The sequence below is a fragment of the Paramisgurnus dabryanus genome, chromosome 3 (assembly GCF_030506205.2).
Source record: "Paramisgurnus dabryanus chromosome 3, PD_genome_1.1, whole genome shotgun sequence".
Taxonomy (NCBI): domain Eukaryota; kingdom Metazoa; phylum Chordata; class Actinopteri; order Cypriniformes; family Cobitidae; genus Paramisgurnus; species Paramisgurnus dabryanus.
In genome coordinates, this window is record NC_133339.1 from 30,892,154 (window position 1) to 31,133,769 (window position 241,616).

The 241,616-nt window shown below is 38.0% G+C and overlaps 8 protein-coding genes and 3 long non-coding RNA genes across 26 annotated transcripts in view; 7 read left to right on the forward strand and 4 right to left on the reverse strand.

Moving 5' to 3' along the window:
• Positions 1 to 14,586, forward strand: part of prkcbb (protein kinase C, beta b) — a 173,285-nt gene extending 158,699 nt beyond the window's left edge. For 2 of the 4 annotated variants that reach the window (XM_065275373.2, XM_065275386.2), the window contains one exon: positions 12,481 to 14,586. In XM_065275373.2, the coding sequence (XP_065131445.1) occupies positions 12,481 to 12,639 (159 nt within the window). In that variant the 3' untranslated portion in view covers positions 12,640 to 14,586. Of the gene's footprint in view, positions 1 to 3,951; positions 6,314 to 12,480 lie in introns of those variants that run through there. The other 2 variants (XM_065275367.2, XM_065275379.2) reach the window with 1 other exon arrangement.
• Positions 14,587 to 26,373: 11,787 nt separating this feature from the next.
• LOC135768437 (uncharacterized) lies at positions 26,374 to 29,353 on the forward strand. Its single transcript, XR_010542176.2, has 3 exons — positions 26,374 to 26,864; positions 27,009 to 27,119; positions 27,251 to 29,353. It is a non-coding gene; the product is annotated as an uncharacterized lncRNA (long non-coding RNA).
• An 8,102-nt stretch (positions 29,354 to 37,455) lies between these two features.
• On the forward strand, positions 37,456 to 84,054 carry cacng3b (calcium channel, voltage-dependent, gamma subunit 3b). Its single transcript, XM_065255369.2, has 4 exons — positions 37,456 to 38,489; positions 70,836 to 70,919; positions 80,445 to 80,585; positions 81,319 to 84,054. Exons 1-4 carry the CDS (start codon positions 38,279 to 38,281, stop codon positions 81,810 to 81,812), a joined length of 930 nt encoding a protein of 309 aa, XP_065111441.1. The 5' UTR covers positions 37,456 to 38,278; the 3' UTR covers positions 81,813 to 84,054.
• A 15,076-nt stretch (positions 84,055 to 99,130) lies between these two features.
• Positions 99,131 to 116,261, forward strand: rbbp6 (retinoblastoma binding protein 6). Of its 2 annotated transcripts, none has more exons than XM_065275336.2 (17): positions 99,131 to 100,150; positions 100,627 to 100,726; positions 101,545 to 101,581; positions 108,143 to 108,184; positions 109,430 to 109,518; positions 109,599 to 109,695; positions 109,810 to 109,952; positions 110,037 to 110,209; positions 110,278 to 110,381; positions 110,464 to 110,825; positions 110,932 to 111,007; positions 111,130 to 111,193; positions 111,287 to 111,344; positions 111,419 to 111,814; positions 112,087 to 112,209; positions 112,299 to 114,161; positions 114,242 to 116,261. In XM_065275336.2, the coding sequence occupies exons 1-17, from the start codon at positions 99,985 to 99,987 to the stop codon at positions 115,692 to 115,694; spliced, it is 5,346 nt and encodes a 1,781-aa protein (XP_065131408.1). In that variant the 5' UTR covers positions 99,131 to 99,984; the 3' UTR covers positions 115,695 to 116,261. The 2 variants fall into 2 exon arrangements, with proteins under 2 accessions (XP_065131408.1, XP_065131412.1); XM_065275340.2 differs by having other exon boundaries at positions 109,813 to 109,952.
• A 7,290-nt stretch (positions 116,262 to 123,551) lies between these two features.
• Positions 123,552 to 129,858, reverse strand: LOC141281935 (uncharacterized). Its single transcript, XR_012336368.1, has 3 exons — positions 129,606 to 129,858; positions 127,459 to 127,508; positions 123,552 to 124,272 (listed from the first exon to the last, which is right to left on the reverse strand). It is a non-coding gene; the product is annotated as an uncharacterized lncRNA (long non-coding RNA).
• On the forward strand, positions 124,966 to 133,112 carry LOC135763107 (uncharacterized). Of its 3 annotated transcripts, XR_010539516.2 has the most exons (6): positions 124,966 to 125,515; positions 125,672 to 125,731; positions 127,487 to 127,525; positions 129,876 to 130,072; positions 131,043 to 131,159; positions 132,022 to 133,112. It is a non-coding gene; the product is annotated as an uncharacterized lncRNA (long non-coding RNA). The 3 variants fall into 3 exon arrangements; XR_010539510.2 differs by lacking the exon at positions 131,043 to 131,159; XR_012336367.1 differs by lacking the exon at positions 132,022 to 133,112 and having other exon boundaries at positions 131,043 to 131,485.
• Positions 133,113 to 147,651: 14,539 nt separating this feature from the next.
• On the forward strand, positions 147,652 to 210,198 carry LOC135761955 (trinucleotide repeat-containing gene 6A protein-like). Of its 9 annotated transcripts, none has more exons than XM_065275262.2 (24): positions 147,652 to 147,819; positions 181,414 to 181,462; positions 184,377 to 184,466; positions 189,466 to 189,783; positions 190,255 to 190,302; positions 191,681 to 194,269; positions 195,113 to 195,322; positions 196,155 to 196,309; positions 196,431 to 196,508; positions 196,624 to 196,675; positions 196,757 to 196,884; positions 197,611 to 197,769; positions 197,872 to 198,000; positions 200,096 to 200,224; positions 200,321 to 200,395; positions 200,489 to 200,927; positions 203,056 to 203,193; positions 203,298 to 203,459; positions 203,559 to 203,699; positions 203,794 to 203,901; positions 204,124 to 204,333; positions 204,435 to 204,502; positions 204,608 to 204,747; positions 205,656 to 210,198. In XM_065275262.2, exons 5-24 carry the CDS (start codon positions 190,257 to 190,259, stop codon positions 206,029 to 206,031), a joined length of 5,532 nt encoding a protein of 1,843 aa, XP_065131334.1. In that variant the 5' UTR covers positions 147,652 to 147,819; positions 181,414 to 181,462; positions 184,377 to 184,466; positions 189,466 to 189,783; positions 190,255 to 190,256; the 3' UTR covers positions 206,032 to 210,198. The 9 variants fall into 9 exon arrangements, with proteins under 9 accessions (XP_065131334.1, XP_065131344.1, XP_065131326.1 ...); XM_065275254.2 differs by lacking the exon at positions 147,652 to 147,819 and adding an exon at positions 179,448 to 179,557; XM_065275247.2 differs by lacking the exon at positions 147,652 to 147,819 and adding an exon at positions 179,576 to 179,765.
• A 1,605-nt stretch (positions 210,199 to 211,803) lies between these two features.
• Positions 211,804 to 213,383, reverse strand: ndufab1b (NADH:ubiquinone oxidoreductase subunit AB1b). The gene is made up of 5 exons (XM_065275319.2): positions 213,191 to 213,383; positions 212,601 to 212,723; positions 212,318 to 212,405; positions 212,081 to 212,186; positions 211,804 to 211,994 (listed from the first exon to the last, which is right to left on the reverse strand). The coding sequence occupies exons 1-4, from the start codon at positions 213,359 to 213,361 to the stop codon at positions 212,095 to 212,097; spliced, it is 474 nt and encodes a 157-aa protein (XP_065131391.1). The 5' UTR covers positions 213,362 to 213,383; the 3' UTR covers positions 211,804 to 211,994; positions 212,081 to 212,094.
• Positions 213,384 to 213,738: 355 nt separating this feature from the next.
• rpusd1 (RNA pseudouridine synthase domain containing 1) lies at positions 213,739 to 216,297 on the forward strand. The gene is made up of 6 exons (XM_065275216.2): positions 213,739 to 214,030; positions 214,136 to 214,329; positions 214,418 to 214,541; positions 214,636 to 214,738; positions 214,850 to 214,951; positions 215,041 to 216,297. The coding sequence occupies exons 2-6, from the start codon at positions 214,148 to 214,150 to the stop codon at positions 215,418 to 215,420; spliced, it is 891 nt and encodes a 296-aa protein (XP_065131288.1). The 5' UTR covers positions 213,739 to 214,030; positions 214,136 to 214,147; the 3' UTR covers positions 215,421 to 216,297.
• A 641-nt stretch (positions 216,298 to 216,938) lies between these two features.
• Positions 216,939 to 218,579, reverse strand: dctn5 (dynactin 5). The gene is made up of 6 exons (XM_065275227.2): positions 218,452 to 218,579; positions 218,237 to 218,305; positions 218,016 to 218,134; positions 217,780 to 217,891; positions 217,582 to 217,684; positions 216,939 to 217,312 (listed from the first exon to the last, which is right to left on the reverse strand). The coding sequence occupies exons 1-6, from the start codon at positions 218,497 to 218,499 to the stop codon at positions 217,215 to 217,217; spliced, it is 549 nt and encodes a 182-aa protein (XP_065131299.1). The 5' UTR covers positions 218,500 to 218,579; the 3' UTR covers positions 216,939 to 217,214.
• Positions 218,580 to 233,315: 14,736 nt separating this feature from the next.
• On the reverse strand, positions 233,316 to 240,615 carry gng13b (guanine nucleotide binding protein (G protein), gamma 13b). Of its 2 annotated transcripts, XM_065255605.2 has the most exons (4): positions 240,340 to 240,615; positions 237,518 to 237,610; positions 237,042 to 237,168; positions 233,316 to 234,858 (listed from the first exon to the last, which is right to left on the reverse strand). In XM_065255605.2, exons 3-4 carry the CDS (start codon positions 237,137 to 237,139, stop codon positions 234,753 to 234,755), a joined length of 204 nt encoding a protein of 67 aa, XP_065111677.1. In that variant the 5' UTR covers positions 237,140 to 237,168; positions 237,518 to 237,610; positions 240,340 to 240,615; the 3' UTR covers positions 233,316 to 234,752. The 2 variants fall into 2 exon arrangements, with proteins under 2 accessions (XP_065111677.1, XP_065111676.1); XM_065255604.2 differs by lacking the exon at positions 237,518 to 237,610 and having other exon boundaries at positions 240,340 to 240,613.
• Between the last annotated feature and the right edge of the window lie 1,001 nt (positions 240,616 to 241,616).

Below are 241,616 nucleotides of genomic sequence, written 5' to 3' on the forward strand. Positions count from 1 at the left end.
TCGATTTTCAGGAGCAGATGACATGCAGGTCATCTGAATCTTGACGGGTGCAGTTGCTTAGGCGGCACGTACAGTGAGCGGGCAGACCCATGAGTTACAGCCTGCTATGATCACATTCAGAAATACTGATGCATCCGCAGCAGGGCGACAGGGGTCACAATGCTACCGCATTGGATCATTAATTGGGTTTAAATTAGAGAGGCTTCTGTACGCAGCCGTACACAGATGCTGTGCTAGGTGATTTAATAGGTCTCTCGCACAGATGCTATGCCTCGGTTGCTCACTGTCTGTCACTCCGCATGTGTGTGCGCGTTGACTGTGTATGTCACTAGTGAAATTTAGAGGTGGTGAGTGGACTGGCCTAGAAACTCCGAGCTTTGATTGCGTTTTATGTAAGATGTATTGGTTGTAAATCATTCAAATTGCAGTCAAAGGCCTTGTGCTGAAAACACAGACCCACATCTAGAGCTATTGTGTTAGCTGGCAGGTGCAAGCTGCAGATTCTGATGAGGTCTTTGGGCTTCTCTATAAAATAAGGGCTATTAAAGGCTCAGGCTTTTGAGGGCGGTCCAGTGGAAAAGGGAGGTTTTATGTGAAGAGTTTAAGGAGTTTAAGTTTCATACACCAGTGCTTCAGTTTACCTAGAATTTAGGTAGGCTATGTATATGGTCATTTAAACATCCATCGTGCCAATTATCCAATGCCTGCACACATTTAAATAAAGTTTTAAAGGATGTTTTGTAAGATTATTGGACAATTCAGTGGCGATATACATAAATGTGTTTTAAAAAAAATAAAGATTGTTGATATGCAGTATTGTGCAAATGTCCACCACCATCTTTGTTGTTTAAAGGGCCACTAAAAATGGCATTTTCAGCCATATAAAAATAGTATCTGGTATCTCCAGAATGTGTCTGTAAAGTTTGAGCTCAAATACACAACAGATCTTAAATTATACCATGTTGACATGGCCATTTGTGGCTGCAATGAAAAAAAAATGCTGTTTTGTGTGTGTTTCTTTAAATGCAAAGAAAGCTTCTGTATCCCTCCCTGTATGCAAATTAGGCTGTAGAGCACTTACACATGTACTTCAAAACATACATCAAAACATTGTCTTATGGCCCATAAGGCAGAGTCTGTGAGTGGTCATGGGTGCGGCATAATCAACGTGACATCACATTGATAGGGGATCCCCAACAACCTGTTTTGTGTGACTGTTGTGGTTTAAAGGAGAGTACACAAAGAAGAAGAGATGGATTTGAATAATAACAGGATGTTTCTGCACACACATTTTCTGCTAGAAACACATTTAACTCTTTCACCGCCAGCGTTTTTAAAAAAAGTTGCCAGCCAGCGCCAGCGTTTTTCATGATTTTCACCAAAGTTTAATGCCTTCCAGAAAATGTTCTTCTTTAAATATATAAACATACAATATACCAAATGAAAGAACAGACCCTCTGCTTTCAAACAAAAAAACCGTTTCATCCTACCTTCAGTGGTTCTTTGGTAATCAGCTTTTGAATATGGGTAGGTTTCTGCAAAAACACCACATTTTGAGCAAAAAGCAAAGATAATTCCATTTTTGTGACAAACTTTTCATAGAGATCCCATTCAGAGCGATCTTTAAAACAGACACGGACATGCAGCCACTTGCCATAGGGCAATACTTCCGGGTTTAAAAAGTTATGGCCACCTGTTGGATAATAGCGGTATTGCGGAAAGACGGAAAATCTCGTCATTGGCAAGGAAGCGTTTTCTCTTGATTGACGAGATATCTTGTCAATGGCGGCGAAAGAGTTAAACGTGCATTTTCTAGGTAAGGGGGCTTTGAGTGAAGTTTTATTGACCATTCGTATACATTTTAGCCCTCTTGATTAGACACAAACAATATAAAAGAAATATGCACACAAAAGTGTAAGAACAAAATAGCTTCTTTTGGTCAAAGTCAGTATTTGGTGTGACTTCTTTGGGCATTAAGCCCATCTTGATCTCTTTTGAGGAGACTGAAGTCCTGAAGTCATTAGATTAGAGTTGATAATTAGGGTTTAATTTAGAGATGCACCGATATAAAATATTCCCACGATAAGTGATTATTTAGACTAATATCTGCCGATCCCGATACAGATATTTTATGTTTATATTAACTCAATTCTGAAGATTAAATTTTCTAATTTTGCTATTCATTCATATAATGACTATTATTATTGAACATTTAACTAGTGATGTTTTTTACTTCTCTCTACACAGAGCTTAAATTGATTTTGCATTTTCCTGTTTTGATTGACAGGATATATTAACCATGACTATCGACTGTTTTTAAACTATTGGTCGATAGCCGATAGTGTAAGAATGTGTTTTTATGGACCAATATATCGGTACATCTTTTCATTTAGGTTTAACAGAGTCCTGCTATTACTCAATGGACTGAGAGTCTAAATACTTGAAACTTAAGCTCTGTTTTAAAACTGTATACACATTTTACTGGTTGTATTCTAAAAAAGAGACTGAGAAATAATTATATAGTGTATGATCACTATGCCATTGCAAAAACAACAAAAAATGGTGGCACGGTGGCCTTAGACTTTGCACAGTACTGTATCCATTTATATATCCCTCTTTCTGATAAAGAAAACTTTTGAGAAGAGAATAATAAAAAAATATTAAAAGCTCCACATGTGATTTAATGAAAACGGTTTTAACTGAAAGTATAAATCAATTTGTTTCACTCAATGCAATATATGCTAAGAAAATGCTGTTGAAAAGTGCTAGTAAATTGCTTTTGTTTTCAAGAAACTGAAAATGTTGATTGCCCATCAATTGTGCTAAATTACAGGCAGAGCTTCAGATACCCTGATCTCTCATAATCAAAACTTAAAACCCAATTTAGTCCCTGAGATGACACATTTGATCCGTACACATATTTAGGTGGCGTTAATGAATGTATAGTAGTAACACATGAATATGCGTCATACCTTGAGTTGCCCGCTGAACCACCTGCCAGATTTTTCATCCTTTTGTTTTAAACGTGGCTGCTCCTGCATTATTGTGTGCCAAAGGAGAAGCTGCAGAGAGATAAACCTACTTCATCATGGGCCAGAAGTAAAGAGCTGGCCAGGTTTGGAAAATTCTGATGGTTTGACTTTGCTCCAATCACTGAGTCCTGTTCATGAATAATACATGGCTTTTAAAGGTGAGTTTTGATACTGCCATGGACTGTGACTCATCGCTGCTTTTCATGAAAGGGTCTATTTGCGCGTGGACCGGAGGAGTTTCATTCTCATTTACAGATTTGCTTGCATGGACATTGTTTTCTAACCCTTATGCTAGGTATCAAAATGTCACTGGAAGTGCAAAAGTACACTGGAATTTCAAAACTGACATTTGAACTGTTGTGCTTTCATTGATGTGGTTTTGACTGTTGTTGTTGTTGTTGTTTTAAAAAGCTTCATGAATTACATGCCATTTCCATCTGAAACATATTAATGTATCATTATGAATGTCTTGGGTCTTACACATGCCTTCATCATACATTAATAATTTCCCCAAATGGCTCTGTTTTAAAACCTAATGAGCTGCCTAATTAAGAAATTGACAGAACTTGATTTTTTATGCTTATTACAGTTAAAATGTTTGTTGCATGCTAATGGCAAACAATTGAAATCAATTGTGAGAAGAGTCTCCCTTGCATATCACAATAGGGATGATATTTGTTTAAGCTAATTTAAACACCAAACTAACTACAACCAAAACAACGAGGCAGGTTTTATGGCAGAGTCTATACTATGTATATATCCACAATCACGTCCATCGCATTCATATCCATTGGAATAGCTTTATTTGTTCTCCATGCATCTGATTGGTCACTTCTCTTTTACATTCTTGTTTTTATGATCACGTTCATCTACCCCTCATCCATCACATGCCTCTCTTGTTCTTCTCTCTCTCCTGCAGTGTGGCCGGGATGCAGAGAACTTTGACCGCTTTTTCACTCGCCATCCTCCGGTTCTCACCCCTCCAGACCAGGAGGTCATCATGAACCTCGACCAAGACGAATTCGAGGGCTTTTCCTTCATAAACCTCGAATACCCCATCATGGAAGCCCAAAGTTAAGGGCGACCCCCCCCCCCCCAAAACTAACCCATCCCTCCATTAATCCCCCTCCTCCTCAAACTTTATGTTTATGTACCATATACACCACGAAACTGGTATGTATATGTATATAAACAGCCACACATCAAAACTAAACCATTTTTATGCATGCATGCAATAATGAGATATTTGCATTTCATAGATCTTTCATAACATTCCATTGACTTCATACCGGTTTGAATCTTAAAAGGCCTTTCTGCCCTTTGGCCGTCTTTATGTTATAGTTTTACTCTATGGCTTTCCTGAATGCGGTGTGTTGTATTGCATAGATCTCTACTAAGTTACCCTCGGATTGCGTCTGTTCCAGCACCATAGGTGATTAGATACAGCCATTTGCACTGAGGTGCATGACTCGAAGATGCATAATGGCTAGCCGTCGCTCTTCTAACCAGCCTTTGTGAATGTGATATTGTGCTGATTTTATAGCTGTTTTTGCCTCTGGCCATTATTGCCTGTTTGCAGGTTTTACGAGAACTCGAAGGTTTTTGCATGATAGTTTTTTGTCTTGTCTGTAATCCCGTTTTGGTCACGCTATTTTAAACCAAGTGACATTGTACAGACCGATTAATAACAGAAAATGACCAAAGTTTTCATCTTTTTTTTTTTAAAGCATGAGTAAACTTTTATAATATGCCTGTATCCGGCCGTTTGCGTGTGGATGTAGATGAACGGAGCTTGTGCCTGAATGTACTACTGATCTGCATCTCTTGCCTGATCATCTCACATCATTAGCAAAAACTCCCACCTCGGATCCTATATACAGGAAGCATGTTTCCTGCAATGGATTCCCGTCGGCTCCTTGTTTGACTTCTCATTTAGGCACTTATTTTTCAAGAGGTATTGGCAGGCATGTTAATTTTCACCTACCTCTTTCTAGAGACTATTACAGACATAAGAGTATGAAAGAACAAGTGCTAATATCAGACGTGACCTTCTGCTAACCTGAAGCCAATAGCATTTACAACCAGCCATATATTACAGAGATACTGACCCGTATGTTGAATATGAATGTTTTAATGCTTATCACGAGAATTCCCACGCCATGGTCTGGCCAGTATTAGGTTATCGGTCTGACACTGATATAAAAATGAATTGTAGACCCATCTATCAGCACCAGTGAGGTTTAAGATGAGCGGTCACCCGTAGGTAATATCTTCAAATTATTCCTGTGTTCCTTGAGATAACTGAAGAAATTGTGTATGAGCAAATTAGTCCAATAGGGATCTATTTATACTGTAATCCTTTCACTTGAATGATTTAATATTAATATGTGAAAACAATGAAGGATACCACAGCTTTTGTGGAAAATGCAGTGTTACATATAATATCATTTGCAGCATTGATTTTTATAGAGCACACAAGGCATAGCTTTGTATTGGGAATAAAATAGTTCATAAGGAACCATAGGCGTTATGAAGTTGTTGTGTTAATGGTTACAACAGAGCTGGTCAGTTCCCATGATGTATTGTGCATGGTTCTGCCAGCGAGTAACCTGATGGGAAAATTCCCAATGTGGATATTGTATCAATAAATGGAAAGGGGAACAGAAGCCACAAATCCATCGAAATAAGTCAGATTCTCTCAAACATCAGAGTTTAGCGGTTATCTGTGCTGTCTGGTGGTCAGTGGTTTTATTGGAAAATCATATCTTTATCATAATCTCTATAAAATGAGGTATCTCGCATGAAGAGGTTTCGTAAATTGTCTTCTTTTTGGTTAAAACAAAACAAATTTTTTTTGCTATCAGTACGTTGTGTTTAAAGCTCTTCTTATTTCTGCCAAAATATTGCACGTAGTTCATTGTAGGGCTTTTCAAGTGTCCTACTATAAATAGGTGTACTGTATAAACCGTGTCAAATGTTTCAACATTTTTATAATTGTATGTTGTGGTCAGTATTGAAGAATTAAAATCAGACGGTAAGGTAAAGAGGAAGTTTAAAGTGTTTGTTTTCTATACCGCTTATGCATTCAGAAATGTGCAAGATTAATAAAAAGCTTTGTGCATGAATGACTGTGAACTGTGATTTCATAGTTCAGCATAATAATAATAATAAGTGTTTGTGTGTGCTTTATTGTAATACTTCTTAATTTAAGTGCTTTTCTTGTGCCAAAGTATTTTCCAAAGAGAAAGAGTATACACTGCAATAAAACGAAAACATCAATAGCCTTTGTTTTGGTTTTGCTTCGTTTTCCACATTGCAATTTAATTTAACATAACCTAGAAATTACAGTGCACCTGTTAAAAAATGTTTTTTTATTCTAAGACCCCTTTGTCATTTTATTTGATCACATTAAGCATTATTTGTGTGTTTTTAAAGTGCTTTGCGGAGAAGGCCTTGTGAATTTTGCTGTATGAAATCTACTTGGATGGTGTGCAGCACGTGCCCACGCTTAGCTCTGCATATTTCATGCCTGCCACTTAACATGAGAACATTTCATCTTGTTCCACTATCATTCAGCAGATGAGAAGAACATGCATGGGAATACAGGGTGGGTGAAAACTAGAGGGAAGCGTTGCTTTATTTCCCTTTATTCGAATCAAACATACATTGAACACCATTTTGGAGGCACATTTACTCCAGTTTTGATTTGACAGATTATTCATTCAACTTTCCATGTTTAAGGCTGTCGATGATATAAAGTGTAAACCGCCGTCATTGTATGCGATTGCAAAATTTGTTCCATTCTGTCCAAGCGATCCTTCGAACTTAAATTTGTGTTTTATGCGGTTTACAGTTGAGTCTGTTGCTCCACACAAGAGTGTTAATTAATTCTGAATGTCACAGCCTCAAATTAAACGAGTGGGTTAACACCAAATGTGTGCGGCTTATCAGCTGAAAACAGGTCAGCGTTTGATACCGCTGTTCTCTTCTTGCGCTGACATCAGCTCGCAGCTAATCCGCTCCTTTATAGAAAGCTCTGTGCCTTAGTATCACACCAAATTACAGAATCACGATTGGAATTAAAGCTTGGCAAAACGAGCACCTTGGATTAACAGAGGGTGTCTCATCTTTTTATTATTCTTCCCCTAGGGGTTTTTGGTATAGCATGCATCTCCCACCCTATCTCTTATATATCTGAAAGAAACCACAGGCGATATATTCAAAATACATCTGTAAATGTCTTATCTTTTTATTTTTAAACCATAATGTGTTGATTTCTGTTGTCAAGCTGTCATGTGTCTGCTACCCACCAACATCTACTTATGCATCTGTGTTTATCGCATAGACCTGTATATATAATCAACACAGAATGGCACTGGCCAAGCATCAGCATGGCAGGCTAGCATGGATATTCCTTTCAACTGAGATCATTTTGGACCACCATTCATCTTTAATTAGTGTCATTTTTTTTGTGACGTTCGGGTTGAAAAATATTTTGTTGGATGTTTTTTAATGCTCTTTGGTATTCTTTCTGATTAACTATTTTTTTTTCAATAATTTCAGTTACTTATACCTGGTAAGCATCACTGCATCCATGCCAACATATTAAAGCACCCTAAAAAATTAGGTTTTATAAACCTTAATTTTCTCACTTTAAGAAGTTTTTTCTCACTTTTAGAGTGGCAATATCCAATTGAAGTAATTTTTAAGATTAAAATTGTAATTTTTACAGTGTAGATGTAAGTCAGTGGTGTCCAAAAGTCTAAAACTAACAATGAAAATGCTTTTTTATTCCTTTGTTTATTACAAAAATACCTTACTTTAATTAAAAAATATGGTTATTTTTAGATTTTGAATTTCTTGAATTATTAATGTGGACTCAGATATTTGGACCCAGCTGTGTTTCTTATATTAAGTTTAATTGGTCAAATACATAACCATACACGGTACTGCTCTCCCACTGTTCACAATATGCAATAAGATTTGGAATAAAAACTACACTAAATAAAAACTAGAAAGAAATCCAAACATTTAAGATGAAAAAATTGACTTCTATTTTATTTTCTGGAGAATCATGGAGATCATAACTTGTGATATATGGATCAGTACAATATTGAACAGATTGATTGTAATGAAACTCCATATGGCCTTGTTTACTATCTCATAATATTTGCTATAGTATTCTCTGTCAAATAATTAAATTTGAACATTTTGTTGATTGAATTTAAACTATCCTGAATCAAACCCACATTTAGCCCCAATCCTGAGAATTCCATGCCAATGGTCAGTGCCATTTTCCTCAGAGCTGTCTGAGCCCATGCAGGTGATTTATTGGCCATCATCAGTCTGGAGTTGTGTACTGTGGTGTGTTTGAACCAGCAGGTGGACACAAGGTAGGAAATGTCCTTCTGTTGTCGTCTTTCCATCCTCTCTGTGGAAGCTGTTTTTCCATGTGTGCCAGGAGATCTCAAACGCTCCCCTGGACTTTCTTTTTTTTTTATGTGTGTGTGTTTTTCAGTTCTCTGCATATCAATATTTGGAGTCATACAGTATGTCTTATCTGCATCTGTGCTTCCGGTTTTTGTTAATCTTTCTCGCTGTGCTTTGACTGTACTCATTTTTCTTCACCTGAAAGCGTCTTGTTTTTGTTCTTGTCATTTTAAGGCAATGTGTTCATTCCCTTGTACATGTTAGCATTCCGAACAGATCTTTCTGGAAAATATAAGATCAGGCTGCTTTCCGATTGTTTGTTTATTGCCTTCAAGCCGCACTGAATGTATGTTTTAATGCAGGACACTACTGCACATTCCCACAATTCCCTCAGGCCCACCATTGACCAGAAAACTAAATTATTTAGGTGGAAATAAGCATTTTTTCCAAGCGTCGAGCAGACGTCCAGTATTGTGGGAGGAAGCATATGAAATATTGTGCCTTTGTGAGCGTTCTGTATGCTTTTGTTGATTTCTTAAGCATTGACCATCTTGAATACAACAACGATAGGCCGTTCACACAAGAATAACAATTCTAAAATTATGTCCCGCTATCAAACCTGTTTCAGAGACAACACAGCTTATAGCGCTTACATATATGTTTGTGTGTTCATAAGGATCACATTATTTGCAAAGCTTCACTGTTGCTTAGCATATTGAGTGAAGCCCCTCCCCTCAGTTTCCTTTGCCTCCATTTTATATTGTCAAGCAGTGCATTAACAGTGTCCACCCCCAAAGAAGCCCCGATCCTTAAGCATAGCATCCTTTACACCCCCCCCCCCCCAACATTTGTGTCACTGTCTCCTCTCTTACACCTTCTGTCACAATCTCTGCATTCCTTGCTCTGCCTCTGACCCACGTAGCCTCCCCCCTCCCTGTTTTTCTTGTCTTTTTTATATCTCTCTCTCTGTGTCCTCCCACTCAGTGTGTTTGAATGTGCGTGTGTCCTTTGAGCCAGACTGGCTCTTCCCTCGGGCACACTGGCACACAAGGCCACAGCAGTAGCGCAGCAGAGAGGAATTCTCCCAGTAAGAACAGACCCGTGGGCCTAACAAACCGTCTGCCCCTTTCATTTAGTCTCCTCTCACAGACAGAGGACTATATAGCAAAGGAGAAAGGCCAGCAGTGCCTACGCTTAAGCATTTCTTAAATATAACAGCATCTCCAACAGCAGCCATGGATCAGGAGCATCTTATCAGTGGCCTGGATGTCTTTTGAAGTGCTTGTGTTACAATATCTCCTGCTGCACAGTGCACACTAATGCCTCTTCAGTCTTATATATACAGTTGCTGCATTTTTATCAGCTTTTTATTTCATGTGGATGATTGTGAAATATAGGCTGTGTATGCCTCTTAAAGGGATAGTTCACCTAAAAATGAAATTTCTGTCATTGTTTTTAAACCTTTGTGTTAATCTTAACCTGCATGCGCTTTCTTTTTTCGCTTTCAATATTTGTTACAGAGCATAATCATTTTTGTTATTACACGGCGCTCTAGAATGCTTGATTCTGATTGGCCGGTGGTGACATTTTGAGGATTGTAATTCCCAGATATACACAAAAATATAGCTTCATTCAGGAACTGCGAGTCATCTTGACAAGTGCAATTAAATACTTTCAAATAAACTCAATATAAATATGCAGAATTAATAACATATATATATATACTGTATATATATATATATATATATAATTTTTTTTTTTTATGATTTAACCAAATGCATGTACATCTTGTTTCAACTTTGAACTTGTTTGAGTGCATCTTGGCTTAAACCCCCAGGATATGTTTTTCCTGGCGGATGGTTAGTATTTCTCAAAGCCGAAGTATGGTCCATTTTTTACTTGTACAGGATAGGCCACATACAGTGTGCGTACCAAAGTTTTTGTCATCTCAAGTGTACGTGCGCAAACAGTGGATTTTAAAAACCCTGTGTACGTTGTACACATAGGTCACGCATGTGCCTACAGGAGTTTATAGTGTTGAATGTCTGTGTACACGTACAAGTCAAATAAACTACATGCAAGGCTTTGTGTTCGACCGTGCGCATACATACAAAAAACTGACTATACTCCAGGCTCTACAAATTAGCTAAAAACATATATTAGATTAATATTTTGTGTACATATATTAACTTGTGGTAAGTAGCTTTGGAAATGGGATAATGTGCAGCCAGCTTATTGTTATCTCAGAATAAATCCCGACAGGTTGATCAGGACCCCGGTGAAGGGAATGCTGGTTAGTAGGGATGGGTGGATAAATCAGCTGATGATGCTTGCTATGCTTCTCAATGAATTATGATGAAATGCCGCTACACCCAAAAGCCAGAGTTGGCGCTCTCGTGCAGAAACTCAATATGGGCCATTTACGCAGGCATCTGCATAATATCGGCTGTGCGATTTAGAAACATTATTAGCATATATCGGCATGTATCGTATCCAGCCGTATTAGTTAGATGTTAGTTATTTAATGTTAGTTATACAGTTATACAGGGTTTGATTTTTTTTGCAAGCAGTCACTGGGGCAGTACCCTTTAAAAAGCTTTTAATATTACACCATTACCTACCAAGCAAAAACAATGTAGAGACAATGTAATGATATCTAACTGTAGACCCAATATGTCCGGCTATGCGTAACCTACTTCTACCCTAAATCAGTGGTTCTCAAACTGGCGGCCGGGAGATGGTGCCGGGGGGGCAGTTTTATGACATTTTATAAAATAAATTAATTTATCATGAAGTCTGTGCAATTAAACCTAAAAAAAAAAATAAGGCTACTACCAACAGCACTACTTTGTATCATTCAATATGTTTTGTTTAATTAAAAGTTGAGTTTTAGAACAGTTTTTTGTCATAATTTTTCTCTGGGGGGGGGCGCAAAGGAATGTGCCGTACACAAGGGGGGCTGCACGCTGAAAAAGTTTGAGAACCACTGCCCTAAATAACCTTGAATTTGGTTACATACCGTTTTTACCAAAATAACTTTAAGAAGTAGGCCTATATTCCATCATGTAAGCAAAGTCAACAGGTGTTCAAGGTGTTTGCTTTCATTTCTTTTACTTGTTCTGAACATATATGCATCGTCTATTCTTGGGCTAAGATTAGAAGACTATTACTATTACTGACCGCCCAAATGTTGCCATGTTTTAGCCAAAAATTATGTACCTCTGGCACTTACTATTTAGGTGCAAAGGTATAAAGGGTGCCACCCCAGTGACAGCTAGAGATTGTTTTTTACAATTTCCCTGACAGTGTATTTCAACGCTATCTTACGAGAATTCATACATATTTAATGAGTTGGCTAATTCGTATTAATTCATACGACCACATTCGTAAGTGTACGATTTGCCTTGACCCCTGTAACGTTGGGGTTAGGTGCGGGGAATGAATTCATACGAATTAGCCAACTCGTAAAATCTTGTGAGATGTATTTAAGTTTATTTTTTCCTAACAAAAACAAAACTTTACACTCGTTTACAAAATTATATTTTGTCAGTGAGTAGGCTTGGTTAAGATCACTTTGCCCTAACTAATGTTAACATAACCAACTTTTGATTGTATAATGTTTATATTAGTAAAAAAAGTATATGCTATCTACAGTATCATAGCTAACTAATGCTAACGATGGAAACTTTATTGTAAAGTGTTAACAGTAGATCATTTATTTATCTTCTAATATGGTATAAGAACTGTGACCATGTCTGTTAAACAGCATAGCTAACACTCCTCAGCTTTAATACACATTTATTTTTTCTTTGAGAAAACAAACTTTCCTTTGTGTGTAGCTTGGATGTATATAGTTTTACAGCATGTGGGTTTTGAACAATAATGACAGATTTTACATTTTTGGGTGGAGTGTCTCTTTGAAGATCTCAAAACGTAAGATTTATAGCAATCTTCTTTCATTACTAGTGGAATATTGTCTAATAATGCCACTAACACTATTTCCTTTCTGTTTCTCCAGCGAAACAGTCGAGATACCTGCAACTTTGACCGGGAGTTCACTAAAATGGCCGTGGAGCTCACTCCCACCGACAAGCTGTTTATCATGAATCTGGACCAGGATGAGTTCCTGGGCTTTTCCTACACCAACCCGGAATATGTCACACCCTCGCAGGGATAAACAAGCGAACGTTTCGGAGACTGCTGGTCATGGATCTCTCTGTCTGCCTGTTTGTATGTGACATGTATGCTCAGGGTTGTAAAAGCTCACTCATATTACTGTAACAGGATTTACCAAAGGGCTCAGGTGGACCACCTCAGTATACAGTACACATTTCCAAAGGGTCAGAATTTGACAAAGTCGTCGAAATCACGCTTTCACATAAGTCAATCGTTTCCCTTTTCCATTCCTGAATCCATCCCTACCAAAATTGCATTTTGTGTGGTGTTTATACACCGGTCACCTCATCCTTTGCAACAAATGAGGAACAAACACGACTAACCCCAAATGAGCAATTTGAAAAACAACAATGCTGCCATCAATTATTTATTCGCAGTTCATTATTTTTCCCCCGTTTGGTCTCTATTTGAGCGAGCTTTATGCTGAGCTAATGTTTAATTCACTGGCTTAAACCCATTATAGCAAAATATTATTATCTACCACACTTGACTTCAGCAGGAGCTCCCATGCAGCCTGTGTTAATTGCTAAATTCCAGGCAAAAGTAATTCTCACTGTCGTGCTATTCAGGAAAAGGGACCAAATGTGAAAAATGTCAAAGTGATTTCAAAATAAAGCATCGTTATCGTTCTGTGTTTCCGGAAGGATGTGTATCACTGGGTTTTGGGAGAGTGATGATTTGTTAAGCTACTGGTTCATATTCCAGCATCCTCGAGGACAGGGATTAGAAACAGCTGAATAGATCAAATGCAGCCAACAGTGTTTTGCAATACAGAATTCAAATAGTACATAACTGCGTATCTATGCACCTTGTTGGAAACACAATGTGCTGTTTTCAGAGGGACTTCAGCATCCACGTTTGTGATTTAAAATGCTTAATTTGCATGATCCCAATAGTTTGTTTATCCTCTAGGTACAGTATAATAATTTTAGATGTATCTATCATTCAGGTGAAAAGACTTTGGTGTTCAATCACGGGATAATCATACTGGTATTTCTGAATGCTTGTTTAGATCGCTCATATATACATTTATATAGCAATGTGATTTGAATCCACCACCTATGTGCACTGATGACTCATAGGCTTTGTGTATATAATGTAACTAAGCATTTTCTGAAATATACAATATTCATTTAAAAGATATCCATCAATAAGGTTTTTCTAACACAATGCATGTTTAGAATTAATTCATTCCCAAAACATGAATGGCTTTATCTCCTGATATGTTGTAATTTGTCCCATTTCTTAATTGTTTTTATTTATTTATTTATTGCTTTTTTTTTTTTAAGTAAGTTACATTCTTGTGCAACTTACAATACAATACCTGTATACTGGCTGATGAAAGCTCTAATGAAAATGACTTTAAGATTAGATACACATGAATCAATAGCCTTTTCTCTCCTGAATAAGCGGAGCTGGATTGATTTGTTCTGCCTGCTCTTGTACAGATTCTAACCTCTAGTGCTGTATGTGTGTGTGTGTAGCTGTGTTGTCTATGGTAAAGAGTTGCAGTGTTTTGATTGGGCTAATTGTCAGTAGCCTTCATTTTATACTTACTGTGTGGCTCAGTAGTGCTATCCCATAATGCTGTCTGAGACCCATCGCTCTGTAGGAAGTTAAGTCACGTATCGATCGGACAATTATCAAAATGTGAAGAAAAGGGCATATATCAGATGAAGCATTGGAGTCCGGACGGAGCGCGAGGTGATTTAGATGGGAAATTTCACAGGCTTAAAGGCACAAAATGTCTGCTTAATTGCCAGCCGAATGGTTTATGACTCTAGGTCAGCTCCAGGGATAAAAAATAACCGAGATGTGGGGTTTCAGACGTCGTAAACACATAGATACAGAATGAGACATTAGATAAACCATAAAGTTGTAACTTATTGATGTACTTATGAGAAAATATGTAATATGTTCTATTTATAATACAGATATTCAATGCAAACCTGCGTTTTTGTCTGGTTTCTTTGTGGGTGCTACAGTATCTGTGCTTGTGTTCCACAGTGGAGGGGACTAAACATTTTATAGGTGTTTACAATATTTAATTACAGCGTATATAATCAGATATCCAGGTACGTCTGTACGTGGAGGAGTTTTATTAAAGGGTACTGGCCCAGTGACAGCTGGGGTTCATAATTTTTTCTGACAGTACCTAGTCTCTTTTGATGTTAAAATTTATGGAAAGATTCAAGATGATTCGGTCTTTGCCAGGGTGTTTTGGTAATTTGCACTATCCAACCACGGCAAACCCAAAAACTGCAAATTTTTGCTGACACCTACAAAGTGCCGATTTTAACATTTTAATAGTGAATTATCTACATGGTATTTTGAGCCAAAACTTCACATATGTACTCTGGGGACGCCAAAGATTTATTTGACATCTTAAAAAAGTCTTGTGAAATGTCACCTTTAATAAAATTCCTCCAGCAGGTTCATAAATAATAGATGATTTGCACTTTAGCTAAAATTTGTTTCTTTGTTGTTATTAGTTTATTTTTTTTCACTTTTTGTTTTTGTTAATGATTTGTTTATATTGTCACTTAAAGGACAAGTTCGGTATTTTAGACTTAAAGCCCTGTTTTCAGATTGTTTATGGTCAAATAGAATGGTTTTGACTGAAATTTCGACATTTTCGGCTGCCCTGAGAATTTTCGCGTGTTTGTGTTTCAGCTCAGACCTCTACAATGGGTTTATAGGTGCACTGGAACAATCCTTCCTAAAATGCATTAAACTTTCGTTTACAAAGACGTGAAACTCACCGAGTGGTCAGGGGTGTTCACTGATATGCTCACACAAAAATCGCTGCAAAAGATGCTTTCCAACAGCTGTTTTAGCATTCGTTGTTAACTTGTGGACCTATTTCCCCAAACGCCTCACACCCGTACATTCTTCCGTTTAGAGCTTGAATAATAAACACTCCGGCCCAGGTGGTGGCGCTAATCCGCCTTTGCCAATTGCAAGAATAGAAACAAAGTTCCCGGCGCGGAGTAATACTGTACCTCACAGCACATCTAATACATGTCAATGGAGTTGGTAAAAACTACGATAAAACCTGTTGGAATGCGTCTTTTGGAGCGATTTTTGTGTGAGCATACCAGTGAACACCCCTGACCACTCGGTGAGTTTCACGTCTTTGTAAAAGAAAGTTTAATGCATTTTAGGAAGGATTGTTCCAGTGCACCTATAAACCCATTGTAGAGGTCTGAGCTGAAACACAAACACGCGAAAATTCTCAGGGCAGCCGAAAATGTCGAAATTTCAGTCAAAACCATTCTATTTGACCATAAACAATCTGAAAACAGGGCTTTAAGTCTAAAATACCGAACTTGTCCTTTAACTGACATTTAGTTTAAATATTAAAAAGATTTAAAGCACATTGATCTACACATTGTATTTATATGTTATCTGTACTTGTGGATGTGGATGACTCCTACAAACATATTTGCAGATTTCTGGAAGCCTGCAATTCCGGTGAGCATTTTCCTAAGCACACGAGGTTATCTGCCAAAGAACTGTACCATTATATCAGGCGAAGCAAGTCATGTTTGCGAAATGAGATGATTCGACTGGAGTCACCGGGCAATCTACGGACGCAAATTGTTCCCCTGATCAGAGCTGACTTCCACATGATGTGATCTTTCATGATTTCCTTCATACAGGTCCAGTTCTCCAGATCCAAAGATTCTCCACCAAGGAGATTACCCAGAAATCCTCCTCTTCCTGTCACAATCGCATGGTGATGCTGTATCTCCGATTATCGGCATCTGCATGTGTGTGCGCGTGAGAATATGAAGGGTTTCACAATGCTAAAGTCTCAAAATGCCATCTTGGTACGTTCTCCGAGGCATGGTGCTGAGTGAGCATTTTCGGTGTAGCTTTCATTGTGACAACTAATGAAATTATTTGCCTTTGACAACAGCTCATTATGTGCCTCAAAGGCATTGTCTAAGACTGCTGTGTTCTGATCTCTCTCATTCTCTTTTTTGTCCTACGGAGGTTTAAAAAATCCAATTAAAATCATCCCCTGTGACAAAGAAGCTGCCATCCGAAGAGTGAAGCTGGCCTTAAAAATAAAAGGAAACATATGGGCGAGGACAGTCAGCAAAGTAAAGCTTGCTATGCAATAATAAGATTCTTAATGAGTACATCCCGCAAGTCATTTATCAGCATACAATTTGAGAGATTCCCATACATCCTCCCCCACTTACTAATGCCATCAGCTTAGTACATCCGAAACAGATGCTAATATCACCCTCCCGATACATTCATGCCAGGTTGGCCACGTTCTTACCTTGCCACATCAATCCCTGTTGCTAATGTAATTACCTTCATCCAGCCCGGCCTCTCTTGTTGAACATAATGTAGTCGCAAAACCACTATCCACCCAACGTATCATTTTAGCTTCAGAGAGCACTGTGTGCGGGCTTTGCATTAAAGCGCTGTGCAATGGCCCCCTATCCATCCTCTAATGACACCCTTGCAGGCTCCTGCAGTGAGATTTACAGACCAACAGACGCGCCCCTTTTACCCTCTTTCTCTATGGGATGTAATTAATGCCATGTAGGGTGCATGGCGTGGGTTTAACATACATTATATTCCAGCAATGGCTCGACTCCCTTTTTCCCACATTGTTTACAACTGTGTTTTTTAACCAGGGGGATGGGAACCACGTGGGCCCTCAACACATTTTCAAGGCGACTTAAATTTATTTACAAATTGGTTAGTTCTGGTCCTTAATTCTTATTAGTCAGTAGCTGTGTTTAATTTTCAATAAACACAGCTATTAGCGCTGCACTCAACAATTCTGTGTATAACTGTGCAGCAACCAACATTAGCAACATAAACATAATGTCAAACATTCTTTTGCTTTTTGAAGTCTGTCAGGGACAATTTTTTTCAGCGGAAGGAAGGCTAGTGATTTTACATTATGAAAGTTGCATTGAAACCAAGGGGCAACCTTTCGATCTTTCTAATGTAGCCAATACGAAAATGACTTAAACTGCAATTTATTGATGGGTCGCTAGAGGCTGGCTCCAAAAGGGAGTCAATTCCCGTAGACCCCCATGTTAAAACAATTGACCCTTCGCTAAACCACGCCCAAAAACCGCAACAGGCCAATCGTGGGTTAGCAATCGTAACTAGGTGCGGGAGTCTGACAAGCTTTCGAGTGAGGAAAACATACTGAAGTGTTGTAAATATAAAAATGTGTAAATCCGGCTACCTGGTGAGTTTGGACGGGGTGATGAATTTTTTCCCTAACCGAAACTTAAAACCCAAGTGGAGAAATGTCGGATGTGGACCAACAGTGTGGAATTCACAACTAAATATCGACAGGATTAATAAAAACACATACGTTTGCTCCAATGTAAGAGCACGCTAATGTTAGCTCAGCACATCATTGCTTGCAAATAATGACGCTTCTTTGTTCATAATGCATATATTTAAACGTAAAAGAAGACAAGAATACTTTAAAAAATATTTTTGCTTTTTGTTAGTAGACGGCCTACCCCTAAGTACTCCAATCCAATTGCGACTCTCCCGGGGTTAAGTTAGTTCTAAGTGGGAGAATGTTATTATTGGAAAGTGGTCAGGTTAATGTCTTGTCTTTTTTCACTGTTTGATTTATAATTATTCGATTATTTTCACAAATTTCACTTACCCTGCTGTGCATGAACAAAGCTCAATTTGTGTGTTTCCATTTATATGGTCAGCATATGAAGCAGCTGCTGCTTGCGCTGAGACCTAACGTTATAGGCTTTAGCTTCAATATAATTATTCTCTAATCAGTTGCATATTATGTTGTCGAAATATCCCTCGAATGCACACTGCAGTTCCTTTTGTCTTGCTTTCTCAGAAATTTCACCTGTTCGACAAAAATGACTAATTATCTCCTTGTGAATGTCTGACACCGGTACTGTAATAGACCTGCCAGGCTCAAAAGCTTGACAGGCGTAGCAACAGTAACTAAGGGGGGGCGGGGCTTAGCGAAGGGTCAATTGTATTGTGTGGTAAACTTAACTTCCACATAGAACCTTAAATTACCTTTGTTCATATATCCTACCCAGTCTCACAAGGTTTCGTGATATAGTCACATATTTGTTTTATTCTTTTTTTGTGATATTATCACAAATTTCCAAGTTTTTTCCTGATCGTATAACGAATTCCTGTTTTTGTGTGATTATCACGTATTAGTTACTCAACTGCTTTTTCCTATTTTTAAACCATTGTCGCTTCGGTTTATGGTTAGATTTGGTGCTTGCATTAGAATGTCACTTTATACATTGGTTTATACAATTTTGTATAAATGTCGCCTGGCGTTAGGGTTAGAGTTGGGTTTGGGTAGGGATGTCATTTTATTTAAACCTAACCCTAAACTGAAGCGACAATGGTAAGAAAATAGGACAAAACAGTTGAGTAACCAATACGTGATAATCACACGAAAACAGGAATTCGTTATACGATCACAAAAAAACGTGGAAATTCGTGATAATATCACGAAAAAATTATCAAAAAATACGTGACTATAACGAAATTAATGCTCTTCATCTTAACATAGAAACAGACAGCATAAGAGTAAAGGCACAGATCCAATGTAGCCTACTGCTTACATTAACTTATAAAAAAAAAATGTGTGTTTACAAGAAAAATCTGGACTTATTAAGATAGTTTGAGTAAATATGTCCATTCAAGTGAAAGAAAACATGAACTCCGTTAACATACTGAAGCATTGAGATGCTGCAATCCAAGCACATGCATCAGATGGGCACACAAACTCAATTTCTAATCAGCGTTTGAGTAAATCAGTTTTTTGTCTTTTGTGCTTAAATATTTTAATTAGCCGTATCTGAAAGCATGTGAAATGATCGTTGGCAACACTTTAGTAGGGACCAATTCTCACTTTTAACTAGTTTCTTATTAGCTTACATATTGGCTGTTTGTTAGTGCTTATTATGGACATATTAATGCCTTGTTCTGCATGACCATATTGTACATCCCTTAACCCGATCAAATACCTAAACCTAACTGCTACAAAAACTACCTTATTAGCTATTAATAAGCAGTAAATTGGGAGTTTATAAGTGTTCCCCATACTAAAGTGTTACCTGATCGTTTGTGCTCACACAGCACTGCGTTTGAGACGACACAGTGATGTGGTGTTCCCGTTCCTGTCGTTTGAACTTTGAAGCTTAATCACACACACATATGTTTTTCCTCATAACTCTCACTTGTGATTGGTTAATGTTACTTCACTCAAATCCAAGTAAAAACATGGACAGGAATGGTGGCGAGTTGAAAAGTGCGGTGGACAGAATCATATTTTGTTCAAAGTGGGGGGGGGGCATGTCTCCCGGGTCCCACGCATATTCTACGCCCATGCTTATTCTACAGCAGAGCCTCTTATTGCTTTTAAAAATAAAACAAAACAAGCATTTAAATAAGCTCTTTTAGCTCTTTCTACGAATGTCAAGCTGTAGTCAAATGTTTTATTGGGTGGAAACTGTGAGTAGGGGGCCTTTAAACATTGTTGGGGTGGCCAACAATCCACTGCCTTTGATCCACTGTTCGAAATGCCCCTCTTTACTTCCCGCACATCAAGGAAACAAACGAAGAAAAGTCGCTATTGATTCAAAATTCCTCAATTAGTGTTCTCCCTCATGCTGTTTGTTCTCGCTTTTAAAGACGATCCCTAATTAACTGACAAACAATTTGCTCTCTCTGGCACCAAAGGCGCAGAAAAGAGCGGGAAAAGACTTTCTCTTCCACAGAGAGCGCTCTCATTCCCAAGAAGAAGAAATATGACAAAAAAACACAGCGTCTGATATTTATTACATTCACCGGATCTTAGAAAACGTTTAGGTAAAAGCGTGACGGAAGGATTTATTGGATTTGGTTGCGCTCGCTGTGAGAGTCGCGCTTTTTTTCTTTAATTGTGATAAGTGGTCTGGCTGTCCTGTCTTATAGAGGTAAAACAATTTAAAAAGCAATCTCCTGTTTTAATGAAAACAAGCATGCGAGGCTGCATGGAGCTAATGAAGCCAGGAGAGTTATTACATGGGGCTCCGGGGATCTTCCGTGCCGCCTGTGTACAGTGACAGACATATAGCGTGGGAGGGGCGGAGGGCAGTGTGCTGCCCTGTGGAGAAAGAGAAAAAAAATAAAACTCTACATTTAGATTTGCACACAACGTGTAAGCTTCGTTACATAGGTATATCTTTTATAACCCAGATGGATGAAAGTATTCTCCATAGTGCTAGTTTTTTGGCTCATGGACGCTCTGTTCCATTTCAGTGGCTCTTGCCCCTTCAATGGTCTCTCCTCCCTCGATCTCAATAATATAGCGTCATCATCACAGACCTGCTGTGCTGAGATGATTTAACCTGGTCTGACTTCATCCGGCTGAACAGTCCTTTGACAACCTGAATCCAACGCACTGAGCTATTTTCCGCCTTCGCTTTATGCTCTAGGGAACCGCGTGAGGTAAAGATGGAGAGAAAGGATGCTTTACGCTATTGTGATCAGGCAATGAAACATCTGGGATGCTAATTATGGGGAGCCCTGGAACTGATAATTACTGATGTTTTTATAGGGGTCTAGTTCAGCAATCCCAAAATGATACCGCAGGAGAATAGCAATTACTTGACTTCGCACACCCGTGTTTGTCAATCAATGGTAATCTTCAGAGGACTGCGCTTCTGAATTATAAAACACTCATCAAATATAGAAAACTTTGCATGAAACTTTTTTGTTCCAGAAATATTTCCCACAGTACAGAATGAATAGATAAGTTATTCAGAAGGAATATCCTATGCAAGCGAAGCCTGCTTTGTCTCTCCTCCCTTCTCTGAGGAGCCATAAACTTTCCGGCACATTTAATTGGTATTCCTCGTGTTTATCGACGAATCTGCTCATGCTGTAGAGGCTGTGAGGTAAAAGCTGATATCATGATCTGCTTATGTAGAGTCCTTTTATCCCTGTATGTGAACTTTCCTTCCTCTGTCTAAACCTGTCACTCACCATCACCAATCTAATCTGCAGCCATCTCAATCTACACCAGCGTTTGGGACCACCAGTGGCCTCACCTAACGTATTATTTGAAAAAGGACAAAACAATCATTTAAATAGTGTGATTGGGGCTTTGAATATTGTTATGGAAAGTGGTGGGGCCTTGAAGTCAAAGAGGTTGTGAGATCCAATACATTTAAATTGTGTGGGGGCTTTGACATCCTGGCTACTTTGGTATCTGTGGGTTGTTTTCCCAGGGGATGTTTGGAAGCATTTTACCTGTATTATTTCAGATCTCGTTCTTTTATCATCATGATTCCTTTCATCATAACCTTGTGCGCAGCAAAAAACGCTTCATTATCGCAATAACATTATAACCATTAGTCATTCAGAGTTAGCTGGGTTGTGAAGTGATGCTTTTACTGCACTGTTTGTAATTAATGTTGTTAATAACATCGACACATTGTAAATGTATAGAAATTTCTATGCTTTGAAAAAAGCAGAAGTTGGAAAAGCATTAAATATGTTTATTTACCTGCATATAGTAAACATTGTGTATAAAAGCAAAATACTCCAACCTCTGAAAGGATAATATTTATGTTTTTTATCATGCCAGAGTCACACAACATGCTGCCTACTTACATTGTTAACAGCTTTAAACCAAATTTAGCACACTATCTTATTTGTATTTTTTACAACGCAGTGTTTTTTCTCAATTCTCATCCCACAGAGAATAAGGGACTTTTTATATAAGGCAATGGATTTGTAAATGCTGTTAAACTGAAAGCATTTAACGTTGAGGGGTCAGTGGTTCTTAAAGGAAAACACCACTGTTTTTCAATATTTTACTGTTCTTACCTCAACTAAGACAAATTAATACATATATGATTTTTTAATGCGTGCACTTAATCTTTGTACTAGAGGTCTTCACGGAAGACCTGAAGACCCGGGACCCGGGTCTATATTTTAAGTGATCAGCCGGGTCCGGGTCGGGTCTCAATCTATTACTTCGGGTCCCGGGTCTGTTTCACGTTGTGGGTAATACCCGAGTCGAGAGTGAGTAATACCCTTAGATGAACTGTCGCATACATTTTTTCTATGACACTCAAACTGCGTTAAAAAGTTTATATTTGGTTGCTCCAACCAGGCAGCTAACGCACATGTGCTCTTGTAATGTTTCTCTGGCTACCACTCAGGAGCTTCTGCAGTGAGACGCAATGACTTCACGTTTGACATTTGGCTCTTTTATTTAGAAGGCGGGACTTATTCCGCCATACCGCGCGTTTTGCACTGACTTCTCTCATTTTTATAATAATATTATAAATTGACCGTCTTGCTGTTATATCTAAAGTTTTATCGCAGACTCTGCTCAAAGAGCACAGAGATGATAGCAAAGTAAAGCTAACAAAGCAGCCATGACACTGAACGAGCAATCGTTATTATAATCCAAATGGGCAAACAGTATAAATTATTATGCAAGTTGACCCGATAAACAACACATGTAAAACTGTGTTATTCATCACCGACTTTAAAGTGGACTTTTAAAGCTGGAATAAGCATTAAGCATTTCAATCGTCAATAGAGGAATAACATGGATGGAACTTTCTTGGCAATGAGGATTGTGCATCATAGTCAGGTACAAGGATACGAGGGAGAATGATAACTTCTATGGGTAAGACAAAAAGTTTAATTTTCGCTACTTGTTTATTGACTTAATAACATTAAACTAAAGAATATTTGCCGGTCAGGTCTGTGTCTTCCCGGACAGGTTCGGGTCCAGCTTGTAAATAATAGACGGGTCGGGGTCGTTTCCAGTTCCAGCTTTCAAAATAACAGACAGGTCTGGGTCGGTTCAGTCTTTGTACATTTACGGGTCTCTTCGGTTCGGGTAGGATTTTTGGACCCGTGAAGACCTCTGTGTCGTGAATGTGTTAGCATTTAGCTTAGCCCCATTCATTCCTTAGGATCCAAACAGGAATGAATTTAGATGCCACCAAACGCTTCCATTTTTTTTTTTCTATTTAAAGACTGTTACATGAGTGGCACAAAATAAATTGTGGGGATTTTTAATAGATAAAAAATGAGAATTATATTGTATGGCGGAAGAGCACTTATTAGTTAGCATCACTCTGACCTCGGCGCGCAGAAACATCATCACTCCTGACTACTCCCCCTCTCGCTCAAACTTCCATCAATATTACTGCACCCGAGGTCAAACTGCTGTAAACTAAGTGCTCTTCCACCATACAATATAGTTCTCATTTTTATCTGCTTAAAAAATCACCATGTTTTATTTTGTGCCACCATACCTACTCGTGTAGTCATGTAACAGTCTTTAAATAGGGAAAACATGGAAGTGTTTGGTGGCTTCTAAATTCATTCCTGTTTGGATGCTAATGAATAAATGGGGCTAGGCTAAATGCTAACACATTTACGACGCGCTGTACAAAGATTAAGTGCACACATTGATAAAAGATAGGTATGTATTAATAAGTCTAAGTTGAGGTAAGAACATAGTAAAATATTGAAAAAAAAAAACTGTGGTGTTTTTCTTTAATGTCTTCCACACAATAGATCCCATTCAGTAAATCAGGTCATCTATTCAAAATTATTTTCAAAGTAGCCTAATGAAACATCTGAGAGTTTGCCGAGATGAAAATACATTGATTTTATTTGCATGTGCATTACGGTTTTTATTACCAGTGCTTCCTGCAAGCTCTTTTAAGAGGTAAACAACATCATCAGTATCAATTATTGGGACTTTGAGGGTTAAGGAATGAGTTCTGAAGGCCAGTTTTGGGCTGGAGGCTCTGTTATTGTGAATTTAATTGTTATTGTAAGGTTCAGATTTTTCCTGTTGATGCCTTTAAATCCTCACTGGTGTTTATTGTAGAGGTATGTAAATCTGTCATGTCTCTCCAAACGCATCATTTATCGTCTTCTCACACTTTTGTAGTTCTAATAAACACTGGTGCAATCCTCCTGCGGCCTGTGATGCTCCACCGCACCAGAGGCTGTTCAGAAACATCATCCATTGCAGTTGACAAGGATGAATTTGAGCAATACAGCAGCATGTGTGTTTAGTTAAGGGTCAGTGCACATCACAAATGATGACAGACTCCATGGCTGATACTCATAACTGAGGTGAGCTCAGTGCTGAGGCAGGGTCCACCCTTTTGGGGATAAACGGATGCTACAATGCTTGTCTCAAGACTGATGCTGCATGCATATGCAATACTTAAAGAGGAGATTTCACAAGACTTTTTAAGATCTAAAATAAATCTTTGGATTATATATGTGAAGTTTTAGTTCAAAATACCATATAGATAATTGATTATAGCATGTTAAAATTGCCACTTTGTAGGGGTGAGCAAAAATGTGCCGTTTTTGGGTGTGTCCTTTAAAATGCAAATAAGCTAATGGCAGTGTCATGGTAGGATAGTATTATCCCCTTCTGACATCACTACAGGAGCCAAATTTCAATGACCTATTTTTTCACATGCTTGCAGAGAATAATTTACCAAAACTAAGTTACTGGGTTGATCTTTTTCACATTTTCTAGGTTGATAGAAGCACTGGGGACCCAATTTTAGCACATGGAAAAAGTCAGATTTTCATCATATGTCTCATTTAAAGGGATAGTTCACCAAAACACAAAACTTTGTATTTATTTACTCACCCTCGTGTCTTTTAAAGCCCTAATGTCTTTCTTTGTTCTTCAGAACCCAAACAGTTTTTTTTTTTCAAAAGTGTTGTGCTGTTTTTATTGTTTAAGGCAGTCACCATCCACCCCCATAGTAACTAGAAAACCCTTTAGGCTTCAAATGGACCCAAAGGTGTTAAAGAGCCCCTATTTTCTGTTTCATTGTTTTACGGTTTTCCAAAATGTATGTTAACGATAGAGCTGCGGGATTAATCGTTAAAAGATCGTGATCTCGATTCTCGAAAACACGATCTTAATCCAACATTTCTACGATTCAGATAATTATATTTTCTAGGATAAAAGATGCAGTCTCGTATCAAAAAGAGGATCTTATTCCGGATCTTCCCTTGTGAAAAATTAGCGTACTTAAGTGTATTGAAAGCATACTTTTTGTGTGCTTAAAATAATAAAAGTATACTTTTTGAGAAGTGCACTTGCTGATAATATAATATAATATAAATTAAAGACCACTTAAGCGTAATTAAATGGAATACACTTTAATGACACTATTTATTAACACACTTAAGTGCACTTTTTACAACTGCACTTTGTAAGAATATGTATTTAATTTCAACTTATATTAAGTACACTTTCATCATAATATTTATAAACACACTTAAGTGCACTTTTAAAAATGTACTTTTTAATAATGTCTAATTAAGCTTAATTTAAAGAAAGTACACTTTCATCATAATATTTATAAACACACTTAAGTGCACTTTTAAAAATGCACTTTGTAATAATATCTAATTAATTTTAACTTATAGTAAGTACACTTTCATTATAATATTTATAAACACACTTCAGTGCACTTTTAAAAATGCACTTTGTAATAATACCTAATTAATTTCAACTTTTAGTAAGTACACTTTCATAATAATATTTCACTAACACACTTAAGGACACTTTTTAAAAATGCACTTTGTAATAATATCTAATTAATTTTAAATTACAGTAAGTACACTTTCAACATAATATTTATAAACACACTTAAGTGGACTTTTAAAAATGCACTTTTTAATACTGTCTAATTAAGCTTAACTTATAGTAAGTACACTTTCATCACAATATTTCTTAACATACCTAATTACACTTTTTAAAAATGCACTTTGTCTAATTTAGTTTTACTTAAATGTAACCCTGGTTAAATAATTAAATATTATTATTTTAAAAGTGTGCTTAAATATAATAGAGACTATTCATACATCTACATTTATTTTATAAATGAGGAAATACATGTGAATAATTCAATCTGAATTATAAATCTGAAATGAGTAAACCAATCAGAGTGTTTAATTGTAAGCTCCGCCCCTTTTTTGCTTTTGGATCGCGTCTCAGTTCAGAGGAGAGATGCAGAGCGACAGAGACACTCGATCTGACGCGAGAGTGTTTAATTTGATTAAATATGACTCCTAAGTTCATATAAACTGAAGAAATCAGAATTTAACTTGCATATATTCAATGATACAGCGTGATTGTGTGGATTGAGCACTTTTTGAGCTTTCATTTTGTACCTGGTGAGTTTGTTATAATTACCAATGATATTAGCCATAAAAACGAATGTCAACACTTTAAATGTCATATCATTTTATTTGTTTAATCCATACGAGACAAAATAGTGTTATATTGTGATGTTATATGGGTTGGATTGTTCATTGCAGTGGATTATGTAAAACCACATGGTGCGTTGTGTTCACTGCTGTTCGCTGACGCCATTTTGGTTGCACGTGCCTGTGAAAGACAAAAAGAGAAGGAAACACGTGAATGGACAGGTATTTGTCTAAATTGTCATTTATTATGATGATGGCACTTATGTATGTATTTTATTTGTTTCCTTTATTATGTAGAATTGTTAATCATTATTGATACACAATATTGAATGCATATTCTGGTCTGTGATTAGGCCAGGTTTTTTTCCTTTCGTATGAACATTCCTTGAGCTGGATTTTCCTAATTGATGGCGAGCTTCCCATTTCGACTTGATTGGATCACGAATCTAGAGGAAAGGACAATTTTCTATTTTAAATATTTTTCTTCAGACAAGTAAGAGGATACATTTCAGAAACTGTTTCCTTATTTTGTTTGTTTACTTTATTGAACTGAAACATTTCAGAAGCACAATTCTGATAATTTAAGACTGATCAATACTCCAATTGATAAGAACTTTGAACTTGAATACTGATTTCAGTGTGTTACATATATAATTTGTACCATCTTTGTACATTGATTGTGACTGTGATTTCTGTAAATGAGAAGTAATTTAGAGGGTGCACCCATAGTATATATAGTTAATTGTATTTTCATTGTTGTTACTATTTTTGTGATTAAGGAAAGAAAAAGAAAGGTTTCTCAATACTCAAAGTAAAATAATTTATTAATCAACTTACCTTCTGTCTCTGCTTGTTGCTCACTATCACTGCTACCACCTCCTTCGTACCGTGCACCCTTCTGATCTTATTATTATGCCTGGTCCATAAGTAAGTGAGTTAATACCCGCTACATAAAGAAAGTACACTTTCATGGCAATATTTCTAAACACATTTAATAAATGATCATTAGACTGATGTGACCTACCAAAGACTTGTTAATTTAAAGTTCATGCAGTTCTTTTTTAGTTGTCTGTTAAAATGTAAAAAAATTATAACTTTGAGTTTATTTTTTTCTAAGGGATGTAATTATTCAATATTGATAGTTGTTTGTTTGATTCCAATTTAACAATATTAAAATGAGTTTTTTTTTTGTTTGGACATATACAACTCATAATTAATTTATTAAATGTACTTTTGCAAAACAAAAAATCTGATTCATAATTTGACTACCAAACTGTTTTATTGTCAGTGTAAGCATTGTGGTTTTTGTTTGTTTGCAATGCATTAAACTGAAATGAATACATATTTAATTAACTAGATTTGTTTTTCAGTATTTTGAGAAGTACATAAATATATTTCACATACAATAGAAGTAGTTAAAGTACATACTGTAGAAAGATGCATTGAAATCACTTCACTGCACTGAAATCACAGTTCAACTGATTTAATTTTATATATTTGAATTTATTTGGCAAACTTGTATTTGAAACATAACATTTAATGAGTAATTAAATGTACTGTTAATATACATTAACTTATTTTTAATTTCACATTAATTGCTTGACAGTAGATTGAACAGTGCACTTTAAGTATATTCTAAAAACACTAGAAGCAATTATGAAAGTAGATATAAAGTTGTAATAAAGTACCAATTAAGTTGTTCCAAAAAAATCACTCTTAATGGCAACTTATTACATTTTATTTCAACTTAATATATGATATATGTGAAATTAATTACACTTAATGTGCATTTAGTGCGCCGAAAAGATTGCATTTAATTCACACTTAAGAGTATTGTTAACAGACATTAAATTGCATTTTAAATCACATTAATTTCATGTCTTTATATTGTGTAGTGCACTTTAAGTATATTTTAAAAACACTAGAAGCAATTATGAAAGTAGGTATAAAGTTGTAATAAAGTACCAATTAAGTTGTTCCAAAAAATCACTCTTAATGGCAACTTATTACATTTTATTTCAACTTAATATATGATATATGTGAAATTAATTACACTTAATGTGCATTTAGTGCGCCGAAAAGATTGCATTTAATTCACACTTAAGAGTATTGTTAACAGACATTAAATTGCATTTTAAATCACATTAATTTCATGTCTTTATATTGTGTAGTGCACTTTAAGTATATTTTAAAAACACTAGAAGCAATTATGAAAGTAGGTATAAAGTTGTAATAAAGTACCAATTAAGTTGTTCCAAAAAATCACTCTTAATGGCAACTTATTACATTTTATTTCAACTTAATATATGATATATGTGAAATTAATTACACTTAATGTGCATTCAGTGCGCCGAAAAGATTGCATTTAATTCACACTTAAGTGTATATACTTAAAGTGTATTATTTATGTAATAAGTACACTTTATAAAAGTACACTTAAGCACACTTTTTTTTCACAAGGGTTATCATGATCCGGAATCTACTTATCTACTTACATGGCGTTTTCCTGTATTTGGCCGAGTGTTCTAGTGGGCGTGAAGATTAAGCGGGCATGTAGATTATTCACCCGATGGACGTTTACGCTTCCGGCGAGAAAAATGCTCTGGCTGCCCTGCCAACAATGGCTATAGACAAAGTGTAGTGGATGCTCTGACACTCAAATGCATTATCTGGAATCCTCTCAAGGGGAGGTTTCCGCCTTCCGATTGCCACCGAACATTTCTGCCTTCCAATTGGTTGCTGCCGAACCGCATCATAGCTCATTACCATAAAGTTAAAATGAATAGAGTAATTATCTATACCATAAAATGAATAGATAATTACTCTACAATTAACATTTACTGAGTTTAAAAAGTATCTACACTTATCTGAAACTTTCAGAAGCAGAATTCTTTGCACCTGTAAAAAATAATGTTAACCTTATGCTCAGGGGTTGTAAGTCTTTTAAATAAAAAAAGTTATTGAGAATCATGAGAGAATCGTGATCTTTATTTTACGCAAAAGAATCACAATTCTCATTTTACACAGAATCGTGCAGCTTTAGTTTACATTATGCAAAGTTACTAATCCCAAAATCTATGATGAGTTATCGTCTCCAACTGATATTTTTTCTTGGCCTAAAATGAATGCAAAGATTGTAGGTTTACTTCAGTTTACTTCCACAGCCTGTTGACAAATTTCCTACTGACTATTCAAACCATAACTTATATGTGATCATTGGGCAGTGTAACATTTGTTGTTTGTGGTTTCTACGATCTCAAATGCAGACATGGTTACATGTTTTAGTATCCTTGCCTTACCTTATCTGTTACGTTCTGCTCAAGCCACGCCGGCAAAGTTAATCGACCGCTTGGTCATCTGCCTTTTCTGGATCAGGTTCGGGCTCATACTGATAAGGTTGTAAAGACGATATCTCCTGTTGGGAGCTGATCTTCCAAATATGGTAAGGACGCCACATTTCCGTAACTGGCTTGAGGTATTTGGCCAATCACAATGCACTGGATAGCTGGCCAATCAGAGAACACCGTGCTTTTCAGAATGGTGAGCTTTGTACAAATCAGCGCACTTCAGAAAGGTCGGAGATAGAGGGGCAACAATAATGTACAGTACTATGTGTAAAAGATGTTATTTGAACCATAAACCATGCGAACATGTTTTACACCAAATATATATACTGTATTAACGTTTTTTGACTCTTTAAATAAATAACCCAACTCTGCTTGTGTCATATATTTGAAGTATACTGATATTTACACCTCTACTTTCATGTTGTGGATATCTCTGTTGTTCCAGTTGTTACACAGAATTTAACCCCTTCAGACCAGTATAATCACCGTGCCTTATTTTGATTGGTTGATCATCTTTTTAATTAAGTTTGAACCGCAAAACATGATGTCCATTCAGGTGGACGCAGGGTCTGAAGGGGTTAAAAGTAAATATCCTAAAACCGCCTATAGCTCAAGCAAGACAATGTGCACTGAAAGCATGACACATGTTAAGATTTTCATCAAACAATGAATTATAATTCAAGTTGTTAATCACCAAACCCTTGTATACCTTCAAGACACTTTTTTAAACATTTTTTGGGTCCTTTTGAAGCTTGAAGAGGCAGTCATCATCCAGTCCTATAGTAAACCAGAAAACCCAAAACAACACCTAAAAAAATCTGCATTTGGGAAGAAGACATTAAACAATGTGTGGGTGAATAAATATTGATAAAATTTTATTATTTATACAGTATAAATATTAAATATAGATTTATTAATATGAATACATCTATATTTACATAATTATATGTGTTTTTGGTTTGTGGTATATAGCAGTCCTATAAAATACATTTCTCCCCATTCTCTGTGTTGTAGCATGTTGGGTTGCAGACTGAGATGACTCTGAAGGTCTTTGCGAGTGAGCAGCTGAAGTGCAGATTCATCCGCGGGGCTTTACCTCACTGCTACCTGTGGCTTTATTTATCATGTTCACTCTGCAGTGACTAAAACTACTTTACAAGCCACAGCTCTGAATTAATGAAGGATTCTGACACAGGCACCTTCCCCAAGGGTTTAAAAAATAATTGCCAAGATAAATACAAAGTAGTTTTTGTCTTTCCTTATTAATTATCGCGTTACAGTAAATATTAAGGCTAACTGTGCTTTTATAAACTGCTTTGTTTATGTTCATTACAGAACCCATTTTGGGGCTCTAATTGGAATGGGTAGTGCTGTTCTCTGTGGAGATCTTTAAAGTGGCTCTGATGAGGGTGAACCAAGCATCATTTCACCTTAAACCACAACCTTTGCACTGCTGCCATATGATGAACTGGTGAGGGAAAGTTTTGTGCGCACGTGTCTCCATAAATATTAGGAAGGCTTTCAACACACAGTCGAGTTACTGGCTACATCCAGGTAGCTACAAAACATGGCTCCCTGACTTTGGGTCCCTCAGCTTTTAAAAATTCAATTTAGGAATTGCTGTGGTTCCCCGTAGACCTGTGGTTTTCTAGAATTATTCCCACTTTTCAGTCCATTAGCTATGTTCATGCTGAGTGCAGTTGTTTATGCATCTCTAAGAAAGAAAGTAGGCACCGCTTGGTTATCCAAATGACTTTGCATTACGTTTTCCTGTTCCCTTCCTCTACATCTCATTTGCCCTCAGCCAGTCTTCATTTTTGTCCTTTTACTCAACTTTTTCACTTCCTACAGTTTTGCCTTCATACTAATGGAAGGAGAAAGTTGAGAGTTACCTATGCTTGGTCCTGCTTCTTTGCTTCTGCCTGAAGTAATTTCTATGCTAATGAGACTCTCAATAAGATAAGACAGTCGGCAAGGGCTGCCTCTCCAACGCAGACTTCATGATGAGAGGGGCTGCCGGCTTTATCCTCTGTGTCTATCCATTCATGCAGATATTTATCTTTTATTTATTCACTTCCATTCAGATTCTGTCAGTTTAACTGTTTGTAAGTTTTACCTTTTACTGTCTAATGGCAGTAGACACAGTAAAACGATACCAGCTATCATAGGCGAGGTCTAATGGAGAGGTTGAGGCACTCTGTACTGTCTGCATTTGACTTCTGCATGGGTATGTCCATTGCTTTTCTTTTATTAGTTACTGAACACATAGTTTGAACACATCAAAACTTATATGTGACAAATTACTAAAAAGTTTAAAAGCAGTTGCTGTTGCCAACTGTTCTGACAGTATGAAAATGCTTGTTGCCCTTGCCGTCCAGATTAGGTGTTTTGTGCACGGCGACTGTCTTTGCCGTTGAATTAGGTGAGCCTGATTACAGTTAAAGTAGATTTAATATGCATGCTGAAGCCAAAGTCTTGGACATTCAAAGGCATTAAGGTCTGCCATAGTAAATTAATATGCATTTTGATTGCAATCCCATAAGAAAAGGGTTGAAATGTAAATTATAATGAATGTAAATGAAATGCTGATATAATGGGAAATGTACAAAAAATATGCAAAGAGAGACGGCGGTCCTCAGATGAAGAGTCGTGTTTGCATCGACAAGAACAAAGGAAAGGAGTAAGTCACAACTCCGGCAGAGGGTTGAGAGTCAGTATACAAATAAGGTTGACACATTTAAGAAAATGTTGAGTTGTTTCAAAACATGATTTGGGTTTAAAATAACCTATGATGGGTTGTTTCAACACATGGTTGGGCAAATATGGACAATGGGTCTCATTCACTATAAGCATGCGTACGCACAAATTTGTGCGTGAAATATGCGTTTGGACGTTTTAACTAACAAATCATGAATCAACTTTTATACTAAAATTTATTCTAAATGTTTGCAAGAACAACTTAAACCACACATACACATTAATCATGAACAAGAAAAAAGAACCATATCTGTGTTATATATTTGATATATTATTGCATATGTGTGAGCTAAGTTGTTTTTACCTTATTGCATACATTTAAAATAAATTTTAGTATGAAAGTTTTTGTTGAACCATGATTTGTTAGTTTAAACATCTTTTACGAACAAATGTGTGCGTATGCATGCTTAGTGAATGAGACCCATTGTCTAGGTTAATTTAAATAAGCCGTTGGGTTTGTCCATATTTTACTCAACCATAGATTGAAGCAACCCAGCATTTTCAGGAATGTATGAGAAATAATAATAAAATGAGCATTTGTGTAAATGATTCACCTTATTCAGAGTTTCTCTGTTCTAGGATTATTATGAATTAGCCAAAATCTTAATTTCATCCATTAACTTTATTGCTGATGGAACCGAATCCTTGTGCCTCTCTGTAACCGCAAGAATCTTAAAGCGGAGCGATTTCACTGCATTCCAGCTCCATCAGAAAATGACACAGCTATGTGAACTGGCCTTCATGCCGCTGGTCTGTCTAACATAAAGCCCCACATCCCCATTTAAAGACAATCTGGAGCTCATTCACTGGCATTCATACAGTGCCAGATCAATCAAGCCCAGTGCCGCTGTGGGAAACCACTGTGAATGAGAGGTTAAAGAGAGATGTGAACAGAGGGGTTATCGTAATCACTTCACAGGATATGGCACATGGTGAATAAATGGATTCATCTAGAAAGCCTGATGATGAAAAATCTCATATATATATATATATATATACTTTATAAATTATTCCCACTTTTTTTAAACTACTGAGTCATTTACATACATTATAAAATTATAATATAGATCTATATCATATGAACAATTTGTAGGTTTAAGAAATATACCAGCATTATAAAATGATGGGTTGTTTAAACCCATGGTTGGGTAAAATATGGACAAACCAAACTGCTTGGTTACATTAGCTTAGTAAATGAAGCAATATCTGATTGCTTCATGGCGATGATTTGCATGGCAGTTTTTCGATTTGTACCACCTGTCATTATCCTTCTAGAGATTTGCAGCTGAGCATTTGAATTATATAGCATTATTCATAGGATAACTTCAGCTTACGCTGTCGAAGGAAAGCTGGAATCGCAATGCTGGGGGATCAAGGTGCTTCCTGTGCAATGCGCTTTCATCATCATAAAATAAAAAGGAGCAGGAATCACACAAGCATATTTTCCATACTAAGCATGACTTGTAGAGCTTTAGGAAACAACATGAGCTATAAACAGCAATGTCATTTTCGTGCATATGTTTGGGGGAAATGAAGACGGATTTGTTGGGATAAACAAAAGGAGGTACTGCTAGAAAGCGCTCAACACCGAGAGTTTGGAATGAAGGCAGAACTTGATTTTCAAGTTTTCCATTTTCTCATATTTTTCACAATTTGAAACATATCACACATGAGAATATACTGTATTATACTTCAAGGAGTAGTCCACTTTAAAGATGGGGTCAATTGACTTTTTATAGTAGGAAAAAAATACTATGGTAAGTCAATGGGCCCCATCTATAAAGTGGACTACTCCTTTATTTATTAAAGGGATAGTTCACCCAAAAATGAAAATTCTGTCATCATTTACTTACTCTGATGTTGTTGCAAACCTGTATAAATGTCTTTGTTCTGAAAATATTTTGAGTAAAGTTTGTAACCAAACAGTAGGAAAAGGATACTATGGAAGTTAATGGGGCCTCTGATCAGTTTTGATACAAACATTCCTTAAAATATCTTCCTTCATGTTCATCAGAAAAACAGACATTTGTACAGGTTTGTAAAAACATAAAAGTGAGGAAATGTTGACAGAATTTTCATTTTTGGGTGAACTACCCCTTTAACTATAGTAAACTGTACATTATTACTGCCGTACCCTAGTAAATGGTAAAGTAACCTACTGTACTGTTTATCGTTAACAGTGCTGAAAATTCTGTATACTACATTACAGTTTTTCCTGAATTGCTCAAACACTGGTCTAAATGGTCCAAATGGTCTAAACCAGGGGTGTCCAAAGTTGGTCCTGGAGGGCCTGTGTCCTACAGAGTTTAGCTAAAACTTCCCTCAACACACCTGCCTCAAAGTATCTAGTCTGCCTAGTAAGACCTTGATTAGCTGGATCAGTGTTTGATTAGGGTTTGAATAAAACTCTGCAGAGACACCGGCCCTCCAGGAGAAGGATTGGACACCCCTGGTCTAAACCAATCTGTCAAATAATTTACTCTTTTGGCAAAACCTTAAAAAGTTTTGGTTTTTAACTATTTGCAAACCTCCAGCACAAAACACTTAACACATGCAGCAAAAGTTACACATGGCTACAACACTGAGTAGTGACAACAACTCTTAATTCTTCACACGTTTTTGTATTGATGTTTTTACAAATTGTACACAAAATAAACCAGCTCACACAGAGTGTGTGTTGTATGTTAATACCAACAATACATGGACACACTCTGAAACGCAGAGGAGGAGTATGAGGAAGAGATTGTGGATGAGAGGAAGATTGCTGTTTGAAGAAGAGCAGGACCCCAGAGAAAAAGCAATCGGCCTGTAGTGTGATAGGTTGGTGTGTTGTCAAGAGGGTTTATCCTCTGCTTAGGGACAACCTTGTCTGTGATGTGAATGAAGGCTTGTGGTCAGACCAACATGAAAATGCTGAGATGCTGAAACAGAATGAATTTCTCATTGACTTTGGTTTTGATGTTGCACATGTTTGAGGACTGTAACATGATTTTCATTCAAAATTGACTCTTTTTGTAGTTGCAGTACTTATCCAAAATAGTCCCTGAACTGATTATACAGATTTTTGTGTAAAAAATACGTTGTTATCTGTGTAGTTATACAATAAACATGCATTTTTCTGTAACCAGATGCCTGGATGCTGTGCTTTTTTATGCTTTGTAGTATTTTGTATATTGACTGGATGTGAAAGTAGAGTTTTTCTGAATTGCTAAAACACTAAACACCAATCTCTGAACCAAATTCTTATGGCCTAAACGTATTTGTCAAATCATACACTCTTTTTGCAAAACTCTAAACACAAACTTCTCACTAAAACACACATTTCACACTGCAATGCATTTGTTTTATCAATGCTAAACACAGGCAGGCAAATGTTGAACACAAATACAACACAGTTGTCATCAAGAAACACAACAACTCAAAATTGTACACACTTTTTTAAATGGAATTTTTTACTAATTGTGTGGGAACAGATTGGAAACAGTCTGAGAGGCAGATGAAGAGTATGAGGAAGAAAAGAACACCAGAGACGATGCAACTGGCAAAATATGCAGTTGGATTGCTGACTTTTTGTAAGTGCTGCTTACAGTAATATTACTATGACTTGCAGTACCTGCAGTAAAGTATTCACTATATTCACTGAACTAAACGTATGATTACCGGGTGTTGTTATGAACTATAAACATGTATTTTCTGTAGGCAGGTGTCCTGGATGTTGTGTTTTCCATTTTTTAAGTTAGTGACTAATTGATGCTCTTTAGTGTTTTATATTATAGACTTATGTGTGTTTGATTTGAAAGCTTAGTTTGATTTTGAGTACAGGTGAAATGGTTTTGAAGGAATTGTTCGATTTTGCTAAAAGAGTCCGGCGTTCTGTGAATGTAGTTTGACAAGTTGGATTTGTCTTTAAAGTTTTGAGAAAATGAGTGATGGTTTCAAAAATGTGTTTTAGCAATTCAGAAAACTGTAAACTATTTTGAGGCGATTGTTTGATTTTGCCAGTAGAGTCAGAGCTTCACTGTAGTTTGAAGATTCAATTTTGTGCTTAAGGTTTTGAGAAAGTGGGCAATTAGCAATTGTGAAAAACTGTAACAACGTGTAGGCCTAGTAAGCAATTACTATAATATACTATAGTAAATGCTGAAGTATACCACAGTTATTTAAATGTGGGCTCGTGAACTAAAGAGTGGCCCTATTTTTTTGTCACACTACAAAAAGATGATGAAACTTTTGAGTATTGTCTCATATCTCTGATGAATCTGCAAATGTCAGTACCTCTTTAAAATACGTTCCTGTTCTCCAGAGTCCGATTTTTTATCCATCGATTCTTGCATCATATCTTTGCATATGAAGGCCTTAAGTAGGGCATTGGCTGGGGCAATGAGAGAGAGAGAGAGAGAGAGAGAGAGAGAGAGAGAGAGAGAGAGAGAAAGAGAGGAAAAAGGCTCGGTCCATTCAGCACCGCGGACAGCAGCCAGCGCGCTCCCTCTGTGGGCGGTGTTTCAAACGCGCGTGGGAGCTGTCACTGCTATAAGGCACATTTGCGGGAAGCAGCGTCACCGCTGACAGTAACGCTGCACAGCTATTACAAGTGCTGGGATTATGTTCATTAAAATGATCAGTTTTTGATAGGTGCCTTCAACACATTGCTGCTCCCCGTCAAAATGTCATTTTTTTAGTCGCCACGTCTCGACGGGAATTTTGGACAGATGAGCACGCTTATCAGGAAGTGGGATATTTACTCTCCTGTAGTGTTATAAAGAAAACCGCAGGATGCATTCGTTGAGGGAAGGTATTTTCCGGTGGATTATTAAGGGACAATATTTTTGATACTTGACTCCATTGATGAACAATAATCTATTACGGTTTTTGTACACAAAATGTTTTTCTTAAAAAATTGCGTGAAATAACAGTTTCGCTCTACTGTTTACAGAGCCGAAACATCGTGTCTCGTCTCCTAAACTGGTACCTCAATTGCAAAATGCTGTGATACTGATGAGACACTGTTCCTCGACAACATTTTTTTCACAGCACAGAATTGGAAACAAACAGCTCTCCGTTTCTCTTATCAACGGGTCTCGAGCGATGGAAACATCGTGAACTTGAAAAGCAACAACACCGACTGCAACAGTCTCGACACCACAGACCTAAGAAATAAACAATGGTACGGGCTCTTCAAGTCGATTGGAGCATGGAGTCCGCACATCAAGCTGGCTAGGGGGTTTGGCGAGAGACGCTAGGCATCTTGTTTTAACCCCTATCCTGAAATGAGGTACAATGTTGATGTGTGACAGAGGAGTCCAGATGCTCATCACCACAGTGGGCGCTTTCGCCGCTTTCAGCCTCATGACCATAGCTGTGGGCACGGACTACTGGCTGTACTCGAGAGGAGTGTGCAGGGTCAAAAGTAATAACGAGAACGAAACGAGCAGGAAGAATGAAGAGGTGATGACCCATTCGGGGCTGTGGAGAACCTGCTGTCTAGAAGGTAAGGTACAATTTGATTTTAACATGTGCTTCTTAAAAGTGCATGATGACTAAGTGTGCCTGGTTATACTAAATTCTTAAAAAATGAAAGAACTTTCAACATCCATAAAATATTTCTGTTGCACAAAATGTTCTTTAGAGGATTAAAAGAAATTGTTCTTCTTAGACCGTTGACTTAAAGGTTCTTTGGAGAACCAAAAATGCTTATTCAAAGGCAACACTCTTTTTTTTAAGAGTGTATGATTTTGTTTAAGATAACAAACCACTTGGCAAGCCATCACACAGTATATATAGATATGATAAGATGACAGACCAAGAATATGTCAACGTGACTCAATCTCAGTCACCTAAATTTACTTTTAATGCTGTAATACTTCGATCAGTCGTAACAGTTTATTGGTTCATTACATGTTGGAATGGTTGTCTCTACACACGAGTGCAATCTTTAAAATAGGCAGCGGTATAATTGCAGCTGTCATATAAGCAATAGATCAGAGCTAAATTGTCTAATTACTCACTTGTCAATCTAAAATAACACAGGCAATCATATTGACTACCTTATATTACGGTTCAATAAAAGCACTTCATTCGGCAAAGTATAAATCTGTCAGTGTTGCAATCTGTTGACGTGGAGCACTTAATTTGTCACAATGTAAAGGCACTCAATGTCAACGTGATGATAACAATATAGAGCTAATGAAAACAAGAACAATGAATCTGTATTGAGGAAAATATTGTCTTTATTCATGGATTGTCTTTATTCAGGCCTGTCCTGACCCACACAATACACTTCTATAAGGTTACGTGAGAGAAAATCAAAGCCAATTCAAACTAAAGGCCTAGTGGTGTGCATAAGCACACTAAACTCTACAAACCCATCTACAGAGAGAGAGAGAGAGAGAAAGAGAGAGAGAGGTTGACAGTTTTTACAAGACTGTAAAAAAACATGCTGTGTTTTTCCTCAGCCTTTGTTCTCAGGACAGATTCATTTGAATTCGATGTAGTTTAAATTCGGGCAGCCCTGACACAGTTTGACTGGAAGCAGAATAATGTACTTCATAATGTCTTTTCAAACTTTGATTAATCTCCTGCCCCGGGGAACACAGTGAGGTGACATGACTGCAGTGCGATGGGAAGATCCTCATCTTTAATTGAAAGGGATGGGAGCAATCCAATAGATGTGGCCATGGCAGATTACACAAATCCAGTGATTGACTTTTCACTATTAATTTAATTGAAGTGTATGTCACTGTCACGCAGCGAACCAGATGTACCCACAGCCATATTTGATGCACTTTAAATCTAAAAAAAGATCTGCATGATTTATCCCCTTAATATCAACAAGGGATTGATCCTTGTGGCAAGTGGAAACCTATCAGTCTGAGTCACGCTCTACACTCATCCATATATTAATCTTTTTGAGGAATGTAATAATTAGGGTTTCTACTGGACGAGATGCCGGTATACGTGATCATCCTCCATGAATTTAACCTTTAGAAGTGTGCTGTTCAACAGACCCTTACCAGACTCTTAAAAATAAAGAGAAATCATTTTTGGCTGTATGGTTCTATAACTGTAGCACAAAAGGTGAAAAAGGTGAAAAAAGAAATGGTTCGACTGAATGGCATGAGTGTGTACCTTCAACATATCCACCCATACTTTGATGTTATTTAATGGATTCTTGCTGCATGCATATCCGTATGGTTCATATGGTAAGACATTTGGCCTCTCTGAGGTTTTTTTGCTCTGGAGTTTGAGATGCTGAAAGCACAGAAGCAAAACATCGGGGAAGAGTAGCACATTTTGAAAAGACCGTACAGGTATAAAATTGTAAGTGAGGCCATGGTGCCAAGAAGAGTGAGTGTGTGTGTGTTTGTTTATAATTTCATTAGTGTGTTTAATGTGAGGTCACACTGTCTTTCTATTCATCCTGATTTAATGTCCAGCAGCCAGGTCTGTTAAATGCCCTGGGGGAAGTTCATCAAGTACAGCTCTGTGTGCCAATATGTAAATGACTCTGTCTCTGCAGGAGGACTAAACAGCAACACATATCGAGACTTCCTGGAAGAGCTGTGAACTAAAGTGTGAGTTGGATTTGATGGGCTGTACGATTTGCTCAAGATCATGATCTCTACCACGTAATTACAGTTTAAATGGCAAAGGCTCATGGATCGGTCATATGTTTAATGCAAACATCATTTATAATTTGCCATTAGAGTTCATGTGAAAAGTATGAATCAGCATGTGCGACTTGTGATTCATTGCGTGTTGCTGCGGTACGCGGTTACCAGACTTTATTAAATATATATGGCGTGTTACATAGCATGTCATCGCGGGGAGATGCATTAGTGGTTATGTGTGTAATAATAATAAGGAGCAGTCTAGTGGAATTTAACACGGGTTCATATGTTGAATGGAGGTGTAAGATTAATGCGGTACGTTCTCAAGTGCAGGTGGATCTCAGGGGACCGGTTTGGCCGTGCTCAGGATAAATGATGACCTGGGAACTGAGGTGGAGAGAGAAAAGGAAAGAGTGAGAGAGAGAGAAAGGCAAAGCAGGGAGTGATGAAGAGGGACTCTCCCTTCCAAGTGTGCACCCAAGCAAAGCCTGTCTCATGCACTCTCATCACGCACACACATCTCCTTGGAAACCAGCCGCTCCCGCCTGCGAGATATGCCCACTGCTCTATCTCTATACCTTCCCCCATCCCCAGCCCCTGCTTTCCAGCCTCCTCCTCCTCTTTCTCCCCTTGGTTATAAAGGCTTTGGAAACATAGAAATACATGGCCATCATCACGCTGCACCTCTCACATGTGTCAAACATGCATGGAGTGATGCACATGCATCAGGGCAGGAACAATGAAAATGGTTTATAATATACCACATGAGACTGGCATGCTGGACATTACCTGGTATTTTTGCTTTATTAAGGTGCCGAACACGGGGTAATGCACATGGATAGAGTGAGCTTTATTTCTTTTGACACTGGTAATGGAAGAAACTTGTCGGCACTTTGCAGAACATTGTTGTAATACAGTTTTTATCTATATGGGAGCAGATTTTTTGTGACCATTTAAAATAAGCAGAAGAAATGAATATTGAATGTTTCTTTGTGTAAAAACACAGTAAGTGTTACAGTCAGACTTGCTTCTTAACATTTTCATTTAGCGCCGCTGACAAGAGCTCATCCACTTTATTGTGAGGGATTCTGAAGAGAGTTCTTGATTTTAAATAAATGAAAATGGGAATAGGCAGGCAGCCATTATATTTTTGCCAAAATATACATTTCTGAATAGTTGTAGCCAGTCTGGATTTATTTATAAAGAAACTGTGGGGCTTCTAAGCTTCAATTACTGGAAATATAGTGTGTCCAATGCATTTTGTGTTGGCTAAGCAGTGTTGGGTGCAATGCATTACAATATTTGAAGAGCTCAGATGCAAACCCTCTAAGTATGACATCTTTTCTTGTAATTTAAAAATTTTTATCAGGCACTTTAGTTTCAGTCATTTTACTTTATTGGCAAGGATAAGGTTATTAGTCAATGAAATGCCTTATTTTCACAAATGACACTTAAGTAGTTTTGTTAGTAACAAAATAGACTGATGCATAATCGCTTTGAGATGCTGCTTTTAAAGGCGCTATATAAAATAAAGTTATTATTATTATTATAACCCTCTAAGTACATGCAAAAATCTTTATTTCCAAAAAAGTCTTCACTCTTTACTGAATGAAGGTAAAAGGCTAAAAGAATTTGTTAAATATCCTAATATATTCAGTGAACCAGGAAAAAAAATTATTGCACCTCAACAGTTTAAATCCGTGCCGTTGTTCATGCAATTGGATTGGATTTAATGGACTGTACGATTTGCTTAAGATCATGATCTCTACCATGTAATTACAGTTTAAAGCTGATATATGTACCAAGAGCATTCGGTTAAAATCATTATCTCATTTATGATTACGGTGGCGTTTAGCTGCTTTTGCATCTGAGCTCTTTAATTTGTAATTAGATGACTTTTTCCTGACATTTTTCATTTTGAAGCATTTTGATTTTACAGTTAATTATTATGCGCTTGCATTAGTCATCTTGTGTTGTCCCTTTTATTTATTTAAACACAAAACCAACACAAAATGACACATAATGTGGTTAAATAACACATAGGGCCCTATTTTAACGATCTGAAACGCAAGTGCGAAGTACAATGCGCAAGTGAGTTTGTGGGCGGATCTTGGGCGCTGTTGCTATTTTCCCGGCGGGAGAAATAACTCTTGCGCCAGGCGCAAATCAATAAGGGGTTGGTCTGAAGTAGGTTCATTATTCATAGATGTGGTTTGGGCGTAACCTAAAAAATAAACCAATCAGAACGTCATCCAACATTCCCTTTAAACGCAAGTGCGCAAGTTCCATGGCGGGTTGCTTTTATTATGACGGATTTACCAGTCGCACGCCAGGAGCGGTTCACAGCCGAGGAGACCGACGTTCTTGTAAGAGCAGTCAAAGACAGAGAAGTTATTTTGTATGGGGATGGGAGAAACCCGCCCAAATCAGCGTCGATCAAACAGGCGTGGGAGGAAATAGCCACAATTGTCTCATCAGCTGGCATCCCCAGGACGTTGCGCCAAGTGCTACAATGATGTCAGGAGACGGGGGAATCCCAAGCTTGCCAGCATAAATCGGGCACGCCGTGTAACGGGAGGTGGATCCCTCTACACAGAACCTGACGCCAGCAGAGGACATCCAGTTCACAAACATTAAGGTTTCTTATGAAAACATTTTAATTATTATTTACATAAAATAAACGTAATACAGCCACACAACAAAGTTATGAAAATATTTTAAGCGTTATTTGCATGAGAATTTTTTAACGCCGCCACACAATAAATAAAAACTGTTAATATTTTTTATTGTAAAAATTTATGATTTTCAAAAATAACTGTTGCATCTGTGTAGATTAGAAAAGCAAAGTGTGTGCGCGTTGTGCACGCTATACATTATGGTCAAGCATGTGCCCTTAAAATAGCATAATGAACCACGCGCAACGCGCCACTGACTTTAGACTAGTTTTTTTTTGGTCAGTTGCGCAATTGTTTTTTGAAACTGGAAAATAGCATCAGGGATGGTTTGCGCCGGAACACGCCTCCTTTTTTGCGCTGAACCGCCCCGGGAGCGCAAATTCATTCCCTAAATTCATTGCCGACGTGCGTCTGTGGAGGGAAAAACCCGCTGTGCGCCGGTGCAAATGATACATGTGTCACTGACAAAGTCAATTGCGCTGGGTGCAAGATAGGGCCCTATATGTGTTTAATAGGATAACACAAAACAATGTGTAAAAAATGAACATCCTCTCTAGAGTGTACTGTATAAACTTTCAAAAATTCTGTATAAAACAATATTATATTTGAGAGATTGTTTTAAAATGATTTACAAATGTGTACTGAAAGTGTAATGTTTACAGCTTGTTAGAGGGATGTTTAAGTTAATCTGTATAGATTTTAAAATGTAAAAATTATTTTAATTGTCCATGTGGTCATGGTTCATACGGATTTTGAAAAGTAATCAGTAAAGAGTAATGCCATATTATTTTCAGAGAGTAATAACTGAGTTATTTAAATACACCATTGTCATTGTGGTTAGTAATGCAACTTATCCTCCAACCCATACCATTGCTTTGGTCGTTTGTCCATTTCACCAAATATGACCGATAGATGCATTTACTAAAATAGCGCCTCTACCGGCCACAGGTAAAACTTAATATATTAGGGTATAAAATGATATTTTGGGGTATAATTTTGCTATGATGACATGTACTGGAATAAGATTTTCAATTTAAAGTGCCAGGATTCATTGTGTTTTATTACACATTACACTATTCTGGTATTTAGGGCAAATAACATTTATTTATTATATGATATAAACACAGCATACAAAACCAGTCACAACTTTTAAAAAATTTACTTAAAATATGCCAAGTGTACCGAGGTCAAGCGATCGATTTATTTGAAGAAAAGATTCAAAAGTGATAACAATCCGCTGTAAATATCAGATTCGGTGTAGACTGATTCAAATGCCACAAGAAGCGATGATACATCATCAGTGATTGTGAAAAGGCATTGGCTCTTGTGTGTCTCGTGACCAATCGCATCATTACGTCAGCTAAGAATCTGAAGCGCTATTGGCTCTTGTGACCGACTACGTCATGCTGGTTTATGTTTGAATGAGATCTGACGTTACCGAGTTCTTCATACAAAGTAATCGTATGGCTTCAGTTCGCAAGGTTTGCAACGGGAATGGTTTGTTATACTTTTATACTGTTTTATGCAACTAAAAAACCTGCTTGTACTTTTACTTGCATGTTGTGTTTTATATGGTTGAGAAGTGGTTGGGTTTAGGGCAAGGGTGAGGATGGGGTTAAATGCTCCAAAATATCTTTAAAACCATAAATGTTTATGAAACCGTTTCTACATTTACAAATTTATAAAATTAAATTTAGTCTAATCTGATGTACAAGGCAAAACCCTTAAAACGGTTGTAAAAGCTAATGCCGCTAGAGGACACTAATCCCTTAATACGTCACTTTACGTCATAATAAGGTGCTTGCACAAACGACCTATGAGGTCATTAAATTTTGGAGGACAGTCTCTAGTAATGAGTAGTTAAGTTCTATTTTATAGTAACCGAACAGTGTGGCTTCTCAAACCATGCAACATTCATCTATCAGTATCTAATGTTGTACAAAATCAATACTAGTATTAATGTTAGTTTATTTGTCTTTATTCATGACAGTGTCGGTTATGGTCATAGGTACATGGTGTTCTATGATGCCAGCAGGAGAATGTGGACCATGGTGACTCACTGTTGTTGTAGGCTTTTGCCTGTGATCCTTTTTCTGCCCCTGGCTGCGTTGACCTTTGTGAGGCAAATTACTCTTGATAGATCCTCTAACAGCATTGGTTAAGCTTGCAAAAATAGCTGCCCGTGTCTCATTCCCATCTCAGAGGCTCAGCGACCATAGATAACACGACCGGCACCCACTCCTGTGGGCCAAGCTGGTGAAAGTGAACTTGATGCTTTCATCTGCATTCATGGACCATGGTTCGGGTTAACTTTAATGTCCGATTTAAAAGACTCTTTCAAAGCTGTCCAGCACAAGCAGTCACAATTTAGTGTAGATCTGACAAATCCCTAATCAAAGATTGGTGACGAGTAATGTGAAAGACATTCACCGTGGTGAATTATATAGTTTTATGGACATAATCTTGTCCTATTTTGACCTAATTCAAGTGACGCGTTCTCTTTTGGGCATTGGATACAATAGCACCTACTTTACATGTTTTCACGCAGACATGCCACTTATTATATACTTATTGGCTCACATTAGGTTGAAATGAAAACAGCAAGGTTCGGATGGATTACATATTGGTTACTGTGAAAGGGGAGTTTTCAATAAAGATACTGTATTATATTGACAAGAGGCACAGGGTGCCAAGCGAAAGCAGGCCTGAAAAATCTGTTTGTGCAAACACTTTTCATTTGTTGATTTAGGCGATAACGGGACTTGTGAGAATGTGTTGCTGGCAATCTGTCTTAGTGTGAGTGTGTGCATCTCTGTTTGTGGCCATATTGCTTTGCTACTACCGTCACCTTGTTTTCACCCTGAAAGGAGATGTCATGAAGAGTTTTGTATACAGTAATACCTATTATATGTATATACCGTAAACCTTTTATAACATACACCTTTAAAGAACATGAACACAAACACATGCACTTATGCATATATAAACACTGATGAGGGTATTTCTTCCACTATAGGCAACTTAGTTAATCTCAAGAAATATGTCACTTTCATTGTTTCATGTTTTTGAAATACAATGGCACTAAAAATTATTTTTAATCTTGAATTATATGTATCTTATTTTGTTAATATTCAAATATATGTATTAATATTTTTTTTTTGTTAAGAATATTTTGTCTAATATGTTGTTGCTTTTTTGTACAATTCAATTCAAAACTATTTCTATAGTACTTTCAAATGTTTACATTGCAGCAAAGCAGCTTTCCAGTAAATACAGAGTAGAACAGGCAAATATACAAATTGAAATATAAAAGATCAAATATAAACAGGATATATGGTATTATTACTGTAATATATTATTATATATTTTTTGTGTAGTAAAATATATTATATTAACCCTCATTATTTCTACATAGTATTAACATTTATTTAGAACTAGATTTTCTAAGTAAAATGATGATAAATACACAATTAATTGATGTACAAAATGAAAAAGTATGTCGTATTTTATATTTTTATAGTCACTGCACATAGTCCAAAAATAATTAAGTCAATTTAAATCAACAACTTTAACACGTTCAAGTAAAAAAATTGATTTTACTTAACTTAAGCGTATAAAATACATTATAATAAAAAATTCAAGTAAAATGAACTTACATTTATTTGCACATGTTGTACCCACAATCCTTTGCACCTAAATATATAGATTTTTTAAGCTTTTTCACAAAATAAGAACTGATAAGAACTTTAATTACCGTACTTAAATATTTGTTAATAAAATGTCATAAAGGTTTAAGCTCTTATATAATTGATGTTGTTTTGTTGTAAATTATAATTTTGTGAAGTCACCGTTCAGGTAATCAGTGTTACTTATAGTCAGTCATGAATTTTGCGTTATAATTTAATTTATAACACTAACGGTAACTAAGTCGATAGAACTATGTTAAAGAAAATAAGAAACAGTTAATGCAATCTAACATACAACATTAAATAAGATTTATTTAAATTTTAATGCTTCAATATTCAAAAAAAGTAATAGACTTTACCTAAACGATTAAAATAAATCCAATTTCTAAAATAAAAATAATTATGTGACATTTACTTAATTATTTAACAAATGTTTTTCATGCATTTGTAAGGGACCAAGCAGCCAGAGGCAAAAAGAACACAGGTTTTCCAAACAAAGAAGGTTTATTTTAAGGTCAAACCCATAAAAAATAGCAAATTAAATTTGAATAAAGAAATTCAAATCTGTGCTAACATAAACTAACAAACAAACAAACTTAACACAAGAGTTCTATCCTGAACAAAAAAACCCACTCAAATGACACATGAGGGAACTTATATACACACCGGACTAGTCCATTACACACACACAGGGGATAACACAAAACACAATTTAAATAGATTTAAATAAACCCATTTTACAAAAAATGTAAACCAAATCAAATATGTTAAATAACACAATTCAAAATATAAAAATAGACCATTAGCCAATATGCAAATTATATCAGACAAAATCAACAAACCATCCTACATTCCCCCCAGCTAATTTCCAACATGGAATACTCCAGGAACTTAAAAGATGGTCGTTGTTGCCAGCCGGTCCTCTATAGACACGGACTTCCACAGGCATTCCACACAACACTAAGCAGCAACACGTCTCCACTCCTCATACAGGTAACTTAAACTCAAAGAAATAAATATTAGCAAAAAGGAAATAAACCACTAACTAGAAAGTGTGCACCCAAACTAGTTGGTGGTAAGAAAGAATGCAAATGAAAAATAAACTTAAACAAAACAACTGTCTCTGTCATTTTCATTTATGGTCCTATAATATGAAGTGATCTGTAACAAATATTGCATTAAATACTAAAGAAACAAATTATGTAAACAGAAATGTGAATGTAATGTCATGTAGTTACCGCTCTAATGTGTGGCTGCATCAATGGCCATCACACATTATTCAGTAGATTTTATTTGATTTTAGTAGGTAAGTTGTAAATTTTACTTACAAATACGAGGATTTTTTAAAGTACATTTTACAAGTCGGTTTTTCGGTGTACACAATGCATGTAGATTGGCTATATAAAATTTTACAAAAGTACAAGCTTAGTAATGGCCACTATTAAAGTTTTTTATCTCGATTTAGAGCTTATCTTCTCCTGGAGAAAATATGGTGAAATGATTTTAAAAAACTGAATTAGTTTTGTCAATTTTTAAAAATAAATGTTAAATAAATAATTTTGTTAAATTGTTGATTTCACTCTCTTTAACAATATATGACAATTAGCATTTATGTAATGGATTTGAGTGTTTTCAGATTAAAAAACAGTTCTGGAAACCCAATCAAAACACAAAAATCTCCGCAAAAGTAAAATGACATTCAAATAGTAACAAAAATAAATAATAATGCCAGTGTAAAATAGTTCAAAGATGAGACGACGTTCATATAACTAAAGGAAAGAGATGAAAATCTGTCATTTTTTTAATAAAACCTAACCCCCAGGATATAAAAATACCCATAGCTGAAGAAATAATACGTGTGCACGCTTAAAAATTGTTATAACTAAATACTTAATCTTGTCTGCCACGGACAACAATTGGTCGAGCGGTCCCAAGGTCCTTTGCGGTGTCAAACACAGACTTTCACACTCCTTGGGCAAACATTGATTGCGTTAGCCTCTGGGGCTTTTCTCCTAATGTACTTAGAACTCAATAGAATAGCCATAGCTCTTCAAAGCAGGACCCAGAGTGTCGTGTCTGCACAAGTCACTGCAAGAATTATTGTGGCTTTGGCAATGAGTAAGTGTCTTCAATATCTGCAGCATGTCCACCTGCGGGGGTTCATAAGCTCACCGCTGAACAATAGTTATGGCTTTGTCGCTGTTTTTATGAGCTATCTGTCTTGTGTTTCTGCGATCTCCTGGAGTATTGTGATTAGGAGGCCTGCAGAAAGAGCCGTGTTCCTCCCCTATGTTATTAAGTGCCGTTATCTCTCTTATGCCCGACTGTTTACTTGCATCCACTCATGTGGAGCGCTTTTTGACACATAGCATGTAGATGTCCAGCACTGTATTACAGAGGTGTTTATTTTACTAGCGCAAATGAGAAAGAAAATAGAAGGGTGTAGAACTGCATATTAATGTGAGTTTGTGTGTGTGTGTGTGAGCACCTTGTCTATTTCACCTCCGCGTGAGCAAGGGCAGCGCTGCTAAAGTGCTAACAAGCCAAATAAGTCCATTAAACCCGATGTTGGCCCGTGCCTGAGGAGACCCCTCTGTGGGGAACGAGCTGGCAGGAACCTTCGGCTGGCTCGTGCCGCCAACTTCCTCTAATGCTTTCATGGAAAGCTAAATCAAGCGTGTTGTGCTCTAAAGAACAGCCGTGAGATGAAGGCCATTGGATGTATGCGTCGCGAAAAACGCTTTTCAGATGTTCTTCGTAGCAAATCACAGTGTCAGCATTGGCTGTTGTTTGACTCTCATGCACAAAAACCAGCTGGCTTTGAGTCCCTCCCATATGCACAATAAACTTCAGCAGAATGCCTCTCATCCTCAGGATTAGACTCCGGTGGTGTCAGACAAATGTTTATCAGCCGAACATACGGCCTTTTAGGATTAGCCCCCTACACGAAATGACTTCACTTTCATGCCGCTGCTGTTGTAATGTTGTGGATTTTTTTAGTGATTATGAAAAATAATTTTCAGCAGAGGGTTCCATTGCCAAAAGATGACTTTATTGCATACAACAATAAGGCCGAGTTGGTGGCCAGGCAACTAAAGAGTCTTTTTCAGAATGCAACCTAATATACAGTTCTCTAAAAGTTGAAACTCCTCCCATGTAGTTGTTTTTAGCATGTTTTTATGTTTGACAGGTGTTGTGACTTCATTCCTTAAATGTCAGCCTATGCATTTTTAGCTCTGCTCTCAGTTACCATATTTTAAACTCTGCATACATTGCAGTCTTTAAGACTGCTAGTCTTCAGCTTACAAGCATGAGACATACATTCTTGCAAAACACATTTGAATCTGAATACCATGTTCACCAAAGATATAGTTCTGAATTAAAAATATAGTTCTGAATTAAAAAATCTTCTTCATTCCACCCTTTGAGACTTTCACAAGTCTCACCCAAAGTGCAACTTCATAGTCCAGTTCAATTAAGTCAAGCTAATTAATGGCCCAACTAAGCCATCTTTCCCTTTACCAATGACTAAATCATGCTGCCGCACTTTGGTGGAGTGTGGAACAAACATCTTCTCTTGGAGAAGTAAGAGAACCTACTCCTTCAATTAATAAACCTTTATGATCATGGAATATACGTCATTATGTCATTGTTGCTGTAAAATCAGAACTCATAAAAACATCCATATTCATCATAAGAGTGGAAATTAGTCAAATACCTTTTCAATTCTTATTATCTTTTTCTGATGTAGTATTACCATTTTCAAACTTTTGCAAAACCCATTTTTGATGCACTTTGTAATTTCCTATATGAAGTAACTTTTCATCTTGATATTTCAACATTAACATTTGTTTCAATATAGGAAGTACACAGTAAAATAACAATTCATCCAATTAAACTTGCAAATCCTTAACCTCTGATAATTTGCATCATTTACCTTATACCTTTGATAATATTCATCCTTTAACCTATACCTTTGATCATTTGACATACCAAAATATGTCTGTGATAATTTGACAAACCATTTTCCCCAATTCCCTAATTTTAAATCACACCAATTCCACATTAAGATTCTTTCTTCCTGTATTAGTTGCAGTTTCTATCATAAACTCTTAAGTTTCTTGATAGCTTCAATAAATACCTATTTTGATGTTGTATTGTTAGCATAACATTAATCTCCATACAAAAAACTATACCCCTTTGTAGTATCTCATTGTTTTTCTAAAATTGTTAAAACGTCATTAGTTAAATTTAATAAACTTTTGTTGATTATAGTAGATATAATTTAGTAATTCTAGATTAAATCAATATTTATTCTAACCATGATTTTATCTCATCTCTTGCTTAAATTGTAACAGGTAATACCAAACCAATTTAGGGATAAACAATTTTAGTTTTATCATTTGTTTTCTCAGTATTTTGTTCAATATACTTCAATATAATCATGATGATTTCTTAAATTAACCTTAGTCTTGTACATATATATTTCTTCTCTAATTGCAAAACCACCATAAGTTAACATTTCCCATTAAATCAAAATTAAACCAAAAGAATTCTGCTAACATTACTGTTTGATCTTCATATGTCCACTGCTATGATTTCATTTTTTCATTTCCTATACTATATAATAGCATTGTCCACCCTTTCCATACCTAACACCCAAATTATTAAAAATTTTATAACATCTCTTTTATAACACCAGAATTTGTCAATTTGTTACATCGAACCCCCCTGTAATATCATGTTGACTTTTGACTATTCCTACCTTTTATGATTTAGAGCATAATAAGCAATTGTTCATACCAATTTCTCTTAGCTTTGAAAGTTACCCATTTGTACTATTCATTCATAATGTTTTTTTGTTTCCCATAAAATGTCCAACATATTTTTTTTTTTTCCTTCCGTTGACGTCCTTTTTCTTCTGTTGATGTCCTTGTCTCCTTTTTGTTTTGGTATCTTCAGTATTTTATCTAAACTTTGGTTCTGCAGAGATTATTGTAGAATAAATTCTCACTGGTGTTACTGGTCCTCGCTGAAGTGTTACTGATCCTTGCTGATAGGTGAAAAGTTAATTGAAGAAAAGTTTGATTATTGACTACAGTTGTGTGAATTTACCATATGTTGCTGATAATTGTCAAACTGGTTATTAGCTTTATTTTTCAATTTCCATGGCTAATTCCTTGAAGTTTTCCTTGTGTGTCCTTTACACATTATCAGCAACTTTGTCTCTGTGTATTGCTTGTGAACTCCACTGCTTTGCACTCATTGGTTGTTGCTCCTGAAAGTCTCTTCTCATTTACATATTTTTCTTAACTTTGTTGTTGTTGCTTGATATGCCCTGAGTGGTCATTACTTCGTTTTTTTATCTCTTTGTAGGCTTGAATTGCTTTTAATTTTTCTGTTGTTGTCTTCTGTATCATGTCTTTTATTATTTTCTTTTCCTCAGCTCTCTTCTTCATTATTGTGTTTAAGTTCTCCTCTGCTCCTCAGCTCTCCTCTTCTGTATCGTGTTTTTGTTGTCCTCTTCTTCGACTGGTATTTTAGGAACTTTTTGCAATGGCTCAGATGACATCAGATGTGCTCCTTCCCCCTTGGCCTGCTGTTAGAGCTGCTCTCCTTGGTCCTTGTTTTATGTCACTCTCTCCTGAAGACCCTCAGATACACTAGATCCCATGGCATAATATGGCATTTTATCTCCATCTCCTCATCAGGCTCCTTTTCTTTTTCCCTGCACACAAATAGCTTATGCATACAATTAGTTTTATCACATAAGATCTCATCTTTATTTGTAATTGTTCCAAAAGCTCCATCTGCAGTCGTTCCAGAGGAAGTCCTTTTTGGGGATGAATTTTTGTTATATAGTATTGCGCAGACATTGGTATTGGCATTGGTCGACCAATAAGCATTCCATGCAGTGTTAGTTTGCAGTCTGTCACTCATTATTGCAAGAGACAAAGCATCCAGTCAGTTCAGTTTCATGCTTTCACATTTTTTGCTGAGTTTGACATTGAAGGGATGGTATACTTTTTATGATTAAGGATGGTAAACACATCTTAGTCTTTTCTTTGTTCTTTATTGTTGCAGTATTCACTTTATTGTTTTTAAATAAATGCTGATCTAGGGATTACTTCTTCTATATTTTTTATCCTTATTGTTTGGCACAAGCTTTACCCGTTGAACAGAAACTCAACCATAAATGTACTCAAATATTGAGACCATTTTTTCACATATGGAGAATAATACCAATTTTTCCTCTTTTTAATCTTTAATTGTAATTAGTTATTTTATATCTCAGTTTTTAATTTGAAATTAAAACCACCCATCTGGAAAGGAAACATTTTACAGTACAATAGAATGATTTATCCCCAATGTGTACATTAGATGTCTTGAATGTCTTTCTTTGTCCCCCTTTAGGTGCCACAAAATATTCCTAACATCCAGCGTGTTCTTTTTTTCCTTCTATCTTCTAAGTAAGGCTTTTGTATTAACACTATAGAAGCACTACTTCTGTATGGCATTCTGAGGCTTCTTTAGCTTCCAAATCTGCTGTGTTGTTACCATTAATAAAATTATCATTCATTTTTATATAAGTTTAATCTTTTATGATTGCCAATTACTTTGATAATATTGTAGTAGAAATTAACCCCACTTGTCCAGTACATTGAATATATATTCCCTCATTATTTTGAAAGCCTCTTTGTTCCTATACCAAATTGTATATTGTTTAATTTCATAAAAACATACAAATATTTCTTCTTTTTGAATATTTAAATATATAAAGCAAAGATCAATTACAATATTTGTCATCAGGGAAACATTTGTTAGCAATGTGGATCTGGATATCAACTGGTTAGTCTTACAATGTCATTAATTGGATACTTCAATTAGTACTTTGTTCTCTACATCTTTTAACAATTAATACATCTTCTTTATCTTGCATGTTGTTATTATCTGTATTTATTCTTTGCATTTACAAATAATTTTTACTTTAGCACATAAGTCTAATGTTATTCCTAAGCATAATGGATTTATCCCCTGGCTTTGTATAGCTTTTTGTTTTCATCATATCCCATAAATCCTTTTCTTCCCAATCTTTTCCAGTATACAAGAGACCTGTGGAAATAAATCAGTTACATTAAGTCATTATTCTATTAACTGATTTTCAACCATACTCTTAACTACTTCTTATTTACCTTCCTGTGATGGTATGTCAATTTCTTGTCCTATATTATATTTTTTTACCACTTTTTTAAGTTGAATATCTTTCTCATGATCATATTATAATACAATGAAATTCCCACTTTGATAACTTTGCATTAAAAATTTGTGCTTCAATACATTTTCCAATTTATTCATTGTTTGTTGTACATCACTATTTATTATACATTTGCTCTGATTAAGTTAATATCACTTTAATATCATGTCTTACTTACTTTATATCTATATTCCCTATACCCTTCTGGAAAACACAAATTCCAATGGCTTAATTCAAATTATGCATATCTTCCTAACAAGTAAACAGTAAACAGGAGTGTGATTTTGATATGAGAATAGATATGGTCATGGTTTTGTTTATTGTTTATAGACATACATTGAATTAGCAATACTTGTCCAGAGAATCATATTCTTAACAAATCTTACAACTGGACCATAAACTGGACTTTGAAAGGCTGCTGTCACCCTCCCCCCTTCACTCACAGAGCTGGTACATGGATATAGCGAAAGTCTCTCTTGGCGTGGCCAGGTTTTTTGTAGTCCTCAGCATGTTTTCTTTGTCTCTCCCAGTTCAAGTTGTTTTCTTTCTGAGATGGTGATGCTGCAAAGTCATTTATGATGGGTACAGGAGTCTGGTTTTTTGGAGGAATTGCTGAAAGTAGCTGAACACAAGAGTCATCACTGTTATTCACTTTGCATTTCAAAACAGTGTGGTCATTCCTGGGTCTCCTTCTGGATTTCCCTCAGTCTCTTTTTTATTGTCTCTGAACAAAACTGGATTCTCTGTGTCTCCCAGTTTTCTCTCTGTGCTTTAGAGTCCAAGCAGTGGCTGCCACACTGCTATGATGTGTTCAAAAATAGTCCCTCCTCATGTAACGTTAGTCCACAGGTCAGAGGTTTGGAGGATTTCTTTCATTTCTCCATTGCCACAACTTAGTCCTTCTCCCAGCCCCATGAATGCCTGAGGGTAAGTGATCAGCCTCACAAGGTCCTTAATACCTTTATTAAACTAAGAAATTGTGAGGCCAATGGCCTAAGCCATCCTTTTTTTCCATATCCACATTTCTCCATCAGATGACACCTCCTCTTTACTCTCCCACTCTACTCTCTTCCAATTTTGCTTCATTAATTCTTTTTAATGTTTTTCTTATTTTTATTTCTTATTTTATTTATATCTTCCTACCTCATCTTCTTTTTCACATATTTGTGTAAACAATGCCTCTTGTCTTTTTACTCTACACACTTATACTCTTTCTGATAATACTTTAAATTTCTTTCATTTAGGATATTTCCTCATTTGTAAGATTCACTCCCAAACCCGTTTAATTTTCCTATTCCATAACTACTGATTATTTCATTTACATTTTACCTTGAATTTCCACAGTGCCCTTGAGTATTGGAAATCAACCTTCTACAGTATGCATGATAAATATAGATTTACACTTTATTTTGTTCCATTATCAACTTCCTTTAACATTCTATCATATATATCTCCTTTATTCATTAATAAGGCCAATGCTTTTTTCTTCAAATCCATCCTTCTTATCTTTCTTTTGATTTAATATAGGTTTATTTACAATATCCATTTCTTTACACATTGCAACATCAAATGTTCTCTTCATGACAATTTCTTAGACACATTCTTTATTAGATCTCTGCCCAATAGATATTTCCACAAGAATAACAACTATGACTTTTCACTACACCTGTTACTTCTCCATTCAATCTTTTCTATCATATTTAGCCATTTTTTAGCTCCATTAGACAATTAACAAATAAAAACACTTTAGCAATATTACAGTAGTCTTTTATACATAAACGTCAAGCTTATCATCCTCTCTCCCATATTACTTTTTCTACACTGCAAATGTTTTTCAAGCAGTTCCTTACTTAATTAATGTTTCTCTTTCAATTCAATTTGTTTCATTTGTCAAGTAATACTATTTTTTCCTTTAGTCTTAAGCACAAAGATTTTTCATTGGATTAAGATTTAAAATATAGATGTAAAAACCTCCTTTCAACCTATATATACCATTTACTTATAGTTTTACCTATAATCTCTTATTACTTTATTATATAAATAATATATTATTATTATTATTTTACTTATATTATTTCACTTCACTGCTAGCTCCTTTCATCCACAGCACTCAGTCAGGCCTGCACTCACTCTATTTATAACATACACCCAGTCATTCACACTTTAAACATGACACCACTTGTTTTTCACTGTTGAGGATCCTTTCCACTTTTACTCACACAAACTTTTTATCATGCATTAGGGCGGTATCCACAGAATAATATTTTATCCATTCAGACCTCTATTATATAAACATATATAAAGAGCTGTTTCATAAAAATCAATTCTGCCCGTGCAGACCCCTGTCCACTTTTTAACACTTTTGTTTCATGCTCTATTTATTTATGTTTTATTTTTTATATCATTTTTATCCATACACTGTAAAATATGCAGCATTAATGTCAAATTAACATATATGTTTGTTACCTTAAAACAACAAAATAAAACATGAATGGCTTGCAAAACCAAAGTACTTTTCCTTTTGCTATCATTATTTTACAGTGTATCCGCTTATTCCATAAGCATTTTTAATAGTCTGTTCCAGTCTACCTGTATCCGTCAAGGCCCTCTTACAGAGTAAACACAGATTATTTAATTATATCTTTTTTTTTTTTTTCATACACTGTAAATAAAATGCAGTATTGATGTCAAATCAACATATGCTTAAATACTTAACCTATCAAATTGAAACATGGATTTGCTTCCAAAACCACGTTACTTTTTCTTTATACAAATTATTAATTTACAGTGTATCCGCTTATTACATCTATCAAAGCCCTCTTGCAATAAGCATTTTTATAATCTGTTACAGTTCATTTGTATCCATCAAGGCCCTTTTACATAATAAACACAGATTATTTAATTTTAGCCTATTTTTTTTCCATACACTGTAAATGATATATTGTATTGATGTCAAATCAACATCTACTTAGTTACTTAAACTAACAAAGTGAAACATGTATTAGCTTCCAAAACCAAATCACTTTCATTTTTATACAATTATGCATTTACAGTGTATCCGCTTATTACATCTATCAAAGCCCTCTTGCAATAAGCATTTTTTATAATCTGTTACAGTCCATTTTATTCGTCAAAGGCCCTTCGTCAAAGGCCTTTTATGTTTAAAAATAAACACAGATTATATATTTCATTGCCCCTCAGCAATTTAACTTTTTATTGCCCCTTAGCAATATAACAATCTGTTCCAGGTTAATGCTAAAACAAGGCTTACTCAGCAAAACCACAGATTACACCTTGAGCTCAGGCTGTTTAATCCCTTCTTTATCATAAAAATATCACACCATGCATCCAAATCCTTGGAAATGGAACCCTTTTTAACTTGTATTAATCTTAGTTCTTATGTTGGAAGAGCATTGTGAAAGTCTGTCCACCATGAGCCAACCCAGATGAGCAACACAACAGTACACCAGTAAATAAGCAAAACTGCTTACCTGGTCCTGTGTATGCCGCTCATCCAAACTCAGCCCACAGTGGCCGTCCACCTCCATGCTCCTTTCCAATCCCATCCTCGTCGCCAAATGTTGTGGATTTTTTTAGTGATTATGAAAAATAATTTTCAGCAGAGGGTTCCATTGCCAAAAGATGACTTTATTGCATACAACAATAAGGCCGAGTTGGTGGCCAGGCAACTAAAGAGTCTTTTTCAGAATGCAACCTAATATACAGTTCTCTAAAAGTTGAAACTCCTCCCATGTAGTTGTTTTTAGCATGTTTTTATGTTTGACAGGTGTTGTGACTTCATTCCTTAAATGTCAGCCTATGCATTTTTAGCTCTGCTCTCAGTTACCATATTTTAAACTCTGCATACATTGCAGTCTTTAAGACTGCTAGTCTTCAGCTTACAAGCATGAGACATACATTCTTGCAAAACACATTTGAATCTGAATACCATGTTCACCAAAGATATAGTTCTGAATTAAAAATATAGTTCTGAATTAAAAAATCTTCTTCATGTGCGGTGCAGCAAACCCAAATATTCATGAGCTCTGCCTTTGACAAGTGAAAGACAAAATGAACTCATTGAATTACAAATAGGGAACACGGCCCTTTTTAGATGACGCTTAGCGCTGTCACTCCCCTGTCAAAGCGCTGTGGCCTTGATGCAGTGAGTCAGCGGTCAGGTTTGGGTCCGTTTTTCAAGTAAAAATTAACAATCTGGCATGAATGAAGTAAAAAGAGGGGGTCAAGAATCTAAATACTGGTCTTTTGTAGAAAAACAAGGTCATGACTAGTTTGAATATTAATAAACACATAATATCACAACACTTGTTTTTGTATAGCATGTTTACTTCGTTATAACAAAATGTGACCCTGGTCTTAAGGGGGGTCGCACACCGGCCGCACAGCTCAGCGTCACGTCGCGTCGAGTCGCGTCTAGGAAAAAATCGGAGGTATTTGTAAACCGGAAGTGCACATTAAATAGCGCGAGCTTTATGAGATAGCGTTTACTTCAAAATGCTAAATATAAGTTAGCAGCCAATGTTAATCGTTAATGATTTGGGACAAATATGATGTTATTTACTGTTAAAATATGTGAGTGGCGCTCAATAAACATGTGTCTGCGCCACACAGCTACGACTCAGGAAGTTGCTAAAATCCCTGTCGCGCCAGGGATTTTAGCAACTTCCTGAGTCGTAGCTGTGTGGCGCAGACAGGCACCACCTGTCGGCGCCGATGTGCATATACTCATAGAAAGCAATGTGATCGAGTTTTTTAGAATGGCGCGGCACTGCACGGTGCTGAGATGCGATGCCGGTGTGCGACCCCCTTTAAGTCACGTAGATATATTTGAAGAGTTTTGTTTCAAAACGAGATAACTCCGTTTTATACATTTTTGTCAAAACATGTTTATTGTTATGTTTTCATGTTATTATTTTGTTTTATGGTGCTACTTAGCTGTATTTTTTAAGTTATGAAGGTTTAAATCAAAACAAACCAACTGCAGTTGAATTGATATTAATTGGAATGCACAAACAAACAAAAAAGTTTTCTGAAAATAAAATAAAAAACGTTAGTTATCTCGTTTTGCAACAAAACTCTTCATTTATAGCAGTAACCGACAATACATACATTGTACTGGTCGAAATTATTATTTTTTTATACTAAAAATCATTAACATGTTAAGTAATGATCATGTTCCATGAAGATATTTTGTAAATGTCCTTCCATAAATATCTCAAATTTGTATCTATAATAAGTAATTTGTTGCTAAGGAATCCATTTGGACAATTTTTTGAGAACGTTTTTGGCCAAATATCATTATAAGCTAACAAACCATCAATGACAACTTAGCTTATTTATTCAGCTTTTATTAGATAATTTATGCAGCATTTTTAAAAGATTTACCCTTATGACTGTGGTTCAGGGTCATAAATATAGTAGATTTTTAGTCTACTAAAATCTTATGATATTTAATTGACTAAAACTACACTAAAAGGAATAGTTGAAATGTTGTAAGATTGTTGTAACCAAACCCTTCAGGATTGCTTAAACTATTCAGCCCCCGGGAAGCTTTTAAGAGCCCCTGCACTTCCAGAGGAAGCGGCTGCCTGCATCAGCTGCTACACAACCCCTCTCCTCATCCTCTGAAGTGTGCTGTCGTTTGAAGAGACTCCATTTAATGGAAAAAGACCAAAGCAGAAGAAGTGAAGTTAAACAAACAAGTACAGTTATTGGGCCCCGCTGAGAGAACAGCAATAAGCAGCTAACAGCGGGCCTGGTGTGTGTGTGTGTGTGTGTGTGTGTGTGTGTGTGTGCGTGTGTGTGTGTGTGCGCGCGTGTGTGTGTGTGTGTGTGAGAGAGAAAGTGGAGGGGAGGGGGAGAAGATTGCCTCTTGTAAAATTTGAAGCCTCTCAGCCCCGTCTCGGTACCGTTGGACAGGCTATGTTGCACATTTATTAGCTCATTCTCTAGAAACATGATTTAACATGGAAGCTTGATGTCTTGGCTTATCACAGCACTCAAGTAAAGCATTACTTGGCTTGTTATGTTTAGTTGAATTAGTGAGCTGGTAAGCGATCCTCTCGCGTCTGTAGGACTATTATTGTGATGAGGACTGGCAAAGACAACAGTGCCCTGTGGAGGAACATTAAAACCACGCTTAATGAATGTAGATGACTCACTGTGTCAAAACCATTAGACCAGTCATTCTCTCATCAAAGCTGGGCTTTAATGCAAGAGTCTACCTGCAAAATCAAGCACACATAGATTATTAAAGATGGCAAAAGGAGCAACAGTGTCTCTGGAGCACAACTTCATTGTGACTACAGTACTGCAGTAATGTTGTACAAGATTCGTTTCAACTTTGTGCCAACATAAAGCATGATTTGGAATTCTATCTACTTTTGATGGGAAATTAATGGAATCAATTAAGTCACCCTTATGCCATCCCAGATGTATACGACTTCGTTTTTTCGGTCGAACACAAACAAATCATTTTATATTAAAGTGTCATCTTCTTACATGGAGCTCGACATGTTGAAGCTCCGAAGAGCACATCCATCCATCCATCATTACAGTAATTCAAATGACTCCAGTGAGTAAATACAGGTGTTATGAAGTGAAGTAATAAGTTTGAGAAAACAATGAATATTTTCAGCTTATGTTGCAAAATTGAAATTGAATTGTGTGTTTCTCTGCCTGCCAGCCTGCCTGTATGTATGTTTGGATTATTATAATTAATGTTTATCGTATTAATCGTGTCTCCAAGTCTCCCTCCTTCCACACACGCACCTGAAAGCTATTTTTTATTTGATATTATTATTACTTGTTTGTGTTAAGCTGAGGAAGGGAAATCATATAAATATGGGATGGCACGAGGGTGAGAAAATTCTGAAAATAAATAATTTTCTATACTTTTAAATAGGCTTCCAAAACTCAGTGTGTTTTTATGAGTAAAATCAAGTTAATCTGCACAATTCTGTACTGTAAATAATCTTTGCTGCCTTAATCTTTTTTTGTTGAATCAACTTAGATTTACCAGTCATTTTAACTTACTATTCTATATCTTTATGAGATGAGTTGCTGCAACTCATAAAATAAGGTTGACTTTCTTTCAACTATATTTTATAAGTTATAACAACTCATCTGTACTCATAACCACTTATCTCTAGTCAAGATAAATAATAGTAAGTTGAAATGACTTGTAAATCTGAGTTGATTCAACAAAAACATTTAAGGCAGCAAATATTTTTTTACAGTGTGTGTGGTCCAATCAGGCTTTGCTAAACCTTTGCCCAATAAATCATTGCAGAAGATGACACAGTTTAAAGGCATAGTTCACCCAAAAATGAAATAATGTTATTAATGACTCACCCTCATGTCGTTCCCAACCCGTAAGATCTCTGTTCATCTTTGGAAACTCAGTTTATGATGTTTTAGATTTAGTCCAAGAGCTTTCTGACCCTCCATTGAAAATCTATGTACGGTATACTGTCCATGTCCAGAAAGGTAATAAAACCCCCATCAAAGTAGTCCATGTGACATCAGTGGATCAGTTAGAATTTGTTGAAGCATTAAAAATACATTTTGGTCCAAAAGAAAAAAAATTACGACTTAATACAGCATTGTCTTCTCTTCCGGGATTGTTGTGAACCGCGTGCACAAGACTGCAGTGACGCTACTGACGTACGACGTTGCTGATGTCATCAGCTTTATTTTGCGGCGATCTTCGTTTAGGGTAAACGCACGCTGTAAGTTTGAAAAAAAAAATCTTCGCAAACATGTCTGAGGATAACATGTAGAGCGTCGTACGTCAGCAGCGTCACTGTGGACACGCATTCGCAGCAGATGCGGAAGAGAAGACAATGCTGAATATTTTATGTTATTTTTGAACCAAAATCTATTTTCAATGCTTCAACACATTCTAACTGACCCACTGATGTCACATGGACTACTTTGATGATGTTTTTATTACCTTTCTGTTCATTGACAGTAGGGATGTCCCGATCCGATCACGTGATCGGAAATCGGCCCCGATCACGTGGTTTCAGACTCGATCGGAATCGGACGTTACCTCCCGATCAGGACTCGGATACATATGCAAGGTTTAAAATCCATTAAATTCTCGCTCTGCTCCGCGCCAGTGTACGCGCTGCGCTGGTGCGTGTGAACTGAAGAGAATAGGCTTGTTCAACTTCATCCGGCTGCTGGTTCTTGTGGTGCTGCATGACGTCAAAGTTCCGCAGCAAACTCCTCCGTATGATTTCGCAGATCACTCTCGCGGTAGTTTGACGTCACCCGGCTGTCGATTGTTGCGGCGCCGCATGAAGTCGAACAAGCCCATTGACGTGCTTTCATTCATAGGCTTCACACTCGTGCGTGCAAGGAACCCACGACAAAACCGCGTTTTTACCGCTCATTTAAACGACGCGTTGATCGTTATTGTCAACATGTGCTCAGACGCAGTTCCGCGTCTCACTCAGAACCTCAAGAACGCGCATTCGCGCAGGATCATTTGAAATTACTGTAGAGATGAGCGAGAGAGAGAGAAAGAGAGGTAAGAATGGTGCCCATGTCGAAAAAACTTAATAGAAGTCTAGAAACAAAGTATTAAAGTATGTATAGCCATGTCACTCATCTCATTACAAAATGTTAACTAGATAACTGGATACAACTGATTGTATAGTTTAATAAAATAATGTATTTTGATTATACAAATAAATTACAACCTAACTATAGTGATTGTTTAACTAACTGCTGACCAGCTTAGGGAATCTCTATGGCTAATTTATAAGACATATTGCTGAATCAGTATGTTGTTTTTCTTGTTAATTGAGTCTTTTTGGGTAGTCTATCTTATGCCTAGAATTAGTCAAGGAGGTTGATTCTTATAACTTCCTTCAAAGTTTGATCAATTGTGCATAATGTGCACCAAATGCATATAGGGTGTCAGACTCATAGATTTGCATTATTTAAAGTTCAGGTTTTAATGTTTGGGTCAACCTGTGGCACAGCTTTAAAGCTGAAAGTTATAAAATCCTATCAGAGATACAAAATGTCATTGAAACACACCAGTGGCTTTGCTGTCATCAGGATTAAACATGTTACCCCTCGAACCCTCCCTCCCAACAGAGCCTCCCCACAAAACAAACCCCAATTTAACCCCTGAACATATATACTATATATTCATTATTTTTAACACATCTGTAGTTATGCACTGGCACAGAGTTAGACTCTTTTGACTCCACACAGAAACAGCAATGCGTGCGGCATGACATAAGGAGCATCCTGGTTCTGTTTTTTCGCTCTTTATTCTTTTTTTTATGTATTATAGAAGTATCGGATCGGGACTCGGTATCGGCAGATACTCAAAATCAAATGACTCGGACTCGGACTCGAGGGCAAAAAAACCTGATCGGGACATCCCTAATTGACAGTATACCATACATAGATTTTCTATGAAGGGTCAACAAGCTCTCGGACTAAATCTAAAACATCTTAAACTGTGTTTCCAAAGATGAACAGAGATCTTACGAGTTTAGAATGACATGAGGGTGAGTCATTAATGACATTTTCATTTTTTGGTGAACTATCCCTTTAAGGCTTTACATGACCTTACACATTGTCAAATTATTTAACATGATCATTTACACAGTCTAAGATGCTTTGATAAGCTCAGTCTAGGTAGGCAGCTGGAACAGAGCAGGCAATGTCTTATAAAAGAAACACTATTTCTTCTCATGTAAATAAAATGATGTTTTTTTCCCCTGAGATTTCCCTCCTTTCCCCATGTCAGTGGATTTGGCCATCATACTTCAAAAGCGATGTGAAATCTTGCTTAACTGTAAATGTTATGGAAATGCTGACTTCTGCTCCTCCGCACCGTTCAGCATAAATAAAGTCTTTACACTCTGACTGTAAGTTCCCTTTAAGCTGGGGCTGAATGCATAGGCAAATTAAGCTGAGCATGTATTTCTCTGAAGTGTGACTAACCGTGTGTCAATCAGAGCGATGCAGGCTGCCTGTGTGCTATCAGAAGAGCCACAGCAGCATAGCGCCCACAGCCACCCACTGCAGACCACACGGGAGACTCAGGAGAGAAGAGTAAAGATGCTGAGGCTCAGAGAAACACAAAAGCCATCCGAAGATTCTCTTCTTTTATCCCCTTTCTTCTTCTTCTTCCTTTTATAAAAGTATCGCTTTATCTCTTGGTTGGTCGTGCATTGAATGGTGGAAAGAGCTCTACACAATCTGTAAGGAGGGCATGGGCGGGTGGAAAATGTCTCCATCAGTTCTTAATCTTTCAGGTCTCTTCCAAACAAAGCTGTCACCTTTGAGGACATCTCTGTTGAATTATTTAAACTGGAGGTGTGTCAGTGCATTCACAGACCCATGGCCTGTAGGGCCCGCTGCTCACAGCTCTATTCAACTTCTCTTCAATGTGGAGACCCAGAGGCCCGAATCAACACAACCAGATGAGTTGTTTTCTAATCCACACAAAGGTAGCGTTTAATTGAAAACACATCTCTGGTGGATTTACCTCAACATCGACTGTAAACTCTCTCAATGTCTATTGATATGTGAGTCCAAGCACTTCATTACTTAAAAGTGTGAAACAGTAATTGTTTCAAGAACGTTTCCAGGAAAAACGGGTCAATGAGACCACAAAGCAGCTACGAAGACAGATCTTTTGACCCACTGGCGGCAACAGAGAAATGGTCTCGCTTTTATATAGACATCACTTTTTGTTTGACTGCTCCGACGATGTTCCCATTTCCTAATCAGATTATTTTATCATTGGTCAGCATAGAAACCAAATTAGGACTTTCAATTCCAATACAAAGTATTCCTCGCAGGCATTTTTCAGGGAACCCTTTGAGCTAATAGCATCAGTGTTGGGTTTATTTATTCGGGGCCTGTTTGTAATGATAGTAAACACGGATATAAAAGCTAATGAAATACTTCCCCGTAAATGCATTTCCCCTTCCCGCGTGAAGCTCTGTGACAGTTGTGCAACTAAAGTTGTGACAAACACACAGTCGTTGTGCAGGTTTATGTTATGTAAATGGAGACAGAGAGCCCTAAATTTAAATGATTGCAGGTGAAAGCATCTGCTGGGCCTTATGATGCTTTTAGCGCTGGTGTAATCCATCGTGGCGGATTGGAAGATGGAGAGGCCTGGCTGTACTTCACTCTATGGTAAACAGATAGGTGTGGACAGGTGATTTATTGAAATATTGTATTAGATGAGCCATCAGTTGATATTCCAAAAGCCAAGAAACATGAAAATACCACAACACAAAATGAAAAAAGGCAGCGCTATTTACCCTTAAAGGAACAGTATGTAAGACATTTATATCAATTAATCATAAAATGGCCCTGATATGTCACTAGACATTAAGAAATCATTTTCATTTCAAATACTTATATCACTGACAACAGTGGTCTGGCCAGGATATTGTCATTTAAAAAGTGGAGTTGCAGCCCTTAACTGATGTTTATGTTGTCATGTTGTGTATTGGCCACAAGTTGTGTGATTGCAGTACCAGTTTTAGCCACAAGTTTTGTGATTGCAATATCAGTTTTGGCCACAATCATATATACTGTTCCTTTAAGTGCAAATAGTGTTAGATACTTTGTACACTAAATAAAAATATTGTATTCTGCGATATTCTATTTGTTAATACATAAAATAATTTAATTTGCAATAGTAATTAAGAATCAGATTTTAAAATGTTTTTCCAACAAAGGATTTAAAGTAACAAATATGTTTTTATTAGAAGTAGTACATTTATTATTTTGCGCATACTGACTAAAATTAGTTTAAACATCACTATACATTTCCTTGGTTAATATTGTTTTTAAAAGATTACTGTTTTGGTGTTTGCTTTCTTTATGCTGTTGTTGTCTCTGTTGTAAAAATCAGCATTGCTTGAACAATTTTACAATTGTCGTTAAGACAACTAAAAAAAAACTTACTGCATCAGGTTGCCTCACATTTTTACGTTTTATTTTTGAATAATTTTTTACAGTTCGATGCTATCTACATTACTATTTGCACCTCAATATTTTTGTAGATTATAAAAGTGGTGTAGTGCAGGGTATACCCCATGCCATCTAATAAAGAAGTGGGTATACTCTGTCTGCACTACACCACTTTGTTAATCTACAAAAATATTGAGGTGCAAATAGATCTACTTTTATAAAATATATAGTATATCCCACGTAGTATACCCACTTCTTCAGGCACCACTACACCACTCGATTAGCAGGATCCAATAATTACACACAAAGTATAAATTAATATATTTAAAAAAAAAATTATAAGTCATACATTATAAGGTAAATTAAAGCCCTCCCTACCTCAACCCCTAACCCTACACAGTAAATACTTTAATTCTTAAAAAATATTCATTAGGCATATTATTTTCTCTTTTAAAACATTTTCTTAATTTCTTTTAAATAAATACATTTTTGATGTGATATGTTATAGAACCAGCAACATCAAATCAAAAGCCATGCAGTTGCACAAGTCGTACGCTCTACTGTGCCACAGCCACTAAAGCAATTGATTTCAGCATGTCTTTTTTCAACTTTAGTAGTAAAGTAGTGGTGGGCGGAGCTAGTGTAAATACCATTTGCCAAGAAGTGACACTATTTTCACTTAGTGTATAGTCCAGACAAAAACCAGATGGGTTTTTGCATTGGCAAATTATTTTAGTTAATTTAAAATGATTTTTGTAGACCTATTGCGTTGCGTGTTTGAGATGACATATTTTGTAAATAATTTCATAATTTTCCTGTCTTCTATTATTTCTTCCTTATATTTTTAAGAATGGGAAAATTATGAAATATTTAATAAACAGTATTATAGAATACATGCTATTATTGCTTTTTAAGAAGAACCTATTCACATCTTTAATCTTTCTAAATAAATTATAAACGTAACGTGATAAAAACGCTATAAAAAACATATAGACGGAACAGACTTCGACAGCACCCCAGATATCTTTATTTTTTATTCTAATATTACAAGATTTTCAAGATGATTTCATCACTCCAGTCTTTCCGTTTAAGGCCTTGCAACCATAAACGCCTACGTTAATCTTCAAATGGTGTCTTTGACGATGGTATTCTATAAAAATGAAGGCCATCTTTTTTGGCATTCCTATTCTGATACCTAACAGCAAAACAAGACATTTTGTAGTTGGTTATCTTGCCCATTTCGCTCCTGTTTAATTCTTTTCCACTGATTTTTTGCAACCACATTGCGGAACAGTGACGTCTACTCGCAATAGGTCTATTCTTCTCCCTCCAAATGATCATTATCATAATAATTCAACACAATGTGATTTTCATTACTGTACTACAATTACAATATCTGAACACAACATGAACATACATGATTTATACTTACAATTACACTTTAGAAATACATTGCATTACACACCGAGGAAGCTACAGTAATGAGAAAAATATGCGTAACTTTACATAACGTTTGTATTTGTTAAAGCAACACCAAAGAGTTTTTTTTACCTTAAAATAACGTTTCCAAAAAAGTCTCAGTGGTTCATCCACTCAAAACAGGGTGAATGGCACTTTCACATTCTCTTTGCAGCGCTCTATCGGCCAAAACCGCACTAAAGAAGTTTCCAACCGTCGGGTAGTGGTCCTGTAGTTCGAGTGAAAACTACAAAAACTTGCTTTACGGCAGACCTACAATCCAATCAGAGCCAGGTATGCTGCAGTATTTACGACAGTGCTAATGAACAATTACGCTTCTAACCTGTAGGGGGAGCAAAGAGCAATAACTCTTTAGTGTTGCTTTAACATTAGTTAATGTGCATTAACCTACTAACAATGAACAATATTTCTACCTTAGTTCTGTCATGGTTTACAGAGAGACGGGACCCAAGTGCAGGTAATGTTGAACTCAAGGGGGTTTATTAACCAAAAAGCCCACGAGGGGGCAACAGACAAACTCTAACAACAACTAGACAAGACAGAAAACACCACACAAGACTAGACTTAGCTTGACTTGACTTGACTTGACTTGACTTGACTTGACTTGACTTGACTTGACTTGACTTGCTGACAATAGGTCACAAGAGCAAGGTTTCAAAACACAGAACAATACAAAACGATTCAGCACAGGACAAGACACACTGGGGCCTTAAATAGAGACATCTAAACAAGATAACAAGGGAAGCTCAGGTGTGGGGAGTTAACCAATAATGAATATTAAACGAGGAGACAAGGGGCGGCGACAGAGACAAGACACGGCAGCACACTACCCAAACAAAAGGCCATGTGCTGTCACACAAAACATGGGTACTGCCACGATCCTGCCACATGACCATGAACTAACTATAACCGACTGGCAGAATCATGACAAGTTCATGTTTTAAATAAACAAAATCTTGACGATACATACACTCTGAAAATGGCTAGGTTAATGTTGAACCATAATGGGTAAATATTGGACAGAACACGTGCTGGGTTAAACATTACCCAATTAGGGTTGTTGTTATGCAACCATGGGGTATAATAACCCAGCAGTTGGGGTAAAATAACCCAGCATTAGGTCAATTTTAACACAGCGCGTGTTCTGTCCAATATTTACCCATTATGGGTCAAAAATAACCCAGCCATTTTTAGAGTGTCATTCCACACAATGATTTAACATTAACAATTGTTTTGGCATTAACTAAAATGAACAAAGATTAATGTAAAGTGATACCATTATATTTTAGGGGAAAATATACATTTTATACGTAAAATAAGTGTATAGGTGATTTTTTTTAGACAGTTTGTGTGTTAATATGAGTGTCTTGTTTTTAAAGTTAAATATACTCCCCCTGACTGACAGGGACTTTAATGTTATTGTTTAATTTGTTGTTCCATACTTTAATTGAAAAGACAATATACAAATTACTTTATTTCCCTTTAAACTGAACATTACTTAATTATTTAGATGATCTTTAAACAAAGTTTATTGCTTATTTTTAGTAAAAGATTTTACGTTACATAAAATGTAATTCTGTATAATATATGTAATACTGTTAATGCTATATAAAATTACTCATACTGTAACTTTGTTCATACCACCCACCCCTTCCTGCAAATGTGTCATATTTAAGATGCAGTAATCTCTTACTGTGTGTTCATAAAATCCTCTAAAAACCCAATGGTACACTTCATAATCTGTTATCATTGTATGTTATAACCTTCAAGTAAAGTCATCAATCAGTGAGGCATTTTATATAACAATTTTAAACCTCATCAAAATTCAAATCAAATCTGAAGACTCAAAGCATAAATACATCATAGCAGTCAGAAAGAGTCACCGTGACAAACCGCCCCACCCATTTTTGGTCATCCTGTCTGTGTTATGAGCACACAGATAGTTTGTGTTTGTGAGAGTGAATAGAGTTGAATAGCTGTAAATGGGCAGTCTGTCAGGTCACCCGTTGACAAACACAGGCAGCGATGGTGGTGGAGGGGTGTATGGCAAACCAGAGGGGATTTCTGAAAAAGCCTAGGTGCCTTGATTCATTCTGAATCATTCAGTCTCGTCACTGTGCACCAGAGAGGCGACTTTTCTCTCTTCATACAAATACGCACATGCATAAAATGACACATGTTGTGATGTGGGTCAGTATGGTTCCTTCATATTCGATGACCAACCTCAGTATGTTTTATATACAGTATGTGTCTGGATAGAAATCGCATTTATTTCAGCTTTAAATACTTCATGTGGTCCCCACCAGTCTTTAATACTTTGTTATCTCTCTAATTGTTGTCATTTTAAGGGAAGAGATCTCACAAAACCATAGATTCCAGTATGACTGTCTTGAATTCACCCAAACAGATATTTATTAAATGATCTCCTTACATGTTTTGAACAAAAAATATAAATGCATGCCGGAGACATGAGAGTGAGCAAATTATTACAGAATTTTTATTTTTGGGTGAACTGTCCCTTTAAAAAGAGTTGTCTGTGTCTAACAGTTCAGATCTCTTTGGGGCTTGGTAAATGGATTCCTGTAGCGTGTGTGTTTATTCGCTCTGCACTGTTTAACATTGATATATTAGATAAAGAGTAGATGATGCATCAGAATTCCTCGAAATAATACATAAAATCACAAAAAGAGTGTTTGGGCCGTGTAGCCTTTTTTATTCTTGTTAAGAATGTGACAGCATGTGCCACAACGGTTTCCCCCACATAGGGCGCATGTATTTGGTACGATAAACCTCTTCATTAGCCGGTCACATGTTACGCCTGAGGCCAGAAGTGTTATTTTTGTTCATTTGTCATCTTGAGCGCACAGCCGAGTGAACAGGGGTTGTCAGGGAATGCACAAGACGGCATGCATACGTGCACATATACACACACACACACACATACAAGCAGCTTACCAGGGCTGTGCTCATTGACCTGATAAATGCATAAGAGAACACAGTTAAGTAAACACATTAAGACATGTTTACTGTTTGCGCTTACACTAAAAAATGGATTCCTGTGGTGTGCACATTTATACACGCCGATGTCTAACACAACACAGAGAAATGGAGACTAACAGACTCTTTATCTGTTCTTCATGGCTGCAGGAACGTTTCGAGGCGTATGTAAGAAGATTGACCACTTTCCAGAAGATGCAGATTATGAACAGGACGCAGCGGAGTATTTACTACGTAAGTCTGTCAAAGTAACACACATCTGCAATGACTGGGGGACAGTTTTTGAAGGAATATTTAAGATGTATTTTTTTCAAAGGGTATCGCCCCAGGGACAACTTTTGTACCTTTTATCTGAGAGTGCAGACACTAGATGAGACTTTGATGTTTTAATGAAGTGTGTGTTGATGGGAGCATACAAAACATTTAACAAAAGCAACAAAAACTTAAGGTAAAGGGTTACCAAAATATTATTAATGGTTTAAGATGAATGGTGTTCCTTCTGCCATTAACCAAACACTGCAAAACATCAAACTGAGCATGAATTTCCAATGAAACCCAAGCCCAGGGAGGAAACTTACCCTCACTACTGACACACAAAAACCCACAACTCCCCATCGCTATCAAATGTTACAAATCTCAACCATCACACATTTACCCAGAGAGTGATGATATGCATACAGAAGACTCATATTGGTCAAATGTATTTTTGTCATTTAGTCCTGCTGGGTTTCTTTAGTTTTTGCAATGACCTCCACATTTTACCATTTTATAGATTAGATTCAGGGTTTCTTGAAATTGCATGGTGAGTGAAGCTGAACAAAGTAGATGCATGCATTCAAGCATGTGATGGTTTATGCTTCATGATAAATCATGCTTACCCACAAGCCATTGTTCTGGCCATTTGGTTGTACTGTTTAAGTGACATCTTCTTTAACTGGCTTCACTGTGTAAATGTATTCACATTTTTGGAATATTAATTCTCTCCTCATGACGCTTATGTTTTTGTTTGTGCATGTTTATGTGAATCGTCTCATTTATGATGAGAAACACAGCAGATGCCTGTGATTATGTAACACTCCTGCAGAAGTGCATATTGGATGCATGCAGTTGCACATTAAAGGGATCGTATACTCAAACATGAACATTCAGTCATGTTTACTCACCCTCATGTTGTTTATCAGATTTTGATTTCCATTCAATCGAAAACATAGCTTTATATACTTATTTTTTGTTGGTTTTTATGTCTCTCTCATTTGGATAAAAGCATTTGCTAAATGATTCAATGTGAACATAAATAAAGTCAAAGAACATGTGTGCTGAACAGATCAAAAATTAAAGTACCAAAGCTTTCCAGTCCTCACACTCACCCAATTTCATAAAGTGCATTATGTAATTTATGAATTTGAATGTGAATGTGTACTAGACGCAATTGAGTATTTCAGTTTTGTTCTGCTTTACACAAAACTATAAAAACGTTTTAAAATATAAATATGGCATAGGATTCATATGGATCATTTTGATTGGGTGCTTTGATGCTCTTTTTGTCTTTATTGGTGCTTGACAAACTGTGACTTCGTGCAATAGCTATGTGCAATCTATTCTTTGTGTTTCACAGAAAAATAACACCATATAGGTTATCCCATGGTTGGGTCCAAAAGTGACAAACCCAACCATTTGGTTATAAATTGACATATGCTAAGTTGGTTCAACCCAAAATGCTGGGTTGTTTAAAGCGTCATGAAACACTAACCAACACTTTTTTTTAGATGTTAACAAAGTTAGTCGTGTTGCACATCATAGAAGACAATGTTAGTATCTGTTAATTTTAACATTAGATGAGAAAACTATTAATTTTTTTTAGCTTTTTTGTGATATTTTTATCTTCCGGATTTAAACTCCATATTGTATACTGTAGTACTGACCGTCAGTGTCTCATTATTATTTATAAGATAGCGTGTTCTTATCCAATGCGGAGAGGTTTCGCTTTTGTGTGTGCGCGCGTGCATGTGCTCCGTGCGGCCAGGTCAGCCGGTCAGGGCTCAGGATAATCGCACATGGATATGGTTCTGAAGTAAATGTGTAAAATATTACATTCAGTTTCATTATTTCCGTAATACTGCTAATCTTAGTAAATCTTAGCTTATATCAGTTGCCCCGCCCACTCATCGCCATTCTTCTCACAGCGTCCACGCCCATTTAAGTAGCATTTTTCAAAATGATAGTGAGGTAGACTGGAGCTGAAACAGTGAGGTTTCATGACGCTTTAAACCATGAATTAAAAAGTTTTTTTCAGAGTGTTACTTCATAGATAGTTTACCAAAAAAAACCTGCTGTTAATTTACTCACCCTAAAGCCCTGGATATAATCTACTACACAGTCGACCGCAAAGCCTTTCAAAGCATATTTGACTCATACACATGCGCTGACAGTTGACGCATGCGCATTGCAACAATTTACAATAGCCTTCCTCTTGTGGCCCACATACTCTTGTGGCCCTGTATGCGCATGCATGACCTACGCATACAATAGCCCAGCCAGGTTTGAAAAATAACAAAAATTGCATCCCACGCACCATCGCGTATGGGTGGTTCTCATGATATCCAGACTTAGAAGGTGTCCAGCATCAGATATTTTTTATTATTATTTGGCTTTTCATAAACAGGGAAACATTAACAAACACAACCTGTTCAATTATAAGTGTCAGAAAAAATAAATAAATGAAATAAAAAATAAATAAATATATATACATATATCCACATACACATCCATCCATATATGCATATACATACATACACATACACATACACATACACATACACATACACATACACATACACATACACATACACATACACATACACATACACATACACATACACATTAAATAGAAAATATATAATATAAAAAAGTGTATGATCGACTGCGTAAATACATGAATATTTAAACATAGGAGAAAAGAGATATTGATATAAATGACTTTGATAGTGTATACAAATGTTATATACCTTTGTATATATCATACCTGAATATACTCCTACATTTAAAAAACACTGCATATACCTACATAATCATACATGTATGCAACCTTACATACAATTACACACCCCATATATCCCAGCATCAGATTTTTTTAAAAGCCCTTGAAGCCATTTTTTTGCACATATAAGATCAAGGTCTGAACTTACTATTACCATTATTTTTAGAGGATTTAAAAAATATTTCCTTTAGAATTATTTACATTTTTTAAATTATCATTATCAAAAATTATCATTACGGCAACATGATATTACATTAAATATATGCATTTACAAACTCGTGTATCGGTTATGAGAACTAAAAATTTGTCTAGGTAGGTACTATGACAACCAAAATTTCAACTTTATCTGGAGAGAAAAACTAAGAACTGCTTACCTGGTAGCCATCTTGAGTGTCACAGTCAATTATGTCCCTTCCAACATTTTTTTTTGTTTTTGAAAATGTTAGTTCCACGAGTGCTTAAACAATGATTGAAAATTGTTGCGGAGGATGAGAAAATTGGTCTTGGGCACATTTATATTCCTTAATATAATATAATTTTTAGTTCTCATAACTGATACACAAGTTTGTAAATGCATATATTTAATGCAATATCATGTTGCTGTAATGATAATTTTTGATAATGATAATTAAAAAAATGTAAATAATTATAAATTTAATTATAAATATTTCCATGTCAAAGAACCCAAATCCAGTCATGGACACGTTGCGGTAATGAAAATTTTCCCCTTAAATGTGGAAAAAAGAACAAAATTGGTTTGTATGATGTCATTTGAAATCATGTGCAAAATAGTACATAAAGAAATGTTTGTAACTGTACGCTTCTTATTTTAATACTCTTACTTTGCATTTACTTTTTTTTATCAAAATGTTTCATGACACTTCATAAGTCTAATTTCACGAGAATCACCTGTATGTGTAAAATGGACCATAAAGGCTGGTCCATTTTCTATTTGTATGCGAGGTTCCACGTACAGTGAGCGTAAAAGAAGAGTGTGTGCATGCTGTAAGTGCACTGCCAGATTTTTGAAACACAGCTTACATTGTAGGCGTAGCTCGTGCATGAGCCTACAGAATAATTTAGTATATAGCCCAGGAAATGCATTGTATTTTGTCGCATGGGTTGAATGTCTGTGTCAAACTATACTTTCCAAAGCTGTGTGTTCCATCGTGTGTGTATGTTCATGTTCATGTAAAAAACAGAGTATACTCCAGGGCTTAATTTGGCCTTCATTGCGACCAAGATGTAGTTGACAAGTTTTTATCTAAAATTGTGGTCCTTGGTGAACCATGAAATGAAAGTCCCACTGTTCTACTGAAGAAAACATGTCACCTACATCGTAGATGGCCTTAGGGTTAGTAAATTAACAGCAAATTTTCATTTTTCATTTTCCTCATCACTGGAGAAACATCACTGATAAAACATCTTACTGCATGCAAAAAAATACCAGAGCAGGCACAATTTCTGTCAATAACCGTTTACAATAGTTATCTTAACGTTCCGGAGAAAACAAGTCTAACACAGTCTGTGTCTGCATGCTGCCTGTTTGTTTGGGCAATCGAGAAGTAACAAATACAGACATCTTACCAAGACTAAGGGAAACAAGCACTGTGGAAACAAAAGCCCAGAGGCATGGTTTAAAGCTCTGTAGCATTGTAGCATCATTCACTGCTCTGTAAAAATGTTTCAATTGCCACTGACTGTCAGTCAGATAAGGATTGCAGTGAAATCCATTCATGAGCGCTGAAAAAAAAGGTATGAGTGCTTTCCATGTCAAAACACTAGTGTATAGCCCAAATAGGGTACTATACAATATATAATAATATGCACTATGTGGCAACTACCTTTATAAATAGCTTTGAAAGGTATTGCTTTAATGCATTGTAACAAATTTAGCACAGCTCCTCCCACTAAATAGGCAAAGCTATTGAACCGTCAAACATTTCACAATATTTATTTGGTTGAAAAGCAGCATGCAGGTGGGTGCGCAATGCATTGTAACATTCTTCAGTGCAAACCCATTTCTCACACAATATTTAGACTATGAAATGGCCCATAGAATCATGCATAAGTATGCAATGCACCTATACTGCTCTGTTTCGCTCTTTCTCTTGATCTTTATCTGTCTCTCTGTCTTATTGAAGCACATTGGTTACCCTTGAGATGGCTGTCTCTTCTTATAAGCATTGTTCTGTGTGTTATTAATATGAATCAGATGACCGCATCCTTTGCCATACTATGCTTGCAGGGTTTCTACTTAACTATTTTATTTAGAGTATTACATAAAGTATTTGGGTAATATGGTATTGTTAATGGTGAAATCAATTGTTTAGTAAGAGCACCAACTGAATTTTCTTTCCCAAATGTACTAAAACATGGGTGTGTGTCTAGAAACTCACTCCTGATAGACTTGATTTACTGTGTTAAACTGCATAGGCAAATTAATGCACATTATTTGGGAGGAGTTTAGGAAATCAGGACCTAAGTGTACATGCACATATACCAACTAAATTCTTTTTATCCAGCTGATGTGCTCCAGCAAAAACTGAAATGCCTTCAACATTTTCAGTATTATCTAATGCAACTTTATTATGCAACTGTATGTGCCCTTAAACGGAAAAGCCCATCCATCTGCTATAATTTACAAACTCAAAGCATCAGTCGAGCAAGACAAGAGTAAACGCTTCAGAAGCCAGTCACCCCATGAAGGTCTTACCCTGCAGAGATCTTACCCATCAGCCTGGCAGTGCCCCCGAAGCCATCAAGGACGCATATGTCAACTCTTTGCATGCTAACGCTCCATATAGTCCTCCTCAATAAATATCCACCGTTTCCAGCTGTAATTAAGCACGGCTCGGCCACTGATCCATTTCTCAAGGATGGCAGGAAAATTGGATGATGGAGGAGTATTTTGTCTTCCCCTGGGCACCAATATATTAATGAGGTGTGCCATGAGAGACTGCTGATCCACCCAGGAGAGTGAGAAATGATAGGAGAGAAGGAAGGAATGAGAACGAGGATGACATTTGTTCTGCTTCAGAACGAAAACAAAGCCATAGAGTGCCGTCTAACCGACCCCATCTGTCCATCAATGAGTGGGTTTACATGTGATCCTATATTATTGTGTATAATTAACTTACAGTGTTTAATTGAATCCATTTAATTTTGTTGTATTGGGAAAAGTTTGCTAATAGTTTTAAGGTAACCTGTGTTACTTCTACACCAGTGTCACCAACTGGAACTGCAAAATTATTGTTTGAAACACTTTTTCTTAAAGGCAGGGTTCATGATTTTTGCTTGTAGCCAATCAGCAGTAAGGGGCGTGTCTAGTAACCGACATCGTTGCTTGGGTTGTGTATGTGTGGGGCGGGTCTATCAAAAGAAGGTCCAGATTCTATTGGGGTATAGGGGCGTGTTTGTTTAGGTGATTTCAAATATCAACATTGGCTTTCAGAGATCATGCACCCGCCTTTAAACTCTGCACAAACATATATTTGGAAAATATTTGCAAGTTCAATTTAAATTTAAGTGCTTTTAACAATAGTGGATTGTTTTAAAGAAGCTTTAAACAAAGAGCTCAGATGCAAAAGACGCTAAATGCCACCTTCTTAAAAAATGAGACTCTTGGCACGTATTATATTTTCATCAAATACTTTTTTTCTTTAAATCTGCTTAATCCCGGCCTCAGACCATTTCAAAAATACCAGTTTGTTGCCAGAATCCAGTACCACATTGGATTTTCAGCAAAGTCCTCTAAGCGCATGGACGTTGCAAGAGTTTTTTTACTCAGTTACTGAATATATTAGGATATTGACCGAATTTTTGAGTCTTAATTAAAAAATACAGTTAAGTGTGACTGGAGATTTTTCCTTGTAGTTAAATGCCAATACCAGTTAAATACCAATAAAATGACTAAAGTGACATTAGTGAAAATAAAACATTTCAATTACTGACTAATAACCTTTTCATTGGCATTAAGGTGAAATTACTGAACCTGAACATAGATAAATGCTCATTTACAAGAAAACAGGAAAAAATTTGTTATATATAGAATAGAATACCTAGCAAAAAAAAATTCTTTATAAAAATACTCTAATCTTGATATGTATTTTATTAAGACTATAGGATATTAAATCAATTAATATGATCAGTGACAGGTTAAAAGTTCTCAGTTTTTATATCAAAAGCTCTAAAATCCCCATGAAATCGTTTGAAATGCACATTTGAAATGATTCCTGCTTTGATCCTAAAACATTGTAGGGGTTTATCGCTCATTTTTTATGTTGTTATACTATGAACCGTGATTTGTTACTTGCTAGTCTGCAGCATGTGAAATTATCAGATACATTATTATTTTTTGAGTGCATTTAACTAAACGAAAGCTTGTGTAGTAGGCCTACATGCCTTGTGCATTTTCCTGATAAGAACGACTGTAAATTTGACATTGCTGAGAATGGCCTCAAAACTAAAACGCACAGCCTCAAAAACGAACCGCAAAAGTCTAATTGTGATTTCATAGGGCGCTTAAAGGTTGACTTCAGATTAGAGAAAGCTGACACACGTTCAGATCTGAAAACCGCTATCACATGCTGTTATTTTATCTGTAAATGTAAGTACCCCTCTTGTGCCAAAATGTTTGTCTTTTAGAGGAAAACGGTTCTGAAGGGCAAATGCTGTAACGATGCAGTACGCATAGCAGCTGCATGCTGATAAGGGCAGTCAACTGGGCTATTGACATTGATCCTGACACTCTCTGATGCCTCCTTTAGCTTTTATCCTGTTTCAGAAGAGGCTGATCGAGCTTGATTTGAAACACAGTGAAGAGGTGAAGGGAGTGAGGGGTTCGGTCTGAGTAGCCCCATGTGTGCTGCGTTCTCTGCATCAGAACCCTCTGCAAATAATTGGAAGGAGAAAGTATGAGGCGTTTTGGACAGATGCTGTCTATTGAGGTGCTCAAATTGGAGAAGACTTAAGAAATCGCCTCAAGGAAATTTTCTACATATGGCTCACTGAGGATGGATTTAATAGTCAAAATACCTATGTGACATTCTCTTGATGCCTATTTACAAATCCCTGTCACTGGGGCAGTACCCTTTCAAAAAGTACACCTATCTTTGCACCAAAAGAAGTCATATTAGTACCTCAGAAGTATGTAACAAATATATGTATATCCTGGTTCAGGGTATTCGAAATTAACCTCGAACTTCGAATTAAAACATAGAATCGTCGATGCTGCCACACTCCCATGTCACGTCCGGTCGGATTGCCAAGCGGAAAAAAAACAGGTGTTGAGTGCTGCGAGTCAACCTCCTCTAGCCCAAAAGATAGCATGGCAGATGCAGGAGACACCACGCATGCTGCCCTTACATGGGAAACAAAAAAACAGCAAGCGCCTCCCGCCTTCAGGTGAACTCAATCAGAACAGAGCACACACAGCAGAATGGCGTCTGTGCCAGGACCGGTGGTTTATCTGAATTGAGATCTGTTTAGGATTCACAACAACTTATTTCAGTTGCTTAAGAGTTATGGAAACAGCATTTAAGCATGAATTATTGGGGTATAGTCTCACAATCTCGTCTGGTGGTAATAAAAGCGCGTTGTTAAGGTACAAAGTACTGACAGATGTTACATGCGTGTACCATACACTGTAAAAAAAATCCGTAGAAATTACAATGTTATTGCAGCTGGGTTGCCGGTAATTTACCGTAGATTTAAATTTATGTTATTTACTGGCAAGAGTTTGTTCAAAGTTAAATAAATTTTAAATATTAACAAGTCTTTATCTTTACAGAATAAAACTATACAATAACAGTCTCATGCAAAGCATTCTGGGAACCAGAAATCATCATCAACCTTTTTCTGTTTTTTGCTTCAGATTTTGTTTCCCAGAACGTTTTGCTTGATGCTGTTTTTTTAGTTTTACTCTGTAAAGACAAAGACTTGTAAATGTTTAATGTTCATTCAACTTTGAACAAAATTCTGCCAGTAAATAACATAAATTTAAATCTACGGTAAATTACCAGCAACCCAGCTGCAATTTCTACGGATTTTTTTTACAGTGTATTTTTCCACTGGCAGCACGACTAACATGACAGGGCATCTCCGGGTTCAAGGTCAGATATTATATTTCATAAAAGTCTAGTCTAAAAATGGCATATCATTTTTTGTGCTTTCAAAAAAAATGTAAAAATCGAATCGAATCGTGACCTTGAGGATTTGGAGAATCGTGACACCCCTAGTATTAGGACCTTTTTTAAAGGTAGCTTGGAACCATTTTTTCTGAGAGTGTATAGGCGCATTTGAGACAGAAGTGAAATTTAAATGACATATCCAAAGATATTAAAGTGTGTGAAGTAATATGTCATTATGTTGGTAACCCTTAAATAGACAAGCTGCCAACAAAAGTCATTGGTGATTATATATTTAAGCCATAGGGCACAAGAGGCTGTGCTATGTTGTGAATACATTCATGGCTGTAGGATATTGTTAACTAGACGACCGGGTGTCACATTAAATAGTTTTTACCATATTCTGTATTTTAGCATGACAGGAACACTGTTTATGTTACATATTTTATCAATTTAAATATAAACTGATTTCACAAAATGCAAAATAGCTACAATCTATATAAACACATCATAATGTCTCTGTATGCAAAGAGGCCCTCTGTGCTATTTATAATGACACTACTGTGTGTGTTTGTCTGCCCGTTTCTCCCCTAGGAGCTGTGAGAGCATCCAGTATCTTCCCCATCATGAGTGTTGGACTTCTGTTCATGGGAGGTTTGTGTGTGGCTGCCAGTGAGTTTTATAGGAGCCGACACAATGTCATTCTCAGTGCTGGAATCTTCTTTGTCTCTGCTGGTAAGAGAGATTAAACCTATTGCATCAACCCTAAAATTGCTCAGCCCTTTTATATTTCAGCGTTATTGCAGAGTGTTTTTAAACCACTGTCAAGTGGATTTTTTAATGCCTGATTGATGGTTTATAATACAGCATGTTGAGAACAAACTAATTCCCACACAGGTTACGATGTCGCCCTCTCTGCACGCTGCAGATCCGTGTTGACTTCCCAGATTAACTGTGATTATTGACAGAGGAAATAAATGGGCCAGCTAGAGCAGTGTAAACAAACAGCAGGCCAACATATTGACCCACTGCTGTAGTTCTGGCCCGAAAAAGGGTAACAGACGGGAATCCTCAAACAGAATTCCGTGCCGGTCAAATATTTATAGAAAGACCCCATTAGGCGCTTATGAGTACACTGAATCATGATGAATCAATCCTCATGATCGTGGTCATGCACTGCCAGTGACTGATCGTGTACACACGGTACTCAACAATGTGCTCATCCCATTGGTAATGATCGAAATATTCAATACCAAACTGGTAATTATTTACCCTTCAATATCACAGAGATGATAAAAAGCTAATTAAAATGTTTCAATTGTTCTTTTTATCTTTTGTAACGCATGGTTGATAAGTGATGCATTCTTGTGTAATGATACGGAATGATGCGTTGCAGCTGCGTGCCGAGCGCTGGCTCTTTCTTTCTCTTCCGTTTACTGTTTCCCCTCTCTCTATATACTCCACACAGGTCTAAGTAACATCATAGGAATCATCGTGTACATATCTGCCAATTCGGGTGACCCGGGCCAAAGCGATTCGAAGAAGAGCTACTCGTACGGCTGGTCTTTCTATTTCGGCGCTCTGTCCTTCATCATGGCCGAGATGGTGGGCGTGCTCGCCGTTCACATGTTCATCGAAAAGCACCGGAAGCAGCGTGCCAAGTCTCGCACCGAGCTGATCAAGAAGTCGGCCTTCAGCCGCATCCCCAGCTATCGTTACCGCTTCCGTCGACGTTCCAGCTGTCGCTCCAGTGAGCCGGCCTCCCGTGACGCATCGCCAATGGGCAAGAGTGGCTACACGGGCCCTGCGGCCGCAGACATCTCCATGTACACCCTGTCCAGGGATCCTTCCAAGGCTGCGATGGGTGCCTTGCTCAACTCCGAGAGGGAGTTTTTGCAGGCTCACAACTCCAATGCGAAGGACTTCAAAGATGCGGCAAACAGGAGGACCACTCCGGTCTGAAATAGATGAAGACATGGGGTAACTACGCATAAGCACAGAGGAATCGCCGCGGCCGAGACGTTAAAACCACAGACTCGAGCCGGACCCGGTAGAAGGAATTCATTGAAGGCCCGCAGGGCGTTAACCTTCTTTCTATTACAGTATATATAAATATAGATGGTAATTGTTAGATCATTGGTGCTTCCTTTTAATCCTCATTTCTCAGTCAACGTTTCTGTCCGTTCACACACAAACTCTTTATCACACACCTCCCTCCCCCAAGGGCTACTCAAGTAGAATGCTAGTCCTCTCTTCAATGTCATTTGTTCAAGTACTGCTTTTGAAATTCCTAAAATGGAAAGTAGCCCAGTGAATCTGTGAAGTCCTATAAGGGGGAGGATCGTCATGATTTTGACATACTATATGTACCGAAAGGCTGTCCCACTATTCGCCTTACGCACAGCTCAGTAGCCCATAGCTGGTGAGCGCCTCTTTACACTCACAAGATTGTACACATTGTTGGTTTCTCTCATGGGTTGGACATTGAGCCCTCCTCACCTAGTGCCACTTTTACCCAATTCACAAGCCATGCTCGACCATGGGCCCATCACATCCGTTCATCCCACCTGCAAGGGGGGGATGCTGCCTCAGCCTCCACTGTTCTTTATACTCTCTACCTATACGAGCTATTTCACTGGGCTCTGCATGCTATTTACACCAGGTCATTTTTTAAGTTCAGATCCATTATTCCCATTCCAGACATCTCCTGCATTAACTTTTATAACAGGGTTTAAATGCTTGTTATTAAATATAATCTTTTAGCCCACCAAAGGTTTTGGTATTACATTTGTTTTATTAAGAATTAAAAATGTAGTTTACTGTGATTTACAATGAAGTTCATTTGAGGCCCTTATAATTCAAAGGCTTATTAATATGAATATTGTTGTCATTATTACTGTAGATTTTTCATCTATCAGCAGCATATAGCAGGTGGCTGCCAAATGTAGATTTCCTAATTGTGTATAGTCAAACTATTTTTAGAAAATATTGAAAGTGTTCATACAATTGCCAAAAGCTGGGCATCAAGGGTTTATAAAAACAGACGATCATTGTGAAAACAAAGATGACTGCCATGTGCTTCTGTTCTTTATTAAAGATACAGAACTGTGATAGGACCATTCATAAAGACATGGCTCTTTATGGGCTGATGGGACTGTAGGATCTCAGTCTCAACACAAAAAATATTGTAAGTTATGCTAATGAATATCATATAAAAACTATATTTCATATATTTCTTTCTATATTAATGTTATACATCAACAACAACTACACAGAAAGGAAAAATAAATTAAATATAAATAAATATGACGCTTTAGTTGCTTAGTTAACATTATCAATTGATACAGTATATATTATATACTCCAAGGGCTTTTGGTTTTCAAATAACAATCATACAAGGGCTTCAAAGAAGTTTAGCCAACATAGAAAACAGCAGATTGCCCTTAAAATATTTAAATTGCGAAAAACTAGCCATATTTATGTATGTGAAACACATCCAATGTAATGTTTTAATGTATACAGTAAGTTCTTCTTCTCATCACCCTCAATTATTAATCCCTATATGTTAGAAATAGGTGTAGACTCAAACATGGAGTTTCACTTACATCTACAGCAACGTAGTTTTTCAGAAATTCACCTCATTTCAGAATCTCCAATAACGGACATGCATGTACTTTAGCCTCCAAAACTCATCCAAGCCAGTCTCTCATCTCCAGTTTGATTTATTCAGCTTACAAAAGTCGAGATATTGATCAGCCGCCACGCTGGGAATATTACTGTAAAGGTTGCCTTTTATTTGGATCCACTTTATGTTGTGAAGTTGTGCAGTTCTGGGTCTGAGTGTGAAAAGCTCTGCCCTACAACCCGCTCTCAGAGCACCTAGTGCCTGTCTCTTCTGCCTCCTCCAAGCGCACATCTTCAGGTCACTCTGTCTTTCGCTCGCTTGCTCTTTCATCTCCATCACAGCCTTGCATCAGTCCCACTTAAACATGACTGTTATTAGTCAATCACATCCATAGAGTCTCATAGGCCCTGTCGCTCACCACTTAGGCCTGCAACATTGTGTACGTGACCTCTCAACAAAAACAGCAGTTTCAGCTTGATACATGCTGTAGAAAAAAGCACACCTTTTAAATACAGTAGTTTACATCTATGAAGATAATAGTTAGAAAGATATTTAAAAATTTAGAAAAATAAAGTCAGTTTTAAGAATGCCAACGCTGCACGTCTTTGTCTGTACTTTTTCTCAGAGTGTTTGCAAAGGAGCCGCCATATTAAGAGGAATGCAAGAGTTGTGTAAAAAAGCCAGTGGTGAATCACTGCGAAAAATCAAGATTTTGAAATGTCCACAATTTGTTTAAAGGGACACCCCACTTTTATGAAAATGGGCTCATTTTCCAGCTCCCTCAAATTAAACACTTTTTTTACCGTTTTGGAATCCATTCAGCCGATCTCCGGTTCTGGCGATACAACTTTTAGCATAGCTTAGCATAATCCATTGAATTTGGGGTGCATTTCCTGAACAACGACGCAACTCGCTGCTGAACCAACATAGTACGATGCATAGTAGGAGAAACGAACTACCTTGTCACGACTGTTTCACGAAAGCATAGTAACTTTGTGGCACATTCGTCGTTTGAACCATGTTGGTTTAACAAAATAGTTGATGATGTCACGTGGGAGGTGAAGTACTAATTAATCTGTGCGAATCGATTTAATGTCAGATTATTGCTGGAAATAACATATATTGCATCGGAAGACTGATTTTGTTGTCGTGATTTAGTTATCTGTTGTTTATTTTCAAGATATATTTAATTTATGGCAAGTTCCCTCTTACGTCACTACTCCCAGGGATTCCCCAGGGTCTTAAAGCTTGTATGACTGTGCACATGCACAGTCTTCAAATGCAGCGCTTTAATTCTGTTTACAAACCTTAAGACATCAAATAAAATTTTAATATATTTAGAATGATGGATTTACATTGTACTTCATGTTTTTTGCTTATTTTGTTCAAAAGCATGATCAATGTAAGTCTACATATGATAATACATATGATGCAGCTTGCAAATGTTCGTTTAAACGATGGTTTCGGGAAACACCAAATCGTTGAACTTTGTCAGTAACGACGAAACTTGTGCAGTTCCCAAAAATTGTCCCCTTATTAACTTTCAATAGAAAAAATATCAAAACTCTTTGGTGATTTATTTTTGCGCAATGCTAATGGTCTAATCAGATTCAATGGATTATGCTAAACTATGCTAAAAGTAGTACCGCCAGACCCGGAGTTCGGCTGAATGGATTCCAACACTGTAAAAATCAAATGTTTAACTCTATGGGAGATGGAAAATGAGCTTTTTTTCAAAAAAAAAAAGTGGAGTGCCTCTTTGATGGAGGTGTATGAAGTCAACATGAAGTAAAATCACTCTATTTACTTTCCTTATCCCTTTATTTTGAATGATTCGTCTGTGCACATTTTTATAATATCATTAATAGGGTTTGTTTCTGTAACTTTCATTTGAAGATAGCACCAAACTCTTATATTTTTTTACCACCTATCATATAATGATCACATATCAAATCCCACTTAAATTGCAATGTAAATAATGGATAATGTCCATTATTACCGAAGTAAAAGGGCTGAATGTTGTTTCATGTTGACTGCCGAATGATGGGACACCTTCTAAATGTGTTTGCAAAACACCTACATGTACATAAAATTTTCAACTATTAGGCCAAACTCTACCTCCATCGAGAGCAATGACAGGTTTATGTGCCGACATTCACACTAAATGCCCAATCTTCACAGAGCGGGAGATTTATCCTCCGCTCTGCCATTTCTGCAAAAACATTTGAAGCAATTTCTCAGAAAAGCTATTCATCATTGCACGCCGAGCTAAAAAGCTTCAAGAGTTGGGAAGCATTTAGGTGACTCTGTTTCGCATACACACAAGGCCACAGGTAAGACATCCATCTCGCTCGAGATCTGTAAGGGCTTCTGACAAGAGGAATGAGTGAGAGCAATCTGGGCAGTTCATCAAGCCCACCCAGAAGGGCAGGGAATTTAGTATGCCAGAGAGAGCACAGCTTACCAGCAGCTTGTGCTATAAAATCAATAGGAGCCCTGTCCGTGGCGTTTGAGCTCCAGGCTGCTCCTTTTCATCTTCAATAGGGAAAAGATGCTTCTTTTGAGTCTGTGTGGGTGATAGCTTTAGACATTGGACTGGAGCCTCTGAGGCTTGACGCTGGGGCTCGCAGGACCTCCAGACAGGCGAGGCGTCTGAAGAGCAACACATCTATGTTGACAATCATCATCTCATGGATTTCACATGTGGATTCTCGAGTGTGTGATTGGCTGAATGTGAATAAGCTTTTGTCAAGAAAATTACCTGAGGTGAGTCTCTCCAGAGGCTGTGTTTTAGTTTTGGCAGAAAACAGACAGAGGAGGGGTGAAGGTTTTTTGGCCTTGCTAGACAGCCTTGAGTTTGGTCTCTTTCTGGGGTGAGTGAGTTCAACCACGCACACAAAGTTTCTTTTAAAGATTAGGGGGTATCTAAAAGAAAACAGGACGGTTGATCGTGCAAAGATTCCTATCAGTAGCATTCCTATTCCTCATGCATACCATCTTGCTCCAACCCAGCACGAGCCAGATAACTATCACAGAAAGGTCATGTTTTATAACTATTGCTGCCGTTTGGCTTCCTCCTCACCTGCTTACCCCATTTGAGCCCTTCAACCTGACACCATCTATGGTTTGTGCTGGTTTGGAAAAATAATTTAAATTTGCATTATCGGGATAAAACGGTTGTTTCGCTTCCTGGGCATGTCTGTTAAGCACCACCGGCAAGACTGATGGGTGAAAATTAAAACAAGAGGATTTATGAAAACCAATTCTGTGCCGAAAAGGATGAAGGGAATTTTGGATGTTTGCTTTCTAAACATGCTTGATTCACTGAGTAAGTTATCTCCAAGAGCAAGTGAAGGCTGAAGATTGGCTTCTTTCTGCCTGAGTCTGGAGATAGTCCGCCATCCTCACCATAACAATGTTTTAATCTCTGCCTGTCAATTTCACTTCCACTATCATAACTCTCACAAGCACAGCTCAGAGAAATGCGCTAAAGGCTAGAGAAGTTTTTTATAATGTAAAATATTATTACAATTACTAAAAAAAGTTATAAATATCACAATTATACAGTGTGTGTTTATGTATCACAAATGACCATAGTTGGTGCCATACCAGCTAAAACCAGTCTGAGAGACCAGCTGCCAACCAGCTTAGTTTTTTTTGCAGGTAATTCATCTCTTCAGGTACCAAATATATAATTTTGACCAATCAATGATATATTATAAATCAATGGTCCCCAACATGGTGCCCGCACAGAGTCTGTGACGTGCCCACCAAAGCACATTCTATTAATAGTCTCAATTGTAATATTTATTTATTACATATTTTTTATATTAGCTCGGCTTATTTTATAAACAATATTAAAACATATCAACAAGTAAAACTAAAATAAAATCAACAAGTAAAACAAAAACGTTTTGAGTAGACTATATCCAAAAAGCATAGACCTCCAGATTGTTTTATTCATTGTGGTAGCCCTTGCTCACAAAAAGTTTAGAGATCCCTGATATAAACAATATATGAACAGCTCAAAGGCAAAACCCTCTAATCTGACAAGTTTTCTTGTAAATGAGCATTTAATTTATTAGACCAACACATCCTCATCCCATTGCGTCAATATTTGACGCCACTTGACCATGCGTCAATATGTTACGCGGAGGGTATACCCTTCGCGTCATTTTTTGACGAACTGGGGACTTCAATACTATTAGGTACGCGAAATTAAACAGTTGTCGCCTGACATTGGGGTTAGGGATAGGTTTGGGTAGGGATGTCATTATGTAAATCTAACCCTAAACCGACGCGAAAATGGTAAGAAAATGGTACGAAAATAGGAAAGAGAATGCAACGGACTCAATAGTATTGAAGTCCCCAGTTCGTCAAAAAATGACGCGAAGGGTATACCCTCCGCGTAACATATTGACGCATGGTCAAGTGGCGTCAAATACTGATTAGACTTATCTTATTTTAAGGTTAGGTATTTTACTTTAATGACAATAAAAAGGTTATAAGTCATTTATAGTAATGCCTTATTTCCACAAATGTCACTTTAGTCATTTAATTGGTATTTACCAAATTTGACTGTCTTTCGCCGCAAAACCCTCTAAGTAAAACCTCCTTTCTGAATAAATGTAAAACTGGCTTAAAAAATCAATCAATATCCTAATATTTCCATAAACCTTCTCTTACAAGATAAAACTCATGCACCGTGACGTACACACACACACAAGGCCATTCATCTAATTCTTTTTCCGTGCACTTAGTGGACTTTGCTGAAAAACCAACATGGCATAAACGGATTAGTGAGGCCGGGATTAAACGGATTTGAAGCAAAAGTATTTGATGAACATATATTACATGCCGAGCACATTTAGTCAATATCATTATCTTATTATAGACGGAGGTGGCGTTTAGCAGCTTTTGCATCTTATGTTTAATTGTTTTTCATAAAGTTATAATAGCCACACTAAACCAATCTTACAGAAATTCAAATACATCCCACGTAAGCAATCATAACATTTATGTCTCTGAACATAGTTCTGCTATTTTTAAAAGTCATTATTATACAACAAATTAGAGCACGGTTTTATCGCAGACCAGAGACAATGCAGGCCCCATCCAGCCTGGCAAGATTCTAATCTGAGCTGCTTTGTCAACATTTTTAAATTACCCTCTTCTACCGATAAAACATGCCTTATCTCCCCACCCCGCCCATTATATTAACGTGAAGGGATTGAGCCTCAGCCATGGCGCAAATCCACCCAGACTATTTCACACACAAGGCCTGACAGGAGCAGGGGGATCAGATTTACCATGACCTTCTCAATCACATCTTCAACCTCCTCCTGTAGGACAGACGGTGCAGACAGACGGAAGCCAACAAACTCTTTCATTCTGGCAGCAGTTAATCTATGAAGAAAAGCCGCCTACTGTGATGTTGTCTTAACAGGAATTGGGAAGCTTAGGAATGATTTTTTGTGAGGAGCAAATCCATTCTTTCAGATTGATCTGGTAGAGCTTTGACTTTAGTGTGACTCTTGATTTTTATTTGACTAGCTTTGGGTCGGTGAGCCGAAATACCTTCGCTTTTTGTCGAGCAACACTTCAGTTCCACATGTTTGATTTTCTCATTTCTAGACTTTTATTTATTTATTCCTTTTCTTCACGACAGCAATGCGGGAAATGGCTGAACACGAATTCATTTAAATAGGCTTCCTCTAGTACGAAGGAAACATTCAGAGCAGCTATTCATAACTACCAGAATAATTTTATTCACACTCGGCTTAAATTGCTACAGAGGGAGATAAGGAGCTGAGGAAATGGCAGAGTCAATTGGTGTAAACAGATAATGACTGAGCCACTGGCTCGAGAGCCGCTTAAAGTAGACGTAGGAGCGATGTCGTGCAGGCAGTGACAGCACACTTTACAGGGATAATAATAAAAAAACAGACGAGATGCAGTTCTCCGGTTATCACCCACGTCTTGGTGTCGTCAAATTTATCGTGCAAAGGGGCGAGAACTCGTTCGTGTTGAAAGACTAATGTCAAAGCGCTTTCACTCCTTTCACAAACATCCGCCAAGAAACAAAGACATGCATATAAGAAACACAATTACACAGCATTCAAGGAAAACAAAACTAATTGCAGAGTGCCGAGCGATGCATTGAGAAAAGTACATACATATTTATAAATGGTGACGTAGGAACAAAACACCAAATTACAGAACATCTCACAGGGTGGTCAATTTAGAAGGCATGATGATCCTTATGAATGACTCATTTAACCAATTAGTATAGACTTAATTCCATTCTTTCTAACTAGTGCACACTGTTACATTCAGATCAAATTATTTACTGCAGTTTGTGGGCATGCTAATCATCAGATTTCAATTTCCTAATTGTCTCATTAGAAATGCAAAACATTTAAAGTGATTGAATCGGAAAGTACTCTGTCCCCAGTCATTTATTATGATTTTGACAACAAAGAATCGACTAAGCAGGCCCTAATGCATTCAGGAACATCCAAAAAATTTTATGAATGCTTTGACTTCCATGAGAAGTGCTCTCTGTGGTTCGTAGCACAAGCGCCTCGATGGTTAGCAGCAGTTAATTTAGAGTCTAAGTGTTTAATCAGGGTGAAATTGTTCTTCCTTGTAATGGTTCCTGCTAGAGATAAAAGTGATTGAGCATAAAGACCTCCTTAAGTATGTCTTCGTGGTTAAAGCCGGTATTAAAAGATTGGTGTGACTTACCAGACGGGACAAACCGAACTAATTTTGTTACTTCTGTACATCTGCTGTATTTAGTTATCCTTGTTTTATTACAGTTTGATCTTAGTAGGTTTTGCATTTCAAAAAAGGCCCCCTATAACGCTAGATCTCTATAAGGTTTTGATTCCATAAAAGGAAAAATACAAGTAACACTTTGCAATACGGTTCCATTTCTTAACATTAGTTTATGTAGTATAAGTAAGGGATAATGTATAGGCACAAATTTCTATAAATAGTTTTTCATGTCCATGGCACGACCTTCTTTTTCGTGTCATTTCAATAGTTTTCTCATTGTTTTTTTCCTGTTTTCTTTCCATTGTCGCTTGGGGTTAGGGTTAGAATCGCTTTCTGTTACATTTTTAGACATCCTAACCCCAACTCTAACCCCACCCCTAGGCGAGAATAGTTTTAAAAGCAGAAGAAAAACCAATTCATCCTAAACCAAACCTCAAATCTAACCCCAAACCCAAGCGGCAATGATTTAAAATTGAGAAAACAATACAAAAAAATGACACGAAACAGTGCCACTGATAAGAAAAACTATTTATAGAAATTTGTGCTCAGTGGCAAGAAAAAAGACATTTGTGTGTGAGGCACGAAAAAAGCTGAATTTCATGTTGTGGACACAAATAAATTAATCAAAATTTTCATGACTAGAACATGACTTTCTGTGAGATCATGTGGCAGAATCATTTATAGATATTATGTAATTTTATTTGTTATTTCATTTTTTTTAATATACAGGTCAAATGATTTGCAGCACCTGGGTTACACTGTGTTATAGTTTTGAGCGGTTGTTATCTGGGAACAACAAACCTGAGTGAACAAACATGAATTAACAATAAGCAATACGTATATACTGCATCTTTGTTAATGCTTTTTAATAAAACTATTAATGAATCTGCAGATACTACTAATGTTTGCAGATACAACTTTTGATTATACTTAAAAAATTTAGTCAGCAACAAATTTAACTTAATAAATTACTTAAAGGGATAGTTCACCCAAAAATGAAAATTCTGTCATCATTTACTCACTCTCATGTTGTTACAAACCCGCATAAATGTCTTTGTTCTGATGAACACAACGGAAGACATTTTGAGAAATGTTTGTAATTGAACCATTCGTGGACCCCATTCACTTCCATAGTAGGAAAAAATAATACTATGGAAGGAAATGGGGTCCACAAACGGTTTGGTTGCAAACATTTCTGAAAATATCTTCCTTTGTGTTCATCAGAACAAAGAAATGTATGTGGGTTTGTAACAACATGAGAGTGAGTAAATTATGACAGAATTTTCATTTTTGGGTGAACTATCCCTTTAATAAACTTAAATAAATAATGAATTAATAAATACTGTTAAAGTGTTGTTTATGTTAACTGATGTAATTGTCATGATAATCATTTATTTACTTATGTAGTTAATAAATTAAACCTTATTATAAAATGTTATTGAATATATAAGAAATGTGTACACGGTCAGTATACAAAAAGTACAGAAGTTGTCACTGGTACAGTATAAAAAAGGTCCTAATATGTACTCTTTGGGTGTACTATTTGAAAGTGTACCAGCCCAGTGATAGCTTTGTGTCTTTTTCTAAGAGTGTATAAATAGATTGTTTTATTATTATTACATTTAAGCATTTTTAAAATTAAAATAAATATTTGCTCTTGAATATACTCATGTCATTTGATAAAATGTCAGTATAGGTTGACCGTTACCTCTGAAACTGCTATGCTAAATAATTAATTCTACAGACATAATCTAAAATTCAATAAGATGAGCAGATCCCTTAGGTGCAAAAACTGCATGACCCCAAAACTTTATAGTATTTCCAAGTCATTGAGAACTAACAAAGTTGACAGAGCATCTGGATGAGGGAAATAAGGTGGAGTTTGCATCAGTCTCCACCCAGTAGTCTCAAGCAAGCTGTTGCCATACCGTAACAGATGACAGAGACACCTGGGCTTGTTACCCTGCTGCGTGCACGAGGTTTAAATACCTCATACTGTAGGTTAGGTGTGTGTGTGGGGGGGGGGGGGTGATTGACAGCATAGATGTGTGAGGACATATGTGTATATGTGAGTTTTACACAGAGGGCTAATTCTCTTCCAATCTGTGATCTTTATACACAGACACACACAATCATTCATCCTGCTCCCTGCTGTACTCACTGATCCCATTTAACAAGGTTTATTGGGCTGTATAAACAAGTGAAGGTCTCTCTCTCTCTCAAAAAGAAAACCCAAATACCATAACATCTGGCTGGCTCTCTCCCACACGCCAGGGGACAGCCCATTCACTTTGATATCCCAATTAACATCTTCTCTGGTCCTTTAAAGTTTCTTCAACCAAGTGAAATACTGTCAAACTGTTCACTTTTGAACAGCACATTAAACTAATGACAGAGAAAGTCAGAGCCGTTGCAAACAACTGTTACACCTGAGATTCAAACCCGCTGTGAGAGGCCACCCAAAGACCCACCACCGAAATAAGATCCCCAAAGACAAATATGAGCAAATATTTTTGGAAGCCAATTATTGCAAGTTACAACTGTGTTTTTGTCGAAAAAGCCACATGAAACAGTTCGTGGAGCATCTTTTTTTTTACATAAATACTAATGAAGATAAACAGACCAAGACTAAGGCATCATATGTTTGCCACACAGACTAAATCAATTATTTAACAGCCTGTGTCATGGTGCGTTAGATGCAGTAATTTGTTTTTCTAGTTAAAATTCATTGACCTTCCGAGACGGTGGCCTTGTCCAAGGCTGTTAGCAATGTCTCAAAGTCTCAAGAGCACGATGACAAGACTCCAAATACGAAACAAATGAACGTGTGCAGTAGGAACTATTTACATAACTTTAACCACAACAACAGCAGCGTTTCTTATACAACTACAAGATTATTTCCAGCGTGCAAAGGAGGTTTGGGAGGCTAAAATTGCATTTCTTTAGGATCTGACCATGGTAAGCAAAACATGAATGATTATTGTTGTAGTTGTTTCTCAAGGTTATATAAAGATACATACAGTATCATTAAAAGTACACAACTTAAAATTTATATTTTTTATCAATCCTGTCACTTCCTGTTATCTTGGCCCACGCATGTAATCCTGAATAGAATGCAGTGGGGCCGTGTCCCTCCATCACTATCCTCCAAATATTCCCGATTGTCTCTCACACAGCCCCGGTCCCTGTGAGGAAAGTGACACTGACACACATGAATCACTGTATGGGTTAATGTCAGCTGCCAACACACATAGCACACTGTAATGAATCAGAGTTATATTTCATCCCACTCAGCTCAGAAGCTTGAAGGCATCTCCACTGACTGGGCTGCATATGAATATATATGAGACCCCTCATGGCTCTTCTTGTCAAGTTTGTCATAGACATATTTATCAAGGTGTGAAAAAGTACAGGAATACACATATCATATCTGAAAGTTATCCCGCACCCCCACATTTCAGACTATGTAAGCCAGTGTGACAAATGCTCTGTTTTCATTTGATTCAGCAATTTCTTTATTCTTGTGTCTTGATGAATGATTCCACTTTTCTCTAAACTACATTGTTCGTAAAGTACACTCTAAGAAAGATGTGTTCATTTTTTACACATTGTTTTGTGTTATCCTATTTAACACGTTATGGCTCAGTAGCTAAATCCAGGACTAGCCCTTAGTTATGTTGGGACATTTTTTAACACACATACTTTAAAAAACAATACTGGTGTGCTTGTTGAGACAAAAGAATGGCACGGATATATTTTAGGATATCTAGGTAAAAGGTGCTTTTACATTAAGGCAGCACATGGAGGGGCACGGCCCCACTGCGTCCTATTCAGGATTACATGTGTGTGCCAGGATAACAGGAAGTGACAGCATTGTTAAAAATATGAATTTTTTTATTGTGTACTTTTGATGATACTGTATGTAACTTTATATAACCTTGAGAAACAACTATAACAATAATCATTCATGTTTTTGGAACAATGCAAAATGTGTTGTTCCAATAATATCACAGACTGCTGGGTTATTGTCAATCAACCATGTTGAAACAACCCAGCATTTGGGTCATTTTAACCCAGCAGTGTGTTCTGTCCAATAGTGACCAAGCCCTGGGTTAAAAACATCCCAGTATTTTTTAGGACAACACATATTCGGGGGGTTTCCCGGACAGGGATTAGACAAGTCTTAGACCAAAATAAATGTAAGAGTTGTCCAAACTCAAAACAACTTACACTTTCATATCTTAAAACACATCAGTGCCCTTTGTTTTGCATCAAAATGCACACAAGTAATCTATATAAAAAATATTTAACCCTGGGCTGGGTAACTAAAGGACAGAACACATTTCTGGGTTAAAGCAGCAGTTGGGTTAAAATAACCCATTATTTGGGTCACTTTAACCCAGAAATGTGTTCTGTCCTATAGTTACCCAGACCGGGATTAAAAACAACCCAATATTTTTCAAGTGTAAGACATGTTCGTTAAGACTTGTTATATTTCCTAATTAAACTAAGGCCTAGTCCTGGTTTAAGATAATCCCTGTGTGGGAAACCACCTCTAAATGTGTTGTCCTTAACTAGACACAAAATGTGTTGTTTTAACACAACCGTTTTAGGTGTAGTAAAAATAAGAGTAAAAATAACCATTGAGTTATTTTATGTCTGTTTTTTATTAAAAATGTTAAGTTATAGATCTATTTTACTTTTGTACTTTTTCATCTTTTAAAATACAAATGCTAAAAAATAATTTTAATAATAATTTTAAAATACAAATATAAAAATTTCCTTATATCTATACGTACCCTATAGGTATAGATATGTACATATTAATATGTACCTCAGAAGTACTATGAAATCTTTAGGTGCAAAGGTATACTGTTTGAAAGGCTACTGACATCCCAGAAATCATTATTTGATCGTTTGTTTGTTTTTTGACAGTGTACTCTACGCACATTGTGCTGTTCTGCACAGATGAATTTGACGATTGTTTCATAAACTTGCTCAATAAAGAAGTTTTGAAATCTAGCAGTTATAAGACAGAAACCCACAGGCAAAAGGAGATGAAAGAAAACTGTGCTCGCTCCAGAGGTAAGAAAGAGCTTCTGGAATTCTATGGCAGGCCAAGGGGAATGTTTACCGATGGGCAAAGCTGCCTTCCAGCTGCCAGCTGTCACTACAAAGTGGGGAACCAAGAGGCATCCAATGACCCAAAAAACTCCCTCCATGGGCACACCCTCCTCCATCATGCCACACAAAAACTTAACCTCTAATAAAATGGGTATTACTTTTAGGAAACGCTTAGAGGCAACATGAGCAATCATCTGTGCTCTGCATCTAAGCATGTCAAAGATCCTGCAGTAGGTTCATGGGCCACAGTGCACCTTCTATGTTTCGTATGTTCATTGCCATGCATTTGCATGTTTGCATCAGTATTCTCATCGACATGGGAGCAGAGCCTTGTGAGGCAGTTGAGTGGGAGGCAGCCTCTGTACACAATGGCTGATGATTTTGCTCTGTTCCCTCCTCCGCTGAAGTGCCAGAGCATCCTTCCTCCCCAAAGTGCACCTCTCCAAACACGCAATGATAGCGCTGATTTTAATTACCTCTCATGACTGCTGAGGTTGTGGCGGTCTGACGCACAGCAGGGAGGATCTTTTTCGATTTATCTCTGGAAACACCTGCACTTCTTTAGCCCTCTCTCTCTCTTCTAGAAAGATGTGTTTGGTCATCTTCTCTATAGGCAATACTTAATGTATGAGTGGGAATAAAGCAAAAACAGTTCAACCGAATCTAACACTGGGAAAGGTATGTATACTATACATAAAAGCATAATTGCAGTCATCTGCCACAGTTACATAAGAAGAAGTGTCTACCTTCTTTCTTCTTTTACTTTTCCGTTCTTGCTCTTTTTTACATGGATGCCCTTTATAAGAGCCTCTGGGGGATGTGTTTGGGACCTTTAATCTCACCAAAACCCACTGCTGTTTTCAAAGCAAGACATTCACAAAAAAACAATCACCAGAAATATTGTTGTGATGGTGTGGCTTAGATGAAGTGGAGTTCATTTTTTAAGAAAAAAGCTGATAACGAACATAGTGATGGCGATCCTAAAGGAGATTGCGTTTTTATATTTCAGAAGACTTTACTCACGGAGTTACCACATTGGGCAATGTCTTGAAGTAAATAAAATGTTTTTAAAAATTGCATTGTCATTCTTGGGATGAAGTGGGATGATTTAGCTCATTTCCAACTACAATGTTTACAAAACCTAAGACTTCTTTGTTCTGATTTAAGTCATGTTTGTCCTAAATCAGCTCTATGCCCGACATGACCTGAGCTTAATCAAATTGATGTATAGTGATAATATGTGTGAAAATCTCTTATGGGAAACTAAGGATTAGAAAGACAGCTATGGGCTGCTGAGGAGAAGATAGTAGATGGCAGACAGGTAGGTGACCATCAGTCATTCCTTCCTTCTGAGAAAATTAATGTTTGATGTGACAGCAGAGAGCCAAATGTTCTTATGTGCTCATCAGCACAGGAGTGGGAACTCCACCACTAAAAGTTCACAACCTCACATGACCATGTAGTCTGATTAAACCCAGAGAGAGCGAAGAGAATTTTAATATGGACCTGCTCAGGTAGATTATATATTCATGCGCTCTACCACAGGTCAATGACTGCCCCAAGCTGATGTTAAAAAAAAATTGAAGGATAGAAAAATAAGAGATGGCATAAGTCACCAGAATCAAAAGGAGTAGTTAGTGTTATAGTGAAAGATCAGTTAATAATAATAATTCGTTACATTTATATAGCACTTTTTCTGCAGACCTCAAAGCGCTTTACATATGAATGGGGGAATCTCCTCGACCACCACCAATGTGTAGCATCCACCTGGATGATGCGACGGCAGCCATATTGCGCCAGAACGCCCACCACACACCAGCTCATTAGTGGAGAGGAGACTGAGTGATATAGCCAATTAGTATATGAGGGGATGTTTAGTAGGCCAATGGGCAAGTTTTGGCCAAGATGCCGGGGCACACCCCTACTTTTTTTTTAACGTCATCCTTAGCTTGAGCAATTAGCATGTAAGCATTTAGAGGATTATTTCATCCAGAGACTTGAGAAAAACAATGACGCAACTTCATCATAAGGAGGAAATAATACAAGTGCTAATATAGACGGTTTCACCTAAGCATCACCACGGTTACGCACCTGGCCCAAAGTTAAGTTTAACATTAGCTCAGTGTAATAGTTGATAGCTTAAGTTATGATTTAAGTAAGAAATAACTGACAACGGGCCGTTATATTATTAGAAAATGATGCACACACCCAAAGCATGATGCTACCACCCCTATGCTTCACAGTAGGGATGGTGTTCTTGGGATGGTACTCAACATTCTTCTTCCTCCAAACACCTTTAGTGGAATTATGACCAGAAAAGTTATTTTTTGGTCTCTACTGACCACATGAATTTCTCCAATGTCTCCTTTGGATCATCCAAATGGTCATTGGCAAACTTAAGACGGGCCTGGACATGTGCTGGTTTAAGCAGGGGAACCTTCCGTGATATGCATTATTTCAAACCATGACGTCTTAGTGTATTACCAACAGTAACCTTGGAAACGGTGGTCCCAGCTCTTTTCAGTTCATGGACCAGCTCCTCCCGTGTAGTTCTGGGCTGATTTCTCACCTTTCTTAGGATCATTGAGACCCCACGAGATGAGAACTAGCATGGAGCCCCAGTTCGAGGGAGATTGACAGTCACGTTTAGCTTCTTCCATTTTCTAATGATTGCTCCAACAGTGGACCTTTTTTCACTAAGCTGCTTGGCAGTTTCCCCGCAGCATTTTCCAGCCTTGTGGAGGTGTACAATTTTGTCTGTAGTGTCTTTGGACAGCTCTTTGGTCTTGGCCATGTTAGTAGTTGGATTCTTACTGATTGTATGGGGTGGACAGGTGTATTTATGCAGGTAATGACCTCAAACAGGTGCATCTAATTTAGGATAATAAATGGAGGTGGACATTTTAAAGGCAAACTAACAGGTTTTTGAGGGTCAGAATTATAGCTGACAGACAGGTGTTCAAATACTTATTTGCAGCTGTATCATACAAATAAATAGTTTAAAAATCATACATTGTGATTTCTGGATTTTTTTTAGATTATGTCTCTCACAGTGGGCACCTACGATGACAATTTCAGACCCCTCTATGATTTCTAAGTGGGAGAACTTGCAAAATAGCAGGGTGTTCAAATACTTATTTTCCCCACTGTATGAAAATTAAAAAGTTTCAAACGTTGCTAGAGACCTAGGAAGTGTAATTGGAAGTATACAACAGAAGCTAATCCATAATGTTTCTTTCTATACCTTTAAATCTTCTCTAAATGCCTGATTGGATATGCAATCGTTTAAACAAAAGTTGCACCAGATTACCATTAAATGGACATTACAAAACTGATGTCATAAGTTCTTAAATATTATTCTCTTTGTTGGTTTTAGATTCAACATAACATAAAAAACAACTGGTACTCAAAAGCTTTTTATTATGATGCGCACATGCACAACCAGAATTTGTGAATATAGTCTGCCATCTTGTGGCTATAAATTGCAAATCATTCATTGTAAACGTTACATCTCTCTATATTGTTAAATTTGTGATAATGACAAAGAGACAGATAGATTGGTTAATACATGATAATTTCTGATTATTTCAAGGTGTTATTGTTGACACTTCCTTATATTTTACGAAATATCACGCCATTTCGTGTCTGGAAAATTTTTGGAATTTAAGAGGTTAAATGGTCGCACTCCATGACCTCCAGCAAATAGAACTTTGAACGCATGCGCACTTTTATCCCCTCCCAGTGACGGGTTTATTCTTTGCCCCTGCGTTTTGTTGCGGAAACCCCTCGAAATCTACTATACTATTGTCGTATGTAGGTAGTGCGTAATTTTTTAGACGTCGATTGTGGTCATCGAGGTTGAAGACGGAGCTACTGGATTACCACGGCAGTATTTTGATAACAAGATAAACATACTCCTTTTGTTTGAGATTTTTGTACTTATTTTGCTGTAGTCTTTTGTTTTTTTGTGAGCGTGTATGTGTGATGGAAGCCATTTTAGGTTGGTCACACTAGCTTCTAGCCACATTGTTTCAGGCCTTGCTTCAATCTACATCGGTTTGTTTTTAGTTGAGATTTGGACTACGCTGAAAGAAATACGTTTTGGAGGAACTTCGACACGGACAATGAGGCGAAATATTTGATGGGACTACACGTTTGATCACTCGGACTTTGTTTGAACTGTATTTCTCGATCGGAATTGGACTTCTTAAACAGCATACGGCTAAACGCCATATGCTCATGGGACATTGAAACGGCAGGAATTTCTCACGTGTCTGCTGGGAAATTTCGTGGACAATGAATCGCTTGCGTGACTAAAATTACGTGTTGCACTTGATCTCTTTGAACAGTTTATATTAAGATCGCAGTTGTTTAACCTACTTTATTGTTTAACGGGAGGCGAAATACACGACCTCTGTTTAGTGGTGACTCTTATTTAAGAATGCTAAAAATGATGAGCAAATATGGCTATTATTCTTAAACTATTGAATTGACTGATTTGATTAAATTTGCTCGCTGGGCTAAGTTAGCCCACGCGACTGTGCACATTGTAATAGTTGAGTTTGGTTTTGTGTGCTGGTATCTGACCACAAGGATTGTTTAAACATGTCTTGTGTCCATTACAAGTTTTCTTCTAAACTTAACTACGACACGGTCACCTTTGATGGCCTTCACATCACGCTCAGTGATCTGAAACGCCAAATCATGGGGCGAGAAAAACTGAAGGCCGCGGACTGCGACCTGCAAATCACCAACGCGCAAACAAAAGAAGGTAAGGGTGCAAATTACTCATTTACATTCAGATTGTTATGAAATACTTTACTTTTAAACTTATTTTACGTTTAAAGGTCGTCAATGTGTGTGGAAAATGAAATCTTGGGTTTAATTATGTATTCAATCAAAGCTAACGTTGGCTAGGAAAGCTAACGTTAATCATGCTAAATACTAAAGCCACGCCGTCGCCATTATACTTTGTTTTTACATTTTTTTTAAGTTTGTGCTAAAATGTTTTGTTTATAAAATGTGATAGTAATTATTTAAGTCATCGAATTGTTTAATAATCCTCAAACGTTTCAGACAGTATGTTATTGTCTGTTAGCATTGGACACTTGTTTCGAGAGGACTCCATTTTGTGTGTGTTGACACAACATAAGGGTTTACTAATAAGTTAAGTTACCCGTGAAAGTCAACTGATTAAAAACTGTGTAACATGTTGGTTGATCTCGTCTTTCCTGTTTTTGTTTATAGAATACACTGATGAAGGAGCACTCATACCCAAAAACTCATCTGTTATCATCAGACGTATCCCTATTGGAGGGGTCAAGTCGACAAGTAAAACATATGTCATGTAAGTGATCTGACATTTACACATCTTGAACTTCCTATTAACGTCTGTTTAACTAATGTGTTGCTTAGCAGCAGGTGTATTTTAAAACTAACCAAGGGTGTCCGTCCACCCTAAAATGAACACCTTTTCATACATTGAAAGCATAATGATGACTATGGGCTGTGACGTTTCCAAAAGCAACATAAATTTATTTAATGTGGTTTATGTGTAAGACTTAACATAACTCAAAGTTTATTCATTGGAGAATTTTTCCCTGTGCCATAGCTGTCATTTTGTATTCTTTTTTTTTTCTCACTGGATATACTAAGGTCTTTGTACAACCAGCAGCGTTCCATGTCTTTAATGGGATGGTTCACCCAAAAATCTGTCATTTGCTCACCTTCATGTTGTTTTAAACATGTATGAGTTTCTTCTGTTTTTGTCACAAAATAGTGTGACAAAATGATGGTAAGCCTGCAGTTGATGGTACCCATTGAATTCAGTTGTAGGAAAAACAAATAATTTGGATGTCAGTAAGTTTTGGGTGAGCTATCTGTTTAATGTCAAACATGCTTATAGTAGCAGCTTTATCAGATCTTCGTTGTTGTTTGGAAACAAGTCAGTAATGTTGGTTTGGAACAACATGTGGGTGACGTGGTGGCAGGATTGTCTTTATTTGTAAATACTTTTTTCTACTTTTGATAATTGGTGTAGTAATTATTTGTATGTTAGATGTGTTTATCTGATTTGATTAAGTGTTTTGTATTAATGTGTGAGTCTGTTAGTATATTGTGTAGTTTTAACTGGAAGTTAACCCCTCTTTTGTTTTTGCTTTGCAGCGATCGATCTGAACCATCAAGTGGATCTTCAAAAGCAGTATGTAAAAACACCCTAATTTCCTTGCCTCATTACACACATTTTCAGACTGCTCAGCAGTTGCTTTGTCTTAAAATCATTTAGGGAACTCTTCATGCTCCTCAATGTTGTCTTTGAAATCTGTTTGAAGATGACAAAATGTGTTGAGCTGAATGTGTATACTGTGATTCACTACATTTGTTGCATTGAATTTCATGTTTTTATGCAATTTCCTATGTGTACAGAAGTCTGTGCGCATGCTTATACACTGTTTCACATTGAAATGAAAAGTTTAAATCCTCCTTAAAAAAATGAATTCTGTTTTACAGTGTAGTGTAAGATCCTATTGATCTATATGGTAATTAATGAACATGGCTTATGTTCAGTTTGTTTGTCCTTAAAGTGACACTTCTGTAAAAAGCTGTCTGTTTTTTGTTTTTAAATAAAAATGCATTGTGTTATTTACTTAATTACACCTTGTATTACACAGCTTTAATGTCTGACTGCCCATGTTTACACATTTTCTAGGGTAGTTTAGAGTGGCATGGATGCACGAGTGTGCTTGAATGTATGTAAGAGAGAGAGAGTGTTTGTGTGTATATATATGAGTCTGTCATTATATATTTGTTTATGTTTAACAAGTCCAGTGAGTCTAGCCTTGTAGTAAATGTTCACATCAAGTAGTTGTTCTAAACATTTTGTTCTTGATGGGTTCAAGAAATTGACTGTTATTGCTTAAAATAACTAACTTCAGATTGCATGCATGTTTTGGATGATTTTTTTTTCATAGAAAATAAGTTAATTTTAATAGCAAGACTCTACTTGGATTCCCTGATATGGATAAAACCATGTACTAAATCAATTTAAGGCTCTTTCTTATCATTCTCAATTATTAAACTTTTAGTAGAATAGTTCACCCAAATATAAGAATTCTCTCATAATTAAAATGTTTTTACAAGAATCTTTGAGATTCAATGTTATCAATGAGCTTCCACTCTTTAAATTATCCTGATGATCTGTATCTTTTCAGGGGTATGCAGAGTATTGAATCTAAACGAAGCTCAGACATTAAATAAGCTTTCACACATACATACTGTTTTGCTTTTGAAGACATTAGCTTTGCCATGTTGTCTCCCACCTGAGAAGATAACATGATGGCATTTAAAAAAAAAATTGTGTTCCCCTGAGGAAGGGAAATCATTTGTATCAGAAATGGCATGAGGGTGAGTAAATGATGAGAGAATTTTCATGTTTGGGTGAACTACTAAACTGCTCTTTGAAGTTATAACCGTGCTTCTTAGCCTATTTAGGAATGTTACTTGCTAAAAAATACAGTTAGAGGAGCCATTTAATTGTTAGTTGTCTTCATTCTATGGTTGGTTTTAGCAGTAGGAACATAAACAAAAGCTTGTGTGGCTCAAACTCACAACAGATTTCTGCATAGAATCAATAACAACAGAGTCCCTCTTGAGTAGGTTATTTCTGATAACAGCTAAATTAATAACAATTAAATTGTCTTTGTTCAAATCATAGCTAAAGCGTATCGACCATTACGCCGGTTTAATGTTACTGTTTAAAATGAATGTATCCAATTTTAACTACAGATCCTTAAAATCTTGCCTTGCTGACAGATCCGCACAGCATTTATCCATGCTCACTGTTTTAATTTTATTTTCCATAAGGTATTTTTCCAGAGGGCAGTTTATTCACTAGCCAGACCGATAAACAAGCACAGTCCAGAAGTAAACGTAACCGTGACAATTTACGTCCATCTGATCAGTCTATACTGATTCTAAGCAGTGTGGCTGCAACATCACGCAAAGATTTTCACATACCAAAATCGTTGTAGAAATGTGCTTTACGCTCAGCTATTGAGTTAATCCATTAGCATGTATAAAATTTTGCAAGGAATGTGGTGTATCTGTTGCGGTTCACATTTTGTGATAGTAAAGCCATTTTTGTTTTACAATTCAATAGAGAAATTTGTACAATTGTAATTTATTTGTTTGGAATTTATTATGAGCGGAAAAGTGATCCAAGAGCTAAATCTTTTACTCTTTGGTTTAGTCTAAAGGCTGTAACTAACCAATTAACTGACATTAACAAACAAGCAGACTGTTTGGACACTCACACACATCATATTGCCCATTTCTGGTCCAAAAGGTTGCACTTAATTACACAGCAAATACTATGGCCAACTTGTATGTACAGTGGCAAAAAAAAAGTATGTGTAACTTTTGGAATTTTATCTTTTTTCTGAATAAATGTGCCATAAAATGTGATCTGATCTTCATCCTAGTTAAGGGTATTGAGACACGTAATGTCTGAACATTCTGATCTTTCATGTGTTTATTGAACACACTCATTCAACATTTAAAATAGCAGTTAGTGAACCCTTAGAATTAATAGCTGGTTGACCCCCATCGCCGGATGCAATAACCTCATTCAGGTGCTTTCTTTAGCAAAAGGTGGATTTTGATTTTCTGAAGCCATTCTGTTGTGGACGTTTTTTGGGTCGTTGTCCTGTTGTATCACACATCTTTCTATTGACGTACCAATATTCTCCCATTATCCTGAAGAATTGTCTGATATACTTGGAAATTCTTCTCCTCAATGATTGCAAGATGGCCAGGCCCGATGCTGCACAGCAGGCCCAAATCATGATGTTTCCTTCACCATACTTTACAGTTGGGATAATTTTTTGTGTTAAATTATATGATTATATGACGTGCCCTTTCTATGCCAGATGTAGCGCTGTGTGTTTTTTCCCAAATAGTTCAATCTTAGTTTCATCAGTCCACAAAACATTTTGCCAATACCACTGTGAGTGAATGTCCATGTGCTCTCTTGGAGCACTACTTTTTTTTTAGTAAGCAGTGGCTTCCTTTGTGGTGCCCTGCCGTGGATACCCTGTGCTTGTTCTGTGTTTTATGTATTGTAGACTCATGAATAGAGATGTTAGTAAGTTCCGATGATGCCTTCAAATCTTTGGGTGTCATTTGAGGTTGTTTCTTTACCTCATTGAGTCTTCGTTGTGCTCTTAGTGTCATTTTGACTGGGCGCCCACTTCTTGGTAGAGTATCAACAGTCCCAAAGCATCTCCATTTGTAGATTGTTTGCCTAACTTCTTGTTGAAATAACTTTGTAAGCTTGATGTAAAGCTACAATTCTTGATCATAGCTCCTCTGAAAGCTCTTTTTGGCGAGGCATGGCTCACATAAGTGTGTACTACTTGTGCAGAGCAAACTCAAAAGTTTAAGGGGTTTATATCAGTCAAAGTAGCTGTAGTCCACACCTCCAAATGTATTATCTTAACCAGATTCCAGTTAGCGTTTTTGAGGTCATTAACTCAGAAGTTCACATACTTTTTCAACAAGCACTGAGGTTTGTTGTTGTTGTTGTTTGTTGTTGTTGTTCTCAAAGACATGAAGGATCAGAATTTTTTGTGTAATTATTTAGACATCATGTATGTCAATACCCTTGACTTAGATGAAGATCAGTTCACATTTTATGACAAACTTTTTCAGAAAACTATAAAATTCCAAATGGTTCACATACTTTTTCTTACCACTGTGTGTTCTCTGTCTAGGTGAGCGCAAATAACAGCAGATGGGATTAGTCTGTTTTTGTATTTAAAAAACTGGAATGTTACATACTGACAAGCTCCATTTATGACTGAAATGCTGTTGGGAAAAGACATTGAATTATTAACAGTTAGTTAATAGTTGAACATTTAATAATTTTTTTTTTACCTTGCCCTGTGCGTAGAGTGAAAGCAAAGTCAGGGAAGGTTTCACCAAAGTCTCTTAAAGGTGCGAATTCATGCGTTTTAGGCCATAACATTTTTATGTTTCATACAGTAAACATCTCCTCACTATCTGCTAGCTGCCTGTCCTCTGAACACACTGTAAAAAAAAAGGTCTCTGCAGACAGCCCAGGCTTCGCAAACGGCATTAAAAACAAAGTGGTCAAACCTACCACAACGAAACATAACAAAGTGTTCCAGCCAATAAACGACAAGAGAGGTTTGGGAGGGGGGGTTGGGTGCATTCATGACTCGTTCAGAAAGCACGTAAGGAAGGGGAGGAGTTAGCTACGCTTCGTTTTGTTTGAAAACACTTCGAACATCAACAAGAAGTGACATCACAGATTTGCTTAGAGCGCCTTTATAGAAAGTCGCGCCACTTTTGCAGCCATGTTTGCTATGACTCGGGAGTTATTTCTATCATTCTAGACTATTTTCTTAAATGAGTAAAGATGGACAAAATGTTTCCCACCAACAAATGAAAGAATAGTTTACCCAATAATATTAAATGTATTTACTCACCCTTATGTTGTTTTAGACCTGTATTCATTTTTTTTCTGATGAACACAGAATAAATTTTGATAAGCACACAGCTGTTGAAAACCATTGACTTCGATAGTCTAATAAACAAATACTATGGAAGTTTTGTGATAGAATGGATGATGAATATGAAGATATTTTATCAAATATGGTAAGCACAGAGTTGACAGGATTTGCTTTTCCTACTATGAAAGTCAGTGTTTTCCACCAGTTGTGTGCATTTTTCAAAATTTCTTTTGCATTCATCAGAAAGAAAAAAATTAATACAGGCCTAGAATAACATGAGCGCAAGTAAATTAAAACAGAATTTTCACTTTGGGGTGAACTATCCCTTTAAGCCAACCTATATCATAGCTTTTGTTTCTTAAGCTCAAATTGTGGTAAAAGTACCTTTCTACAAGGTTGACAAGTGCTTAATACAAAAGGGGTTGTTTACACCAAGGCGCTTTTTAAAAACTGCAACAGCTGGCAGGTTTTTTTTCCACGCCCAGAGTTGAAAAATTTGGGTGAAACACTCAGCTTGTCAATATCACTTCTCACTCGGCCATTCAATCATAGTTGAGGGGCAGAATAAATATTACAACAACCAATCGGTGCATCGTTCAACGACTCATAAAAAGCAGAGGTATCATGACAACCAAAGCACTTAGCTGAAAAAACATTGGCAAGCGCCCACAGTCTTGTCCGACTATTTGATGTAAAATGGGTAACTTTAAAAAAAAAAAAAAGGATCTTAATAAACATTAAGTGCCTTTCATTATTGTGTTAAGAAACTTCACTTAACATTAGTAAAGTACCATGGTTTGTGACTTATTGCTTAAAGCAGGGGTTTTCAAACTGGGGTCTGGAGGGGTTCCCAGAAAACTTAATAGAAAACATTTTGGAAGTTCATTTGGGTATTAAACTCTCATTTCTTGCTACATACATTCCAGAATAATTTATATTTGCCTTGTAACTTTTAACTGTGTTTTTCTTATGAGTCCCCATTATCTTACTGGATTTCTTAAGACATTAATTCTTTGTAAAGCTGCTATGAAACCAGATTTATTGTCAATTGGTGCAGAAAATGTTTGTCTTCAGGTTTATACATCTGCCAGTGTAGCCAATAATATTCGTCATACATAATGTTAATTGTTATGTTAGGAAGTGGGTCCCTTACAAAAGGTGCATCACATTTGGGGGTCCTTACATCATAAGTTTGAAAACCCCTGGCTTCAAGTACACATTTGGGTGATGTTTCACATGAAACAGCACATGTTTTTTGGTCTTCACTTTAGCTTAATATTTTTCTTGTTTGTCATACCAATTTTCTTTTTAAAGAGCAATATTTTGTTCTAAGGGTTTCGGTCTAGATATTAGTCAGACAACTTAAGTGAATACAAAAACATTTTATAATTGCAGATTGCTCTTATTGTACTTCATTACTTAATTGTCAAGTGACCTTGTTATATTTATTATAAAAAATACTTTTAATACTTTTGTTCCCCTTCTTTGTTTGGAACATAACATTGTACATTAATAATGCACTATAAAAATGTGCCTAAATGCATATTTGACTCTTTAGACTGTTATGTACCTGTCCAATTATTTGTGTCATTTCTATTTGAAAGGAATATCTGGGTTCTTCATTATTTGACATACACACATACTATTTGTGTTTTTGTTTTTGTAAAAGTACTTGAGCCTTTCTCATGAATGTGTAATGTTAACACTTAAACTTCCCAGAGAAGCAGACTATAGTCTGGCACATGATGTAGAACAGTACAAGCAATTCAAGTGTCAAATATTTGAATATTCTAAATGCCCTGTTGTACAATGTTACATTTTTATATGAACATTTTTATGAATAACTGCAAGGTTTCACAATAAAAATACACTGTTCAATTTCTTGACATCTTTGAGACCCTTTGTGTTCACTTTTCATAGGGTTTCTTAATCATTAATAAAAAATTTCACTGGATAACATTGCTGCAATTATTAGCTTACTGAAATTGTTCCAAATTATGTTGGTGTGACCATTTAAGTCAAAAAGTTTAATTTGTTTCTAATTTAAAACTGATATTTAATTTTTTTATCTAAACAACTTTTACATTTCAGGTACAACCAAAGAATTGTAGCGCATATGCTAATTGTTTGTTTAATGTTGTGATGAGGCTTTATCTCCGTTGGCCATGGAGTTGTGTGTTGTCATAGTGGTGAACCCCTCTTTGTTTTAATGTTTTGTTTTTTAACAACAGATTGATGAGTCTTCTTCCATTTCACTGGCCCTGCTTTCAAAGGTACTTTCATCTGTGAATCCTTAATGCACTCCACTCTGTGTCTAACTTGTAAAAGTGTTTGGTTTTTGGCAAGCCATGTTGTCGGTACTCAAATCTATATGTATTTTATGTCAAATATGCATGGTTTGTCACATCCAATTCTATCAGTTGTTATATATGAACACACTGTATTTTACAGGTTGTGTATTGCTCAAAGTACACATTTTTTTTTAGCTTTTTTTTTTTGTTTTGTTTAACCTAACAAAAATTGCTATGATAGCATTTTGTGTGAGTTCACAGCAGTATGTCTGTAATTTTTTTTAGGAGATCACTATTTGTTTGTAGGATGTTGATAAATTCTTGCTTTTGTATAGTTTTAATGTTTTTAATTATTTGTATAAGTTTTAATAATTGTTTAAAAAGCCTGGTCCTGTAATAAGTGTGCTCTGTGCCTTTATCAGTGTGGAGGGGAGTGTTGTGCATGTCCCTTACCCATATTTATGCTAATCAAAAAATTTTTTTGAAACATTGAAGCATTTTGAAACTAAGTTTGCCTATATACATTTTTTAATTGAGGACCAAATCCTGTGGATCGCCCTGGACGTTTTTTTCCACACCACCTTTTTTTGCAACACCTCATCAAGATTCATTTTTTACATTTGTGGACTCCCTTTGCCACCAGATGAAAGTTATCTTTACTCTGGACTTCTGCACATCACCTTCAAAATGATTTTTGTATTTATCTTCCTGTAATGTCACAGTTCAGTATATCAATATTATTCTTAACCATTATGTTTGTGTAGTTGGATATTTTGAATTTAAAAGTACTGCCCTAAATAAATACAGAAAATCCTACCTTTAGTTACTGTGTATATGTAAAAAGCATAACAGTATGTAAGTGTAGTCTCTGTTTTTTTGACTCGTGACAAAAACTAAATGCATTCCAATAAAATGAAGCAAATGGGGAAAAGTCCATTAGACCATGACTAGTGCTTGGTTGAGATTGTTTGTTTTATGCCTTACATGAGAGTCAGTTTTTTATTTGATAGGGTTTTGCCTTTCTGCTCTCTAGCTAAGGCTATCCTCTTTTGTCTTGAAGTCATTTCAAGGCCTGTTCATCACGCCTCATATATACAAAGAATTAAAAAAATGGGTCTCACACTGATAGGGGCGAGCAGCATCTTCTTTCAGGACCAAGGTTACAAAGTATCTCTGCTTATGTCGACATTAATGCTATGTGTGAAAACATTGTTGCCTGTTAAACAGACAGCCAATCTTGCTGAAACAAATGCGTCAGAGGAAGACAAAATTAAAGCAATGATGTCTCAGTCCAACCATGAATATGACCCCATCCAGTAAGTATGCTATGTAAGGCATTGACGGTATTTAATAAATTACCCCCACATCAATTCTTACACGAATCTGTATTTATCAGTTATACAAAAAAGCTTACCGGTCCACCCCCACCAAACTACACGTGCTTTCGCTGTGGAAAAACCGGACATTACATCAGAAACTGCCCAACGAATGCGGTAATTGGGCTTTTGTTACTATAACTGCTTTAAGCGTTACTCTTTTGTTCTGAGTACTAGTACGCCTCTTTGGTCTGAGAAGAAATGTAACCTTGAATATTATCTGTGTGTTAGCAGGATCGAAGTTTCGAAGCTCCTCAACGGATTAAGAAAAGCACAGGAATTCCTCGCAGTTTCATGGTGGAGGTAGATGATCCTAACAGAAAGGGAGTCATGCTGACCAACAGTGGAATATATGCCATTCCCACCATTGATGCGTAAGTGTAATTTGGCTCTGATACAAGTTGTGTTGGGTAGAGATGAATGTCTGTTTTGTTGAACATGTTGTCCTTTGTTTTTAGTGAGGCGTATGCTATTGGGAAGAAAGAGAAACCGCCTTTTTTGCCCCAGAATCAGTCTTCGTCCTCCGAGGAAGAAGATCCAGTGCCTGATGAGCTGTTGTGTCTGATCTGCAAAGATCTTATGACTGATGCTGTTGTTATTCCCTGCTGTGGAAATAGCTACTGTGATGAGTGTAAGTATCTCCTCATGTGTAAAGGAAGTTTGTTTCCCATTTGACCTTACAAGGTTGTCTGATCACAGGTATTCGGACATGTTTGCTGGAGTCTGAAGAACATGTTTGCCCCACGTGCAAACAATCGGATGTTTCTCCTGATGCTCTGATTGCCAACAAGTTTTTGCGTCAAGTAAGTTAAATGTTTCTGTTGTTTATTTGTTATTCATTAGCAGACTATCCCGTCTAACTTATTGTTATTATTTAATTTACAGGCAGTAAATAATTTTAGGAATGAAACTGGATACACCAAAAGGATTCGCAAAGCTGCACAGGCGGCTACATTAGGATCCCAGACTCAGGCTCCTGTGCAGCGACCGCCAATGAAACTGGCCTCCTCACGCCAACAGGACCCTCTTATGGCCAATGTTCAGAGCTCAACACCTTCCAGCACCCCTCCTCAGAGCATGCCAGTTGCCTTGTCTCCTTCTCCCCCTCGCCCGTCCTCCAGTACACCACCACCACCTGTCAGCAGCTCTACTGTACAGAGTAGCAGTGCACCTGCAGTCTCAGACTACAGCCCTACGGTGGACTCTCCTCCGCACTCTACCAAGCAGGAGGACCCGCCATTGGCCAAGTAATTTTCTAGCATTACATATTTTGTAGGGCATAAGTGACTTGACTCAGTTTGTATTTTACTGCTGTTCCCTCAATTTAGAGATTTTTGTTTTGTTTGTTCGCAGGGAATCTGAGGTCCCCACATCTTCTGCTGTGCCTTCATCTGAAAGCCCTGTGGCGACAACTACTGCCGTTTCGAAAGTATTGACTTTTTATAGTACTTCTACATCGTGAAGTTATAAACTTGAACAAGTGAAATTATTCTATAGATGCCTTTTTGTTTTTAAAAAGCTTAATTCTTATGCATGTATTTGTGTGCCTAGGGATACCATGTACCTGTTATTGGGCAGCCCAATATGCCACAGCACGTCATGCACAACAGATCAGGTAATATCATTTTTATTTCTCTAGATTTTAACCCTATGTCCTTATGTGGTCTATTACCTTATTAAATATTAAAAATAAATAATTATCTTTTAGGAGGACAGCCAAGGCCTAGTGGACAAAGGCCAACTGGGAGCCGTCCTACATGGGAACCGTAAGTGTCTAAATGTTTTCTCTTTTTAATGTTCCAGTCTGATGAAAATAGATTCGTAACTCCAGCTTTTCTAGTCATGACAGGTCCACAAATAGAGGCAGAGGTCCTAATGATCGACCACCAAGAACACAGCCACCTCCTCCTCCAATGCAAAATCTTCCTCCTGTGCAGTGTACAGGAGCTCCAATGTACATGCCTCCTGCTCTCTTTCCACCTCCTCCACACCCTATGCCTCAGCCACCTGGTGTGATTCCTCCGCAGTATCCTATGCATTATCCTCCAGGACAGCAACCTCCTCCTCCCTACAACCTACCACCACCGGTTTTCCCACCAGTCCCACCTAATGTCCAGGCTCCTTGGGGGCCTCCAGGGACTCAACCGCCTATTCCCAACCCAATCCCCACTATGCCAGCAGAACCTTTCCTGTCCAAGGAAGAATTCTACAGACAGCAGCGCAGACTAAAGGAAGAGTGAGTAGACTTTGAATTTTAGCTGGTGAATTTCTTGAGAATAAACTTTCAGTATATATGGCATGGTTGGTGGTTTTAAGATAATTTCACAATTCATTGATATGTGTCTTTGTAGAGGTATCTTGATGTAATATGTATTGTAAGGCCTATAACTCTTGTTATTCTCTTTTCCACTCCTCATTCTTATAGCTGTGTGTGGTAGTGATTTTCCCACTTGAAATGATGAAGATTTAACTATGAAGTTTTATTTCCTTTCTATTTTTGATAAATAGTTCCCAATGTCGATTCGTTACCAGGGAGAAGAAATCTAAGCTTGATGAATTTACCAATGACTTTGCCAAAGAGCTGTTGGAGTATAGAAAGATCCAAAAGGAGAGAAGGCGATCCTTTTCTAGGTAAGGAAAAATGACAAGTTCACCACCAAGCTGTAATTTTTGATTGAAAAGATCACTTGTTAAAGTTCTTGTTATAATTCCCTTTTCAGATCAAAATCTCCTTACAGGGACTCCACATACAGCGGCTCATCGTATTCCTATTCAAAATCTCGCTCTAGGTCCAGATCACCACGCTCATATTCTCGATCATTATCCCGCTCACGTTCTAGATCCCGCTCGCGTTCCCGGTCACGCTCCTTCTCACGTTCACCGTACTCCCGCAGAGGCCGAGGTCGGAGTCGCAGCTTTCGGTCTAGATCACGGAGTCCGGCGTACCATCGTTCTAGGAGCCGATCACCATCATATAGGGCTCGAGATGTGAGTGGAGCGGCCGGTGGAATTTATCGTTCCCGCTCCAGGACGCCACCGTTTAAGAACCAAAGTCCCGGCAAGAAAGTTCCACCTACTGCTCCGATGGAGAGCGAGCGCAAGTACAACAGCAGATACAGAGAGCTTCCTCCTTATGATGCTAAAGCTTACTATGGACGAAATGTAGATCATAGTGATCCCTACGAGAGAGAGCGCTACCGAGAGTGGGAAAGAGAGTACAGGGAGTGGTACGACAAATACCTCAAAAGCTACGACAACCCACCCCCAGGTGGTCAGCTTCGAGGCCGTGGCAGTAGAGATCCTTATACTCCTGAACGTTATCCTCCTCCTCGACCAAGAGAAAACTCCCCTTACGGCAGGGGGGAACGTCGAGAGGATTACCCACCTCCACCTCAGAGCCGCGGTGGCCCTCCGAGAGGCCGCGGTCCCATGACGTACCAAGAAAAGTGCACTGAGAAGTACACCCACATCCATGTCAACACTACTGGACCTAGCAGAGGACTTAAAGAATCTTCTAAACCTATTAAGGATCGAGAGGCCAGTGGCAGCACTGGCACAGAGTCCAAGTCCCTGAAACACAAGAAACATCGCAAGAAAAAGAGAGATGACGGTGACCTCTTTAGCCACTCTGACTCTATGGATGAAACCAGGAAAGATGATCGCAAAGGAGACTCCATGCTTATGAATTCAAACCGTGATGATGCCACACCTGTCAGGGATGAGCCCATGGATAGCACAGCTGTACCCTACAAGAGCACCCCTGAAAAAGACAAGAAAGAGAAGACTAAAAGCAAGACTGACAAAGTTAAACGCAAGTCTGAGAGCAGTGGACAGAAAAAGGAAATAACAGGAAAGGTGGTTAAGCCGGTTAAAGAAAAAGAGGCGGAAGCACCACGAGAGAAGGTGGCTCCCCCTGAACCGGCAATTAAGAGAGTAAAAGACGAACCATCCCACAAACCTGAAGCAAGCAAATCTCAGACCATCGAGTCTAAACTCATGCTCCCTCGTAAGCTCATGCATTCCAGGCCCATCAAACACCATCAAGACCCGAAGCCGGTCAAAGAGGATCCTAAGAACAAAAAAGAACTGGCGAAGGATTCTGCAAAGCAAGACAAGGTTCCCATCAAAGATGTTAAGGTGAAGAAAGAGCCAGAGAAGACGGTGAAACCTGAGGAAAAAATCCCCACCAAGGCAGTTGATAGTAAACCAGATAGAAAAAAACGGAAAGATGAAAAGACATCTCTGAAAGACCTCGACGCTCCTCCAGTAAAAGTAGCTAAAATGGAAGTTGTCAACGTAGCCAAAAGCTCGCCAAAATCTAAACCAAAGCCGGAGAGCGAAAGGCCGATCGAGAAGGAGAAACCTGCCATTCCGTCCCTGTTGGATATTAAGCCAGAACCCGTTAGAAAGATTAAAATTAACAGAGAAATTGGCAAAAGAATATCTAGCATAGATCGCCCTGTTTCAGGAGACGACTCTGCTCATGCCCCGTCAAAGGGCAGGTTAGAAAAGCCAAGAGGAAAATTGAGAAGGAAGGTACATGTTTCTGATGGCTCAGGATCTGTACTTGTCGATTACACCAGGTAAGATTATTTTATTTTCTTAGTTTGATACAAAAGTCTGTACCATCATCTTATTCATGTTTTTTTCTTGTCTTGGACAGCACCAGCTCCACAGGTGGAAGCCCTATCAGAAAGCATGAGGAGAAGCTTGACCTAAAGAAGACTGTGGTGAAGACACTGGAGGAGTACACCAATGACAGCTCCACCCCTGCAGAGGATGAAATTGTCATGATAAAAGTGCCCCGCTCCAAATGGGAAAAAGAAGACTATGAATCGGAGGAAGATGATTCAAAGGGCAACATTAAAACTTCCAGCGTCAACACATCCAGCTCTCCACCCGTGGATGAGAACACTGCTGCCAAACCAACAGACAAGGAGTCTCCCGATGCTGCCAAACCTCCGTCTGCCCGCAAAGAAGCTCCAGTAGATGTCAAACCTGCCAAGGAGTCCACGTCAAGTGATAAGGAGAGAGATACTGACAAAGAGAAGGACCGAGAGAAAGAGCGAGACAGGGCGAATGAAAGCGATGTCAGAGCTTCTGAACGTGAAGTGACTGATAAAAGGAAACCTAACCAGGAAAGAGAACGGGCACGGGAGAGAGGCAGCGAGCACGGAGGTGAGCGGAGCTCATCTCATTCCTCCAGAGACAGACCGGCTGACAGGCCAGAACCAACGTCGAGAAAACCAGCCGGTAGGGAGACCGCAACAGGTGTCGCCAACAGAAAACCCGACCACAGAGAAGATTCAAGAGACCACATGGGAACCAGATCAAAAGATGATAGAGAACCTATCAGAAGGAGAGTTTCACCCTCCCCACCCTCAAGGGTTAAGGACTCGCATGTAGATTCTGGAAAGAAAGATAATGATGTTTCTCAAGAGTCACGAAGTCCAATCAGGGATAAGAAAACGTCATCGCAAAGTCTCTCAGAGCCCAAAAGAACCGGGACGGAGGACCACAAAACAGACTCTTCTTTAACTAAGGAGAGCCAGAGCTCTAGGCATTCTGATGTGCGTCCCACAAAAGACAAAGAGCACAGGACTCCTCACAGGGCTTTGACTCCAGAGCCTAAGACCGATGGAGAGAAAGCTCCATCACACAGCGACCACATCAAAGTGCCATCTGCTCGCACCACTCGGCTCGCCTCGGATTTAGCGCGGGAAACCGACGAGGCCGCATTTGTTCCAGACTACAGCGAAAGTGAGAGCGAACCCTCAGACATGGAGGGTAAAACAGATCAAAGGGGGCAAGAGAGGGACAGCAGTGCCAGCCCAAGCCCCTCTGGTAGCCCTGGACATAACAGCAGCCCCAGCTCTCCAGGCAGTCAGGATAGCAAAAAGAAGAAAAAGGACAAAAAGGAGAAGAAAAAACACAAGAAGCACAAAAAACACAAAAAGCATAAGAAACACACGAGTAATGAATCTGAGTCTGAGCTCAAAGGACAGAAACACAAACATAAGAAAAAGAAGTCGAAAAAGAGTAAAGACAAAGATAAAGATGAGAAGGATAAGGAAGAGAGCGAGAGAGAGGAGCAGAGGACAAAAGTATCGGTTTAATTCATTACTGGTGAAATCTTTTTGACTTGAGAAACATGCAAATATTGTTTAGAGGTTTTCTTGAGTACTGTTCAGATTTCATTCTCTTCACTTCATTGGTTAAAGCTTTTTTGTTTAACCACACTAACCTTCTGCCACATATGTAAGAGGAGTTAGCTACTTGAATGATTGAATGAGGGTTGAGTTTTTGTGGGGTTCTGAACGTGCAGTAATGTTTTGTTTATAATTTAAATAATCCTTGCAGACTCTCGTTACATCATGGTTTTGTTTAAAGGCCATTGTAGAGGAAGCACTTTAAAATGTGAATGTGTTTGCAAAGTTGCAAATGCCCTTTTGTACCTCATCTCTTGTATGTTTAAGTTGGAGAGAAACATCAATATGATAGTATAATGAGAGTATTGTCCAGGAAATGCGGGACGTAGTGATTGCAAAATGTTTTGCACTGTGAATATTGTACTCTTAAGTTTCATTTTATTCTTCAATTTCACAAGAGTAATTTAAATTGTCTGCTGAAAGGAAATTCCATATGTTTTGAGGCCAATAAATTTTTTCAGCAAATATAAAAAGGATTGTCTCTCAGTGGTATTACATTGGTTTTTTTGTAATAAAAATTTGAAAGGAAACTGTATACAATACTGTGCAAATGTATTTGCCAGATTAGAAAAGGCCATGCAAAGTTTATTTGTGTAGCACACAGACATCATTCAAAGTGCTTTAGAGAAAGAAATGTGTAAAAATAAGAGCCACAATTAAATAACAATAAAACAAAGATACATGAGAATTTTAATAACAAAAGAAAATGAATGCGATTTTAAAACAAATTGTGTAAAAAAGGAATAAATAGGAGTAAATGTGACTTGAATTAAAAGTGCAGTCAGTGTGAAGCAGCTAAAATGTTTGTATCTATGTTTAGATTTACCAATGTTTCAATTATACACGCAGATATGATTTCACTATTGGGTTTATTTGAAGAAACCGTAAATCTGTAAGAACGTCAACAATTCCTGTGCAGGTGTAAATAAGATGATGTCACTTAAAAGGGAAAAATCCAGGTACTAAATGCTTGAACTATAAAAAGACATGACGCATTGGATTTCGATCAAACTCAGTCGGAGGTATATTAAATAATAGCGTTTAATAATTGTATTGGATAGTGGCCTTTTAAAAGCTCCAAAAAAGTGCATTCATTCTAGCCTGGCTAACACTAGACCAGGCAGCATGGGGAAACCCAGGCTACATTCGTCCATCAAAAACTAATCCATACAGTCATTAAATATCTTCTGAGGTAAAACAAATAACTATGAAGCTGAAAACGTCAATATATTTAAAGGTCACGTTCTTCACACTAAACAAACTACACAATCAGAACTCGATACGTATTTCTGAAGGAGGGATTTCAAGGAAGACATCAGCCTGTTTTGAGGACAATGAAAACAGCGGTATACAGATAAGTCAATTGTATGAAAAATACCTTGTTTTTTACACGTGAAACATGAACACATGTTATATTGTGCACTGTAAACACAATCAAAGCTTCAAAAACACGGAAAGAGGACCTTTAATATAACTATGTGTTCAGCTGAAAGAAGAAAGTCACGTACACCTAGGCAAGACGGTGTGTAAAACATGGGCCAATTTTTATTTTTAGGTGAACTATTCCTTTAAGCCTTGTTTGTGAAACCTAGCCTTCAAATTTTAACCACAAGGGGGCATACACACATTTTGACTCAAATAGGCTGCAACAACACAGTTACAGACATGTCATTTAAATAGCCTAGGAGAATGCCGTATTTAAAGTGTGTTTACATTGTTATGCTACAGTGCATATACATTTTTAAAAGCCATTTTTGCTTTGTTTAGAAATTAAAAATAAAGGGCAAATAACATATTGACTGGACGAGAATACAAACCAGCACAGAATCATGAAGCCATGGTAAAACATTGATTCATTTATGTTTCAGCCTGGGCCAGCTGGATACCAGCATAGCAGACATGGGGACTTGTGACTTGGTGACTTGGACTCGAGTCGACTTGAGTCGCTATTTTTGTGACTTGACTTGACAAAAAATAAAATACTTGAGACTTGACTCGGACTTGGAAGTTAAAGACTCGGGACTTGACCTGACTTGAGACACGATGACTTGAATGACTTGAGTGTTAATCACATCATGTTTTCAGTTTGAATATAAAATATATTAACTATTTAAAAAATAAAGTTGACCCAGTTGGAGCTGGCGTTGTCATGACGTTGTTGTCACAAGCCAGGGGCTGGCTGCTAGTGGTTAAGCCACGCCCCTTCTCAATTCCCACCTCGAGGAGGTCCCCAAAACCAACCCAATGACCAAACAACAACGAGGAACAGGTAAGTATAAAAATATTCTTTAATTGTTTAAATATTTAAAAAGATTCTGGGGATTGGGGAAAGGGAAATTAAAACTAATATCTGGATCTATCCTCCAAAGGGCCACGAGCAAGTGAGTGACAGGGGAGTGGGGGTTGCGTCGGGGAACGGGCTCCCGCCTCTGGTTCCCTCTGCCCGTGGCGCGCTCCTCTTCCTTCCTGGAGGCAGAATAAAGCAAATCAGTGTTGGTATAGACTTTCTCTCATCCGTGTACCTGTAGCCAGCTCAAGACGGTCCACCGCCTATCTCACACAGCTCCTTGCTTGTCGACTCACTCTCCTTTCCCTGTTCTCTCTTTCTCCACAGCTGACTGCTGGGACATAAAGGCACAATGAATCGGTCTCCAATGGTTCTCTCACCTCTGCGCTGACTACAGCTTTGGGTAGGTATGGCTCTCTTCACAGTTCGGTATCTCAGTGCTCACGCTGGCTCTTTCTCTCTCTCTCCACAGATGACTGCTGGGACATAAAGGCACAATGAATCGGTCTCCAATGGTTCTCTCACCTCTGCGCTGACTACAGCTTTGGGTAGGTATGACTCTCTGCACAGTTCCGTATCTCAGTGCTCACGCTGGCTCTTTCTCTCTCTCTCCACAGATGACTGCTGGGACATAAAGGCACAATGAATCGGTCTCCAATGGTTCTCTCACCTCTTGCGCTGACTACAGCTTTGGGTAGGTATGGCTCTCTGCACAGTTCCGTATCTCAGTGCTCACGCTGGCTCTTTCTCTCTCTCTCTCCACAGGTGACTGCTGGAACACAAGGCACAATGAATCGATTCTCCAATGGTTCTCTCACCTCTGCGCTGACTACAGCTTTGGGTAGGTATGGCTCTCTGCACAGTTCAGTATCTCAGTGCTCACGCTGGCTCTTTCTCTCTCCCTCCACAGATGACTGCTGGGACACAAGGCACAATGGATCGATTTTCCAATGGTTCGCTCACCTCTGCGCTGACTACAGCTTTGGGTAGGTATGGCTCTCTGCACAGTTCAGTATCTCAGTGCTCACGCTGGCTCTTTCTCTCTCTCTCCACAGATGACTGCTGGGACACAAGGCACAATGAATCGATTTTCCAATGGCTCTCTCACCTCTGCGCTGACTACAGCTTTGGATAGGTATGGCTCTCTGCACAGTTCAGTATCTCAGTGCTCACGCTGGCTCTCTCTCTCTCTCTCTCCGGATGACTGCTGACTACCGCTTCGAGGTAGGGATGGCTCTCTGCACAGCTCTCACAACACACTCCTCTTCCCTGTTGATTTGGCAGTTTTAACAGGTCATATATTACTCTAACAGGGTGGCGGACTTACGGTAACTGGCTGCGCGATGCGTCAGCTAGACAGTGGTTTCCTATGTGACGCCGGGGGCCAAAACCCTCTCGGCGAGCTCGTTGGTCTACAGAGGGGCGAGAACGTCGCGCCGGCACACCGGGTCGAGCGCTGCCCTTTCCTCGAGACCCGTTGGTCAATCGAAAACTGGACCGGGGCGCCCTTTCGTCGAGACCTCGGGCCGGCGGATCTCCGTCGCCTCCAACTCTGTGATGATAAAAAGACACAGGTAAGGTAGCAATATTATAGATAATACTCACACACCGTCAATAGCACAGTTCTTCACCGCCACTCCTAAACTCAAGTCCGCCGAGCGTTTGGCTGGGAAAATACTTCGAGACGCCACTCTGAGATTTTAAAACTGAAACACACTCACAGCATATTCATGTACAGGTTTTTACTCTAGAACCATTCTTCCTCTTCGTCGTCTCAAGAACGAGTGACTGGAGGCGGGGGTACGTCAGACAAGACACAGCAATCTCACTGCAATACACAGCACCACTTCAAGTGAAAATTTCTACATCCAAGACTCACCCACCACGCGAGTGCACACAATAGACGCCCGTCTTCCTTCACCTCACTCTGGACGAAGAATATGGAGATGTTAACTTGGCCTAGTGTTTGTCTTTGTCACTGGAGCTGTTTCAGCACAAAGACCCTTTGGCTCACCCACCGCGCTGGTTCAGGGGTAGGGCCACCCACTCTCTTTCAAAAACACTCAAGAGATACACAGGTCAAATATATGTACAACACATCCATAAAAAGACTCCGTTACTCACAGCTGCTGTACTTTCTTCGTCCCACGCTCTCCAAGATTTATCTCACACTGCTAGGACTCTAGATGCATAGACAAAGTGGTCTTCAGCCACCACCACCACTTTTCCACAATCGTATACTCACAATGATGCGTCTTTCCTTCCTTCGTTTCTTTCATCCAAGGTCAGTATTCGCTTAATTCTTCTACCTATAAGGTCTTCGGTATCTTCATCAATGTAAGGCTATAATCCAAACGAGAGAGAGAGCAGTTACAACAATCCAAAACAGCGTACCCGGCGAGCCCAACTCGGCGCTACGATACACACCACCAACAGGAATAATAAGCACACCAACTGTGGTTTAAACTGCCCTCAAATACTCTCCTGAGTATTGCCACCGTCCAATCACCCGGCGCTCCTCTTAATGACACTCAGCTGTATGCAATTCGGCTGATTACAGCGTTCGCGGCGCTACCGGATGTCCGGTGTTTCCTCTTACCGGTCCGGGCGGAAACATCCGGGCGGAACCAAACTTTCCCAATTTTTGGTTCCGCCTAAAAGATCGTCACTCCTGTGACATCCTCCCCCGCCAATGCATTCTAGTCCCTGGAATGCCTCGGCGTTGTCCACTCACCGTACCGGGCAGGGGGGCGTCCTCGGCTCTCCCGTTGGGAGCGTCTCACGGGTGAATCGGATTCGACTGGCTCGGGTACTACCCCTGGTTGCATCTGGGCCGCCGGAGGTTCAACCGGCTCAGGTGCCAACTCAGGCGGTATCTGGGCCACTGGGGGTTCAGCTGGCTCGGGTACTATCTCTGGCTGTATCTGGGCGGCAGGGGGTAGCGCCGCCACGGGTCGACCTGGTACCACAGCCCATCCTTCCATCCAGGGGGCCGCCGGCACTGGCTCTGTGGGCCCCTCTATCACAGCCTCGGGGTAATTCGGACAGGGGCGAAGCATGTTCCGATGTACTACCCGTTCGGGGCCAGGTTTTCCCTCGGGCCGGATGGTGTACACCGGCTGTCCCGGTCTCTGCTGCTTGCAAACCACATACGGGATGGCCTCCCAGCGGTCGCTCAGCTTTCCCTTTCCTTGCCGCCGGTTATCCCTTGCCAGGACCCTCTCACCTGGTAACAGGGGGGCATCTCGAGCAGTCCGATCATACAGTCGTTTGTTCCTTTCTCCTGCCGTCTGTATCTTCCTAGAAACTTGTTCATACGCAAAGTGTAAGCGCTGGTGATGGCGCCCCACCCACTCCGTCACACTCACTTCTTCCCGGTCTGCTGCTACTCCCAGGACCAGGTCAGTGGGCATCCGTACGTGCCTGCCGAACATCAGGTAAGTAGGGGCATACCCCGTCGTGCTATGAACGCTGTTGTTATATGCTTGCAAAAGGTTTGGTAAAGCACTCACCCAATCGCTCTGCTGTCGCTGATCTAAGGTCCCCAGTAGCCCCAATAGGGTCTGATTGAACCTCTCACAGCTTCCATTTCCCTGGGGATGGTATGACGTGGTGTGGGTTTTGGTACATCCATATAACTGGCATAACTCACGGATTACCTTGGATTCGAAATTTGCCCCCTGGTCGGAGTGCAGGAACTCGGGACATCCAAATGTCTGGAACACACTTCGCCATAGAGCTGTGGCGGTGGTGTTGGCTGTCTGATCGAGCGTCGGGACTGCCCAGGCGTATTTGGTAAACAGGTCAGTGATGACCAGAATGTTTTGATACCGATCCTGAGGGCGGCCCAGCGTCAGGAAGTCCATTGCCATTATGTGGAGGGGGGCTTTCGCGTGGATGGGTACCATCGGTGCTCGGGCCTCTCGTCTAGATTTAAACAGCATGCACCGGGGGCAAGCTTGGATTAAGTTGTGCACAGACGCCTCCAATCCCGGCCAGTAGAAGAACCTACGCAGTAGGGATACGGTCCTCTCCTGTCCTTGGTGTCCCAACTGGTCATGATAGGCTGAGACCAATGCGTTTACCTGGTTGGCTGGCACCACGATCTGGCACACTTCCTCGCCCACTTTCGGATCGCAGGTCTTCCTACAGAGCACCCCCTCCTGTAGCTCCAGCTTCTCCCACTGTCCCAGTAACTTCTTCCCAGTCTCCGTCTGGGCTAGCCTCTCCACCGACGTGGGCCGTCGGCCCTGCTCTACCCACGTCTTCACTTGGCACACGTCCCGGTCCTGGGCCTGCCTTTCTATCCACCGGCGGGGGTCCCACCCCCAATTCCCTGGTGCAGCCTCCTGCTGGCCTCCTGGCGCCTCCACGGCCCCTATCATGTAGCCCTCCTCACGGCTATTTTCCCTTCGATCCCCCTGGCGTCTGGGGCTCTTTCCCTCGGGCAGTCTTGAGAGGACGTCCGCGTTCGTGTGCTCTCGTCCAGGCCGATACTGCAGCTTGTAATCGAAGTTGGCCAGCTGAGCCACCCATCGCTGTTCCACGGCCCCCAGCTTCGCCGTCTGTAAATGTACTAGAGGGTTGTTATCTGTGATGACTGTTACCTTAGCTCCCCAAAGGTAGTCCTTGAACTTTTCGCTTAGGGCCCACTTCAGGGCCAGCAGTTCCAGCTTGAAGGAGCTGTAATTTGCGTCGTTCCTCTCTGCCGGATGAAGACTCCGGCTCGCATAAGCGATCACCCGCTCTGTTCCTTCTTGCCGTTGGGCCAATACTGCCCCCAATCCCAGGTTGCTCGCGTCTGTATATAAGACAAAAGGTTCAGAAAAATCAGCATACGCCAAGATGGGGGCCTGTAACAACTCCTGCTTCAGCCTCTGAAAAGCCATCTCACAATCACTGTCCCAGTTAATAGAGGGCGACCCACGGCCCCGGCTTCGTCCCGTGCCGACCAGTAACTGGTTAAGGGGCTTGGCAATCTTTGAGAAGTCCTTAATAAATCGCCTATAATATCCTACGAATCCCAGAAAGGATCGTACTTGCCTCACAGTCTTAGGCGCGTCCCACTCCTTCACTGCCGAGACTTTCTCGGGGTCCACGGCCACCCCCGCTGCGCTGACCACATGGCCCAGGAACTTCACTTCTCGCCGCAGCAGGTGGCATTTGTCCGGCTGCAGCTTCAGCCCGTACCTCTCCATGGCTCGGAAGACTTCCTCTAGGTGCCGGAGGTGGGAATCGAAATCTGGGGAATACACAATCACATCATCCAGATATACCAATACTGACTCCATCAACTGACCTCCAAGACAACGTTGCATCAAGCGTTGGAAGGTGGCCGGAGCGTTGCAGAGTCCGAAGGGCATCCGGTCCCATTCGAATAGTCCGAACGGGGTCGTGAAGGCGGTCTTCTCCCGGTCGGCCTCGGCTACTTGCACCTGCCAATATCCACTGGCCAGATCTAAGGTGGAGTACCACCCTTACAGAAAAAGCACATGCATTTCACATGTTTTTCACATGTTGTTCACATGTGGTCACATGTGACCACATGTTATCACATGTTATCACATGTGGACAACATGTGCTCACAGGTGGACAATTTATGCTCACATGTGGAAAATATGTGCTCACATGTGGACAATATGTGCTCACATGTGGACAATTTATGCTCACATGTGGAAAATATGTGCTCACATGTGGACAATATTACCACGTGTGAACAACATCTCACCACATGCTGCAACATAATAGCGCACATGTGGAACATGTTATAACATAAAGCACATGTGAGAAATGTCTTATATAATGCAATAGTTTCAACATGTGGATCACATGTTACCAAACCACAAGTAGGCTAATGTTTGCGTAAACATCAACTTTCGGCTTTACTGTGCATCAACAAGTGTGATAATGTGTACTTTGGTTCCAATGATAAATTATATAAATACATTTGAAATCTGCATAAAGGCAATATACACACAAATGTGGTGGCAGATTTTTTTAATCTTTATTTTGACAAAATGATCTATTTACAAAAATTGACAACATATTTTTAAACAGATATTTGGTTGCTGGCAGGTGGCAATGTTGTAATAGAATAAGACTTAATATTTGGAGAAGGGTTTGCAGACATTATTGTCAGTCCTAGTTGCAATAAAGGCAATGGAAGCTCCTTTGTGTCATCACCTTGTCATCATCAACCTGGAAAAAAGCCACCCTGTTAGTTACAGTGCATTATCATGAAAAAAATATGCATGAAAAAAATTTGCATTAATTGCAAACTTGCATATCCAAGGAACACAGAATTATTTGATGGCTCTGCTGTGCAAATAAGGGGTATATTGATCCGCATTTAACCAATCCCAGTGAGCATGCGCAAGCACACACGCGCACACACTCCTCTTTTTTCTAGGCGGTTCCAATCTGTTCTGTGTATTCATCTTTTTTTTACAGTCTGTCGTATTCATTCATCCAGATCATCCAGTCAAAAGGCTTTTTCGACTTCATACGGCGCCAAAAGAACTGACAGGCTGACGATGACGTCAAAGTATCGCGAAAGCGATTCGAGGAGTCTGCTTTCAAATCGCTCTCGCGGAACTTTGACGTTGTACGTCTGTCAGTTGATCTGGTTTAATGTGATTCGCGCTCTTTATCCGTTGCAACTTGCTGTCTGAGGTAAATAAGACGAGAAAGTTGAACCTTGCTCATTAAATGGATAAAAGAAAACCATGTAAGAGTTGGTTTGGATAAATATGCGAAGGACAATAAATTTTAAGTGACCCAAAGACGGTTGGTCTTGTGGACAACGAGGAACAAACCGCCTAAAGGCGGTTGGAAACCGTTTCCAGCACAAATACTCAACGTGAACGGTAAGTGAATTTCATTTAATTCGTTTATTTAACTTTTATAGGTTTTAAGTCGCCTCATGGTAAACATGTTTATTTGATAAGTCATGTTTAACATGCTACGCAGACTGCTATTTTTAAATGTTGAGCTAACATAAATGGGAAATATAACAAAACGCGCCTTAAACTGAACTCAGACCAGCGCTTGCACAGCAGTCTGATAGGACCGATCTCCGAATTGATACACGTGATAAAACCACAACCTGTGAGTAAAGTTGTTAAAAAACAATGTCGTTTGATAGCAAAAATATCTACAACAATGTATTTTTGAGGTGATTCCTTACTGACAGGAAAGTTCATCTGACAGAAATAGGTTTAAGTTAATCAGCTAACTTATTTTTAACAAATAAATTTCCTTTATTAAAAAGGAAAGTCTATAAATATTTTGATGCTTTCATTTATGTTATTATTTTATACTCTGCAAGATACTGTTGTATAATCACTTTTGCTTTACTTCAATACAGAGAGCCTTGGACAAAAAAAGGCAGAGTACCAGTCAGTGGTTAAAGACACACAAAATGTGGACATCAAAACAAATGGTATGTTATGATATAATTGAGAGATATTGTCCTTCAAATTAAATATTTAATACATTTCCGTTGTCATGCTCTCATTTTGTCTCTTTTCTTATATCTTTTCATATATTACTCTCATGTGTCCTCTGTCCTTTTAAATGTGCTTTGGTGTTTTGTAAGGCTACATTTGCTCGTGAGGAAGATGATAACGAAGAGGATGAGACTCCTTCAAACCATAAGGTGAATATGCAACCCGGTATCACCCCAAATTAGGGACGTTTACATGCAACCAAATAATCCGTTTGTAATCATATTGATGGCTCAATCGTATTGAAAAGTCGTAAACACCTTAATCAATATGATTGAGGACGATCGGATGCAAATTGGATCGTATTGAAGTGGTGTACTCCGATCTGTGATCCGATCAGCAGGAGAAAAGTATGCATGTAAACGCGTGAATCATAGTATTTTCTAAATCGGATGCAAAAATACATTGTGCAAATGCGCTGAACATTTGTGCTCCAAGTTCAAGTATTATATTTACCTCTTATATCACATGATTCTCGTCACAGAAACATGCAACAACAAGGTAATGCATCACGTAACGTTAATAGGGTCACACGCTGTGCACGCAATGTACTAAATTCTGCAGCGTTTATGTGTACTTTTAAAACATTAGGCTACTTAAAGTAATTAATATAGCGTTGTGCCTTTTAAAATGTGTGTTTTCATTACCTATATCTGAAAACTTCTTAAGAACAACTTTCTAACTCAGTTTTAACTTTTATCCAGAGATAAAGCGTGAACTCGACAAGAGATGCTGTCCGCAGCGTAGCGTGGCCAAGTCCTCTGCTTTTTTTTGAGTTTAGATTTGGGCTACTGTTTAAACTGTTTCCAGCAGTTGTTTTTTCTGCGGGTTAAAGATTAAATTATTTAGTTGCTTAGTTCTTGGTATTTGGGCTGTGAATAGTCAGTGGGCTTTTGGGCTAGTTTTGAACATCCATTCGGATGGTTTTGATATGCGAGTCTGGCAACGCTGGCGGTGTGCTTGTGCAGACTGTCGGTTCGGACTCTATATAATGTACATGTAAACGAACATTTAAATCAGATTGCAGTGTTTAGGGTGCATGTAAACTGTATCGTCGTAACTTTCAATCGTATTAAATTCAGTCGGATTGACAAAATTTTGTGCATGTAAACAGAGCCATTGTGTAATAGACAGTTTGGTCCACTAGAGCACGTTTTTTTCAAACTGGGGTCCCTCAGGTTGTGGTCTAACTGTACGTTAACACTGCTGCCGACTTGAGCTTCCAAAAAAGCTCAGGCCTCCTGGTCAAGGACATTTGTCAATAAGTACGCGGAAGCTTGTTGAAGCTTTGGCCGCTCTGAAGTCTTTGTCACCATGAAATGTTTCTTCGGAATCAGCTAGCGAAGAATGTCTAGGCTATATTCCGATTGGTTGCTGGTGTTTTGCTGCTGCTTGCCGCTGAACCCCGTCATACCTCATTACCATAAAGTTGAGCTTCTTTCAACTTTTTGATTGATGCTCTGGTCGCTCAAAACGCGACGCCGATGGATTTGACGCTCCTTGCAGCTGATAGAAGTCAGCTTTCATTGTAAATGAATGACTTCCGGTAACTTTGGAAGCTCAAGTCGGCGGCGGTGTGAACGTACAGTAAGAGATTCCCCAGCAAATTTCAAGGGAAAAGACAAATCAAAAATGGTAAACGTATACACAGTAGTAGCAAAGTATTTGAGTTTGTAAAAAAATTGCTGAAAACATAATTACAATGTTTCTTTACAAAATATGGATAAAAACTTTAGGAAACGGGTCTCTCGCTAAAACTTTATCATATGGGGTACTAGCTATCATACCGTTAAAAAACTCCTGCACTAGCAATACCTGGGTTTGTAAACAGCTGATAGATGTGCAATTTTTCATAATCATTATTTAAAATACTGCTGACCTCAACACTCCATACACTTCTTTTTCAGATAGTGGATGATTCACACTCAACTGCAAAGCAATGAAAGGTAAGCCAAATAAAACAGAACCTGTTTTGTTTACATTCACTTGCTTAAAGGGATAGTTCACCCAAAAATAAAATTAGGGAAATTGACCCACTCTCCTGTTGTTACAAACTTGCATCATTTATTTGTGCTGATGAACACAAAGGAAGATATTTTGAGTAATGTTTGTAACCAAACTGATCAGAGGCCCCATTGACTTCCATAATAGGAAAAAGAATACTAGAAGTCAATGGGGCCTCTGATCAGTTTGGTTACAAACATTACTCAAAATATCTTCCTTTGTGTTCATCAGAACAAAGAAATGTATCCAGGTTTGTAACAACATTAAAGTGAGTAAATTATGACCATTTTGGGGGGAACTATCCCTTTAATTTAGAGGTGCCCAAACTAGGGCCAATGACCTTTAATTTGGCATGTCATGCCACGTGAGATAAGGAAACATCATTGACGCAGATGTTCATATTTCTAATTAAACAGTTTTTAAAATGTAATTTTTTTTGTTTTATTTGTACATTACAAAAATGTAAATTGAAATTAAATGCAAGGAATTAAAATGAATACATTTATTTTTAATGTACATGGATACTTGAAGGTGTGCATCACGAAACTCAACGAACTCAGGTACCCTGCACTATAGGCTAATAATGGGGAGGTCGAGGGAGTGGCACACAGACAAAGGAAAATGTAAATGTAAAAATGATTGGCAAAATTATTTTCTCAGTTACCTTTGAAAATAAAACTGTATTAGTTATGCATAAACAGTAGTGCTGTGTTCAAAATATTGATACGAATAGGGATGCACCGATACCACTTTTTTGGAATACGAGTACAAGTACGAGTACTTGCATTTCAGTACTTGCCGATACCGAGTACTTAATAAAAAAACATGATTTAAATTTACAGGTAACAGCTTTAGTCATATAATTTAACAAAAAAACAAAGGACTAGTTTTCCAGTTTGTTGTAAACTCTGCCTCTTTGGACAACACAAGAGGCATTAACCCCTTACACGCCGCTCAAACATAGACATTTCTCAGACCGTGGTATCGATCCCTGGTATCGGGGGACTTTCAACGAGTACGGGTACTTTAGAAAATGTGGTATCGAGGCCGATACCCGATACCAGTATCGGTATCGGTGCATCCCTAGATACGAAGATACATCGTCATGAACGCCTGACGATGCGCGCATATATACCTCACCTTCCGTATCGATTCGGATGCACTTTTGAAGGTAGCATGACGAATCGCTGTTGATCGAAAATACGCATATGACTCGCGGAATATGTAGAGTTAAAGTTAAAGGGCGCACGGGTCTGCACAACTTGCAAACTTCTATTAAATACAGTAGTATTAGGTTTGACTGCATTTGTATACATATATTCATAGATATAGAATAATTAAATGAGAGACAAATATAAAGCTTAGAGTAAGGCACTATATTTGTAAATCTGCTTTAAAAAAACTTTATTTAAGTATTACTTAAAGTATTTCTACGAATTACCCCAAAAGCTAATAAATGAATGTCAAACACACAACAGTAACAACACTGCTTATTCAATGTATAATAAACAGATAATAATAATAATAATGTAACTAAATTCTGAACAAAATGTAATTCAAAATATTATAGTATTGTGATGTGCATCGTATCGTGGCCTTGTATCTGGATATGTACCATATCGGGAAATTGTTGGCAACAAAGTAATGTTTGCTTATTTATTTTTTAAATATTAGAAATGGATAAATTAGGAGAATCAGGGCAACTTTAATTTTAATATATAACACAGCAACATTTACTTTAAACTCTCGGCTCTTAGTCAGGTTGGATTTTTGGCCCTTGGTAGAAAAAAGTTTGGGCACCCCTGCTTTAATGTGCAAAAAAGTATATTTTAGACAGGCAGTAAAAGTTAAGAGAAAACAAAACACAATTCTTTGTTTGTCTCTTAGTTGTACTGAGCAAAATTAAAGAAGCATAGGTTTTGTTCTTATTACTTTCAGGGCAACAAAAGATTCTACAAAGTTCTCCAGGCCTTTAAGGGCAAAGTCCACCCTTACAAGAAAATTCTGTTGTCATTTACTCACCCTTATGTCGTTTCAATTCCATACACTTATGTTACTCTGTGGAACACAAAGAAAGGTATTTCTATAATACCTAGTAATATAAACAGATTGAAAGATGAACAGAATGTAAGGTTTTACTCACAATATTGAAGATTGACATAATGGTAAATTGGTAAATAATGTTTATTTTGGGGTCATCTGTCCCTTTAGTTGTTACACTATTGTATTTAAAATATTTTTCCAAGGTGGGCTGGCCTGTTAATATAGGATTATGTTTTTTTATCTTTACAGAACACATCTGTCACTAAATTGAACCCAGTCACCTTGGATTATGCCCAAAAGTGTGAGAATTACAAGAAACTCACCAGAACTGTGATGGACTCCATTTCCACCTTAGAAAAAATGACAACATGCTCTGTCACAGGGAAAAAAGGGACCACTGGTGAACAAAGACAGAGTCCTGACAGAGAAAGTGAAGCTAGTAATAGGTAAGGATGTTACAATATTGTGAGTTTTGGGCAAATTATAGTTTACCAACTTGTTTACACAACTATTATTCTTTTTAACTATTACATTCCTATTCTAATGTTGCTTTTCCATTGCATAGTAGGGCTGTCACTTTTGAGAAAAATCAAATTCGAACGGTTTCGAATATCATGCAATGTATCCGAATATATTCGAATATCTAGCAACCCATGGCATTTTAAGAACCGGATGGTTTATTTATAGTTCGAATACGGATATTTCACGTCATGTTCGAATGCATATTCGAATATCGAATAAAAAGTGACAGCCCTATTGCATAGTACCCCACGGTTTGGTTTAGTTTGGGTCGGGTCTGCTTACTTTTTGGAGCTTTTCCATTGGGTGCAGTACATAGTACCCGATACTTTTTTTCGTACCACCTCGGTTGGGGTTCAAAGCGACCCGAGCTGATACCAAACGTGATGCGAAAACACTGTAGATCACTGATTGGTCTGAGAAAATCGCGTCATCCTATAATGTAGATTAGCTTTACCTGTGCTAGCTTGCGCTGTCTCGAGCAAACATGTTGTCATCTGTGCTCTGCTATAAGTTCCCAAACTCCCTTTTAGCGATGAAAAACATCCACAAGTTGAGAATCAGGAACACCATAACAGTTTTTTCCAAACTTGCAGTTTTTGGCAGAACATTCACATCGAGCACTTCAGCATTATATGCTTAAATGCAACTTCATTGAGGCTCAGCGGAGCGCCGTCGACTGACGCCGCGGTGTTTGAACAGAAACTGTCATGTGAGACAGAGGTAACGTTAGTGATAAACGCGATGTGCAAACATCTATTTGTGGTGGCCAATTTTAATTTTGTGGCGGACTGAGAAAATAATAAATGTATGGAAATGTACAATGATGCTCTCACTTGTATGATGTCACAGTCTGCAGCGCAAATATAACGACACCCCTATAATCCCTCCCACTAGGAAGTGATACTAAACTCGATGGAAAAGCTAACCACGCCAAAGTGAGGTGAGCTGACCCGACCCAAACTAAACTAAACCGTGGGGTACTATGCAATGGAAAAGCGCCATAAGTGCAGAGTAAGATCATACACCAATACAAATAACAATACTTACTAGGGTTGGGTATGAAGAATCAGTTTCATTTTAGAACCGATTAAAACTTTAAAGAACCGGGGATTCGTTACGATGCACGCATTTTGATTCTTTTGATCGATTCCTGACTTTTCTCATGCATTCTCGCATGGTGAAACAGTAGTGAGCATTTTATTGTTGTATCTACCTGTATATGCCAGGACCTGCGACAAGAACAGGTGTTTCATTATGCACATGCATAGTTCATCATAATCAATATTTAAAAGTTGTAATGCTAACCAAATGCTGCCATAACCACAAAAAATAAATAAACCCACACGATCATGGTTTCATAATCGATTGTTGATGCCACATTCGAGTGGCCATTCCTACAAAGACCATACAACTAAAAACAGCTAATCCTGAAATTCAAAAAGAAAAAGTAAATGCTATCAAGAGAGACTAGGGATGCTAAACAATTAATCGCGATTAATCGTTAGCAGAATAAAAGTTTTTGTTTAAATCACATATGTGTGTAAACTGTGTATATAAATATTTTTATATATAAATATGAACACATTCATGTATAATTTTAAGAATTTTTTTTATATATTAAGTATTTCTATTTATATATAATATAAATTATATAAAAATATACAAATGTATATACACATGTAAACATTTCTAAAACATATACATGCATGTGTGTACATTTATTTATACAAAGTTATTGTTCACACACATATATGATCTAAACAAAAACTTTTATTCTGCTAACGATTAATCGCGATTAATCGTTAAGCATCCCTGAGAGAGACTGATGCTTGTATTGCTCTAATCTTTATTTATTTTTATTATCCTAAAACAGGGAGCCTGCTGGAAGAGAATCTGAGGACTGATGCACATATAACAATGGACATGCATAAAGACACATCTCTAACAATGGACATGCATGAAGACACATCTCTCTCTCTCTCTCTCTCTCTCTCTCTCTCTCTCTTTCTCTCTCACATACACACACACTCAGATATACAGTTGTTGTTGTATGGACAGCATTTTATTGATACTTGTTTTTTTATGAATATGTTTGGATACTTCTTATAATTTTCTGTATGTTTGCAAATAAATTCTCCATTTGAATCAGTTTTTCCTTACAGTAAAATGTGTCTTATGTCAAAGTCACATCATGGTGCCTTTATTTTATAACACCGACATCTTAGCAAGATTATAGCTTACCCTTGGGGTCAAAGGGTGAGTTTGAGTCCTGGGTTATGATAAGCAATTGTATGGCCTACTTTATATACTTTAACTCTCAAGTTCACATGTAAAAAAATACGTGATCACATGAGAAACCCATGTGATCACATGTGCATAATGTGATGACAATTTTTTGTGCTTCACATGGAAATTCACATGTGATTCACACAAAAGTGTTCCAAAAGCACACATTTCCCATGTGCAAAACACATGTTCTGCATGTGATTCTAACATGTTTTCATGTGTCACATGTGATTTTAACATGTTTTCACACAATAAATTTCACATGTGAAATGTGTGCTTTTGGAAAATTTTTGTGTGAATCCCATGTGAAACACATGTGATCACATGTGCATAATGTGGTGACCATTTTTTTTACATGTGCCACATGTGATCCACTAATTTCACATGTGTTTCACATGGGATTCACACAAAAATGTTCCAAAAGCACACATTTCACATGTGAAATTGAAAGGGAATTTGCATGTATTTCACATGTGAATTTGCATGTGCTTCACATGTGAGCCCATGTGTTTTACATGTGAGCCCATGTGTTTCACATGTGAATTTGCATGTGTTTCACATGTGAATTTGCATGTGCTTCACATGTGAATTTGCATGTGCTTCACATGTGAGCCCATGTGTTTCACATGTGAGCCCATGTGATTCACATGTGAATTTGCATGTGTTTCACATGTGAATTTGCATGTGTTTCACATGTGAATTTGTATGTGCTTCACATGTGAATTTGCATGTGCTTCACATGTGAGCCCATGTGTTTCACATGTGATTCACATGTGTTTCACATGTGATTCACATGTGAGCCCATGTGATTCACATGTGAATTTGCATGTGTTTCACATGAGAATTTGCATGTGTTTCACATGTGAATTTGCATGTGTTTCACATGTGAATTTGCATGTGTTTCACATGTGAATTTGCATGTGTTTCACATGAGAATTTGCATGTGTTTCACATGTGAATCTGCATGTGTTTCACATGGGATTTTGCATGTGTTTCACATGGGATTTTGCATGTGTTTCACATGTGATCTCATGTGTTTCACATGGGAATTCACATGTGATTCACACAAAAGTGTTCCAAAAGCACACATTTCCCATGTGCAAAACACATGTTCTACATGTGATTTTAACATGTTTTCATGTGTCACATGTGATTTTAACATGTGTTCACACATTAAATTTCACATGTGCAAAATCACACACATGTGATCACATGTGGCCACATGTGTATTGCACATGTGAGCATGTGTATTGCACATGTGGCCACATGTGTATTGCACATGTGAGCATGTGTATTGCACATGTGAGCAGATGTGTTTTGCACATGTGAGCACATGTGTTTTGCACATGTGAAATACATGTGCTTTTTCTGTAAGGGCAGGCTGACTGCGTGAGGCTAGCAAGGGAGTCTTCGATTCGTGGTAAGGGGAAGGCGTCTTTCTTGGTTACCAGGTTCAACTTGCGATAGTCCACACAGAACCTCCAGGCTCCCGTCTTCTTTTGTACGAGCACGATGGGGGCCGCCCAGGGACTGCTACTCTCTCGGACAATGCCCCGGCCCAACATGCCCTGCAGGAGTGTACGTACTTCCGCATACAAGGTAGGTGGGATCGGTCGATATCTCTCCCTACTCGGCCCTGCATCCCCGGTGGGGATGTGGTGTTCCACCACCCTGGTGCACCCGTAGTCCTCATCGTGCCTCGCAAACACATGTTGCCACTTCCGAAGGAGTGCCTGCAGTTTCTGTGTCTGTACCTGTCCCAGGTCGTCCCCTTGCAGTGACTCACCCGCTAGGTGTCTTGGCACACCTCTCTCCTGGCTACTCGCCGGGGCATCCAACTGGGTCAGGGCCACCTCGATCACAGTGGGGCACACCTGACGAAAACTGACGTCCCTCTCTTCCCTCACCTGGTGGGGTGTGACCGTCGTCAGCCGGGCCAGTCGTTGATGCCGGTGTAGCTGTACTGCATAGGGGTGCTCGTTTCGTACCCTTACCGGGATTCTCCCCCGGTGGACCGCCACTAGTCCCCGTGCTACCTCCACTTGTGGGCAGTCTGTATGTGGCTCTACTAACACCCACTCCTCTGGGCTCGCTTCTCGAAGGGGCACTCTTGCCCATACGATAGCCTCACTCCTAGGGGGAATAGACAAAGCAAAACGACACATTACTCTTCCCACTTCCTCCCGATTTCTACGCACCTGGTTCATTTGGACCCGACGGCAGTCGGCCACTACACGCTCCCACTTGGGTCTCTCGGTGGGTGAAATCCTCGGACCAGGCCTAGCCTGGAATATCTCCTCCCAGCATTCGGAGAGGACATTCATGCCCAGTAGGGCTCGGTGGGCGCCCAAACACCTATCTTCAACAATGATCACACCTTTCTGGGGGACGACTACCCCATGCACTTCAAGATCCGCCAGGCGATAGCCAATGTAGGGGATTTCTAGGCCGTTAGCGCCCTTCAACGTCAGCCAGGGGGCCTCCGTTCCTCGTGTTCCTTCCTGTCCGAATATCTCCTTGGAGAGGCTTTCTGCGAACATCGTTACCTGTGAGCCCGTGTCTACCAGGCACTGAATCCATTTGCCACACACTTTTACTTCTGCCACCGGGCTATGCCCGATCATCTGCTGCCTAGAACTGTCCCTTCTTCCCGGGTCTTCTCGAGGGGTCCCGGCCACACGACCCACTGTGGCCGGTCGTCCTAAAAACCCCCTTCAGATGCCCTGCGAGGCCCACACTGACGGCTGTAATGTCCAGGCTCACCACAACGATTGCAAATTGGTCGTCCCTGGTCATCCCATTCAAAACGGGGTCGATTATAACGGTTCGGGCGTCCCGGCGGCTCTCGGCTCCTCTCCGAGTATACTCGCTCTCGGGGTGCCGGCCTTGGCTCCTCCCGCGCCCTACCTTGGCGCAGCTCTCCCAGAAGCGTTTTAGATAATTCTGACATCTGCTCCCGGACATCCTTCATCAGTTCTACTTTTAGAGCCTGCTTCCAATCCGTGCGTTCTGGTGGTGGTGGCACACTCTCGTTTACCGCTGCACATACTGGGGTCTCACTCACCTCGACCTCGTCGCCCTCCAAGGCTAACGCCTCCTTCCTTAGATCTTCAAATGTGAGGTCGGGGTCTCTGCGAAACTGGACCCTCAAACTCTGTCTCACGGGGCCCTCTTTCATCCCCAGGAGGAATTGGTCGCGCAGCAAAGTCTCGCCATCTCCCAATCCATGGTCGCGGCGGGCCTGTAGCCGGGTGAACTGCTCTCGCAGTCTCAGGGCAAAAGCTCTAATGGGTTGTCGGGGGCCTTGTTTACTATTAAAGAATTGGGAACGGAGGACAGCTACGGGGGTGTGGTCACCATATTGCTCGGTAAGGAACTGAAATATAGTTTGGGCACTGGCTCGGACAGCTTCAGGGGCGGCCTGTACTTCTCGCCGCGCTTCTCCCTCTAGGGAGTTTAACACGAACTGGAGCCGCTGGGCTACACTAAGGCTTTGCAGGTCGGCTAAATACTCCAACTGGGCCTTCCATTCCGTCAGTCGTATACCCGACTCTATCCCTCCATACTTTTGGACCCAAGGGCTGCCCATAAAAACAGGCACCGCACGGGGTTGGGCTGCGGGCCCCGCGTTGTCGGTCATTGGGCTAGTCTGGTTACTCAACTCGAGGTGGGGCCCTGCCGACTACGCCAAAATCTGTCACAAGCCAGGGGCTGGCTGCTAGTGGTTAAGCCACGCCCCTTCTCAATTCCCACCTCGAGGAGGTCCCCAAAACCAACCCAATGACCAAACAACAACGAGGAACAGGTAAGTATAAAAATATTCTTTAATTGTTTAAATATTTAAAAAGATTCTGGGGATTGGGGAAAGGGAAATTAAAACTAATATCTGGATCTATCCTCCAAAGGGCCACGAGCAAGTGAGTGACAGGGGAGTGGGGGTTGCGTCGGGGAACGGGCTCCCGCCTCTGGTTCCCTCTGCCCGTGGCGCGCTCCTCTTCCTTCCTGGAGGCAGAATAAAGCAAATCAGTGTTGGTATAGACTTTCTCTCATCCGTGTACCTGTAGCCAGCTCAAGACGGTCCACCGCCTATCTCACACAGCTCCTTGCTTGTCGACTCACTCTCCTTTCCCTGTTCTCTCTTTCTCCACAGCTGACTGCTGGGACATAAAGGCACAATGAATCGGTCTCCAATGGTTCTCTCACCTCTGCGCTGACTACAGCTTTGGGTAGGTATGGCTCTCTTCACAGTTCGGTATCTCAGTGCTCACGCTGGCTCTTTCTCTCTCTCTCCACAGATGACTGCTGGGACATAAAGGCACAATGAATCGGTCTCCAATGGTTCTCTCACCTCTGCGCTGACTACAGCTTTGGGTAGGTATGACTCTCTGCACAGTTCCGTATCTCAGTGCTCACGCTGGCTCTTTCTCTCTCTCTCCACAGATGACTGCTGGGACATAAAGGCACAATGAATCGGTCTCCAATGGTTCTCTCACCTCTTGCGCTGACTACAGCTTTGGGTAGGTATGGCTCTCTGCACAGTTCCGTATCTCAGTGCTCACGCTGGCTCTTTCTCTCTCTCTCTCCACAGGTGACTGCTGGAACACAAGGCACAATGAATCGATTCTCCAATGGTTCTCTCACCTCTGCGCTGACTACAGCTTTGGGTAGGTATGGCTCTCTGCACAGTTCAGTATCTCAGTGCTCACGCTGGCTCTTTCTCTCTCTCTCCACAGGTGACTGCTGGGACACAAGGCACAATGGATCGATTTTCCAATGGTTCGCTCACCTCTGCGCTGACTACAGCTTTGGGTAGGTATGGCTCTCTGCACAGTTCAGTATCTCAGTGCTCACGCTGGCTCTTTCTCTCTCTCTCCACAGATGACTGCTGGGACACAAGGCACAATGAATCGATTTTCCAATGGCTCTCTCACCTCTGCGCTGACTACAGCTTTGGATAGGTATGGCTCTCTGCACAGTTCAGTATCTCAGTGCTCACGCTGGCTCTCTCTCTCTCTCTCTCCGGATGACTGCTGACTACCGCTTCGAGGTAGGGATGGCTCTCTGCACAGCTCTCACAACACACTCCTCTTCCCTGTTGATTTGGCAGTTTTAACAGGTCATATATTACTCTAACAGGGTGGCGGACTTACGGTAACTGGCTGCGCGATGCGTCAGCTAGACAGTGGTTTCCTATGTGACGCCGGGGGCCAAAACCCTCTCGGCGAGCTCGTTGGTCTACAGAGGGGCGAGAACGTCGCGCCGGCACACCGGGTCGAGCGCTGCCCTTTCCTCGAGACCCGTTGGTCAATCGAAAACTGGACCGGGGCGCCCTTTCGTCGAGACCTCGGGCCGGCGGATCTCCGTCGCCTCCAACTCTGTGATGATAAAAAGACACAGGTAAGGTAGCAATATTATAGATAATACTCACACACCGTCAATAGCACAGTTCTTCACCGCCACTCCTAAACTCAAGTCCGCCGAGCGTTTGGCTGGGAAAATACTTCGAGACGCCACTCTGAGATTTTAAAACTGAAACACACTCACAGCATATTCATGTACAGGTTTTTACTCTAGAACCATTCTTCCTCTTCGTCGTCTCAAGAACGAGTGACTGGAGGCGGGGGTACGTCAGACAAGACACAGCAATCTCACTGCAATACACAGCACCACTTCAAGTGAAAATTTCTACATCCAAGACTCACCCACCACGCGAGTGCACACAATAGACGCCCGTCTTCCTTCACCTCACTCTGGACGAAGAATATGGAGATGTTAACTTGGCCTAGTGTTTGTCTTTGTCACTGGAGCTGTTTCAGCACAAAGACCCTTTGGCTCACCCACCGCGCTGGTTCAGGGGTAGGGCCACCCACTCTCTTTCAAAAACACTCAAGAGATACACAGGTCAAATATATGTACAACACATCCATAAAAAGACTCCGTTACTCACAGCTGCTGTACTTTCTTCGTCCCACGCTCTCCAAGATTTATCTCACACTGCTAGGACTCTAGATGCATAGACAAAGTGGTCTTCAGCCACCACCACCACTTTTCCACAATCGTATACTCACAATGATGCGTCTTTCCTTCCTTCGTTTCTTTCATCCAAGGTCAGTATTCGCTTAATTCTTCTACCTATAAGGTCTTCGGTATCTTCATCAATGTAAGGCTATAATCCAAACGAGAGAGAGAGCAGTTACAACAATCCAAAACAGCGTACCCGGCGAGCCCAACTCGGCGCTACGATACACACCACCAACAGGAATAATAAGCACACCAACTGTGGTTTAAACTGCCCTCAAATACTCTCCTGAGTATTGCCACCGTCCAATCACCCGGCGCTCCTCTTAATGACACTCAGCTGTATGCAATTCGGCTGATTACAGCGTTCGCGGCGCTACCGGATGTCCGGTGTTTCCTCTTACCGGTCCGGGCGGAAACATCCGGGCGGAACCAAACTTTCCCAATTTTTGGTTCCGCCTAAAAGATCGTCACTCCTGTGACATCGTCATGGCTGAATCACAACACTATCATCAGTAATGCCCTCTCGTACCTTACGCACACCACACACCACAGAACAGATATCAATATGTCAGCTGGAGGGGAAGCGAAGGTCATCGCTTTCGGCTTTCACAAAATGGCAAAACACGAACAGTCTGTTGCAAGACATGCAACATTAAAATCACGGGCAGCCAGACGACAACCTCCAATTTCGTCCGTCATTTGAAGATCCATTCTGCCCAGTAAGTGCTTGTCAATTTGTTAATATCTGGTTAGTTAGTTGGTAGTTAGGTAATGTCATAATAACTAAAGGAGCCATTAACCCTCATCATACCGTGTTAGGGACAAATGTAGGCAAAATAAGTTGAATTTATTTTTTAAAAATACGGCCCTTGATCTGAGCGGTACGAGACTTGGCTACTTTTTCTAAGTTTGCCACCTGAACACACACACACAGAGAAAAATGACTGGATTCTACAATGTTAGGGCCGGTTTACATATTGCGTCTTTTGCACACTCAAGTTCGTTATTTCAAATGTAGGCGCACGAACGGAAGAGATTACAATTTTGTTTAATTCCATGATGTATTTTACTGAACATGAGTATTTCTTTATATCTTTATATTCTATATATCTTTATTAAGATCAGATTCTGCAGGTAAAATTACAATAATAAGGTGACTTGACTTGGACTTGACTTGACCTACTACAGGACTTGACTTGACTTGACATAGTCTGTGACTCGACTTGACTTGACTTGCCCAAGAAAAAAAAACTTGGGACTTACTTGAGACTTGAAGGTTTAGACTTGAGGCTTACTTGAGACTTGAAGGTTCAGACTTGAGACTTACTTGAGACTTACTTGAGACTTGCACATGTGTGACTTGGTCCCATCTCTGCAGCATAGCCCTTGATTCATATACATGTGCTTAAAGAAAATCTGTCAACAAATATACCGAATCAGCCTCGCTGCAGCTGTATCACTATGTCAAAGCAATCCTCTGCTGAAGATGCATGTAGGTCCAAAAAAAGCTGTTGATACACAACTTAAATACAGTCTAGTGGGCTTTTCTCATCCCCAACATATTGTGCCAGCAGCATTCTGGGATTTGGAGCATCCATTTGTTTGGCCTGTCAAATACTTACATCATTCAACATGCCTACTGACAGTATGTTTCCCTTTTTATGTATGTTTTTTTTTACAGTAAAATATCATATCTATTGTTTTACTTGAACATCACACAAATTTAAGCTGGAGCATCTGCTGTTTTAGTGCAACAAATTACTGTAAAATAGTTTTTGTAAATGCCCCCTGTTTTTTGAACAAATATTTAATTGATCATTATAATGTCCACACTCTTAATAGTCTGACAGTACATTATTTTAACCCCAACAGATCTATGCAAGCTATACATAAACAGAGCACTTATTTTCCATAGTTAGTTTGTTAATTGATGAATGACTCATGAAATTCAACCCATTCACAAATTGATTCATTTGTATTTCCAGGAAAGTACATAATTATGACTTTGCCACACATTGACATTTCCAGAACTAATAATCAAAATATCTGACTGTAATATTTTTTGTTCAGTGTACTTAACCCTAAACTTAACCCTTTTTAGCATCTTACAGTACAGTGGTAATTAAATCTCAGAAAAAATTAAGCTACTAACCAACAGTTCTACATTGTATAATTTAATATATTTTGTTCAATTCAAAATGTTAATTTTTGGAATGTTTTACGTCATTCATTTTCTTTTGGGGGGCCACGTAGGGATTTCTGATAACGGGTCTGTCCTTGACATCTAAATCATATGACTTTGTTCAAGTTTTCGGTTTAGTTCGCCTAACATGGTGGCAGAATTATTATTCTTATATATTAATCTTACTTTAATAAAATAAAAAATGAAATTGCAGAGTCTTGTCTTAAGATGCTGAAATAGAAAGTCATACATTGTTTGTGCTATCATTTTTTAGCACATTTTGAAGTGCCTGTGTGTTTTTAACTTTGAGGTGTGGTTTCCCAGATGGGGTTTAGATTATTTCAGGACTAGACCTTAGTTATATTGGGACATTTAAGTAACCTTACAAAACACATTACTGGTGTGCATCTTCAAGGTGTTTATAAATTAAAAGAGCTCAAAGTCTTTTTAATCCTGGACTTGGATAAGCCCTGTCCAAGAAACCGTCCCAAAAATCTATCTGTTGGAAAACTTAATGTACCTAAACTGCTTAGTTCATAATTCAAAATGCAATTACAATAGACATATGTTTTAAATAAGTGCAAATGAAATAAAAAGTGATGTGAAATGATTTTTTCTATAAACTTAAGCAGGTTTAAGGGTTAAAACAATGCCGGGCATAGTCATCGTTTCATGATTCATGAGTTTACTTTTACATAACTTTACATACTCTGTAAAAAAAATTCCATAGAAATTGTAGCTGGGTTGCCGGTAACTTACCGTAGATTTAAATTTATGTTATTTACTGGCAACATTTTGTTCAAAGTTAAATGAACATTAAACATTTACAAGTTTTTGTCTTTACAGAGTAAAACAAAAAACAGCATTAAGCTAAACATTCTGGAAAACAAAATCTGAAGCAAAAAACAGAAAAAGGTTGATGATGATTTCTGGTTCCCAGAATGCTTTGCATGAGGATGTTATTGTATAGTTTTATTCTGTAAAGATAAAGACTTGTTAATATAAAAAAATAAATAAATAACTTTGAACAAATTCTTGCCAGTAAATAACATAAATTTAAATCTACGGTAAATTACCGGCAACCCAGCTGCAATAACATTGTAATTTCTACTGATTTTTTTTACAGTGTAGCCTATTTAAACTAGGTGTTGTCCTTTACTACATAGTATATTTGCATAGCTTGCACAATTTGCATATAATGTGGACATATCACACTTGGAGGGTCACAACACTTAACTATCGTGCCTGGGCTACTGCACCTCACTGGAGAGATGAAGGCATCAATCTGTCTCCTTACTGTCCTCTGTGGACTGACAACAGCTTTGATTAGAGATCATGTCTATGTGAACATCTCAATGACCTGGACTGAGGCTCAGACTTACTGCAGACAATATCACAAAGACCTGTCAACTGTCCAAAGCGATGGAGAACAACAGATACTTATAGGGCTACAAGGGGAAAACGTGTCACTAAGTTGGTTCGGCCTGTACAGGGAGACGAAAAACTCTGAGAACTTTCTGTGGTCCGGTGGTGAATCCGTCTCATTTTACAAATGGGAAAACGGTCAGCCAAATAATAATATGGGAATTCAAGACTGTGTGTGTACAGCCAATGTTTGGAATGACAAAGAGTGTAATAACATGTATCCTTTTTACTGCCACACTAACTTCATTCTTATTCAAGAGAAGATGACATGGGAGGAAGCTTTAGAGTACTGCCGGCTTTACCAGACTGATCTGGCCAGATTGACATCTGAGAAACAACTGGATTTAATAAAAATCGAGACAGTGGATTCCCAGACCGACAGCGTGTGGATAGGCCTGCGCTTCATGGCTCTAGAATGGTTCTGGGTGAATGGACAACCTTTGGGGAATCTCGTTACGCTTCCAGCATGCCCTGTTCAACTCAATCGTTGTGGAGCCCGCAACATAAAAACTGACACCTGGGAGAACAGAGACTGTGGAGAGAAGCTTAACTTTCTCTGCAACTGAGAAGTTAACGCAACAAAACACAATAAGATAAACAATAGCTCAAAATATTATATTTGTGTCCAACAGAAATTTAACAAAGGTCATTTTATGAAGCTGTGATGTTTTTCAATTAAGTAAAAATGTAGATTGAGGATGTAGGGTTAAGACACAAAACTGCTATATTTATTTTGTTTGTGTTTCAATACTTTATAATAATTATATAAAACAATATTGGAATGTAAAAATATTGCTTGGTTTTATTTTAAGAGGAATATCTGGTACACTGTAAAAAATCTTTGCCGCCTTAAATTTTTACAAGATTTACAAGTTATGTCAACTTACTATTATTTGTGTTGACAAGAGATGAGTTGCATAACTTATAAAACTTAAGTCAACTTCATTTTAAAATTTTTAACAACTCATCTGTAGCTATAACAATTCATCTCTAGTCAAGTGTTGTGTGCAATTGTGTAGTATAGGCTTTTGCCTACTGTTTTAGAATTTATGTCATGTATAATATAAGTTGATTATTAAAATCAGAAATATTATTTGTAATTTAAATTTTACCTCATTTTCTCTCTCCAACACACTTTCTTCTTTAAATAATTTACACTCAAATGGTTTTAATGGACCCACAACAGAGTATATTGATTAAAGTTAATCTTATTTATGGTATCTGATGGTTATTTATGGTCTCTTTTTTCCAATAAAGGACTGTTTTGACATTTAATATTTCAAACATTTATGTAGTCTGTTATTTACTTTAAGTATATTTTTTTATTGAAATTAGGACTAACATTAAAACTTAATAAAAACTAAAGACATTGCAAAATATTCAAACTAAGATATAAAATCTTTAACAAGATCTATTCCCATAGACCAGTCTAAACAAGGTAAATTGTAATGGCAGGATGAAATACAACTACAAGTTTAGCTGAAAACCAAACTTTCAAAAAAGCTGTCATGGCCCCCATTAAACTTGCTTCAGGGTAATAACATTTGAATTATCTCCAAACAAAAGTAAACAGGGACAAATATCTATCTCTGAAAGGTCTGACATGAATATGCAGTGGGGAAAATAAGTATTTGACACATCAGCATTTTTGTCAGTAAGGGGATTTATAAGTAGGCTATTGACACAAAATTTCCACCAGATGTAGTCATCAAGCCAAATATTGAATTCATACAAAAAAATCAGAACATTTAAGTATACAAGTTGAGTCGTAATAAATAAATTGAAATGACACAGGGAATAAGTTTTGAACACATGAAGACAACAAGGTGCAAAACGGCATAGGAGATTTCAGGAGATCACCTGAAATGTGTCAGTATTGAGAGAGAAACCCTGCCCCCTTTCATTACTAATTGATATCAGCTGCTTTAGTCCTAATTGATGGCCTATAAAGGCTTCTCATTACCCAGGAGGCACACAGGAAAGACTTCATGACGGGTGAAAGCAAAGAACTCGCTCAAGAGCGCTCACCAACAAAACTAGTAATGCGTCTTTTACCAGCTTTATCATGTGATAAATTTATTACAAAACATTTTTCAATCATTTGTTCAAACAAAAAAGATTTATATGCATACAGTCAGAAAGAGAAGAAAAGAAACCTCACACAAACCTAATCTTGGTTTTGTTATTTCTGATTGTATTACTTTTCTTGTGTATACACACTCTGTCAATATATGAATCAAAAAAACTCCAACATCTAAATTTAAAGCCTGTGGCACAGAGCACTGGTATAAACTCAAAAAGTCCTCTCACGACCCTCCAGAGGAAAGTGGGTTTGGATGATGGGTCTGTAGTATAAAAATATCTTGTGCTGTGTATCTCAGATAGACTCTATTTAGGGCATGTTTTTCATGTTTGACACAGAACAAAGCCATGCAAACTGCTGGCACATGTGCACTCTTCATTTGTCCCATCCAAATTGTCTCTGTTCAAGTAAAATCACAAAATTAAAGAGAAATAAATAAACATCTTCTGAAAACAGATGTAAAAAATAATTCAAGAAAACTGTTAGTCAGGTGAGACTCAACACGAATAACATACTGTAATACTATAAAGATAATTTTTTAGTGGGGTTGCGGCCCATCTGGGAAGAAAACTGTAGAGACAGCTGGAGACATACTTGGTAAAAAATATCCGCAAACACTATTAAAAAAGAAAGTGTCTAAAGATTGTAACAAAGCATACTTACATAAAAGAACTAGCGGCAACAAAAGCCACCTGTGGTGTCACCTCACGTCACCTGCATGGATACACAAACCATAAACAAAGCAGCATCTGCTTATAATTTTTAAACCTCTATCCTAAAATTTATATTTTACATTTATATTAGAGTGATATCACCAATTGGCTCCAATTCAACATGCCGACGGGGTCCGACTGCTGCCATGGGAGGGGACAGGCCTGCAGAAAGCAAATGAAGCATTTGAGAGTCCATTGAGTAAACAAAAATTGTAGAAAAAATGTAATGCTAAAACACACCTGTGGAAGGAGTCAAAATAAATCAGGGCACCAGCCACTTGCTTTGGAAATGGACTTGCAAATACACATAAAGAGTCAAATTTCTTGACTTAAATTTCAGTCAAACAAAAATAGTTTAGTAAATTAAGCTTAATGGCAAAACATGTCTTAATACAAAATGTAAACAAATGTCATGAACTGCCTAACCATAAGAACTAACAAATTACATTTAAATAAAACTTCACATTACCAAATATAACAAACAATTAAGTCTTCTTTTTCTTTTACTCAATCCAGAAAAAAATCTGACTGCATCAAGTAAAACAAGGTAATTTATTTTTCATTAAGGCTTTGTTTATTTTAAAGTTTTACACTGAAATATTTTCATGATTTTATATAAAAACACAATTTTATCATGCTACACTTTCGTAATGCGATTAAACCAAATAAATATTTAATAAAATACAAACGATACAAGACGTGTGTGTTTTAAAATCAAAATGCTTTAACTCCCTTTTAAAACCCGAAGTTAAAACATAATTGAGCATGCGCGCATGCGCACACGAAACAAGCCAGTAACGTTTACATGCTAATCGACATTGTGAAATAGGTTATGTTTGCTGTTTTCAGAGGACAAGGTGAGCAGCCAATGTCACTTTGACATGAATGCAACCTATGAATTGTAACTACATACTCGTCTTAACACGTGAAAAGTTGAATAATCCGATATAAACGTATATAATGTTAATACTCAAATATCTAACAGACAGTGATTGTAATTTAGCTGCTGTAACTAGTCACTATTCTTAATCACCTCGATGTTGCAGACAAACAAGCGTTGCACACAGTTTCTGTAGCTAGAACAGATGTGTTCACTATGAAAAGTTATTGAATGAGATAACATCATTAAATTATTATTTTTTAATTTAAGCTATTCTATCGTTGTGCTGATTCAGTGTTTTTTTAAATTGATGGACGAAACTATCTTAGGGCGACCTCTACTGTCCGATATGTGAAAGCAAAGGACATAGGCTAGGCTACAGTGAAGCCATTATTAATTCCAGTTTATGTTAACAGCTTTACCGTTCAAGGCTTTTTATCTAATGTCACAAGGTACTTAGACTTTGTTTGTTTGAACTGGCAATGTGTCACTAAATTAGTGCTTGGTGGGAGACAGTTTTTTTTCGTTCATAGGTTCTAGGAGGCCACAAAGCACTATTACAGTATGTGTCTGGTTGCTTTGCTTTTATTTGCACTGTTGCCTCTGGCTGTTTCTCTGTCTATATTTGTGAATTGAACAGAGGCGCTGAAATGTTATTGCATCTCCATACACCAGCACTGCTGCCTGGCCCCGCCTTTGACCGGAGATGTGCACAGAATTTCAATGAGCTTTGTGAAGGAACGAGACGTCGTCTGTCTCAGTTTGTGTGTGCGTCTGGATGATTTCAAAGCTGCTTCTGATGTTCACCAGAGGTTCGTGCAAGCACTTTCAACTAGTTTGTTTTATCTTGCATTTTGGGTCACTTTGATTGAAAGGATGAAAGACCCTAAAAATGCATGGGTGAATCTTCCAAAAAGGAATTTTATCCTTAAAAGGCAAATGACATTTTACCACCCCTCCCTCCCCATGTTGTAACACAGAAAATGAATTATTATTTAAAAGCAAAGTATTTAAATATGGATCACTTGGAGAAAGATTTCTTTTTGACAAAACCAATAATGATAATAACTGTAGGTTTTATTTATTTGTGTTAACTGGGACGTGCTACAAATGTTTAATGTAGATCTCAGACAGCATGCACGCTCTGTGATATTCATGCTCATCAGATCATTTGCTAAAGTTCAGTGGTCTTTAGGGATGAACAGTGGTGTTTGGGAAGAGCAGAAGGTTAGCTTGATATCCGAAAAGAGGCTAAAAATCTGTGTGCGCTTTCTTTGCGTCAACACAATAGGGGTTTTGTCAGCCTCTCACCATGAAAGAGAGCAAGCCAGTACAGGGACAAGTGTGCCGGCTCGCAAGGTATCCGATGTATGCAAGTGTGACGCAACGTAGAGTGTGCCTTGCAACAACCAGAAGTAGCACTGCCCATGCCGAGTTAGCTATTAACAAAGGCAAGCATTCAAATGAATCGGGCACCACTCCAAAAAGGGTTTGGGGGAGTGAAACAAGACAGCTCAGCTGATAAATATTCATTGAACTCTGGCATTTCTGCAGTGTTCTTACTCTCTCACGCCGGGGTTCTTTCTCTGTCTCCGGCGCTCTTTTCATTTGCCCTTTTTTATTTTGATTTGTATGCGTGATGCCACCTGCACCACTTTCCTAATAGAATTGCATGGTAACTGAGAAGACCAGGAGATGGTGTCCCCTGGTGTTTCCCTATTGTACTCTCCCTCTCTTTTCTCATGGTCTCTATATATTCCCCAGGTTATCCTAGCTTGGGGACTCTTAAGTTTGTCATGTGACACTTTGGGCCAAGTTCACGTGACCATGAGGATTGCTGCTCAGCACCACATGTGATTCTCTCTCCTGTTGTGTGAAACAAAAAGACAGAGAGAGCAAGAAATTTTAATGGAATGGGGACTCACATTTTCTCTTCCCCTGCTATTTCCTTGCGTAGCCCCCATTACCTGTCGTAAGGCAGATTGCTTGGAAGCCAGAGTGTGGGTCAATGTGTGCATGTGTGTCTAAGGAGCGGAGTCTGTGAACAGCCTGTCTCTGTTTGTGCTGCAGCTACTATTCGGGTAAGTTCTCAGATACTCGCATCATTCACTTGTGCTTGGTAACAGTGAAGTCATTGTCATGCATGATGTGTGTGTGTGCAGAACCCCATGTAAATATTGTTACGCTCTCATGAAAAAGAAAGTGTGACGCAGTAACAGCGGGCTCCTTTGATGCCACCCTCATTTTACTCATGCTTTTTTTTAGTATCAATGCTATTGTGAAAGACATTTGCAAAGTTAAGTGACTTATGCTAGTATACCTTACTAGGCACTTTAAGTTTAACTGGAATATTATATACCTGAATGGAAAACAATAGGCTGGTGCGAAGAAAGTGGTGTTGTTGTTTTGAGGTGTATTGCAATATGTGGAAAGTTTGAAAATGATGAGGTGCTTATTGTCTTATATGGGAAGTGTCTGGCAGAGTGAAATCTCATTGGATGATCATCCTTGAATGAATTAGTTGTGTGAAAGTTCATGCTTATTTACATGCATTCATGCTCTTGGATGTATTATAGTGTGGTGAATCAATTTTATTTTTGACATTTGGGTTAATTTCTCATTTATAGAGGAAATTTAACATAATTTGATTTACAAGTTTTGACGAAAAACATACAATGCAGTCGGTTCCAGGACGTCCGTCATTGAATATCCCATTTAATGTTGTTTGGAAAATTTTAACAATTCACAAAACATGCAAAAGAGTATTTTTTTTAACTATTTTTAAGATATAGAGATTTGAACTAGAAATAAAAAACACAACAATTGCTACAGAAAACAACTTTAGGTGTAAAATCTTTGGTGAACACCTTTTTTGCACCCTTGAACGGCACCGCTGGAAAGGGACACCGGATGAAGGGTCATGCCAGATAAAAAACACTTACTGTAACAGTACGTACTGAATTACATGAAGTAGCAACGCATCGGCCGTTAAAACAGTATGTTCTCTATATAGGCAGCATCCAAAATCTAAGGCAGCTGACTTGATGCCTCACTGCCTTATGAGGCAATGACTTCGGCGGCATGAAGGCAACTCTAGGAAACGCATTCGGACAGCCTTCATAGGCAGCGTAACAGAATTTTATATGTAAACAAAGAGCGCCGTTGTGAAAACTAATCCCATATTAGAAAACTACAATACAAATTTTTTTCTTAGAAATGCAATCAAAAAGTGTAAAAAGTGAAAATATAACCTTATTTATAGGGCTGTGACAATTAATCGTGCAGATGCGCCTTCTCTCAATGAATGAATTTAAATGAATTATGGTAAAATCCTGGCACATTCAAAAGATAGAGGGCGCTCTCATGCAGAAACTCCATTTGTACCACAGAAGAAGTACCATAACAAACGCTATTCCAGGAAATGTCTATAAGAATATTTATACCACAGTTATTCAAATTGTTTCAGGTATTTCATGATATTAAAGAATATTATTAATGATTTTGTTTAAGGAGTGTTGCTTTTTTAAATGCACGTTATAAACAACTCAAACTGATTTTAGATTGATAAGGACTTCTTGCTGACCAAAACGCCATAGTACACGCACAAGCTGTGCATGAAACACAGAATCCCAGCCTTGCAATTCAGAATCAATTTCAGACAGGTATTTTTTTTATGGGAAATGCAATTCATTGTCATAGCCCTACTTATTTATACTAAATTTGTGCTCCAGCCACTTTCTTGGCCGGCATTTTTTTTTAACTGGACCAGGCTCGACCTCCAAACTACATCCGCCATGTTGATACATCATGTGACATACAGCGTTATTACAAGTGAGCCGTTAAATTAAAGAAAAAAACACAGTTTTTCAATATTTTATTATGTTCTTACCTCAACTTAGATAAATTATTAGATACCTATCTTTTTTCAATGCGTGCACTTAATCTTTGTACAGCGCGTCATGAATGTGTTAGCATTTAGCCTAGCCCCATTTATTTCTAAGGATTTAAACAGAGATTAAGTGCACACATTGAATAAAGATAGGTATGTATTAATTCGTCTTATACCACGGGATTGTTAAATGCTTTTTTCTGATTGGCTGAGAAATGTTTCATGAGTGTTATTATTTTTCTGTAAACCGCACACCTTACCTTTTAAATGTCTTAAAAATAGACACCAGAGCAATGTTTTGGTAACCGTGGTATTAGCGGAATAATTGACGCCGGTCCTTTGAATTATTTGAAAATAATGCACTTCGCGTCATGCCGCATTACCACCTTGACTGTGCATTATTTTCTTATAATTCAATGGCTTGTGGTCAATTATTCCTTACAAAATTGAGGTGAGAACGTAGTAAAATATTGAAAAACTGTGGTGTTTAACTTTAAATAATATTCAACAACCACAATTTAACCACAAAGAACAACAGTTTTCTTTATGTATTTACATTTGAATAGAACTGCGCCATCGCTTTCCGACATTTTTTATGTGAAATTATTATGACAACGTTGCTTCTTCTTCTTTCGGTGAGTCATCTCCTGCGGGTTCACGGTATAATATAGTTACCATCAAAACCACACTTCCAAATCTTGCCGGTGGTAGTAGGTACTTTTCGCCTACAGTTTTTTGAATATTATTAACTCAACATGCTACTCGCTTCGCCTGCTATATAGTATGGAAGTTGACTATTTCGGATTACTTTCTACACCAAATGTTTTCCAATGGCCACATGAGACACAACACTGTAAAAAGTAATACCTAGATCTAACTTATAAAAAGTGAGGCAAGTGACTGCATGGGAAGTTTTAGGTTGAGTCAACTTGCAACCTTTTTTAAGTATATTGAACACACTAACATTACTTAATATGAATGCAATAAAATTGAGTTGAGTTAACTAATTGTATTACTCAGTTAGATAAACCTACTTTTCTTGGTACAGGTAACATATTTATGGTTAGTTGTTGTTTTTATGCCGTGAGATGAGGGCTAGAAACGAGTATTCAAACAACGCACCCACTCAGTTTCGTTTTGGGCAGCTGTAAAGCGCGACATACTTCAGTATGCAGTCTATGCACAAGCACCAGTCTTCTGAACAATGGTAACTACAAAACTCAAAGAAGAAACAGAAACTCTTTCAAATATCGAAGATAAATGAACATTAAACACTAACAAGTCTTTCTTTTTAGTTAAAAACAAAACAAAAAAAGTTTCAATTCAAATTTCACTCTCCAAATGCAGTCCCATGCAAAGCACGCTGGGAACTGCAAGTCCACTGCCTAGTTAGTTGTGTTTACTAAAATAATTCATGTAGTTTTAACACAAAATTATTAAGTTAATTTCTTTCTTACAAATTTAAATTGATTATACATAATAAAATTAAGTTGAATTTACTCAATAATGTGTTCATTTAGAATTAATCAATTTATTCCAATTTTTATTTTATTTTAACTCATATTTTGATTAAAAAAACGAGAATTAAATTTTTTTAATACAGTTTACTCAATTTATTTTTGTTAAATCTACTAAGGCACAGAAACACTTTTTACAGTGAATTGCTCTATGACCACGTCTTCGGAGTGAGTAGGACATGCTCACTTTCCTAGTTACTGAAATATAAGCCTTGTGGCAACTTTCCCTTGTGACAGCTAACCAGATATCTTCTCTATTATTTTAAGCCATATTACACACATATACAAGTATGAGACTAAAAAACTGAGATGTAATTAGCAAACAATGTCTTCTGAGTTGATAAACAAGGTATAATTGGACTTACAAGCACAGTCACCACCTTTTTCGACTAAAGCTTTAGGACACGGGCAAATCCCTTGCTGTTCTAACCAGCAGTATTGTGAGGACAAAACATTTCTAGCACTGTAGTTGTGTGCGTGTTTGTTTAAGGGTTCATCCTCTGCTCTGATTGTTGTTGACAGTCAGTCAGATTGTTTAGTCTGTTGCAGCAGAAACCCCAGCTGAGGAGCAGTCGATTGCCTGCTGGCCATTACTGAGTCAGGGAGGAAAAATGTGTTCTTTTTGCGTCATATGAAGTATTAAATGTCATGTGGCGCTACCCGGGGTTTTGTGTTGCAAAGTTATGTAACTGGTTTGGGTTTATGTGCAGATGTCCAATTTTGTCCCTTTTTTAAATTGCTTTAGTGTGCAATCATGCAGAGGATTTGGATTTAATCAAACAAAGCTGGTCAGCATAAAGACTGTAAAGAAATTGATTTTTATGTGTCTGCGTGGCTGCCTGGCTATTAGGGGTCTGGGTATAACTGACGGTGGTATTTGAGGTCAGTGCAAGAAATCGAAATTACAGACCACAATTTATATTTCTTTTTATATATTTACCACTTATCTGTGTTTTAGGCTTGTCAGTTTGATAGTAAATTAAGCATTAAATCATATATTATAATGCTTCTCTCTGTAAAACTTTATTCTGAATTGTTAATCAAATTAATATTTTTTTTAATAGTATCCATTTTGTACTAAATAGCAGTGCTTGTGTTTTTGGAATATACTGTAAGGGGTCATTTACATGACATTGATTTCAGCAGTAAACAGGAACATTTTTATGCAGTTTGGTTTTTCATTTACACGATAACAGTTTTTTGTGTCCTAAAAATAACGACACTATGTTATCTTAATATAAACTACGTAAACGTGAATCTATGATAACAGCAACATGTTAATTCACTCTGTAGGCATGCATGAGTATAACCAAAACAACACTGGTGGCCTGCAGGACTATGTTTGTGCTGAGTTTATTAATGCTTCTCTAACAAAGTTTACAAAATTTTGGTGCTTTATAGTCCAGGGTTACAGGGTTTTAATAAACCTACATCATAGTTGGTCTAAAAAAACAAACAAAAAACTTATTTGTTTGTATTTATCACCCTGTAGAAGAACGCACATGTGTGCAGGCATGTAGTATTTCTTTACAAGGTAACATTGCCATCTATTGGCCTGGCACACATAATACAGTGGATTTAGTCATCTTAGCGTATCTGTGTAAATCTTTTTGCAAAGTGTATACTTAAAATTGGTAAATTGGCGCCCCTGCTTGCTGAGAAGGTGCTTTGCACAGAAACTGTGTGAGATGGGGAAAGCAGGGCATGGAGGTTTACTTAAGCTCTGTTAACTTAGATACTGTCATATTTTGTGCAGAATTGTATTTATTGTCTTTTGGCAATGTTGGAGGTGTAGATTGTGCACCTTAAAAAGTGTGCTTTCTGTTGTAACTGGAATAGTTAAATAACTGGATTTTCTTAAGTGTGTTTTAAAAATTTTCTAATGAAGGATTTGTGCAATTGAAAAGTATATTTTTCTCATTCACCTATGTTTGTGCAGATTTTTTTTTTTTTTTGGAAGGGAGGCTCAGAGGGGGTCTCGCCTAGGGTGTAATTCTATGTAGAACCGCCACTGCCTACAAGTAAGATAATCCCATGTAAGCACGTAGTAAAGCTCTAGCAAACACCCAAAACACGCTACATGCAGCAAGACATCTTGGAAACATTTTTTAAATGTTTAAAAAAATGCTTTTGTATTTACAATTAAAGAGTATGAAACTTAAAATGAACGGCATGTTTTAGAGAATTTGCCAGACTTTTTATCCTGGAGGACCATTTTTTTCCCTCAAGCTGGAAGCATTCAGTCATCAGTGAAACATTTTAATGAAATTCATTCATGCAGAACGCAGTCCTGTTTTCTAGCTATTTTTTCACAGCGGTTGTTATAAATGTACAGACTCCCCACATGAACGCATTTTATATACAGTGCTGTCAAAATAGATTTACCTCAGTATTTAAGTCATTTTCTGCAGAAAGGCCCTGGACTGTTTTAACAGTCCATCTACACTTGTCTTTGCCAACAAGGACTATTAACAGTGCAGCTATGGGCACAGGGGCACACGTAAGGCCAAATCCCAACTGGCAAGTTAAAAGAAACCAGTAAGACTGTTATTCATATAACACCTTAACTGATCCAACTGAACATGGATGGGTTTTCCAGAACAAAAATTATCTAATGATATCATTTATGTGTTTGGCAGAATCTTTTATCCAAAGCGACTTTGAGTGTGTTAAGGCTATATATTTTTTATCAATATGTGTGTTCCCTGGGATCGGCACACTGTAGATTTGTCCGGTGTGTGATGCACCAGGATTTACACCGCCGATGCTGCATGGCTGATTCTCACAGAAACCTGTGTTTTCTGTTAGGCAGCACTGAGCTTTTGTTCCGGACAGAACATGAGCCTATTGCAGCTTGGCACACTTCCAGCTGCCTTCAACCCTGAATACAGAGACTCTTTTCATCCCGGCTCAAAATCCTCCATACAGCAGCCAAACGCTCCACAGAGCTCAGCCAAAGGCCATCACTTACAGCACACTGTGATTAATGTGCTGAACCGACATAACAACACATCTGGAAACAGCAGAAAGCCCATTTTATTGTTCACAACTAAAGGCCCGTTCATACCAATGACGATAACAATAACTAGAAAGATTAACTTTCAACATAATTTAAAATTATAACAGGGTTCAGGTTACACAGTATTTTTGGTTGTTTCGATAATCATTATGTGATCTTGACTAGTATAAGTTCTTGCTGTGTCATTTTTAGAGCTTTTTAACAATGTGTCATTGTGGAAAATTATTAATTATATAGTATATGTAATAGAAATATAGTATTATTGCACAATGCACCTTTTTTGTCCTTATAAATAGACTATGATCTAATAAAATGGGATTACTTTCTCACTGACTCAATTGTAGCAACATCATTAAGTGCACCTCAGCCCCACACACCTACAAAATTAAAACTGTAGCCAGTCCGTAACAAGAAAAGCTGTATTATCAGAATTCATAAAATGCTAAGCTAATGTCAGTAGTCTTCCAGTAAGCAAGCCAGCAGGGCGACAGGCAAGGAGCCAAAACTCCACTTGTGGAGAAAAACCCTTGTAAGAAACCAGGCTTAGCCAAGAGGGCCAGTTCTCCTGTCTACAGACAGTTTCACCGGCACACACGCACTGCCTCAGCTACATGTCTGGCCCGAAGTTAACTTCCGGTATTTGCTTGTTTAATGGTCTGGCTAGTGACTAAACTGACCTCTGGAATATGAGGAATACATACCTTGAGGATAATAAAAATATTTCGGTTTCCAAAAGTGAGGGGAGACGGTGAGCATAGGTCATTGCTGTGTAGATTTGGCAGCCAGGCAATTGACCTATGGCTAAGCCACGCCCCCTCCACTCACTCTGACAAACATTCAACATTCAATGATGGGCGCTATGGCAGCTGTCACAGTAGGAGACATTTCATAGGAGGCAATTGAGGATTTTTGGAGACAGAAAGACTATATATCATCTCAAAGTCACCAAAAGGCCCTTAACTATGCATTGGAGGGTTATATTAATGATTTTATTGTTGAGAAGGTCGATGAAAAGCTTCACAGGTAAACACGATCTCGTTGCCATCATGATCAAATTAAATATGTACAGGTCTAAGTTGCATACGTTTCCAGGACAAGCCTTTGTACCATCTTTATCAAGAGTACCCCTCCGTTAGTTTGGTGCTACAGTATCATTCAGCACAACATTGCTATTACAAATAACATTTGTTATCTCGGTTATTTACAGATACGTTAATGAAGCTAAGTGACATGATGTACAACGGAGCTAGAAGCTAACTTTAACGTTTTCTAATATTAGGCTAACGTTACGTTAGAGATGTTAAAGATAAAGTTCAAATACATTGTTGACTTAGAACAGATGTAGACATCTTTGTTTAATTAATTTATCCACGTTTAGTTGGTTTTGTAGTCTACCGCATAACTTAATCCAGAAAAGACACTTAACTTTATCAAGGTTGAAATGTGGCTGGGGAAAGTTTAAAAAAGTACACAATGTTGCCCAGCCTCCTAGCATACCTAGGGTCGGAATTGTGTGTACCCCATGCACATTGTTTGACCATTTTAAACTTAAAATGACAATAAAAACGAATGAAAAATGAATGACTAACTGGATTGCATTTCACTGGACGTGTAAGCAGAGAATGTCCGAGTGTATTGGGTTAGCTATGCGCACTGTGATTGGCTCATTGTGTTTGGGGACGTGGCTAAGCCATAGGTGAATTAATGTAAGGAGCTGTAGCTAACATTGTACAGGCTACATTAATTCACAGTAACGTTAGCGCAGTGTAATGCTTTATTTGCTTTCGCTATGATTTGAACTAAGATGATTTACTGGTTATTTATTTTGCTTTTTATCAGAAATACTCTAGAAGGACTCTGTTGTTATTGATTCTATGCGAAAGTCTACAGGAAGTTAAGTTCACAAAAAGCTTTGTTTATGTTGTTGCTGCTGAAACCAGTGGTAAATTTTAAACTGAGTGGACCTCTGTGAAATAGGGAGAGCGCTTACCGGTAAATTACTGATAATCTTACAACCTCTCTTACTTGTAAAATTTACCAGTAAATTACCAGTAAAGACTGTATGTGTGAAAGGGACTTTTGTCTACTCTCAAATTACATCATTTTACAATATAGTGGTTAAACAGATTACAAATCATTTTCAGATCAGCAAAAAATGGAGATAAGGAAAATTAAATGAGAACAAATCAAGAAATTATATGCATATGAAAATAAAAAAGTTATAAATAAACAGTATTTAGGAACACTATAGAATCAAAATGAATAATAACTCTGTCTTCTTCATTCTATTAATGACATATAATTCACCATTTTAAGTGATTTTTTCTGGTTGATAAGCACAATGACAGAAACATTAACAGATTTCAGTCTTATCAAGACCGTATAAGCACAGATCCATATACTGTCACATTTCTTTCTGAACTGTTTGCATTCACTTTAACCCTGGAGAACCCACGGGTCAAATTTGGCTAATGTTAATGGCTGCTAATAAAAGGGTTCTTGGGTTCTCCAGGGTTAAGACATAACTTTTTATGAGAATACTTGCCAAAACTGGTATTTTTGAGATAATTTTGCATGTATGTGTCCTGTCACGTGCAAAGAGATTTGTGTTAGCGTGCTTTTTAAAACGTGCGTCTTTGTGCCTGCGCTTATGAGTGTGTGTCCATTTGAGTATCTGTGCTTACGGAAAACAGCTCACTTTAACATCTTCTTGCACAAAATGCCTTGAATGTACATATTTGCAAGGTTTTAAAACATGTGCAAATGATAAACTTTCCATACAAATAGTTATTTATTCCTGAATGATGCGTATTTGAGCAATCATTATTAAAGAGATTTTTAACATTTATGCGTGATATTTTCAGCTTTTAGACAAAATTATTTTGTGTCTCTTCTGACTGGGTGGGCCAGCCGTCAATCTGAGTGGGCTAGTGCCACCCTGGCCCTTATGTTGCCTCGCCACTGGCTGAAACCATCAGTGGAATGCTACAGCTGCACCTTGTAACTTTTGGTTAATAATAGACCATTTTGCAAGATGTAAACAACACTGGTCCAGAAACAATTCATGTTTCAGTTTTTCAACACTACATTAAAGGTTGGGATGAAATACAACCAACAAAACATAAAGAACTGAATCAAAAAGTTAAACAAACATCTTTAAGATATATGTGAAATAAAGAAAACAGTTTCAAACTGAAACAGGAAGTGTTTCTAGACCAGTCTTGCAAAATGGTCTATAGTGATTATTAATAGACAATACTACACATTGCTTCCAGAACAATGTCGTAATTAATGATGTCATTGAGAAGCAGGAAGTAACGACTGACTTCTGAAAACAAGAATGTACACAAATGCCACAGATGACACAAACCAGCATGGAGGACCAAAAAAATATTTTTCTTGAGACGTTGTGAAGCTTTACTGAAGCTGAGTCGCTTGTCGTCCACTATGACACACTAACCAAGATAAAACAATCAATTTTGTCATCTTACGTCCATTGCTGTTTACGAATCACCACAACACTCTACGTCAAACTGATCGTGCTAAAATTTTGCTAATATTGTGTGGTCTGAATTTGTCATATAAGGATTAAGACACAGAGGTATGATATAGTTGGGAAATATGGTTTCAGAAGTGTTGACTTATGTGTAGTTATTGACACTTACAAGTTAGTGGTTAGCAAGATGCTGTTTTTAGTTTAGTAGCCCTGTGTTACTTTGGATGGGTGTTGTTTTGTCAGTTCGCCAAGCACAAAAGGGAAAAGTTTGGTCATGTTTCCTTTTTGGCAGCAAGTTCCAGCTAAACAAACAGTGGCTAGTTTTAAGCTGGACACAAAGACAGGAACAGCCCAACGTCTTGACGGCCCAGTTCTTGAGAAAACGGCTTCACTTTCCCACAGAGCTGCTTGTGTTGTAATTTGAGAAAAAGCTTCTTCCATGACAACCATGACATCATCACAAACCAAACAGTCTCTCAACAAAGCATACCACCAATTGATGCTGGGCCTGAAAGAAATAAGACAGAGAGTTTAATCTGGACTGCAGACATGGCCAGTTCGTATATTTGATCATATACATGCTGCTTGTGTCGTGTACAATGTTTATATTTAACTCTAACAAATGTTTCATCACGTGTGTAATGTAAATGTTTAGCTGTAAGAAATTATCTGTGTGATTATGTTGCCTCAGGTCTGAACCATTAGTTAGAGGAAAGCTTTTAGGTTATTGTTTAGATTTTTGAGGGATCTTTATCTTTTAAACCCAGGTTATTAGTTTTAGGATATAAAAATGTAAAGTCTAAGAGTGTAGTTTTGTTATGGTTTTAATATCTCTGTTTAATGTTCAGTCAACTACAAGTATGCCATTTACAACCCCTGACAAATTACAGTGCCTGACAACATGGCTATATTGGCTCAGTAAAATTACCATAGCAACGTTGGCTCAACCAATAGCATGAGTTTGGGGTGGGACTATATGTTTGATGACTAATGACAGACACCAGAAAACCATTATATTTGCGTTATTCTTTGTTGTACTCTCTAAAAAATGCTGGTTCATTTTCAACCCACCATTAGGTCAAAAAGGGATAAACCCAACATGTGGGGTTGTAATATAACCTAAACTGGGTTATTTTAACCCCTTGTTGGGTCAAATATAAAAATGTTCTGGGTTAATTTAACCCAATGTAACCGTAACGTATGTCAGTAATCCTTAGGCAAAGGGTCGATCAAGGGTAAAGGCCACTTTGTGCTCAGACATCCGAACAGACGTGCAAGTGTGATGGGGTCATGGGTGACTACATTAGCCTTGGATCAGATGTGCTTTGGCAGAGCAGAGACATACGAACACCAAGAAGCATCAGACTCAAAGCATACCTCCTCTTTGTCTGATGTTCATTATCAATGTCAGTTTACAATGTATTAGTGACCGTGGCTGTTACTATGAGGGTCAGGGTCATGTTGTCACACTCTGTTAGCAGTGATCTAATGAATATGGGATGTACTTTTTCATAAATACCATTGTAGATTAATGTAGTTATAAAATACTACATTACTAGTTTTGTGTATGCGCATGGTACCAGTCAAAAGATGAAATAAGTGACTTTTGTGCTTGTGGCACATTTTCTTATGTTATGTAGATAAACTGTAACAAACTTTGTCAAGCCAACATAATTAAATTTATTTGAGACTAAGTACACTGTAAAAATTCCTTGTTGCACTTAAAGTTTAATCTATTTAAATTACAATTTAATAACTTTTTTAAATAATTTATAGCAACTATTCACAAAGTTTAAGTGCAACAGGGAATTTTTTAGGTGGACCAATGGGGTGTGCTTTTTAAAGGGTTGGTAAAAACACTAAATGGTGCTTTACTAAAAAGAATTTATGTCCTTTCAAGACAGAATAAAACTCTTTGCCCCTTAGGAATTTTCTTTAAACACCTTTTTACAACACTGTGTGAACTGAATTATTTTGTATTGTAGTCCAAGGTAATGTCACTCATATTTCTTAGTAAAAGGAAAGCAATTTCACCCTTTTAAGTACTTGCCCAGGAAGCCTGCATGCATCAAATCAAATTTAACCAGGCTTTGATATTTATTCTGCATTCCTGTTTCTGTGTGTTTCTTTAAAGAGTTCAGTCCTCTGGATCTCATGCATGATATAGGTGTAATATTTTACTCATTCAAGGTGGACTATGATGTGGTAGAATGAGAAACGAGCATGTGGAGCGTGTGAGCTGATGAGATGATGTATACGCCTGAGGCTCAGAAAAGGGAAATGAAACTGGCATACAAATGGATTTTTTTCCTCTGCCTACAGCTGTGCACAACTAATATATCCCAGTTACCATAATGAAATGAAATGAAGTTCGCTTGCACTTCATAAAACCCAAGAGAAGAAAGCAGGGACTATTTTAATCAAGGATGATGATGCAGAACAACAATAGCAGTGGTCATTTGCTTTACTCTGTATATGTGGTGGAGGAGGGGGGTGCAATGTCTAGACTGAACTATTCTCTTGAGAGATTTCAAAAGGATTTTCAATATTTGACCTAAAGTGGTCTTTACTCACCTACCATCGTAAGGATATGCTGCTTACTTGTGAAATAAATTTATTGTAGCACTGATTATATCTGAAGAGGAGGCTGGGGCTAGTTGTCACACAGGAAAGTTATCACAAGGGCTCAATTTCAGTACGTGTATATTTTTTAGTCAAAGTCCAATGATAATAAAAAATATATATTTTGGAATAGTCATCAAAGTTTGATTTCAAAAATTGATTTCACTTAAATTTCAAGCCAATTTTAATTTAATTAATTAATTAAATGATAAAATAAAAAATTTAATAGCAAAATATATCCCAAATTTTAAAATTAAATACTTAATAAACATTAAATTAAATTATTTCATTTTTTTAAGGTGATAAAGCAGCATTCCTGCCAAATTTAAAACTAAAATGCAATTTATGATTTGACATTAAATTTTCAATACAATCTCGTAATCATGCGTGGCAAGACAATATTAAAATTAAAAGGCAAACTTGAAAAAAGAATAAAAACATATATTTTAAAAAGCCATTTTATTAATGCTCATGCAATAATAGTGACAAAAATAAAATTAAAATGTAAAGTTCAATTTTAATTTAATGCTCACTTTTATTCATTTATTTTCATTTTCAACCACGCATGGTTACAAGATTGTATTGAAAATGAAATTTCAAATCATAAATTTTATTTTATTTTTAAATTTGGCAGCAATGATGCTTTATCATTTTTAAAATGAAATAATTTAATTTAATGTTTAAAATTGTATTTTTGCATTTAATTTTCAAAGTTGGGACTTATTTTGTGATTTTATTTTTATTTAAGCATTTAATTAATTAATTAAAAATTGGCTGAAAAACCTTCCATAGGCTTTACTTAGTCAGTATTAAAGATATCAAGGATATATTTTTACAAAATGTAAAAATGAGAAAACAGTAAACCACAAAAAAAACATTTAGCCTGGTTTTCACAGAACTAAGCCCAACTGCTTCCGAAGCTGTTCAGTTTTGTTAGCCGATGGTGAGTTGATTTTGTAGAGATTTTGTTGAGAGTGGTTTATTGTCTTTCAGCTTTTCAAATCTTTTGCTCAAAATCACATTGACCGTGTGAGCAATCTGAGAGGCTGTTTACACTTGGCATTAACATGCGTTTTCGTCGATCGGATCACAAGTGGACGATGTTAATGCCAGGTGTAAACGGTGTTCAAAACGTTTTGAACGCGTCGACTTTCGACCACTTTCAACCACATTCAGAGGTAGTCGAAACCACTTTCGATCGGATCGCTTTGGAGTTGCGGAACGCAATGTGGTTGAATGCGTTCGAACAGCCACATGCGACCGCCTTCTCTCCGCCCATTTATCTAATCTGAGGTATTAAACACTAATTTTACGTCTTTTTTGACTTCTGCCGTGAACATACGGTGAACAGCGCTATTTTTAGCCTTTCATTGATAAAACTAAAGCGGAGGATCTCCGTAGTTTCGTTTTGAAAGCGTGAAAGTTGCGCGATCCTATTTCATCAATTGCGCTGAAAATTCAGAGAAAGCTCCAACAAATAAACGTACAAAACACTGTGCAGCATGTATACTTGCTAAACAAGCAGCGGGCTCCGACATAATATAAGTTTGCGTCCATATAAACTCATAATTACTCCCGCTCGCGTTTGAATGACAGCAGAGAGACTCGTCCCCCGTCTCACAGACCACCCCCTCACAGTATTCAGGACAGATGCGGTCGAAAGTGGACAAAAGAGACGGATTTAAATACCGGGTGTAAACGCAATGTGTCTCTCTCGTCCACTTGTGATCCGATCGATGAAAACACATCTTAATACCAAGTGTAAACAGCCCTTATGAACTATAATTTATGTGTCAGACTTCTGCCTAGCAAACCCATGTGCTATTTTTAACGATGCTGAGCAGGTGAAAAGCAATGGTTGGTGCTAATTTAATTATCACCAGTGTAGACAGTTAAAACAGTGGATCACAGCCCTGAAGTGCTTTTTGATTAATTGTCTCTTATGGTGTTCTGGGCATCAGACACAGCTCAGCCTCACCCTGTGAATTAACATCTCAAAGGGACAGAAAGGCTGGTGACATCCCATTGTGAGGGAAATGACTGCACTTCTACAGACCCGCTCTTTTAAGTTTGGCTTCTCACCAGCTGTCAATAACAATAGAGAATAAGAGCGCTGGTTGTCTCCTGAAGCTATGTTTGCATTAGATTTGATTCAAGCCCAGTTAGTTGTATTATTATGTATTGTATTCAGGAAGTGTTTGTTGCCTTGGTTTGCTGTTGGATTCATCATTCAGAATCACCATATAAAACTATATGACCCTGCTTGTAAACTTTTCACCGGTTAGCTTTTGAAGAGCGGGTATTTGGTTGATAGACCATCTTGGAGAAGCAATAAATCAAATGTACTTCAGGTAGTCAAGCTGGCATTTGTAACTTGTTACATGGTATGCTATTGACTACCTTAGACAAAGTAATAATTAATAAATCCAGCAAATCAAGCAGAAGCATCACTGAACTCATTTAAATATTGTTAATTAAATATTATTTGAGTTTGGTTATAAACCAAGTGAGTTTTTGTAAAGAGGTGAGTAATGACCTATTTTAAGCTTTCTGCAGGTCTTTTGTTCAAACTTATCTCTGCTGTAACTGGGTGGTGTGAGTTTGCCATTGTCTTTCTGTTTATCCAGACCTCACATCATTCATAAACAATTCAGGGCACATTATGGTCATCTGCAGGGCATTAGAGTGATTCAGCGCCCAGCTGTGTCCAGGTTTGTCTTTTCCTTTTAATCTTGGGCTTGGTGAACAAGTTCAACTGGAAACATATCGTCAAAATAACGTCCAGCTCTGGATAAATCTAATTGCTCTACAGTTAAAATTACTGCCAAGTGGCCTCTTGGGAGGTCCAGATTGTATGATGTGATTGAACCCCCTACAAAAATCCCTGACACCTGATAGAGATCCCATGCTGGGGGAAAGGGTCACTGCTCCAGCCTTTGTGTTTTAGGCAGTTTCATCTAGGTTGATCCAGTCACCGTTTACATCTGGTTTTGATATGCTTCTCAAATGGGTTTAACATATTTTACCGTTTTGCAAAACTTAGCAGATTTTTTGTAGGATCCATCAAAACATATTTCCATATAATAGTCTTTAGAGTATATATATTTTTTAAAGCTATACTTTACTTTCGAGTACATTTACATAACAAAGATCTACTAAAAACATTTAACAAATTCATTTGCATCTTTTGCGTAAGACAAAGTTGACAAAATGATGCCAGGCCTAGTTGGGGATGATGTATGCACGCACATGACGGGAAAGTTTATCATTTGCTTGTGTTTCAAAGGCTTGCAAATGTTAACATTCAAGTAATTTTAAACAATTTAACCACAAAAAGGCGCTAAAGTGAGCAGCTTTCCGTACGCACAGACGCACATGCGGTTCAATGTGTCCGGTCCAGCTCCAGTCAGACTTTATCATCCCTATCTTTTCAAAGATCAGGGGCCTCATTTATCAAGCGTGCGTAGGATCCTTACTAAAAGTCTACGTACGCACAAAAGCCAAAAATGGCATACGGCAAAAAGTATTAAAACAAAGCAATTTTCCCTTTATAAATCAAAGATCACCTGCAAGTGAGCGTACATGAATTATCCTCAGATCCCTCTCTGCAAGCCCATTCTCCCATTAAGTTAGTTTTTTTGTAAATCACAACCTTTGCGTGGAAACTGGCTTACGCACGTTTCCAGACGCGTTTTCTGCGTACGCGCGCTTTATAAATGAGACCCCTGAACTCTTGATGTGTTACCACAATTAGACTAATTTTAATTGAGTCATTAATGTTAATCAAACAACCCAAGACAAAGATCATGTCAAGTAAAAAAGATCACTAAATTATACTTAATTTATACAATAGAGATAGTGTTATTATTTCTGTACCTAATGCTAATTTTAGACCTTGCTTAATGTGCAACGTTGTTCTTTTTTATAAACGTTTGTAATTTCTTGATTTGTTATTAGATTTTTCCAACCTATTTTTTTCCTGATGCAAAAAAATTTTCCGATCCAAAAACCGTAACGTGATCCGAACTGTGAGTTTTGTGATCTGTCTCACCTCTAATAGCCATGCGGTTTTTAAAAGCGTTTTTGAAACTCGTTTTTAAATGTTAGCATTTTTAGGCTCCCTAACCGCTGTTGTTGTGTAAATGAATGGTCAAAAAAATTTGTTTTTTTTTCATAACCCTTGTCCCGCTTCTTCTTTCCGCTTAGTCTGATTACATCAGACACTTCATTGCAGAGCTCATATCTAGAGCTTCATCTAACAACACATAATTAGCACTAGCAGTGGCCTCCCTTCATTGTCCCGGCACCCCACAGCGAGGATTGATTTGATGAATATGTTCCAAATTAAAATCCCACTGAGGAGTCAGTCCTGTTTGTTTTCCTTTTTTTTAATCCAAACCCAGACCTCTAAACACAATGCTTATTGCTTCGGCCAGCTCATAGCAATGGGGTGGCAGCTAAATTAGAGAAGCGTATAAGGGTTTAGTAATAGAGCCAATGTCCAGTCACACCCAGCATTGTCTCCACTGTGCTTGCAAATATAAGTGACTAAAATATGTGAACAGGTGAACACAAGGATTCAGTATCTTAATTTTAACCTGGAAATGTTTGAAACAAATAAATTACATAAAATAAATATGAAATAGATATTCTGTACTATTTCTGGGACAGTGATTGTTGTTTATCATATTAATTGCTTAATGCAAAAGATCTCATTTTAATTATAAATATTTTTAAATACTAAAAAGCATTTCAGTTTTAGCATTTCTATTTAAACAGTTAATTGCATTTTTACTTATGTAATTTAAGTTTAAAAAAGTATAATCTCACATAGTCTAAAGAGTATGCTAGATTGACATTTTATTGTTGTATAGACGGTTTCAGCAGTAACAACATAAACAAGCGGCTGTTGTGGTCCGCACGTAACTTCCGGTAAACTCCGTTAAGAATAAATAACAACAAATAATAACAAAAGTTCTTTAAACGTAGTTTATTTATATAACAAGCAAATTAACAACACATAGATTACATAAGAAACCAAAACATTTGTTCTTTTCGACGAGGCATTTGTTCAAGAGATCAGTTTAGCAACTAGTCAGACCATAAAAAAAATGAAACTGGAAGTAAGGTTCGGATCCAGACGTGTATTGCGTAAGCGCACGTGCGTCCGATGAAACTGTCTATATTCAACTGTAAATGTGACAAATAAAATTCAATTAAGTTCTATTTACATAGCACTTTTCACAATTGTTTCAAACCAGCATTACATTATAAATGCTGGAGAAAACACGGAAAAATTGGTGGACAATATAAGAAGCAGAGTACAGCCGCTTAGATTAAATTGTACTAGCGAGCGTAGTAATAATGTAACGAGAGTGCTAAGTTAAACCAATTTCAGCTTAATCCCAGGTTGAAAAAACCTCCTTGGAGAAAAAAGTGAAGATAAAAACCTTGAGAGAGACAGCTGATTCTATAATAGATACTATTTCATCATGAAATTACTAAAATATTTCATTTGGTTTTGCAGTTCACGATCAATGATTGCTCATTTGGTTGGATTGCGGAGCAACCAAACTAAGTTTTGTTTGGCAGGTGTAAAATTTATAGACGGTTTCAGCAGTACCAACATAAACAAGCAACTGTCGTGGTCCGCACATAACTTCCGGTAAACTCCACTAAAAATAAATAACAACAAAGTAGTTTATTTATATAACAAGCAAAAAAACAACACATAGATTACATAGATTAAAACATTTGTCATTTTCGACAAGGCATTTGTTCAAGAGATCAGTTAAGCAACTAGTCTTTAACCAGAAGTAAAGTTCGGATCCTGTGTATCGCGTCAGCGCACGTGCGTCCAATGAAACCGTCTATAACAACACTCTAAAAATGGCTATAAATGGTTATTTTTGACCCATAATTGACCCAACGCTGGGTTGTTTTAAACAACTGTTAGGTTGTTATAAACCACGGTTGCATAACAACAACCCAACATTGGGTAATTTTTAACCCAGAATGTGTTGTGTCCAATATTTACCCATTATGGGTCAAAAATAACCCAGACACAGAGTGAACCAGACACATTCACATTTTGCAGAGTTTCATTTTGTGTACCGCTGGTTTTCAAACCTTTTAGGCATGTGCCCTCCGTTGTGTACGGTCCCTCCCTTCATGGCTCCCCAAATGAAAATGTATGACATAAAACATTTTAAAACTTAAAATTTTAATGAAACAAAATTACACAGAATTTACGATAAATGAATGTATTTAATAAAATGTCCTAAAACTGGGGCCCCCCTGGCACAATCTTGCACAGCCCTCAGTTTGAGAACCACTGTTGTAAACCCTTCTATCCCCATCATTTCATGAATAAGAAAGTATTTGGTATTTTCATAATAATCTCTCCTATCTGTAGAAATGCTGGACACGACTAAGTGTAAATACCCCTAGAGATATTGGAGAGGAAAATCAAACAAACTGCAGCAGACGAAAGATGCTGTTTCATTCTCACAACCTTATTTACTGAAAAGCAGGGCTAGAGATAATGAATTACCATTCCTCTCTCGAATAATCCGTGTATATTATTCTCTACAGGCTATTATGGCCCCCCTCTTTCTAAAAAAATGAAGAGGAGAAAGAGGAGGGGGGTGTTTATGGAGGAATAATTATGTAACAATTTGCTTCCATTCATTCAACTGCAAGACATTCCCATTCATTTATAATTAACAACAATACATTGCCTCTCTAATTGCCTTAGCAGTTTAGCAAATCCCCATTGAACAAATTGAAGCTGTTATAGCTGGCTGACTTCTCTTGTTTTGGCCACCTGGTATTACATCCATATCAAATTCTTTGATGAAAAGTGGATCCAGATATGAGAGGGTTCTAAACTTCACTTTAATTGTAATGTAACGCTAATGTAACGCTAATGTGTCCTAAATGCTAAACTTAACCTTATCAACCCGTATTTAGTGCATTGCCACTCATGCTCGCTCAGGCAAAAAGCATTTCAGGCATTTGGAAATATTTCAAAACGTGTGTTTGATGTGCATGATTGCATTACAAGCTGACAGGTGTACTGATATCAGTGTTTTTGGTTTTGGCTGTTTGATCAAATAAATTATGCCCAGAAAATTTTTTTTTTCCTCTCATCTGATTTTGTTTTTACTGTTTTAGCAGTTGCGTTTGCTGCTAAAGCCTGTCCTGTTTATGAAAGCATTTCAGGTGTTTTGTACTCTACCTATAATAATAACTAAACCAGCCAAGTAGTAAAAACTGAAATCTGATATCCAGAGCACGATAATTTGTAAGACATTAGATAGTGTCCTCGCAAGTCAATTTAGTGACTGCATTATTTAAATCCTGCTAGTGCCAGGAAATTAACTTGGAATCATTTTGAGTCAGTACACATGGTCAAGACAGGTAGGGGTGTAACCTTATCCCTCCCATTAATAAATAATTTTCCCTGTACGGCCTTATCACTGCTCAGTATGTCAATGCTCTAGAGAAAACATTGAGTGGAAAATCCCCCTTCTGTTTGACCTGGGAGCTTTAGAGGTCTGAAAAGGAATCCAATCCTGTTTTTCCACTATGGGTTAAAAACCTTGGTGTCTTAGGTTCATCTTTTACAGTAACAGACTTTTCCAAAACAATAGTCCTGCACAAACAAACAATCCTCAACTGATAAAAGTAAAAAAGTTTTGAAAAATTTTGTCTTCATAGCAGAGCATCCCCAGGTGAAAAAAAGTACACTTCCATAATGTACTCCATATGCTTTACTTTCATGCACTAGTTTTGTACTTAATATACAAAAAAAATTCAGTACTTCTTAGAAACATTGTAGAACAACAAGTAATTATCTGTGCTATTTTGAAACATCATGAATATGAAATAAAATGTGCTTTAAACATACTATATCTGTGTTAAAAAATACAGTTACCAGTTGTAGTAAACTTGAACTCATCCGTCATACAAAGACGACAGTTTATATTAAATATAATAATAATTTAATAATATAATATTTTTTGTATTTTAAATACAAAATGAGTACGCAAAAATAGAGCACTTCAAGTACATTATGGAAGTGTACCTTTTTCACCTGGGTCTTCTAAGGTCTTACCTGCAGGGTAATATCCAGAGCTCAGTATAAACCTTGATAAATGTAGATGCACAATAAAAGGACCTGGAAAATTCAGGACCACCTAGATCTTCCGCTAGAAGTATCATACCATTTGCTCTTGCATTGAAGAGCTTAGCATAATTAGGTAACATCTGTTGTGGTGTGACACCGTTGTATGTCTGCCTGGTCCCTCTGGTTTCTCACAGATTAATTCTGATGCCAGTGCAGTTCTCAGACAGAAGTATCAGAGGAGAAAAAGTCTCAGATCTCTCAAAGCTCTTGATGTTAGCTTGTCTTTAGTCATCCCAAAAAAGATGTTGAAGCAATTTAAAAAGCTTACATTACATTTATATGTGTCACTTTATGTTTAAAGTGTTATACACTCTTAAAAATAAGAGGTGCTTAAAAGGTTCTTCACAGTGATGCCATAGAAGAACCTTTTTTGTTGGTTCCTCAGAGAGCCATTTAGTCAAAGGTTCTTTAAAGAACTATTTCTTTTTTACATTTTTATAATCTGAAGAACCTTTTTTACCCTAAAGAGCCCTTTCAGAAAGATTCTTTAGATGTTAAAAGATCCATTTAGACAGAAAAGGTTCCTTTATGGCATCGTGAAGCAACTTTATTTTTAACAGTATATGTATATTTTACATTGTATGTGATGGAGAATGGGGTCATGGGTGGCATTTTTGTATGGTATGGGTTTTAAACAGATTTGTAGCCAACCCAGACACCCAAATGCTAGATTTCCTCTTAACGCTTTATAATAATTTTTATTAGATTTATGCATTTAGCAGATGGTTTTATCCAAAGTGACATTTATATCAGTATGCATATACATTTTTACATCATACAGTGCTTAACAGGTAATTAATTATATTAAGGTTCATTTAAATTAAAGAGCATTCGCTTTTGGAGAAAACTACGTTTTATATGTATATCTGCTTTTTTCATGGACCCCGGTAGACAACCCTGACTGCACAATAGCTTACATATGTTTTTAGTATAACAGCTGAATAAGGAAAAATGTACACCCATCAATGTCCTGTGCGTGCCACCCATTGTCACCTCACTCTAAGGCAGGCGGCAGCAGCATGCAGATTTGAATAAAACCAATTTGTGCAGGACAATGAATATTTCAATTTCTAACAGACCGCGTTAAAAGGAAATCTGCATGGAAAGCTGATGGTCTCATACCAATTTATTTTTGTAATACCAGTTTGCCTCTGCCTGGGCTCACCCCCCATCTGCAACTCATAGATTGGATCTGTGAGAATCGAATTGAGTTGGTCTGGTGAAATATGATGCATTGCATCGCCTGTCTACTCTGCTGTTGCCACAGCAACGGGCGTCACATTGGCTGGCCCGACTGCATGCGCGTTCTGCAGTAATGAGCACTTGGCAAGATGCCAGGGCAACATCCAACCAACGTGATCCTTGGAACGAAACAACATTTTCCAGCATTTACAGCTCATAATTCACAGATTCGCCCTGCGTATTTCACCATGAAAGTGTGCTCACATCAGGGTCCAGAAGTCTACTCTCCTGCCTCCTTTTGTCTGAAATGATTACAGTCACCTTGTTTTGTCCTCTTGCCTCACATTGGCAGTGGAATGAAATCATTCCACAGAGGTCGGCTTTTATGCTCTTTTTATTTCCTGTGCTTCATCTAACCCATTTTGAATTTTTCTTTAAAAGTATCTAATACATATATATGTCTCTTGATCTGAAAGAGAAAATCAATGGTTTGCATAAATACATGTGATGAATATGGATGAACAGGTAAGTGCCGCAATGGGCTGGTCATCTATCCAGGGTGTACCCTGTGTAAATGCTAGGATAGGCTCCAGCCCCCCGCGATCCTGCAGAGGACAAGCAGGTTTGGAGAATTGATGGCATACAGCTAACCATGAGCGTTTGGGCTCCTGCTGGAATCCCAGTCATGTTAATGCTAATCAAGCCAATTAGCATGTCAAGGGGCTCCTGTTGTCTTTCTCCTTCCACATCAAACAGAGAATCCTGACCTGTGGTGAAGGGTCTTTTGTTATACTAAATAAAAACACGGATGGGATTCAGGACCTGGGGCTGTGAGGAGACCCTACCTGACACCTTGCCCAACTTCTGACTCCATAGGGAAATATCCATGCTCTCCCACACCTTTCTGCATTTGAAAACTAATAGGAAGTACAGCTAAACTCTTTATTAGACATATATACATTTTTGAGGATAGACGACTGGGAAATCTGTGCTTTCGTTGAACAAAGAAACTCCCTAGCAACTGGTCTATTTTAACACACTATAGACAACAAAGAGATAATTGAAGTATCAGTCAGTAGCACTCACCCTGTTTACACTTAAACCTGGAGTATAGCACAATCGAATGCACAGCTATAGTTTGACTCATACACACACACAGACGTTTTACGCATGCACATTGCGACAAATTGCAATTGCTCTCCTGGTTTTTATTTTACATACTCCTATAAGCACACTCCTGACCCTTGTATACACATAAAATTGAGCTTTACTTCAGGCTTTAGTATTAACATCTGTCTTGGGTGAACCAAAGTGCCCAGCATTATACAAAGATGCAAACTACATCATGATACCCCTGGTGTGTAACCTTTCCATAAAATGTGCACGTCTTTAGTATTCCTGATATCAAGATCCCACAGGTTATGTGAATGGCACAGGTTGTGTGAAGGATTTAGATATTAAAATGCAGAAAAACACATTTCCAGTTTTATCTTTTTTTTTGCGCTTAAGCAGTAACATGCACAACCTGTCCACAGCTGTGACTGGCAATTGTGGTCTCATTTGTTTCCAGGCAACTATTTGAATTATAGGTGTTTTGATATCTCAGGTGTATTCAGACAAAAATGTTCATTTTCTTACTTAGTTTTTATTTTGATCATGTCTGTGATTCAGGATAGATGCGTGGTATTATAAAACTTTGCTTTTAAAGGGAACAAGCCTCTTTAATGTGAGGTCGGAGCTAAGGCAAGACATAGTGTTTTTTCCCTAGAGAAAGTATGATAGATGGTTGGGGAAGACAGGCGGTCTGCTCATTAGAGCTGACGTGAGGGCTGCAGACCACAATGTGAGGAGCCTCGTGAGAGAGAGAGAGAGAGAGAGAGAGAGAGAGAGGCCTCATTAAGGGCTGAAAGAGCTCCACTCATCTCCCCAGTTATTGGCTCTGTATTCTTCCTTCTTTAAGCCCTAGTGTCAATTCTCCCAAAGGTGAGGTGTGAAAGGAAGTCATAATGCAGCTTTAAAGATATAACTAGATTTGGCAAATTTCGATGGGTTTGTCCTGCATAAAAGTCAAATAAAACAGTTATAATGGCCACACTTATTCCCTCTCCCAAAAAAATGATGGGTAAAATATTAAAGATCCATCCAGATGTTCACCACCGATGGGTGCACATCAAAGAGGCAATTCGGGTGCAAACCATAGTGGCCCTGGTTTGAGTCCTGGCTGTGCCAGGAGGTCTTTCTGTGTAGAGTTTGGATCTTCTCCCTGTGTCAGTGTGGGTTTACTCTGGGTGTCCAAAGACACACAAGGTAGGGACACACCAAACCAATGCCAACAAAGTACCACAGACTGTGAGGTTGGCTTACATTGCCCACGTTCTGGCTGCGTCTGGGTCCAAAATTGCTTGACACACCAAGCGGATGGCAGCCAAGTAGCACGTTTGTTTTGCGCCTACACAAAATGAGATAACTTTCCATACCAGCAGGTAGTTGGTGTTCATCACTCACATGAGAAACCGCAAGAGCTAGTGACTGTAGTGATACAAACGTAAACAAAGCAGCACTCGGTTCCAGTTTCACACAAAACTCGCTCGCCACAGGCATATCTGTATATATATTTTTTAGGCAAACCCAGTGGATAGTTAGCATGTTGGCACTTCCTGTTAAATCATCCCCAATTCAATGGGTTTTTGAATGGGGTTTTGGTTAAACATCTCAAAAATGAGATCTTGGGTTAACACAAGCCCAAGATACTTTCATGTTTTATTCTATTCAATTCAATTTTATTTATATAGCGCTTTTCACAATTTGGTAATTGTATCAAAGCAGCTTTATATAATAGATGTAGTGAAAAGCACAGAAAATCGACAGATAGCACAACATAATACACGATAGCACAAGCAGCTAAATTTGCTGCGGCTATAAATCAACATTATAAGCAAACGTATTACTAATGTAACGTATAGAAGTTAAGCCCAAAAAGGCTGCCTCCCCGGGTCGAAAAACCCCCTAGGAGAAAAAAAACCCGGAATTTTAGCCGGGGAAGTAAAAAAAGTCCTAGGAGGAAAAAACCCTTGGGAGATATATATATATACACATTGAAACGGAAGGAGATTAAGCGGAGATTAAGCGGGTATCTATGAGATACAACACACCAGTAATACCCTCACTTGTGACTTTTTAAAGCTTTTTTGTTTCTTTAAATGGGTGGTTGCTAACAAGTTTAAAGGGGACAGAGAATGAAAAACCATTTTTACCTTGTCTTTGTTGAAAAATGGTAGTCTACCCGCATTCAGGAACATACAAAAAGTGCTAGACATGCTAAACATCTCAGTCTCATAGAAATTCCTCTTTTCGAAATGTCAGCCAGAAAACGGCCCATTCTGAAAAACTGATGCTTATGACATCACAGGCATCTCACTGCCCCTCCACTTTAAAATAATTGGCTACATTTTTTGAGTGGCAGCAAAGTCAGCCAATCAGTAATGAGATTGCAAGTTAAGCCAGTAGGGGAAGCCAAATAGGTGCAAAACCACTTGTTTAAAATCCCCCACCCTAATAGAGCTATCTGAGAGAGGTTTTAGGAAGCTTTTTAAGGCATTACAGACCCAAACAAAAACTTTTTTGTCTACATGTCACATCACAGAACAAGGATAAATACTCCATTCAATTATTCTATGTCACCTTTAATGGGACTACAGAAGTTTTGGGGGACTTTGCACGTCATCACAGATAAAGATCTCGATAACTATACAACATGGACAGAGTTCCCAAAATGATCATCCACAGATATCTAAGTTTGAACGAGTTGTCAGTAGCTTGGTGGTGATGATGTTGAAGTCAACTGACTATGTTGTAGTTTGCTTGGAGCGTAAGGGGCTAATCACACCAAGCGCGCTTTAAACACTTGGAAACGCAAGGTGCGACGCATTGCCTTTTTTAAAAAAGAGCAGTGCGATGCGGCTTTTCATATTGCAAGGCAACCAAGTCAGCTGTCTTGACAATCAAATATTGAAGCGTGAGCGCTCTTTTGCTGTTAACTGTCATATTAGCAGAAACTTTAAAAAGAGGGTGCTTGCTCTGACCTTGTTTGAGGGTGAGAGGTGCACAAACACGCAGGAGAGAGTGAGTGAGTAGAGTCCGGTTCTTCAAAGCAAATGTAAACTTCCCTCACCACTACGCAAGGCCCGCCTCTCCCCTCATTCGATTGGACAATGGAAATATGAGAAATAGCGTCGGCTGCTTTTCCGCTCACAGCGCTCCTTCAAAAACGCGTGCTGCGATCGGCGGCAAAAACTGCAAGCCGTTCGCCGCGCATAAACAGTGCGCAAACGCTCACTGCCCATAGAATATTTTCTAAAAAGCCTGAAACTGCCATAAACGCGTTTGGTGTGATTGGCCCCTAAGGTTAGCATTTTATTTCTCGTCATTTAAACTCATTTAAACTTTAAAATTCATAGTCCTCATCCATCTGTGAGGATTATCTTGTTGGACAAAATGTGTAAGTGTGTTAAACACAGATCTTATATTTTGTGATAATCCAAAAGTGTTTGGGAAAAAAGAATTGGCTTTTTGGCAAAAGAACCAGTGTCCCGCTAACTTCCGGGTTGGGCTACAAAAATGTGTCATCCCTGCGGCACTCTGTATCTTATGATCCATTAAATATCTTTATAAAATATTTATCTATTTGAATGAGACTAAAATTAGATTAGCATTCTGTACGACTTTGCCATTTGCTTGCTTCGTCACTTCCGTTTTTCTTCTTGTGCATTGGTTGGCTATGTCAAACAGCCAATCAGAATGATCTGACTCCCACCGCCAATTGAACATACAGTGACAGACTTTAGTGGACAGTGCCAAACACACCGAAAATATTAAATCAGATGATGCTCAAAACCTGCCCAACCATCAGCTTGGTGTGTAATAGGTGAATTGCAGATGCCTACTAAGTATTTTAGACATTACTATATGAGGGCTCATGGGTCCTATTGCATAGCCGCTACAGCGTAGGCTATGCCTTGGTTTTCAAATACACTACTGCGTCCACGCGTGTAACCCACAGTAACAGCGCAACAGCCAAAGAAGCAGGAGCTTGGCCAGTAAACCCACAAACGAAGCAGCAGCTTGATGTGTATGATTTGAGAAGGTCAGCAGTGATGAGGTAAATAAACAGCAACTGTTGCTAAAAAAAATTTTCTTTTTGCAGATCACTCCTCATCTTGGCCCATCTTTGGTCTTACTGTTGCAAGTGGAAATGACTATGAAGGAATGCGATGCAGATATTTTTGACCTGGCGGGAGGGGTTTTAGAATTGTTACATTTTTGTCGAGGTGCTCATCGGGCTACGAAGAGCTACGGACAGCCTACGCATAGCGTAACTTACTCATGGCTTTAAATTAAACTAGTCTGTGGACCTGACTAAAACACAGATTCTCACCATTATTACGACCATAGAAGCTAGAACGGCATTTAATAAAAAATAAAAAGGAATCACAGTGGTGGAGTGATACTGTACATGGTATGCAAATATGCCAGATTGCATTAGTTTGCTGCACTTTCCATAACCTGTCTCAAAGCTAGCCTGAAATAGGAGGCATTGTGCCATGCAAACTGCATATAGCACAAATTCAGCATAGTGGTAGAGGTGTGAATTGCTATACAAGTAATTTATGTGCATAGAAAGGGTTTTATAAGACTATACTGAAGTGCCACTGTCATGGTGTAAGCTGATTCAATGCCAATGAATACTGCAGTATCTTTCTCTACCACTTGATCAAACCAAAACCTCCCAGTGAGAAGGAACAAAGCAGACCACAAGGGTGTCCATCTCTGCTATGGATCTTATTTGACCCAAGTCAGATTAGATCAATGAAATTACAATGGGAAAAACAGAATCTTTAGGCCTGAAAATTCTTGCCATGAAATATTTAAGGATTTGATAATGATCCTTTTCTGTTTTTAAACTTTACTTGCAGAAGCACATCTACTTTTACTTTACTGCTGTATGTATCCTTACAGTGTGCATTTAGATGATGGTTTAAGTAAACTATGAGAAACCTCTGACTTCACAAGCCTGAGCCTAGATGCATGCCTTGCAGACAAATCGCTTTACACAGATAGGTGTGAATTATTGAGATGGAGGGTGGGACAGGCACATGCAAATGAATCTCATTTGGACAAGAGTGGAGTTTTTAAACGAAGCACCATCATTCTAGGTGAAAAGGCCTCTATCTAAAATATATACTGCATGCATACATGAATGACAATAAGATCAGACTTCAGAGCGTCATTTGCATCTTTATATTACATTTACATGAAAAGACTGAACTCTGAAACAGTGAATCTGTCAAAAGATCCCAGAAAAATCCAGGGTGCATTTTCCGGAATGTCTGTGTGAAAAGGGCTTGTGAAGATGGATCACATCAGACATCACAAATGTGTAAATGCATGGCACTCAAATCGTAATTTTTCTGTGTTTATCAAATATGTCAGACTTAAGACTATTAGATAGTCAGGAATTATAGGAATTAATAGATTATTTAGGCAAAACACCCTAAATGTGAAGATGACCATACCATGGTAAACCATCTGAGACCATCACTGTATCACCACAGTACAGCGAAAGATAAATGAAATGGCACTGAACTTTTCTTTTTTGGTGTGAGTTAATATTGGAGATAATTTGAACTATAGCGAAAGAAAATGCCTTGACAGTTTACATAAAATCACACAATAAATGGCGTACAGCAGATATAGTCTCTTCCACTAAAGCACTGATGTGTATTAACTATTACCATTTATAAATGACAGCGCGCATGGCTGTGTGAAAATGATAAATGCTTGGCAGAATAGTGGTCTTATAGATAAATCGAGCCCGAAGCGAAGCACTGTAGGCTGACCTGAGAACAGTCAGACAGGTAATTGGTTGGATGCAGAGTGTAATTCAGCTTCGACAAATCCCCTTCACAGCTGCCACCCTGTCTGAGAGAGTGACTCTGGGGGATGGGTGAGAGACAGATAGAGATTGAATATAATGATGGGGGTAGTGGAGGAATTGGGAGAGAGCAAATGAAAAATAGTGCCCTTGTTGGTGAGACTGTTAATACATCTGGGGGCCAATGAAAAATGAAGATTGAAGAAGAAAGTAGGAACTGATGGCTGAAAGAAAAGCAAATATAGACAATCCACAGATTTTGGGAAGTTTTAATGCCACATCTAATATAGACTTTCCATAGTTATATTGAATATGTATTGTTTTGTGAGTACAAATCAAAAGTTTTGCATATTCATACTGAATTGTCTTTAAATTATTTTGGAATGTAATATTTAGAGTGGTCATCTAGAGGATGGCACACTATTCAGTGCCAACCGAGGAAGTTTAGAAATAAGACTATGAAAGCCAAAGCCAGCCATGTATTTGTCATGCAAAGCTGTTCCCCTCCTCCTGGCCTGTCTGTCTGAGCACAATGCATCTGCCTGCGTTCCCAGGCTCCCCTTGCTCTCGGTGTCCTGGAGGGGGGAGAGTAGCCCACTGGCCCAGACCAAACTGACCCTTGTCCTACTGCAGCTAACTCACTCACATGCAGCTGGCCCCGGACCTCCAGTGATCATCAATATTCATGCCTCATACAAAATTCATTCTCAGTACCACAGACGCTGAGACCAAAACTGTGGCGTTACATTCTGATTTCAAGACAATTATAAAGGGACAGACTTGTTACAATGGAAATTTGTCTTATGTAATCATTTAGTTCTGGTGGCCTATTTTTAGTTTTCTTTTTGAGTATTTGTATACATATTAAAGGGATGAATAATTGATCAGCACTAGTAAAGTAAAAATGATTACTTAATATTAAGTAAATGTGTTTGAAGGTACAATAGATTTATTATTCTATGGTTACTTACATGATTTAGCAAAGACTTCATTCAGGCTAAATATTTTTCTCAGTTTCAAAAATGTTTACAGCATTCAGCAGAATTTGTCTATACATTTATGAGTATCTCATTTCTGGACGATGACACTAAAATTTATAAAAGATGTCATTAAAATCTGGTGATATTAATGAAATTTACACAGAGTTGTTCACTTGATAGTCACTTGTGTGTGATTCCTGTCTAGTGAGGCAGAATGACCGGCTTTAAAAGGACAACGTAGCTGGGCCGTTTTCAGCTGTGTGACACTGCTTTGTCCCCAAAGTGAAAACGCTGGCAAATTCCAGACTAAAGGCTGGACTGTATCTGTATTGTTGTACCATCGTGCACTTTAAGGTTGTCTAGTATATTTGACAGGAATGAAGGTATACAGTGTAAACAAACAAACAAAAATTTTTTTTTAGTTTTGATCAATTGATTATGTTTTCCCAAAGTTGTTGTACCTCAGAGCTTATTAAAAATACCATATTTCACAGTTCTTCATAACACCTTATAACAGTTTATACTGAAATGAATACACAATGTAACATAAGTATTATTTACCAATGCAGTTATTAAACATAGATCATAAATGGGCTAGATTCAATAAACAGGCAGTTATAGTTGCTAAACTGAACTCTTCAACAAATACCTCGTCAAAAATAACAAATGTTTTGTTTTCCTAGGTCAGTGGTTCTCAAACTTTTTCAGCGTGCGGCCCCCCTTGTGTACGGCGCATTCCTTTGCGGCCCCCCAAAGAATATTTATGACAAAAACTGTTCTAAAACTCAACTTTTAATTAAACAAAACATATTGAATGATACAAAGTAGTGCTGTTGGTTAGTAGCCTTATTTTTTTTCAGGTTTAATTCCACAGAATTCATAATAAATTAATTTATTTTATAAAATGTCATAAAACTGGGGCCCCCCTGGCACCATCTCGCAGCCCCCAGTTTGAGAACCACTGTCCTAGGTAATCTACGTGTTGTTTATTGTGCTTGTTATATAAATAAACTACTTTAAAAGGACCTTGTTGTTTTTTATTCTTAGCAGAGTTCACCGGAAGTTATGTGTTTTCCGCGAAAGTCGCTTGTTTATGTTGTTACTCCTGAGATTTAAGCAAATGGTGTTGGTATCTAAAATTAAACAGTTTGTCACTAGTAGGCTAATAATAGCTTTAGTCTGTATTATCCAGATTTGTTTTGCATGCCCTACTGAAAAATCCAGCTAAGACCAGCATAAGCTGGTCGCTGGTTTAAGGTGGTCCTCCCAGCCTGGCAAAGCTGGTGGGTCAGCTGGTCATCCAACCTGTGACCAAAAAAGTGACCAAAACACAGCTACACCAGCTTTCTACACCAGCAATACAAGCTAAAACCAAGCTGAGAGAGACCAGCTAAAACCATCTCACCAGCTTATGCTGGTCTTAGCTGGATTTTTCAGTAGAGGCTGGGGTGACTTTTTGCCCCTCCTGTCAGGATAACTTAATGCCCTTATTTTGATTAGTGTGTATTGTATGACATGTTATTGTTATGATTTATTCTGTATGGCGGACAGTGTAAACTTGTTGAAAACATTTTATTAAAATTAGGTTTCCCCTTATTTACATTATTATATTTTTTTTCATTTCCAGTATTTTTTTGCACTATACATAAATATCACAACGAGCTCTTCACATTTCATAATTTGCCTGTATCATGTTGGCAAAACATTTTTAACATTAGTGGAATAGTAAAGCCACCATGATGAGCTCTGGTTAACCATCAGCTTTTGGCTGCGTTTCAAAATCTTGTATGTTGCCTAAACAAGACAGCATTACTGTGCCTCAAAGACGCGTCACGTGTAAACTCAACGTGCACGTACATAGTATAGTTACGTAGAAGCGCATATTATAAACAGAAGGCTACATTTCTACGATACCCCCCCAAAAATACCTCAATGCAGACAGTTGTCACTAGTATTTGAAACACAGCCATTAGAGTGTCCACCATTTTGAAGGTGAGTGTGTTGGGTTGGAGGAAGTGCTATGCGAGAAGCGTCTGAGCTCTTCCTGCTGTTACAGGGGATGAATGCATGAATGCGAAAGAAGAAAATGGCGTTTGAGCAGGACAAATGTTTCCCCTCTTCGATTCTGCAAATGTGTTGAATTTCTGTAGCCTTATTATTTGCTTTCATTTCATCTCTACTGCACTTTAAACTACCAGAGGTGAGTTTTGCTGTTCGTTCGCGTTTCATTTGATTTCCGCCGTTTAAATATATTGACCAGCTTATCTGCGGTATCTAAGCTGAGCTCAGCACTGGAGATTCGTGTTTGAATGTTTCTGTATTACAGTTATTCGCTTTGCTAAGTTATACAATTATGATATTTGCTGTCTGTGTGTGATTTTATTTGTGTGGTAAATTTGTTGAACGTTGCATAAATGCAGTGACATTGCAGTTGGGTTCGTAAAATGTTACTAAACCATCATTATTTGAAAGTCGAGGATGTACATGCGATTTAATTGGTTAATATAGTGTAAATGGAGCTGGCATATGCTAAGGACCCGTTTTCTGTTGGTACATTATGGAAAGATTTATTTGGATGGTTTTATTTGGATGTTTGATTCGACGTTCTGTAACTTTCTCAACGTCGACTCATTTTTCTATCGGATAGTTAGTTAACAGCAGTAACGTTAGGGTTTGTTTGATTAAGAGCAGCAATATACGAATGAAGACAAATGTGTTTAGTTTGATAATACGAGCTGTAACGAAGTGTTTTAATTCGTAAAGTTGGTAAGTGAGAGGTTTTACTAGCTAGCTGGTTTGTTAGCACTTTTAGCTCGGCTGCTGAATTGCGCACATCGGGGCAGATGCTTGAATTAAATAAAATAAAATTAATATTATTTAATGTATAAATAATCGGCAAGTATTCGTTTTACCACCTCAAGATCTAAATAATCTTATGCATTAAGCAGCATTGCGTGTTTTATTCATTTAGTGTTTTAAAGTACGCAGTCACCGTAGCTAGCACAAGCTCGACCGTAAAATGGTTAAATATTTCTGACTCCCAGAACTGACCAAGCAACAAACACAGATGGGATAAAGTCAACCTTCCGATGGTAAAAGTTGTTTTAAAAGATGTTTTCGGGTCGGTGTAATGTTTTAAGGACAGGTCAAGGTTGCTGATTTGCCCCGTTAGCAGCAGCAGTAGTAGCGGTAGCAGCTGAAGACAGTGGTGGGGGAGGTGTCCCTGCTTTCTGCCTTTACCCCATCTTCTTCATACAGTAGACAAACTGTATTGCTTGCTTTAAAAAAAGAACAGATTTGCTTATTATATGTGCTATTTCTATTAAAATAAGATACTTTCCAGTTAGGTGTGCTAGATAGACATGTATTAATGCATGTTATTTTTGTAATCACTCTTTTACCAGTAGATGCATGTCCACCCATCTTTTTCTCATTTCCACAGTGTGCAAGGTTTAATGAGTTGCTTGTGGTTTTATTTTGTTGTGTAAGGTGTGTTAAATGTTTATTGGATAAATAACACATGTATGTGGTGGAACATGAATGACTTGTGTATATGTACTTTTTCTTCAGTAATGAAAGTGAAATCTAAAATGACAAACAGATTTATATCTGCTTTGTTTGCTGAGATTTCTATGCGAGTTGCACACTTGGATCCATAAAATACATACAGCTGATGTAGGAAAAGAAATGAAATGCATTAAACATGAAAGAATGGTGTGCTTTAGTTTGTCTTTTGTATTTACCTCTCTGAAGCAAGATATATTTGCTACATCTATGAGTACAGAAAAAAGAGAATGCATTTAGTGTTTTTTTTTTTTACAGTTGACCTATGTTTTTTTTCCATTTAGAGAATTGGATGCTATTGTCACCAAAGACATTTGAAGAGAAGCAACACAGGTCAGTAAAAATGTGTGTTATCTCCCTTAAGACTTTTTCAGGTGTGTGGATGATGACTTAATTTGTAAAGCTCGTGTCCTTCTGGGCTTTTCCTATTCATGCTTGTGTTGGGTGGCACGAACCATTCCAGTCAAAGCTGCTGCTGGTGTAAGCAAATGCATCTCCCTTTGAATTAAAGGGGCTTACAATGCTGACTAAGCTTTGCTGTTTTAAAATGTTTAACAAAAACAATCTAGGTATGTGTTGCTCTGTGTAACACTACTGTATTGTAGGTGTGAGCCATAAACCCTTGCTTCCACTGTTTATATCTGTCAGCATGTTGTAAAATGTATTAGATAGCTAGATAGTAAGATGGGTACTTTATTATCTCATGTAGGGAAATTGGTTATATAGATAAAGAAATCCAGAATGCTTTCAGTTGGATTTGTTTTTGTTTTGTTGTGATGCTACGAAGCTTTGAACCGCTGGCTTGCTTTGAACTCCAAGTTAATCATAGACAGTCTTTAAGTTTTTCTTATCAGAAAAATGAACATTGGCCTGGATAGTCATAACCACGTCCACACCTTATGATGCCAGGGACTCGCTAGACCATAACACTTTTGTATTCGGAGTTTGATGTGATGACACACGTTTGTGTATATGTATAGTATGTGTAGTCTTTTGATTCGTAATGAGGAAAGTCAAGCCTGAGGTTATACTGAGTCACAAGTTGTTTTATTTCAATTTAGCCTTTAAAAATATAAATACAAGACATTTTTCTTCGCAATGACTTGGTATGATTTTGACTGGTCATCTTTTCAGCTGGTACTTCATAAACAGATGCCTCTGTCTTTGTGTGTTTGTGTATGGGAGGCTTCTGTTGTTGAGATGGCCATCTGGTTAAACACTTTAAGGAGAAGAGGTTGCTCCTGGGGGAGGGGCAGGGTTGTGCCGTATCAAGCTATCTCGATTGGGTGACTTTACCCCCTGGAAGCGGCTATATTCTACTTTTCACGTCAGATACTCATTTGGCATTCTCACGTATTTATGCTAGGCTGTTGACTTATTTTATGAGCTTGACTGGTCCCCCTAGAAACAGAAGGCAGAGTTGCTTCCTACCCTCTACTTTTGGTAACTGCACTTCATACTGGGCTGCTACGTTGGTTGTCATAGCTTATATCACAGAGCATTTGGTTGTCAGTTAATTTAGCCGAACTCACAAAGCAGTTATTTTTTTGTACTTTGTTTGGTTTGATGTTTATACCAATTGGTGTTTAAAGCAATTATTTAGTATTGAGAGATTGATTTTATTTTTTTCCGGTGACATTAGCATGAAAATTGTAGAATCAAAATTAACCCTTTTTAATGACATTTCTCTTTGGTTGTTGTCACAAAGTCGTCTTATTTACAACCATTTCCTTCCAACCACCTTTTGTAAAGCCAAGTCCCATCACCTTTCTTTTCATTATTAAAGTGCACCTATCATCCAATTCACAGTTTTACATTTCCTTTGGTGTGTAAGTGTGTATTAGTAAATTTTAACAATATGCAAAAGGTAAATACCCCAAAGTAAACGATGCCGCGATTCATTGGCTCCAAAGTAACTCTCTTTTCTTGGACTACAACAAACACACGGATTGTAGGCAACAGTTTACTTCCTGGGCCTGTTGACATGGACAAGACGGACATTATCATAATTTCGCCCGCTTCAGACTATAAGTTAACTCCTGTTAGCATTGGATTGTGAGCAAATCTTTCAAACATGGTAAGGAGCATCCCATTTCCGGCTGACGTCAGAGTTATTTAGGCCGATCACAACGTACAGGTTAGCTGGCCAATCGGGGGACAGAGCTTTTCAAATCGATGAGCTTTGTACAAAATCAGTCCGTTTTTAGGAAGACGTTTTATAGAAAATGTACGGTATGTGGAAAATAATTTTGTTTTAACCATAAACCACGCAAGCACATTGTATTATATGCATAATAATGTTTTTTTAGCAATGAAATGGGTGCACTTTAATATTTTCACTTTAAAATGCATCTGATTACAGAAGTTAAATTGCTTTTTAAATTCCGTTTCCATATTAAGTTCAACCTACGTTCAACCAAGCGTCACTCTTGGTAAAGTCCCAAAATTAACTCCACAATGAGCATATTCAGGATGCACTGTAAAATAATTTGCAGTAAAATCCTGTTTATTTTAGCAGAGTGTGAACACAAATGCAAAAGCATTTAGACCACGTTTACACGTGGGCGGCTATTTTCATAAACGGACATTTCAACCTCTCCGGTTTCAAAAATAACTTTGTGCACACATGTCAGTTTTCAGAAAATTGTTCATTGACAAGTGTCCTTGTATATATGGTGTAACGAGAAGCTCAAGCCCACGGAAGCAAATCAGAATCCCGAAAACAGCAACCAATCACTTCCTGTTCCTCTTTCGAACAAGGTCGCACTTTTGACGTAGGCCCGAGCTCTGGTGCATACTGTGACGTTGGCTGCCTAAACATCCGTTTGTCTGAGTTTACATGCAACCGAAGATTTTTAAAATCTCCACTCTGGCTGGAGTTTTTAGAAAGAATCAGTTTCAGAGGCGAGTTTGCATGTAAACGAGGCCTTAGTATCATATATTGGTTTTCTTGCAAATTGATAATTAATTTTAATGAGAGATATGATCTGATACATAAATGTTGTGTTTGGCAAGTCAGTGGTCAGGTTTTATTGAGTTTAGGTGGTCAGTAAAAAGCGTTTGCTGGTTGGTACGCAGAAGTAGTTAGCTCCTTCCAGAGGACCAATTTCCAAGTGTAATCCTTTAATAAGATTACAAGCTTTCTCCCTTTTACTAAATGCGTTGCTTCATCATTTATTTGCTGTGGGTAACTGTTAGGGTTGCTACAATGAAGCCAAGACATTGTAACTTATCCTTTCATTTACAGGGAAATCTTTGAAAACACGGATGGAGTGTGGATGGATGACAGGGTAGAGCGCAGTGGAATGACTGTAAGGAAGAGGGGGCTGGTTTGAAGGTAGGATTCGTTGTCTGTGTACAGTGAGATGTCAGTTGTTATATATGCGGTTATTATCCCGTTCCTTTGCCTTGGCATCAGTTACCGTGCCACGTTCGCTAATCAATTGTCATTTTAATGTTTATTTTTAATTTGGAAAGAAAAGCAAAGGCATCTTATCATGAATCACCATACCTTGCCTTTTATGCATTCTGAAGCATATCGTAAAACTTGTTAGTGGGTGTAGCACTTTTCCACTGAATGATGTGAAAAGGCTGATAGCTCCGGACCGGTCTTTATCTCTTGACCTTGTCTTCGCTCTCACAGTAGCTTGAGGCTGAAGCCAGCAGAGTGACTAGAGCTCGGTAGCAACAGGGGTGTCTGCAGTCTAATGTTTGCAAGTTTGTTTAAAGCTGTTTCATAGAAATTTAGCTTGTTATGGTAAAATTGTAATGGAATGGATTTAGTGTAAAGAGTTTTAACTGTGAAAATATACAGCAAGGTAAATTCTGCATGAGATCTACAGGGCAAAAATACAAGAATCATGTTTTTAGTAAGCACCTCCACCCCTCCCTGGTTACCCCGGGTGACTTTTTAACTTATCTGTTGGCCCAGATGTCCTTGTATCTTCTGCGTGATATGGAGTATATTAAGCAATAAACTCATGGCAATATTAGCTGCTCTGTGAACAATAATATTTATCTTCCTATTACGTTTACTAGATATTAAACATACACGTTTATTTCTTATTCATAAGGCCAGTTATTCCAGAAAGTACCTGCTGGAAAGCATTTAGTCCTGATATATAGTTTTGAGTCCTGTCTTGGCCTACTTTTTTTGACATCAAAGTTAGTAAAAAAGTCCAAAGTTTGTCCCGGTTTTTTATTAGCAAAACCTTGGGGTCAGGAAATGGAAACATTCAAGAAATGATTTGTGTTGTCTGCGCTCTACGTTGAAGGTTTAGTTTGTTGACTAAATCACCTAGCTGTTGCTTAGCAAAAACTGCACAATACAGACGTCTGCTTGGGAGGAAAAGATATTGGCAGTGATGGTCTGCATTAACTCATCTGAACTGGAAAAAGTACTTAAATGTGCCAAAAGCATAACTTTAAAGACTACATTGTTCTGAAAGAGACGAGACCATCCTGTATGCACTAATAGTTACTTCTGAAATGACTGACACCAAATATGGAAAGTCATTTCGAGTTTAGACCTGTTCATGCATACTTGTCATTTAAAGACAAATAGCAGACCTGATCATTTAGGCTCTTAAACTTCTGGAAGTCCTTGTGGGAGCGTTTCACTTGCATGTGCATTTGACAAATATTTGGACAAGCATTATGTGCACGTTTTGCACTTTGTTTTTGCATTTGACTGTGAAGAATGCACCAGGCAAAGAGGTTTAATGATGCCCTCTCAAATCTGTAACTGAAAGCATTTATACTTTTTTCTGATTTTTCTAGTTATGCAGGCTTGTCATGAAATGTTCGTCTGATTCTTGCCGTGCAAGAGATCCGCAGGGTAGTCAACTTGTTGCAACGTGACCACCTGACTTCCTGACAGTTGTCATTCCACAACAAGCAAGTCGAAGCTGTTTGAACAGGAAATTACCTCTAAGAAAAAATAGATCTGTTGCACGATGTAGCATTGTTCCACACTTTAGTTTCAAACAAACCCCTCTTAACCTGTTAGGCAGCCCCCCCCAACTTTTTACCCACACGAAAATGTTTGCAGCTCCAAAACTATTTGAAGAATTGAGATGAGTTAAAAAGAGAAAGTTTTACATGTTTAAGTGTAGTAAAACTCCATTGTTATGTATGTTGTCTATTTTTGTTTCATAAAAAAAAAAAATTCTATAGATGTTCCATAGCAGCTTATATAGTCAATGGTCTCAAAGCCACATTTTATATTTGTTATAAATTTAAGGTTGACATTACAAAAAAGGAGGCAACCTTATTTCTTTATCATGACACATTTCCAAATATGGCCACTCATTTTACATTTCAATTAATTTTGTTTTACAATGTCAATGTTTTAATAATACAATGTCATTAAGACACCTTTAAAAAAAAGATAAAGCAAATGTAATTATTTGCACAAGTAGATTACATACAAAGTAAATGGTCTTCCGTGCAAGTTGAAAATATTCACCTCATGTGGAAAATTCGCATGACGGGAAGCTAAATCTCACTATATATCTAGAGTGAGGTATGTGATGCTTCACTTTTGGTGTACATGGCATAACGGTTAGAAGCCCTTTGCCGCCTTTGTAGTAAATCACACGGCGTGCACACTTTGTTGCAAAACAATATTGAGAGAGGATTCTTTTTACAAAATCCGATAGAAACAATGGGTCTATTTCGTCTGGAGTTATGACCGACTCAAAATGTATATAGGTTGAGATATGCAGTCGTCCCACAAAATATAGTATTAATGTACCTAGAGCATTTATTTTATAAAACAGAACTCAGATATCAAATCTTAACCCTTTCTTATGAAATACATCATGACAAGTTTAAAACCGTTCTTGGTCATTATACATGGTAAACTTAAGTGCTTATAAACAAAATCGCATCGGACATGCCCACCTGGATTGGTCGGCTTAACAGGTTAAAATGATTCAAATGATAAAGTAGACTTCAAAGCCCCCTCACAGAGGCCTTGGCTGAAGTCACTCTCAGGGCCCCATTACAGGCATTCAGAGGAGCTGGCAAGAGTCAAGAAGTAAAATGACACCATACCTCTAAATATTTTTCTTATAAATGTGAAGAGAAGAAAATAAAGCTGGATGTATTTGAAGGGTTCTGGTAAATCTAGATTGGAGAGAAAAAGAAAGCCGTCTGTAAGGTAGAGGGTCAGTTTTTAATGGTGCTACAGATTACTTGTAACATTTTGTAAATCACTTCACAGCTGTTATGTGAGAGGAGTAATAAATTATTCTGCTTTTTAGTTTGTTTAGTGATGGTGCTCTGTTACTAGCTCGATGGTCTACCTGGTCTCAAAAGGTCAAGACGGTCTCTGTAAGAGGAATTTATAGCCCTCAGTGGATCGTCCATTGGCTTTCTTGAATTTTTTTGTAATGTGAAAATAAGTGGGTGCTTTGTGAGGTCATTCCTACAGGAAATTCCACAGCCAAAACAACATCTATCAACACAGTGGTGGCTTTTGCAAACAGTTAAGCAAAGAGTGTAAGGGTGCTTTGCTTAAAGCAGTATAAAGCTAAAGCTCTGTGCTGTGATTGATACACAACGGACTGAAAGAGCTTTAAGATGCTTTTGGCTTCCTGATGTTAAGAGTAATTTTTAACAGTATTTAAACCGTATTAAATATTTTAGGGGACTGTCTAGGGAATGTCCATAATTCCAAAGAGAAAGAGAGAGAGATGCTAAACCCTCTCAGTGCATCTAGCATGTTTTCTTGTAAATGAGTATTCTGCTTACAAACTGGTATATGCCTTATTCAGCCTGTCTCCATGTTGATTCCAAATCGAGGCTATGAGATGATGGACGTCCAGAGCGTGTGCTTTAAATGTATTGTTTTGTACCGGAATGCTGGTCATTCAGCCATCAAAACAAAGAAAATGCATAATTTGAAAAATATCCACAGGACCAAGAACCTCAGAAATCATGAATTGTTAAAATAAGAAGGGAACTATGACCTAATTTGAGATGAGTATCGTGCATTGTGTACATAATATTTGTTTTGGATATTAGTCTGTTGGCTAATTGCTAATTTCTTATGTTGTTAGCATGTTTACTTAAAAAAAAAAACATCAATATAGTGCAACAATACAATATTTTATAACAACAACTAGGTATATATCTCCAGTTTGTATAAAACATGAGCATATGTCCCATGTATTTTCTGTTATGTTTTTTCAAGGCATGAAAATTAACTTAATAACATGTGATTGACTTGATAACAAGCTATTGTTATATGTAAAACCCTATATGAACCTCAACGTTATGTAACTTACAAATGTTATTTAGTTAGAAATTAATCCTGCTTCTGTTGATTCTGGTCAATGTGCTTAAAAATCGGAGGAAAGTTTTAAACCTATTTATGTTTTGAATTTTATGTTATGTACTTAGTTATATTAGTGTTGCTTACAGTCCTTAAAGCATAAGAATTAGTGATTAGCCAACAGGCTAATAGCAAAACAGATTTTATATACACATTGTGCTGCTCTTATCTCAAAATTTGGTCATATGTCCCTTCTTATTTTAACAACTCATGATTTAATGTTCTATGTCCTGTGGAAATGTATTAAATGATGTATTTTCTGTGTTTTGATGGCTGAATGACCAGCATCCCGGTACAAAACAATACGTTAAATCACACGCTCTGGACGTCTATCCCTCACAGCCTCGTTTTGGAATTAACATGGCGGCAGGCTGAATAAGGCGTATTTCTGAATGGCCTGAGGTTGAGATTAAGTCGATTTGATGTGAAAGTATTTGATGAATGTATAATATGGGCGGAGAGCAATAAAATTTGTTCAGAGGAATATAAATAGGATAGACAAGTTTATATTCATATGAATTGAATTTTAAGTGTTGTCCTATTTAGAATTAGGTCAATTGATTATTTCCAATATTGGAATAAAATTAGTAAAAAGTTACGTTTTTGGTTTTTGGACTTTCTGAATGTAGGTGTTTACAGCTTTAAAAAATTGGATACATTTTTAATAGGATATAAATCTTTTTGCTTTTTCTGTTGTGCTTAACTCAGTGGTTCTCAAACTAGGGGCCATAAGACGGTGCCGGGGGGCCCAGTTTCATGACAAATTAAAAATCATAAATTCTGTGTAATTAAACCTCAGAAAAAAGCAATATGTTGTATCATTTAATGTTTTGTTTAATTCAAATTTTAAGTTTGAGAACCACTGGCTTACACTGGCTATGTAACTTATGTGATTAACTTACGAAACTCATTCGCTTCTCGCACTATATAGAAATCTATAAAATTATCATATTTGAGACAAATATAGTTACAAATGTGTTCTTATTTTGATTTTCAGTGCCAGAACATATCAAGTCCAGTTTCAGCCAGCCTCAGTCTGCCAATTAGAACAGCAGCATCTCAACTGTAACCTGCGCCATCAGCAATGCCAAGAGGGCCCCAGCCAGCGGCCAGCCCCAAACCCTGCCTCGGTACCCGCTCTGTGAAGATCCGCCGCATCTCTGTCAGCACAAATAGAAACAGCTGTTGAAGTGTGGGCAGTCCCTCACGGTCCTTGCTGCCACCCTGGGAACTCAAGTGCAGCTTAACTCTAGCCAGGCAGGGGAGCTTACGACTGAGAGGCCTTTACTACACTGCGTCCAAAGCCACCTCTCAGGTACCAGAACACTGCTGAATAACCTTGTCAAAAACATTTCCTACATATGCAGTGAAACTTGTGATATTAATCTCTATATAAGCAATTTCTAAAGGATTGAGGTGGTAAAATGCAGGGCAGGAAGTTGCAGCAAAATCTTGATTTAAATTAAGTATATGGATGTTGTCATAAATGATTTTAAATGGATAGATTCTAGTCTTGAGTGTAAAAAATATTATAGTCATACACCAGTGAATCAACTAGACCAACAAGTTAGCTGCTTTGTTTATTTTTTGTACTGTTTTTAAATCCAAGTGTCTTCGTGTTTTCTAGTTGTATTGGGTGTAACTCCGAATTAGATTAAATGTATTTAATGCTTTCTGCAGTTTGTGGCCTTAGAAATTCAAGAGACAGACTTGTAGCTACCATGTGTCCATTAATCTAAACTTTCAATTCTGTTAGCATCTCATAATGTCATCATTTGTTTTATAGGCATGGCTCCCATTCGGGATTCTGTCAGCCACTCCCCTAACCAAACAGGTGACACATTTTGCTTATTTCTCACATTGTGCCGTGGTTTACTATTTTGTGTAACGTTGTTTAGTTTGTAAATTCTGGAAAACCTTTTTAGCATTTATAAGGAACATTTATTGCCTCAAAATGTATAGTAAATGCATGAATACAGTAGTCTGCAGTGCAGACGGTGTTGTCCAAGCACTCAAAGTGTTATTTTGAACCACTCTAAATATAGCCATTTGCTTTGGCACTGTTTGTAAGAAAAATGTCATAAGATCTTGGCATGGGTATCCTGACTTGCCCTTTTTTACTTGCCAAACCTCAGTTTTTCATGTGTTATGTAAGGACAAACCAGTTGTGCTGCCAACAGTTTTGCAGGTCTAACTTTTCTGAAGTATATACAGTGTAACTCAGAAGATTGTACTGTTTGTCATAAAAACCTACCTTTTTTATTATCTTTTTATTGATAAGTTATTCCTTAAAGTTGGCGATGAGATATAAAGATAATATATTGAATAACTTTCTTAGTTTAATAGTATAATTTTCTTATACTCAGGTCAGTAATATTCAACAGAATCTTAATCAGAATCATTTGATCATGTTATGCAAACTGTGACAAACAGTGAGACTTTTCATGTTTTGTTGTTTTATTTCTGTCGGTTAACACAGCCAGAGAGAAATTTCTCAGACTTGGCAAGAAAATCGCACTCCGGGAAGCTTGGCAGCCATCTTGCAGACAAGATCAGGCTAGCAGAAAACGCTTTTATTTCAAGAAATAGAGCAGTTGCATTAGTATTGTAGTTTTGTGGTGCCACACTGCAAAATGAACGAACTTGCAGAGACTTCAATTTTCATCGTGCTGCAGAGCGTCTGTCTGTCTTTCCCTCCTCTATCTACTGGCAGGCAGCACGATCACGCTGCTGCAACAAAATGGTGGCAGCTTTACTGCTGTTTCAGTCTGTCTTAAGTGAGACACCTCTCAGCAGGACGGAGATTGGGTTTATGGGCATTTGGCCATTGTCAAGTAATGCATAAATAGACAAATGATTACAAATTGTGATCACTCTACCAAATGTTACAGTTTCCTGTGCCTTGTCCAAGAAAGATTTTTGGTGTGTAATGTCATTGGCTTGTGTTTACACACCGTGCGTTAGAAATTTTATTAAGAGTATGGCTAAAATGCAAATGTTCTTGTTACTTTTCAGTTTACCTTTTCAAGTTCAGGAAAGGCAGAGCTCTAACACAAAACTGAGACCCATTTTATTTTAACGCTGCGGTGAATTTTGCTTTGTTCTGTTGTCTGTGCCTTTGTTCTGTTTAGTTCTTTTAAACCTAAATATACTTCATTGGAATAAATAGTTGTTTATTTGGAGCTCATTTTACCTTTTATTTACACCCACAGGTTTAGAACATGCTGGACTGGAATCTCAGTTTGAAAATTCACCGTGGAGCTCTAGTTCACCTTGCAGTGACTCAAACAGTAACTGGGGAAAAGTCATTGTAGATAAAGGACCCTGGTCCTCCATCACTAGTAGTGACCCAGAGTTAGCCTCAGAATGTATGGATGCTGATTCTGCCTCCAGCTCTGGGTCTGAAAAAAATCTAAGTATAATGGCTTCTGGAAACACTGGCGGTGACAACAATGGCAATAGGCAAGGATGTAGTCAAGGTTCTCATTTCATGGTTGCAAATGGCAGCAATAATGTGGCTAATGGGAGTGTTAAGGGGCCTTGGGGTGTATCCAACGGCTCGATGCTAAGCACATGTCAAGGCTCCGGGGAGAGCCCCAGCGGCAAGCTGGTAGAAAGCAGCCATGGCAAAATTAATGCATGGGGCACCCAAGGTTCCTCAACCAATGGAGGTATAAATCCAAGCACTTTGATCCCAAATGCCAACCATGGTGCCTGGCCCATTCTTCAGAACACCGGGCCCAACCCCCATGGTCCTGTTGGGAATGGTGGCACCAACACTCAACTAAGCACCATAGGTCAAACACCCTGCATGCAGAGTATCAACTCTAAGATGTCTTGGGGATGCCTGCAGGAAAATATGTCTGAAGCTGAAATCAATGGTACAAGCAAGGTTCAAAGCGGGCAGCCTCAAAACCTTAACACTGAATTTAATGGACCAAATAACACTACTAACATGATGACCTCTAGTTTACCAAACTCTACAGGTTCAATACAGATGAATGAACAGCCCCCAGGGCACCGAGCCTGGCCTATGAACACAGGGGGCTCTTCTCAGCTCCCTATTTCTTCAGTCTCTAATGGCACTTCCATTTCTCAACATGGCAACAGTGAGGGAATAAACAGCGGGTCTTATGGTACAGCATGGGGCATTCCGCCCAGCACTAATTACTCTGGAGACAAATGTCCTATCCCTAAAGGCCAAGCTGTGGGCGACACTGTGAATGCAACTCTAATGCAGTCTGGAGCCAATGGTTCCTCTGTGAGCGCTGCTTCTTTAAAAAATAATAATAATGGGATGGGTGGTCGTGGAGGAGGATGGGACTCCACGTCCACTACCTCACAAAATATTTCTTGGGGTGCTGGCAATGGTGTGGGCCCAGCTGGGATACCTCGACCTTGGGGAAGTGCCTCCTCCTCCTCTTCATCTTCTTCTTCATCCTCTTCAAACACTGGCACTAAGGTCTCAAATGGGGAGTGGAACACTTTGCCCAGCAACAGTCAGCATTCCAATGATGGCACGAATGGAGGCAGGAAGGGAACAAATGGATGGAAGTCCTTGGAAGATGATGCTCTCGGTATAGGGAGCTCTGGTCAGGCATCACAAGGCAGCACATGGAACAAATCTACAGGCAGTGAAGGAAGTGGAGAAAGCTCAGAAGGTCGCAGTGAGAGGGATGGACAGCGTAGCGGCAACCGAAGAAGGGGTAATCAACAGGGCATGATAACTGCAGCTCTCTCTAAAATTGAAGTGGATCCCAGGGTCTTGTCCAACACAGGATGGGGACAAACCCCAGTCCGTCAGAACACTGCCTGGGATGTATCCAATCCTGATAAAAAGCCAGGAAATGGGCAGATGGGCTGGGGCCATGCTCCACCTAAGGCATCTAACTCAGGTGGGTGGGGAGATGGACCCAGCAACAACAGTAGCGATTCTTCCATGTCTGGATGGACTGAACAGAAACCATCAACTGGCTGGGGTGAAACCAAAGGATCTGGTGGGCAAAGTGGTTGGGAGGAGGCTTCTTCTGTTACACTGAACAAGAATAGTTCCTCATGGAATGGTAGCAATGATGAAAAGTCCTCCTCTTGGAATAATGCACAAAAAGCAAAGCAGGGATGGGGCGGCCCTTCTGCTGGAGATGGATGGGGTGGAGAAGGCCCAAAAGGAAACCACTGGGTAGAGCCCCAGAAATCTAGTTCCAGTGGTTGGGACAGGGACAGTGACAGTGATCGTTCTGGATCAGGCTGGAGCGAGACGGGTCGCTGCAGAACAAGCAACACCTGGGGAGGCAGTGGAGGCACAAACACTCCTGACCAGAGTGCTTCAACCACAGGATGGGGCGAATCAACCAAGACCAACAATCAAAACCAAGCCTGGGGCGAGCCAATCAAACCAAGCCACTCCAACTCTACTTGGAGTGACACCACAAAACCGAACAACTCTTCTGAGTGGGGCAAATCCCAAGATACCAGCATGGGAACATTCAGGAGTGGCAACACTCCTCAGACTGGAACCCCTGGTCAGAACAAGCCTACAGGATGGCTGGGAGGCCCAGTTCCTACTGCCTCTAAAGAAGAAGAATCCTCTGGATGGGAAGAGCCATCTCCTGAATCCATCAGGCGTAGAATGGAGATTGATGATGGTACTTCAGCATGGGGAGATCCCAACAAATATAATAATGGTAGTGTAAACATGTGGAACAAGAACACTGCTGGAGAGCAGGATAGCATGGCTGTTTCTCAGCCCCCACAAGCCCAAAGCTCCATGGCTCCAAAAGAAAAGAACAGCAGCAGCTCAGGTGAGTGTCTTTCTATTTTGCAGTGGCTTGGCAATTATTACTCATCCCTCATATTTATCTTTAGTCATGCAGTCATTCCTTTGGAATTTGTCTGGATGTGTTTTTTCCCTCCCACCCCTTTCCTCCAATACCAGTTGCACTGACAAAGCTCTGAACTTACAAGTGAGTGCTTGTGAAATGTGCATATGGTTTACCCATTGCAGAGAAATATTTTAGAAAGGTTGTTTTTGTTGAGACAAAAGTCTTTATCTTCCTTAATTATTTGCAGGAAGTGTATACTAAAGGTGTATGTGCAAGTAATGTTTCCACTTCATTTGGAATTGGCTGTGGATGAGCAGTGCTCAGGGGAAAACTCGGTTTGGGTTACATTGTAGTCATGTGGCAGCAACTTGAGCAGGAGGGCACACATGAACAGGGCTATTTTTGAGGGAAGTATTTAGGACATATGCGGGATGGTGAAAGTGCAGAAACCTCAGTGGTTAAATGTGAGCTGATCCATCAGTAGGACTTCAGAGTAAACAAAGCTTACATAAGCATGTTTATGTAAGGGTCAGATTTGGGCCATTGAAAACTTCAGTCCAAAAGTGCAGTCCAATCACACTTTGAAGTTTAAGATTTTTTTATGTAAATAGATTTAGGTTTAAAATAGCACAGAGCCTTTTCTTGTTCATTTTTTTAACATGCTGCTTTTCATTAACCATTTACAATAAAAAATATTAATTCTTGTGCTAGTAATAACATATACAGTTTACTATTAATATCCCCTCAAGCAAATGTGCAGAGGATTATAGCATTTTGCACTATTGCTCTTTGATGATAGCGTTTTTTTTTGTCTGGACACAGGATGGGGAGAGCCATATGGTGGGCCACAAAAAATGGAGTCCTCTACCTGGGTTGACCCTGCTGCTCCACCTGTCTCTGTGGACAATGGTACTTCTGCTTGGGGTAAGCCTGTTGATTCAGGCTCCAGCTGGGAAGTACCAGGGAGGGAAAACTCAGGAGGAAATGGCTGGGGCAATGCTGCTGTAGGGCAACAGTCACAGCACAAGTCTGGTATGTTATATGTCTTATGGGGGCAAAGAGCTTTATTATTTTACTGTTTAATTCATACATTTGCACTTCAATGTCAACCGTATTACTAAACAAAACTAGGGATGCTCCGATCGATCGGCCGCAGATCGGTATCGGCCAATAACGGCATTAAATGACTTGATCGGTACTCGCTAAATTTGCCAATCTTTCTGTTTACTTTTGTCATCATAGGGCTCCTGAATGCGTCTGTAATTAGAGACCATTTGAACGCAGTGCAAGCATTTTTATAACACGTTGCTCATGTGCGACATGCAGATTTGTATTTCTCTCTGCCTTTACAGAGATATGTGTATTTTCTATGAGGACGTGCTCCGGTCCTTACAGCACGACGTCTCCACATCCCCATCAAACAGCGTATACAACACATATCTATCACAGACAATTGCATCTTCATGCTGAAAGTTTATTATTTGCATGCGTTTTAAAGTTTTGACTAAACGTATTTTCCTCGCAGCTGCTCTTGTCTGCGTACACCCGGCGAGCATGCACACAGCAGCCTGTCATCAGTGCACATGTACAGATTGATCTCTCTCAAGTCTTAAAGCTACAGTAACCTAATTCATCTCTTAATAAAATCAGTTTCGGCCCTTCAGTGAAGAACTGTTGTACTTCATACGAATACGTGTATATTTAATTCATACAGTAAAGACTGGCAAGGCGAAGACAACAAATCTGTATCGGCTGCAAAAATCCTGATCGGGGCATTCCTAAACAAAACAAATTTTCACTTAAATTGAAAAAAACTGTTCTTGCCGGAACTAGTTATACAATGACAGATTTTTTTTGTCTTTAGGATCCAAACCTATGCAAGACAACTGGTGTGGAGAGGAGATGTCCATGGCAGGGCACTCCAACTGGGGAGAAGAAGAGGAAGTAGAAATAGGCATGTGGAACAACAATCCATCACAAGAAACTGGAAACTGGTCCTACAAGAAGATGCCACCAAAGGTAATACATTACAGACTTGATTTAGCCTGGTATAACCCCTTCACTGAAGTTACAGTTTGATAAAGACATACAGCATGGTAAATTGTGGTTGGTTACTTACATTATTTACCTTTCTTCTCAGTTGAATAAAGGACCCAACAAGCAGGATGATTCTCCGTGGATGAATCAGTTTGTGAAACAGTTCAACAACATGTACCCTGTAAGGAACACTCCACTATTTTAAGAAACCTGTTTATGATGTTAGATGATCATGAATCTTTAATGTAGCAAAATTGTATTAGTTTACATGATGACAGTTGCGTGTCTTTTTACAGAGGGACTCCGCTGAGGATTCCATGAAGGGAAATAAGATGGATATGTCTGGAGGTATGTGAAGTTCACGTGCCGTTTCAGCTTACAAATGGTTGTATGAAGTTCATTGCATTTAATTATAACCAATTTCTACAGGAATGGTGGAAAAGCGCATGGATGTTGACAAGCATGTACTTAATATGGGGGAGTATGGAAAAGCTCCTGCCTCACGTCACCAGATCCACAAAGACTCATCCATGGACCGCAATCCCTATATGGATAAGGTCAGTTATTCTCTAATTGTCTAAAAGCAGTAATGGCTCACTGTGAAAACATGTCATTGCGTTTGCTTGCTGGGTACTTTAGCACCCTCTATGGAAAGGGAATGGGGCATGAAAAAACCCTGAAATCTGAATATCAAATTTGAGGCTTTCAGTGCATATACATCAGTTTAAATGCTTTGTATATACTACTATACTCTTCACAGTTAATATCTATATATTTAAAACCAACACGGTTGATGTTTTATTTTGCATTATCGAAGGATTTCCCTGAAATGAAATCCCACTATTGACTCTTTGTGTAGCAAAAATAGCAAGTGAAATTTTACAGCTGTGATGTGACAAAACCCTGTTAGAAAGAAGGGACAAATCTATTGACGCGTCCCACCCCAACTTCTATTTTTAATAGGGAATATGCCAGCACGGCAAATAATACCACCTGCCCTTTAATTTCTTTAACCTTTATAAACTCTCTTAGTGAATGTAGTCTCTTTTTTCTTAGTCATCTTTTCTGTTTATAACTTCCTTGACTAATTTCAATAGAAGAAAACTTTCCAGTTTCTTAAAGATGCAAAGAGGATGCTAACATAGCCTTTCTCTTTCCTTTTCCCTGGCTGTTGATGTTTCTTTCTCTGGTGGCCTGGTGCTCCTTCTGGTCTTTGACCGCCTCTCTGCTGTTGTGCTCTGCGTCCTGCTCTTCTCTCTGCTTGGCCTGTGGTTGTGCTTCAGCTTTCACTGCCAGTATATGATAGCACTGTAGCAGAGGAGCCCCAAAACTCACAGATCACTTCCATGCAGAATATCAGCTTTTCCCCTACAAATAGTGCTCAACCAAACCAGTGCAGCTTGCCAGGGCCCCACCTTCCAAACTCTGCCTCTGTTAGGCAGGTGAGTTAGTGCATGACGCTCCCCGTGTGCTGAAGCTGTGAATGGACTGCGGCCGCACTGTGCTTGTTGTTTGTGTGTAATGTATTTGCGTTTTTCCCACAGAATGTAAACATGTACAGTGTCGGTAATGCAGCACAAGGCCGGAATGCCCAGCAGCCTTCAGCACAACCTCTCAATTCTGCTCAGCCCAATCTACGTAACCAAGTGCCTCCTCCACTACATCCCTCTCAGGTAATAACACTTGGGATTGTATGCCCCATGCAACTCGCATTGAGATAAGGCAGACAAACAACTGCACCCACAACTATTACCCATAAAAGGATAGTTCACCAAAAAATAAAAATTCTGCCATCATTTACTCGCTCTCATGTTGTTACAAACCAGTGTTTTTGAAGGCTCGTCACGCTAATATCTTTTAAAAGGTAACTAACAAGTTAACATTCAATTTTACTCGACAATCGGCTTGTGACACATTTCATGGTAAGCTTAAGGTTTTACATGTATCTACTTGTCAAACCTAAGCCAATTTCCAATACTTTTTGTGGCGTATTTAAATAACAAGGCAAGGCACGCGTTTCTCAACTTTATAAGTGAGGTCTCAGCGTAACACACAAACTCGACATGAGGGTATAAGGCTCAACTTTTTTGACATGCACAGAAGGCACACCGACTAAAACAACGGCAAGCCCTCAGGGACAACCTTAATGCACATTTACATAGTATTAAATACACCACACTTTTTAACCTAAATTAATTTGTTAAAGACTACAATTTTTACTAGTGATGCACCAATGTATCGGCTGCCGATTTTTGATGAATTTGAAACCATCGGCAATAGCACGAGAAAGGCCGATACCATTTGTTTATTAATTAACTGCATCAAGAAATCCATTATATATAAAAAATGAGTTAATGTTGTTAATAAAATAAATTCTGAATAGCAAAAACCACCTTTGAAGGTTGTCATGCTGTCTTATTATATTTGTTTTAGCTTAATTTGTGCCTCTCTTATTATGTTGGTCAGTTGAATGTTAATTAGATCCAATCAATGTTCAGTAAAAATAATTTGATGCAGAAATAAACTAGCTAATAGACCAATTGTATAGTATTGTATACAAGTGTTTAATATCGGCATCGGTATCGGTCAGAAGTTGTCTGTTTAAATCGGTATCGGACAAAAAAAATCCTATCTGTGCATCCCTAATTTTTACTAAAATAGACTTAAACTTGACTAAAACCTTTTTGCGTTTTCATCGATTAAAACTTGACTAAAACTATCAATTTTATAAGTGACTAAAATGTGACTAAAACTAAAAAGCATTTTCATCCATAAGACTAAAACTAAAAACTTTGGGCTGCCAAAAACAACACTGTTACAAACCTGTATAAATTTCTTTATTCTGACGAACACAAAGGAAGATATTTTGAGCAATGTTTGTAACTATTCGTTTTTGAGCACCATTGACTTTCATATTATTTTTATTTTTTTGTACTATAGAAGTCAATGGTGCTCTTGTTTCCTGTTGATTAAAAATATTTTCCTTTGTGTTCAGCAAAACAAAGAAATTTATACAGGTTTGTAAAAACGTAAGGGTGAGTAAACAATGACAGAATTTTTATTTTTGGGTGAACTATCCCTTTAACAAATCGCTCCAATGCAAAAAAATATTGCCATTTAGAAAAGGTTTGCAGTCTAATGCTTTGTTCAGACCAGCCACGGTAGAGATGTCAAGCGCAATTTATTTCAATGTTAAGTCAATGTGAAGACGTGTTGACGCGCATCTGGAGGTCTCGCGCCACGAATGAGGCGCTTAGTGCGGTGTGGTAGACGCGATTCCGTCTTATTCGCGCGTCTAGTTTGTGCGAATTGAGCGTTGTCACGCAAAAACTTGCAAGTTGAAAAAGTAAGGAACTTTGGGGGGGAAATGTGTTGCTTTAACCAATCAGGAGCTTGCTCTATAAGTGAAGTGATTACAGAAAGCGAGCCGAGTCGCAGAAGCCCCTCCCATGACGCGAATTTCCACGTGAATGTCTCGATAACTGGAATTTCACGCACGAATGAAGCAAGTAAACTCAAAATGTTCAAGTGGCAAACTAGACGCGGTAGATGCGTTTTGATGCCTCAAACACGGCTGGTGTGAACCCACAGTAATGCTTTAAATCTTAATTATTTGTTTAAAAAAAACACATTTTTGAGAGAAGGCTATAAAATTTAATTTCCTACTTTTTTATATATCATTGGTTAACAATTTTTTTTTAAATGAAATGTGCATACTGGAAACATGTATGTATTTTATATCAAAAGTATGTGTGTTTGTTTTGTCAGGTCCCGCCACCCCTGTTGAAGTACTCTCCCAATAATGGAGGTCTGAATCCTCTTTTCGGCCCACAGCAGGTGGCTATGCTGAACCAGCTTAACCAGCTGTCTCAGCTCTCTCACATTAATCAGTTACAGGTATTGATCTCACTGTTCAGCTTCAAAAACATTATGTGACACATTGCCAAATCTGGGCTGCAGTTACAGCTCTTTGCTTTTTATTTCCCATCTCAGCGTCTCCTCTTACAGCAAAAAGCGCAAACCCAGAGGGCCATGCCTGTTAACAGCCGCCAACAACAGGAACAGCAGGTTTGTGTTTTCCTCTGCATCCTTAGCTGTCCTGTTTTCTTATAATCTTTCCTCATTTAATGCGTCTTTCCCTTTATGATGGCGTGTGCGCAGGGTCGTGGTCTGGGCCCATCTCAACAGATGATCCAGCCTCCCCGTCATCTCGATCCCTCCCTGATGAAGCAGCAGAATTCTCCCCAGCTGCCCTCAATGCACCAGCCCAGCCTCAAGTCTTATATGGAGAACTTCATGCCCCCCAATGCCTCCGATCTCCAGAAAGAACAAAGTTCCATGAGCTCGTACAGTAATTTCTCTTTAGGTGGGTGTTCTCCCCATCTTCACGTAGGGCAGAATGACTCAATGTTGCACCAAGCTGCCAAGCCCAACACGATGTTTGCCTCTGACATGTCAGGCTATCAGCCAGCTGGCATTAGTCAAAGTCATAGTCTCCTAGCCCCACCTATGAGCAATGGCCACATGGTGCCAGGCTCTTCTGTGAACCCTCGGGTAGGAAAGAACTTCTGTCCTGACAGCAGCTCTCTGCCAGCAAGAGGTGAATACAGTCTATCTATTTTGTTGCCCCTAGCTAATTTCCCCATGCTTTTTATTTTTATGGGGAACAGGAAAATATGCCATGTCACAGACCTTTTGAGTTCAGACCCTTATTTGATTGGAAATCGGCTGGCATATGTATGGTGCTTATATTTATAATTTCAGCTGCTTGAAATCCTTTTTATTCCTTTTGGGTATGCCGCGTTGATACGTTTTAAAATTCAATTTTATATTTGATTCGAATCGATTTTTTTTCTGGATGCTGCTGTTAATCCTGGATACTGTTGTTAAATTTATTTCTGAGAATACGGGCAGTGGGTTTTGAAGGTCTTTTGTGGAAATGGTTATAGCTTGAAGCATGTTTTCTTTTTAATAGCAGCATGCACTTACGTTTGCATGAACCCCGTGTTATCTCTGCATGATCTGAAAATGTTTAAAGACAAAAGGTTCAGTAGACATAGTAATAATAATATCTGATCTTTTGTACAGATTGACATGATCTTTGATTTCGACATGAATTAGTTTAAAGGTCCCGTTCTTTCAGTGTTTTAAAAGCTTTGATTGTTTTTACAGTGTTTATGTTTCACGTTTAGAAAACCCGGTATTTTTCAAACAATTTACTTTTCTGTATAGCGCTCTTTTCACTGTCCTCAAAATGTGCTGATGTCTTCCTTGTTCTGTGAAGTCCCTCCTTCAGAAATACTTAACGAGTTCTGATTGTGTAGTTTGTTTAGTGTGTTGTGATTCGATAGCAGCTTAGCTTAGCAGAGCCGTTTGAGCCAAAGCAGGCGACTGACGTATTCCTGTGGGCGGAGTTTAGTCAAAAACTCTTAAATTGACTTGATTCAATTGGGAAGTAGAGGGCTGTAGTCCAAACCGGCCGTTCCCTGTAGGCTTTGAAAGGGGAATTCTGTTTAAGAAAATATATCGCTTGGCAGTGAACTTTGAGCTTTATCATTTTGCAGGTATTATTTATGCTATTATAGCAACACACTAACTAAAGTTTGAAAAATGGGATCAGGAAGAACGTGACCTTTAATCACTTTTTCTACCTCACAGAACATTTTCTCTTTTTTTTCACCCTAAAGTTAATTATTTTAAGGTTTAAAGTTATACTAAAACCCACATTTTCCCCCTTGGTTTTACAGACAAGGCTTAAGTCCTAGATTAAAACACGTTTGAGCTGTCTCAACTGAAAGTAACCTGCACTGACAGATGTTAAAATATGCCAGTGCCATTGATTTGTCTTAAGTTATGCAACAGTAATGTCTATTTCTAAGGAATGTTTATAAAAGATGCTAAAACTTAAACATTTAGCTAAGCCTTGTCTGTAAAACCAGGCTTTAAAGGAAAACACCACACTTTTTCAATGTTTTACTTTGTTCTTACCTCAACTTAGACAAATTAATACATACCTATCTTATTTCAATGTGTGCACTTAATCTTTGTACAGCACATCGTGAATGTGTTAGCATTTAGCCTAGCCCCATTCATTCTTTAGGATCCAAACAGAGATGAATTTAGAAGCCACCAAACACTTCCATGTTTTCCCTATTTAAAGACATGAGTAATTACACAAGTATGTATGGTGGCACAAAATAAAATGTGGCGATTTTTTTTTTTTAAGCGGATAAAAATGAAAACTATATTGTATGGCGGAAGAGCACTAAGTTTGCAGCACTTCGACCTCAGGCGCAGTAATATTGACGGTAGTTTGAGCGAGAGGGGTCAGGAGTGAGTGCTGTTCCGCCATACAATATAGTTCTTGTTTTTTCCCACCTTTTTTTTGGGCCACCATACTAACTTGTGTAACTACTCATGTAACAGTTTTTAAATAGGGAAAACATGAAAGTGTTTGGTGGCTTCTAAATTCATCCCTGTTTGGATCCTAAGGAATGAATGTGGCTAGGCTAAATGCTAACACATCACGACGCGCTGTACAAAGATTAAGTGCACACATTGATAAAGATAGTTATGTATTAATTCATCTAAGTTGAGGTAAGAAAATAGTAATATTAAAAAACGGTGGTGTTTTCCTTTAATGACTCATACTTTTAAATCTTACTCCATATTTTCTCAATAAATGTTGAACGTTGTTTTTAAACCAAAGTTTGGTTTTGTTCCACCAGGCTTGAACCCAAACATGAATGTAAGCAACCTTGATATTAGTAGTGTTGGTTTTAAGGAGCCACAGTCCCGTCTAAAGAAGTGGACTGCAATGGACATTTCCGTTAACTCGCCACTTGATCAAAACCCCAGCAAAACTGGTAGGTTTTTCTTTCCTAGCGTTCCTTTTTAAACAATCACACTCATCTCCGCAATGTCAAAACAAGTTTTTTTTGTAAATCTAATGAATCTGATCATACTATAGGTGCTATAACGTCTGGCCTGAGGCTTGAAGACTCACCCTTTGGTCCATATGACTTCATCAATGCCAGTAATGCTCCCATCAGTCCTCCTGGCTCTGTGGGAGATGGCTGGCCCAGCCGTGCCAAATCACCTCATGGTTCCACCAATGTCAACTGGCCACCAGGTTCGGATACAATCACTTCATGAATGCTTTGTCGATAATCCACTATTTTTACTAAGCTCTCTAGTAATCAAAGCTCACCAGGTCATGTTTGTTTGGCAGAGTTTCGTCCTGGTGAGCCCTGGAAAGGATATCCAAACATTGATCCTGAAACTGACCCATTCGTCACTCCTGGCAGTGTGATTAATAATCTCTCCATTAATACAGTCCGGGATGTTGATCACCTCAGGGACAGGAACAATGGTAAGCGTTTGCGTGCAAATTGCAGATTTTCCTTTTAAGTTGTATGCATTAGTGTTTTGGAAAATGGAAAATTATAATGGTTTTGTTATTTCAGGGCCATCCTCATCACTTAACACCACGCTGCCTTCAAATAGTGCCTGGACATCCATTCGTGCCTCCAACCACAATAGTTCCCTTAGCAGTACAGCACAAAGCACTTCAGGTCAGTAGGGAATTATTAGAAATGTACACAGTGATGTGTCGATACAAAAACAGATTTTTGGGAAACTGCAGAATGTAGAGACATTTTATTTGACATGGCATTTTAAAACAGCATTTGTAACAGGAAGCTTAAGAAACCATATGAGATGTTGACCATTGTGAACTATTACTTGCAACTACTTGAGCAAAACTTCAATCTCTGTCGTCTTTTTTGGTGCTATAGCCAGAAACAGTGACTCCAAATGGTCTCCTGGTACAGTTACCAACACCTCTTTGGCTCATGAGCTGTGGAAGGTTCCTCTCCCCTCAAAAGGTATCTCTGCTCCGTCCCGCCCCCCGCCTGGCCTCACAGGCCAGAAACAGCCCTCGTCTTGGGACAACGGCTCTCTGAGAATGGCAGGCTGGGGCAGCTCTGAATCCAGATACACCTCTGGTTAGTCACACTGTCTTGCATACACGTTCACCTGCTTTTTATATAAATGGTCAATACGGTTGAGATTAATAGTGGAGACTTATAATGATCATTCTTCACAGGTTCCAGCTGGGGTGACAGCAGCTCAGGGAGAACTAATTGGCTTGTACTCAAAAACCTCACACCTCAGGTAAAAGTTTCAGTGTTTGGACTCAATTGACGCAAGTTGAGATCGCTTTGTTAGGATCATGTCACGCCAACTTTTCTGTTAACGACTCCTGATTGTGTTTTACAGATTGATGGCTCCACCTTGCGAACTCTGTGCATGCAGCACGGTCCACTGATCACATTCCATCTGAACCTTCCCCATGGCAATGCTGTAGTCTGTTACAGCTCTAAGGAGGAGGCGGCCAAAGCCCAAAAGTCACTGCACATGTAAGTACATGTCTTTTTTGAAATGCCTTTGGTAAATACACTAATCACATTTGAAGTGGATCAAAAGGGTTCATTAAAGTTGTCCAAAGACTTTTATGAAAGGTTTTGATCCAATGTACATCAAAAATTACATAAGTTGTATAGAAGTAGCAGAAGTGGCACTTTGTCTTCTTATGCATTACATGAAATGTGCTTAAAAGCTTCACATCCATTAAGCATGGAAAAACGTTGTTAAACAATGAACTAATAACTAATAGAGCCATCGGGCACTGGGAGCGCCAGTCTGATTGGATCCAAGTAAAATCAGATTATTAAAAATGCACGCTGTGTAAATATTAAAAAATATATTTTTTCTGGAATGTTTAGTATCTTAATAATATGTCAACCTTTAACTATAAAGGGGACAGAGAATGAAAACCCATTTTTACCTTGTCTTTGTTGAATAATGGTAGTCTACCACATTCACAAACATACCAAATGTGCTGAACATGCTAAACATCTCAGTCTCATAGAAATTCCTCTTTTAGAAATGTCAGCCAGAAAACAGCCCAATCTGAAAAACTGATGCTTATGACATCACAGGCATCTAACTGCCCCTCCACTTTAAAATAATTGGCTACATTTTTTGAGTGGCAGCAAAGTCAGCCAATCAGTAATGAGATTGCAAGTTAAGCCAGTAGGGGGAGCCAATTAGGTGCAAAACCACTTGTTTAAAATCCCCCACCCTAATAGAGCTATCTGAGAGAGGTTTTAGGAAGCTTCTAAGGCATTACAGACCCAAACAAAAACAATTTTGTCTACATGTCACATCACTGAACAAGGATAAATACTCTGTTCAATCATTCTATGTCACCTTAAAGCAGTTTCCAGAACTTGACGAAGACTCTGCTTTTCCTCTTCTCCTCCAGGTGTGTTTTAGGGAACACTACTATTCTTGCAGAGTTTGCTAGTGAAGAGGAAATTAATCGTTTCTTTGCACAAGGTCAGTCAATGACTGCCTCTCCCAGCTGGCAAACACTGGGCTCTTCTCAGAACCGGATCGGATCCATCGAGGGTTCCCACCCCTACGCAAACCGCACTGATCCAAATCACTGGAACGGCAGCGGGCTGTCAGGAGCTAGCAGTGGAGACCTGCATGGTTCGTCTCTCTGGGGTGTTCCCAATTACTCCACGAGCCTGTGGGGCAACCCCAGCGGCGGTGAGGGGGGGAGAATCAACAGTCCCTCCCCCATCGGCTCTTTCCTACCTGTTGACCATCTAAGTGGAGGTGGGGAGTCCATGTAGTGCATCGTTCACCTTCTGACTTTAAACGAAAAAAGACAAAAAAAATCAACAACATACAAACCCGTGACCTCAATGTGGAGTAGTTAATCATAATCATATGACCATATATATATATATATATATTATATATGAAAAAAATCAAATGGCACTAGTTAGACTTTTCTTCACTTACAAAAAAAGCAAAAAAAAAACAAAAACAATGCGGGGTCACCCTGTGGAAACAAGTTACGTTTTTTCTGCACATATGTCCACTTTGTTTTAGCCCAAAACATATCAGTTTGAATACTTGAATCATGCAGGCCAATTCTATATAATGTGAAAGGATGTATTTACACTTCCAGGTAGTGCTCTTCATACAGAAAAAAGCTTCAGTTGAGCTCATCTGTTTATTCATCATGTTTATTTGAATTCCAATTCTTTTTGGTTTATTATTTGCGTTTTGTTTGCTGACAATGTTGGAGTTTGAGCTTTTTTTAACTTTGCACTGAATGTGGTTTTTCTCAGTATAATCTGCAATATGGAGGGAGCCGACAGTTCCAGTGTAGTTGTTTACTCAAGGATGTTCTTAAAAGTGTGCGCTCTACTATGCCTTGATGTACGCCTACCTTCTTGTGGTATTGTGGAGTTCAAGATCAAGATATAGATATGCTGACTTAGGATTATTTGATGATATTACAGAAATAAGTATTGCACCGATTTTGTTTTAAACTAAAGAATTTAGCTCTGCAGTGTAAAAAACTGTAGCCACAGCTGTGACTTGCAAACCCAACCTGCAAGCCAGGGGGAACAGCACTTTCAAAATAGGCTTTCAATTTTGATTTGGAGGCGTCACAATGTGCCCTCTTGTTTACAAAACTTTTTGAGGGGGAAAGTATGGTCATTCTTCCTTTATTTTAATGATAAAATTACAAAAATGCATAAAGAGTATAAAAAAAGATGAAAAAAAATTATAAAATGAAGAAAAAAGACAAAAAAAGAAGAAAAACACAAAAAATAAACTAGAAAAAAAAAAATCTTGAGGATGAAGACGAAGCTTTCTATCTCTGGGAATACTGATCAGTGTTTGGCCATGTCATTGGTTATTTTATCTATTCCTCTTGTCTGCTAAATAACCAGCATGGTTCTCAGGAAATATAGCCAGTTTTCCCCCATAGAAACTCCTTGTAGGAAAATATCCAACTTTTAGCACTGAAACTACTTATAGCTCTGTAAGTTTTTCTCTGCCAAATAACTGCTTTAAGCTGGAGACATTCTACACATACTGCTTTCAAATATGCTGTCTTTTTATTAATGAGTGGATATGGTTTGCTGAATCACTATCTAGTCCCCTTTTCCCACCGAGTGGCTCAATGTTTTCGCTTTGTGACCGTCGAAGTAACTGTCAAATGTCATGAGAAAAAGCCGAAATCTGTAACTATGCATACTGTAGCCAATGACTCGACCTACAGAATCGCTTTTTCTTCGTCTGAAGGTAATGTTTTATATGTTTCAATAATTTGCGTATATACACTTGTTTTCCTCATCGCCAGAGCTGGTGTTAAAGAAAATCTTGTTTGGTTATTTTAACAGTGCAAAAGTCGTCCACATTTCATTGCCTTGATTCAAATTGTGTCCGAAGATGCAACACAAGTCAAGTGGCTTTTAACTGTTTACAAATAGAAGATGATTGTAACGTGTACAGTACGTGGTTGTTGTGTTAATCTGAAGTAAGTTCCTTACAATAGTAATAAATCAATGTTTTTGGCTGCTCATTATCATTTTATTTTGGTTTGATTTTATTTTATTTTTGTTTAGTTTTTTTTTCCTTTCCCCCTTTTTTCCCCTTCCTCAAAGCTGGTTTGTCATTAAAAATGGCTTGCCTCTGTACTTGTGGCCAAGGAAGGCTGGATCAGAGGTGAATGTAATCTATTGCTGGTAGTTTAAATACATGCATTTAAATAATGTGCATATATTTACTTTTTATTGTACTATATTTTAGGTGCACAATTTATGAGACGCTTCAAAGAGCGAGAGAGGGAGAGAAAGATGTCAGCATTAGGCTAAGCCATGGACCTTAATATTTGTTTAAGCTGTGTTTCTCCATTTTATTTTATTTGAGAGAGAGAACTTGATTGGTGTGTTAAGTTATCCATATTTAATGACTCGTAAGCATCGTACAAAACCCTGAGTATTACTCTTGACTTTATGGTTGCGTGCCAGTATTGAACCATTTTAAGTAACCGCTTTACCAAATATTCTTCAATCAAAGGATTTGTTTACTTAATTCCAGACCTGGCTTATCTGATTTTGTTTGACAAATTTTAAGTGGAACATAAAAAAAACTGGTCGTTTTGGAGGGATGAATACATTACGAAAGCCGAAAATTATTTTTTGCAATTGCACTTGGTGTATATAATAAACTTAAAAGGTTGTACTGTATTTTTGTTTTCCGAGGGCAAAGTGTAGCTTTGGAGAACTGGATGTCTTGGTTGGAGAACTTTGCCTTTTTAAATCTTTTATTCTTTATGTACATTGGCTCTATACTCTTTAATTGTGAGACAGCGTTTTGTGTGTTTGTGCCTGCATGCTAGAGTGGTCCCCACTCCATTCCTGCGCATCAGGAGCCCTAGTATTCTCCTCTCGTATAGGCTACTAATGCGGTCTGTCTTGGGGGCGTATCACTGATTCGATTGCCGTGACTTTATTTACTCCCTTAATGTGGATTGCTTGAAAATCATCGTGCTTTAGAGTTACATGTTTGTATGTGTTAGTTATTGTCTTGCAATTGGCGCCCGAGCTTTAACAGTGCTAGGATCTTCCCTGCTGTCTTTGCAACTGTGCTAGTGTCCTTGTTCTTTTTTTTCTTTTTTTGAAGTAAGTGAGCATAGGGAAAAGCCATTGGCACCCAGTTTATTTCCACTTTTAATTATTAGTTTGTTTTCTTCCCCTTCCTTTTATCGTTCTTTTCCTCTTAATTTCATTTTATGTACGTGCAGCTCTTTGGTGTTAGACAGAACTGTCATGCTGAGACATTTTGATAATTCACTGTCATGCCAAATTACAGAGTCGGGGGGAGGAAAGGGATTTGTTCTTTTGTAAAAGCTGGACAATGTATATGCTTCAAATATGTCACTTGCAAAATGGATGTTTTGAGGATATTCATGAGCAATGTACAATCCCCGTTTTTATAGTCGGGTACAAGTTCAAAGAAGCGACTTGGCCTGACGTTCTACTTTTGTACTGAAAATGTCATTGTTTTCTGATTTATCCTGTGAGCAAATATTATACCCATGTCTTTTAAATGGTTCCTACTGTTGAACAATGTGCTAAGGCAATTGACTTAACAAACTGTGAGTATTGCTGTCATGTCATTATAAACCCTAAAAGCTTTAGTAAAACCAGCACAAGAAACGGATGAACGCAAGTTTAAGTCTAAACTTCCACCATGGAGAAATTCTAAGAAAGTCTATGCAGTGTAAGGTGAGGCTTCCATGTCTGTCTTTGCTTAATAAAATCCTAACCGCGGTGTAGTGGTGGGATTTAAAAATACGATTCCTGTGATGTGCCATGATTGAAATGGATTTTATTTTATTTTTTGTCACGAAATTTGGCCAGTTGTAGCAAATGGAGGGTTGCATTGACATTTCCTCTTTCACAGCGTGAATAGGCTGTGAAATGGCAAATTCTCAACTCCAACATTTCTAGAGGTCTGTCAAGAAATAGTTTGCTCACATGTAACCTATATGCACACTGCTTTGGTAGACTGTTTGAAAATGAAAAGAAATAAACATCAATAAGATTACTCGAATGAGCGGGAAGTTCTTTTCAGTGTCTTCCTGGGGTCATCTTAGAATTTTAACTTGGGGAACTGCACTTTTTGAAGGACAATCCTTTATTTGTATTCGTAACAATTGACACAAGGTTTAGTCTAATAATACATGGTAGATACTCAAATGTGTAGTGATGAATGTTATATGTAATGCTGTTTTTTTTTTCTCTTTGTTGCTTGGTTTTCATTTTTAGTACCTTAAGTGCATATGTAACGAGGTAGTTGAGGTAGTAAAGTAGTTTTTAGGTCTTTTGTTGGCTGTACTTGTAGACTGATAACTGTTTGTAAAGTCCTGATCTTGATATCGGAATACAAAGCTGTATAACTTGGGTACAACCCGCAATAAAGCCTAACAGTGACTTGGTGTGGATTTATTTATTTTTGTTCAGTTTAATAATACTCAAGATGTTTATGCATCAGTTTGATCTAAAACTTTTTGCATGCATGCTAAAATCTACCTTTGGGTATTATTCCTGTCACAACTTTGAATGTGAATAAGCATTAAACGATCAAATGTTTATTTCCTAAAAATGCAAAAAAAAAGAGAAAACGTTTGCCAGTGCTCCTTGTCTCTGACAGGCCTATGGAAATGCATCTGAATGCATAAGAATACATGACCCTGGACCACCAAACCAGTCATAAGGGCCAATTTTGTTAAATTGAGATTTATACATCATTTGAAAGCTAAATGAATAAGCTATTTATCGATGTATAGTTGTTCGGATAGGACAATATATGAGAATCTAGTATTTGAGGGTGGAAAAAATCTAAATATTTAGAAAATTGCCTTTAAAGTTGTCCAAAAGAAGTCATTAACAAATGCGTTCACACGCATATGCGTTTTTTTTCTTCATAAAAATCAATAATTTTGACCCATACAATGTATTTTTGTTTTTTGATACAAATATACAGTGCTGTGCAAAAGTCTTAGGCCACCACCACCAGACTTGTTTTAACAGTTTTAATGTCCATCCACATTTATTTTTCAATCTATTTTATTAAGATACAAACAGAAAATACAGGAAATATGTCCAAAAAATTAAATTTTCAGGACTAAATGTCTTTTAAAGGCATGTGACCTCTCTTGGCACTATAACACATCTTGATCAGAATATCAAAAAATATTTAAAACATTTAGGTTTAAGAGATCCTGCAGTTTCCTGCTATATCTCAAGTGAAAGGGGAGTTTACCCTAAAAACTTAACACATCAGTTTACATTTTTATACAGTTTTTAATACTATATACACATTTCCTGTATTTTCTGGATGTATTCTATTAAAGAGAGCGAGAAACAATTATATATGATCACTTTAACATTGCCAAAACAACAAATCTAATTGTGGTGTGGTGGCCTAAGACTTTTACACAGTGCTGTACCTGTGCTACTTTTGCAACTTTTTTGGTTTTGTGGTCCAGGGTCACATGTATGCAACTTGCATGATTGTATCTACCCTTACACTGTAGGACAGGTGATGGATTTAAGGTTTTACACCTAAAGAAATCAAAAGTACTCTTGCCATGTTTAGAATGAATCATCAAGTCTTGAAAAGGCTATTTTACAATAGTATCTTTGTTAACTATCGATACAAACATACACTATCATTAAACACCTTGTTGTAGAAAAAAATAGGATGAGCTCGACAGCATTTCATAAAATGATATTGCTATAATGGCAAAGTAAAAAAACGTTGATTCTGCTTTTTGGTATCTTTTTAAACAGGTAGTCCCACCTCAAACGTCACCATTGTCTGCGCCAAAATCCTTGCCGGGCAATCATAAAGCAACAGTGTTTATTTTTTACACTGTTATAGGTAAAGCACTTAAACAAAACAACACCCCACAGCTTTAAAATTCTGCACTGACATTAACAAGTGGCATTGACCTTGAAATTAGGTAGCAGTAATACTCCCCAACCACTAGAGGGACTAGTGAAGTCTCATTTGTGACAAGAAAAATAAATGAATTACTATTTGTTTTGGATTTATTTGTAGCTGAAGCTCACAAGAGTTTATAGTGACATTTTCATTAAATACAACAGTACACATGACAAGCAGTTGATTGAATAATAGAGAAAATATGGTATGAAACTGAACACTGCCCCGATACAGCTGATCCATATCCATATTGTTTGTCAATGCGGTCAATCTTCTGTACCTGACAAAATGAAAGGGAAAAACCATGAGACGATGTTATAAATGTACTATGTAAGGTATAGTGTGTTAATAACGGTGTATACTCACCTCACAATGTGCTTTTATTCATACACATCTTTTTTATCTCCAATGTACTGTACGATCTCCGCAGGAGTCATAAGCTTCTCAGCCTCTGCATCTGGAATCTCAAATCCTGTGGATGATCAATGTTTTAAGCGGTCAAAATGTTGTGAACATAAGCAAATAAATTAACAATAACTTGATAAAAATGAGTACTTCATGGTTTTCAGCAATATCAGAAATACAGGACAAACTCATACTCACCAAACTCATCTTCCATAGCCATTATAATCTCCACCTGGTCCAAGCTGTCCAGTCCCAAATCTTTCATGAAATGAGATGTCGTTTGAAGCTTAGAGGGGGAAAAGTAAATCAGACTGATGGTGGATGAACAGCATGACATTTTTTATTGACAAACACTTGTGTTAAATGTAAACAAATTTTCTAGTATTGTAAAAATAAATCTCTATACACTAAGGTGCCATATATAATGTAGATACCTACATATTTACCCATGCAGTGTTGCACAAAACATAAAATCGCTCACCTTCTCAGGACTGATCTTGTCATATAGTTTAAGGACATACATAACACGATCTTGGATGCTCTCTAATGTAAGGGGTGGAAGATCCCCATATTGCCGACACAGCTGAAGAGATGGACCAGAAACCTAGACACGTGCAACACAAAGATCATAGTCTCAATCATTTATTAATTTTAAATATTAAAGTACAATTAGAAAAGCAGCAACATATGACTGCGAGGACACATAAAGCCATGTGCTATATTATTTAGGTTGCATTTCTTAACCTTGGCAAGAAGACGACACAATATCCCACATGAAAATATGGTATACCGTTTACCATAGTATATTTTCATGTGGGTACCAAAAACAGCCTGGTTCCGGATAGGTACTAGCATTACTGTACATAATTATACCACTTTTTAAAAGTCTTGCAGGTGATAACCTCAAACCAGCCCCAACTTAAAGCTCAATGATGTATATTTTCAATGACACCGCAAACTTTTAAAGACCGGTCGCCCACTCTAATGCACGAATAGCAAAGACAGAGGTAGGTCAATGATAATCCAGCAACAGCAGGCCAGACAAACATTGTCCATCTTCAGAAAGCTCACCCGCACTAGTTCCGTGCATCTCGTCCGCTGATGGCATGAGACGACACACAGCGATCGCTGGTTTGACACGAGGGACGCACAGGCGGTTCTCGTGAGCACATTACCATGACTTAACCTTGCAGAAGAGCGAGCAACGGAGCGCACACACTGTGCAAGCGCACGAGACGCCATGTTTGTGAATATCAGTCCCACAATTCACTGCGACAACTGCAGGTAAGTATGACACAAGACGTGTCGGACTTCATGCAATGCCTCGCAGACCGATCAGCGTGTGAGATCACAGTACCGCGAGAGCTGTAGGCGTGCGTATTTTCTTTTCGCATTTTATTTGAACGTATTTTAACTTTACACTGTTAAAATAGGTAATTTATTAATTAACCAAGATAAATGCGTACAATTATTTTTAATAATGTTCTATATGTGATTTATATGAGTTTAATCAATTAGAATTTTTATTTAGTTATACTTCCATACCAGTGCTTCATACTCATGTCCAACAGGTGGCGGTAAATGAACCTTTACATCGATTTGCCATCCGCCATAAAACTTTAAAGAAGAAGACTTTTAATTTGAAATAACAACACATTACACAAGTTAATTCAGTAAAGCATCTCTGATATCTAACGATAGTTACGTTTAAATTATTTTTGCACAACCAAAGAAAAACATACATTTGCACGATCCTGTGTTTACTCTAATGAAGATTTGCTTCACGCTTCTTGGATGTAAATAACGCACCTCCTGTTCCAGCATGCATCCTGCTGTTAATCCGACAACAAAACAGTTCAAGCTGGATCAATAAGAGTACAAGTAGAAGATAACGCATTTCATTTTGATTAGGTATGAAACGTCTGTACTGTGAGAAATCAGATCATCCACTAACACTTTAAAGTTTGTTTGCGATATTGTCAAAATATTTACATGTTCACTGATGCTGTTTTGCAGGGGAAAGTGACCATGGAGCCTGCGAGTCTGGAGAATCTGTGCGTTTTGTACCACAGTGCAAACTATATTGTTGTTAACAAACACTGGGACATCCGTATTGACAGTAAAATGTGGTATGAGAAGCAGACTGTCCAGAGTCAACTAAAGCATCACTTCCCAGAGCTTGCAGATCCTGGCACCTACTATGGCTTCAGGTCTTTTTTTGACACTTTTTCTGAATAACTTGAGAAAAAATGTATATGTGATCAAATTTCATATGTTGTTAATATTCTCTTTTCAAAGGTTTTGTCATCAGCTGGATTTCTCCACCAGTGGAGCTTTGTGTGTAGCACTGAACAAGGCTGCAGCAGGGCAGGCATACCGCTGTTTTAAAGGGCGACTGGTTACCAAAGCTTATATTGCATTGGTAGTGTGACTGGCTTTCACAGTATCTTGCAGATGTAATTTGAGATATATATTTTGATTACAAAGCATATACAGACTTTAATTTTCTTGTGCAGGTTCGTGGCACTGTGGCTGAGGAAAAAATGACCCTGGAGTTTGCAATCGGCAAGAACACAACTGAGGGCAAGACCCATATGATGTGCATTGAAGAAGCAGAAGGTCAGTCTCCTGTATTAAATACTATGTAAACAATGTTATAAAAGTTTTATTATTTACTATCATTGCTTTTAAATGGACATAAGTGCTGCTGTTTTCTTTTCTATGCTGTAGGATGTGAAAATCCAAAGCCCTGCCAGACAAAACTTACCGTTTTAGAGCATGGATCATATGAAGGAGATCCGGTCACAAAAGTGCTTTTACAGCCTATGACAGGTATCAAACTGAGATTTAGGTATACACAATAGGTAAAGTATAGATAAAGATGCATAAACTGATTTAACAAGTATGCAATTGCTTTACAGGACGGACGCACCAGCTCCGAGTCCACTGTAGTTCTATTGGCCACCCTATAGTGGGAGACTACACCTACAGTCTACGCACAGACAACACTCCTTATCGCATGATGCTGCATGCATATTTCCTGCATATTCCACTAGAGAATGAACCAATTCAAGTCATAGCCCCAGATCCTTTTCTGCCCAGCCTCGACTCCAAATGGGCACCACAAAGATGTGTGAACACTTCCGATGGTTTACTTGAGGTTATTTTAACAGAGGCAAAAGCTGAGATGAAACAGAGCCAAGAGGAACCAAAGACAATGCACAAGAGGAGCAGCCCAGTGGAGAGTGAGGAACATGCGGCTCAGTGTCAGCAGTGGCTACGTGAATGGAATCTGGACTGATGAACTTGAGAAACTGAATCTGGTTTATCAGAACTACTGATGATACACCACAATGATTTTCCAGCTCCACAGATTTAAACTCGTAATATTTGCCTCCTCCTTATAAAGGCAGCTTGCCAGTGCTTCTCAAAAACAGTATTTGGACAGAAATGAGGGAATGTGTACAATTGCTAATTGTAAGAAAATTTACCTTTATGGTTCAAAGTTTTATGCTTTTAAATCAAAAAATCTTAAATTATGTTTTTAAATATGTTTTATCTGTTTTTGTTATAGTTTATGGAAGTAAATCATAATGTTTTAGTGCCTTTAAAGGAGCCTAGAGGTACATCCTTTTTTTTAAAGTTCCTTTATAATATCCTTATAATTGAATTATAATATTGAATTGTATGCAACACAGTAGAATATCAATTCTTTGCATCATCAAACTACTGTGGTCCAAACAGTCCCTACCTAAAAAAATAGAAATGCTGCTTTAGACAGTGAAGTGTATTTTGTTAGATTTCTTAAGCTGGTACATATTTGGAAGACTTCTGTAGAGTATCTAAAATGTTATTTCAGGAAAGCAAAGCCCCTAAAAAAACACACTAAAATGATTTAGTATTTATACATAAAAAACATTTATTAACAACTGTAATAATCGGCTTTTGCACACAGGACACATGTAGTGTTGCAAAGTCATGATCCAGCTGAGCATTTTAATAAATAGAGGCCATTTAGTCTATAAGCTGATCATTGAGTCTTTTTTTCTTTAAGTATTTTTCTAAGCAATGTGTGCATTGGCATAAGATCCATTAAAGGAATAGTCTACTCATTTTCAATATTAAAATATGTTATTACCTTAACTAAGAACTGTTGAATCATCCCTCTATCATCTGTGTGTGTGCACGTAAGCACTGGAGCGCGCTGCGACGCTACGATAGCATTTAGCTTAGCCCCATTCATTCAATGCTGCCATTTAGAGATAAAGTTAGAAGTGACCAAACACATCAACGTTTTTCCTATTTAAGACGAGTAGTTATACGAGCAAGTTTGGTGGTACAAAATAAAACATAGCGCTTTTCTAAGCGGATTTAAAAGAGTAACTATATTTTATGGCGTAATAGAACTTTTGGGAGTACTTCGACTTGGCGCAGTAACACCCTCCCTCTCCCATTATGAGAGTGAGAAGGGGAGCGGACTTTTCAGGCGAGTCGAAGTACTCCCAAAAGTGCTATTACGCCATAAAATATAGTTCCTCTTTTAAATCCGCTTAGAAAAGCGCTACGTTTTATTTTGTACCACCAAACTTGCTCGTATAACTACTCGTCTTAAATAGGAAAAACGTTGATGTGTTTGGTCACTTCTAACTTTATCTCTAAATGGCAGCATTGAATGAATGGGGCTAAGCTAAATGCTATCGTAGCGTCGCAGCGCGCTCCAGTGCGTACGTGCACACACACAGATGATAGAGGGATGATTCAACAGTTCTTAGTTAAGGTAATAACATATTTTAATATTGAAAATGAGTAGACTATTCCTTTAACAGAGATCTACGCATACTGACATGAAATGCAGGTACTGTAAGATATGGTTTGTGTCTTACTTATATTTTCTATATTGTATAGCTATAATCACAAACAAGGATTTAACTGCAAGTAGGTACATCTGTGCATATGAACAGAAATTATGGCAGACATTATAGAAAAGATGCATGTTGCTCTTCATGTTTTTTTTTTAAACTGGAACCTAGAGCACAGGATGGGGGAATAGTCCATTAGTGCCTTTGGTCCCAGAGAGAAACATTCAAGTTTAGTCCTAAATCTGACTGAGAGGGAGGAACTTCTGGTAGTAACTCTTGGTAACATCGATCATCAGTTCCTGTGTACATTCAGGGAGCTCTCCTGAAAACAAACCTGAAATATACAACCAAAGAAAGATTTGGTCATGTCAAAGATTAAAATCAATGACTGAATCAAACTTTGATGCTCATAATAAGATTAGGAGAGTTTAGCCTGGATTTCACAGACGGGGTCACAAATAAATCCACTTTTGTACCTTGCCATGTAATAATAACATCATGACTTATAAACAATAAAATAAATGAATAAATTCAAATGTTGGGAACAATCCAAATATAGATTGAAGTCTGAAATATATTGAAGAGTATATATAGGGCACCCACCTGGACAACCAGAAAATACTGTGAATGGAGGTACGACTGTCTCTGGTGGAAGTACAGTATTATCCAATACCTTACAACAGTCCTTCAAGACGCAGCGACGGCCCTAAAATAAAATAAAAAATTGCCATGAGCACCACCATATCAGTTACTACCAATAACAAAGTAATGGCAGAATGTGAATGGGAGACTACAACTTACTATCACACAGTTTTTGCCAATGTGGACATATGACCCTATCTGTGCAGCATTGACAACGCAGTCCTCCTCTATAAACACATGGTCCCCAATATGTAGAGGGAAGAAAGCTACCCTAATATATAACAAAAAGTGAAATTAACACATTGTAAGTATAATTTATAATTGGCACAGATAAATGCATTTAAATCAGCTGCAATAATCTAATAATAAGCATTAAATATACAAAAACTGCTCACCCTTTACTGAACTTCTTGAAAGGTGGCCGGATTACGCTACGACTTTTAATGACACAGTGTCGTCCAACTCTGACATTAGCAAGATCTCCTCTGATGATACAGTCATTCATCACTATAGTCTAAAAAAGCACACATAACACAGACAGTTAAAGCTTTTGTACATGACACGAATTATCAAAATGGCAGATTCACACAGATTTAAGATGAGAAAGCTCACTTACTTTTCCATTGAGGACAATGTTTTGACTACCGCACAGAACTGACTGTCTGCTGACTTTATTACCCGATGCCTGCACAGATCACATAGAGTTAGCGTTACTATAACGGCGTACAAATATGTAAGAAAAGCTTTTGATACAGAAGATAATTTATTGTGATGGTTAAATCATGTGTTGCTTGCAAACTCATGACTACGCGATCGATTTTATTTACGTACCGTCTCGATGTATTCTGCCTTGTTGTATAATATTTCACACAGCTCCATATCTGCAAATTTGTATTGTTTTGCTAGCGGTGCTCTTCCGATGACTAGAAGCTGTCAACCGCTCCCTCGCAGTTTCCGCTTCCGGTTAGTACCATGCAGCGCTAGCCGAAGAACATAATTCTGCGTTTTTTAATCCGTGTCTTTGTTTGTGTAGAAAAGCATGCTTGTATAATGTTGTAAGCATTTATTGTTGTTTAAAAGATTACATTTTTTAAAATTATTTTTAACATCCAAAAACGTGCATATTTCTAACCTGCCAAACTCGATTGAACCACAAGATGGCGATGCTTCATCGTGTTCTCAGCTTGATACTTAAGGTAATATTCTTTGATGATAATTTGCTAAAATCCCTTTCTGTCCATTTAAAAATAACCTTAAAATAAGCAAAAATTTCTATAGCGGGAAATACACAACCCCCTTACCTGGACTAAAATGACTGCTCAAATATGGAGCGTCGTGTAAGACAGTTTGTCATAATTTTGACAGTTATACAATATCGAAGATCAGTTATCATAAAATTATAGAAAAGGTCACATATGCCAACGTGTTGACTTTTTCACCAGCAAAGTACTTTTTAGCTTAGATAAGTGAGTGATTACACATTTGCTTTGTTATATGACTATACACAACAGTGCACAATCCATCCACCACCAGGAACTGTTTATGCGTCTCCAAGCACGCGGCTATCTTTTGATTTTAACATAAGCAAGACATAATAGACTTATAAGCAGATGTCAAATATCTCCAGGCTGTTTAAATCAACTGTTATTTAGATTTGTGTCATCCTTTCACTGTTTTCATGACCAAATGTGGTATTTGCAATGTCTCTTTCGTTTTTGTCAGGGCTTTTAATAGCAATGTATTTTCATACATTACTTCAACTGATGCATGCTTCACTTAGCAGTAAAGCTCTCTGTGTTCGCTGAGTTAAAAATAATTCAGGGGTCAGAGTGTCAGGAGAATGTGGTTTTAGGTACTTTATGTATTGTGTGCGTGTTTGTGGACCATCATCCTACAGTAGTGATGGATAAAAGCGACTGAAATGCAATGGCCAGGGTTTAGGGCTTTACATAATGCATACAGCCTCCATGTCTGTGGGCGACTCAAACCGCAATAATCTGTTCAAAAGAGCCACTGCAGCCAAACTCAGGACTACATTAAGTGCTGGTGTGTTGAAATGATTTGTTTTGCCTGTGCTGATAGTAAGCATACCCATTTCTCTCCGTAATTCAGTTGTTATTTATTTTGCTATATCTCTTTTTTTCTCTCAATCTGCAAGCAATCTTGATTCAGAGTGTGTAGGGTTTCTTCGCTTAGGAGCTGTTATGCAATGCTTGCTGTTTTTGGGAAAATGCTATCTAATGCCATTCCCTTTGCAACTTCATCATATGTATCCAGTTATATTTACCTGCTGTTGTGTCAGCTGATATGAGTGCTTGGCCTGGCATGCATGATCTATAAATCAATGAAAATATGGATTTATTCACATCCAGTCATTTTAGCATTGTTATCAACTAAATATTTATATTTCAATTATGTATTAAATATATTTTTATTCTATCCGACACCATGCTTTTGTTTCTGAAAACAATGGACACCTTTGAGGTTTCTCCAGCACTGTGTCCTGTCCTTGGTTCTCCACAGTGAGGTGACCTGATTTCCAGGCACTGATGGAAAGGACTTTCTCAGTGGAGGTTAAGGCAGCCCATCTGAGTCACACTTTTTACCTGCTTCATTTATAAGCACCATCACACCGAATGTCCCTTTCCTCTTTTAACATCAGTTCAGAGTTTAAAGGAAGCCTTCTCGGACTGAATGGAATTTATACGTGCTTATACTGTACATATGTTTTGCAGGATCTGTAAGATGAAAAAGCAAGCGTGAACAAATATTAAACATAAGCTTCTCTGTATAATTACTTTCCTCACGAAGCTGCATAACAAATATTTACAGGTATTCAAAAGACAAAGTAATACGTTTATTTAAACACAGTTTTTCATGTTTAAATATTTACACTGTTTTAAATGAGTTGCCTCAATGAGCAGGTGATAGCTGCGTGTCAACATCATCATGGGACATCAACATGTGCAAAACGTGGGAAACCATGTGATAAAGATCAAGAGGTATGTAATGTTTGCATTGAAGCAAACATTTATTTTACAGCACTGGATAAACAATCAGTCATGTCACATTTTGAAGCATGTCAGTAGTGGTGAAATGTTGGTTTTAAACTGTTTTAACTATTGCACATCCAGTAGTTCTGAAATACACCATCATTATCATGTCTGCATTAATAATAATTCATTAATATTTCATCTTAAACATGCAAATACAATTAAATGTTTCCAAGAGTTGCATAATCATGTTACATTTTCAGACTGATCTGACGGAAAGTCGCATTATAATCACAAAAATTAGATTTTAATCGTGTCCATGGCACGAAATTCAGCTTTTTTCGTGCCTTGAGCACGAATTTGTTTTTCGTGTCACTCACACAAATTTCTATAAATAGTTTTTCGTGTGCATTGCACAACTTTTTTTGTTTAATTTTATGTATTGTTTTCTCATTGGTTTTTCCTTGCTTGAGGTTGGGGTTAGAATCACTTTCTGTTACATTTTTAGACATCCTAACCCAAACCCCAACTCCAGGCGAGAATAGTTTTAAAAGAGGAAGAAAAACATGTAGAAACCAATACATAAAAGTACATCCCTACCCAAACCCCATCTAACCCCGACCCCAAGCGACAATGATAAAAAAAAAATAGAAACAATGCATAAAATGACCCGAAAAAGAAAGTTGTGCTACAGACATGAAAATCTATTTATAAAAAATTGTGGGAGTGACACGAAAAAGACATTCGTGCTCAAAGCTGAATTTCATGCCATGGACATAAATAAATCAATAAAAATTTTCATGACTATAACAAAGCCCAAATTTGGGTGAGGATGTCATTGTGGTCACAGAAGCACTGATGTTGCATAACATCAGCGCTACAACACACACACACACACACACACACACACACACACACACACACAGTTTTACCTTTACGTCAATTTGCGAGTGGTTAGCGTTAACAATCATGCATAAAAGGACCTGTGATGAAACATGCTTGATGCTTTCATGATGACATCAAAGTAAAGCAATCTGTTAGATGTATCCACAGTACAGGCCTGACATCTGTTGACATCTGGCTAGTGTGTCACATTGACATCTTTGTTGAGGTCTCAAGCCAACTGGCCAATGTGTCCTACCAAAGGGAATTGTTCAGACACACACGCCCTAACAGTCTCTGGCCAGCAGACCTGTGGAGCAATACTAAAATCTCTCTGTCTCTCTCCATAAGCCATCGGCACAATGGAGGGGTCTTTTCTCCAGGCCCGGTGTGAAGAGCCGATCAAGACCACCAATTGGGGTTTTCCTCTGATCAATGAGATTGCTCTGCTCCTGGGACTCCTGTATGGCTTTCTCAACTTTCCCGATCTCACACAAAGAGCCCTGGAGCAACCCATCATCAGTAAGAGTGATGGGCAGACATTTGTATTTGGACGAATGCAGCGGTCATGAGGTCATCTATTATATCATCAGCATATGTAAGTATCCTACATTTTGAACCTAGATGATACACACAGTGGCCAGTTTGGTTTTAATTTTTGTATAATGCGTTAAAAGACTAAACCTCCAGGAATAGGTTTTGAGGTGTGAATGGTGAATCATACTTCAGTACTGCTGGAGGAGGACTGGGATGTGTCACCACCACACAGGATAGCCTTGTGTTTTCAGTCCAGCGCAAGGGACAGAAATTAGTCATAGTTATCATAGCATATTATCATGTCTGCTCGAGTGAATCATTTTTATATTGGAGTTTTATAAATATTATGTTACGCAAACCAGGCTGGAGTCTTTTCAGCTTGAGAAAAGTGGGTGCCTTTGTAAATAAAAAAGGAAAGATTAGTTTTTCCAAATGACTTACAAACAGAAACTGTATATCCGGTTGTGCATATATGAAATGAATGAGTCTTACTTGTGTAATTTTTGTTAAAGATTGTAAAGATTTATGTGGGGTGCCTATTTACCCTTCTACTGTAATATTTTTTCATCTCAATAACTATTTATCCACACATTTCATACATTATTAAACACAAACGGATTAAATTTCATGTCGTCTATTTAAGTTGTTGCTTCGCTTCATGTTCACATGTCTTGTTTGAACAATTTACAAGATAAATTGGGTTTAATTTAACCCTACATATCACCTATGTAGCACCTGTGTAGAACCATATTGTGCTATATAGAACCATATTTGGTCCTATAGTGGTGCTATATCACCCCCGGATGGTTCTTCATAGGTGCTTTATAGGTTTGATATAGCACTAAAAATGGTTCCCCTATGATTACGAGGTTTTAGTGCTTTTAAACAACCCAGCATGTTTAGAGTGTATCTTTAATCTAAATAATGTTTAAATTGGTAATTACAGATGTTATTTAATGGTCAGATATGTCTCTATTATCAGTAATATGGGCTTGTTCTTAATCTTTTGTGATTAAAGTAAATATGGAGGTTGGATGATGTGATTGGTGTTTAGGGGACAGAGAATGAAAAACCATTTTTACCTTGTCTTTGTTGAATAATGGTAGTCTACCAGCAGAGATGGGACCAAGTCACACATGTGCAAGTCTCAAGTAAGTCTCAAGTCTGAACCTTCAAGTCTCAAGTAAGTCCCAAGTATTTTTTTCTTGGGCAAGTCAAGTCAAGTCGAGTCACAGGCTATGTCAAGTCAAGTCAAGTCCTGTAGTAGGTCAAGTCAAGTCCAAGTCAAGTCACCTTATTATTGTATTTTACCTGCAGAATCTGATCTTAATAAAGTGACAAGATATACAGTAAGTAACTATCAGTAAATTACAATAATTTGGATTTGCATTGTAAATACTCATGTTCAGTAAAATACATCTTGGAATCAAACAAAATTGTAACTTCATAAATTATTTATTTTTCACTTCTGCCAACCGTGTTTGAAATTTTCCACAGTGAGTCCATAAAACAAATAACAGCTTAACATCCAACAGACCCCTTTTTGAACACCTCCCTCTCTCTCAAACACAGTTTATGTACAACATTAAACTTTGTTACATTCTCTCTCTCTCTCTCTCTCTCTCTCTCTCTCTCTCTCTCTCTCTCTCTCTCTCTCTCTCTCTCTCAAACATGTGCCCAGAAAAAACGAGCGTGTCGCACCTCTTTTGTTCGCGCGCCTAAATTTGAAATAACGAACTTGAGCGCGCAAAAGACGCGACATGTGAACCGCCCCTAACAATGTAGAATCAAGTAATTTTTCTCTGTGTGTGTGTTCAGGTGGCAAACTTGAAAAAGAAGTATTCAAAAATAAAAATAAGTATTTTAAAAAATAAATCAAAATTATTTTGCCCACATTTGTCCCCAACACAGTATGATGAGGGCTACATTAGCTATTATTACATTAGCTAACTACCAACTAACCAGATATTAACAAATTGACAAGCACTTACTGGGCATAATGGCTCTTTAAATGATGAACGAAATTGGAGGTTGCCGTCTGGCTGCCTGTGATTTTAATGTTGCATGTCTTGCAACGCACTGTTCGTCTTTTGCCATCTTGTTGAAGCCAAAAGCGATGTCCCTCCGTACCCCTCGGGCTGACATGTTAATATCTGATCTAAGTGGGCGTGGTGTGCGTAAGGTACGAGAGGGCATGACTGATGATAGTGTCGTGATTCAGTCATGACAACACCATTCTCAGCCTGCGCTCCAGCTGGGTCAACTTTATTTTTTTTTTTTTTATATTTATATATTTTATATTCAAACTGAAAACATGATGTGATTAACACTCAAGTCATTCAAGTCATCGTGTCTCAAGTCAAGTCAAGTCCCGAGTCTTTAACTTCCAAGTCCGAGTCAAGTCTCAAGTATTTTATTTTTTGTCAAGTCAAGTCACAAGTCACAAAAATAGCGACTCGAGTCGACTCGAGTCCAAGTCACCAAGTCACAAGTCCCCATGTCTGTCTACCAGCATTCCCAAACATACAAAAAGTTCTAGACATGCTAAACATCTCAGTATCATAGAAATTCCTCTTTAAGAAATGTCAGCCAGAAAACGGCCCAATCTGAAAAACTGATGCTTATGACATCACAGGCATCTCACTGCCCCTCCACCTTAAAATAATTGGCTACATTTTTTGAGTGGCAGCAAAGTCAGCCAATCAGTAATGAGATTGCAAGTTAAACCAGTAGGGGGAGCCAAATAGGTGCAAAACCACTTGTTTAAAATCCCCCACCCTAATAGAGCTATCTGAGAGAGGTATTTAGGAAGCTTCTAAGGCATTAAAGACCCTTTTTGTCTAAATGTCACATCACAGAACAAGGATAAATACCCCGTTCAATCATTCTATGTCACCTTTAACAAAGCGTTGTATATACATATACATACATATATATATACATATACATACATACATATATATATATATATATATATATATATATATATATATATATATATATATATATATATATATATACAGTATATTAAAATAGTAAAACATTATCCAAAACAACAGACACAGATGCAATTATATAAATGAATTTGAAATGAACTTAATCCTCTTAGTAAATGGCAATATTTTCTGATCATCTGAAGTGCTTAAGACATTATAAGAGAAAGGATTTAGTGGATTTCTGGGATCATAGTGCTTTTGTATGGTGAGGTAAGCTGATTTCCTCTACGGCCTTCAATAAAAGGAGATCTATTTTGTTTTATTGTATTTGACAAGATATCTACATCATTAGATTATCATTTTATCCCGCTCACTGTGTTTGACTGGCATTGAAAGAGTTCATCTGTAAGTGCATGAATAAGGGCATGAGTATTATGTATTTTTAGATGTGTCCATTAGTGTAGCTTTTTTACCTGATAGTTCTAAGTGCTCTAAAGTCATTTTGTGTCAAACAAAAAAAAGAAAATTGTTTGAAAATTTCTTGCATAAATAATGACAGATTTATGGTTTGGTTTAAGTAGCCATTTAATACAAAACATTCAAACCTTTCAAATGTGTAAACCAGACAGCAACAAAAACTGTTGCCTCCAGCTTTAAGAGCAGCAATCCTATTAAATATATTTGCCCACTATAGCTGGTCATAAATAGGGCATTGTATTCGCCTGAATGCACACACAATGATTAATACAATAATTTATGATACCATTTAAACAGAAATAATGCTTTTTGATCTGGGGTGAAGTTCTATTTACTAAATGACTATTAAATCTTCTCTGATGATTTTATGCGTTAGGGAGGGATGATTTTTCTGGATAAGGCTTATGCTGAAAAGATGGCCTAAATGTGTGTTCATGTGGGCTAATGCTTGAAGACAGAGCCATTAATGTTTTACTATGACAGCAATGTTTTATTGAGCAGCTTTCTGTGGACTGCGAGATGCCAAAAGCCGAGCGATAGATCGTGCCGCAAATGCTGACATTATATAGTTTGCATGAAAAATTAACTTAGGGTAAAAACAGAACATAATTTGTTTGACCGTTTGTATGACATCCTGTTTTTCCCATCAGAACCATTGCAGCAGGATGTGATTTGTGTTATACAATTAACCGGGATTATACAATTGTGCAAAAATGTATTTCTGTCATCACTAATCCTCTGGAAGTCTGGCGTTTCTTGTCGTTGTTGCATGGACATTTTTTTAGGTTTAATCTTCACCCTTGGATCTTCTTCACAGGAATATAAAGGTTTCGAACATGAAGGTGAGCAATGACACAAGTTACACTTTTTAGAATGAGTCCCTTTTTATTAGAAAGGTCTCTGTTGATGGGTATTCTGTATCTTGAACATCATTAATTCTCAGTGTTTCAGCTTCACAAGAGCGCGTTACAGCTTGAGCTACCTCACAGGAAGGAGCGAAAGGGTGATCGGAGCAGATGTTGAACTAGAGGAGAGAACGGATTATATGATGGGACTACCCAGCTCTACCAGAGACCTGACTGACCCCTCCTTAAAGAGCCATGATGGAAAGAGAAAGTCTGGCTATTTTTGTGACATCTATTCATGAATTGTTAATGGCTTTGAATTGGCTGACTGGGCTTTTCTGAGCCTGAGCTGGTTAATTAGGCCTAAGGGGCGAAGCGAGAGAGAAAAATACTGAGAAAGAGTGATATCATCGATGTGGACTGTATTCACAGTGAATGAAGATGTCACCATTGGATGGAGAACATGATCCGTTTTTTCGTAAGAGGTGTTTTTAGGGTTTTTGGTATCATCAAAAAGACCTCTAGCACTAAATATTTTATTTCAAACGTCATTGCAGGCGCATGCACTGTGTGCACGGTATTTGGTGTCTTTAATAATCCATAACTGTACTTACACTCTATTTCACAATATTTTTAACACAACTACAATGAATTTCGATTATTTTAAAGACTTTTCTAGGAACATAACAAAACACGCAATCAAATTTACAGGTCCCGTTCTTTCTATGTTTTTGAAGCTTTGGTTGTGTTTACAGTGCGCAAAACAACATGTGTTCATGTTTCACACAACTTACTTATGTGTATAGTGCTGTTTTCACTGTCCTAAAAACGGGCTGATGTCTTCCTTGTCCTATGAAGTCCCTTCTTCAGAAAAACGTAATGAATTCTGATTGTGTATAGTTTGTTTAGTGTGTTGTGATTTGCTTGTTAGCTTAGCTGGCGACTGACGTATTCCTGTGGGTGGAGTTTAGTCAAAAACTCTTTTATTGACGTCATTCAATCAGGAACTAGAAGGCTGTAGTCCAGGGGTGTCAAACTCATTTTAGGGTAAGGGCCGGATGGTAAATAACACCATAAAGTGCGGGCCGGATAATTTTTTTAAACCTTAGTGTGCTGATAATTGTGTTAAAATTAACTAAACAAACCAATTAATTAGTTTGTTTAGCAAGAAAACCAGAGAAACACACAGCTCTGTGAAAACTGCATTTCATAAGGTCACACTCATACTGTACATATTAAACACACAAATTTAAATCTGTACAAAGCCCACTGGCCTTATAGGTTGAAAAGCTTTAATTTAACTTCTTTTGCCTTAATGCCAAAATTATTTATAAACCATTCACTTTTCTTTGGAATATATTTGTAATGAGAACAGTCATTTAGAAAATGAAAATGCTAGATGGGGCAGTGGCCCAAACCAAAAATGGAAAATGGCACTATGGGGGGTGGTACTATTATTATGGTTTTAATAAAGTATTATAAATATTATGTGTTACTAGCATCAACTTAGACAAGTGATTATAATGGGAAATATAATAAGAATTAAAGTGTGACAATCTGCTAAATATTCAATATGATTTACCTGCTGGCTTGATGGAGCTTTGAATCCATGTTTGCAATGTTGAACTGCTGCTAAAAGCCTCTCTTTCCGTTCTCTGTCGTTATTTTGTGAAGGCATTGGTGTTTTTTGTATTTTTTGTCTACAAAGTGTGCCAACAACAGCAAATTTAGTGTTTATATTAACTTAGATCTGATCAGGAACATTAAATCGATTAGACAAGCATTGTAATGTTAATAAGAATGTGGATATTTTGTTGTTGTTTTGCTTGCTAAGTTGTTAGCACTTTTAGAACACTAACAGCAAATCATTACCGGAAGAAATACATAAACATACTTACAAATTACTAATTCTGCGGTTTAACAACTGATATAATGTAATGAATCTACTTGTTAATGCAACGAACTTCAGAAACTGTCGTCTTCGCTCTCCAGGCAGAGAGTGGACACAGAGATGCTGCGGAGCGGGCGGGAAAACACGAAGTGGATTACCAGAATCGGTGGATCTTTAGCGGAGCGGTAACAATAAAACGGCAAGATTTTTGGGCACTGTGTTTACTCTATGTTCCGCGTTTTGCTGCTTTCCGCAAGTCTCTCATATTAAAAACGAACTAGACACCCGCCTAAAAGGGTTTTTAAAATATGTATTTAATATTTAATAAAACTCTATAAATCATCATGCGGGCCGGATTGGACACCTTTGTGGGCCGCATCCGGCCCGCGGGCCGCATGTTTGACACCCCTGCTGTAGTCCAAACCGGCCGTTCGTTGTAGGCTTTAAAAGGTGAATTCGGTTAAAGAAAATATATCGCCTGGTAGTGAACTTTGAGCTTCATCATTTTACAGCTATTATTTATACTCTTAACAGCAACATTACACACTAACTTTTAACAATGGGATCAGGAAGAACGTGACCTTTAAGCAATTGTATCTTTTGCTATCTATCTAAAATCTTACCTCATCTCAGTCCTGAGTGTCACTTTTCCTAATGTCACAGAAGCAGTATGAGTGAGTCAGTAGTTTTTCTCAGTAAATACCCTATTACAAAAAGTCATCTTCTTACTCAGGTTTTTGTTTTCAATGACAATTATCATGATACAAGATTTTATGCTTTCAGGGTAATCTAAAGCATTTTATGAAGTTTTTTGCTTAAAACAAAAAAAAAGTGGTTCGCCAGTGGAGTAAAACAAATAGTCTTGTTTTTCCTTTTAAATTAGATTATGCATTTTGTTTTTAGTTATTTATTTGCAGTGTAGATAGCTAAGACCAAGGATGTTACAAATATATACGACCGGAGAGAGTAACGTCAAGTGTTTAATATCAAGAATGTTTGGCACATAAAATATCAGAAATAAATTGTCCAAAATTGGTCCCAAGCTGTCAGTGGGGCAGTACCCTTTAAAAAGATCCTAATATATAGATGCATTTGGTAAGGGATGCACCGATACCACTTTTTTGGAATACGAGTACGAGTACTTGCATTTCAGTACATACCGATACCGAGTACTTAATAAAAAACATGATTTAAATTTACAGGTAACAGCTTTAGTCATATAATTTAACAAAAAAACAAAGGACTAGTTTTCCAGTATGTTGTAAACTCTGCCTCTTTGGACAACACAAGAGGCATTAACCCCTAACACGCCGCTGAAACATAGACATTTCTCAGACTGTGGTATCGATTCCAGGTATCGGGGGACTTTTAACGAGTACGAGTACTTTAGAAAATGTGGTATTGAGGCCGATACCAGTATCGGTATCGGTGCATCCCTACATTTGGTACAGTTTCTACCTTTGAGGTGCAACTATGACCTCTTTAGGTACAAATGTGTACAAAGGGTACTGCCCCAGTGACAGCTATAGGGACCATTTTTCTGACAGTGTACCCTTTTAACATCTTGGATAATCTTAAAGGGATAGTTCACCAAAACATGAAAATTCTGTCATCATTTACTCACTCTCATGCTGTTACAAACCTGCATAAATTTCTTTGTTCTGACAAACACAAAGGAAGATATTTTAGGAAATGTTTGTAACCAAACCGTTCCTGGACCCCATTCACTTCCATAGTAGGAAAAAAAGAATACTATAGATGTAAATAGGGTCCATGAACGGTTTGGTTACAAACATTTCCTAAAACATCTTCCTGTGTGTTTATCAGAACAAGAAAATTTGTACAGGTTTGTAATAACATAAAAGTGAGTAAATGATGACAGAATTTTCATTTTTGTGTGAACTATCCCTTTAAACTAAGACAAATGCATATACTGTATTAATCTCAACAAGACTACAAAAAAGGTTCAGACCACGTAAAAATTTTGTGGACTTTGCAAAATGTTGACTTTGGCAAAAACATTTATTTTAAAATGTATTATGTAATGCACATTTTAGGTCCCCTGAAAATGCTTTTTTTCCCAAATCAGTGACTTCAGCTATTATTATTGTTATTTACTCCTGTTTCATCAGCTGATGATGTAAAATATTGTGGATGTGTTCATCCCTGCCCAATTCCCCACAAGACACCGCTGCTTCCACACCACATGCTCTGCTAACAAAGCACCAGAGATTAAAGAGCTGTCAGCTCGGGGCTTTAATCTCCTAAAAAGGGACCACTGGGGCACAAAGGCACATCACAGCACATACTTCCTGTCATAGCCTGTTGTGTGAAGGAGGAATGGTAGTGACAGCTTGTATTCACAACATTATCTCTCAGAGGCTGAGGCAAAATTGAGATGATGCTTGTTTGCTTGTTACGGCACGTTTAAGATGTTCTTAGACTTTGCCAGGTGAAGTGTGGGTTTGATTCGGTTGCCTGAGAGATATGTATCTGGTGGCTCACCGAGAGTGAAAGAGAGGCATACGATCCCTGTTGGGTTGTTCAAGCAGATCGTTGTGCAAACACAGCAGGCCCACTGGGGTTAACTCAGCCATGTAATGACACCACAGCGGAATAATACCAAGCTTGTTTTTGTTTGTCTTGTATAATGGCGGATTCTTAATTGTGAGGACATTTACCCGCATTGTACAAAATGCTGGGTTGTTTCACGAACCTAAACGCTGGGTTAAAATTAACCTAAGAGACACTAGAGCCATATGTAGCATCCACAATTTGCACATGTGCCAAAAGTGGGCCAAAGATCCCCTCATCCAATTTACACTTTGCCAATTCCAATTAGCCTGTGGCACTGAAGAAAGGAGATTGTAGGGGAGAAGGAAAAATCAGTGTCTCCAGAATCTTTGCACTGTCCTCATTTGAGGAAATGAAGCATGGCCTTCACTTGACCCGTATCCCCTGGCACACAGGCAAATGGAATGAAGCGTGCAGGTGCACGACTGTACGAGAATACATGTGTAGGTTGACTATATAACAGCCCACTGACAGAACTGGATCAGTCGCCTTTGTCAGGGGACAAAAGTCACGCTGCAGAGACAGAAATGGCTCATAAATGGCCACATGCTGCATACATGCAACACTGTACCCATCTTTTGTTCGCACACATATCAGAATAAGGACAATTTGCTTGCATTGTCTTTTATAGAGTTATGAGTTATATGAGTCTGATACCATCTAGCTACTTCAAATTTGACGTTTGGACCATGGCTTGAGTTGTTTTGATAAATGTGGAATCTTTTGACTATATGATGGACTGTATGTGACACGTTTTGCTTATTTGGTTCCATTCTGTTCATCATATTCTTGAGATGGTCATGCATGAACAAGGTTTAAAAGATTGGATTAACACGGTCATGTAGTTAAAAAGAAAAATAAAGAGTACTATGGTTGACCCTAATTATATTTAAATGACCACAATTCTAACTTGTGTCTCATTTTCCAATAATAATAACTGTAACGCTTTACTATAAGGTTGTATTTGTTAGCATTAGCTAACATAAACTAACAATGAGCACTTGATTGTAAAGTGTTACCAAAATATCTAAACATCCTTAAAAATGACATGATCTTGTTTTTATAGAATTTTTAATTTTGTGAGGTCTATGCTTAAAGGCGGGGTGCATGACCTCTAAAAGCCAATGTTGAAATTTGAAGTCACCTTTTTTTGATAGACCCGCAACCCAGGCAATGATGTCGGTTAGACATGCCCCTTACTGATCGGCTACAAGTGTGTTTTTGGTACTCGGCCGACTCCCTTTTCCAAAGTATTTTTCAAAAATCATGCACCCCGCCTTTAAAATAAGAATTCAATTAATTATTTTTGACAATGCAATAAGAAAAATTTATTTAAAGCAAATGCATGCATAATTCTATGCAAGTATTATTATTCTTGACTATCAAATTTGATTGAAAACATGACAAAAATAATAAGCCTAAAGTAATTATATTGTTTGTGTTGGGTCTAAAACAGCATTCACACTCACATAAATATATTTGCAAGATATTCCCTTTACACAACACATCATTTTTAGCATTCTCAAAGGAGAACAGCTAGTGTGTTTAGAGCACCATGTGTTTTTACAAGTCAGAACCTATCATTTATTCACTCTTGTACTACAACCATTTACACCCATAAACCCTGTGCATAAATCACCATCTCACACCCAGACATCAAAAGCGTGCATTTGCCGTTTTTAAAGAGATTGCACTTTGCCATATATGCAGGCTTATCAGATTACTACTTTTACCCCATATGTCTAAAGAGACATTTAAACACGTTCAATCCCGTATATATTCAGAAATGGAGATTTGTGATGGAGGTTGAGAGAGTGGATTATTTTGGGCAGATTAGGGCGTCATCAGATGTGGGTTCAACCAGCGTAGAGAGCAATCATCTGAATGTGTGGCTAAGCGTGGCTATGGCAATGAGCACAGGGATTACCAATCCTAAACTTAGAGCGTGATCCATTAACCACTGCATTAGTCTCATTGCCCACTCATGGCATTTTTATTTGGTAGACACGTAATGGCTACATGATCTAACATACATAGATCCATTAAAAGGATAGTTCACGCAAAAATGAAAATTCTGTCATCATTTACTCACCCTCAAGTTGATACAGATCTGTATAGTTTTTTTATTTTCTATTATGGAAGCTAATGGTGCTCGATTACAAATATCTTCCTTTGTGTTCAGCAGAACAAATACCTTTATATAGGTTTGTAACAACTTGAAGGTGAGTAAATGATGACAGATTTTTCATTTTTGGGTGAACTAAGCGCATGTTAATAAGATATGGTTAGCAGTAATGTGTAATATAATTTAATCTCATGCAATGCACAGATGTGTCTGGACAAAATGAATCATGTGTCTGTTTAAAAAGCAAAGCTGCATTCTTTGCCTTAGTGGGAAGGAATGCTGGGTTTTTCTTAGTTGGAAATAATTGATTCCCATGTGTTTCATTTTTTTTTAGCAGAGTTACTCTGTAATTTGATTTGAGAATGTGGATAAAAAACAACAGTGGTTTGTATTGTCCCAAAGATGGTTTACCGCTTTTTTGTTTTAATTTACATGATGGAAATGATGGGTGACATATCTGTTAAATAAAGCACTGGTTGTCTCTCTCAGATAGAGAAGTCAGACTACTACTTCCCAGAGTCATGCCACACAACCAAATAAAACACACAAATGACATTAAAGCTGTCTAAAAATCCTCTACTTTATTTGATAGGATGTTTTTTGTAAAACATTCAATAAAAAATGTAATCACTTATTGCTTTGTTATTAAACTAGTAGTTGATCTTATGCATATTTTCTCAAAGCATACACATCATGTAATAGATATTTAGACAGATTTCTATCGTTTGAATATATATATATTTATATATATAAAAACTTGAGCAAATCAAAAGTCATAAATTAACCCCGCATCCTTGCCTTTCCACATAAGTGCAGATTATTAGCTATTAATCTAAGAAAAAAAAGCCTTGGCCAGTGCACAATCTCTCAGTTTGCATATCCATTCAATGGTTAAGGGTGCTGATGGTTTACAAATCCCTCACAACACATACATTCTTTTTTAAGGAAATTGTCTACAAGGCAGTATTTAATGGTGAACTGGCAAAATTTATATTTCTGCTTGGTTTCAAGAAATAGTGTAGTTAACAACCGCAGGTTTATAGTACACTCTAAAAATGCTGGGTTATTTTCTCAACCCATCGTTTGGTCAAAAAGAGACGAGTTGGGTTTTATTTTAACCATATATGCTGGGTTGTTTAAATCCAAAATGCTGGGCTCTTTTAACCCATTGTTGGGTCAAATATAAACATTTAACCCAACGACTATGCTCGACCATTTTTGACCCAGCGCTTGGTTAAAAAAACACCCCAGCAGTTTTAGAGTGTAGCACCGACAGCAAATCAAACTATAAATCAATAAATTAATGATTATAAATAAGTAAATAAATTAAAAGAAATGTACATGTTAAAAATAGTCTGTAGGTAAGTTTTGAATGCGGTATAAATAGTGCAAGGCCTGCAAGACAAATGAACCGGCTGCATAACAGAGGAAAACTAACGAATTTGCTGCCATTCCCGGCTCCAAAAACCATCAGCTGTAGAGGCTTTTTTTGGTGCATGCTGTGTTCTTTTCTCTCCTGTCATGCAGTCTGTCATCTAACAGGCCTTTTCTGGCATTTTGATGTCGACAACATATGCTTGAACTGAAGATGCAAGCGGCAAGACAGCATTGAAGTCGAACAGGCAAGAGGAATTCCATTAACTGCTTATAAAGATATATGGATGGTACAATTCGAATAGTAATGCATGGCAAAGTGTCAGACCTTGCAAGTGACTATATAGAGCCCGTGATGTATGTATGTATGTGTGTGTGGTTTTTGCTGTACATTCATGGTGAGGGTTTGAAACGGAGAGAGAGCAAGCGCCATGTGATCCAGTCAGGCTGGTGAAGGTTCAGACGGGGGCTTGGCCGATTGCTGCTGATGCTACTCTTTTATAGAAGCACACACTTTCCCTTCTCCACCCACGGATTGTTCTTCATCAGTTCAGGGTTCAGGAATGGATCCTCGGGCACACATTCCTCGACCCACTTCACCAGACTAAAGGGGAAGAAAACGTTTCCTCAGCATTTTGGGAGACTTTGAAATGCAAATCAGTATTCTCACGACAATAATCATTCATTTCAGATACAGTTTTCACATGAGGCCAAGTTTACTGTAGCATTTGGTCAACGTGCCCTTAGTCTGAACTCAGGATAAGCTAAGAATATTGCACAAAGTAGCACGATTAAAACATCACCGATAATATCAGTGGCGGCCCCTAACTTATTTTTTGAGGGCGCGCGATGCGAAGTTCGTCACAACATGTATGTATCCCGTCATGTGTGTGGTTCATCATTTCAAAATATGTGTTTGGGGCGTCAAGTGAACCTATGTGTATCACGTGTCTTGTCAAAATAACTGCCTTCTGCAGACGCGTCTAAAGGGTTTATGATAAAAGAGACACTTGCGTTTGCCAGACACTTGCATAATCTCATGGGTAATCAGAGTTTACTTTCTTGTGTGTATTTTGTGAACGTGAGCGTCTCTTTTACCATAAACATGTGCAGCAGGCAGTTATTTTGACAAAACACATGGTTCACATGACTCAACAAACACATATTTTGAAAACACGAGCAACACACGACACTCCGAACACATATTTGGAATTTGCGCCCCTCGGAAGAGCAGTCACGAGCCGTCATTGGTAAATATACTATAGGCATTTTAAATATATTTGCAAACAATTATGGTATATTGACATGTATGACATCCAGAACTCTCAGAAAAGATGGTACAAAAGCTGTCACTGGGGCGGTAAACTTTAAAATTGTCCTTATATGTCCAGATACAGTTAATAATATGAATTCTTTGGCTACAAATGTGTCTTTTCTGAAAGAGTACCGCCTCAGTGACAGCTTTTGTACCTTCTACTGAGAGTGTAGCTGGTTTACACGTGTATGAATTTTGCTACAAAGAAAACAAAATATTAGCAAATTAGGAGAAAATACATATGCTTGTGTCTGATACTGCACATAAATCTTAAGGGATTTAAGGAAACGGAGAGACGGGGCAAGATGACACCACCTATGTGCAACAAATTTGAAATAAGGATGTTAATCACTCTTTGCTAATTTGCCATCCATCTAAGCCGATTAATAGTATTTTTTGTCCCTGAGACAAGGGTGATATTATTAGATTTATGTGTAAGAAGCAAACTGGACCCCATCCAAACACACCATAATACAAAATGGAATCTGTTGTCATCATGAGAACATTTACTGAATATTCATGAAACATTTGTAATGACTTCACCCTCAAAATAAAAGTAATCAATACTATAATTTGTAAATACACTTTTGGACCATTATGTTCTGTTATTCTTACATATGTATATATGTGTGTGTAATTATCCATATATACTGTCATTAGTATGGTATGCACATATAACGTGTAACAAAGACACTTTTTATGCAACATTTTCATAGTTATTATGATTAAACATCATAAAATTCCTGATTAAGCTTAACTGCACAATAGTTTGGGAAGTAGCATACATAGGCATAAACTAGGCTATTATTACTGCTTGGTAAAATGTAATTTATCACAGCGAAATTACCATGGTGAATATTTCAGGAAGAGAGCTCTGTGAGAGAGGGAAATGAGATGTCAGTGTAATGTGACAGAGGTACTGTGAGTAACAGGCCACACTTAATCTCCAATTAAAAAGTAAAGCACCAGAGATATGAGAGCATTTGCCCTTAACAATCAGAACAGGAGGACCTGGCCTTTGGGAAGCCTCATTTATGACATGAAGTTAGCCTTCAGAAAGAAGTGTGAGGGTTATCCAACAGAAGAATTAATAGTAATTAAGTATAATTGAAATAAATAAATGAGAATAATTTAGTGAGGAGATGCGATTGGAATAATGTACAGTCAGTTGTTGAAATTCATCATGGTAGTTTATTTCGCAATACTGACCAATGAGCTATTCCAAATTGCATTGGTATGGAAAAAGACCATGAAGTGGCACAAAAGACATGAAAGTGCCACTGCTATGTTGCCATAAACATTTGTTAAATATATTGCAAATACATATGGTTAAATAAATATATGTGTTGTTTTTACTGTAATGTAAAGCAACAAATAGAAAAACTGAGTTCATTATACGTTTTCTTTCTATATGTGGCAATGGTTGGAACAGAGACTAAGACAACATAAAGTCCAGAAAAGATCATACTCACTCTGTGACTGTCTTTGAGGACTTCTCTCTTTTGAAGGCCAGCTGATACTTTAGACTTTCTACCTCCTTCTGCATCTGAGGCAAGTCCATCTCATCCATGACTGTGGCTTTATGTATAAGTGATCAAACTAAACATGAACAAGAATTGAAACATGATAAAGATGTAATGTTCTGTCCCAAAATGTCTTTTTGACTGACTATGTGTTGACATTAAAAGAAATATTGCTGGATCTTTTAAATGACTCATTTAATTGGCTTTATACCTTTATAATATATGACATTATAATTTTATAGTATATAGCTTATAATTTAAAACGAGCATATATTCATCATATTCATAGTTTTGCTCTTATTGTGCACCACATAAACATGTGGAGATCAGATACAAAAGCCGCTAAACGCCTGTAAATCTGTCAAAAATGAGATAATGATATTGACTGAATGAGGTTGGCATGTATTATATGTTTATTAAAATACCTTTGCTTTAAATTCAGTTACTCTGGACTCCGGCCAATCAGAAATACTGCTTTGTTGGCAGAATCCGCAAAACACCACATCGATTTTAGTCCTCTAAGTGCACAGAAGATGAATCAGATAAAAAGCGGCACGCAAAATGACCGTGGATCACCTTTAAACTTGGGTCCCTTGTTAGTACTTGGACCTGAATACAACCCGTATTTGGCAATGACATGGATCAAAGCGCCTCCTATGTGTGGTTCAGTTTCTTCATTTTACATTTTTACTTTTAATTATTTGCAGCAGCTGCACCTTTAGTGATTTTGTAGCTTTTTACTATGTCTTTTCCAAATAAGGTGTTTTTTTTAAAGTGAAGGTTTTTGAGTGCACGTTCGGTACATTCACACGGCGAAAGCGTTAACGCTTGACATAAGCCTTGTCTGAAGTGTGGCCAACAGCCAATCACAGTGGTTGCAACACATGCTCCCGTCTTGCATAAACATAACTGGCTGGCTCGCACTAGGTTATTTGCATAAGGTGTTCTGATTGGCTGACGCGTTGGGAAATTTTGAGAAATGTTCTGCTCCGAGCAACGGCAGTGATGCGATGTTGACGGATCCACAATTCAGTTCAGCGACGCATGACGTCACCCATTAAAAGTAATTGGGAAGCATTAACGCTTTCGCCGTGTGTGAATGTACCATTTGAGGGTTAAATTTGTTAATTTTGATAAATACCAATAAAATGACTAAAGTGACATTTGTGAAAATAAGGCATATCAGTAACTGACTAATTAACTTTTCATAACCATTAAAGTAAAATGATTGAAATTAAGCATAAGAGCCTGATAAAAATGCTTATTTACAAAAAAAGATGTCAGACGTACTTAGAGGGTTTTGCATCTGGACTCCTCAAATGCAACCAAAATCAACAAAACTGGCTTAAAATTTTCTCAAGGTTGCACGTATTGTTTATATCTTATTGATTCCTTAATCATTTAAAATGTAGGCTACTTTAAAAGATGTTTTTTGACGTAGATTTTACAACTAACAGCTAGCCAAAATGAACAGATTGTATCTAATAATAATAAAAAACATGTTGTGTGTTATCGTAATGGTTATGAGATGCTTCCTCCACTCTCTGCAAAGGTTGGAGAGGAATCTGGGTTTGTGTCTTGAGAGGTTTAGTGTTAAGAGACCAGCATTAGTGCATGTGTGAGTCAGACAGCAGATACAGTTAGATACAGTTCAGCATGCAGGTGTTCTGCTGCCCGACTGCGTCCATCCCATAATGGCTTTTAAGCGCTTCCGAGCAACAGCAGCCAGATGCTGGAGGCTCTTACTCTAAAAGCTCTGATTTCACTATCTGACACTAAACACACTCAGAGCAACAAAGAAACTCTGATAATTTCCAAATAAAAACAAGTTTAGAAAAAAAAGGGACATTGAGGAATGTCAATTAAATTGTTTTAAATTAGTGTACACATTTTATGCTCCTAAATTTTCCACTCTTCTCCAATCATCATTCATGTAAAGTCATTCAGGAAATAATGTATTTAACGTGCCAATCTTGCATTCATCCAAATCTAACAGAAGCAGAAATCAGTTGTGGCCAGAGGGATTTCAGCAGTGCATCACTGAGGCCCAAAACAAATACAGTTCTTTAAATCAATAGAGTCCCAAAATATGCAGCCGTTTGCCGCAAGGCATAAACCTCTTTTCCCTTTACCCCGTTAGTCACAAACCAAATATTATTAATGCATGAAACATCTGTGATGAAATGAAAGAACAGCACTATTCAAATTTTTGCATTGTATATGTAAGTAATATTGCATGCACTCATAATTACACTTTGACAGTACGTTTGAGATTGAGGACCACATCTAACTTTCCAAGCCAAAATCGGGGATGTTCAATGATGTAGGTCAACACCACACAGCATCCCAATAGGTGTTTTATTTAAATAAATGAATTTAAAGTGTAACAATTACAAAACAGAGGTAGCCTTTTTTTATTGTAATGCTTAATCCTACATTGTACAGTATATAGATGTTCACATCCAAATAGATTTGTATGGGTGCTAAAGGAACTAAGGAGCAAGATGAATGAACTGTTAATATTTAATGCAATTCTATACGACCGTAAGATGTGACATTAGATATGAGTGAATATAATAGATATGATATTAAATCAGATATAAGCGAGATATTACAGTACATTGGATATGACATTAAATTTAAAATATGACATTAGATTTGAAATATGAGTAAGATATGACATTAGATATGATATGACATCACATTACATATGATATATGAGTGAGATATAACATTAGATATGACTTTACATATTAGATGAGTGAGATATAACATTATATATGAGATATATGACATAGTAACGGTATGGAAGGCTAATCTGGGGGAAAACTAGCATAACTTGCTGTGGCTACGTGACGTGTCTCGGTTACCTTTAATAGGTGTTTAACATGACCGGTTGATAAAACGGTAAAACTAAGCTATTGCAAGCCGATGGGGAATTGGATGATTTGTTGTCTGATCTTCATACTTGTAACATTCAAAGCACCTTTTATTAGACAACTCAATTTATCCACCAGCTAGGGCGATGCAAGCAGGATGCGTTAAATTGAAGTTTTATGTAACATCGTTGCCATTGACAGCGGTGATGATGGGAGAGATAATATGAATAATGTAAAAGAAATGATCTAAGACTACGTGAATATCCATCATAGACATATCATGACAACATTATAAGTTATGACAACAGACATGTCATGTCAAGCAATAAAATGATTATATCGATATCATTCCCATTTGTGCCGCTTACCTCGGTGATGTATCTAAGCCCGTTCTTGTATTAGGAATGATCCCTGTGATTAATAATAAAAAATATCACAGACACGCCTGTATCCAGTTGCCGAAAATGCGAAAAATAAACGTGTATCCACTGTGGACTGTTACAGTAATGTCTTTATACGCTCCGGTTGCGGCGGTAGCAGCAGCAGTAGTGGAGAGATGAAATGATGCTGAAGAAGTTGAGCTGATAGCAGTGCAAGGACGCTGTTCAGTCGCTGCTGGGCCAATGTAAGAGCGAATTACAGAAGGTGGTGGGGCCAAAATCTGTATGGGAGGGGGGTAGTCGGGGGGCGGATATATTTGCTGTAAAGTCTAAACGCTTTATCTGATGCTCGAGACAAATGGACGCCCAAAGTCCCGCTGAATGTCCACTGCATAGATTTTCCATACGCATATGGCCCTGGTCTTCTCATACGTTTTACTTGGCATTTATTCCCTAATATGGTGAAATTGAGCTCTGACATGTTACTTGTGCTGCGCAGTGATTAAGTTATTACGGAAAGTTTCTGCGAGACGAAAAACAAATTCATAATTAATTATTTTGCAATACACGACAACATTATTTTACGCCCACATACTTATTATTATAAAGAAAAAATAAAACTAAATAATTACTGCCGTTTTGTATCATGCTAATCATACTATTACACACACACACACACACATATATTTAAACAATATAAAATAATTGATGACACAAAGGCTACTGCACTCACTCATTTTTGTCCAATCAAATGGTCACACAATACAAATTTCCCTTCTCAACATACTATCTTCATGTCCATGCATAAAAAAATAAAGGCAATTTGCTATTTTTTATAAACAATGGGATGAGTCCTTTAGAATAGCCTTATAAATACATCACAACATACAGGGAAGAAAACCGTGCTCATCCATCAAATCCAAAGGACCTTTATAGTTTGCCTTTTGGTTGGACTGTCATCTCTTTCAGTGTAATTCATAGCAGTCGCAGTCATGTCAATCTCCTATAATATCACACTTTGAAAAGCAACACCAGGAGATGTGAGATTAGGAAACAGTAGGACCTTTCTTGGGGGCATCGATGCTTGTTTAATTCATTTTGTCTCTTTGAACCAGACCTTACAATATACTTCGCAAATGTATTCAAATGAAAGCCAGTGTCTTAAAGGGGATATTTCACATGACTTTTTAAATAAAGACTTTAAAATAAATCTTTGTGTCCCCAGAGTACGTATGTAAAGTTCTAACTCAAAATACCATATAGAT

Excerpts from the sequence above, each read along its gene's own strand:
- ndufab1b (XM_065275319.2), bottom strand. The coding sequence starts at position 213,361 with ATGGCGTCTCGTGCGCTTGCACAGTGTGTGCGCTCCGTTGCTCGCTCT. Across the intron at positions 212,406-212,600 it reads ACAAGATCAGTCCTGAGAAG|CTTCAAACGACATCTCATTT; the intron begins GTGAGCGATTTT and ends TCCCCCTCTAAG. Across the intron at positions 212,187-212,317 it reads GGCTATGGAAGATGAGTTTG|GATTTGAGATTCCAGATGCA; the intron begins GTGAGTATGAGT and ends GATCATCCACAG.
- rpusd1 (XM_065275216.2), top strand. The coding sequence starts at position 214,148 with ATGGAGCCTGCGAGTCTGGAGAATCTGTGCGTTTTGTACCACAGTGCA. Across the intron at positions 214,542-214,635 it reads CCAAAGCTTATATTGCATTG|GTTCGTGGCACTGTGGCTGA; the intron begins GTAGTGTGACTG and ends TTTCTTGTGCAG. Across the intron at positions 214,952-215,040 it reads GCTTTTACAGCCTATGACAG|GACGGACGCACCAGCTCCGA; the intron begins GTATCAAACTGA and ends ATTGCTTTACAG.
- cacng3b (XM_065255369.2), top strand. The coding sequence starts at position 38,279 with ATGTTGATGTGTGACAGAGGAGTCCAGATGCTCATCACCACAGTGGGC. Across the intron at positions 38,490-70,835 it reads GAGAACCTGCTGTCTAGAAG|GAACGTTTCGAGGCGTATGT; the intron begins GTAAGGTACAAT and ends TCATGGCTGCAG. Across the intron at positions 80,586-81,318 it reads AATCTTCTTTGTCTCTGCTG|GTCTAAGTAACATCATAGGA; the intron begins GTAAGAGAGATT and ends TACTCCACACAG.
- gng13b (XM_065255605.2), bottom strand. The coding sequence starts at position 237,139 with ATGGATGAGATGGACTTGCCTCAGATGCAGAAGGAGGTAGAAAGTCTA. Across the intron at positions 234,859-237,041 it reads TCCTCAAAGACAGTCACAGA|TCTGGTGAAGTGGGTCGAGG; the intron begins GTGAGTATGATC and ends CTTCCCCTTTAG.
- LOC135761955 (XM_065275262.2), top strand. The coding sequence starts at position 190,257 with ATGGCTCCCATTCGGGATTCTGTCAGCCACTCCCCTAACCAAACAG. Across the intron at positions 194,270-195,112 it reads AAAGAACAGCAGCAGCTCAG|GATGGGGAGAGCCATATGGT; the intron begins GTGAGTGTCTTT and ends GTCTGGACACAG. Across the intron at positions 196,676-196,756 it reads TAAGATGGATATGTCTGGAG|GAATGGTGGAAAAGCGCATG; the intron begins GTATGTGAAGTT and ends CAATTTCTACAG.
- dctn5 (XM_065275227.2), bottom strand. The coding sequence starts at position 218,499 with ATGGAGCTGTGTGAAATATTATACAACAAGGCAGAATACATCGAGACG. Across the intron at positions 218,306-218,451 it reads AGGCAGAATACATCGAGACG|GCATCGGGTAATAAAGTCAG; the intron begins GTACGTAAATAA and ends TGATCTGTGCAG. Across the intron at positions 218,135-218,236 it reads ACATTGTCCTCAATGGAAAA|ACTATAGTGATGAATGACTG; the intron begins GTAAGTGAGCTT and ends GTGCTTTTTTAG.
- rbbp6 (XM_065275336.2), top strand. The coding sequence starts at position 99,985 with ATGTCTTGTGTCCATTACAAGTTTTCTTCTAAACTTAACTACGACACG. Across the intron at positions 100,727-101,544 it reads ACAAGTAAAACATATGTCAT|CGATCGATCTGAACCATCAA; the intron begins GTAAGTGATCTG and ends TTTGCTTTGCAG. Across the intron at positions 109,953-110,036 it reads GCCATTCCCACCATTGATGC|TGAGGCGTATGCTATTGGGA; the intron begins GTAAGTGTAATT and ends CTTTGTTTTTAG.